The 273099-nt window shown below is 43.3% G+C and overlaps 4 protein-coding genes and 1 long non-coding RNA gene across 18 annotated transcripts; 2 read left to right on the forward strand and 3 right to left on the reverse strand.

Annotated features, from left to right (window-relative positions):
- Positions 1–32972: 32972 nt before the first annotated feature.
- On the forward strand, positions 32973–74896 carry STAT4 (signal transducer and activator of transcription 4). Of its 3 annotated transcripts, none has more exons than XM_054830318.1 (24): positions 32973–33053; positions 35601–35729; positions 37264–37408; positions 50075–50173; positions 50969–51061; positions 52965–53043; positions 54662–54747; positions 55668–55819; positions 57028–57186; positions 58063–58155; positions 59017–59076; positions 59871–59888; positions 59968–60061; positions 60880–60924; positions 63713–63796; positions 64576–64674; positions 65921–66056; positions 67192–67244; positions 68019–68113; positions 68544–68680; positions 69081–69272; positions 70463–70529; positions 71060–71168; positions 73279–74896. In XM_054830318.1, exons 2-24 carry the CDS (start codon positions 35602–35604, stop codon positions 73303–73305), a joined length of 2250 nt encoding a protein of 749 aa, XP_054686293.1. In that variant the 5' UTR covers positions 32973–33053; position 35601; the 3' UTR covers positions 73306–74896. The 3 variants fall into 3 exon arrangements, with proteins under 3 accessions (XP_054686293.1, XP_054686294.1, XP_054686295.1); XM_054830319.1 differs by having other exon boundaries at positions 71077–71168; XM_054830320.1 differs by having other exon boundaries at positions 71095–71168.
- Positions 74897–77426: 2530 nt separating this feature from the next.
- Positions 77427–104522, forward strand: STAT1 (signal transducer and activator of transcription 1). 3 transcript variants are annotated; one of them, XM_054829487.1, is made up of 24 exons: positions 77427–77533; positions 79501–79629; positions 80274–80418; positions 81641–81739; positions 83589–83684; positions 84405–84483; positions 85615–85706; positions 86287–86438; positions 86701–86859; positions 88206–88298; positions 88804–88863; positions 89724–89753; positions 89836–89929; positions 90786–90827; positions 91333–91416; positions 91964–92062; positions 92623–92758; positions 95240–95295; positions 96378–96472; positions 98737–98876; positions 100210–100395; positions 101022–101097; positions 101558–101660; positions 102249–104522. In XM_054829487.1, exons 2-24 carry the CDS (start codon positions 79502–79504, stop codon positions 102270–102272), a joined length of 2268 nt encoding a protein of 755 aa, XP_054685462.1. In that variant the 5' UTR covers positions 77427–77533; position 79501; the 3' UTR covers positions 102273–104522. The 3 variants fall into 3 exon arrangements, with proteins under 3 accessions (XP_054685462.1, XP_054685463.1, XP_054685461.1); XM_054829488.1 differs by having other exon boundaries at positions 102927–104522; XM_054829486.1 differs by lacking the exon at positions 102249–104522 and having other exon boundaries at positions 101558–102236.
- A 489-nt stretch (positions 104523–105011) lies between these two features.
- Positions 105012–169154, reverse strand: GLS (glutaminase). Of its 3 annotated transcripts, none has more exons than XM_054829489.1 (18): positions 168750–169154; positions 161779–161875; positions 161196–161317; positions 155183–155312; positions 154391–154470; positions 152278–152441; positions 147635–147693; positions 140012–140044; positions 139679–139737; positions 138468–138534; positions 137861–137911; positions 135244–135420; positions 133979–134110; positions 132216–132308; positions 109930–109991; positions 108943–109019; positions 108716–108779; positions 105012–108355 (listed from the first exon to the last, which is right to left on the reverse strand). In XM_054829489.1, exons 1-18 carry the CDS (start codon positions 169091–169093, stop codon positions 108199–108201), a joined length of 1968 nt encoding a protein of 655 aa, XP_054685464.1. In that variant the 5' UTR covers positions 169094–169154; the 3' UTR covers positions 105012–108198. The 3 variants fall into 3 exon arrangements, with proteins under 3 accessions (XP_054685464.1, XP_054685466.1, XP_054685465.1); XM_054829491.1 differs by lacking the exon at positions 168750–169154 and adding an exon at positions 162647–163407; XM_054829490.1 differs by lacking the exons at positions 105012–108355; positions 108716–108779; positions 108943–109019; positions 109930–109991 and adding an exon at positions 128141–131363.
- Positions 169155–172717: 3563 nt separating this feature from the next.
- LOC129207863 (uncharacterized) lies at positions 172718–182282 on the reverse strand. The gene is made up of 5 exons (XR_008577569.1): positions 181853–182282; positions 181263–181329; positions 179832–180228; positions 178694–179141; positions 172718–178551 (listed from the first exon to the last, which is right to left on the reverse strand). It is a non-coding gene; the product is annotated as an uncharacterized LOC129207863 (long non-coding RNA).
- A 38862-nt stretch (positions 182283–221144) lies between these two features.
- On the reverse strand, positions 221145–248812 carry NAB1 (NGFI-A binding protein 1). Of its 8 annotated transcripts, none has more exons than XM_054830108.1 (9): positions 248534–248808; positions 243222–243390; positions 242153–242986; positions 236352–236485; positions 235298–235349; positions 228802–228912; positions 226345–226486; positions 224981–225130; positions 221145–223859 (listed from the first exon to the last, which is right to left on the reverse strand). In XM_054830108.1, exons 3-9 carry the CDS (start codon positions 242969–242971, stop codon positions 223768–223770), a joined length of 1500 nt encoding a protein of 499 aa, XP_054686083.1. In that variant the 5' UTR covers positions 242972–242986; positions 243222–243390; positions 248534–248808; the 3' UTR covers positions 221145–223767. The 8 variants fall into 8 exon arrangements, with proteins under 8 accessions (XP_054686083.1, XP_054686085.1, XP_054686087.1 ...); XM_054830110.1 differs by having other exon boundaries at positions 243218–243390; XM_054830112.1 differs by lacking the exon at positions 248534–248808 and adding an exon at positions 247743–248168.
- Between the last annotated feature and the right edge of the window lie 24287 nt (positions 248813–273099).

A 273099-nucleotide genomic window follows, 5' to 3' on the forward strand; every position in this document is an offset into this window, starting at 1 on the left:
CTACCCTAGTATTAATTTTTTATTCCTGTATAATTCACTTTTTTCCTTCAAAAACTAAACAAAAAGAGAAACTGACCTATTTTAGCGTGAAACCCAACGTTCCCGACAAGATTTCTGCAATAACGTTTTCAGCACCTCAAAACATACCCGCATTTTAAACGTAAGCACCCTGAAGTATTTACAGCAAGCTTTGACATATCTTATCTGCCCAATCCTGCCCCTGATAAGCACATAAGCCATCAACAATGTAGGGCGACTACCCCATTGTGTGAAAAGAGAAGGGAAAAAAAAAAAACAAAAAACCCCGAAGGGCTGTATTCTTACTGTGTCTCAGCCATTCCCTGGTCTGAAACTAGGTCTGAGGGAAAATAAGCAGACATTTCTCCCCACCCCCATAAAAACTCCCCAATGCACAGATGAGACAAGGGAGAATTTAGGTGTATATTTTACACTCACACACTTCCTGGCAAAATACCCCACGTAAAAAGTTTCACTATACATGCTTTTTCCTAAGAAACCAATTACCACATTTTCTTTTTCTTATTTTTTTCATGATTGCAATTAGGCTTTTTCCAAGCTGGGTTGGTTTTAAACAGCAATAAGCTTCAATTCAACTGCAAGCTAACCCTGCACTTCACAGATAACAGTGAAGAGGACCTGAACTGCAGACGCACAACCAAAACTCTCCAGTACATGGAGAGTTACAGCTTATATCACCAGATTCAATATGATCAGAACCATACAGCAAAGATGCAAAATGCATTTTAAAAGCCTTTCTTATTAAAACACTTCCATTATTTCAAAATCAATACTAGATTTTCAGCTACACATGCTATCCCTTGGTAGTCCTTCTGCATGTAGAAAGAGATTGTATTCGCACACAGGTTTTCCAATCTGTAACTATACAAATGCTAGAGACAGCTTTCGGATGAATTCCAGGCACTAGAGCCCTACAACCCTACTAATTAATAGACTCATCACTATTTTATTATCTGTGGATTTTCCAAGCAGATGCTTAGCTCCTAAGATTTGTTTTGCCCTTAAGTTTTTATATCTGTAGAAATAATGCCTGCTTTCATCCAAAGTGGTCAAAACTGTTTCAAGAAAATATTTTCCCACTGAAAAATTGAAGGCTTGGTCAAAACTTGGTTCTATGGAAACAGTGACAGTTCTGATGCAGGTATTCTCAGGAAGATAATTTAGGTTTGGGGTGGTCTGAAAGAGACACAGGCAAGAACCATTCCTGAGCCGTACCATGACCCTGTCCTTTCACCCGGTTCTCCATTCAGGTGAGTACTTTGTTCATGACTCAGCTTGTTGTTCTGGGACATAGTTATTGCATTCTTTCCCAATTAAGGAAGGAAAAAAAAAAAAGGTCATTTCCTTTTACTCCAAATCTAAATGAAAACTAAATTCAAGTTTTTGTAAGGAAAGCAGTTACTGTCCAGCCAATGCTATTTATCAACAATGTACCCAGAACAGTAAGTAGCATCACAAGACAGTGACTGCAAACATTTCACAGACAAAGTATCTATTTCAACTTTACACATTAAAATTATCAGGAGTCATTGCATTGGCAGGAAAATACAAAATTTTCTACCTCAGATGTTAAAATTCTCCATTTCATCCAAAGAGAAGCATCAACACAGGGAAAAAGCAGTGTAGCTTTCCTTCCATGGTCCTACTGCTGTGCTTCAAAAGGGTTAACGGTGGCTACTTCTCAGATGCACTCTCCATGCCCATTTGATGCTTAGATTCCTGTAAATAAGATTTTTTTCATGTGTAACAGCTGGTGATATTTGGTAGCATTCATAACACAGATAATATTAAGTATCCTCGTGAGGCTCCCTTGTCCTCCAGAAATGAACCAAAAATATCCAGATATTCCCCTAGCCTTCCAGCACTCCATCCCCCCCCTTGATTCAGATCTGTGCAAAAGATGACATCTCATTACCTATGCTTATTCTGGGGCAATTTTCTATTCTCACTCTTTTTAAAATGTGAGTTAGCATCCTATCACTATATCTTAAACTCTTTGCTTTGTCCTGGCTTAATAAGAAACATTGGTCCTGAAATTCCCTAAGGCAATTTAGTGCAATACAAAGGGTATCTTTTTACTATTTTATTACTATTTATCTATTTTTTTTTTCTTTTTACTACATCTACTGGACTACCATAATTACCACTGACACAATCTGCAGTAAATGAAAAAAAAAATAAATCTAAAATAAACTAAAACATATGCTTGGTCACACATGATCAGGCAGATACCAAGAATTCTTTTCTTCAAGAAATGGCTCATTTCTTAAAGCCAAATGGTATATCCTGGACCTTATAAGACATGAGGGATAATCAGTATTCAACACACATTCAGGTCTCTCTTGAATGTTAGATATAACCTGGAGGATATTTAAGGGGGATTTCCAACTACAGAACCATTAAATATGCTTTCTTTAGCACGCACACGTCATTCTGCAAGGGGATAGGCAGAGGCTTCATTTGGCACCAGCCTACAGCAATTTCAGAGAGAAAACGGGAATGTGGCTGCATCCCTGTTTTGCAGCTCCCAAATCACGGACTCACCAAAAGCTGTGGCAGACATCCGTGTACATCAGAGAGGTTTAGCAGCTGCGTATTTACAGATGACCAGTTTGGGGGTTTTTTTTCCTCTTTTCTTTATTTGGACCTTTCCACAGGGTGGATTATAGTTTCTTGATTACAGCCTTAAGGGCTACAGCGTCACAAGCCAAGCAAGTCAGATACAAAACCAACTGTAAAACTAGCTGTTGCTAAGATTGCAAGGGCAAAACTTTGGAGATTCAGGGACCTATTTTGACTGACAAACCATGAATCTAACACACAACAGTCCTTAAATTTCCCTATGACAATCACTGGCAATTAGAAGAGTGCTAGTTAATGGCTAGAAGTATTTCCTAGCCAACCTTGCCGAGAAAAGAAGGCAAAGAATAGCTGAACCAGCCACTTCAGAGAACGAAACCAGAACTAGTGAGAGCCATAATTTGTACTGCCTGTCAGGATTTGCAGCAAGGCAGAATAGTAATATAGTCTCAGTTGCGTTCATGGCTCTAAGATGAGGTTAGTTCACCAGAAACACAAAAACATCTGACATCATTAGATAAAATTGGATAGGAGGTAGAAGTGCTCTCAAATGCATTTAGTTGGTTGAACCACGCATTTAAATACCATAATTAACAAATCAGTACTTAAGACAGATATTATTACTTATAACTTAAAATTAGCTTTCAATAGTTAAAAAAAAGGAAGGAGAAAACAAAACCAATCCAATTTTTTTTTTTTTTAAAGAAAAAGCAATTCCTTGACAGAGCTGAAAACACAATTTAGGTGTCCATGTTTCTAATCTCATGCTTAGCTGCAAGACCAACCTCAGCCATTTTTTCTATATTCAGTGAGAAAATTCTGTGCACTCATAAAATGTTGCAGCTATACCTCTGATCTAAAGCAGTAGGAGCAAGAGCATACCAGAAGTTGTGGGAATATACCCTACAGTAGTTATAATTCTTTTCACTTCAAGCCCAGTACTCATAAGACAATGACAGGAAATCTTGCTCTAAGACTGAGCACAGGGATTTAACAATAATAGTCTCTGGCTTCTTTGTCATGGAAAATGGCCACAGGTTTGAGCTCTGTCTGCACACAAGTGAATGATTCAACAAGCAAGCTGCCAGTGGTCCAGAGAATTCCAGTTTTGTGACTGGAAAACCAGAAAGCAAAATCTGTACGTGAACACAGCTCATCCTTCACCCACCTGTGGCAAATTAAATTGCATGCGAGTTCGAACGAACAAGCAGCAGCTCTGGACAGTCACATGCTGGAATGCTCCTTGGGTGCTTTGCAAAGCATCGGTTAATTCAGTACCGAGACAGAACATCTGCCTTCTCCAACTGTGGATCTTCTGGCTAATTCAGGCTTGAAATCAGTTTCATACATGAGGAAAGCTACCAAAGTCCCCAAAACTAACTTAAACATTTGATGGTAATGGTCTTGTGATAGCCCAGTATGGAGGTGGCTCAGTCCCCACCTTGTCCCGCCACACACCCAGAAAAGCCCCTCCCCCATCAATGCTAACACTGGCAAGATCTTTACATTAGCACGGCCAAGTTACAATGGGGACATGATAGAAGTTTCGTTTCCACAGTTCTTTCCTTTGAAAACACATTTAAAAAATGACTGGGTATAAATCTAGGGGCAGCTGATTCAATTCAACAGAATTTCCGCAGAAATGGGTTTGGGTGTCCTCCTCAGCAGCTAGCAAGGAGGAAGGATGGAAAAACTCCCGGAGAATCCAACACTGGCAGGCTCTGCAGCTCTGTGAGCCCGTTGTACAAGGGCACATCCCCATCTGATCCGGTGGTCTCCGCAGCTGGACCCAATCGCCGCCAGGCAGAATGAACCTCTATGCAATTCCTCTGCTCTGAAGGGCTGAGCACCTCTCTGTTAGGTACTTGGGTGACTATTTCCTCATTTCTCTTCGTAAGTACCTGGGATGCAGCGCACAGAAAAATGGACTCCCCGGGGAAGCAGGCACTACACTGTCCAATGGACTCACTAGCCACTGGATCAGGACACTGAGTCACGAAACCAGGAGTCCCCAAACAGGTTTTCTTCTCTTCCTATTTTTTAAACAAACCAGATACAACTTTCCCTGCTAACCTACCTTAATAACTCTTCCCAGTATGGATTCCTCAGTCAAACTACCCAAACATCTCTGCTGTTCTGTTCAAGAGTAAGTACATCCATTAAAATTAAGAAAAAACGCAGAAAAAAAGAAAATAAAAAACATAAGAAACCTATGAGAACCTTCTGAACTGTCACCTTGTAATTCTGCAAATGTGGAACGTATTTCAAGAGTTTAAAGAAGAGTTTGCTCAGAGGTAACACTTGCAATTTCAGACTTCCGAAATAATATTCACACACACACACACAAAGGATTGTACTGTTGATGTTACAGAACAGGAGAAGGCCCCACTTTTCCTAATATAACAAATTAATCTTTCCTCCCTCTGAAAAAGAAACCTTTTGGAGACACAGCTGCATGCATCCCTTCACAAACACCGCCTCCAGCAAATCATAAAAAGCATATTTAAGGGAGGGAAAGGCCCAGTGTCCTGTGAGATTCAAAATTTCATGTCAGATCAGTCTTCACATTAAGTGGCAAGGGAAAAATCTTCAGTTTGAAAACTAGGGAGCACCAGGGAGAAGAGTCTTGTAGTGCACCGGAAGACAAACATCACCAGTTAAGTATTCATGCTGTGATCTTCATGCGTACAGGGATATACAGCCCGAAAATCTTTGCAGCAGGGTAATTACAGATATTTTTTTATTTTATATAGAACTCTCTGATTTTGTAATATATGTGTTTTTATGGATTCCCAAGCACAATATGGGATGCGTTAAAGATACAGTTGCACTTATACGGAGATTTCTAACCACATGTAACATCTGTTTGTGGGGATCCTCCTTCCCACAGGCATATGAACCTAGCGACAACATGTTCTTGTGCTTTGTATGGTCCTCTGTTATCCAGGACTCTGCTTGGAAGGAAGACTTGTACTTGGATTAAGGATATTGGACTATGACTATTCTTGCAAACAAAATTACCCAATACAAAAGAGTTGGAATTGTGGATATATGCAACCTTATTTTCAGAATAAAACCAAGTATATAATAATAATATATCCCACATGTCACATGTTGAGGCTTAACAAGTTGCTGCAGACTGGCAATGACCATTCCTGTGTGGTAATATGAAAAGATGTGGAATTTCTACAATGTATTTATCAAGACTTCTAATGAGGAGTTATGCTGTTTAAAACTGGTCTGCAATTTACACTAGAATTTGAAAAATTACAGCCCACTTCTGACAAAAGTGACTGACCGAAGATGGTGTTAGAAAAGGAGTTGCACCATTTAAGCCAACAGAAGTTTAAAAGAGGATGACCTCAGTCTTTAACAGGAGACTGTGAAATCTTAACAAAGACCTTGTAAAAGGTCTCATCACAAATACTGATACTGAACAGTGTACACATAGTTACATATGAAGAAGTTATTTTGCGTATATTTCCTTTAATTATGTATGATTCTCTCACCTTTGTGACTTCCTTAAAGAAGAGTTTAAACAGGAAATGCCTATGCAAGTTTTAGGTTGTGGGCTCAAAACCTTTTAGGCTCCAAGCAAAAGTGCAGACAGATGGACAATTCAGCCAAACTCTTTGCTGGCTATCCACCAGTCTATGAATGGTAGCAACAATGAAAGCAGTATAAATAATAAAAAGAAGTGCAGCATGGAAAAATCAGTGGCTAAAAAACTCAGAAATAAGATATTTCTGGAAGTTGCATCTTAACAATTTTGTAAGCCTGAGAGATCTCCACTTCCCCTACTAGCTAAAGAAAAAGATCAAATTATCTAGGGCACATAAGGACATTTTTTTCTTCCAACTTAATTGCAAGAAAAGCCTGTGGAAGGTAACCCAACTGGGGTGGATGTGACTGTACATGCCAGACAGACGTTGCCAGAACTGGAGTTCTTCTTATGTTCCCCAAATGTTAACTACTCACTGGGGATTATGTATGTCTTATATGCAGGGAAATAGCAATTTCTTTGTTCTCCAGCTTTATTTCAGCATAGTGAACTCTTTAGGAGTGCAAATTTTTGCCAACAAGAAGCAAATTAATAACATATGTATAAGATGTGTTTCTGCTTCCATCGTAGGTGAATGCAGCACTTGTAAGAGATGCTATTTGCAACCTTCTTGAAGCAAGGATCTGGAATCCAGCCCCAGCTACACCAGCATGAACCAACTGCAATTCTACTGGAAGGAGCAAGGCAATGGTGATGTAAGCGATGCCTCAGCCAAACTTTTAACTCTGTCCAAATAGAAACAGCAAACACATCAATGTAACTTCCCTCTACGCTGCCCTATTAACTCCTCATCAGTGCAGTTACTCAAGCTATTCCACTACCTGTTTGAACCCAAGAATATACTTTATTAAATGTCACCAGATTAATCACTAGCCTGTCAAAATGTAACTTACACGAGCACTTCCAGCATTCACTGACTGTATGATTTAGCTCTGTGATTAGTATTCCACGTAATATATTCCCATTTTTACACAAACAAAATGTACACATTATAATCCAATTCTGTATATTTATGGTGTTTGCTCCTATGCGTGTGTTGTCCTATAATATGTATTACATGCCATTTGTTTTCACAGATCTCATCAATACACACAGTCTGTCTTTTCTTCAAAACATACGCTTTGTTATTTCATATTCATTCATTAAGAAACACTCTTATTGTGCGAGTAATAAACCATCCTTATCTCCAATACTGTTTTAACCAAAAAGGCCCTGCTACTTTTTGAAGGACTGCAGGCAGTGAAGTACATAAACCATGTTCATGTTTAAGTCTTATTCCTAAATGCGTGCTTATTTGAAGCAGGAGAGCTGGGCTGAACCAGGCTTTGAACATCTAAAATACTTTCTGTAAAATCCATAACAATTGCTTAACAAAGATCACTATTTTTGTTCCTCAGTCAGATGCAGAGGCTTGAGGCTGACCATCCCACAAACTCTGGGTATTGTGCCCACTTCCAACATTGGGTAAAAAAAGGTAAAGAGAGAAAGACATAAATTAAAACCCTGTGCCAAGCAATTTTGGGGGTATTACCCAGCAGACCACAACAAGTCTGAAGGTCACATTTCACATGCATAGAGAGATTTCTAACTGACAGTTACTAAACAAGCAGACTGGCTACTTGCTTTAGACAGCCCTGAACAAATATTAATTGAACCCATCTGTAGGACACATTATCTCTGAAGTAACTAAAGATGTTCAGTTGACTTTGGACTGAATTGCCCAACGTGCCCAACATGAATTGCGTTCATGAAAGAAAGTGATTTACTGTTTTAATATAACATGCAACTAGAAAGGGTTCACACATGACCCTATGGTTTCTATGAATATTCTCTTTAGGAAAGCACAACAGAGAGAAAATAGGTAGAAAGCTGCCATTTCATCTAACTTGTCTGTGAGCTCTGAAGCACCTGCTTAAGGGACGAATTACTCTTTTGCCTTAAAAAATTAATGAAAGAGGGGGTTCTGAGAGAAAGAGATAAAGAAGGAACCTTTCCTGCATCACATCACCCATCCCAGGAGCCAGTGAGAGTTAGATGCAGTGTACTTGGTAGATCACAAGAATTGTTCCTGCCATACATCTTATAAATACTGGGAAACAGACAAAGGAAAAGGGTGCCTGCCCCTCTTCTCCATCTCATTTGCTTCTTACGCCTATACAAAAAGAATGAGAAGGGTCCAGATTGATCAAAGTTACTTGCTGTACTGCCTCTTATATCTAGCAGTTACCTCAGCATGGACAACGCCAGAAAAAATTTCACTGTAGGATGCATGATGAGGGTTACCGCACCCTACTTTACAAGGCACCATTCTGTGTAATACTAATGCGTATGTGCAATACATACTAAGTGTGCTGTCAAAGTCAACGATGTGTTGGCAAGGCCACAGAACTGAGCAGGCTGTTGAAACACAGGACAACAAGCGATGTAAAAAGGCAATGGAGAAGCAGATACTGAGGATACATATGCTGTTGAAGCCCTTGAAAAGAACACTAATGGTGAGGGAGTTTCTGTGATCCGATGAAAGGACAGATAAAAGGCATTTGCCATTGCGCAAGAATTAGCGCTGGTAACTTTATCAAGACAGCATACCAGAAAAGATAGAAAAGTCTCCAAAAGGCTGGATTCTTTATTGCAAACAAAGCTGGTAGACTTCAAGTAAAACTACGTAGGCTATAATGAATGTTTTTGACTGTAGGGAGAAAAATTAATGGCTCGAGTCCAGAAACTGTCTCGGCCTACATACAGAACTAGGTCTGTAGGAGATCCTTATTCAGCACGTTTCCTACAAAAGACATACATTTACATTTTCTGGTTTAAAGAATAGATAACTTTCTCCATGTGAGAAATTCCAGCAGACACGGGCTCAGAGGAATGAACAAGAACTGCAGAGACCACTGCACATTTCATACAAACACTCACCAACTGTTGCCACTTTGAGATTTCAAAGCTCGTGAAGAAAACGCACTGGTTTTGTGGGGCGCTTTTCAGAGCAGAAACTAGGGTATCGACTCTGATCAGTCTGCAATTGCTCACCTCCTGACAGTGCAGTTTGAGAGCCATGAGGCCTTAATCAAGCTCAGACATAAGGAAGGATTTCTTTTAAAGGCTATCAAGGTTAATGAACAACTCGGTCTTGTTTGAACATCCAGAGTGTGATACGGGCAAGTATCTGAGTTTATCATGTCTCCAATCTTTTGAACAGCCAGATTTTATTTGCTAAGCATTGGTCAGGCCAAAAGGAATGAGTTTATACTGAGCGGCAGTGGCTGGACTTGAAGTCTAGACTTTAGATAACAGAACATTCAGAATTTGATGCAATTTTGCCTCAGCCACCTATGCCGAGTTTTGGGCTGTAAACCCAGAGACTAAAGGAAACTGTGCTGCAACCTTACTGGAAAACAGGCACATTCTCACTCTAAAAGGTTTTTACTTTGTGCTTCTGTATCTAAAAGCTAAAAAGAGATGCTGAATCTTTGCGTTAAAGCTAACAATACAAATACAACCTGATGCACTCACAGTAGCTATGGTTTTGCTATTCCTTGCGCATATTAGGAGCAAAAGATTCCAAATTAAAAGCCATACTGAAAGCCAGAAACTAAATATCACATCAGTTTTAAAAACAAACCCTTCAGAAAACTAGTCTCTTCACCTCATTTATGAGGTGAATTTATATAGGTTCATTTTATCCTTTGATTAGTTTTTTATTGTTTTTTGATTATGCCAGTAGTCTGCAATATAGCTGTAAAAAACATACAGGTGTTTAATTTAAAATAAAAAGGCTTTTGTGCGATTTCTTTAATCATGAAACTGTTTCTACTAATACTAGATTTTTATAAAGCCTTTTGAAATTATACTTTTCATATATAGTGGTTCAGATCATACACTAAAATATCTCCTGTGAAATTAGAATAGCCCTGCATAATTATTAATCTACAAAACCAAGTCTTTTCAAATGCTTACTCACTGATCTGTTCTACGTACTGTTGCACAACAGCTTCTCATGAATTTATTAATCACGGACATATCTCTGTTGAAACATTCAATATGTTACGCTGGGGTTTCCCACTCCTTCCCTCAGGCTAGACTCCTTTCTTATTGCTCTGGCTTACTCAGCATCTGTATTATTGACTTTTTCAGTAATACTGCAGTTTTATCTTTGAAAAAAAAAAAAAGTTGCAACAGAAAGATGTACATAGAAAGGGGTATGAAATACTAATTAATATGTTCAGCCGCCTGCAGAAACAAAGCCCTATCCTCTGCAAGCAAGCTTCAACTAATTAAGGGGCAAGTGCACTTTTACTTGCTAGTGATAGTCATTTAGTTCTCTACATCCTTTCCAACTAGAGAGGAAGAAGGGTTGCATCTATTTCTGCAGCTTCTTATCTTTCTTCCTTTTTCAGCCTTCACTGCAACCAAACTTTTAGGAAATTTAGTGAAATTCATATTCAGCAAATAAACTGTTTTCTGAAAATCATGCTCTAAGACTGGAGTTCCGCAGGTATCAGGTGGTGAAGGACTTCACCTTTTAGCTTGATCCTGCAGCTGCATTAAGACTTCCTCAGGAAAGTCTGGTTTTATTCCAAAGCTCTTATCTGCCACCACTCCAAATACAACGCATCATGAAGCTCAGATTCAAAGCTATTTACATAAAGATGTGATGGCAATGTCATCGTCAACATAATCGTCCTTTGTCCACATTACATAGATATTTCAAAACAGACACCTGTTTCAGGGAATTTTGTTTGGAATAATTTTATCTCTGAACTTAAGAAAAAGCACATAGCAAGACAAACTTCTTGAAGTCAAAGCACCGGGTAGGATTGTGCCACTGCTTCACACAAGGTTAAATTCACCACCACACTGATATCCAACACAAGAACACCCAATTATCACTTAAACAGCAATTTTTTTTCCTTTAGGGGACACAGCTTGCCTGTCCTCATTAGCAGAAGACTATGACACAGCTGAGGAAGCCACTCCCCTCAACTTATATTTCCCTAAAGGATCCACAGTAATGTAAACTGAATAAGAGAAAGGAAAAGAGAAACAGTCTGCCCCTAGATGCCAGCTGACCTTTTAAACTTAGGAGAATACCTACCAGCTACAGCAGATGGAATCCATGGATGGGAGCCCCCGGACTGCCTCTGAACCACCTCTGATACGGCCAACAGCGTAGTCATGGCAGAACAGAGCGTCACAAGGACTGCTTGCATGAGCTGAAGTTGTGCTTTAGTCTTCGCTGCAGGCATTCCCTTAGAGCTAGTGTTTTAAGGAATAATCACTCAATTTAATATTAAACAATTTTTCATTTTAATTAGGGAGACCATGCATATCTATAGTTAGTCTTGTGTTTAAAAAAAAAAAAAAAGCTAATCACTCATCTTAGACTTCACATTTTTTCAGTTGGCACTTAAAGAGTAAACAAAGAACCGAAATCCTGCTCATCTGCTTGTGTCTTTCCATTATATGTGTTAAGAAATCTTGAGCAGCACCTCCTTCCCCCCACAACCCCCCTGTTAACCAGTTAGCTATAGCTGATTTCAAACATAACAGTAATCTATGGTAACTCATTTTATTTGCACCAGGGATGTGTAAAATACTATTTTATTCTCTTTCTTCAGTGTACTCTTCCTAAAAAAGAAGAAAGCATTACATATTCCAGCTCCACAGGATGCCAGACATAGACATCTCCTGAGCAAACAGAGTAAGTTACTCAGTATAACAACTATAAAGACAAGAATAAGATTACAAGAAAACATCCTCTACAGCTGTAAACACTAGCTCCAAAGCTTAATATTCACCACTCTAACATTTTCATGCTGGGCCTACTCTGATCCCTTCTCTTCTCATTGCTAAAGCAAGCAGAATTTTTTTCCATTATTGTGGAACTCCTATGTACCATTTTTGCAGGAAGGGACATGTGTTGATAAATATGTCTGAAAGCCAATCAAAACTAACACTGGATCATGCATCTCTTGTTTTAAGGTTTGACACACATCCCCCTCAGGAAAAAAAAAAAAAAATCCAACACAAAAAAACCAGAAGCAAATAGCCTGGGGAGTTTCTGCTTTGGCAGAACTAGAGTAAGGCAGTAGCCAAACATATTGCTACTGGCATCCAGTCTTGGAAATTTTAAGCCAGCAAAATCATAGCTTGCTTCAGTATAATTAAAACAGATGCTCAAAGGGGGACTGTAAGGCTAAGTGAAGAAATTATACAAAATGTATTTTAATAATAAAAATGTCTTGAGCAATCAGGAAACAGGGGAAATGGCATTTCTATGCTTTGAAACTAAATCAGGAAAATTGAAAAAAAAAAAACCCAACAACATAGCAGTAATTAGATGAGAATTCTCTCCCATGCCCTAAAAGAATCAATTTGGACTAGTAGTATATATTAAATCTTGTATTCTATAGAAGCCATGCATCTTTTGCAAACATGCAAAGATTTTACAAAGAATTGTAAGTCATCAACCAAGGTCTGCCTAAATGCACGTATTGACATTTTCTCTAGAACGTTGTTGGACATTTTGATGTCATTGCTCAGACAGGCAAACTTATATCTACATGGAAAGTGTTCATAGCGTTATCCACTATATGTGCTTCACTGTAGCTGCTTTATCTTGACTGTGGTGGGGAAAAAAGCTGTTAACCAATTTAATGATTGGTTAAGGAACGCTCATGTCTAAAACCGTTAGGGTCATCTCAGCTATTCTTGTCAAGCTCCATATGGTCTCTATAGGAAGCAATTATCACTTTACAAGAAAACGTGAGTTTCTGTCCAGCTTGTTCAGTTTCTATTGGAGTTTGGACGTGTCTGTTCATTCTGCTATTTTGAAGTCACTCTCCTCATTTTTAATGACTTTATAAACAGAGCTATGAACAGGGCTATTGTCTCTTGGATAGAGTGCTACGTCTGATTTCCAACTGTATTAAATACTCATGACTCCCTCCAGCAGTATAGAGGACCTTGAAGGAATAGTATGAAACTCAGCCTAAGGCCCTTTGACAATGCCAGAATAAGTAAAGGGTTCTCATTAGAAAGGGAGAAGTTAGGCTCCCTAGCATTTAAAGAAATAAAAAGTGAGCTACAAGCCACATGCACCAATTCCATTTTCTTCATGGATGGCAATGATCCATATGGTGACATTTCATCTATGAGTTCTGTATTTCTTAGCAATATTAAGTAATAGCTTTCTAGTCTTGTGTTCCAAATCGGTGCATACTGTTGTCCTCAAAATGCTATAGTGAACTTGTGGCAGGGAAGTTACAAGAATCCCAGACTTTCAAGACTTAGATATTGGTAATCTGGTGGCAGAATGAGGGTAATTCAGACCACAACGTTTTTACAATCAGCCTATGTACGTCCATGCGGATAAGATAGGGGTACAGCATACAAGATACAGTATAAAAGAAACCCCATTTACCCAGCCTACAACATGGGTCCTGCACTCCTCAAGATCAATGGTAAAAGAAGCTACCTACAACCTCTCCTTAGAGAAATCTGAGGGGGAATCATAAATCAGGTCACTATGCTAAGGTTGTTAAAAGAATGAATAGAAGTATTAACTTATTTCAGATCCAGGATATTCTAAATTGCTTTACTGAAACACTTCCAGTGGCTGCAGACTGAGCTCTGCTCCGCTAGTCACAGAACCCAGAGGCATCAAAAACTGGTCATGGGCAAGATGGTCCTCTGCTGTACACTTCCAGGCATTTTTTGCATCATTGTTGCAGTGTATTGAGCAGCCTGATTTCTAGGCATTACCCAGAGTAATTTTTCCACATTCTAGGAGATTTCCTATGTGTCACAGGCAAATCTAACTTGTCTTCTTGCCTTAACTTTGAATAAACAGATTATTATTTTACTGTGACTCCTTTTGTTGAATGTATTTATAGGAAAATATCACTTATTTTAACACTAATTGGGAATGAATGTGAATCTAGTAAGTATCTTACATGCATTGTAAAATGACATTCTAGAGTGGCTTCAGTTTTTCAGAAAAAGGATAGAACAAATTAGGCAAAGAATTGGTCTTGTGATCAAACTTAAGATATCAGTTCTCTATTTGTCAAAATTATTTTGATTATCATTACCATGCATCTTCTACAGTATAACAATACAATGCGGAAAATAAACCCACCATTCATTCACCAGGTAATTTTTCACATGCATAGAAAAACTATACTTGATAATATAGAGCAGCACTACTCAGTCTGAAAATCTGGTAGTCAGGCTATCTCTAGTGATCTCATGGTTCTGCTATGATTCATGAATATAGAAATCCATTAAAATTCTTTCATTAATCCCTGATGCTTTTACTGTATGCAAAAGGCATGCAGCTTAAATACCGAATTATACAATAGGCTTTAACCTTCTGCTATGACTCCCTCCTGAGTCTCATTGGCTTAGGGAGGGAAACGAATGATGAATTTGAACTACGTCAATGAAAAATTTAGAGACAAGTTAGGGCAAAATGTTTTGCAAGACACGACTATCATGACTATCACATTTGAGTGCATAAATGATATTCTGAAGGCCATGGTTCACCTTTTTATATGAATGGGAAAACATTCTGCTTTACCTTGCTGAAAATAAGTTGTGCAACTGCCGTACAAACTGGCGCAGACAGGAGCTGAGGAACAAGAATAAAATGTAGTATGTCAGGGGAGGGCAGCAGTTTCTTTTTTAAAAAACAAGCAATTTATCTGTATTTCCCCCCAACAGTCATTGATGCTCATTTCTGTGCAGTTACATGATTGCTTTTGTTGTTGTTGCTCTGAAGCAAATCATCTTGTAAAAATTAGGTTCCATTCCTTGTGTTTTCATTAAGCTAGCAGCTAACAAAAAGAGAAGAGAAAAGAAAGAAAAAATTAAAATCACACAAGCAGAGAACAGCAGCAGCATTCCCACTGAAAAGCGGCGATGGCTGTCCTGCACAGCTGCTTCCAGAGCCGTTGAAACTGGTTCCACTCACAGGAATCAAGAGAAATAATAAAATGCAGCCTTTTAAAAATGAAACACTTCTGCGAGTTTAAGGATACGGTTTTGCACCTCCTACACCCCGCTGGCTGCTCCTTTCAAAGGCTACACGTACAGGTAAGCCATGTAGCCGGCCCCAGCTGGTGGCCAGTGGCCACCATTTTCAGGCTGTTTGAAACGTCCAGTTGCTTCCAGCTCTCTGCCGCCTCAAAATTGTTCACTCTTACCTGACAAAGCTAGGGTTAACCAGTCTGGTGAGACACCCCGTCCTTTCTGCAACTCTGCCTCATCATCGTCACCAAACCCTGCCACAGCGAGACGACTCGCGCAGCTACTGTTTCCACAAACCCTGGCAGAGAGGGCTCGGGCGAGGCTTTCACCTCAGCAGAGAGACTCGAGGCTGGCATCGGCGCCGGGTCCCTGCCACTGGCCCCTCAGCCCGTTCCTGTCTCAAGCTGTTAGCTGAGGTAACTCTGCTTTGCCTCCACTGTCATCCTTAAGTACAATAACTGGATTTGGTTAGCTATGGGGTTTTACAGGGACATACCTCCCTGCAGGTAACTAACTACTCCACTAGAATGTACTCCTTGCTGCTCTGGCAAACGCACTGCCTCAGAGGCCCAACCCCGCCATCTTGATCAAGTAATTTCACCTGTGTTACTGATGCCTAGAAAACAAACAACATGCCCATCTTTTAAAGTTTACGACAGGAACTTTAATCAGATCAAGGGAAAAAAAAAAAGACGTCACACAGCGTTTGCACCGCAGGAGGTGTGCTTGCAAGCTTCTTTCAAACCCAAATTAGCACCTGCCATCTTGTTCTCACCAACAACACCCAAAGTTTTTCCAAGCTCTACTGAACCTCTAAAGCAGCACAAACACGACAGCAAGTCCTGTAGCATTCAGCGACCAACATTTTCCAGAACAAAGACAACGTACATCTATAAATTTAAAAACCAAGCAAGAAAAATAATTTTTCAGGTCTCCTTTTGTAATATAGAATCAAAATGGTTACATTCTTCTTCCTTATTTTTTTAGGATAAGTTTTCAATTTACTATGTTGGAAATATATCAAGGGGGATTCATTCTTCTCATTCAGATTTGAAAGAGTAACTCTTCAACTACTAAATTGTGTCCACAGCCAATGACTTGCTGTGCAGTCTATTTTTAAAAGTACATGAAAGATTAGTGTAACCAGAATACCTGGAATAAGAACATTTAGCAAAACTCTGCCATGTAGAAATCTGAAATTAGTGTTTGAGATGAAAACTGTGGAGATCTGTGATATCAATCGACAGTTAATCCCAGGCTTACTCTCAGGGGGGGCTCAGGTCACTTTTTAACGGCCTTTAACAGCTGCGCGCACACACAGCCCTTCCCTCCTCAAACCACCACACAACCCACAAGCGTTGTTTCCATCTATGGGGATCATCCAAATCCTTACTAAAAAGATTTGATGCCTGCTTTACATTCAAAATTACATATTAATTTACAAATGGAAGTATATCGCAAGTTTGTCTTTAACAAAAAAAAAAAAAAACAGTGGGGTGGGAGGGGGCTGTTTCAAGCTGGGATTGATGCATTTTTCTAGAGCCACCAGTAGGCCCCTTTGAGGTCCTGCTAGAATCCCGGTGCCCATATTCCATGGGATTTGTACTCAGCAGAGTACTCAGCAGGATAGAGGGAGGAACCAGTAACCTCTCCAAAGCATCACTCTGCTTACCGCTTAGTGCTACTCTTTGCAGACTGAGGCATCGTTCCTCCAGGAACCGTAGACACGTTAGTGAAACAAGGGCCCTTCATGCAGGTCACCATCTCCTCTGAGGGTCTCCTAAACTTCTCACCCTGCCTGCACAATTCAGTGATTTCTGTGAGAAGACTCAGCGTGCACTTTTCAGCATCTGCTTCCTCAAGAAATTCTGCATGACTATACCCACTGGAGCACACCTCTCCATTTAAAGGAATGGTGCCTCATTTTGCAAGAACCCACATTTTCAGCATCTGTCCCTAGCCAGAAAGTCTAGTAGAGGCTGCCCTCAGTGACGTCTTTCAGAATATCCTTCTGAAAATTACACCGTGTGTAAGGCTTTACTGTTTTATCTTGACCTACTAGCTCGAGGCTACAAGGACCTGACATAATATTCTAATACCAGACACAAGTTACCTCTTTTAAAAAACTCCTTTAACTTAAATAAAGTACTATCTCAGAACTCACTCCATAGACCTGAAGCTGAGACATGAAGGCACATGAAATAAAATAAGTACTAATAATGTGCCCCCTTGAGAATAACCTTTCTTTCAGTGGTAATTTCTGCATTGTGTAAGCTGAGGCAGGAGAGAATTCACAAACACCAGCAGCCAGCTGAGATGGCACGTGGTGATTGATCAGTTTTGAAACAAGTATTACAACACTAGCAGGCATCAGCGAAGCATCAGCACAGCAAGAGTTAAGAGCATGTGCTGTACTACACTGGTGGGAATAGTTTGGGAAGCAGAAATAGCAGGAGTAGGATCTCTTACAATGACTTCAGTTTTTATTAACATATTTTTACAGGATATCCCAGTTAAGCCAGACAGCTTGTTTACAATAGGGCCCTGTCCAAGGACAGCTTAAAACTATTATACAGTACGTACAGAAGGACAATACAGTCCCAGTACAAGCTACCAGCAGGCAGTAAATCATGTCAAAGCCTCATGTTACACCTGATTAACTGCTTGGCTCCAGTACTACAACCTATTCCAAGAATGCTTGCTTCAGTTTAGTTAAGAGTTGTCAGAGAATTTATGTCATCTGATGGCAAGTTACATAAAATAGTGCCCCAGTGTATCATTTAAGAAACATTACTTGGCACGAGCTGCAAGAGTGTGCGCTTTACACCTGCGGTATCCTCTAGTGCTATGTATTCCTTAAAAAGGGACTCCATTTAAATGTCTCATTTACTAGGAGAAATCACATCAGCTCTGTCTCAATAGGATTACAACTCTTTCTGAATTATGCTTCATCAAACACATCCAAAATTTATCACTCATGAGTCAGTCCATCCTCAACATGGCCACTGCAATTAAACTAAATTTTCCAGAAAATTTTTCTTGATTCTGCAAAATGGCTTAAAAATAGATATCCTCGTAAAATTGAAGATCTTACATTTCTCACTAAGTATATGAGCCTGCGAGTGGACCAAACAGTGAAATCTTTACATCACCTGAACACAAGGGAAACCTTGTCTCTGTGAAGCTCAAAATCAACCCAGGCCACTAAAGAGGCAAATTTCAAAAGCATCCTAATGTCCATAGATTGTATGCTGTCAAACACACAAGACACTATGAAAACCAAGCAATAATCCTTATGAAGTCTGTGTTTATCCAACTGTTAATCAGCAAACCGTACATTATTAACTGAGATGTCATGCATCTTGATCAAGAGGTAGAGTCCTGTAAGTCAGCGAAGGTATTTAACTGTAAAATCCATTAGCTCTGACTCTATGTGCAGCTTTTTCCAGAGCTGTGCAGGAACTTAGCAGAAAGCTGGAGGTCAATTTTAGCAGAAACACCTTCTACACACACACACGAACAAATCCAACATTTCTATAGGGTTCTTGACACTTGGCCAGCAGGAGGTTTGTTTATATTCTTTTATAAAATGAACTGATCACCACCTTTTTTTAAAGTACAGTCTCATAATTATTATCTCTTTCCTTAGGCAAGGCAAGTGATACTTCAAGCTTTACCCTTGATTTCATAAACTGGTGAGCTGGTTTGTACTTCAAGTCCCTGCAGGAAACGTAAAGTCAGTAAAGATGACAATTTCTTGCATTTAGCATATTGCAGCACACGTGGTGGGCTGAGCACCTGAATTCTTCCTCTTGCTTCTGCAGTGAGGCAATTTCTTATTTTATTATTAATCTTATTATTTTATTTCTTATTTCTTATTTTAACAATTATATTGCAGAACATAGTAAAACATTTTCTTCTCAAATTAAACAAGGAGCTTAATTAAAATAAGAACAAGTCTTCTAGAAATAACAGCAGAGCACACATCTCTGGACCGCAAACCTATTTATCTACTTTTTCTGCTCAGTCATAACAGCATTTCCACAGCTATTACAAGAAGAGTTATTAACAAATGGAAAGCCTGATATTCAATCACTTTTCCCTGGTAGATGACAAAAAGTCCTTCTGGTTTTAGTATGGAGTAAGACCCAAACTAAATACTAAGGCAAAACGGATATGCGAAATCTTTCAGAAATACAGATATGGAAATGCAGATCAATCATCCAGAGGCTGTACTGACATTTAAGGCAGAAGAGAGCACCTGAATGGTACAATCATGGTGGGCTTTAGGCACAAGCACCTGTGGAACTGAGAGGCAAGAAAGAAACCAGACACGTTCCCTAGCAAGGTGTGACATGAGACATGAGCACCAAGCACTGGGGCACAGCAATTTGAAATGGAAACACGTACAACAGCATCCAGGGGGCACAGGGGCTTTGGGGTAAGCAGTTAGTGCTGGGAGAAATGTTTGGGGGTGGGTTAGCTGAGGCCAGCTTTTCAGAGGACTTCTCTCTCTGTATCCTGAGCAGCACAGGACTTGTCCTTACAGATGGCACAGCTTCAAGGACAGTAACTGGCAGGACCATCTCTAACGCTGACACTTCTGCGAATGCAAAGTTCTCAGCCACTTAGCTGGAGGAAGAAGGGTGGGTGGGAGGGAAGCAGCTCAGCCGTCACCGAGCTCAGTAGCTGTAAGAGTTGGCAAGACTGAACACAAATACTCACAGGGCTTAGCAAATTGCTCTCCAAGCCTTTGGGTGAGATATAACCAAAGAGCTGCGCTGCTGTGACACGAGCCACTGGCCACAGCGTACCAGGTCAGACGCAATGTACAAGGTCTTCTTTGTGGCTAGAAGTCATGCTGACTGCTCGACAGACAGAGTGGGCAATGCTGCAGGGGGACAGCTAGGGCCAGGAGGGTGCTCAGCAGTTGCCACTGCCATTTAGTTGCCGTTTGCAGAGCTCAGCATCTTGAGCAGCCTTGATCCTTGCAGATTTGAGCTGAACATTTTAATCAGCTCTGGCCTGGAAAATACAAAATTAGTAAATTTGCTTTTACCTAGCTTGTTATTCTCCAGGTGGTTTTATTTAATGGCAAGAAAAATCAGAGGTTCTGTCTCAACTAAGGTTTCAATGAGTTCAGCTCTTCAAATTTCAAGGTGCAACTGCAAATGTGACTAAAGCTAGCAGTGTTCATTGCCTTGCTCAACTACCTGCAAACGCGTTAAGTGCAAGCAGTGGTATCTGCCTATACAGACTTGGTGACTAAGTGCAGATATTACTTATACGAGATTTTCTTTTCCCGGTCTTGCAAGTCTTCATCCAGAGCATCAAATACCAGAGCCATGACGTGTTAACATCACCTTTCCTGTTGAGCTGTGCTCTACCATTCCGCACTAGGTTTCCAATAAGTTGTGTGCCTCTGGTAATTCAGCCTGCTAGAGGCTAGTAAGGCAAAATTGAACGGAAGCTGCTGTATTCCTCTCAAATGGAACCATGTAATTTTTAAATTGACTTTCAAAAATACAACATATATACCCAGGGGAAGTAAACTAACAATGTGGATTGCTGCCTGAAATCATTATACAGATAGCTCAGGGCATTTAGCGTTGCGAAGAAAGAAAAGAAACAAGAAAAAGAGATTAGCAGGCTTTACAGAAATAATGTGGTTTAGTAAATCTGGCACATCCCCTTCTGCAACAGAAAGTTTGACATCAGCTAGATTTATAAACACAGTACTGTACATATTGGTTTCCCCAGTTTGGAAGTCCCTACTTATAAGTTCAATATTATACAGGAAACATGCCTAGAGTAGAGGGCTAGCTACTACTCTCATTTAGACATAACTGCAGATTTGTGACATTATCATTATTTCACTGCACAGTTTTGTAGGAAGTGATTTTACTGCAACTACCTTCTCATAAAAAGGCATGTACATTCAAGTGCAGTACTGAAAGACAAAGTTTTGCTTTGCCAGCGTATCAGGCTAGATCAATTATTGCTGAGGAACAATACAAAGATAAGTAATGGACTTCAGGATGTCTCAAAGCCAGAGAGTTAGGAAATGAACTGTCTAAATACATAGCAAGCCTCAAAATCCTGACAAGCTTTCTCTTAATAACTTCAACAGAATCTAAGGGAAACTCAGGCACCATTTGTAGGGGAGAGTAGTTTGATGAAGATCTGAAAAATAAGCTTTTGGGTTTTTTAATATTTCCTTTAAATTAAACATTCATATGACAGTAGTTACACTTAATACAGTGGCAAGTTTTAGCTTGTGCACTGGAATGGTATTTTACTATATGCAAATAACCAGCAGGATGAGATATCAAAGACATTATTCCTGACTGTATTATTCTTCCACTGAAACTACACCTACGGTATTTCAGCGTTTCAACAATTTGCACTTGCATCATCTTTTCCCTTATTAAAAAAAAAAAACACAACTTGACCAGTGTTTCTACAAGCAATTCTTGCTTAATTAAAATGCTATATCCAAACACATTTATGCTACACCCTGTTTTGTCATGAAAGTGTTTAATTCCAGGTGATGAGTGTATGTGGGTGTCTGCTCATGATTCTGAACTGCTGTTTTAAACATATGTTCCAAAGATACTTTCCATATAGTCAAGGTCAACGGGGAGGAAGCAGGAAAAACTGAATTGTTAAAATTTTAAAGAAGGATTAAGAAGGTTATGGAGAAGAAAAGAGCTTGTTGCACTGCTAATCTTAGCGGGATTCAAATCCATATTTTTTATATGTTTTATTTTTTTAAGGCTTGAAATCTTTGAATCCATAAGAGACAGCATCACAGAGTAGAAACTACAGTGTGAACACCTAAACAATAATAAATAATCTGGAAAGTTTTCCCCTAGTTAATAAGATGCCTGTAAACATTTCTAGTACTAAACCTGCCAAATTACACCTAATAGTCACTGTGATCTCACCAGTATTTCCTTGGTTTGTTACACATCACATCCCTACACATGAATTTCAACAGAAACACTGGCTGTTTGGGATCCATGTGTCATGAGACTCTCATACCTAGTTGCACAGACCCTCCAAAAAAGAGTAACAACAAAATGAAGAAGGAAAGAACAGAAGCTGACAGATAATAACTATAAGGTGATCTTTAAAGTGACCCATACTGCACTTGAATATCCTTATTTGTGTATACGATGATGATTTTAAGAACACCATCTACTTGAAAAAAGTTAGATAAGGCAGTTCTAATTATACCATAAGCCCCATCCACAAAAATAATGGCTGTGCCATCACAATAGCATTCTCGTGCAAAACCAAGAACTTTACAAGCAGGACAACACACTTGTCAGATGGATATAGCTATTTGCATTTTACAGATGGGCAAACAATAGCACCGAAAGCCAAACGCTATCCTAAGGGGCTTTGCCTCAAAGCTTGAGTCAGAGAGGCAGCTGAGCAACGTGACTACTGCTTCGTATGCTGATCATTACTCCGCCGTCACCTTTTATTCCCCCTTCTACGTTTCTAGTGCTCATTCAACCGCACACCTGTTTACCCTTAAATAATAAGCACTTTGGGTGCGAGATGCATACAACAGTTAGCAAAACAGAGTCAGGGCCTCTAAGCACCATCACTACACACACAGAGTGGTGACAGTCCTAAGCCTGGCTATATGCTGGATGGGAAGGAATGATTGCAAGAGGGAATTTTTATTGTAATAAAGCTCATTACATACTAATCTGATGCTTCTATTTTGCATAAATGATGCACAACCTCACCGCTCTGCAGCATTTGTGTGGTCAACATCATGATTTTTTTCTTCCAGGTCAAACAAGCATATCTATTAGAGATTAAGATGTAAACACTAAAAAAGAAGGTACATGAAGGAATCATAATTAGAAAAATCTCTCCGAAGACAATACCAAAATAGTAAAGCAGATACTAGAACAAATGAAACATTTTATTACAGTGAAGAAAGGCTTACTGGGATGTGGTAGTTACCACGACATACACAAACCTGAACGTTGATGGACGACCAAATGGGGTCCTACAGTTTGAACTTTGCTCCTGGACTGCTTGAAGTGCCTTTTCCAACCAGCACTCTCTTTAGCCTGTTTTCCATATTCAGAAAGAATATTTACAACTCATAGAAGAAAATACTGATCTCATGTTTTAATGGATAACATGTCCTTGGATAGTCTGAATTTTAGTGAGAGACATGACTTGCTTTCCAATATACTGGAATTAAACACACCTCATAACACCGGTTACTTTAGCTTAGTTTCAAAAGGTTCTCTGCGTCCCACCCAGCTGGCAGACTATGAAGTCAAGTTAGTGTGTAGGCCAGAAAAGGTAGCTATGGGAACAAGATCTGGTTTGGAAACAAGCTGTATCAATAGCTTGTTATATATCGAGGGTAGATTTAGATTAGATATTAGGAAAAAAATCTTCACGATGAGGGTGGTGAGGCACTGGCACAGGTTGCCCAGAGAAGCTGTGGAGGCCCCATCCCTGGAAGTGTTCAAGGCCAGGTTGGATGGGGCTTTGAGCAACCTGGGCTAGTGGAGGGTGTCCCTGCCCATGGCAGGGGGGTTGGAACTAGATGGGCTGTAAGGTCTCTTCCAACCCAAACCATTCTACGATTCTATATCCTACCAGTATTACCTTTCTGTAACGTAAGGTAGAGCCTAATTTTATGTACTGTCTTTCTCGACAGGATCTTTTTGAATAGCAACACAGTCCTTTTAATTTTGGTAATTTCATCAGGATATCTCTTTATAGCCTTCTTGCTAATTACTTGCTACCTAGTACAATATTAGCTCTTGGTAAAGAGAGGCACATGGAAAGCACAATTTTTACCTTGGTGAACCCAGGCAATATAACCACATTGCTTTAAAACAAATGCATTCATGCAACTCAAATGTGGCTGCCTATGAGTCACCACACAATTTCCACATCAGCACACAACCTCCTGTCATTTGAGAACCTCATTAAACTTATCAAGACTTGTATCTCTTCAGACTGATGAAACAGGAAAAGTTTTGAGACAGCAGTAGGCTTTGCTGTCCCCTAGCTATAATCTGCTGAATTTGGGAATTCCCTTCATAGTTGTTTCCCCTCTTAATGCTAATGGACATGGCACAAAGACCATAGATTCCTGCATTCGTGCAGAATTAGGATCCTCTAAGAAAAAAATATGCAGTTTACAAAGGAACATAAGGATAATTGTTCTCAGCAGAACTATAAAGCAATAAATCTTCAAATGAGCAAAAAAAGTCTGATTTAAAAAAAACCAAACAACTACTTTAATTACTGTGTGGTTTGCTCAGTTTTCTTTTGAAGATGCCTAACATATGGTATGATTTACATAACACTGGTACTGAGTTGAAGACAGAAGATTCAAATCTAGCTGCAGAAGTATGCAAAATTTAACACCATGCATCAAGATAGTTCTTCTCATCAGCTGAGTATGTCCATTTGAGTTTGTATATATAGTTAATTCCTATTGCTAAATATTCTTTTAATACTAACAAATGTATTTTTATATTTTCGTACGCATGGCTTGTAGTCATAGCTGATGACATAGGAGCTGCCTGGGGTGGAGATCACTTGCTTCCTCAGACAGGGCAGTCCTCTCCTTCCAGATGTGCACTTACACTCCTGGCTCCAACACTCTCAAGAAAAAGAAGTTTTTGTACAAGGGAATAGCACTTTACAAGATGCAGTCTTCAAACTACACAGCATACAGACTCCGGCTGTACCTCCTTCCCTCAAGTGCTTGTGAAGGTCCCTTCCGAGGTGTCCCCTGGGCTCAGCCCCCACGGCAGGGCCAGCCATCAAGCCATTGCACAGCCACCTCTCCCAGCAAAGCGGGGGCATGACAAGCAGGTTGGGCGAAACCCCTCAGCTGTCCATTTTCTTCCTAGGGCTTCAAGGAAAGAAGTTACAAACCGAGTCATATACTACAAAATACAACACCTTTCAATAATATCACACATTTTAGCATTGCTCAGTGCCCTGCACCTCCCAGTGCTGTGACTGCTCTGTGCGTTCAAATACAGCGCTATGTTATTTCCTTCCCAGTAAAAGCACTTTAGAAAACAACAACATATGGCTTGTAAAACAAAGTTAAAAGAAAATACCACAAGAGATATTAGCATCAGTTTAACTGAGAATCTCTCACTCAGTTCTCATGAGTTCAGAGAACTCAGCGGTTTCTTTTTTGACAAAAGATAATGTTAGTGGTGGAGGTTATCTGCACCACCGTAGCTATTGGAGCAGCACTTCACAGCCTCTGGGTCACAAGTAGGTCATAAACCTTCATGCGGCAGTTTGCAAAACAACAATACACAAAGATTTTTTTGAAAGATATGTGTACATTCCTAGGTATGGAAAGAACTAAACAAAATCAGCACTGGAAAAATTATAATCATTCAAAAGGTTTGCCTCATTTTTCTGGTTGTAAATGATAACTACTGTGGCAGCACTCCACAATGTCTTTGTGATTCATTTTTTCCCCCAAAGGAGTTAGGCAATGCTCGGGTTTTTTTTCCAATGAGTTTAGGAGGCTATATGAATTAAAAAAGCTAGAAAAACACTGGTCTAGATGGCCTCACCATCAGAGTTCCTTGCCTGAAAATCTAAAAGTCACAGATTCTCACCAGACAGATGCTAAAGATCCTAAAGTGGAGGAGAGAGGAGGAAAACTGAGATCGCAGATTTCCACTCATGTTCGTTTTAGGATCTATGATACAAACTGTACAAAGAGGAACTCTTTATTCTGTGTTCAAAGTATTAACAAACATGAGAAATAAATATCATTAAATATTAGAAATGCTAAATGAGTCAAAGAACATCAGAAAAAAGTTATTGATGGCTTATATTTTAGAAGAGTACCTTCACAGTACCTCCCATTTTTGTGTTTCAGCAACATTTACATTACTAGACACTTAGAAGAGAAAAAGCCCTTGTTTAATTCCTGTTCAGCAGTGTGAGTCTAACACAAGACTGCACACAAAGACTGACAAGGACAGATGCAGAAATACCCAAGTAGTTCTTTACTGTGACCCGTCCACCCAACTTGGCCACATGCACAGAACAGCAACAACGCAGCAGTTTGCTGTCTAACACAAGGCAGTGTATCGAAGCAAAACTTGGCCTCATTTTTCATTAAAGGTAGGATCCTAGATGCACTTAAAATGAAATCTGGGTGGCATTTAGGAGTCGAGCTGAGGAATGCAACCCTCAGAATCGGTGCCCAGTCTTTTACACACCTAGAATTTGTGGGTGTCCGAGCGATGCCATTGAAGTTGTGCCGCCCAGACCCAGGTTTGTTCAACAGCTTGCTGCCCACTTCAGCCCTAACCCAGTTCTGATTCAGAACTCTCCGATTTGGCAAGAGCCTCAGCACGCTCAAACCCAGAGCACAGGCTCAAACAACGCATAACATGCCGGTTTCAGAGAGGCATTCCTGCTGCAAACATTGCCCCCCCCCCTTCAATACCATGCCCTGTTTTGCAAATAAATCAGTAAGTCAGTGCTTAAGATATTCACCAGGACTCAAAGACAATGAGTCCATAACAGGCATGGGGTTGCTATCCTTGTGATATCAGATAATACAGTCAACTGTACAACTGCTTCAGATTTGTTGATATCTTATTGCCTAGCCAAGGAAAAAGCTGACATTATTTCTGAAGATGTGTGCTTTGTTATACAAATAATATAAAAAGACAAGGAGTTTCAGAGAGTAACATAAATCAAGAGGTTCTTTTGGTACCATCAGAGTTAAAACCTGTAAATTTAAGATAGAATATTTCAAGTATTATCAAGCAGAGACAATCAGACTTTGGTTTAATTGCTCCCTTTGTGAAAAGAGTTTATTAAATTAATTAACCAAGTTATCTTCTCAGAGCACGATCCATTACTAATTCTAAAATTATTGATCTTTTCATTTGGAAGTCATTGTTTAGCATCAAACCGTTTTTTGCATTTAGCATATACTAGCAAGCTTAATAAAACTCAAGGACTCCTCTAAGGACCTAAGAGACTCCAAAATGAAAATATTCCTAAGTGTGCTCAGAAATTACCATTATGCATAGTCATCTTGATCCCAGGTAAGGAAGGCAGTAAGAACTTAAGTAACTATCGACCGCACAAATCCCAAGTGAGCTTACTATGAAAAAATTCTCTTTTCTCTTGTGCAGCTGACATCAACTTTCATACTAATCAAGTTGCACCACCCAGAGTCTCCATTTTGCCCTCCAAGCTGTACTTTGCAGGAATGTATATACAAACCCACAGCATTCTCCAAATCACACTGACTTTGTATTCCTTTCTCACACCTTACTTTGGAAACCACTAATCAAACAGTCCTCAACTTCTGTGTAAACAAAAAGTGATCGTTACTGATTGACAGGGAAGCTGTTGTATAAAATAAGAAAAAAGCTTCCTGAGCACCCGCAAACTACGCTGAATGGAAAAGCCTGTTAAAATAGCACTACTAGCATTCCTAACAATCTACGTAACTACAAACAAAAAAAGGAAACCCGACTCTAAAGTAATTCAGGAAAAGCAAAACTTCAGTTTGCAAAATATCATTTAGGAAGAGGAAGGGTTAAAACAATCATATATGTCAAGCAATGAAAATTGCTGAAAAAATAGGTCCTGGAGGAAGGATACAAGGCAAAGCAGATTCACAATGATATTCCACATGTGCAATTTTTCATTATCAAAAGGAAGTTTCATTTACACAAGGTAATTAATACAAGGCCCTCAGAGTTCCTTTCCTTCTCCTTGCTCTTCTAAACTTTCTTTGCCCTCACTTCTTTCCATGCTTCCTCCATTTCTCCACACATGCCCTTTCCATAAACAATGGCAGATTGGCATCCTGGTGGAATTGAGGCTTTTCAGATAATTTCTTCCTACCTTAATTTTGTCAGTGTATAAGTTTGCATGGTGACTGTAGGACTCCAATTGGCATTGGCCTTAATTTCTACAAGAGAGCGATGCACAGGCTCCTTTCTCCTTAGAGGAACACCTCCTTCCCAGAAAAAACTCCCCAGAATATCCAAATCTTTCCTCTTGAGAGCCAATACCTCCAGAGTTTTCCTAGGATAGACATTAAACCACACAGCACAAAATTGTAAATATAACATTAAGAGGTAAAATGATAAATAAGGCATGCACCAAAGCAACATACCTGTTTGTTCAAAGATAACAATAAAAGAGGAGAACTCCTGATGTCCCAGCGTGACAGAAGAACTTCTCACTTTGATCTTGCTGTGAACCGGTGCAGAAGATCCTCTCCCCAGCAGTAGGGATGGGCACGGACCTTCCGTTAGTGCCGAAGAGGTCTGGGCACCGGCACAAGCCGCAGCAAAAAGCCTCAGGAGGGAAGCCCTCTCCCTGCAGGGTGTTCCTTCTGACCCGCTCCCGCATTGCTGAGTGGTCGCTCTACCTGCACCTGCCAAAAAAGCAAAGCTGGAACTGTGGTATCGAAAGGCCACACTGCCACAAAAGCAGAGACCCGAGCCCAACTTGGTGGGAGACAACTTCATTTTCTGTAATTCCTGATTTCTCATTATCCTCTACACAGCAAGTTCATTACTTTTTTTTTTTTTTTTAGCCAATATCACCTTGAATTTGGGTAAAATATGTATCTTTACTTCATATGGATTTATACACCTGTACATATGGTTCATTCATTACTAGAAGGGGGAAAACAGTAAGTTTTTCAGCAGTTGAGAACAACCAAACAGCCAAACCCCCCCATCTTTTCTAAGCACAACAGTCATTTTTTTAGCTATGCACAAACACAGGGTTAAGAGTTCTTTCCAGTGTTCATAAACAGCTTGTTACAATGCGTAACTTGAGGACAACATTGCTGTTCCTGTCTTTTTCTCCAAATAGAGGACAGTAAGGGATGTGACCTGCACGCACAACTGCTGATTTATGCTGTGCTGACTAGGAGGAACTACACTGCCAGCAAGACTATTTCTCATGATTACAGTGTTTACTAGTCTCACTGAGACCAGAAGTCCATGTTCTGAATGTGAGAAGAAAAGCTATGAACAGTGCAGATACAAGATGTAACACATGTATAGCATGTACAAGTTAAACGTCTCCTTTATGTAAAAGATAGATGACGCATACTCTAATTAAAGGTTAGTTGAGGAGTATAATGACTGGAGGCCAAACATAAGAGATGATAATCTTGATTACAGGTTGGTCAGACAGATCAAAGTAATAAATTGGCCTAGAAACAACTTTGTGAACTTTTGATGAGAAGATTACCGTGTCCTGAATTCCTTCTCCATCACTTGAGACTTTTTCTTCCCTTTAAATAGCCCACAAAATTTAGACACTTGCTTCTTATTCTCCTGCTTTAAGCAGTGCTGAAACACTGGTGAATTGGAATTAAATGTTACACAGCAAAGATTAGCCTTGACCTGCCAAACTCGACAGTGGCTTGAACCTTTCCTGGCCTATGCATACTCTCCAGGGCTGCAACCTGCACCCTCCCCATAGTGCTGTGACTCAGTGCAGCTGAAGAAACTCCTTCCCCTCCACACGCTGGCCTAGGCTCTGTACTTCCTTGCCCCCTGCCTTCGCAAGCATCATTTCAGCCTGCCCTACCTTGCCAGTGTGCCTCGCTGGATTCCTCCACTGAGTATGAGCCACAACTCCTTGCCCCTGAGCTTCTCCTTTCAGCCCACACAGCTGCCTCCTTCACACCGTCCTCATGTGTTAGCTCAGCAGTAATCACTGCGTCCCTCAAGCCATCTCCTCCGGGATCCTGTCCATGTAGCTCTCCTCCAGAGCTTCCTTGAACTGACCTAGACCATCTCTTCCTTCTCATCTCAGTCCTGCTCCACAGTAATTTCCCTCACATTTAACGTCCAACTGGCCCTGGGACCACAAGCCTCTTTATTCCCTTCCTCCACCAAATAAAGCGTGCTTCCCTTCCACCATCTCCAACAAGCTTCTGTAAAGCCCCAGGGGTCTCCCTGCCTCATTGTACTGCCACAAGCGACTCCACTCATTTTCCCTCACTGTGAGGATCACCCCCCTGCTCTCCTCCCTCCACAGCCATGTCTCGTGCCCAGCATCCTGCGCCCCCACAGCTGCTCCCCATACCAGCAATTGATCTGCCTTTGCTGCTGGACATGCCAGAGACTGGGGGAGGAAGGAGGGAAATAGGAAACATCTTCCCAGAAACTGATCTCTGAACATCAGATGAAGAATGACCTCCAATTACCCTAGGTTTTGGGAATGACACCTAACTGAATTTTTTTCTCCTGGCCTCTTGAAGCAAGCATGAACAGACATTTGCATCAGATAATAGGAAGCACAGTATCGTCTTAATAGCAACCACTCCACCATAGAGCTTCTTTTCTAGGTTGAACAGACAAACAGAAAGCAAAAAAGGGGATCAGAAACCTGCTACTGTCTTATTTTATTGGGATGATAAGAACTACCTGTCCTCTTATCATTATGGATAGCAGTTATGTAAGGATGCTCAGAGAATCAGTACTTAATCTAAAAAGAAAAATAAATAGTTACCAATATTTATTTAAAGGCTGAAGCAAAAAGTACAGTGCAATAGTTCCCCCTACTGACAGCACGAAATCAAATTACTAATTCAATGTCCCAATGTAGTACCTACACAAGCTTATCCATACACAGCAAAGCATGTGAAAATCAGCTGCCTTAGAAGATGATGAAGATTCGCCAAATGGTAGAGAACAACGTTTGACAACACTCCAGTTGATCCCTATGATTAATTATCACATACACAAAATGACAGTACGCAGTCCTATGGAAAGGTTTTAAAATATGTGTGAGTGTATGTGTTCTGAATGAAATGCCAGGATATGCATCAGCAAAACCAGAAACGTAAGCAAAATGGAGCTGTATAGCTTCCTATGCTTGCTGAAATCTAGAGGACAGATGGCAGGTCTGAGCAGAGACTTGCCAAACTCTGGCTATATTTGAGGACTGACCTCTTCGCACAAAGAGCAAGTCTGACATTCAGTCTGGTCCCCAGCTCCCAACAAAAGGCAGTAAAAATATTGTCATTCTGCTCTAGTGTCAGCTCTTTCGAGCCAGTGGCAGCTGAGTTAAATCAGAACCAAGAACAGCCACTTACAGAAGTCAAAATTGCAATTTGGGACTAGATGTGCGTCTGGTTATGAACAGCAACAGAAGCATTCCTCTGGCCTTATACGCCTAGCTTTCATTTCTGGGTTGTAAATCTAACATGGTTTTGCACTCTGACCATTTAGCCAAAAAAAAAAAAAAAAAAAAAAAAAAAGAGGCTGAAGAAAATCCTCTAGTACATAATATGCTCATCTCACTTGAAAAAGGTAATGAACAAATATGCAATGATACAACATAAAAGAATAACAGAAATAGTCTACTGAAATATGCACCGGACCACACAATTCTATAAATCAGGATTTTGCAGACTTCTGCTATGATCCTGGCTCTCTGTATACAAATGCACCTGAAAAATTGCTACATGCTATTAAAGATAACACCAAATCTCATTTCAAGCACATGTATGTGAATATGATGTCTACCTAGCTGAAACTCTGACACGAGTCAGCTGCTGACACCTGTATACAATCTTCTAGAAGTTGCCTGTGTAGCAAAGCTTCTCATCTCACTTTCAATTCTCCCTCTGCTCTACCTGGAAAATACAATTACACATCAATAGAGACACACGTCTTCCTCTAACTGCATCTCCAGCACCTGGCTTTTTCACGTGAACAAGGTTGAACGTTCCTCCCAGCGCACAGAGAGCATAATACCACTCGGCCGGCTCGCTGGCAGGTTCTGTAAGCATGCCGCTTACTCCAGGTTTGCACAGCCTGATGCGGAAAAGCCATGCTCGTGACTGGGGTTTCTGGTAAGACAAAATATGACAAAAAGAACGATAGTCACTTGAAAGGATCCTCTTTAGGCCAGATTGCAGCTGATTTCCATCACACCAGAGCCACGATCCTAACCCTCAAGCTCAGTGCCGAGGTAAGATGGATTTGAAATGGGCATGATTTAGCATTTTCCACTCACGTTGGTTTTAGCAGCATTCCACTTGCTATTGTAGAAATCATCCTTCCAATAACATATTACTTTAGGGTAGAAATACTTAGAGAATATCTGTGTTGCCACAACCTTTGCTGTAAGAATATTATTTAGAGATACGATGTTGGATCGTTAACTTCTTAGGACAGGGACTAAATGCTTTATCTAGGAGAGAAGCTCCTGCATCCCAGGTACTACCTGAATGAGGAATGCCGCAGGAAGCCACAGCGCATGCTCTTTCCATGCTCTACCACCAAACTCCTGGAAGGGCTACCCTTTGCCTTCTAACGGGGGCTCATTACAGCAGGAGCGGGGTGGTGGGTATGTGCACAGGGAAGCTGCTGGCTCCATGCCCCTCAGCCCAGCAGCAGCCTGGCTCCCCAGGGGCGATGGTCCCCAGCACGGCGGGCCCCACAGTACAAATTAGAAAGGGTTTAGTGCTTTTTAAGCCTCCTGAAGGCTAACAGCCTCCTTCCTCCTCGACGCTTCTAGATAATTGCCGTGACTCCGGTGTCTCTGACGCCCGCCCCGCACGTCTCACAGCCCCTGAGACGCGGCTGTACCGAGTCCCCGGCGGGCCCGACGTTTCTTTGTGGGCTTGCGAGCGCTCGGTAGATCGCGGAGCCCTCCGCCGAACCCGGCTGACGCACAGGAAGGCCGCTGCCGGCGGGGCCGGGGGCGGGCGCGCCATAAAGCGGGCGGCGGGGGCCGGGCGGGCAGGAGGGAGCCGCCGCCGGCAGCAGGGCTCGGCCGGGACCCGCTGGCGCAGGCAAGTGGGGAGCCCCGGGGGAGCGGGGGGGCGCGGGGGGCCGGGGCCGGGGCCGTACCCGTACCCGTACCCCCGCCGGCGGGATGGAGCGCGGGCGCCCGGCTCTTGTCGCGGCCAGGCGTTGGGAAAGGCGAAGCGGTCCTCGGGCGGAGGGACGAGAGGAAATTCACGTAACGTTTAGCATAGCGGGTACCCTTAGGGAGAGACTCGCAGGCAAAACCAGCAGCATTTAAGCGAGCGCTTGGCCACGGAAAAAGCGGGACGTGAAGCAGCAGCGCTCTCGCAACTAACCACATCTTACTGCTGGCTCCGACATGGCACCCCTTTCTGCTGGCCGCCTTCAGGGGCCATCCAGAGCAGACCACAACTCTCTGAGCTCTTTAACTTGTGGTGCAACCCCTTACGCGCAAAGGGAAGACGGATGCCAGGCTGTATTGTACCGAGGGTGTTACAAAAATCCCGTTACAGACCGTACCCATGTGCCGTGCAAGGGCTTATGCACGTGAGCATCCCTGCACGCTGCGCAGAGGGCCCGAGGGGCTACGGCCGGGGCAAAAGCTTGCCTTGTTGTCATCTAAGGAAAAAAGAAAGACAAGTTTTCTTACTAATCTCTTTAGGAGATCATAATCACCAGAATTCACTGGAAAATGCAATAAAAACTCCCACTGAAAGTGAACAGGCTTGCAAATATTTTTTTTTTTCCCTATGGACATTATTAATGCATCACGATTTGGCTCCTTGTATGTATCTCAAAATAAGGTCTGTGATTCTTTGGAACTATCAGCATAGCAACACAGTGAAACACTCCTATGTGTTACTCCTTCTCAGCAATTTAAAGAAACAAAGTAAATGTTTAAGGCAATATATTTTTTTTCCTCTCTGAACGGGAGTAATAAAGAGAAGGGAAATGTCGCTGGGCGCATTTCCACTGACGTTATACAGCATCCTTCATACCACACGCAGAATTATCCCATCCAGCCTTTGTTAAGGAGAAACTAAAACTGTCACTTTTACTTTTGCATAAATAAGTACTCAGGACTCTGTTACATCTTGAGATAATTCATCTCCTTTTTTTTTCCCTCTGACTTAAGAAAATGCAAAATGAAAGACCACAGCATTAAAACTATGATGTATTCTCTACTTCAAACTGTTGACATTCTGAAACTATGATTCAGAATAGGAGATAGAAAAGCTGTTTGTAAAAAGGTCAACTTCCTATAAAAATGTCACTTTTGATGAAATCTCATCTTTTTTTCAGGAAAAATTTCTATCAAAAATGTTCTAACAGTTGTAATATGTTGACCTACTGCAGTGCCATCTGCAGTCCATGGCTGGATTTTCTGGAGCTTGTTAACACCAACAAACAAACCTAAGGAAAGGGATGATGGCCTCTGGTACGGGATCAGGGTGTGGGCAGAGCCCGCTCGAGGACGGAAATCCCAGGGCACAGGCCCTAGGACATCCCTCTTCTCTGCTCATCCACCATGGTCTGTTCTCAACCCTACCACTGACTTTTTACACCCACATGCCACATCGAGAATTATAGCCTGGCATAGCCTGCCCTAAGGCAATGTTTTATCTTTAGTCTTTCCTGCACTGAAAAAAGTCACAATGAAAATGGTGTTTTCACTAGTGGGATTAATGAAGATGTTATGCATCCCTAGAGTGCAGGTATCAGAAAGGTAATGTTCTCCTAAACGGAGAGAGTGTCACTCAGGCTGAGATGCCTATGTGGAGAGCCTGCTCACCCAAAGCAATCTCTTTAGGCCATGGAGAGGAGCAGGTGTTAATTCAGCCCACCTAAAATCTGGAATAACCAACCTTCTAACTCCAGTAACTCAATAAACAGCCAAAACTTACTTGGGATAGTTAATTCAGTAAGAATTTCAGAGCCTGTCATTAGGTGATGCTACTCTTGCTTGTCTTACAGTTTTCATGTGACTTTATGCTTCCCAATCTTTTTTTCTTTCTGTAACATCAAATCTCAGGATTCTATGGCAATTAAAAATGGAAAAGTTGCACTAGATAAACAACGCAGGTTGTAAAACAAACAGAAGATATGTGGCTCTAGGAATAGCACAATAACATACAACCATTATGGCTTTAGGAAAAGTTTGAGTGGTATGAATTCACTAAGAGGAGAACAAACTTGTTGCTTTCTACTACTTTTTCATAAGCACAGTTTCACCTGGATTTGAAGAATACAATCCTAAGCTACTCCTCTTGATGAGAGATGCTGTGTAAATCTCCCTGTTTTATAAGCATCATACAATACCCCAAAATATTTGCATTAAGGAAGGAAATTGGCAGAGGGGCCCATTCAAGTGTATAAGCTAAACTTCTTTTAATGGTCATACTCATGTTTTTCCCCTCTTCCCTTTAACTGACTAACTTTAGTCAAGTACCATCTGTTTTGAGAAGCAGAATAAACAGCAACATTAAAGTACATAATAAGAACTGCAATGAAAATAAGTGATTTATGCACTCTGGATTATTAATTCACATTCACCTTTCAATGGCAAACACGTTTGTTCTTTTCTTTTGCAGTATGTCCCAATGGAGTCAAGTTCAACAACTGGAAATAAAGTTTTTGGAGCAGGTAGACCAGTTCTATGATGATAACTTCCCCATGGAAATCCGGCACCTACTAGCACAATGGATAGAAAGCCAAGATTGGTAGGATTAAATTTATTCCCTCTCATATGATTTCAGTCATGAACAATTCTTTCATTATCTGGCAGATTTTAGGGTGCTCATTTGTGAACTGTGCAGGCAGCTGCACTCCAAGAACAGTATTCCACTAGTTATGCATTTAGCCCGTTGAACTGTCAAAGTTTAAATTTAAGGAATGGCTGGAGGTGAGGTTTCATTTGAACTTATTCCTAAACAAAATCCAATAAAAATGGTCTAGCAAATTAATGGTATTACAGGTTTTTCATAGGGAAAAAAAAATGCAAGTTAGTTTTCAATGGAAATGTTATACATTTATCTCTTGCAACATAGAATTATTCACTTGTCCAAAATAGCACTTAAAGCTGGATATATAATTTTGGGGAACAAGCCAGCTATTTGCAGGAACTGTTCTCTAGAAGGTGAATTTATGCACAAATTTGGATCAAATTCACTGGATAATTATCTTAAGAAAACTCAGAACTAAATGCCAGAAAAAAAAGTTTGTATTAGTCATACCGGAAAGAGACATGTCAATTTTTCAAGCTAAATCCACAAGACTACTGGAGCACTATTGAAAAAAAAAAAAAAATCTCCTAAGGTATATAATCTTTCCTTACAGTTTAGAGCTCAGTATTTATGGGGCTGTAGGAAGATGGGAAACATTAAAATCTACTTTTTGTCAGATTTAGCAGGCATATCTCAAACAGGCATTTGCCATTTGAGGGGCAAGGAGAGAGAATATCCCAAGGGCAAGGATGCCATGCAGTCCCCAGTCTATCTTCCTTGCTAATGTTATTGCCCTTCACGTACCAAGCTGTTCCATAAACAGCAGAACCAGTTCAGCCTGTTCTTGAGTGTGTTTGTGTCCTTTGTCCCCTACGTACCCTTCACCAGCAGCTTCAGAGTCTTCCTGTATCTCCAAATAGTTTGGCCGGGCGAAGGCTCATCTGGTGCCTGGTGTGAAGATACATATCTGCTGACTGGCCATCTGGCTGTTGCCTCCCGCAGCAAGTTATTACTGCCATTTTCCTCAGTGGAGGCACTAATTTGGATTCCTCTCTTCTACCAACCTGCCAGTTTTCTGTGAAATTTGTAAGAACATACTATCTTTTGGACTTTGAGCCCACTGTCAACTTTGTCTGAAACTGGGCAGCAAATCCAGAAATTATATCTGTGTGACTGAGTGAGAGGGACAGTATGCATAAGCCTTGTTCCCTCTGGGAAGTGGGCTAAAAATATTTAAATATTCACTGGACCAGAGACTACAAAACCCTGGTTGTTTCCCCTCTGGCTGACTCCATAGCCTGTGCTAAGAACATCCTCGCCCTGTCTTTATAGCTGCGTATCTGCGTGAATATAAATAAAAGGATCATAAAATCAATTATTCACAAACCTCTAACTATATGCAAGTCACCATACATTTAAAGCCTTTTTTTGCTGCCTAAATTTCTGAATGGATTATATTTTTCTGTACAGAGAGATTGACACTTCTTACAACATTTTTAACATGCGTGGTTCTCATTCATTGATTCTTTAGGGAGGCTGCATCCAACAATGAAGCAATGGCAACCATCCTTCTACAGAATCTGCTAATACAAGTGGATGAACAGCTGGACCGGGTTTCACAGGAGAAGAATCTTCTCTTGATACACAACCTGAAAAGAATCAGGAAGCTGCTGCAGGTAGGTCATTCCTTCAGATGACAAATTACACATTCTTACTGGTTTCTAAAGGTAATGCCCAACCTCTGCTGAACACAGTTTGTTCCCGTGCACAGCTCAGAGCTGTCCTGGTCGCTATAGGCTCCAAGCAGCTATGGGAAGACCAAGCCTTCAACAAAGATAATTCAAAATAATAATTCCACTGTCTTACTTCGTGGAACAATAATTCACATTTTAATGTACCTGCTCAGATACAAGTGCTGTGACCTCTTAGCTCTGTGTGTATCTGTGTCTCGGCTCTTCAAAAGAAGACTGTATAGTGCTTATGGATGTTCATGTTTATTACAAGCGTAATTACCACCTTTCAGACACATACAGATATTTAACTATGATTAGTTGTGGTTATCTGAGGAATAAAAATGCATATTTTGGGCTTAATGCAGCACCCTGAAAAAGGAACCCCAGTAAATCATTAGCACGTTTGCTATTCTATGCTTAGCTGGGATTATTTGTTATGAATGGCTTAAAGGATTTTCCGTTAGGCGTCTGCAAAATGATATTTATTTTGACTGGCTGAACGTTTCTCTAATAATTGTTTATCTAAGGCAAAGATTCTCAGAGTTCCACTTCATTAGTCACCTACTTCCTGACATCTATCTCTCTTCTGCATAAAACAGATAGGCATCTGATTTTAATGAAAGTTTGGGGGTTTTTCTCTTCTTTGATGGTGTTTTCCATAAGTACTTAAATGACAATTACATTGCTTGCAAAACATTTTCTTTATTTGATATACACACACACACACACACACACAGAGGTCTGGAAAATCTTAGCATGACCTTGCCAATTATTTTGTGGCTGTGTGTCTTTCTATTCTTTATCCCTAATGGTGGCCTCTTAAAAACGTGACAGTATTTCCATTGCTACCACTTTTTCCTCCGGTGTTATGCAAGCAGTCTCATGTAACTGGAAACTAAAGTTGCTTTTTATTTCTTTTCTAGTTTGTGTAGCAGCACTATCCATAATTTCAGTACTGCTCAAACAGCAAATTTACTTAACTGCTTTTGGAGTTAACTACAGAAAGGTTAATCCTGTTATGCCTGTCATGGTCTTGGCACACTTTACCACAGTAGGGCTGAGACAGAGCTGTAGCACCTTACTAAAGGTATTGTCCCACAGTGGCATACACATGGAAGGAGCATTCCAGGGTAGTGAAAAAAGCAGTTGCATTGCTGTATTCCTGGCTTAAAAGATTGTGCATTTATGATTGTAGCATCACGAAGCGCACATGCAGGAGGACTGGTATCTGTTTACTTACAGGCTCTACAAAATTAAAGTCTCTTGCTGTTCCTTCTCTTCACACCATTTATTTTATTCTAATTTTTTTACCAAAACTTGAAGTAGCAGCTCTGCATGCTCTGTGAAATTTAGCGTACCGAGACAAGTGATCAGGCCTTGGGCACACACATGAATTTATGTAATAGCCAGTGTGAAAATGGCCAGAATGAAAACCATTTCCTCTAAGTCCTGGCATGTTTGCAAATTATATTATGATGTGCTTCCTGAAGAGCACAAAGCAAAGGAGGCTTGCTCCAGGAAAAGCAGGAGGAGGAGAGTTTTAAGTGATTTCTGATCAAGTGGTTTCTCAGGTGGCAAGGATCTGAGTCATGATTCCAGAAGAAGCCAAAACTCTCAGGTGTCCCCATTACAACTGTCCAGTGAGGTTACGGTCACCATATACTAGTTACAGCAGCAGCAGAGCCAGCACCAGAGCTGGTCTTTTCCAACAGCGAAGGTCCGTGTGGGGTAGCCTAACTCGTCGTGCTGGAATTATACCACTTATTAAAAAGGATCTCAGTCTTGAGATTTGCAATAAAATGTTTCCAGCTGAGCAAAAAAAAAAATACAACAGCTCTCTCCATTGCTAATAATGTTGGCCTTTCTCCATTATATAAAGGCAGGAGATAACCTGTATTTTGATAAAAAGGTACTCGTTCCATTTCAAAATACACATGCAAACCACCAGATACTGAACAGCACTTTCACTGTTAGAGCTTTTCGTGATTCCTTATGACCTTTAGCACTATCACCCACAGTCTATTCTGATTTCAAAAATAATTTTGATAGGCTGGAGCAGGACAGACTCTTGCAATGGGTGGTAGTGGTGGTATTATTATTATTTTGGATAAGGCAAATAACTTAAACTAGGTCTTAAGAAATCTGTGTCACAAGTATTTTGGATTTTTGTGTGAAATATTATGTTACAACTTCTAATTTTTAGAACATAGGTGACAAATGCATTTTCAGCCAAAGTACGGACTGCATGTCCTACAGAGCTGCACAGGCAGTCTCCTGAGCTTCAGCTGCTAACATTATTTCTTTATTGGTTAGGTAAGTACATCAGGAAAAAAAATGGTATAGTAGTTGTAATCAGCTGACATCCTATCCTTGTTATTAACTGTCAAGTATTGTTAATGGACTATGAACTGTACATGACACATACTGTACGTGGACAGTATCTGCTGTAATGTCCTTCAATTTGAGTATGCAAATTATGTAATTATGGGTCTAATTTTTTTTAATGCATCACTGATTGTATTTTCTTGCTGAATATATAAGAAGTTTGGAACTGGGCATTTGGCTCCCCACCCACAAGCTGGATGCACTTGCAGGTACCTAACTCTTGCAGTGTGAGCTAGTTTGTGACAGTTTCATGAGACAACACCAGAAAAAGGTGACTGATGTACACAGGACAGTGCCAAGGTCCCTTTCATCCCAATGTGCCACCTAGAGAAAGGGAAACTGGAAGGGTACGCCATAGAACTAGCGCGATTTTTCACTGACTTTGATGGAGGAAAGATTGGGTTCCTAAATAGGAGAGGAAGCTGCATTTGTAAACATCTTTTCATTTCTGGTGACTCTGCGAACAATGTTGGTTTGACTTTCTCTGAAGGTTAGTTACCATGAGCCCACCTTTATCTCTGCTTTGCTCTCTAGCGCAAGCACTTCTTTGAAATTTCACAGTTCACTCCTCTTCCTTCCCCTCTACACCACACACACAGACGTACAGACACACGGACAGCGTGCACAAACACACACAAAGCTGCTCAACTTCAATACAGGACCTGAGTGCAAAGTTTGTTCATCATGTTGAGCCAAATTGTGTTACAGAATTAAGGAATACTTGTCAAACCAGGTAATGCTGGAAGCTAGCATTTTTCACTAAGTATGCAGACTAGTACGTTGAGCTATAGTATAGGTTCCTAAATACTATGATGATAGTAATAATAAAATAATTAGAGGACACACAAAAGCCATTCAAGAGCAACTTGCAGTTCTTGACAAAAGGCAAAATGAGGGACTAATGTTTAATTAGAAATACAACTAGATCATTAATGAAGAGCAGCCTTAGAAGAGGAAGCAATGCACACTTCACAAATGGCTTGTGCAGCTGTTCGCTAGACAGCAAAGGACTCGTTAGGATCAAGATTCCTGGTGCTGTTACTGAATCTAGAGAGAATTATGCCTACAAGTTACCAGCACCACAGCCAAGCGCACCCCATCTGAAAAATCTCCCTAGGATTCATTTTTGCTAAAAAGTGGAGAAAATGTTCTATTCTGAGCTTCACCTGAAACATCTTAGTTGCTCCATGAAAATAACGATGGAAGTAGTGGAAGAAGTGAGAACTTGCCTGCTTCGTACTTGCAGTGCAAAGCTTTGGGCAATCTTAGGTGTCGTGAAGGGCAAAGAGTAGAAGGCTGAGCAGGAGGATGGCTCTGCCTGGCATCCTTGCTGTTAGGCCACAGGCACCATCCCTATTCTCTCACCGTAACAGAAATAACTATGGAATGTGGCATTTCTGCTTAGACTGTTGACATTTCCAAAATTATCTTGAGGCAAAAAGAAACATTGACCAGGAAACATGCAATTTGACAAACTTATAAGCACTTGAAAAAGTGCTGAGAAGCTTAGCTAAGCAGCTGAGGTTACTGCTAGCTCTCAGTAATTTGCTTCTTTATCTATTTCTTGCTTTCATTGAAACATTGCTTCCTGATATTAATCTGGTATAAATGCATATATTATATTAAAATCAGGCTCAGTGGTTTAGGTTAAAATCCTTCATATTTACTTCTTGCATTATTATTACTTGTCTAGTCAGTAAATTGGATTCATTTTTACAGCAGAGCAGCCTTTTGTTGCTGTGGTCTTCGGTGGGAGACAGCACAGCACAGTCATTCGCTAAGGTTAAATTCTCTGTCCATCTTCTGACAGAACTCCTGTTCCCCCCAGCAGCTGCTCTGGAAAGGGATGAGGAGAGAAAATGTTTGGAGGCAGCGAGGGGAAAGAGGGGGCTGGAAACTACGTCTGTGGTTCTTTCTCCTGCTTAAAACCTAGATGGAGAAAAGCAAAGCAGGTTAGTCACAAGGAGATGGTTTGTGCTGCTGCCATGACAACAAGATGTAAAGGGCAGATGTTAAGCTCAGAAGAGCTGCCTATCACTTCTAGGAACTAAACTGCAGATGCAACAGTCTACACAACCTTAGCCCATGAACAATTACCTCTTAGTTTTCAGAAGGAATGTTTTTAAATGACAGCATACCTGCCCCTGATGTAAGCTCCAGTGCAATACAGGAGTAGATTTAGCACACAAAGACTACTGGTGAAATACAGAGACACTCACGTGAGGCAGGCACTGTCCATGTGCCTGACTCGGGTGCCAAAATCTTTGGTTAGGGGAGAGCAGCTGGGCGGCAGTACACCGGGGAGCCTCGGCATAGCCTGGGAATCAGCGATGGCACTGTACCCCAGCGTCCCACCGCTCCATTTCGGAATGGTGCTGGCAGACAATTGCCTGTGGATCTCCGAGTACTCCAGGGATGTTATTCCCTGCTCCAGCTCCAAGCTGGGAAGTCGGAGCACTCAGCAGGTACCCGGATGCAGCCTGGCCCATGCGTGGGCTCAGGTGAGCTCCCAGGAAGCGAAGAGCCGCTGGCTGTGCTGCGCGCTGTGGTGGGTGCACGACGACTACATCAGGAAAAGGCAGAAATTCCCAGAATCATCCTACTCGTCACTGAAGCTCTCATTTAAGCTCTAGTCTCAGAATAACTTTTGAAAGCTATCCCTTCTCATTAATGGCAACATGCATCTGTGTCACATCACTGTTTACGGTATTCAGGGGAAAATCTGATTACATAAATCTTCCTTTGTAAAAGTGAAATAACAGAGTTCAGGAATAGGAAGAAGGGCTGCTCTGCTCATTTACCATTGAAGCCTGAGTTAATGAGTATACTGTGTGCTCTGGGGAACGATTTGCTGTAAACGATGTATATTCATGATACTGATTTAATACTCGCAGCAGATTCTCAGGTATTGGTGAACTTTACCCACTCACCAGCCCTGCTAGAGCCCAAGATGAGGGGAGGGCAGGCAGGGGGGATTCTGCGTGAACGAGCAGGTCTGTGCACACACCATCGACACCTTGGGGTGTGCCTGCAGAGGCAGAGGTCAGGCAAGATCACCAGATTTGCCAATTCACACCAAGCAATTATACCCAAACGAGCTTTTTGGAAGCACTATGGTTATACTATGAAGTTGGGAAATAATACTTTAGTTATATTTCTTCCTCTTACACAGCCCTACTTTTTTATGGAAAGATCTGGAATAGCATCTGAAAGTATCTTCTGTCAGCCTAATCAACATCAATTAACATTATGGCATGTCTTTCCATATAAAATTCACCTTGTTTCCACGTAGTACAAATAGCACCTTACTTTACATGATGCTGCTTTCAACAGTAACACAGAAGTGTGTTCCTGATTCTGTTTCAGGTTCTCAGTTATACTGCACAGCCTGTTTCCATCTGTAATGGGAACTGAACATCTTTGTGCTTCTCCAGATAGAACTAAAGTGAACATATGAAGTTTTTTATTTTAGGTCAGGTGACTGTTTACGCAAGTCACTGGTACCAGAAAGGTACGTGCATGAGGGATCCTAAGATTATTTATTTCAGTGCATCAAAGAAAATGGGCAAAATAGCATTAGATCTGAAATAGGACATTCCAGTTGGTACTTAACAAACAATTCTAATAAACACTGTGCTGAGAAACAGTTGCGAAGAATGGAAACATAGCCATTGATGTTTAAGTTGCAGTTTCCTGTTAAAGCTTACAACAGGGTGAGAATGGAACAAAATAGAGAAAGTTTCTAATACACCACAGAAGATCCATTTCAAAATGTTATTTACACGTATTTAGTCCTCACGTAACCTGCCACGTCAACAAAGCAACAAATTATAGTAGAAAATGTGCTTTAAACCAACGTGCCCTGCTGTCTAATACAATTCAGATCGGTTTTTCATATTAGCATCTTGCCCCCAGTGAGTTTTCCAGTTCAACCATTAAAGCTGTTTACAGAAAAGTTGGCTTACAAATGGGGAACCCCACACAGAAGTCTGTATGCTAAAGCAGCTAGCTGTCTGCTGTTAGCGATCGCTGGCTGGTGACTGCACATCAGCTAAGAAAGATTTTTAAAAATGCTGGACACCAGACCAAAAAAAGGTTACTTCTAATAAGTAAAATATTTTGAGTTCCTAGTTATTATTTGAAGAATGCAACTAACAATTTAGAAACATTTCAGTTTTGTTTTGTAGAAGGAATAAGAGTTAGCTTACAAACAGAAGTAACAAAAACCAAGGAAACAAATGAAGCAACCTCGTGTGGGCTTTGTTCATTCTGGAGTACTAAGGGCCCAGTTGCAGTCAAACATCTGCCTGAGAGATTAGTTTATAATATTCAGGTCTTTGTGTCCAGAAGATGGAGGGAAAAAAATAAAGAAAAAAAAAAAAGTCCTCTCTCTTCCACTGTTCTACCTTTTTTTTTTTTCATAGGGAACACTGTACTTTTATTTGTTCTGAAATAAATCTCATTTAAATAAGAAGCATCACTACATTATTCATCTCCCGTAGCATCACAGCTCTACTGCCTGATGATGAGACCTACAGCCGTATATTTTCTGTAGCTATATCTCACCCTACCTGCCTAGAAATCTCTGTTTCTATAGACCACCCCTTGACCAGTTTTAGTGTCTATTGGGAGGGACTCAGCAGTGGAATTTGGGGGCAAACTGCAGAATGGAAAATAAGATCTGTCTTTACAGCATATTCGCTGTGCTTTGATAGCTTTGCCTATTGCAATTTGGTTGCACATGCCCTTAGAAAAAAAAAAAGTTAAAAAAATCTATGATATTTTGGAAGTTATGCATTATACAATATGAGAAAAGCAGAATTACAACATTGCACAATTATGTATTAAGGACTACCCACACAGCATAGGCGTTGTCCAAAACAGTGAGTTTGCCTTTAAGTTTTCTCATGTATTTTGAGAGGGGGAAGGGGAAATCTAAAAATAAAAGTCTAACAAGAGCAGTCTAAATAGATAGTGTCACAGGTACTTCCTCTTAAAGTCCTAGATAAAACAGAGCCTTCTTTCTATTAGAGAAAGATATTTTGGTAAGAATGCTGCCTGTTTATACACAGGCTTTCAAAAACCTCCCAAGCACTTTACCTATATGAGGGTACCACCAGGTCTGACTCTTTCTTTGTATTCTAGTACTGTCCTCATTAGACTTTCTGCCTGGATGCATAAACAAAGGTAGAAAACAAATCAGGGCAAAATGTTGTTTGTCATATTTGAAGGTGAAAATGGGAAATAAGTGTGGATGGTTATGCCTTCCCACCCACGTGTTTCTTTGAGATACATAACTATACCAAAGTTTGTTATGTTTTAAAAATAAACATATACAAAAGGTTTTTTAATTGCATGAAAGATGCCAAATATCAGACTTAGTAAAATAAGTATATCACAAGTGAGCAACAGGGAAGGAAGTGTATCTTTGCTTGACTTTGTAATCCTGTTTCCTATCTCTCTGCGTCCCACCTCCCTTCCATTAGCCTCTCTAAATACTCATTCACCTTCAACAAGTACATCAACAGTCATACTAGTTAATGGTTCCATGCCTCCAGTAAAGCTCTTGTGTACAATTAAAAGGCTCAAGCAGGGTTTTTCTAGCAGAATGAAGAAAAAAAAAATACAGCTGATTTTTTTGATAGTTAAAAACAAAAAAAGGGGAAGAAAAAAAAAGAGAAAAGCAGGGGAAAAATCAACCAAATTCTGAAACATGTTTTTCAGAATTCGAAAGCACTAAAACCTATTCAAGTCCTTTTTAGGTCACCTTGCAAACCAGGAGATAACCAGGTGAACCCCTGCCTGGCTTTCTAAGGGTTGCACAGCACATCCTTCTACGTGACAAGTAGAGACCACCAGTCATTAATACCCGATCCTCTACGCTAATCGCTGAAAACAGACTCGGGATACTCAAGCAGCGCATGTACAGTATTCGTTTGTAGAAGCGCACTACAGAGAGACCTCTGACGCATGAAAAGAAAGCTGGCCAGTGTGACTGTGGCTGGGAGTGATCCACTTTGTGATGGAGCTGCCCACAGGAAAACAAGCTAAATTTTGGAAAATTAAAAAAATGGGAAGAAGAGTGAGAGAATTAATCTCTGTTGTAGATTTCTTCATTAGTCTCAGGAAAAGCAGTAAGTTTCAGATACTAAAATTGACAGTCGTTTGTTCTTTTTAAAAGCACATTTTTAAAGAGTCATAATACGCATTTTAACGTTTCTCCATGATCTTACAACTTACAGAATCAAATCTTGCATTTCCCCAGCCACTGTTTCATGCATCTTAACATATCCCAAACAGTTCCAGCTGTTTTAAAATTTGGCTAAAGGGTCTAAACTCTGCACACCAAAATGTCTAAATTGTTTTTGCAGAAATGCCTCTTTGTGTTTGTTCATGATCTAGTAAGATACTATGACAATAGATGTCTCTGAAGTCAAGAGAGTGCATGCTGGGCATGCAGCAAGGTTTTCTCCTGAGGAAATTTCATCAGCATTCAGAGAAAATTTTCACCTGTTCAGAATGAAAGTTTAATTTCCCCTGTTTGCTTAAATTTAGCATCATGCTGGTAGTTATTGTGAAGAATCCAGTCCAAACAAGATCATTTGTTGTAAATCATGATGTGGAAGACCTCATAAAAATGGAAGAGTGGAGAAAGAAAATTTCTAACAACAGAATTACAGTAAAGTTAGCAGATAAGACTAACTTTTCCATTTGAAATTTCAGATGGAAAGTGAATCCTCAATTTCTCTTTGTTGGTATTTATCAAAAGACAATTATAAGTTTTCTCTACAAATATCGAAACTTGATAATACAATTTTGCATAACTACGGAATCCACACCCTTCCTCCTTTCCTGGCTGCCAATACTCATGTCACACTAAGTTAGGATTCCCCATGTCAAGCCTTTTTTTGGTTAAATTTCCTTTATTTTCCAACTTTTACTACTCTTTCAATGATAGGAAATCATTTTCAGTTAGTCATTCAGAGGCCAAAGTCATCGTGCACAAATTCTGCCCTCAACCAAAGACAAAATGGAAGTGCAGAGCAGCAAGAGTTGGCAGTAGACAGATAATAAGGGAACACCAAGCGGTGCGTTCTGAAGTGTAATTACCTCTGAGATGTATGAAACATGGAGAGAAAAAATTCAGTGTTACTGCTTTGACGGAGTCAAACACATTGGTTATTGTGACTTTTCGTAATTGTTATTTAATAAGTTACAATTGTTGAGATATTTGATGCTACAACTTATTGACTATTTATCAATTTATTACTGTTGAGTTGCCATCAATCTGCTAGATTACTCCAAAAGAGCCTGTCGATACAGCATATATTGTACAAATACAGCCGTTCTGGGAGAGAGAGCTCAAGGCCGAGACAAGGGGATGCCCTCTCAGGCTGGGGCACGCAGCTCAGCTCCGTGCCAGCTGTCCAGCACATCTGTCTGTCGGAAAGGCAAGACCCGACCCTGGCCTTCGATCGCAAGTGTTCGTACTGCAGATCCACCGCTACTCCAGCTCTTATCTGAGGGGCTGCAGCTCGGGGAGGGCAGGCGGCAGTTCTCCATCGACCTGCTGGGTGTCTGCTCGCACTGAAGCAAGTGGGGTTGAACAGGCACCAGCATGGGAATTGCTATGGGCACAGCTTACTACCACAGCTTTACCAGTTAGAGAAGAAAGAACTAAAAAAAAAAAAAGGAAAAAAGAGGAGAAAAAAAAAGAGGAGAAAAAAAAGAGGAGAAAAAAAAGAGGAGAAAAAAAAGAGGAGAAAAAAGAGGAGAAAAAAAGACAAAAGTGACGTTCCACTTCATCTGTTGATTCAGATGGTTTTCTCTTAATGAAACAAAGAAAAAGAGAGAGAGAAAGAGGTTTTTAAAACTTCTTTGCATATGAATAGTATCTAGAAATGCTAGGAAAGTCCCTAATACCTGGCATTTTTTGTGGGGGATTTTAAAACATCCCACTCTCAGAACATTATTTTTTTTTTACGTGCCTCTTCTACATAAATACATTTTCCAGCTCCAAGAGAGGATTTTTCTTTCTTCTTGACTTTGTTAAATAGCTTTTGACTCCTTTTTGTCACAGGGCAAAGTCTAAAGGCAACCATCAACCCTTAGAGTCCTCGAATTCTGTTGGGCAGCGGTAAGCTGGGACTAAAAACTCCTCAAGCTTTGTAGCTTCAGATAGCCTGCAGATACCAACGTGTGGTATGGTCCTCATATACCGGCCATCTATGCGGAAAGTGGGACCCTGTTTTACTAGCAAAAAAATAACACCAACAAGCAGAAATTAACAGACGTTAACTGAGGAATTAATGTGCACATCAGTGGATTTACACCAGTCACAGATTTCTCACCACAGTTTCATCCCAAGCCTTATTAAGAACTGGACTTTGTTTCCCTCTAATCAAGGTGCAGATAGATGGGACGGGCTTAGCGATACAACCCACTGCAGCTGAAACAAGGCAGGCCTGTTCGCCCCTCTCCTGACTTCACGGGCGCTAGCCCTTAACAGCAAACTCATCCTTTGCTGAGCAGTTTCGGTCCACCAAAGAGCAGAAAGCCTGTTCAGCAAAAAAGCGCGAGTGGTTTCCATCCCTGTTAGCAACTTGGATTGGCTCACTAACGAGCGAGACAGGCACCGGGCTGGCACGGGACAGGGCTGGCACTGCACAGCCAGGAGCAGGACCCCTCTTTGCAGCAATTGACTTACTCTGGCTGTTGCTGTTGGATCCTACCATTACCTTACTTCGTCATGAAGCTCCGCTCTTCATCTTTTGCAGGAAGATCGTAGCCATTTCCCACATTCCCTTCCCAAAGTTACATCCCGACGCTATACAGAGACAGCTTGGGAATACACTGGATAAAGGGGACTACGGATATATTCCTGGACCTGAGGTTCAGTTGTGCTCAAGGAAGCGCGCAGTGAGAACACGATTACTACCTTTACAGCCAAGGGCATCAGAAGCTGGCAGGGAGAAGCGAGTAAGGGCAGATCTTTGGCACTGGAAATCAGCGGTGTACCCCGAATGTTAAATCCCCCCCTCACTGCCCAGCAAGGAGCAGGCAGGCAGGGAGTGCTTAGTGCTTCACCTGAGACCTAGTGTGCCCTGCAGTAGTATTACTCACCGCTTCTTTTTTCTATCAGATGTGTTCACACCCTTGTTTCTAATACAGTAATTGTTATGAGATATCAAAGGAAAATACAGCATCAATTTAGGAATGTATAAACTTACTGTGCCACATTCAGAGAAAGCAAGAATAAATGAAGATCTGAGTGGCAGCAAAATATGATGAGAATAAAAGATAAAAATAATAAAAAAAAATAATAATAAAAGCTAATCAGAAAGAGGTGAAAAGAAAAAAAAAATCCAGAAGTGGAAACCATACAGGAAAAGAAATAAACTGGCTTAATTCTAATGAATGGCTGAAGACTGTATGAGCACTGAATAAAGGGCATCTGAATGAACGATACATGGTTATTCAATAAAAGGCATGAAGGGTATTGAGAAACACAGAACAAAAACATCACCATGAAAGATGCTGCTTGAGAGTCCTCAATCATTCCAATTTGATAAATACAGCACAAACCAATATTTGTTCAAATTGTGCCCACTCCTCCGTCACGCATCAGCAATTCTGCACCTTATTTATGGTGATGTAAAAATAGAGACTTTTTGGGTTCTTTGGCTTGGGACAAGAGCTGCTTGTTCCTTCATCTTAGGCACATTATTTGTTGAAGGAGAAAAATTGTTCATAGACATTAAAATGTTAGTCTTCTGCATTTTGCTGAGGAGGCTTTTCTGCTTGCATCATTACCGTATTGATACACTTACAATTTTTTGTTGGCAGAAGTGCTACATGATAACAGCAACATCCTATTGAAAATGGAAGACCTGATAAAATCGTGCACAGAGTAGGCTGACAGGAAAGCCCTTTCGAAACAGCTGTGTTAGCAGTGGAGCAATTTGATCTTCAAATGATGTACATCTCGGAGTTGTATCTTTATAATCTCTGTAGAACGTTGTTAAGAATATTTTATGACAATGGTAGCAACTGACCCTGCACCGCAAGGCTGAACCAGCACGAGCAAAGGTCAAGAGCAGTAGGGGGGTCTCTTCCACCCGCACCAAGCTCTAGCTCATAGACACTGAAACACATTGTTTGTGATTTCCAGAGGGACACCCTGGATTCCGAATTTTTAAAAGTTGTATTTATTTGTGCTTGCAGGGCAAATATCACGGTAATCCCATGCATATAGCAGTAATCATCTCAAACTGTTTAAGAGAAGAAAGAAGAATATTGGCTGCAGCTAGCATGCCTGTACAGGTAATGAATTACATTTCGTTAATCTGCCCCATGTTAATATGCTCACATGCTTTTAGGACCAAATCCTGTCCTCTCATTCCACTAGAGTGATTTGTGTGTACTAGGGGTTGCCAAATGTTGCCCTTTAAACTCATGTTTGTGCTTCATTAGTGACTCCACTGCTGCAAACATTGCTATAGGTGACTTCTACATCACAGCTAATCTTCAAAGACTTTAATCTGTGGGAAAGGCTTTAAAGAGATTATTCTTTGCAAAAAAACAGATGTGTATATTTTAAATTATGGAATGCATTCATTCATATTAATTATGCAATGCAAAAGACATTCCGTCAGATATGTTGCAAAGGCACTGATAGTTTTTACGTTGTTTGAAGAAAGACACTTTAAAATTACATATAAAGCCTGATTTGGGGAAATTGTTACATGGTTAAAACCCAGATAGAATTTTTAAGTCAAATGTGTTCTTTTTAATCACCTGTGGATATAATACATATTCTTATATGAGTATTGTGACACAGGTCTTTTTCAGAAATCTAACAATCTACATTTCGGTTTCTTTAATTTACTAGATGTTTAACATTTGCAGTGTACCCACACCCTTTCACCTTTTGGATTTGAAAGTTAAAGCAGCCTGGTTTTTGCATCTGTGGAACTAAACAGATTTGTCTGTTTACCCCAGTCTCCAGCTGGTTGCAGACCAGCTTCTGAATTCCCTCGCTATGCTACAACTTGCAGTACAGTTACTATCACTTGTTATTGTTACTCATCCACCCGTTATCTCTTCAACGTGTTCCAGGGGCCACTGGAAAAGTCTCTGCAGAACTCTGTGGTTTCAGAACGGCAACGAAACGTAGAACACAAAGTGTCAGCCATCAAGAACAGTGCTCAGGTATTTTTTTGTCCTGTTTGCTGTTTACGCAGCCATGATTGTCAGACAGACATACCTGAACTATCTTTAAGCTGGGTAGCATGAATACTTTTGCTAACAAGCTGCGCCGACCATTTTCCATTATTCTGAGGACCTCAGCCCAGACTACCTACCTAGGACATACCTGGATCCTCAGGTTTTCACAGCTGCTCTGGGTTCACCGTGAGAGCTCCCTAGTTTAAAGCTGTCAGACTCATCCCTATGCGAGTTGCAGGCAGACCTCCGAGTGCAGTTAAGAACATACCTACTGTCTCTGAAAGAGATGTGAGGTTCAGTAAATGTATTTCTGCAACTTCACCTCTTTTAGCTGGGTCAGCAGCACTTAGCCTTTGTGACCTCTGAGTCATGTACCAAGATTTTTGCAAAGCTGAAGGCTGCGTGCCATAATTACATGTTTTGGAAACGTGAGGGGAGAAGAACATTGGGAACTGATGATAACAATTCTCTGTACCATTGCAGGGCAGAGCCAAACCTGTAGCTGTGTCCCATAGAGACCCTAAAGCTTGGTCAGAGAATACCTGCCCATTCAGTTCAAGGCAGGATAAGGATTCAGATTGCCCACGGCCTTTTTTTTTTTTTATCCCAGCCCCACTTTCAGCTTTGCAGCAGTCTCAATGTGGAAGTTATAATCAAAATACCTGTCCATATGCCCCTCAAGAGCAATGCTTTTGGTATACTGGAAAGAGGCCCCAGTAGCATTCCCTCATCAGTGTCTCCCTACATGGGAAAGAAGGGTGAGAGAGATGAAACCCGTAAAAGGATAAAGCTTGCTTTAGAAGAATGCCATATGAGATCTCCGTGTATAAAGTTATAAGAGTAGCAGAGCGAAAGCAGACAAAGCTGCAACCCAGCAGCCTACCGCGCTGCTTCTCCTGCCGGCATGGGGAAGCGCAGCCGTTCCTGAAAGACCAGTGAAAATGAGAATGATTTCTAGACATGAGGGTTTTTAGTAGGCAATTAAGTTGAACACAGAAATCAGCCAGCTCCTTGTGTATGTAATTTCATACCTTACACATATAATTTAAAAGTTTAGTCTCCAAAATAAAGAGGAAACCAGAATGGCTAATTCTGTGTGTCCTCATTTAGGAAACGAGTTTTTGTATTTTCACAGACGCTCAACGTGCATATCTCAGGGAACTAAAAAGGATTGTTTATGAGTTGCTAGTAGAATCAAGGCTTCCTGTAAACAGCACAGAAACAGACCTTAGAAGTAAACCAGATGATTTTCTGCAGTTTTATTTTCCTTCTTTTGATGTGTCTTTTTTTGAATTGTCATTGTTTGGTTACTAGAAGACACCACCTAAACTTTTTGCAGTACGTATGAAAACAAACCCTTGCAGAAAGCCAAAGCAGCAACAACTTTTCATTTCTTTACCCAAATTCTTAAGTAATTCCCTAAATAAAGTCTCTGAGCTCTGCTCCTGGCTCTAGCTCCACCTTTCTTGGCTTTGCACACCCCAGTCCAATTTCCACTGAAATCAATGCAAAATTAAAGCAGGGCAAATAGATAAAGTTCCAAGAAGAGAGTTACGTTATTGGCGTAATCATTCCTACTTTCACTACATCGCTGAACTACTAAAGAAGAAGTGGTTAAGCCATATCAACTACTGTTTGACTGTGGGAGAGAGGCTAAGAGTCGGCTTTCTGAACAAGTACAATAAATCTGTAGTTATAAATGTGCATTCATTCAATCATCTTTTTTAAAGTTTACAAGATAGTAAACCAGTGTTCCCAGAACTGCTTAGGGATTTTCAAATGGTAGGAAAGGAAAATACTATATTATGGATTTGTCCATTACAAAACAAATTCCTTTTTATGTCACTATGAACACCCAAATAATTTTACTTTCTTTTCCCCGGGAAAGATGACTGACCAAGATGTCAAGTATTTGGAAGACTTGCAAGAGGAATTTGACTTCAGGTATAAAACAATACAAAGCTTAGGTAAGAGTTTTTATAAATATTTTCAGATTCTCTAGGAAATGGCTGATTCTGCAGCTAGACCTCAGTATCAGGTTGTTTTGTGAGTTACCCAGATAATACATGTAAACCTAAAAATGGATTTTCAGTTTATATAACAGTTATAGTCTTGGAACATAATGACTCTTTTGGGGTTAAGAGGGTAAACAGGATCTTGTTGAGCAAGTATGGTTATTTTCTATAGATAAGCTGCATAAATGGCATGAAGAGCAGTAATTGTCTTAAAGAACCTATTTTTCAATCTCCTCACCTTTGACATGGCCCTTCCCTGGCAGGATGTGGAAGAGCCTCTTATTTCCCAGAACAGAGTTGTGCAAAACTGATTTTTTAGCCTCTAACTTGGCTTTCTGTTCTTTTTTGACCACAGTGGTGATAACCAGCTGGTAAGCACTCTGAATGCATGTTTGACCAGCCTACGATGGTTGAAATCTGCACACGGCAGCAGTCCTTGCATGATCTCTTTCAGAAAAGAAACTGAGGTCCACTCGTGTCTGCTCAGATATCTTCACATTATTTGCCTTTGAACATGCAAAGATATTGGGCCTGAAATGTCCAAGTTCTTAAACATGGCAATCCCATACATTTAAGGCTGGGTATGGCCAGGCAATTGGAAGAGATCAAGTTGCCATGGTTTAATGAGTCATTAGTCATCAGGCCAATCGTAATTATTGACCACACAAATGATTAAAGCCTGCCTCACTTGTGACATAAAACATGCTTACATAAATGACTTTCAGGGCTTAAAATTTCACTGCGTCAACAACCACTCCACACCAGCAGAGCCCGCTTGCGGTACCTTACCATGTGCCTGAGCAATTGCTGTGGCTGAGCTGACAATCAGTCACTTGTGTGCCTCTATTGAAACATCTACCCTAACGCAACGGGAAGATGTCAGTCCAGAGCTTAGCAGAGACACGGTTGGCACCAATTTCTTTCTTGAAGGTAGCATGAAAGATGCAAGAAGAACAAAAGGTGGGGGAAGGTGAGGGCGGGGAGGGGGAAGAGCTGCATACGAAAGAGCGTGGGGCAAGCTTGGGGAAGCCTGAAACTAATGCATGATCCAGAGAAGGAAAAAAGTTACGGAGAGAGGGAAATACCCAGTGATCAGTACTCCCAGCTGCTGAAATCCCCACGGCAATGAACGCTTTATCTCTGTTTCAAATGCCTAACCTCCATTCTCTCAGCCAGACGTGTAATTCACATCAAGTCCAAAGAGCTTTAGTCAGTCTGCTGACATCACAAGCCTGTTTCAGCAGTGCACAGATCAATCGTTGATCCAAGCCAGATGTACATAATACACATGAGTATGCACATAAGAAATGTACAGATTTCTAGGTATCGTCCGTATGTTTGCTACCTTTTCCTGTTTCACATACACATCTAAAGAGTGGAGTCATAAAACCTTATCTTAAATTTCTACTAAAGTTAGTCCATTCCAGCGAAACACGCTATTACATAATCTACTGATGTCTGCAGTTTATTTTTTCACTAGTTCACGCTGCAGTCTGGTCACGTTTTTTTCCCCTCCTCCCCTTATAAACACACACATGCATTTATACTGATTTTTTTCATCCCCCTACAGAGCAGAGCGACAAAAACAGCGTCCTCATTAAACAGGAAATGTTGGCATTGCAGGCAATGCTCAATACTTTAGACTACAAGAGAAAGGTTAGTGACATATTTTGTCATCTGTGGTTCATTTGCTTTCTCCCCTTATTCCCACATTGAATACTCAAATGCGTATGTGTGCCTTTTTAAAATTTGCCTCAGAAGAACAGACAAATAACAGGAGTTATGTTACAAATCCACAAATGGTTTTGGGTGATTTTGACTAGCAGTTAAGAAATTGGCAATTAAATAACAGCTCAATCAAAGATACCATTCTGCACACCTTAGAAGGGAGGTGAGGGCATCACTTCTCAGGATCTCTTATGTACTGTGTTAAATGGATAAAAGGTATATATTGCCAACTAAGCTAAAGTAAGCAAAAAAATATTCAAACTAAATGTGATCTAATAGTTGAAAAAACACCCCAAAACCAAACTAACAAAACCCCAAACCAACCACCCACCAATGGTACCTTGCTCTGTTCAGTGACAGAGACTTGCAAATATGACAAATATTCCCCTGACCAGTTCTTTGCTGGCACAGAAAACAACACGTGTACGTAATTTGTTTAAGTCCATGTGCTTTTTACGGATAAAAGCAAGCACGCAAAACCACCAGCACACCGGGTATGATACAAAACAAAAGGAGGACTTTTTGGCCTTAATGGTACTTGTAAACGTCAACTTATGGAGGTGTTATTCCCACAAAGAACGCAACAATCCTCCTTCCGCCCCCCCCCCCCCCCCCCCCGCAAAAAAAGCAGTTTTACTGGGGAAGAGCCCGTAGAGATTCAGGATTAATTTCAAATGCAACGGGTGACGAATCCAGTCACCTCTGAGTTAAAAAGACTAAAGTTGTAGGGGCTAAACATGATGACTTTCAGAGTAATTGAAAGAAACGTAATCAGCACTTTTATGATAATTGCTGAATTTTGTGGCTGTTCCCTGTGGTCAGTTTGTGACAGCTTTCCTATTTTACAGGAAGTACTCAGTAAAATAGGGCGTGTGATTCATGAAATCGATATGCTTATGAGCAACATGCTGACTGAAGAGCTGCTAGACTGGAAGAGACGGCAGCAGATTGCCTGCATCGGGGGTCCTCTCCACGGTGGGCTTGACCAGCTCCAGAACTGGTAAACTTGCCTTGCGCTTGCGTTTCCACTGAAAACCACAGGAAGTCTGTGGCACATGAAATGATCTTGCCTTTAGATCAGTTACCTTGCAAAACCAGCGAATTCATTAGCAGCCGGGCAGGTAAACAACAAAAACACAATTTGTTTTGGTGGACAACATTCGCTATTCAGAATTAATAACATTATAGTGAACTGCTGAGCCTGAGCCGTGGCAGTCGGTCATTTTTTGGTTTGACGGTTGTTCCAGATATATGATACGTAACCTCTCGGGAGTTTTGCTTGAGTAAGAACCGTGCTGACTGAGTTTGTCACTGAGGGCAGTGGGAGTTTTGTCTAGGCAGGAGCTGGGTAGACACTTTATGCTTTGACTCACTACGTACATCACTCCTCCAGACTTCAAACACCACAGGAATTGAATGGCAGTAGTCCCTGTGGTGGTAACTCTAAAGGGGATTGCAAATTTAAAAAAAAAAAAAAAAAAAAATTAAAAATAGCATTATATTTAAAAAGGTAATGCAGCCAGAGAATGTCAATGTCCTGGTCATTTCTCTCCCATCAAACTTCTCTGCTGGAGAAGGTGAAGTAAAAAATAAGAAGAAAAAGGAAAACAACAACGAAGCTTTTTAGGTTTGAAGAAAAAGGGGGGTTTGCCTTTTTTGTGTGGTTTTTTTCCACTGAAGTATTTTTTTTTCCAATGAAGATGTTAAAAATAGCTAGAATATGTGCTTTTATACACATATACCCTATTAAACTGTTAGCAAGTGTGTTTGGATTTGATTTTCCTTATTGTTTTTTCATTTCTGAGAAATGCACTTCCTCAGTCTTTGTAACTTTTTCATTTATATAAATATTATCCTTTTGAGGAGTACATTTTGCAAGACCACTAAGCTGTAGGAAAGAAAGAAAATTGGCACAAGTGCCCTGCACGTAAAACATGAGAACTGTGTATGTATTTCTTCTAAATTATTGCAGACAGCATTGCATTGCTGTTGACGAAAATGTTTATCTTTGAAAATAAAAGTAGGAAATTCTGCCTGATGTATTTATATACTCCTGTAAACAAAAGATGAATGGACATGAGTTTGGATAAAGCTAGAAACACCAATCGTACCGATTCCGATTTCCCTAAGCAAGAAATTCAGTAGCCGTTACGTTCTAAGCAGCCATTTACCTGAACGATTGCAAACCGCTCTTTTGTCTTGCTGTAGTTTTACGCTGTTGGCAGAGAGTCTTTTTCAAGTTAGAAGGCAACTAGAAAAACTGGACGAACTGTTGACCAGACTGACTTACGATGGGGACCCTATCCCAGTGCAAAGACCTCAGCTGCTGGAGAAAGTCAACTTCCTGCTCTACAACCTTTTCCGGAAGTGCGTAAGCCATTGTCAACGTACATAACTTTACCTGAACCGATAAAGTTATTGGCAACAATGAGACCATATTGTTAAGAAGAAAAAAAAAAATTAAAAAAGGTTGAGTCTCTGAGGATCTCAAAGATGGAGTTTCCAATATAAAAAAGTATGTACAGCTGTCACCAAAATCCCTAGAAGCTGAGGGTGCCACGGAGCTGCTCCTGCGTAGCAGTTAAGGGTTTGTGGTCAAGTTCTGACTCGAGGCGAACACACAAAATCCACTTATTTCAGTAGGAATCATGTACATACTTCTGTGAAAGATTGGAGGGGTTGGGTTTGTTTACTTTTTTAAGTAAAGTGGCAGGTGCTAATTTGTTCCCTGTCTTTCCTCTTCCCCACCAAGACATTCTATTAATATGTAAAATATTATCATCATTCCTCTTGCCCTTTGTACTGGCTATATGAGAGATATACCAAAAGTGACTATCTGAAGGCAAAACATGGTCAATTGCTTTTTTTAGAAAAAATGAACAAAGATAAAATGATTGTTTAATATCACTGGAGCCCGGCTCAGTGTATTTTCATACTCTGTTTTATGGTTCTGATAAAAGTCTTGGTGTTCTGGACCTTTATCAGCCTGGTATTTTAGGACTGTGGAATTTGTTTTGGTTTGATTTTTAATGTATCCCAAATATCTGTTTCTTATGGGAACAGTTCAACTGTAAATTAGACCGCTGGATCATTTTGAGAGCTGAGGGTTGGAATACATACCTCCCACTTCAGCATCTGTAGAGAAATAAATCTCTAAGAGCTAACAGCACTTTTTGCCCCTAATACGGCTGTTTGTTTATGCATATTGCTAACGATCTATTCGTTTCATTTCTTTTCACACAGTTCGTTCGTGGTTGAAAGGCAGCCCTGCATGCCAACACATCCCCAGAGGCCAATGGTTCTCAAAACATTAATACAGTTCACTGTTAAATTAAGGTAAGGAAAGGAAATCTGATATAAAGTCCTTCATTTGTGTACTGCATTTTATCCTAGGAGACTGTTTCAGAGTCTAGAAAGCAAAGCAGACCAACTCGTGTTAGAGATCCTTTTGACTCCAAGGAGAGTTTCCTGGAATGACGAGATAAAGGCCACAGAATCTGTCACTCATAATAAGTGGCAATAAAGAGTAAATCAGTGTGAGGAAGAAAGGCAGATTGTGGCCAAAAGTCAGCACCTTCAAGATTCTGTATGCATTGAATTCTTATTTTAATGACTTTGCGAACTGAGTGAATAACGATCCACAACGTACAAGCCAACATCACAATCCTCAGAGCCACTTTTGCACGTAGGAATGAGAAACTTCTGCATTTTGGGGGGCTCTAGAGAATCAATGACAAGCTGTCGCGCTCTCACTAGCTCCTTGCCTGACCTTGTGAAAAGAGCAAAGCTGGGAGAGGAACTCACGTCTCATTTCTACCTTGCAGCAAAAAGAGCGCATGGGGGGTCAGGGGGCGGAAAGGGCACGTGAAGCAAAGTACACGTACATCTACGTGCAATCACAGATGATACTGATCCATCTCTCAGTTATGACCCCTTTGTTGTCTTGCTAGCCATTCCCTCAGACACATACTAACTTTTCCACATAGTTGCGGGGAGGGTAGGACACCAGCCACCGGAACAGCTCAGCCCCTCTTTCTGAGTATATAACCCTGTAAATCATGATATAATCCTAGATGCCTAATCTGTTTTCAGATTGTAATCAGTTCAGATACTTTGGTGTGGAGCTACTGGTCTCTAATGTTTTCTGGTGAGAAATCTATTCTGTTAATATTCACTTTTACATTTTCTGTTTTCAAGGTTGCTAATTAAATTGCCAGAGCTAAACTACCAGATCAGAGTGAAAGCAACTATTGACAAGTAAGAAACTTTAAATTAAGATATTCTGTCTCTCCCTACAGAGACAACGCAGGTTTTCAATTGTTACCCTATCTGATTTAGAAGTTGCTTTAAAAAGGAAAAAACCCACCACCACAAAAAACCCCAGTTAAAACATCAGGGCAATGCTTTTTTTTTTTTTTTTTTTTAAATGTGGAAGACTTTGTCTTTTTTTTTTAAAAAAAAGGCTGCTATTTCTAATTGATATTTTCAGATTGGAGGCAAGAAGTCCATTTAAGATTTATTTCAAGACTTAGATAAAATTCATCAGTCTGAAATAGTAGCATCACACAAAACCTCTAAATCACAGTGTATTGCATTTATGGGATAGTTAGCTCTGAAACAGCATTTACCTCTACTGGCGTTAATAGGCCCAGTACCTTCAACGCAGCTGCTCCAAGCAGTTCATGAAGCTTGTGCTTGAAAAGCTGGTGCTGCAATTGCTGTGGAGCTCAAAGAGTTTTATCCCACCTGAGATGAAGACTGCTACATAAACTCCTTCTTTCTAAGGGGTTCGGTACTTCGATACCCACATATCATTCCAATGGCAAAAAAAAACCCCAGATAAAATACACTACTTGCACCTGGCCAGATACAAAAGTCTAACTGGACAGTACAAATTTCAGTTCTTTATTGTAAAAATTGCAGTTGTATTGGTAATACGAATTAACTTGAACAAGGTAAAAATCTATCATCTCAAGATAAGTTTCTCAGTGCAAGTGTGGCTTACACTTTTACTGATTCACAACCTGTTTCCTCCCCCTCTTCTGTTTTAGGAATGTTTCAACTGTAAGGTAAGAAAATAAAAGATCAGATTTCTTAATTTATCCAATACAATATCATTTGAGTACGTAAGTGTAATGTCCTCCATAGTAATCGTAGATTCGTTCTGTGTGGAACACACGTGAAAGCAATGAACATGGATGAATCCGCAAATGGAAGCCTGTCGGTAGAATTTCGACATTTGGTAAGTTTAACTGCTTTTTTCCTGTCGTGCACCTCTGGTAAAGAAATAAAATGTTCTTTAAAAACTATGCAGGGAGAACTGTATTACTGTCAAGTCTACACTCATTTTCTTTTTAGTTATGCAGAAAGTTTATTCCTAGAATCTCTTTATCCCATCCATATTTTATCTATTCCATAAAATAAGACTATGTATTTTCACAGCAATGACAAAGCAAATCTTAATAATGCCAGAAAAGGAAAAGACTAATCATGCTGAATTACACAGCTTCTTTTTGTTAAAAACAAAAGAACCAAAAAACCAACCCCAAACCACACCACCATTGTCTAGGGGAAATATATTGAATTGAAAAATTGAATCCTTAAGATCTGGTTGAAATGAATGCCTGCCATAACTGTCTTTTGAGAGACTCTAGTACTGCTTCTGTGACTTCTCTAATATCCCAGTGAATCGTGCTTTCTGACTAGACTCCCTCACCTAGCGTATATATTTTTTTTGGCTTAACCACAGATGCAGCGCATCAGAGTAGTTTGCAAAACCAGATGGAGATTAAAAGTTTTTAGTGCTTTTCTGTATTATATGCTTTGCAAGCACCCTAATTAACACTTTGTTACATTAACTTGGTTGCTTTAAAAATATCAAAAGACTATTCTCTGATTAGACTTTTCAAGGCATAGCGTGAGAGCCTTCATTACAGTGCATTTGTGTATTGTAAACAAAACCTTAGCATACTAAGAACATCGTGGTTACAAATGACGGTCTCTCTATGTACTTCTCTCTGTAGTTTCTTTGCCACATAAATACTGTTTTGCCTTATACAGCAACCCAAAGAAATGAAATCAAGTGCTGGAAGCAAAGGAAATGAGGTTTGTGCATTTATTTTACATGTTATTTTTGATTACTCTTACAAGTATTTCGGATTAGTTTTTATTTAAATCAAAGAGCAACCATATCCTGTTAGATTTTGAAATATATTTTCCTTATATTAAGTATAGGGCCAATTATTACATAATAGTATAATGAGAACTTTTCAGAAGTACTCAGAAATTTTAATTACATGCCTCAAATTTGTGTATAAAAAAGTTACATTAGACGGTAGGAAGTAGTAATCTGACTGAAAGTACGCCTTCCTCTTTAAGGCTGCCTTTTTGGTCATTTACATTTTGAAAAAAATGAGCTTTTTGAGGTTTGTTTGGGTTTGTTTTTTTTTTTCTGAAACAATTTTTCCTATAGGAACGGTTCTTTAAATAAATATTCTGTTGGCCAAGTTTACAGCTGAAGTAATGGTATAATTATATTTGCATCAAAGAAGTTTGCTCGCCTCAGCCGGGACCAGCGTGCTTGGTTTAGCACTACCCATCGACTCCGGTCGTAGGTTCCCCTCTCGTGGTGACACGGCACTGTGCCGTGGCAGCCCGAACAAACCAGCGGGCACTTGGCAGTACCCACGTTTCAGAGGTGCACGTACCCCTGGCACATCAGGCGAACGCCTATTGCAAGTGCTTGCTTCCTAGCAGAGGAGCTTAAAATCCGTACATTCTCGCTTTGCGGAGAACAGAAATCAGTAGCATCAGCCTTGGCGCTAATCCGCACGGAGAACTCCGTGCCCCTGCATCCACCTCCATCACGGAGCGCTCCCTCCGTTCCTGTGTTACCCTCCAGCACTCCTCACATCCAGACCACCGCCTTGTCTTTCTTTCCCTGCCCGGCTCCCCACCATCTGCACAGCTCTACCCTACGTCCTTCTTCTCAGCTCTGGCTTCCTACAAACCGTAACTCTTGTGTACAACAGAAGTGCTGAGAGTAAAGTTGTATTGGCAAGTTTCAAAAGAAATTAAAAAAAAAAAAAATCACTCATATCACAGTCCAAATAGGTGCAGTTATACAAGCACAAACATTATTACAAGTAGTCTTCTGTACAAAGCAAAGGCGTGTTCTGCACGGAGGATTTTAACCAAAAACCTAAAGCAGAAGGTACTTCTGCACGCTTCACACAGCGTTTCTGAACGGAATAACTTGCAACCTGATTAGCAAGACTGAAACTCAAGGCTCGCCTCCCAATTACTTTGCTACTTACAAAGTCATTTGCATAAGACAAGCAAATGCAAAAACGTAGGTGTAAAGTTGTTGGTGCTCTACTTTTGGCAGCATTTTACTCCCACTTTCACACACTGTGCCTTTATAACCATATAAAATGTAGGGCTGTGGAGAATTAGGACGGCTGAGCTGTGAGATGGTTCACTGCTGATTTCCTCAAACAGCACTTCCCCTTGGTCAAATCACAGTCTGAAATCATTATTAGCATGATCAAGTTTTTTGATTAGCAGTGACTATAATAATTTTAAAATTTGGTTTGTTTACAGGATGTTTAGTAAGCCAAGAGTGTAGTTGTTAAGTATGACTCACCTCGTAAAAAAAAAAAAAGTGGAAGCTCTCTATATTTGAGATTTGTTCTCTCATGCAGATATGCCTTTTGTCTAGATGATTTTTCCATAATAAAAAAAATGAAGTTTTTGCAAAATCATAACGGGGGGAGAGGAAGGGGTGTTTCAACCCTTTTCAACTTTGTGTGAGCGATACAGGTTGACCTGAATTGATTCTACCTGTATTAAAACATTTGAGCTCATTTGATGGTTGAGTATTTCGTGTAAAAGCCTTCAGCGTTAAGCTGGATTTTCCCTTTGCAAGGCAGATTTATTATTCAGATGCCTGAGGATCTCCTGTGGTCTCAACCTCTCATTTATACAACATATTTTGTTGCAGTGTCCTGTATGAGGCACTTCCCCAAGGAAAAGTTTCATTTTACATTGGCTGAAAGCAGAGTATTTCAGTAAACGGAAACATTTTGATTTGGGAGTTTTATTTTGGTTTTGTTTTTTTTTTTTTTAAATCTGACAAAACAAATATGTGATGGAAGAAAAAAAAAAAGGCAGGAAAAGGACAAATAGATTTTTATACTTTGACTTCTGGGGATGGAAATGCATTTCAAAAGATCTGTTTCCCAAGGGGCAGAGATTTGGATCTTTACAGAGCTATGCTGGTTTGTAATCAAAACAAAACGCTTGTACTGCAAACTTTAATCAACTACGACAAGCAAATTTTCTTTTTTTTTTTTTCCATCCAAGAAAAACTTGGGATTTTTAATACCAGATTTACTTTGGATTAATGATTTAGGTCTCCACTCCTTCAACTAGTACTATCTAAGTATATTTACAACAAAACCATTGTAAGATGGGAGCCTATTTGTCATTAAAGCTGTGACTTTTTGGTTTGTTTCCAGGTTGTTTCTCCTTGAAGTTTCAGTAAAGAAACTTTAGGAAGAGTTGGACACAATCTTTATCAGGCACAAAAAATAATCTGTCATGAACTTCTTGTGTGCAACACTTTAAAAGCAAAAGTTAAAAGTTTAAAAGTGTTGCTTTAACAATCTCAGGGGTTTTTTAGATTCATCAGGAAAAACTACCAGTTCTGGACTAATTTAATGTCAGCATTTAACAAACCAATCATTTCCTTCACATCCTCCTTTTCCTGCTCTACTTACATCTTTGATACCTGTTTTCTTTCCAAGTTGTGTAATCTCAGCGGTCGGATGGCTAACACAGTGCTAAACGCCAACTGTGCACTCACCGTTTTACAATCTACTCGCTCCCTCAGGGCCCGCACATGGTGACCGAGGAACTGCACTCCATCAGCTTTGAAACACAGGTCTGCCTGTACGGACTGACTATCAATTTGGAAGTGAGTATTCTAGCCAGATTTTCTGGGGCAAGAATAAAAAGTGTTTTCCAGCAGCTTACATGAGAACAATCATGTGGGGCCAGACCATGGGTCCGTCTGTCTTAGATTGTGTCTGCAGCAGTAACCGTAAGCAGACACGAGATTTCCAGAACTTCCAGACAGAAAGAAGTATACACGGGTTTACAGCAACATTTTTAGCCCTTCTCTTCAGAAGCTCAAATACCAGCTCTCGCAGTAATTTCGTTATGCCACGCAAAGGTAATAGATCTTACTAAGCAAAGACTGTGGGATCCACTGAAGTCAGTGACAAAATCCAGTCACAAAATCCATATTCACTGGCAGGCACATCCCTCTGTTAAGCATTATAAATTAATGCATTAGAGAAAGTCTATGATACCAACTGCAAGTCATAGGCTAAGGACACCCCTTGTGTGCCTAAAATGGACCTTTAGAACCTCTTCTAGCGATAAGGACTGCCACAAATCACTCTTCTGGCTGCAGGCTGCCATGCCCACGCAGTTGTCACACAGCTACAGCTAGGCTTTCTGTCCAGGTCCAGCTGAGTCCTGAACGCCCTCTGAAACCCCACTTCTGTCTTGAAAGGCAAGCTAGGCATCAGTTACCAACAGCTGGTCCTGCTCTGCAGGCTCAACAACAGGATCTTGAGGGAGGGAGGAGCAAGAAAGGAAGAAAGAAGGGGCTAGAAGAAAACAAAGCCTAACACAGCACTAACACTTTCCTTAGCAGCGTTTACATCCTGTGTTCGTTCTTTCCACCAGACCAGCTCTTTGCCTGTGGTGATGATTTCCAATGTTAGCCAACTACCCAACGCATGGGCTTCCATTATTTGGTACAATTTATCTACCAACGATCCTCAGGTAGGTCTTCAGTATGCAAGTACTGACTTTCTGCATTTTCACATTTCTATTATTTGGTTACCAAGTATATTCATTATCAAAAGGCTGTGTTTCCCTCTTAAACTGGCCTTATTTTTCTCACGTACACTGTTATCAACACCACACTTTAATGTTGTTCACTTTATCTTTTGTTCTCTGCCCAGATAAAAAAAACCAAACACACGTTGAGCCTTCCTTTTTGTAAGCTAAAGTAGTAGTTCTTAAACTAAGGAAATGTAAAACCCTTCTCCACAGCTTTTCTAGTTTGAATTTCTCGTTTTTCGATGTGGTTGACCAAAACCGTACATGGTACAAAATAATTCTACTAGTACAACTCAGAAGTGTCTAAGTAGATGTATAGGTGGGACTGTAATGTTCTTAAGTGCTGCTTTCCCTCATGCCTTTTATAGGAGCTAGTGCTTCTTATGGAGATTATAAGTGTCAGGTAGCACCGTCTAGTGGCTCTAACCATGAGCAAAAGCAGAATCGTTCTTTCTCAGGCTCCTGCTGGCTCAGCACGTATTTTAGATTCAGTCACTGTTACAATATTTGCAGATTGAAGAACAGTGCTGTCAACAACTCTCAGGCTTTCAGTCGGGGATTAGTGGCAGTCACACAGATGTTCGGAGCAGAGAAAGAGTAAGACAGTTTACCACAGGGTGCGCCGAAGAGTGATGGCAGGCCAGCTGACCAGCAGCCTGGACTTCACTATCACTCTGTGATACTCCGAAGAGTCTTCTGCACAGCCTTCAGTGTGTTCGTTACACGTACAGTCCAGAAACCAAATGAAAAACTAAGATGAGCCAAACGATTCGACACCATATTGCTATACGAGTATGTAGCAGTTTGGGATTTCCATGCACCAAACACTACAGTGAGAGTATCTGCATTTATTGGATGGGCTTTCAGCATATTTTCACTGTCTTAACATACTATGAGAAGCATAGCAAGGTATTTTATCATCCAAGATGCACACTCAGTCTCTCACTCTCTCTAGGAGTGCCCTCTGCTTCCCTCCCCTTCCAACTCTGCCCAGGGACCCGAGTAGACCTTGCTGGGTGGCTGCAGGTGGGAGGGCCAGCACTTATTTACCCCAACCTATCCTCCACACACACGCCTCATTTTTAACACTTCTGGATTCTGCTCGAGTACTTGCAGCCTTCTTTTACAGCCTGTAGCGTATTTCATGGTTGCTAACTGTCTAAACAAAGCACTAATTCTTTTGCAGAATTTGTCTTTCTTCAACAATCCCCCTGCAGCCACTTTAAGTCAGCTCTTAGAAGTACTGAGCTGGCAATTTTCATCGTATGTTGGTCGTGGACTCAATTCTGAGCAGCTCAACATGCTGGCAGAGAAACTTATGGGTAAGATTGTAGAAATACACAGATTTTCTTTGCTTTTGGGCTCTTACATTTGGTAGTCACAGGTAATGATATTAAGCACAACCTCCGCTTCCAGAGCTGACTTCAAAAATGCCACAATAACACTTGTTTTTCTTTAAAGAAAAGCACGTGTCAGCTTATTCTTACCACAAAGTGATTAAACTTCTGAACTTCCAGGCTGCTAAACCAAAGAAAGAGGGCATCAGAGTCACACTGAACTGTGATGTTATTTTGTTTCCTTAGCAAGTAATTATCTCATGCATCTGAAATCAAAAGGAAGTCTTTTTGCTTGCTTATGGGGTTTGAGTTTTGTTTCATTTTAAGTACCCGTCATTGTGGGTCTGTTTAGTTCCGGGACCCATCCTTCACTGCCGACAGCATAGCAAAGAGGCCCTGTAACTTCAGCGAGATGAACGACAGAACGCTCTGATCTGACTGTTCCCCAGAAGGCAGAGAGGCCTGAGGGAAAGCTGGCAGAAGAAAAGAAAACCTTATCTGTTTCTGGAGAAGAAACAATTATAAAATATGCTGCGAGCTGTGAGAAACTCCAAGCTGCGGGTGTAACAATACCTCTGCTGTTGCGTAAGAACAAAAGCATTTGTCAAAGACTGGGGGGAATCTTTACTTTTATTGCTTTCAAAGCTGGGAAGCGACGACTGGTTTCTCTGGATAACAGTCACTTTTTCTGATAGTTTCTTGGAGATTTCTTGCTTAGTGGAGGTAGTGGAGTTGAGAGGTGCCATTGTAAATCAGCAAGAATCATAAAAAAGAAAAAAAAAAGTCTTAAAATATGGAAGCTCAAGATAAAGTGAAGACCAAGAGTAGTAACACTCAGGCTAAAAACTGAAACTAAGGAGACGGTGTCGCAGAAGCAAAGTCCCAGACTACTTTAGGCAGATATTCCCAAAACTACCATTATCGGTGGCTTCAGAAGGATACAGAAAAACTGATCTGCAGCCCCTTAGCACGTCCCTCTCAATCCCTCTCCAAGTCTCGATGTACTGTACTCCCCCCTCCCCAACTATACAGAGATCAAGCTACATTATTTCAAAACTTCAGAAAAATAGACTCACAGTTTGTTGGTTGTTTTTGTTTTGTTTTGTTTTTTTTCTTTCAGGACAACAAGTCAGTTACAATGATTACCAACTATCCTGGGCAAAGTTCTGCAAGGTACGGTTCCGAAAGTAAAACTAGACTCTTCTGTTTCCTAACGCTCGCATGCATGCCTAACTCCGTCTCTCTGATGCTACTGATAGATTCCCACTTGCCATATGTGGGGGGACAATCACATTCATTGTAAAAATTTAAATAGGAAAATAATATTTCCAGAACTTTAATGCTTGGGCTAAGAGATCTACTTAATTACATTGCTACAGAGATCAGAAACTGTCATGATAGCGTGCCCTATATATTTCCGTAAATGCTCAATAGATTATGCTATCAAAGCGTACGATACATTTTTCATAAAGCATACAGTAATTTTTTTCATATGCTCAGTTGTGGCCTAAATTATTTCAAGTCGGTTGATACATTCAGTAAGCTTGATGAGGAGTGGAAAATATATTGAGAAAGAAGGGTAAACCCATTTTATTCATATCAGCTGCATTATTTAAACACGTATAGAACTTTGGAAGGAAGTTCAACTTTCTCATCATCATTTCTCTCAAAATGTAATTTCATAACCAGGAAGAAACAACAAATGTGATTTTTTTCTTTTCTTGAAAAATGAGGTGCTTACAATGCATATCTTAAAAATCAATTGGTTTTATGTCAGGCTGAGAGACGTTTCTCAAAACAGCAGTTCAAATTTGTCATTCTTGAACAAACTAGATGATTCTAAAGAAACCGAGATAGCCATGTCATGTGGATGGTGGGTAACAACACTCTCACAATTCTCTTCTTGTGTGTCTTGTTTTTGTTTGTATTTTGTTTTTTAACCATTAGGAACATTTGCCTGGAAAGTCTTTTACCTTTTGGGTTTGGCTTGAAGCCATCCTGGACTTAATTAAAAAACACATTCTTCCTCTTTGGATTGATGGGTGAGCAACAAGAAAACAGCTGTATATTGACCTCTCTCTGCTTTGTCTTTTTTCTTTACTAATCTCAGAAGAGTATTTGCAAAGAGTTTAATACTTCTGTTTCCCTCTTCCCATTTATAACTTTTGGAAATTTTTGCCCAAAGGGAGCACCATTGCACCTCTTAAACAGAGCTAAGCCTGCATTTCTATCAGTTCTGTCAGTGTACAGTCAAGTACTGCAATAAATTTCATCATGCTTCCTGGTACATTCAGCTCAATGCCATGCTCCACGCGTAAATCACATGAAGCTTTTGTCATAGCTTCAAGACCTTATAATGCTTTTGTAACCACACTTTGAACACCTGTATAAAGTTTGCCCAGATGCATTGCGCAGATTGAAGTCTGTATTTTTTTTCCAAAAGTAAACCCATGATTTCCTGTTGCACTTCAGGTACGTAATGGGATTTGTAAGCAAAGAGAAGGAACGAATTTTGCTCAAAGACAAGACACCGGGAACATTTTTATTAAGGTTTAGTGAAAGCAATCTGGGTGGAATTACCTTTACTTGGGTGGATCAGTTAGAAAATGGTAAGTATAATTTAAAAAAAAAAATAACATAAACTTCAACTCTGCAATACACTCGTAATACAGGAGCCACAGTTTCTTTGGTTTGAAAGTAAAATTCACGTGTATCATGTCTCAGTATGGTTTTGGGCAAGATACAAGTATCATATTTACTGAAAACCCCCAAACTCTGAAAGCCTACCTTCTCGGTTCTTTATATTAATTATGTAAGTTCATTAGGAGGCATACGTGCTTACTGCAGGCTTTAAATTTATTTCCAAATGCATAGAAAGCCTATCTTGAAAGATACTAACAGGTAAAACCCACGCCAGTGCAAACTGTGAAAGAAAGGCAAAAATACGTTCCAACTGCAGGTGCTGATCTACCAGTTATCAGCAGTTACGGTGCCTTTGTATTTTTACAGGAGATGTAACTTTTCATTCGGTGGAACCCTATAACAAAGGCCGCTTATCTGCACTGCCTTTTGCCGACATACTGCGCGATTACAAAGTTATTATGGCAGACAACGTTCCTGAAAACCCTCTGAAGTACCTGTATCCAGACATTCCCAAAGATAAGGCCTTTGGCAAACACTACAGCTGTCAGCCAAATGAAGGTTGGGCTCCATTTCTGTATTTACCATTTCTGCAGAGCGGCAGCAAAGTCAAGAGACAATTTGAGGATGGGGGCGGGGGGGTGAGGAAGGGAACAGATTAAGATGCCTCCTCTAGTCGGCATCTTCAAGAGAACTGTTTTAACAAGTGCCTGTCATTTAGACAGCTTCGTTTTGTAAATATATCCCTGGTCTTAGAGGTTACATTAGAGGCGATGACAACAATATTTAAAAGAAACTAAGAAATGCATCTTAGGGTGGAAAGAGTTGAAAAAATAGGATTTTGTTTTTTTTCCTGACCGATGCATTACAAAATTAAGTGCTCAGGTGTTCAAAGGAGACAAAATTAAAAGTCATCCTGCTTATCGGCTTCATAGTTGTGTTACACCATAGCACACTGTCTCTTTAATTTCAAGGAAATTCTGTTTTTTCCAAACAGCTTGGAAGACCTGCTTTATTCCAGCCGTATAACCTTTGGCAACTGCACTGGAAAATACAAAAAGCTAGACAAGAATGGCTCCAAATACGTTCAGGCCCATGCTCTTTCTTGTCCAAGTTACAAGTCAGGCCACTTTTACATCAAACTTGCTCCCTCTCAAGAAAGCCCTCAAAGCCTTGATTTTTTTTAAGACATAATACACATTCTTGTGGACTTTCAGTATAAAAGGTTACAATTCGAGTTCAAATTCCTACACTACTCAAAAATATTTGGAGGCTACAAATGTTTCTCCTCTTCGTTTTAATTTGGTGGACTTTGCCTAATGCTCCAGTCCTCCAAAACTGTACGTATATGCTTACTTTCATGCAAAAGACATTGCTGGAGCTGTATCTGTAGAGGCTGAGCTCCACGCAAGCATTTGCAGAACTGAACTCTCGAGGCTGAGTACCACCAAGCTTGTAGAGTTACAGTATATTTGCTTTTGAAGCCCTAATGAGATCTCTTTCATCAGTTGCTGTATATTCTGAGGCGGCGATTCATGTCAAGGTAGCACAGTCAATTATGTGACTAAGACCAGAAACTCAAAGACTAATCTCAGGAATTCCCCTCGTTTCTATGGCTGCCTATTTAAGCATAATCAGGGACATTTCTTTTGCCATATATTATGGTGTGCAGCACTTCAAGCAGATAACCAATTTCAAAGAAATACTAAAATTACTAGGCAATATTTAATTTCTCTAATATTTACTTTTAGTCTCAAAGCCCTCAGATGGAGGAGGCAAAGGTTATGTTCCTTCTGTATTTATCCCAGTCTCCAAAATGTAAGTACCCTTACAGACGTATTACACTTCAAATGCTACTTTTATTAAATTTACATACTGTTTCAAAGTTTTCCCTGCATCCCTTCCCCCATTCAAATACTTTGGGATAGCAACACATCACGTGTTTTTATTCGGCCAAGGACTGCTAAAGACAAGAAAGGGAAGTAAAGAACTTCACTTCTACAGTGCTTTTCCCATCCACGTGGCAAAGCGTTTATAACGATTGAACGCAGACTTTATGGTAGTCTGATCTACTTATCTTTCACTGTCTCCTTTTCCTCTCCAGCAGCTGCTATTACAGAGTCAGGCTCATCCTCTCTTCACTTGGTCCTATCTCCTACATTTTTAAATGTATTCCAGGTTGCTGGTGCATTCTTACGGGGCCACCAGCAAGCCTGAGCATGGGCTTAACTAACTTACTAAATATTCACCGTACTCCACTGCTGTGCATCAAGTTGGAGGGAATTAGGTTGCTTTTAAGACTATTTTTGTGTACTTTGTTTTTTGTTTGTTTTTGTGTTTTTTTTAAGCTTAAATGATTCTACAGATCCACATTCTCCATCAGATCTTCTTCCAATGTCTCCAAGCGTTTATGCTGTGCTGAGAGAACACCTGAGTCCCACAGTGATTGAAACTGCCGTATGTTGTAAACTTTTCCGTACATAAGTTAATACTAAGCAAATAGGACATGTACAACAGATGCTGGTTATAAAAAAAGCTGCTTATACAATTATGAAGAAATTAGAGCGCTCTCATCACTTGCTGTATTACATTCTGAAATGATGGTGCAGACATTTCCTATTCTAAATGGAACAGGATGTCGCAAGCATACTTGGAAGTACTGTGTTATGCAAAATTGTCTGACACGCTGGCTGTGAACATCATAATTGAAAGGCCTCAGAGTTCTTGCACAAACAAAGCCTTTACACTGACAAATACATAACAATTACACTAATTCTGCAGATAGTACAGAGGACTTGACTTGCTCAGGGAAGCTGCACAGGGAACATAAAAATTTCCGATTCGGCAAACTTGCACAACTTTTCAGTGCTGCAAGTTTCTAACATGGAGTATCAAAGTGAGAAATTAAAAGTCAACTAAAACATTTTTAGCAAATAAAACTAATATTCAGTAAGTACATAGAAATATTGGGAAAATACTATACCTATGTCCTATTAAAAATATTTTCTTTCTTCTTTTACTTCCTGACTAGAAATTGTATTCTGAATCATTGTGGCTTAGAGTACTTGCAGCACTGATGTATACCCCCTGGGGATTTGTCCAGGAGACTTCTATCAGGAAACACAGCAGTGGTTTGGCTTCAACAGCTTTAAAAGAAAACACTAGCTCCTAGTTTTCCATATGTTCGATGATTTATGATCTTAAAATGGTTATATATTTAAAAGCCTGTCAACTCCCTTTCAAATGCCTCTCTGCAAACACGCCTCACCCACAAACAGAGCAAAACTAAACCAGAATCCTGACTGTTGATGATTGGAAACTCAAATTTTATATACAAACAGAGGAGTTCTTTAATATAAACCAAGCTGAAGATCTGTTCAAGAGCAAATATCTTTTCTTGCTTCTTCACCTTTTTCTCTGATAGCACTCATGAAAATTTAGTTTTTCAGTGAAAATTGAAATACTAGCCTGAAGGAAAATTCTGTGTTAAAACCTACGGTACCCAGAGACATGTCTCCACTCATTTGTTGGTTGGTTTATACATATGAAAAGAGTTCTGACCTTCTAAACTGCATTTGTGAACTACATATGCACTTGCATTTCCCAAAGTTTTGGCAGTGAAAAGAATAGTTGGCTTCACTTTTGTTTATCATCAGGCTCCAAACATTTTTGGTTTCTTTTTGCATTCACCGTAATTCTCAAACCAGCTCTATCCAGAGTTTCCAAACCAGCTGTGACCATCAACATCTTCTGGGGCCGCAACCACACAAAAAGAATGTGTTCCGTGATGAACTGGGAGAGTCAAATACAATCATGCTGCAGTTCTTAAGGGTGCTAGAGAAGTGGCTCAGTGCTGCTAGATGGCAGGTGGATTTCTGGAGGCTCTGGCTAGAAATGTTTTCAAGTTCTGCTAGAAATTAGGGGAGAAAATAGTTTGGGAGAATTTTTACAGAATTCCTTCCTTTTTCCATTCTATTTACCTTGCTAAATTGGGAATGAGGAAAATATGGAGTATTTTTCATTATCATTCCAAATTCACACAACATAATCTACCCTGGGGAAGAGCTGGCTAAGCACAGTAAGCAGACAATCTGCGTTATTAAAGCAACGCTTTTCCTCCATGAGATGCCAATAAAAAGCACCACGGGAGATGCAGAGAACAAGAGTGAAATCTGCAGCGGGGCAAAGTATCTTATAACTCAGTCTCAGCAAGATACACTTTCTGCAGTCTTGCTGAATTTCCTTCTATTTCCCCCCTCTCCAGATTCCCCTACCCATCAGGAAAACAAAGACTCCAGCAAGAACCCTGCTATACATATCCATAGGCTGCCAGAACCACAAAAGTTCATAGAAAAATATGTATCATTTTTATTGCAACTGTTTCCCACACAGTGTTTTCTATATTTTGTAAAGAACTAGGAACAGGATCCTCAGATCCTTACCAGTTTGTACTACATTGTCAAATGACACTGCAGTTACCTTGAGCCAGGGAAGGTTTCATCTGCAGTCATTTCTGAATGAACAGCAGTAACTGCATGAGACTAATCTTTTCCTTCTTCTCTTCTAGCTGAGTTCTCCTTACTCAACTGACTGAAGTTCACATACTGGAAAAATTAGTAATCATGTCAACACCGGCTGGGTTAAAGATGCAGTAATTTTTTTCATCATCTTTGTAAATCAGCATTTCCTGGAAACCATTATGATGTTATTCTTGGGCCTCTTTCTGTTATCAATACCATGTAAACCAGGAATCTTCTCCCTAGGGATTCCAGATAGCCTCCTGCAAGTCAGAATTACTGTCCTCACTGATAAAAGGCCAAATCCTTTCTGGCTAGGAGGTCCTGTCAGTTCAGTGGGGTCTGGCAGGGATAAATTTTACTTGCAGAATTAACGTCCATAGAATTGTTGTAAATACAAGAGTATAACAAAATGCGTTGCTTCTGAGAACAGCATAAAACGATAACTAAAGACATTAATATGTTTGGAGAAATTAGGATTTATTATGTTAAAAAGTTTCTGTTTAATCATCATACGATTAGTTCAGCTTCTATTTTAAAGCAAAGATTCTCATCCCTCTGAGTTCAAATGTCACATAGATGTCCAGGGTTTGCTTGTTTTCCAAAGATGAACTACCTTCAGCATAGATTTTTATCTGCCAGCACAGCAGAAGTTGTGGAAGGCAGGCAGGCAGGGAAAAGAAGGGAGTTCCAGAAAGGAAACACACAAAACTTACGGTGTCAAAAAGGTTACCTCCATTTTGCCACTGGAAAAGAGGGTTAGTAAAACCTACCCCTCTCACAAAATATTTGCAGAAGCAAATCTATTTGTGGACGAAGCGCACAGATACTACAGCACATACTATCAGAAAGTCTACAAAGAAAAAATCCTGATCTGACAGAGTTTGGATGCTATCTGGTAAACACAGACTGGGAAGCAGACTTTTTAAAAATAGTTACTGAAGAGCTGCAGCATTTGCTGACCACTGGGCAATTTCTGCTACATGACAGAATATTACATGCCTGTCAGTGACTCATTTAATAAGCATAATAACTAGTTTTTATATAAGTGGTAAAATTGCTATTTTTATTTTTTTTCGGGCACTGTTTAGTGCTAGGTTTGGGTTGTTTGGTTTTGTTGTTGTTTTTTCCCCCAAATATTAACCCTTAAAAACTCTGTTAATAGAATAATAAACAGTCAATTCCAAGGCCACTGCATTTCATGCATGCAGGCTCATTCAAGATTTAATTGTTGTCTACAGAATATATGGTTAAAACATGCATACGACGACTTGAGCATTTGCACCTCATACTCTTCTGAAGTAAGTACAAGTTAGACATCTGGGGTGAAAACATAACCTCCTTGAATCAGTAAGACCTGGATTTTACTTGCATTTCTCCTTTCTTACTCACTCCTTTCACCCATACTGTTGATGTTAGTTGAAAGTAAGTGAATGGAAAGAGTAATGAGATACTTCTGTGATACATGGGAATAGATCTGAAACGAATGAACATGTCTCTGTTCATTAATCTGAGTGATTCAAAGCAAGCTGCAGATAAGTCATTTTCTCTCAGAAAGCATCATGTATAAAATAATTGTCCAGAACAACAAGAGCAATTATGTATATAGTTTGGTAACATCTGTTATTTATATGATCAGTATGAATAAAAACTGATTTTGGCTTAAAGCTGGGTACCTGGCCTTTTGTGGAACTTTTTCAAGATACGACAAAAATAATCTTGCCATCTTTTTGTTGAGCTCAAGTCTGAACTACAAGCAGTAAATGCAACTTCACCTCACATCAGCTATTGCATGCCTTTTCATTCTAACCTGTTCTCACAATCTTAATGCAACCAAAATGGGAGTACCCTGTACCTTTGACCATCTAAACCTCACGAGAAGTATGGTAAAAAAGGCTCAGACATGGTACGTGAATGAATCAATCTTCTCTCTCCTTCCCCCTTGCTCCCCCTGCAATGCAACTCTTCAAGACTCTAAAGTCTTGACCCGAACACAAAATATTTCATGTTACCAAATACCATTGTGGATCAGGCTTTGGCATTAGTTTCTACTATTGTTTTAAAACAGATTTTGCAAGGGGGTGGGGTGCGTGTTTAACATTTAATTGAAAGGCATATGACTTCACATCAGTTTGCTGCTTTAAAGAAACATTGGAGTCATTTTCTGTAAGATAAACGTATACAGCCCAAGCCTCCTCCTACTAAAAAAGTGAGAATTTTGTCCTTGTACCACCATAAGAGCAGGGTTCTCTAGTAAAATGATGGGGGGGGGGGGGGGAACAAACTGAAAGGAATGCCTCAGATACTGCCAGAAGAAATGAAACATCTGCTTTTAAGTACTTTTACTAACCGTGCTTGTGCTTTCGCTGTGTTTTGCGGCAGCAACGTAAGAAATAACAGAGGGAAAAAAAACATGTTATTGTTCTGTGCTTTGTATCTTGCTGCATCACCGTAATGATTTTAATCAAACAAATGTAAAAACACTGTTATCTTCTACTGTAGCTTTTATTTACAGCCACATTTATATCCGCTACTTGGTAGCATTTCATACCATGAAGTTTACCAAACAGATCTTCTATATATCTATTTCTTCCCTGGACTGAGAATTATCTCCTCCATCTGAGGGGAGAGGGGGATACAAAGGATACTGCGAAGGATCCAAGTATCCTGGAGACCTGCCCCAAAGCCTGGACTTTAATTCTTCCGGTCTTTGTTGGCACTTGATATATGAGACAAGAACAAACAAGACTGCACGTGTCCAGGTAGCAGTAACAGCGTCCTAGCAAATAAGACTGTTGAAAGAAAGAGGATATGAAAGGAAAGGAACCCTCTTTGTCAAAAGATACTCAGTACGAAGAAAATTATCAAGTGACTAAACGCCAGGAACAATGAGAACACCAGCAGCCTGCAGTTTATAAGCGTTCTTAAAGTTTCTGTAACTTTGATGGAAACCTTGGTTACAGCTCATAAACCAACAATTGCAGCTGCATGCGCACAACCCTTTAACGCACTCGCGTGCCCTTCCTGCACCCGTGCAACGCAGACGGCTGGGACAACGGTGGCCTTCACAGACCTCCATGCCCCCGCTCTTGCCAGCCCATCGCTCCGCCACCAGAGCATTTCACCAACAGGAGATTATTATTTTTTTTTTTTTTTTGTCCGTACAACGATGAAAAGCAGGTCGCTTTCCATTGCTTACACCTCAGAACCGCTTTAAACCCCGACAAATCGTGACCGTGAGGGAAACCAGGGGCTGCTGCCTAGGCAGGGAGAGCCGGGCCGGGTACCGGCCACCGCCCGGGGCCCGAACCGGCCCCTCTCGCCGCTGAGACCGACCGCTCCGCTGACAGAGAGGTGGCGCCGCAGCGGCCGTGGCCAGGCGTGCGGGCAGCCCGGGAGGGGGGGGGGGGGCGCAGCTTTCGCTTTCGCCTTCCCCTCAGCCGGCCCTTTCTGGTTCCCCGCCGCTTTTCCCCGAAGTCACGTGCTGCGGCTCTTCTCGGCTGGCAGCCCCCCCCTCCGCCGCGCCTGCGCACACCGCCCGGCCGGGGCCCGGCGCCCGCGGGCACTGCTGGGCCGCTCGCTGCAAAGGGGGGGGCTGCAGGGCGGTGCCGTGACCCCACCTCAGGGCATGAGGCAGCGGGCTGCGTGCCCAGCGTAGCTGAGCGTCTCGCTTCCTCAGACTAGCCCCGCGCTGGCGAGCTTGCCGGCCCTGGCTACTGTCCGCTGGGCTTTACACTTTTCTGTCACCTGTCACGCCTCACACATCCTACTTAAACACCTTTCAGCTCCTCCTGGATAGCCGCACGTTCTCTCACGCGGTTCCAGACTTGTAACGCTGCTCGGGAAAGCCAAAAGCCGACAGAAACGGCGACTTGTCCCTGGGGACGGTGCTCACCCTATTTCTGCTTCGCCTGCTATTGCCAGCATCGCCGCGCTGCTGGGCGGCCATTTCTTAACAGGTGGAACCCCTCTCTACGTTACACGCGTGGTGCTTCTGCCCGCAAACCCCGCGCAGTTATTAGGGGCCGGCCGGCCGGCCAGGGACCCGGCGCGGCCCCTCGGGGCAGCCGGCGGCGGAGGGAGGAGGGGGAAGCACCGCGCCGGGAACACCCCGATCCCCTACGCGGAAGGCAAAGGGCTGTGGGCGGGGCAGCCCGGCGCTGCCGCGCGTCCATTGGCCGAGGCGGCGGGGGACTAGGCTCTGATTGGCCCTGCGGCCGGCCCCCTCCCCCGGCAGCTTTGCGGGTATTTCTGGGCGCAAGCGAGGGTCGCGGTGTGGAGTCGGAGTGCGGTCTCGTCCCACGAGTAAGTGTGGGCGGCGGGTAACGGTCGCTAACGGCCGCGGGCAGGGCTGCCCGCCCGGCCTTGGGGGGAAGCAGCACACGGGGGAGGGCTGCCCGTCCCGCGGGCCCGTCGAGCCGCCGTGGCTGGGAAGGTGTGGGAGGTCGGTCCTGGGCAGCAGGACGGCTGTTCCCGCCCTTTGCTCCCGAACTGGCACCGCGTGGGTGGGCGGCGATCACCCGGGAAGTCGGGAACGGCACGAAGGGTGGAATCGCTAAGAGGCGGCGGGGTTAAGCGTAGGTCGGCGCCCGGCTGCGGCAGGAACCCTCCGGTAGGGCCGTTAGCGGGGCACGCAGGCCCCCACAGCTGCAGACAGACCACCCCGTGAGGGGCTGCCAGCGAGGCCTCTCTTCTCCGGGGACACGTACGGGCTGCGACCGTGCTGCCCTTGCCCCCGGGAAGGCAGAACAGCCAAATGGGTTTCCATCCTGTGCTACCTCACTGGCCAGTTTGTCAGTGGCAGGCTGAGCCCTGGATCCCGGTATCGGTCTCTACTGTCTTCTCCACAAAAGCTGCTGCCTTCCCCCCTTTTCCGTGTTTCCCTGCTCGCATCCCCAAGGATCATGTTTGGTGCATTATCAGTATTGCTCTGTAACCACCTTTTCAGGTAGTCCTGTGTCACTGCTAAGTCCTTTCCCAGTCTAGTTGCTTTAGGACACAGGAAGATTGGAGTACATCTTCCTTTAAGTGCTGGGGGGGGGGGGGGAGAAGCCAAACCAGACTAATTTCATGCATTGAGACAAATTCTTCCAGCTTTCCTCACCAAGGCAAACAGTCAAACACGATATTGGTGTCACTACAGCATACTGAAATGCCACGTTACCTGTAATCTCAATCTCACACACATCAAAGTCCCCAGAGCCTTCGCTTTAAACATAATAGCATTTTTAACTCTAGCGTAGGGAGCTGGCATACAAACACTACTGGATTTGGCAGGAAGCCATCTATAAGATAGTCAGTCCTTCACCCCAACACTGCCCTATGCCTTGGATAGGTCCTATCAACCCTTTCAAAAAAGCTGCAGATGCAAGTGGACCTGCATCTCACCACCCATGTTCTCAGCCTTGGGTATATCTTTACATGCCATTTCCACTACAAGATGCTAAACTGCAGCCCAGTGAGGAGACAGTAACAGGTCTGCAGCCAGAGATCATATATCAGAACATACAGCCACTCTGTCATACAAGTGCTGTACATCATGGCTTCTCTCTGTTAGATTAGTTCATTTCAAGTAGCCTGTGTCTGCTGCAGACATTACTTAGTTTAGCCTGATAGTTTAATCATGGGAGCTAAAGCATATAGTAGAAAAAACCCGCTCTCCAATACTTGTCCATTTAAAGTGACTTGAGATCTGGTTGATTGGCAGAACAGGTAAGTGAGGACACAAATAGCACCTGAAAATGGGCCCCTAAAGGTTCCTTTTTGATTTTCCACTCTCACTTTTTCCAGCTGTCAGTGATGGGGAATACGTCTACACCAATAAAAGGTGAAACTCCGCATATAGGATCGAGATCCTACAGAGTCACAGGTCCTCATTCCTATACCCCTACTGAGCAAGGGAGCAGTGACACTACCAGTACCCTAAATGCTGGGAAAAGGGGTTCAAAGGGGGGGGAAAAAAAGGGCAAGTTTTCATAGGGAAGGGTTATCTAGCTTTAGAGTTATTTTTCATTAAATAGTGCACTGTCTTAATTTGCAATTTTACATTTTTTAAGTTAAAACAAGCACAGAAGAAGTTATATTCAGTTTTACTGATTAGCTTTGTAAAACTGCTGCAGCTGAAAATAAAATGTTTGTTTGCTGGAAACCCTTTTCCTTCCAACTCCTCCAATTTTGCCATTGTTCATGAAAACTTTAAATGAGTTACTCTTCACTAGTTCAGTCCAAATACTGCTTAAGCATTTACATTGATTTCCCCCCCCCCTTCTCAGGATGGCTCAGTGGTATCAGCTACAGCAACTTGATTCCAAGTTTTTAGAGCAAGTTCACCAGCTATACGATGACAGCTTTCCAATGGAAATCAGGCAGTACCTCGCACAGTGGCTGGAAAACCAGGATTGGTAAGCATAGAAATTGGCCTTCAGGTCATGCAATAAGCAACGTTCTCGTACATGCTGTTACAGGCGGTAGGATAACACTGGGGAAGAGAGCTGCTAGGTGAGACTTTGCTGGTAGGATGCTTCAGTAGCTGTGTGGGTGCTATAGCCTGGGTTCTTGCCCCTCTTCAGGGCTTTCTAGAGGGGCCTGACACCTGGAGTAACAAGTGTACCATCTCATATTTCCCTCAGTTGGTATGTAACAGAAGCTGCTGTTTCAAGACCAATCAGTTATTACCTTTGTAGCTCAGTCTCTCACTGCTTGCAGACTTTGAACTTTTGCTAAGATTTCTATGGAGTATCTTCCTTTGGAAGAGTGGTACAGCGTGCATACATGCATCAGGTTCACTTTTAGCTTCTTGATGTGCATGGAGTGAGTAGATGAAGTTGTACAGAATGTAGCAAGAATAGTACAGAGAAAAGCAACATTTCTGTATCAAGGAAAGTCAAAGTTGAGAGAACGAAACTGGCTTACATTTGAAGATAATGCTTACTGCTTGCATATACTCAGCTGGAGTTGGAGATTAAAAATAAAGTATTCCTGTATGCATTTTTTTAATGCTGTATTGAAAGTGTATTTAACACAAGCATGCCTTAAATTATTCTAGGGAACATGCAGCCAACAACGTATCTTTTGCTACGGTGCTATTCCACGACCTGCTGTCACAGCTCGATGATCAATTTAGTAGATTCTTGATAGAAAACAACTTTTTGCTGCAACACAACATAAGGAAAAGCAAACGTAATCTTCAGGTATGACTGGGGTATACACCTATACATTTGCTTGAATTGCTTCAGTAGAGTAATTGGATGCCTCTAAGCAAACTACCCTGCCACGAGAGATTTTCACAGAGAATGTGCAAGAACCCTAGTTTAAAGCCAGAATTCTAATGTTGCTCCATTTTTGTTTTAATTTGCTACTGTTAGAAAGTTACAGTTTCATTAGTAGTACAGTTACGGTTTCTGAGAACTCTAGAAACAAGTTATAGTTTGTAAAGTATTTACTATATATATTTGGAGCACTTACTCAAATGTAGTTTTGCTTACCCCACCCCTTCCCCTGCCAGTTTCCTCAGTGTCCTAACAAGCTTCTGGTGCAGAAGAAACACAGGGGAAGAAATCCTTCCCATGTAACCGCAGAATTACAGTTAATAGCAGAGGGCCTGTCATTAGGTAGCACTTCTGTGCTTTGTATTGTACTGACAAAAGGTCCAAAGCAATTGGTAGTGAGTGGCAGTGCAGAACATATCCTTAGTGGACCTAATTATTTCCTTTAGTCAGTCTTCCCTGTAGGGCTGCATGCCAGAGGATCTTCCATAGACTTGCCTTCTCCACAGCCTATTTCCCACACACCTAGCTTCTCCTCATCACAAGGCAGTGATTAGGGGAACATTTTCTGAGGAGGGGAGAACCAGGCTGTACTTATCACACAGTAACTATAGATCAGCAATGAAGACCAGTCAAGGCTGGTACAGCTCAGCCATCCCCAGGGCAGTACTTAATCCAGAGTGTGTTTCAATGTCACATGCATGTGAAACAATAAGGTTGAATTTATATCCAGCCTTGACTGTGTGTTCGTAAGTGGCAGCTAACATTTCCTTTACATCACCAAGCAAAAGCTGTACCTGTCAAAACAGGACAGCCACCCTTCAAAACGAGCAGCTATACTTCAAAGGTGTGGGAGAGTGGCTCTCAAGAGAAGGTGAGAACATATCTCACTTCTCCCAGTAATGTCTCCGACCCTTTCCTGTTTTGTGCAGAGTCCCATCTCTTCATACACTAATGAATTAAAATAGAAACTCATTCCTGGAGATGGTTGCAGCTGTCACGTTCCCTGTGATCTTGGAGCATACTGTGCCCAACGTGTGCCCCAAGGCTCACACACAGTCACCCACTAACCTTTTTGCCAATCAGTTTACTGAAAGACAAGAGATTACGAGTATGAACCTTAACAATGGACTGTCTCTAATGCCAGGATAACTTCCAAGAAGATCCAATACATATGGCAATGATCATCTACAACTGTCTGAAAGAAGAGAGGAAAATTCTGAACAGTGCCCAGTTGTCAAATCAGGTAACAGTCTTGGAATGTCTACTGTTCTTTCCTGTTATATGGGACAGAGGGAGTGGAAGAAGACTGAAAGAGGAAACAGGCTGTCCTCTCTCTGCTCGACAACATGTTTTTTAAAGACAGAAAAGTGAACACTAATATGTACCAGCTGGATGGCGTGGCTTGTTTGTGCTATATGAGGCATTTGGAGGGGAAATGGCAAGGAAGTAATTTTTATTCCTATGCTTTTTTTAATGCTTCTGTAGTATAGCCTGATGTGCTCATCAGATTTTACTGCAGTTTAATAATTAGTGCTTGCCTTATTTCACCAACAAGATTTTAGCTTTTTTCTTATGTATTTTACTCCTGAATTTGCTCCTTACTGAGCAGCTGAGCCTTGGTGCTTCTCTGGACTGTGTCTCTGGGAAAGTGATACATCATTCTTCCAGTTATCTCCGAGTATTTCTTTCTATTTTGGTTTAAGTAAAGCCCATTTCTTTCCTCTGACCCATAGATAAAGCCATATTCTTCTCTTTCCTCATCTGTTCTCTGATTTTTCATGTTTTTGTTTTTTCCTTCTCAAGGAGAACTGTTTCACAATAAAATAAATTCTGTGGTTGGGAAAAGGAGTGGAAACCGTATAGCTAGATGTAACCCATTTATGTGGTAATAAAGCGATGACCGACTGAGCATATTAAGTTCTGATACTGAAATACTTCCCTTTAGAACAAGTTTTTGCATGTGTGTTGTAGAGAGCGGGAAGAGCACTCGGGCACAGCTTTCAACGAGGAGTCTTAACGCAACTGCGTCCAAAACCAGCTCCTTGAAAACAGTGACTGACAAAGCCCTTCCCCAATACCTTGTAGCTGCAGCACAGCTGTGCAGTTTCTATTCTGGCACATGACAGAGCACACACAACTGCCTTTCCAGGACACAATATGTTTGGGTCATCAAAAAGGGAAACAAGTCCTCCGGTACTTACCGTTGGTGCTAGGTACACCGCTGTGCCCTACCTCTGTGTTCTGGTTAACGCTCTCATTTCCCAAAGCTGAGAAGGTAAAACCAGAGCAAGCACGATTATGAGCATCATAAGGAGAATCCCAAGTGTTAGAGTATGCTCAGATTGCCTTAATGGTCATGACTTAAATCTATGACGGGGGACCTTTGCCAGTTTGCCAAAATAAATACTTTTGATCGCCTTAGCTTAAGCTGACATGTTAGAGAGGCACTGTATACCTGACTGTCCCACATTAGAGGATGTTTCTAACACCAACAGAACTGCTAATGTGCAGAATGAAAAATCCTGTCTTTCAGATTACTGCAACTCTCCCTGAGTTATGTGATGCAATAAGCTTCCTGAACGATATTGGGGTCAGCCGTCAAAGAAACCATAGAGAGATGTAAAAAGTGCTTGAATGCCCTGTAGGAAAAAAATTACATACCAGGTTACCCCATTTGCCTGTACGCAGACCTATCTTGCTCTTAGCCTGTTTCTCCCTTTATCCTGTATGGATGAATCTAACATTTAACATAGATGTCAGGCAGTGTTCAGGGTTGCTGATTTCTTGAAATACATGAAGGTAAGTAAACAAAAGAATAGATTTGTGCAAAGAGAAAACAAAATAAGTTTATAGGTTTATGTTGCTATGATAAAAAACGCAGCATCGTCACACAGACATTTTTAATCCTCCCTTGTTTCTTGCAAATTCACTTGAACTTAATTTTATATTATAAAACCTTAGTATGATTTTTTCAGAACAAGCCATGCTTCAAACTGTTTGCTAACAAAAGCCACTAACTTACATCAATGAAAAAGTATTTGCTGTCATGGGTCATTCTGGTTTGACTTCTGTTGTTCTGCTTGCCCCCTCAGATGGAAGTGGGCAGCATACAGAACACTGTGATTGGGATGCTGGACAAACAGAAAGAGCTTGATGCGAAAGTTAAGGCTGTAAAAAATAGCGTTATAGTAAGTATAATGTAACTATTTAAAGTGGTGTTTGTTGGCTTATACATGTTGAAAAGCTTTCAGTACATAAGACTTTCTAAAGTGACAAGTAAAAATAAGGTAATAGTTTGGTTTTCAACTCGGTCACCAGTGACTTAAAATAGAAAGTAATTATCTGTCAATGGCACCGTAATACAGATTGGTGTTTGACTGGTTTAGCAAGATCAAATTTCTTGTGCTTGAGTTTTAATAACAAAAACTTTTACCCATCTGAAATACTAGTAACTGAGGAAAAGCTTAAGAAATCATATAGTGACCATTTTGTTGTAAACTAGAACATAGATTTTCAGTTACCATATAGATGTTTATTGTCTTAAATACTGTCATGACAGAAAGCTTTTCTCCAAGCAATACTTAAGAATTTGAAAGTTTGTTTAAAGTGCTGTGTGCTGTTCCAAGTTTTTCCACTGTAGCCTAGGTTCTCCTGACTTCTGTGAACTTATATGGCTAGACAATGACACCTTTTCCATATTTTATAGTTAACGGATTTTAGTTAGCTGAGAAGAAGGGAGGGTGATTAAGTTTAGGGATAGTTCCTGTTAGGGAGTTCCAGGAAAAGGCATTGCTGTAATACTGGACTTCATCTCTGTAAACAGCTGGTGCCAGACAGTTCCTCATCACAAGTCTTGCATTACCTGAAAGTATTGAATAATTGTGGCTGCTTTCATTTGTGCATTATAGGACGTGGAGCAAGACATCAAGACATTGGAAGATATGCAAGATGAATATGACTTTAAATGTAAAACCTTGCAGAACAGAGGTAATTTATCACGGACATACCCTATTGCATGTAGTTCATAAGAATAAACTTTGCTGTCTTATGTCAGGAAACTAAACATAACAATATGTAGCCAATACTTACTGATGATATCCCTCCTTTGTTAATTCTGCTTTATGCTGAAACCTAACTTCCTAAAAATGCATTCTTTGCATGTGCCTGTTCTTACAGGAAGAAAGCGAGCCTCTTTGTTAGCACCGGGTTCCTTCGTCCTTTACATCCCTTTGCTACTAGCAATAGCAAACCCTATAGACTCACTGACCATTCAACCATACATCCAAATAGTTCGTTTTATGCTTCTCTTTGCCATCTTGTATTTTACAAACGCCTTCCCTGCGTCAAGTTTTGTAGGCCCTTGTGTACCGAGGGAAGCACATGCAGCTGTAGCCCCCACTGGTTTCATTCTGTAGATCTGTCTATTTTTGACTTTGTTCTAGAAAAGGCTTCAGATTCCAATGCAAATTGGCAGTTGCCTGTCCCTCAGAAGAGGGACATGTTCAGAAGAGACTACGGGGAGCACTGAGCCATGATCTTGCTCTTTGTACTTGGGGGCAGGTAGCGCTTGCGTGAGGCAGACAGGAACCTCTAACTTAAGGTCAGTAGGCAGCGGCGGGAGTAGCTAGGACCGCTAAGTAGGATCTGTCAGCATGGGCTACGCTCAGGAAGCTGTGAACATCCTCCCTTAAGATAACCTGGCAACAGAAGTTATTTGTTAAGTAAATAAGTGATTCAAGTCTGAAGTCAGCATGAGAACAAATTGCTCTGTGTGTATCTTTACACAATATAATCTTTATTTTAAATCATGTTCTTGCTAAAAAAGCAAGCTGACTCACCTCTCAATTACTTCACTGGGATAGCGGCTTTTCCTTGCATTAGTGCTTTAAGTGTAGACTCTGTCCTTTCAGAAGGAGGAGAGGAAGAATCACAAGAAAAGTCTAAGAGGCAGTAAATATTTCCTCCCTTAAGCTTGAGAGATATATCTCACTTAACATTAGCCAGGCAGGTCCCCCCTTCCCCACAATGTTTCCTCCACCCATACTTCCCTGTTCTCACAAGGGCACAACCTGTTGCACTTCTCCAGCCTCACCTTCACAATTTGGACTTATTTTACAGAGCACGAGTCCAATGGTTTGTCACAGGAGGAATATAAGAAAGAACAGATGAATCTCAAGAAGATGTTTTTGTCACTTGACCTCAAGAGAAAGGTAGCATTCTAGTTTTCTTGCAGAAGGTGACAGCACTTCATTTTGAACACATGTTCGTTTTCATATATAAATTATATAAAACATCAGCTGAACTAAGACTTCATTCTTTCCATTCTGACTGAAAATCTAGCATCTCTAAGCAATTCTCTTTTAGCAACCTTTATCAAACTCTGTCAGGTAAAGCTAGAACAGTGAAAGGGAGAAGTGTCAAAATAGTCATGTTCTTGAGGAAAAACTGGTTGAAAAAGTTACAGCTTTAGAGTTAATGTGCGCACTCTCATTGCGGTGCTCAAATCTATGACAAGCACTGGGCAATCCCACATACGCACTTGGGGCATGTGATGCGAGACCCTGAGACACAGTCTTTAGAATTCAGCAATACTGAATATGTGTTGTCTCTCCACTTATTCTAGCAAATACTCCAGCTAGACAGAAGCAGGTGTTTTAGGAAACATCCACTGTTGACAAACTATTACTTTGAGGTCCTTGCAAAGTTTTGCAAGACAGATAGCATTAGCTAAAACAGTACTTTGTTTTCCTATATTAAGTGTTTTTAATAAACAGAGTAATTTCTCTATAGGAAGTGGTGAACAAGATAGTACAGCTGCTGAACACCACAGAGCACACACAGAGTGCTCTTATTAATGAGGAGCTGGTGGAGTGGAAACACAGGCAACAGACTGCATGTATTGGCGGCCCACCCAACGCCTGCCTTGACCAGCTACAGAACTGGTAAGTCTCCAGGCAAGGACTGTGTTGGCCAGGAACTTGAAGCGTGTTATGAAGGAGCACCAGATCTGCAAAATATACTGATTTATATTACGCACTTTCATTCTGTCACAGCATAACTACATTTCATTGATTACCACATTTCCAATTAGCAAGAAGTGTTCTCTGTACACTGCCTAGCCCTTCGGGACAGTCACTTGGCTAGTGCCTCAGCATTATTACAATCCAAAAACGTGCTAAAAGTAATAAGATTCTGTAATTGTAGGTTCACCATTGTTGCTGAAAGTCTACAGCAAGTTCGTCAGCAGCTCAAAAAACTTGAGGAACTGGAGCAGAAGTTTACCTATGACCCTGATCCCATCACAAAAAACAAACAAGTTCTGCAGGACCGGACATACAGTCTTTTCAAACAGCTCATCCAGAGGTAACAAAGAAGGGTCATCTTTGTGTTTGTGTGAATAAATGGATGGAGAGCACCTTTCCTTCTGTTCCCTCAGTATTTCCTGCACACTAACTTGGCATTTTCTGAGGTTTTCTTAAGTTTATCACAAAGATTAAACTAAATGGCCATTTTTGAGATTCACCCTATTTAGGCTTTCCACTGGTTTAGGCCCATGGAAAGGGTTTGTGATTAGTCACCATTTAAGTTTGCAAGAGCTATGCTAGAATATGCATTGGTTATGGAATCAAACTCCTAGTCTGTTAATCCATTTCTTGCTTCAAGCTTCAGCCCTGCAAAGGTCTAGTAAATGGAGACAAGAAACCATCTACACCAAGCCATGCCCAAGATGATTACATGCTAGATTCTTCAACCCTTTGCCTTGGGATGCATCTTCTTTGTCTCCAGCATAGGGAGGCCAGCCATATCACTGTACCATCTCTGTGATGCAAGTTACTGTAACTGTAGTTGCCCCACATAAGATCAGAGTCCCATTCTGTAAACGTACAATAGACAAGAATTCCTGCTTGCAGATAAGAGCAGGGCCTTAGATAAAGTAGGTAACACCCTGTTAAGGGAGGCTAGAACCTAGGTTTCCAGAGTCCCATTCAGGTGCTTTGACCACTAATCAGAAAACACAGGCACTGCTTTTCAGTGAAGGAAATGAGGAAGAGGTGTAGAAGTCTAGCTGCTGTTCAGATATCTTGCCCATGAGTATAGTGGAAAGAAAAAAAGTCTCCATGCTGCCTAGGACTTGGTAACAGTAGAAATACTTCAAAATTTATGTCTACGCAGCACCATGCTACACAAAAGGTGCCCAAGACAGCAACAGTTTGGGGTGTATCAGAACAGGTTAGCCTCAGGAGATTGCTTTGTGGGGTTAGCAAGCCCTCCTCAAATCCCCAGCTCGTTTATCTAGCTCTTGGGCATGTGTTGTTACATAGCACTGTAACTGTAAGTATTTAGGAAGCATTAGGAAGTGGCAAACAAAGCCACACTCCTCACTTAGATTATGCTGGTTGCCATCACAGTGTTTACATGCTGTTTGATTTCAGGGAAGTTTGAGGTAGCACTCTTCCCACTCAAGCCATCAACGTATTCAGGAAAAGCCAATCCTTCAGAAATCACTTTATACTTGCAGTATCTCTAATGCTGTTGCTACAAGTAAAAAACCCCCACACAGGCCTCTGTGTGGCTAGAAACTGAATGAATAAAGCATATAGTACTACCAGTAAATCACCATTCTTTTAAAGTTTACTTCTTATGTAATTTCTTATTCCTTAAGGACAACATTGATAAATCAAAGTGCCTTTAATCTGTTCTTTCCATAGCTCCTTTGTGGTAGAGAGGCAGCCCTGCATGCCAACACATCCTCAGAGGCCATTAGTTCTGAAGACAGGCGTACAGTTTACTGTAAAGCTGAGGTATGTTTTCCCTTTCTCCATCTTGTTTTGTGGTAAGCCTTTCATGGCACTGGCTTCCTGCAGCTGAAAGCATTGCAAATCTTACACGGTAGCCTAAGCTTTAAGGTCAGGAGGAGAAAAGCGCCACATGGCAGGGGGATGTCTTCTAGCAAAGTTTAACTTGCATTTAGCTCTTACCCTTTACCAGGAGCAGGGGGGTATTGAGTGTATAAGAAACACAACAGAATAGCAGAACGCACGCACACCACTTCGTCATGCAGAAGACAAACTCGTTTGCCCATCTAGTTTCCTCTCTAAATCAGGACCTGGGATCAGTGTCTACAGACCTTGCTAATTTATCCTGTCGCTGCAAATACGATATCTTGTATGGAGCAAGCTTGGAGCCTGTACATAGCCCTGAGCTGTGCAGCTTAGGTATACCTGTGATAAGCAGCATGATAGAAGAGAACCTGTCTTTTGCAATTGCAGTCAAAAAAACCCAACACAAACCACTTTCTCTTTCCAGATTGCTGGTGAAATTGCAGGAATTGAACTACAACTTGAAAGTCAAAGTTTTATTTGATAAGTATGTTGCATTTTTCTCATCCCTGTGTATGTTAATGGTAAGCAGTCCCCGTGTTCAGAAATCCAGAAGGCAGTCATATTTTAAGTGTTGAGTTGGCCAGGAGCAGAGTGGTTCTCCATGGTAGCAGGTACATCATCCCTTCCTCTTACCCATGCCCTTGCTCTAAATCTCTCTCTCTGCTATTAGAGACTTGTCACAAAGCATTGAAGGTCTCTACACTTGCTTTAAGGTAGGGAAAGAAAGGGAACGGGCTCTCCGAGGTAACAACAGTGGCTGTAAGGTCATGAAAGGGGGCTGTGCTTTTAAGAAAGCAGGAGGGTTTTTGTCCTCGCATTCAAGTCTTAAAGCAGCATTCTGTTCACTTGAAACAGCTCTGGGGTCCAGAAGCTTGCATGAAATGGGGGAAAAGAAATTCTTATGTGGATGTGTGAGCTGAGGGTTTGAGGAGTGCACCAGGTATAACGCAACTCAGTAAAATCATAAGTGTTTGGAAAACCACTTCAAGCGATGCAGCAATTTATTCAAAAAGTTGCATGCTTTGAAAGCCACTTTAGAATGACAGTACTATGTAATTTTTTCTCAGAGCCAGACTTAAGGCCTGTGTGGTAAAAGAAAGGACTTGTTTTGATTATAAAAGCCCTCATAGCAAAATTTAAATCTCAGTAAAAGGTGGCCCCATGTAGCACAATATTTATTTTGACTGCTTGAACCAACTGCCTCCTCCTTTACACAAAAGATTTCACAGAAGCATTTTACCAGTTCTCAGTCAGCTACTAAAACAAACACCCCCATTTTCCGTGTCTGCGGCAGAATCTTTAAAAGATTTGTGTCATTTTTGTCTTTTTTTTTTTTTTAAACAGAGATGTAAGTGAGAAGAACTCAGTCAAAGGGTACGTATCATTACAGTTTGGTATATTAATATTGGGTTCTTTCAGTGAATACAAGACCATTCTTTTCTCTCTTTTTATGAAGGTTCAGGAAATTTAATATTTTGGGAACAAACACAAAAGTAATGAACATGGAAGAATCTACTAATGGAAGTCTAGCAGCAGAATTCAGGCACTTGGTAGGGGATTTTTTTTCTTCTATCAACACATCCATTCAATTGTGTGGGTAGAGGGTGTGGTAGGAAGGATACAAATTGCTTGTTATTGTAGTCATCATTTATTTTTGTACAAGAGGAACTGTGAACCTCATTTTTCTTTGTTCTTCCCTTTTTGAAATTTGTCCCATTTCAATTGAAATGCTATTGCTTGTCACTGAAATAGGGCCAGAGGCACAAACGAGTATTTGCTGCCATACAGCTTATGTTACAATGAGTTCTTTGGAGGAAAAAAAGGAAGCCTAGAAATGGTATTTTGGGCCTTTCAGAGGAAGGCCCATAGATGGGAGAGCTTGGAGTAGTTTAAAGAGCTTTGAAACTGGAAGAGGAAAATTGTCTAGGAGGGGGCAGCTACAAAAAACTCAGTGTCTTGAGCAGACTATACAACACTATCTGCAGATTGCGAGATAAATCAGATTGGTTCCATCATTACAACAGGAAAAGTCCTGAAGCGGTGAACATGGAAGTCTCCCTTCGCTGTCCATAACAGACACTGTCTGGAGTTTATTGTCCAAGTCAGAGGGGTACTTTGATCCTTCCCGATTTCACACTGCTTCTGTTCTTATGAGGCCTCGTACATAAAGGCATTACATCAAAAGGATGCAATATCTATTTTCACAGATGAATGGTTTATAAGAGAGTAGTAGTTACCTATAGTTTAATCCTTTGGCTTCCACAGCTTAGAACCAAATAGGATCAGACACTAGGGCAGCCAGTTTGCATACAGTTGAGCGACTAAAGCATGCAAGTGTTTGCATCCCTTACCACTTTCATTTGTGGCTGAGGTAAATGAGTGACATGGGTTTTTGTTTGTTTGCAGCAACTGAAAGAACAGAAGAACGCGGGAAGCAGAACAAATGAGGTAAGCAACACTAACCTTGTTCATAAAGCTTTGTGTAATACCAAAAAGGCATTCAGGCATTTAAGACAATGCTCTGCTCAGTGCCATGAAAAAAAGATGGGGTAACAGATCAATAAAGGAGGAGTTCAGTGTTTCTGGGAAACGATCCATTTAAGAGGCATCTACAGATGAGAGCTACAGCCAGAATGGCACCCCTCTGGACTCTCCCTCACTGGCACCTAGCTTTAACAGGACTTTCTGGCAAGGACAGATTTTTATATGGCTCTGGGGTAGAAGCCAAGAAAAAAAAAAAAGGGTATTTTCTAGGCACCTTTAGGAAGTTAGCATTGTCACTTGACTTTGACCTATAAACCATTTCTGATGTCTAGAGTAAGTAACCTTGGGTAGAAAAGGTTTTTCCCTATAACAAATCCCTTACCTTCCCTGCAAGCAAGTTTTCAGACCCTGAAAGGTTTTTGGGCTTGGTTTTTTTTTGTGTGTGTTCTTTTTTTTTTTTCCTTTAAAGGGTCCTCTCATTGTAACAGAAGAGCTTCACTCTCTGAGTTTTGAGACACAGCTGTGCCAGCCTGGCTTAGTAATAGACCTTGAGGTATGTCTTAGATGAAAGAGAGATGGACTTAAATTTCAGTATGTCACTCATGTAATAATCTCAACTTTTTTAATAGAGTACTTGGATATAAAACACTTTCAGTTATTTCAAAATACACAAATGACACTTTACAACACCTCTTTATACACATATAAAGTGAGAATGCATTCAAATCTCTGGGTGAATAAGAGTAGATGTGCTTTGCAGAGTATCCAGTAACCAACAACCAGCCCTGGATTTTAAGCTCTCTGGGTATCAGTTTCCATTTATTTCAGAAGCAATATGCTAAGAACTCTGTTACTATCAGTGCTATCATAACTGGCCCTATATGGAGGTCTTTATCAGAGAAAAAAAAAAAAGCACAACCCAAGTCTTTCTAGTACTTCATCATACTGACACTTTCTCCCCTATGTACAAGTGTCAAGTGAAAGAGTTAAGACCATGCAAGCAGGGAATTGCAATGGAAATGTGTTTGTGGGTAATCTAGGGGAGGGCTGCAGCAGGGGTACAGGGCAGTCAGACACACTTCCTTTTGTATCCCTTTCAGACCACGTCCCTTCCCATTGTTGTGATCTCAAATGTGAGCCAGCTTCCAAGTGGATGGGCTTCTATCTTGTGGTTCAACATGCTGTCTACTGATCCCAAGGTATTTAAAAACACCAAAAAAAAAAATCAAACCCCCCTTCCCCCCCCACCCTTCTACCTCTTTACATAGATAGAGGAGCTTCCACAGCTCCCAAAATTCCATCAGAAATACTATGTGTAATTTTCGAGCATTGCCTGTATACAAGTGGCTGCTGCATTTTTCCCATGCAGATGACTCAGTGGAGAGAGACAGTGACCTACTTACCTATCCTAAACAGGGCAATGTTTGAAACTCACATAAGGATATTATACATTGTATTCAGTATATACAGTACACAGTGAGAAGCCAAATGAACTTTTAAGAATTCAAATGTAGTGCACTTGGCTGATCTAGGAATTCTACCCGCTGGAAGGAGACACATCCAAAGGAAAGACCCAGAGATTGCTCTTCCTGGTAAAGAGTGCCTGTCAGGGTAGCAGCCTGCTATTCTAGAGGCATCTCAAGCTGACATCCATTCTTAAATCAGCATTTTGTTTTGGCAATATGCTTTTGTAAATTCAAGTGGTATTCCAAAATTAATGCTTATTAACTGTAGATTCTATTTTTCCCTTCCATTCTAGAACTTGTCCTTCTTTCTGAATCCACCTTTTGCAAAGTGGTCTAAACTTTCCGAAGTTCTGAGTTGGCAGTTTTCTTCTGTAACAAAGAGAGGACTTAATGCAGATCAGCTGAGCATGCTGGGAGAGAAGCTACTTGGTATGGTCTGCTTCCATCACTTCAAACCCTTTGGTTCTGCTGAACAAGCAGGTGGCCTGTTTGAATTGAAGCCAATTCTTTTCCACAATCTATTTTAAGTTTTTATTTCCTCACACACCTTTTCCCTTCATATGGTGTCACTCTATAGCAGTGGAGCATTTTCCAGTTTTCAGTATGGTAGAGTTTGCAAATGACAGTCAAGCTGTGAAAAGGTCTGCAGTTCTAACTGAGAAGTTCTATGCATTAGGGCAGCACAGATTGGGGCTACTTCTGCTTTTTGAAGAGCTACTGAAGCTACGCACATGTTTAGTCAATCTTTGAGGTGGCTGTTTCTTGGGGTTTTGGGGTTTGTTGTTAAATCCATCTCCATTGATTTTAACTTCATCATGCCCCAAGTACAGGGGGATTTGCTCTGTCTGCATAAACACAGTTGCAATATCAAAGTGCAAACACTATGAAACTATTAAGGGATATCAAATGGAAAGTCTTTAGTAACAGCCTAATTGGCCATGAATTTTGTTTTCCAAACTCCTCATCAGTTTGCCTGATAGGCAGGGCACTTGACATGGCTACTGAGTTTACATGGTAGACTATAGTTAAAATACTGTATATTCCACTAACCTTAAGTTTCAGGCAGCATTTATATTTAAAGGGATTTGACATTAGTGGGTCTGGGTGGTAAGTACAGCATTCTAGCCTCATATTCCCTTCGTCTAGTTTCCCCAAGACACAAGATCTGACAAAAAGCTTACTGATTTAATAGGTTACTTTTCAGAATTCTACAAGGAGAGTAATTTTTATTAGTCTAATTAACCATCTGGAAGACAAAGTGACCACTGACATATTTCTATGGTCAACTTGCAGTTCAGAACTTCAGAGATTCTTTGTCAGGCTCTGAGTAACAGTAGAGATGCTATTTAACTCCTCTCTCTCCAGCTAGAAGTATTTCACTACTAAAAAAAAATCTAGGTAGCTGAACACTATATTTAAAGGGACTTGGGGGTCTTGGTTGACAGCAAGTTGAACACGAATCAGCAGTGTGCCCAGGCTGCCAGGAAGGCCAACCGTATCCTGGGGTGCATCAAGCACAGCATTGCTAGCTGCTCTAGGGAAGGGATTGTCCCACTCTACACCACGCTGGTGCGGCCTCACCTCAAGTACTGTGTGCAGTTTTGGGTGCCACAGTACAAAAAGGACATAAAACTGTTGGAGAGTGTCCAAAGGAGGGCAAGATGGTGAAGGGTCTAGAGGGGAAGATGTATGAGGAGAGGCTGAAGTCCCGTGGTTGGTTCAGCCTAGAGAAGAGGAGACCTCATCGTGGCCTACAGCTCCCTCACAAGGGGGAGCGAAGGGGCAGGCGCTGATCTCCTCCCTCTGGTGACCAGTGGTAGAACCCAAGGGAACAGCATGAAGCTGCAACAGGGGAGGTTTAGGTTGGATATCAGGAAAAGGTTCTTCACCGAGAGGGTGGTTGGGCACTGGAACAGGCTCCCCAGGGAAGTGGTCACAGCACCAAGCTTGACTGAGTTCAAGAAGCATCTGGACAATGTTCTCAGTCATATGCTCTGATTTGGCTGGTCTGTGTGGAGCCAGGAGTTGGACTCGATGATCCTCTGGGTCCCTTCCAACTCAGGATGTTCTATGATATATTCAGGATCCCTTAGTGCAAGGGGACACAAAATTTATCAGGGTGCCAGGATACCCTGATGTGATGTGAAAGTTGACAGAATCTTGGTCTCAAGTATCAGAAGCAAGCTCCCTAACCTAAACTATTTTTAGAGATATGGGAGGGAAAAGCAGCAGATTCCTGACTTTATTGAAATCCATAGCGTGATCTGTAATGGAAAGAATTTGGCTCTGAATACAGTCAGGGTCTGCAAAGCTGTAGCTGCTGTAGCCACAGCATAGGATTTTTGTTGCTGTGGTTATGAAACACTGTTGACATAAAAACAAGGCAGGGGGGAAATGATTGCAACAGGAATGAGATGAGTCTTTGGTAGGGGCAGATCTAGGAGTGAAGAGTTTCTGGGGCAAAAGCCTACAAGTCACCAGGACTGAGACAGGGAAGCGCTTCACCTCCAATGTTGTAGGCTCTGCTGAGCTCCTACAGAAAAGCTTACGGGCTGCAGTTTTCTTATTTTGTTGGAGAAGATATGTGCAAGATTTCAGTCTCCTTCCTGGAAGTACTTTGAAACTGGCAAGCATTAGGCAAGGCACAGCACAGAAAGTGTGAGAACTAATTCATTCCCATTACACAAGATCTGTTTAAATACATTTGGTCATTCTCATGCAGTGAGCTTCTCCAGAGGGGAACTCTACAAGCCCTCCCTGCACTAGCTATCAAACTACTGTAGCCTTACATTTCTTTGAGTCCAACAGCTCAGAGCTGTAAATAAGCACTCAGAACTCAGGGCTATAAATACTTTTCTTTCAACCTAAGTAACTTATGGAATATGACTGAAGTAAATTTATTCTGTTCAGGGTCAGCATGTGGAGGATCTCATGATGGCCTTATTCCTTGGACAAGATTCTGCAAGGTATGAATGCAGTTTAAAAATTGAGATGGAACAGAGAGCTTTGTCTTGGGGTGGTTTTTTTTTTTTGAAGGCCAGGTTGGGGCAGTTTTGGTTTGTCTGGGTTTTTTTACTCCCCTACTGTGCTTTCAATAGTATATTCTGGAGCTTACATAGTTGTGGGAGGTTTTGATGGTGAGGTTAAAGTAGCAGCAAAAGGAGGAAAAGGGCTTGTAATAGCAGAGTAGATTATTTTGAGCTATGTAAACTATATAGAAAAATGCATTATTAATGGAATTGCTATTAATAGTTCTCCATTTTAACCATTACAGGAAGTGTTAAAAACCCCCAGCAAGATGAGCAATTCTTCTCTGTCACAGTGAGGGACATTTCCCAGACCAGGGGCAACTGGGTTAGAGCGAGGATTAGCACAGGGCAGCCAAGAGGTGGCAGAAAGTCACAGCATGAGATTTCATAACCCTGGCTGCAGCAAGACAGGAGAACTCTTCACACTTTCTTTGGCTTTAGACCCTAAACTGGGATAGGTAAGCAGGAGACGACAGCAGACAGGAACGGACTCCGGGGGAAGAGCAAAGCTGTGGTGACCCTACAAGCACTCAAGTTCATTAATACCAGTCTCATGAGGAATTGAAATCAGAGTCTGAACAGAAAGCATCTCTAAACTATTCTGCTAGCCAGCATGGTTGAGGGCCCCATGGGATGGTTTGGGTGTTGCAGAGCTCCAATAAGGACAGTGCCCAGGCAGAAGCCAGAGCCTGGTCTCTGTTCTTAGACCGATAGTATCATTGCAGGAGAGGTGATGGATCTGTAGGCTCAGGCAGGCGTTTCTCTCACACTGCCTCTTGCCTTAAGGTTCAGTACATGCTTCATTCCTAATAGGTTTCCGTCCTTCTGGAGAAGCAGAAAAGGGAAAAAAAAAAAAAAGAGAGTCTTAAGAGAATATGGGGATGCTGGGAAAGAAGAAAGAAGGGAGAAAAATACAAGAACAAGTAGATGCTGGCAGGATTGAGAGCTTACTTCCTCTGCTTAATAAAACTCCTGTTTCATTATCCCTGTTCTCCCCCTTCCCACACTCTGAATTTCAGGAAAATATAAATGACAAAAATTTCCCCTTTTGGCTGTGGATTGAGGGAATTCTGGAGCTTATTAAGAAACACCTCCTGTGTCTCTGGAATGATGGGTAAGACCTGAGCGAGCTTAACATAGACATGGTCATTGCCTCAGACCTTTCATTTAGGCTAGCAGTTGCATCCTCAGGTGATGATATTGTTTGTGCAGATAATTTGGATCCAATAAAGTGGAATTTGCAACCAGAGAATCTGAGGCAAATATTCTAGTAGTGAAGAAGCCTCTGATGAGGCAACCGCTTTTAAGCAAAAGTGTCTGATGACCAAGCTGTCCCATTTAAGTCACAGAACAGGGCTTTGAATGTTAGAAGTTTTTTTGCCTCTGCTCCTGCTATAAGTAGGTTCTTTCCAAACCCTAGAACAGAGCCTCTCTTGTATTTGACAGGGAAGACTAAAGTACAACAAAGTGTAAGTCATAAAGTGACCATCCATCTTAAAAATCCAAACAGAAAAACCTGCCCAAAAGCAAACTTTGTCAGCCTCCTCTAGGTGGCAGCAGCCAGACTCTGAACATCTGTCTGCAAACGAGTCCAGAAAACACTCTTTACTGATTTTAATAGAGTATTATTAAGTAGTAAGACTTTGCCAGATGGCAAAGCAGTTCCATTTGCCCTTTAATACTGGTTTAGTAAACTTTCAGTTTTGGTGTTGCCAATTTCAAAAGCAATTGCTGCCAGAAACAGGTTCAGCCAAGGTCACAATCCTGCCTCCTAGGTTTAGCTGCATTATGAAACCCTGTCAATAGCACACTCACAGCAGAGCATCCGAGTAGATCCCGCAGACTTGTGGGATACAACAGCAGGATTGCTCCATCTTGCCAAATTCAGTAGCAGGCTTCAAATTATTACCCCCCGGCTCCAGATGAGTTCTGTCAAAGCCCTTAACAGTACAAGCCTTGTTTCGCTGCCTAAACCCCACATATTTCATAGCTAAGTGGAGTCAAGCGCAGTGGGAGCTTTTGCCACCGTTACTGAAGCAGAGTTGCAATTCTGTCCCATTTGGTGTTCCGCCTCAGCATGGCTGTGCGCCTACGGGATTGTTTTTGCATGTGGCTTTGATAGCATGCAGCCTTGAATAGCATTACTCATTGCTCTCAGTTATGAGAGCAAGCCCCTGTTTAGGGTTTAACAGAAAGAAGAGGTGCAAGTTAAATCCTGAAGGTAATCAAAACCAGAGATTTAGTACTATTAGTTATTCCTTTCTCAGCTGGCTTTGTTGGATAGTCACAGATCTTTGTTTTCTAGAAAGGCAAAGAGGGAAACTAAAGAGAAAACTCTTGTAAACTACAGAGATACTTGAGTGGGAAAGAGACAAAGCTATAGTATTCATTAAGCTAGAGACTCCCGTCGTACACAAAAGGATAAGTATTACAGCCTCAGGAACACTTGCCTTTCTTCCATCTTTAGTCTTCCCATCCCTTAAGTATATCATTATACACAGTACATTTACTACCAAACAGATTTGTTACCTAAAACATGCCATGTTAAAAAACAAAACAACCCCATAAAATAGGGCAGCTTACAGCACCTGAAATTTCTAAGCAAAATCATTATTTAGTGGTTTTTGTACAAAAAGCACTTCCCCTAACTTAATGCACAGAAGGACAGTAGTACTTTTTGAATAATACTCAATAAGCAGCAGTGCAGAGACATTCTAACCTTTAAAAAACAAAAAGCCAACAGTTGGGGTTTGACTAGAGTTATGCCCCAGTGCTGCTTGTACAACTCCCTCCCCAGTCCCAGTTCAGACCATTTCTTAGTTACCACCTTGCCTATGCAATAACATTTGCTGAGCATAATGTATTTGGGCGGGCTGAAGTCACACGAGCTTAACAGCTCATCCACATGCACGAGGAATAAAACAAAGCCCACACCTGTATGGATGCAATCTGGTAGCTAGCAGACTTTTTTTTTTTTTTAACATCAGCCAAAGAGGAAAGAGAACTGTTCCTTAATGTACTTTTGAAGTTAAAAGTGCTAGCTGGAATCTGACCATATTGCACACATAACTTTGCTTCTGTTTGCACAGCCCAGTTTTGACAGCAAAAGACAATCTCTTTTATTCTGAGCTCAGACAAGTGATTGTATAAGCCACCAGGCAAAAGGAAGAGTGCTGAGGGAAGCTGTGGCAGCTCATGGCTTCCACAGTGCAGCCCCAGCCTGTCAGCCCTACTGCTAACTTCCCAGCTGTTCACAGGACAAAGCCTTCTGTGGGGCTCTTACAAGTACTTTAGCTTTTTAGTTTTCCTAAGCTAGCCCCGCACAGCTTAGATTTTATATTGAGGAGTAAAGTCAGCTTTTTCTTTTCAACATTACAGCTGCATCATGGGTTTCATTAGTAAGGAGAAAGAACGTGCTTTGTTGAAGGACCAGAGTCCAGGAACATTTTTACTAAGATTCAGTGAAAGCAGCAGAGAAGGAGCAATCACATTTACTTGGGTAGAAGGATCTCAAAATGGTAAGTCAGTAACAGAGAACATCTTTGTCCTCAAAAATACAAGCTTACCTCAGAACAAGAAGTCCTTATGCTCCTTCACACTGAGAACCAACACAATAAACCACCTGAGCAGTCCCCACCCTTACAAGCAGCAGGCCACAAGCCATAGCAGACATATGCCTTACTTGGTGTAGTTTATAAGCCACACAGTGGCTTGTTCAAGGTTTCTGCTGGGATAACACTTCCCAAGTGCTGCCTCTAGCCTGGAAGGTTGTTGAGGATGAACCAACCAGCAGGCTGTCTCCCCTGCCTCCTTAGGATCTCTTTTAGAAGACACATTTAGTACATGCACACCTGCATCTCCCTCCAAACCCCATCAGAGCCTTCTTTCCCAGGAAAGGTTCACTACAGCCACATTCAGCCCTCCGTACTGCTGTTCTCTCCTACCACTTCACCTTGTATGCAACACTCCTTTCTCAAACACCTTGCTTTAACTCACAGTCCAACGCATTCCTTCCTTCCCACATTCTCCCCAAATAAGCCAATACGCACTTACTTCATTTTCCTAGCAGTTCTCCTTCCTCCTATTTCCAGAAGGGAAACTGATGAAGAACTCACTTCTCTAGTTAGCTAGACTGCTTCTCCTACTTTTAAGGAAGCCCAGGGACTTAAAAGCTGCAAAAAGCTGTACTTCCCTCCCACTATATCCAATCCAGGTTCTTCCCTTATCACACTACTTAAATCATCCCCACCTGCCAGGATGCTGCAGCTGCTGACACTTCACTTGGATGAGCCCAAGACCTGCAACAGCTGGAAGAGAAACTGCTGAATGTGCTTGAACGACTTCTTCCCCTTTGCTGCCGTCCTAGCTGAGACATCCAAAAATTGAGCAAAGAAGGGTCGGAGCGTTTGGAGCATTTAGGGCAGCTTTATCTGTCTCTCTTTATGATTCATAAGAGCTCCAAGTGGTGTGTTGGGATCAAACTTCCTAATAGGCAATAGAGTCTGAATGACGTCATTCAGAAGAAGGTTGAAAAGGTAACACAGCTTTAAGTAGTTAATGAAATACTGCAGTTCATGTCCATGGAGAGGTCACCCCAGTCATTCTGACTACAAACTACACCAAAAGCCATCACTAGATGCTATCCTCCCATATGCCTTCCTCACCCACAAAACAATTGTCCTTTCCCTCTGATAGTCATTAAATATTTACCTGCAGCACAATAAGTTTCATCCAGGTAAGCCTTCTGTTTGTGTGGCCTCTGAATTTGTGGAAGTGGCCACAGTTTTTCTGGACAGTTTTAGAAAAAACTTGGAAACCACCTTGAAGAGTTGCTGTTTCTCTCATCTGCAGAGCCCCAGTTCCATTCAGTAGAGCCATACACCAAGAAGGAGCTCTCTGCTGTTACTTTCCCTGATATCATTCGCAACTACAAAGTGATGGCAGCTGAAAACATCCCTGAAAATCCCCTGAGATTTCTGTACCCAGATATACCCAAAGACAATGCCTTTGGCAAATACTACTCCAGGCCGAAGGAGGGTGAGTGCTCTAAATGGCCCATACAGTCTGTGATGTTTGTTCTTGAGATACTTGGGCACTGGATAATTTCTGTGGCGTGGAAAGAAAGGGGGGCAGTTGGAGTGAACGCCTTGGCAGCCTAACCCATACTTGAGTGCTGCTCAGCTGAAAAGTGAGAACAAGCACCTAAGCTTTAGCGGGTTCGGAGAAAGCTCTGTTTTTAAAGAGGCACAACATGACAGCCAGTCAGATCAAAAACTGAAAACATAATTGTTGCTGGCCTTCTAATTCAGCTTTCACACAAGCCTGTGAGATATTTCAGAGATGTGGGTCCCACTAACAGCTGGAACCGTGACTTATATTTGACTCTTACACAGGACTGATCCTGGCTGTGTGGCCTGGCAGCATGTCTTGGTACAGCTACATCAAGCTTTAGGGGAGGTTTTGGTCCCCATTTTCAATAAAGCAGAAAGGAAAATATGACTAAAAAAATGGAATAAATTAACCATAGTGCTGTAAAATGCATGGGAGAGAGACTTGCACGTTATCTGGGTCACAGGCTTTATTTTTGGTACAAAAAAGATGGCAATGTGAAGATGGCAATGCTAAAAAAAAAAAATCAAACTTTTTTTTTTCCCTCCTTGAAGCACCAGAGCCCATGGACTTGGATGGTCCCAAGGGAAATGGCTACATCAAGACTGAGTTAATCTCTGTATCTGAAGTGTAAGTTTCCACAGAAATGCTGGATTTCTATAAACTGAGCATAACTTTTTAGCTGTAGTTCATGTCTCTTCACAATACTTAAGTTGTAGATGCCCTTGTCAAATCTTTCTTCTTTCTCTTTGAGGATCTGATCACACCACGTACATGCAGTGCTGTGTTTAAACACTGTTTTCAGGCAAAAACCTTAGAAATTTGCAGGTGGTTGTACTGGCAAATAATTTCTTGAAAAGGAAGTTCTTAGAGACTTGTTGGACTTTGATTAGAGTGTAGATCACTGGGTAATCCCAGTTTTCACTTAAAGCCGTGCTGGCTTTGCAAAGCATGGTGTATTGCTCACAGGCCAGGTCCACTTCCCCAGGGACCTCATCAGTGGCCCTTCTGGACTCGGAGCCAGACATGTAGCCCAGCCGTGCCTCTTTTCTTTAGTGAAGGGTTGTCCCTGCTCTTCTCCTTCTATTAGCCATCCTTCCAGGCTCCAGTCTCCAGAAAATCTGCTCCCCATGTCTCCTGAAGAGTTCGATGAGGTGTCTCGGATGGTGAGCCCAGCAGAGATCGATACTGTGGTATGTACCACAAGCCAGCCTTGTGTGGGAGGGTTGAGCCAGAACTTGCTTTTTCCTTTTTTTTCCCCTTCAGACATCCATCAGCCACCTAACACAAGCTAACACTTCAGACTGTGTCTCTTCAAATGTACAGGAAAAGCTGGGAATCCGGCGTTAGGCTCGGATTGCTATCAGTTGTTCTTTCCACTTGGTAGTGGGGATAGGGGTGAGGAGCAGGAGAGCAAAGCTCCCAGTGTGCATCTTGCAGCGGGAGGGAAGACGAGGAGGGAGTAGCGCTGTAGTCCTTCCTGTGTGGGGTCTGGCTGGGGAGGGAAGCTAGAGCAGGTATGCGGCTTGGAAGTGTTGCCCTGCCGACACTTGCGAGGTTCTGCCTGTTGCCCTTTCAGGGTGTACTTCAGAAAAAAAATCCAAATTAAAGCATGGCGCCTTTTTTTGGCTTTTTTTTTTTTTTCCTTTTCTCATTGTTAGTTTGATCCTAAGATGTGAATCCAGTGGTACTTGGGGAGGACCTCGTTGTGCTCTGGTTAGTAAAGACTAGAGTATGAGGGCTTTGCTTGGCTTAATTGACATGTACTTTTCTTGTTGCAGATGTGCTCAGCATATTCAACTTAAAGATTGAGCTTTCAACTGCATCATTAACACAGCTGATTAGCTTATGCATCCTGCTCTGCAGTCAATGACTTGGTGACATGCTTCACTTCAATTCTTTGGGAGGCCCTAGATATTTCACTGCACATCAGTTTCTCAACCTGAAGGTCCAGTAGCAATTTTTAACTAGTGGGAATATAAACGGCATTCCGAGTAGCCTCTTACACACACTTTTTTTGTTTAGAAGTTCTTTTTTAAAGAAGTTCCAGTTAGCGAGATACTGTGCCAGAGTGGAGGAAGAGAGGAGGATAGGAATGAGAGGTCCTCAGCAAGAACGATGGGAGAAACATGCATTTTGTTGTTTAAGGGAATTAATTAAATTTAGCATTTAAAACAGTTGGCTGTACATAGAAGGCTTCAAAGGAAAGCTAGTTCTTTTGCAGAGGTTCTGTTCTGAAAGCTTGCACCTTCTGCATAACTACTCCTGAAGAACTTTCACAACTTTAAATTTCCCTCTGCACCACAGAAAGGAGGAGAGAAACACTCTGCCACACTGAATCCACGTGCCACTGAAGTTTATCCTGGTTTTCTGTTTTCTAAGGGCATGGCATACTGAAGAAAAAATGTTATCCGCATTTCATTTTTGTGTGTTTCTTAAGACAAAGTCTTCTTGTGTAGGATGTTTAGCACAAGCTTTCTCACAAAGAGCACTTGGGACACCACCCAAAGCTGCACTGGCACATGCTGAGCTTGCAATTCAATGCGTGCAATCAAGACTAAAGCCTCTACAGACTGCAAGCATGCTGTCTGGCAGCACTGTCAGACAAAATGAGAACCTACTCTTAGAAAAATAAGAGTACAAAAGGAGTTGGAGTACGTTTTTACTCACTGTGCTTAATCTGCCGAGGTGAGGGTCTGGTCACTCCTATCTTTTACAATAATATATGCCCTATTTAGGTTATAACAGGTGGAATGGAACTTAATTTTCTCATGCACTATGAACAAGGGTATTTATTTCACTGTTGATTTGAATAGCTAGAAGACCCTCCAGGCTTTGATAATGAAGTGGTTTTGCAATTAGGGATAAGGCACAGGAAAGCAAAGTTAAATTTATACTGAGTAATGGCTGCAGCATATGCAATCTTTAGTACTTAAAGGATGAAGTTGCACTTCCACCCGAGGAGGAACAGGTTTGTTTCTCAGCGTGTTGGAAGATAATGGTGGAAGTTAAGAGGCAAGGTTGGCTTACGCCGCCCGTCTCAGTATTATCCAAGGCTGCCAACTGGCAGCAGCCGAGCAGAGGGACAGCACAATGCCGACACCAGGTCCCACATGTTCAGGTACAAAGGGGTTGGACAAGTTGGCCTCAAGGTCCCTCCAACCTCAGCCCACCTGTGACCAGCTGCTTCTGCAGCATCTCAAGCCCCAGTACCCATTCCCAGTGCCCAGGAGGGCAGCGGCGGCCAGTGTGACTCACAGCCGTTGCAGGGCCACTTCTCTGCCCTTCAGAAATGCTACGATCAGCTGCTGCTTAGAAAATGAACGACTGGTTCAATTTGGTGTGTCGTGCCCAGGAAGACTGATGTGCCCCCAGCAAAAGCCAGAGAGAAAGAAAACTTAAAGGACCTAGAGCACGTAACGTACCTACTTACATGGAAAGCATTGCTACAGTGACTTATTTTTGGTACCCTCGGTTACTGAGGTTAACAGTGCTACAGAACATCACCACTGGTGACTTACTGCTTTCATCTTATAACTGGCTAAATGTATATCTATATTGTAATACAAAAATCAAATACTTGTTTCTTGAGCTACACCTTGTACTCATGTCCCATACTCAGCAGTTTGGTTTGATTACTTTTATATTCCAATTTTATCGACCAGGGTGAAATTTGCTTGTGAGATTTAAAGCAGTGGCCTTATTCATAGCTTTGTCTTTACATAGCAAGTATTTCTAAAAGCGATGGGGTTTTTTTATTCTTTTGCCATTTTAAATAAATGGAACTATCAGTTGACACTTTAGTCCTTTATCTTGTGTTTTGGCTACTTCTATTATAAAGATGATGCATCTGCCAATACTTTACTGTATATCTCATTTTAAACTGGTTTGTGTGACTAAACAGTTATACAGCTCTGAAGTCTAAGGCAACAGAGATGTTTTTAATTCGCTGTATTGTTGCAGGTCAGTTCTTAGAGGTGGTAGTTAGAATATTTATTATTATTGCTTGTATCACATCACTGACTTTTTTTCTTAATAAACTTCAGTAAACTCAACTTGAATGTCTAATTTGAGTTGATCAGTAGGATAACCGATCTATAGCTAAGCTTTGTGATCTATCAAGCTGGGCCACCACTGCATCGTTTAGGGCTATTAAGTTACACAAGTTATCTCACATTTGTCAGGCTTTTATATTAAATACACAGCCAGGAGAACAATAAAAAGAAAGGAACTGTTGGCGAGATGAAGGACAGCAGAAATGAAGGCAAGAAAAAGCTAGAGCTGTTAAAGACATGTGGCCAGTCCACTTCAGAATCCCAGCATTAACCAAGAGCAATCAGTGAAAGGGGACAGCTCTAGAAGTGTAGGTTTAGAAAAAAAAAAAGAAAAAAGCAAAGCTAGACCAGATAAACTCATTCTGATTTCCTGTGAGCTTTGCACAATGGAAATGACCGCAGTAGGTTTTCCTGGACCGCCTTCCCTGTGCCTGAAGGCTTATTTCAACGGCAGTCACACAGATAACCAATAAAACACACCACCACCACCACCTTGGTATTTCCATTTATTATGCTGTAAAAAGCAACACTATCTGGATTTTATTTCTTAAAATAAATAACTTTCCTTTTCAGAACCAGTACAGCTCAAGTTTAGATTCATTCATGGGAAACTGCTAGAAATACATTCATCACTGTCTGTTCCCCACAATACAGAATCTAAAAGTCACGATCAGCCCAGTCAGTTACAAGGACCAGAAGTACACTGCCAGTAAGTATAGTCACTGATAGGCCAGCTCTGAAGCAAAAAAGTCTGGTACGATACATTTTGTTCACAAAGATAGGCTAATTAATGCTAAGACTATCACAATATTTCTGAGTACAAAGCATTAAGTTAGCTTAACGATTTTAGGTTGTGATACAGAAGAAACATATATGACAAAAACAAAGGAGTGGGGGAATCCTCTTTGGAGCATAAGGAAGTCAGCATTTGATAAGATAACCAAAAGCTATTTACGGTAAAACCTACATGTCAGTGTCATGAATGAGAAACAGCCAAACCAATGTACTGCATATATTTATATTTATAAATAACGCCATGTCTAAATAGCTGCATCGCTGAATTTGACATTACAAAATAATGCATCTTCTCACAATGAGAAAATACTAAAACTAACCAGCAAAAATGCACTGAAGCTAAGACCGGCTAAAAGCACTCAGTATGATTCAGGGAAGCGTTAAGTTTAGGGACAGCCATGATCTTCAACATTAACTCAGTCAAAATCCTTCTTTTGGTTTGGGGTTTTTTTTGGTTGATGTTGTTTGGTTTTGTTTTGGTTTTTTTTTTTTTTAATACGATGTCTATTATATAATATACCTATCTTTTAAAAATGCCAGTTTGAGCAATGCAAATTTCAGTTAAATAAAGCTAAATCAGGTATTTTTCTGAGAAGCTAAAGGAAAAGATATGGAAGAAGTCAGATTAGCACTGAGATACAGAATACTAAACTAGAATCCATCTGAAAATATGTCTCTACGCTAAAGAAGTTGACAGATCTGTTGCCAGAGAAAACATGTTGGGATTTAGTTGAGGGTGCAGCAAAGAGGCCTTGTGCTACTCAGGGACCCATGCGGCTCAACAAAGAGCCAGAGGCCGTTTCGTTTAGTTCTTGATTACAACAAAGGTAGCTGTGACACAGGACGCAAAAAGAACGGGTTAAAAGCCTTCAGAAAAATAGCTGATCTTCAGAAAAAAAAGGCGAGAAAAAAAAAGCAGCTGAAGAACAGTAAGATTCTCAAGAAAAAGTGTTTGATAACCATGCCAGCCAGCTTCGACATGCTATTTCAGGGCTTTCGACTTTCAGACTCTTCCAGGATTTCATCATCATGAAGACAGTCACTGCTCGTGATGAGTATCAAGCACTTTTCCATGCGATTTGTCCTCCCTGCAGGGAGGCAGTATGGCATCGTGACGAGAGACTGTACAGGAACTTGGGAGGATTTATTCTCAGCTATACCGACCTGCTGGGTCACTCTGGAGAAGTTCCTTCTCTCTATGCCTTAGAGTACCCATTTGCAAAAGGAGGGTAACGTGGTTCAGATCGTCTTTATAAAGTGCTTGGGCCGTTCTAGAAAGAATTTGGGCATTATTTCAGGAGGAGTTTGGTGCCTAAACACAGAAAATGTGAACTTTGAGATCTACTAATGACTTACACACTATGTGCTAGGATAAAAATAGCCATATACACAATTCTCAAGCACAATCTCCTTTTCCATGTGCTAAACGACTCTTGCCTAAAATCCTTGTGCTAAAATTCTTGCCTGTGTCCCAACAACTGCGGTGTTTTGTGAATATCGAACGCCTAACTTGAAGTGACCGCTCACCGCCGAGGTTTTACGCCACAGAATTGGCAGAAGCAATTGCACGTGGGACAGGGAACTGCAAACAACAAAGATCTGCCCCCACGGCGGGGCACGTGCCGAGGTGGCTTCAGCGGCGAGGCAGTAAATGCCACCGTCCACCACAAAAGGCATCACCTACTTGTGCTCCTGTTGCTGAACCCCTGCTCTGTACCAGCGGAATCCCACCGATGCGATATCCTGCTCCCCGGGTGGTGGCAGTGCAAGAAGAGAACATACCCCAAAATTTGGCTTAGCTCCTGCTCTGCTCACGCATCGATTGGCTCTATGCTCCTTAAAGCTGTTTCGCTCCATCCGTGTTCCTCATTGCGAGCCTAAATGAAGTCAGATTTACACGTAATATTTGGTTTAGTACTTTGCCTTGCGCATACTTCCATCCCCCCCGCCGGTTCCTGGTGCAGCCGCCAAGACCACCGCAGGTCAGCCCGAACGGGGGGTGCCGCTTGCCAAGGCTTGCCGTGGTGCAACGCGCCTGCAAGGAACGCGACTGCGTCGAGTGGAGGCACCCGCTCGCCCCGGGCGCAGGGGAAGCGCTTCAGCAGCTGAACAGGCAGAGAGGGGGGCGAGGCGAGACAAAGGGAACCGCAAGAAACGCTTCCAAAACAAAAACAAAAACCCCACTAAACGCTGTTCGATGTTACAGGTCGCGTTCCTCTATGCCATTTGGTCAAACAAACCTTAAAACAGATTCCCTGACAAGACTATCTCTAAGAACAAGCCTAGACCATTGACAACCATCACCTATATACTCTTTTGATATTTATATTATGTAAACAAGGTTGTGTGGAATTTTTTTTTTTTTTTTTAATTTTTCCCCAAAGATAAGTGCAGATCCTTACTTAACACACCCAGCCTAAATCTACATCAGCATCCTCAGCTTCTGAAAAACCTCGCTGACGCTCACGCCTGACAGTACTCTGGCTCATCTCGGCCATACTGGAAACGGAGGGCTACAGAAACAAAAATTCAGCAGAAAAATTCCTGACCACAGACTAGAGTTCACATAGAACACAAAAATAAATTAAGTAGTGCACAGTAAAGCCAACAACAGCTAAATATTTTTATACATCAATTATATGCAGCATGAGGTAATATTGCTCACATTATGGAGGGAGATTCTTAGTTGGTTTTGTTTCTTTTGAGAGAGATTGGATTTGTCCTGTGCGTATAGAAATTCCTGTAACATAACACTGAAGTAACAGCGACTTCTGTAAAATATATACCACTATCAGATAGAAACACACACGCTCTTCATTACTTATGTATACCACAATTAAATAGGTAAGTGATTTGATTCTTAGGATCTAGCTGAAGATGATTATAGTAAGCCATCCAGATTTTTATGAACCGTTCGGTTCTCCTTTCCGTTGTTGGAATCCTCTGATGGCGTGTATTGGACCTGATATTCTTGAAGAATTTTAAATACATCGTGGTGTCCAAAATGTAAAGCTTCATCCATAGGAGTGTTATTCCACCTACGAGAAGGAACGAGGTATTTCTAAGATCAGCACGTAAGCACGGAGCCAAAACCACCAAAAATCTAGTTCATTACGTACTGTGCTAATAATGCGGCACACAGACCACACGAAGGTCAGTAACTGTGAAAATACTCCGTAAGCTGAGCGTGACCTTTTAAATAATGGGTTTAATGCTTCACCAGTTTTTATTCCTGATTGCTCTGCAGAACCTACAGAGCACCAGCAGGATCCTGTTCCTTGTGCTTCAGCGTACTGGCTCAGCACGCTCCACGCTGACAGCCAGCCTCTCCTCACGGGGGCTGCCGGAGAGACGCCAACAGAGCATCTCTCCTCCAAACCCGCAATAAACCCACTCACCTGTCTTTGGGGAAAGGATTCACTTTGCATGCTTCCAGGAGAAATTTAACAACGTCCACGTGTCCTGAAAGAAAAGCAGGATTGTGAGTGTACATATGTTTTTACATATATGTCTACACATACAAAATTTTAAAAAGCAGGTATGCACGTCTGGAGAGTGAAGATGCTGTAAAGAGACCTGACCACACTCCAGTACCAAAGAGGAAATCGCAATGAGGAGACATTACCTTCCGCAGCTGCCACGTGCAGGGCTGTTCGTGAGTCATAGTCCCTTTGTTCCATATCCATTCCTGACAGAGCAAACCTAAAAAAGCCCCAAATCCCCCCACGATTACAGAGAAGTCTTACATAATTAAAACAAGTTACGGACTAGCGTGGAGCAATACCCCTATGCTAAAGTGATGAAACACCTGCCGAAGAGGAGATAAACGGTAGCGAGAGCACGTCGTACCTGCAGTTGTAACAAAAGGGGCCCTTGCTGCTTTGGCTCGCGAAATAACACAGGGGCTTAATTTTCTTTCTGATCTCTAGTTGTTATAAAGAAAAATGCAATAAAAATGTCTTTGCAGGGTTTGTAACGGTCCACGTATCTGAATTAAAATCTAACAGGGACAAGCTCAGTCATATAAGGCAAAGTGCATTTATGCCAGCTGAGGAAACCCAGGCAGGACTCCCAAGTCTGAAAATCCTGAGCAGCGTTACGGCACCAGGAGAGATCGTTCATCACGCTACGGTGCTCCAGGACAAGCAGAGCTAAACTATACATGTTCTTCCAGCCACTAACTATATTCAGGTATATTCTAGCCACACCAATACATTTATTTCGTCTGTTACTATTGTGACTTTAAACATTGCCAGATCCTACTCCAGATTTATGGAGCAAAGCTAGATCTCCTAACCCCTCCAACAGCAGCATGCATTTTCCAGCCTGATTTTCTGCGGCAGTTTCAGGACTGAATTATAAAGCAGGCTAGAGTACAGCTGGGATTTTCTGCCATACGACGACTGGGTAAGGATCCAAAAAAAGGGAAAACGATGGGATTTCAGGATGGTCAGGTTTGGGGGTTTTTTGCTTGGTTTGTGGGTGAACATACTCAATCTGCAGTGCAGGCTGGATGTCCCCAGCACGGACAGAGTGCGTATTTGTAAGTCAACAGCAACAGCAGGGACCAAACAAACAGCTTTCCTATGCCCAACCCCGCACCCATTTTTACCTCCGGAGTGCAGACACATCCCCCGTGTAGGCAGCGAAGAGCAGATTTATCACAGACTTCACCTACAGAGAGAGATGAAGGCCAGTTTATTTGTTTTCTTTTTGAGGAGAGAAGCTACATGGAAGACCCAGAAGAGCCCAGTGCGGCCAGTCGGTCCAGTGCTTGTGAACCTGTTCATTTTATCCCCCTCCCTGGCCACGTTTTGCAGTACAGTGCACAACACGGGAAGAATTCATTCCAGCTTGCTTTGCTACCAGTACTTGCGCGCCCGTCTTTCCAAGGCTGAAGTCATAACAACAGTAAAAGAATCATAAAATGTGTATTTCTGTTCTACTGTGCTAAAAAGATGAGCTTTACTGTATGGACAAACCGTATTTCTCTCCGATTGCCCAATGATACCGAGTAGTGAATTACAAAGACAGCATCACTTGGACCAACTCGCAAACCATAAACACCTCGTAAAACCAACTCATTCTGGAAAAGTCAGATGATTTTTTGTTGGGTGTGGCTTTTTTTTTTTTTTTTTTTTTTTTTTTTTTTTTACAGAGGAGACTCCTAATTCTGAGAGAAATCTATGTTAGCAGAAAAGAAGAAATGGTACTGGTTTTGCTTTGTATCACAGATTTTCCTTGCATACATCTAATAGAGTGGCTTTCTTCAAATAAACAGTTTTAAGCAGTTCTATCACATAATGAGCCACTACAAGAAAAGCAAGGTTTCAGGGCAGAAGACAAAAGTAGGATCTTTTTAGATCAAATAAGACAGGTAACGTCTCGGGCAAGTAGCGCTCTTCTCAGCTGTATTAATGAGTAAGAAACCACACTGTTAAGCTACCAACTTCGTCCCACGCACGTTTTTTAACACATCCTGGCTATAACAACTCCAAAAGTCTGAACAAGAGCCCAAACTGACAGGATAGATGGTTTTAAGCACCCCAGCTCGGCTTCCTTCCTAAACTGATACGGCCACTTCTAGGCACCACTTCACAGCACTTCCCAGCAAACTTTCGAAATGCTGTCTCGCTTTTTAAGTTGAGCCTCCCAAGTTCTGTCGCTGCTACCAGCGAAGTAACAGAGATAAAGGAAAAAACCTGGTGCTGCACTGACCTTCCACGCCAAGGAGAAGCAAACAAAACACCACGAGATCAGGGCCCACGAGCAAGTCTCCCACAGATTTCTGCAAAGACACTGGCGTGTTTTCACAGAGCCACCAACACCTGCGCCTCTTACAAACCGCAGCAGTGGGACTGCTCGCTACGTTTGACACCCCAGCTACGCACCGACGCAGAGAAGGGACCGAAGCAAAAGGAGACAGAGCCGGGATGCAAACAGCCGTGCTCCTTGCTCCGGTGTCCGCAGCCGCTTGCGGCTCCTTTTCAGCGTGCGCCCTGAGGCTGAGCCGCCCCGGAGCCTCGCGCAGGGGGTGAGAGCTGCCGTGCCGGACCCGCGGGCTCCATCCCTCCTCGGGGGGCTCAGGATCCCCAGGGCTGCTGCTAAACCTCGCTGGCTCCAAAGGCCGGGCCCCCGGGCGCTCGCAGCGCTGACCCCAAAGCGCCTGGGGCAACCTGAAGTAATTCTGGTCCTCCCATGAAGGTTTGGGGGTTTTGTTTAAAGCTTCGGGGGGGGGGAGGGGAATAATCAACCAAAACCCAAACAACCAAAAAAGCCCAACCACCAGCGACCAAGAATGCTACAGCACGTCGGCGTGGGCCGTGCTCCAGAGGCAGAGCAGCCATCCCTGGCTGAGCCCACCCCCCCCGACAGCCTTTTTTCTGCCCCGCGCCCTGCGGCTGGGCTCCCCTTCTCTCCAGCCCCCGGTCGGTACAGCAGTCACGGGAGCCCGGGACCCCGCAGGGGTGCTGAGTCTCATTGTTTCGGCACAGACGTGCAGCTGTCAGGGCGCGGAGACTTGCATCGCCAAGACCGGTTCAGGGCAGCAGACACCCGAGAGCACTCTCATTAGGCTTTCAATAGGAAACCTTGCAGTCGCGCCAAACCCTTAAAACCTCCTAAAAGAACGTACACCTTTTATAGACACTGGGCTGCAGGCTCCACTTAAACGCAGGCGTGAAAGAGGAATTGAGTTTGATAATGTCTAGATTTCCTCACGCTGACTGAGGCGGTTTCCTTGCTGAGAGAGAGGCTGAGCAAGCTCAGACGTCGCAGGCGCCGAATACCCTCCCCTTTTCAGGGACGAGGATGAGCAAAGGACATTCTGTCTTGAATAAAAACCCGTTCAGAGGTAACCGATCATTTTGGCTGGGCTTCTGTACGTTTCTGGGAAATGCAAATGTGTATTAAAATAATAAAATAAAAATAACACGCATTCCTTCCTTACAAAAAAAGTAACTTTCCAAGTGCAGCTGGGGCCAAGAATCCCTCTGGATTCAGCTGAACATTTTGCTAAGAAGCCATTTTCGTTTTCTATAACAACGTGACAAAATGTAATTTGGAGATTCTGGAAGCTTTCTAATGCAATAATCTTAGGCCACGTCTCTCAGCAGTCTGGGAAAGGTTAAAGCCGCTCCTTTCTGAAGAAAAGTAATGTAAAATCTAAGGTCGCATTACTATAAAACTGAACTTCTTGACAAATCAAAATAAAAAGAAATACAAGTCCAGACAAAAAGAAAAAAAAAAGTCTCTGCTGGTTTAGTTCAGAAGAAGGAAATCTGAGAGGAAATACGACTGCTCTCTGTACAACAGTAAAGGTAACGGGATACAAAAAGCAGGAGACAAAGAAATTTAGCAGGACAATTATTAGCAGAATAATTATCCAAAACTGATCAGGAATGAACTCAAGCTGAAAAAAAGCAGACGGAGTGTAGCAATCATAGCTGAAACAACCCCCCGCAGGGCTACCTGCCCCCATTGCAAGTGAGACTTTAGTGATTTTGTGGAAGAATTCGGTTGGATTTGCTAGCAATAAAACACACCTCGACTCTGTAACCCCAACCCTGCTCCATCAGCTGCACAGTCCAGGCCAAACAATTAACAAATTTTATAAGGTATGAAACTAAATTAATCAAGAGATAGCCATACACAACAAAGATGGGCATAAAAAGTGAATTCAAGAATAAAATTTAAAAATCTGAAAATACAAGATACATTTTGAATTCAAAGTAAGAATATACAGTTTCCATGAGCATCTTCTGGAACATCCCTTAGTTTTCAAGTGAATATTAATCTAAGTAGCGTATCTATTAAACCATCATGTAAGAGGTTATCATTTACATTGAGGAAAAGTTGTTATGTGGAAATAACCTGCTGCCAGAAGCTTTGTGTCTGCACAAAATCTCACTTAGGCTGCCATAAAGTTGAGCACAACCAAGTCTTCAAAAAAGCAAGTGAAAATTCCCCACCCCCAAACTCTCAACCTGCTGGCCTGAAATCACAGGTCTGCTGCAGAAACCAAGAGCCCAAGAAACGCTGAAGTGGGAGCAACAAACGTGACTGTGGGGTTTCTAACTGCAGGGGAGGGAAAAACCCTAGCGAAGACACCAGGTGAGCTGTACCCATTCCAATTAAGCAGGGCACAAGGGACAAGGCAACTAATTTAGGTGTTCAGAGACTCCGTCGAGGTGTTTCTCTGAGTGGTTCATTATCTTCTACACGCCACGTTCAGTGCTGGTGTTTCTGTTAACTGTGCTGATGAATACACAATTTTGCCCCCATCTTCAGAAACAGGAACAGAAAGTTTACCTTCAACCCGACAGCCATGAATTACTTTTTTTCTACCGCACGGCATTCCTTAACTATGAAAATTTAATAAAAGGAGAAGGGATGGAGTCCCTTCAGTCTCTCTGAGCTGGATCAAACATCACCATGCAGCTACGCAGCAGCATCACACCCAGAGCAAAAACCGTTCCGCCTTTTGTCAAACGGGAGCTAAAACGCGCGTGCACCGCGCCAGAGGAACCCAGCAGCTCGGCTGTCCCCCTGCCAGCAACGCAGCACGACTCGCTCGGCTGCGGCAGAACCCCTTTGGGCACCGCTCTCCCCCAGTGCCGGATATAATCCTCGTTCTCCAGGCGGTGAAGCCAGCAAGGGAAGGCTCCTCGGGACTGTTTGTGTCACTCCACGCTACAGAGCAGAAGGCCCGGACCGCACGCCTCCTGTTTTCACCTTCAGGTTAGCAGGCATTCGAGGTCTCAGGCTCAGCTGGATGAAGCTATGACAGACTCAGCCTAACACTGGCAACGGTCCTGCTTCACGTCGGAGGTGGCCAAATGACCAGGACCTCCAGAGGTCCTTTCCACCCAACCGTTCTGCTGCTGAGTCTGTGGGCGAGAGCGTGAGCAGCGCGAGAAAGGACAAATCAAGACTGTTGCTGCTGAAGGACTACACCGAGGTCAAGTTAAGGGAAGGAAGGAAACTCTCGGAGTTCGGAGCAGCAGGAAGTCACACCGCTGTGGCAGACGTTTCAGATAAACACGGGGGGCCAAAAGGAGAAGGAAAAACCACCAACCCCAACCCCCAAAAGCACAAACCGAGCGAGATACTGCACTGAAAGTGGAAAGGAAAGCTGAGCGTTAAAGCGGCTCAGTCCAAAGCTTCCACAGAGCAGCTACGTTAAATATCTCCTAAGCCTGACCGTGGGAGAAGTTTCAGAGCGGTCTCCTTTGAGCAGCAGGATTCAGATGCGACGCCGACCGCGCAGCAAAGCACCGGGGCCGCCTCGGCGCTTCAGGGAGCGCGGCCCAGCACAGCACGGCAATACATCACCGTTCTCTGCAACACGCGTCGTCCGAGTACTTTGGTAAGACGGGACGGGTTTGGTTTTTCGACTTCTCAGTGTACCAACCTGACAAACCTAACAGAAAAATAAGTTTAACTTCAGCGTTAATATGCTGAAGATGCTTATCGCAAGTGAAATTTCAACACATCGAGTTGATCTGAAAGGCTTGGCTGCTACGTGGGAACAGCCTTGGTGGAGCATTCGCAACAAAACACTCCTTCCTAGTGGAGTTAAGACGACTTATTTAAATAGTCCTAGTCTCACGACCATGATCTCCTGATCTAGCTGATCATGAGCAAATCCCTATACACAACTGAGGTGAGAATCGCTTCTCTCTCAGGCTGGTTTAGAGGGGTTTTACCGCAGGAGAACAGCACGTGTATCGCTGCCTAGCTCTAATGCTATCAACAGCAGATCTCTCCAAACCCTTCCGAGAGCAAGCTGCTATCCTTATCAGCACTGAGACGGGGAAACTGAGGCCCAGAGATGGAAACGAGCTGCTACGGTCTCGTGGCGAGCACAGAGCGGCCCGGCGCCTTCTGCCCACTGCCTCACACGCTTCGGCGTTGTTATAGACCCAAACCTCCAGCAGGAACCAAAGCCGCGCAGCCGGCCGCGCCAGCCCCATGCTCCGAACCTGCCCGCACATCCCGCCCCCATCGTTACGGGGCTATCCGTCCCGCACTGCTATCGCTGCAACGACGCCGGCACGGCATGGCGAGCCTCTGCTCCGCGCCCCGCTTGGGTCGGGGGAGAAAAAACCAAACAGCTGTGCACGCAAAGAAAATAAAATCCTTTAGAAAAAAAATTAATTTCGCTCAGAGCTGGATTAATTCCATGAGAAGCTCTTAGCTAAAAAGGTCACTGAATCTGGGTTTTAATTTCCTACTGTGTCCTGCTTCCTGAGAGCGCTTCCCCCTCCCAATTTCTTTGAAAACATTACAGAATTTACAGTGTAAAAAGAATATTACTTCCAACTTTACTGTTTCTCCAGGTGGCTGAGGAACAGAGTCAAGGCCAATAGTTTACAATGGTGCTGCTAAAGGCAATACAGACAAGGATAAACAAACAAACCCCCCTAATCTTTCCAATGCTCTTTACATGATATTTAAGGACAACGCCACAGGTTATCCTTCAAAAAGATGTTCAAAATATTGGGGGGAAAAAAGGCTGTTTAAATGCGTATTGTCTCTCAAGAACTCTGCCACATCTGAACTTCACTACGCACCAGACCCAGTGTGCTAACAGGAGACTTTCAAATACAACATGGGAGAAATAAAAAACCAGTAGAGCTAGCTGAGAAAAACCAGCCACGACACTCTCTCACGTCTCATTTTTCGTTCTTAAAACGGGACGCAATGTTTCCTTTTGGGAACCTTGCCCTCCTGGCCAACTGGCTTGACAAACCAAGTTTTAAACATTGCCCTGCACGGCAGAGAGGCGTGGAGATAAACGGGGATATCAGCTGCAGCTCTCGCAGCTCAGCACTTCTCCAAGGACAAGCAAGCGTCGTCCCGACCGACGCCTGACGCAGCGGGATGTCGGAGCGGGTCCCAGCTGGGCAGGACCCTTGGTGCCCGACACCCCCCCACCCAGTCGGCTGACAAACGCTCCCAGCTGTAGGAGAGCTGCGCTGGACCGGGGCTGAAGCTCTGCAGCTCTGCACCAGCGCTGAATACAGCAGAGAAATTAAAGCGACTCGTCTGGAAGCGTCTCCGAGGCGCAGTTCTCCGTGCCACTAACGCTGCAGCACAGTTAATCTGCGTTTGCGATACCTTGGCTATCTTCCTTTGGCACCTGCACCGAGAACTCAGATGACGCAGCACAATATCCCCATGTACACGAAAAGCCTGACAGATGTTATTTCAAAACCGCGGATCCTGGCAACGCATTGTAACGACCAGGAGAACAGCGAGAGCGCAAAGCGCTCGGTAACTTCTCCGGGCAGTCTGTCCTCGCCCGCTGCCGGCCAGCCCTGCTTTGGGGGACGCTGGCACGGGGTCCCGCACGCCTCTCCACCCCGCGCCCGAAGCCGCTGCAGCCGCTGCCGTACGTGCTGAGCCTCCGCGCCCATCGTTAGCCCCACGCGGCATCGCTAATCTGGCTCAGCGCTGGATTAACTCTGAAATGCAAAAAATAGATTTTTAAGCCAAGGTGAGCGTTTGTCTAGTGAACGAGGATTAACGTTTCGTACTGGGAAGAGACCGACTACTATAAAGCCTTCCTATTCTCCTGCCCTTCGCAAACGCCCGCGTCCCGACAAGTAAGGCAGGAGCAAAGCGTCTACGTCTGCCAGGAGGGGCTGCACAACGTAGTGAAAGCTCCCAACTCAACAGAAATTTGCCTTCACAGTAACACTGTTCTGCTACTTCTCCTAAAGTTGATCCCCCAACAAGGGCTATCTGAGTATGCAGCAAAAAGCCATCGTTCCTCCTGCTCGCCGGAAAAATTGCAGGTTTTTAGATGCTTATTTTATCAATGGAAGAAAATTCCTGAAATCTAAGATGCCAATATAGATTCTGAAACAGCAGTGATGACCTATAAAAATAAATAAAAGTAAATCGAGAGCACAAATTAAACAATTTAGTTTTTACACAGTGAACTTGTAATTCAACTATGCTGAAACATAGCCTATAGATAACTTTCTCCCTCCATGTAAGGTTTCAAAATAAAATTGCAAAAGAAAACAAAACCCAAACCTGCTCAAAATTAATTTTGAAGCTGCAACTTTGAAATTAAATCTAGAATGCAAGTAGTCCCTGAAAGAACAAAAATAAACCAGGGATTAATCTCAGAGAGGAACGTATGTTCAGACACTAGACAGGACCACTTACTTTGCAAATTTATTGTAAATACAAAAATGGTCGATTTTTAATAAACTGGAATCTGCTGTCCAGGGTCTGCTGACAAGGCCAGTGTTGGAAAAAAAAATAAAAAATCAGTCACTGTTGAAGTCTAAAAGAGACAACCACAATTTTCCTTTAAAATACCATTCCTCAATGCGAAGATAAGCTGTATTTTGTAGGGAAAGAAATCTCAATCGAAAGTCAGTATCTTTGCAACTGAGCTTCTGCTTTGTTTCCCCTGAAATAAAGCGAAAGTTATTAGCTACGGGTAAGTAAAACATTTACTTTTAAAAGTAAAAACCTCAAACTGTAAACAAATATCCAACCGAAACAATAGGGGTTTGTCAACAGCGCTGAAGTATTACTCTGCCTTCCCACTGAAGTTTCTTACAGCTTTTAAAGCCGTTTTCAGCCCGGCAGGAGCTGTGTGGCATCCAGCGCCCCTGAAGGACTCAGTCTGGTGCTGGAGAAGCGCACGCGTGAGACCCCCAGGCAGAGATGTCCGAGCACGCCTATCGGACCTCCCTCGCCCCGCGGGGATGCGAAGGGCCACGCCGAGCCCCGCGCCCCGCTCCCGCGCGGGCAGCCTGCCGGGACGCAACGCCCAAACTAAGCACTGTGGTTTATTCGTGCCCCTTTTTAGACCAGCTCAGGTGGGCGGCCGGAGCCCCCCTCCAAGCGAAGGCTGGCTCTGAAGCGGTCTCAGAGCTTGCCCGCCGAGGATCTACCCCCCCAGCATTTCTAGGGACGGACAGTCCACAAAGGCACTAAGCAACCTCGGGATTAAGCCACAAAATTAGCTTATTCTACAGAAAGCTAAGAGTTACAGAAGAAAACATAATTTCTCAAAGTAACTTAGTGAAGCGTGTAAAAAATAAGTCTTTTGGCTCAAGTAAGAGCGACCAACACCAACACCTACCTCTACAGCAACCTAACGGCAATCGGCTCCAAGAGAGCCTCTTGCCCCAACTTCGGGCGAACGTAAGACTCACAATGAGTTTAGAAAGTTAGAATTCCTTGGGAAAGTCTTTGTTCCCATTATACTATAAATAATTAGAGGATACGTGAAGAAATTAATGCATACGCTTACGCACATTAGTGTCACACAGAGATCTTTGTAAATACAGACAAGGCCAGCTGTTCCATAAAACTTTCATTTCTTCTTCAGGACTTTCCCCCCCACCTCCTTAGCCTATTTTCTGCACTACTGATCCTTTTTCCTCCTGTAACTTGAAGAAAGTGCAAAACCAATTCTAGAACCTGCAAATACTTACTAACACAGGAAACAAGATTTTACCAAGTTTTTCTCCAGTCCATTTTCCAAAGCACCGACTATCATCTCTTTCCCTCTAGATGGTGCAAGCTCCCCTTGCCAGGGTGACGGCCAGCTCCTTCAGTTTTACGAGCCGCGGGTGCAGCATTTATTTTTGGAGTCAGAGCTGCAACAGTAAGTTTCAAAGCTGCCACCGCAGAGTTTATTTTTGGAGTCTCCCTGGTGGAATTAACTTGAAATGCCGCTTGCACAGCAATTATTCGCGTAGCTTGTGCTGTCGGTCGAAAACTAACAGCCTCACAAAACACGTATTTATTCCTCAGTAACTGCCTTAGAGTTTTCAGCGGCCATGTTCCAACACGATTTGGGTATATACTGACAGCTTCTGCTCCCGTGAGTTATGTCTAGACCGCAGCCACCCAAGAGGCTGCGTTTCCACGTACACGTATCCGAAGCAGCTTTAAACCAGCTCTACTGCTATAGCTGCAAAAACCTCAGGGAAGTTTTTTACCCGGGTTCACAGAGGAGCTTCTCAGTCTCCCCGTGACTGTATCAGACAGCAGTACAGTACCGAGAGCCTTCAGTCTGGAATCACTTAGATAGATGAGTTAGTGGCATTTATAACCACAACAAGGCCCTGCTCCAGCGCCCTGTAACCTACGCACAGACCCTCACCGCACCTGGACAGTTGAGCTGATTACACAGAAACACAAGGAACAAGATATTTGAGGTGACGTTACCGCTTACTCATGAATTTGTACTTTATTAAAAACAATACGAATGTGCCGGACAATTTTGTACGTTAGAAGGGTTTTAGATCAAACCCCACCTGAGGAAGGCAGCAGTCAGCAGCCGTGCCGCGGGCAGTGACGCACGGCTGGGTTAGCAGCCCGGCGGTACGCGCAGGGCAGGGAACGGCAAGGGCAGCCCCCAGGGCCAGCACTGCGGCTGCTGCCTCGCTCCTCAGCATCAGGCTGCCCTCCGGACCCAGATGGAACGAAGGCACGAAAAGTTATGAGACAGGTGTGACTGCTAACAAACACACCAACTCAGCAGAAAAAATTATGCAATCCTGAGACTTTTTTCTTTCTTCTTTTTTTTTTTAATTGTTTATCAAGCTGGTCAAAATCCTAGTATGCTTTTAAGCATCCTCTTTTTGCAATTCAACATTTAAAATTGTTTCAAATCCAAATCTGCTCTGTTAGGATAAAGCTGGGCATTTCTTCTTCTGACTACGTACATTTTTAAATTGGCAGGCGCGCATTTGACAGAGCAATCCCATAGTGCTACAAGTGTCCCTCTAAAAGCCTGAAAACAGAGCAAAGAGCCTTGACTAGGTTCAGCGCAGACTCAGAAACGCTAATGTGCAAACAAGCTTGGACTGGTCGCTCGACCTCAGTACCTGCCACAGAACCTGTGCGCGTAGCTGAACGCAAGAAACATTTAATTAAACAAAACACATACATTAAAGATTTCTCTTGACACCAGGAAACAAAAAGTGATCCTAAACACCTGCCTTCACCCTGAGAACAGCTGTCCATCTCCTTTACTGGCTAATGTACAGGCTGAAGTCACAAACGGAAAGGGGGGGCCTTCCTGGAGGTGAAGGCTGAGCAGAGACGGTTTCTCTCTCTCTCTCCTCATCTGCTAGGTTCAAATGGATTCCTACTATTCACATTTCCTTCAGATTCAAACATTTTAGAGCTTGGTCAAAAACTCTAAAGCACTAGAGTATGCCTACCTGAAATTGTAAATTAGGGTATCAACACTGCATTTTACAGTAAACTGATTTTCTTTGCCCATCTCTGCCCAAAGGAGGTTTTTTCCATCAAAATACTTTAAAATAATCTAGGTATTTAAAAGCATCTCAAAATGATACTTGCTATAAGCTAGCACAATACCATAACTGTTTGTCCATCTTTTCTGCTCTGTTACCATGCTATATTGCATAAAATTTGAAAAGCCTAACAAGGACACAGAAAGCAGTCGTTGGGAACAGAACGACCTTTTCTTCTGATTGTATTTGCAGCTACGAAAAACAGACTAAACCAGAATTCACCTCTTCCAATCCCAACCTCTTGCTCATAAGATGCTCATCGAGCGGACACACCGTTCTGAAGAGTCTGTCTCACTGGTATTCCTCAGAACAACGTCTCTCTGCCTGTGAAAAGGCTAATTCATCTTAAAAACTAACAGGCAGGAAGTGCAAGCTCTTCAAGGAGTTTAAAAAAAAAATCCTTTAATACATACGGAAAAAAAGCAAGAGTCACGGATAGGACTGAGCTCAGTTCTACAACTAATTCAGCCACTGCATGCTCAGAGATTATTGAATTTCTTTTTTCTAATTTTTAAATGATGAGATTTAGCATCTTGCAAATGAAATTTTAAATACTATATATTTCCAATATACTTTGTGAATCCATAAGTAATAGTCTAGTTCATACTATGTTTGGTTTTGCTCAGGTGCCGGAAAGACAGTAACAAGGGAACCAGTTAAACTGTTCTTGAAGATGGCAAGCTATGAAAGCAGAGACTGTATTTCATGACAACAAACACCGTGAATTTGCAATGACTTATTATTTACAGTTCTGGCTATTGATTAATTGTAAAGTATTAGTAAACTGATTCTGTTTAAACTACAGATAAGGCTATTTAATTAAAATGAATTAAGTGTTAAATCACTAAACAAAATATTTACTAGATTAAGTGAAACACCTACTTACCTTCAGTAACTGAGATCCTTTCAGAAAGACCATGCCCATTCCACTCCTGAGATGCACAAAACCCACGGGGTGAGCCCAGGCTGTCTTGGCCAGCCACATTTCTCCACTCCCACCACTGCCTCCTCAGTGGAGACAGAAGAATCAATCCTCCACCACTACTGACTCCAGAACTTGAGCTCCAGAGGTGGAGAGTGGGTCACACAAACTGCAGTTTAGTTGAATCCCTGCCTCTCCCCCCAAACCAGGGCATTCAAACTCATTTTTATCTAGACAAGAGTACGTAGTATCGTAAGAACATCCAGGGTGCATGGATGGGGCAGTTTCTCCTTTCCTGTACCATCACTGGGGCAGGGGCTGCTCAGCAAGACAGTGGGACAAGTTGTGGGAGGAGCAGTGCATCATCGGTTGCGTCTTTCCCCTTCTAGCAGATAAAGCCAGCACTAAAGACGGGCAGGTTCAAGGGGCAGGCAGAAAAAAGAACACACAAGTCAGAGCTCAAGATTCAGAGCCATCGACTCCATCAGTATTAGATTACAAGATCCCAGGAACAGAAACCTCTCTACTTGGAAGACAAAAAGGCCTCAAGATTCCCTTATACACAACTATGGTACCCCAATATTAAGAACAGGTACTAGGATGGACACAGCCAATATTGTTCTCTCATAAATACCCCTGAACAACACAGAGATGATCCTAAAATTTTCAGCACTGGGCGCCTTTAGTAACTAATGCTGAAGCTTCACCAGAGCTTAGATGATGACGATGTAGTGACTAGAGAGCTTCCCTTCCCGTGCACACGTGTGCTTGGACAAATCAACGGGTCTGGTAGAGAAGTAGCTGATCCCAAGTGCCACTCGCTAACAATTACTTACATATAAAGTCTTGTGCTTTGCTTCATACCCATCACCTTTGTTTTGGGGATGATTATGTTGATTTCAAAAGGTAAGAATACTGGGAAGAGGAGAGAAACCTGAGTACCAAACTGCCTTGACCGGACTACAGTGAGCATGGGGATGCTTGGTTCCACCTGCTGTTTCTCATTCCTTCTAGTATCAATGAATTAACAGACTTTTTACTTTTGGAGACAACAGAATTAAGCATATCACTGACAAAACTCAAAAAATGTGAAGTAAGAAAATTAATCATCTTTAACTAGATTTAAGACCTAAAGTTGGTTGATTCCACATACTGACAGGGTCTTTAAAAAAACAACGCCTTTCATGGACATTCATAAATTCATAAATCATGACAGCAAGCAGAAATTTTGGAAAGTCTAATAAGGAAAACCGAATTGGAATAACTATAATGAATGAGACAATTCCAGAGTACTGCGACTTAACAAGAGGGAGTAACAGAAAAATCTGACTTGACTCCTGTCCTGGTAAGAGATGTTACTGCTGTGTTGTTTGCCCTCAGAGGAATGACAAAGGAGTAGTAGGTAGACAAATTACCCCAACACAAAGTTTACTAGACCAAGTGAAACACTTAAGGCATAAGGATGCATAAAGACTTCTACCCTTCAAGTCAGAAGATGAAGACCAGGCAAATTTTCAGTTTTAGATGGTATGTGTTTGCCATCAGTATTTTGAATGGAAATACTGGAATCTTGCTGCCATGTCCAAATCAAAGTTACGTGGAGAAAAATGAATGACCTTCTCAAAGGTTTTAACTTCCTCTGCTGCCATTAAAGTATTTCAGCATTTCTTAGCAGCAATGAAATAATGTTTTGCCAGTAAATGATGGCTGTAAATTCCAAAATAGTAAAATAGCAATTCTTGCAGAAAACTATTGCAGGAATCTTAGCATCGGCATCACCTCATAATACAGATTTTGGTATTCCTGCTCAGTTCTTTCATAGACTAAACCCTGCAAACACTTCTGCAACAAAAAGCATGCAGAACATATACAGAAATCTTAACAAGAGGAATGAACACTGACCAGCTGACCCCGAATGCAGGAAAAAAACAAGAGCCTTTGAAGTAGTGGATACAGGCATTACTAACACTGCAAGATTTGGGACCAAAGGACTGGGATCAGTGATAGTCACACGGATAAAGCAGAATGCTGATGGGTGCTTTAGTGACACTAGCTGTATTAAGCAGACAGGACAAAAGAACGTCTGCCTTTTCAAGGACCTGTTGACTACCGCCTATATCCACACAACTGAGTAACTCCCGCTTTCCCAGTACAGCAATGCTCCCACTTTCCAGGTTGTAGGTACTTTGCAATGTATAGATGACAGTTTACTCTTAACTACACGACTCAGAGCAGGAATTATTCCCAAAATAAAGGAGGATGTTCTCCAAAGATATTTACTGAAACTTTACAAGCAAGAGACCCCCTATAACCTTTTCTGTCGAAAGCAGAATAGAGGAAATCGTACCAGAAATTTGCACTCTACTCTGTTGGGAGGATTATTTCTAAACTATTAGGAACAAGTTTCTAGAAACCTTCTTCTAATTTTTAGACTGTATATTTGTACCTGCTTTTCTTGCATCAGAAATATTAGCTTACACAGATCTTCTGCCTCCATGGTTTTAGCTCCAAACCCTGAGAACAGTCATATTATTCCCCAAACGCCTTTGATACATGGGGCACAATGTACTCAGCTGTTTTAGCCTCTTCTCCATTTCCTCAATCACAATTCTTAATCCTGTTCTGCAACGGTATGGGAGTGGGTTTGGGGTTTTGGGTTTTTTGGGTTTGTCTGGTTTTTGGTTTTTTTTTTAAAAAAAAGTTTGATCAGAACAGCTTATTCTCAGATCGCAATTACATTTTAATTAGTTGTCTTGAAACAATTACAGGTTGGAGAAGTTTAAGACAAGTCCTTTCAAAGAAGTGTGAAATGCACTTACCATACAGAAAGCCAAAGCTACACATATAACCAAAACCAGGTCTACCAGCCAAAAAAAAAATTGATATTGAATGAGTAATTCCTGAACAAACAATAAAGTTGCCTGCCTCAAGGAAAAAGCTGGGCTGGTGAATGACATCAACAGGAAGCAAGCAACATTATCTCTTCCTATCACTCCACTTGTGTTCTCAGTTGTTTTGATAATAAGTGCTCTGATCACAAGCGGTCCTAATAGTAACATGCTGTCCCCGGCAAATAACACACTACTACATTTGCATTTAGCAGCTTTAATAGAAAAATTAAGGGAATACCAAGTTTTAAAATCCTTAAATCACTTTCATTTCAATGATATAATTAAAAAAAAATTAGGATCCAGTAGGAAAACATAGCAGGAGGTGAAAATGTTAGTTACTGCTGATCAAAAGGCATTTTTACCTGCACCACTTCTAGGACTCCCTAAAGACCAACAGATTTCCACATGATGGTAAGCTCATCATGTACAGTGAAAAGACAGGAGTCACCATCAGAGGCTGCAGAAAGGGAAAACTTCCACTGAAGGTTAGGAAAGAATTCTTCACGATGGAAGTGATAAAGCTACTGTGACAGGTTACCCAGTGAGGTTACAGCTACCACATCCCTGGAGGTTTTCAGCACTTGATTGGCAAAATCCCTGAGCAACATGTTCTAACTGATGTTAGATCCTGCTTTGAGCAGGAGGTTGGACTAGACGATCTCCAGAGATCCCTTCCAAGCTCTAAGACCTTATGGTTTCATTCTTAGGTTGCTTACAGTCACTAGAATCTCCTGCACTTCATACAAATGGCTTATGATGATCACACCCAGCTAAGAAAAAATCACCTGATTTAAGAAAAGATGCAGTATGAAGATAAGTTTCCAGTTTACATTGTGCACAAGAATTCTGTAATAACACATGGGTGCTTCAAATTCTGTATACCAGCTGTTTGGCAACTCAGGTGAAAAGCCTACTTAACAATAGTACTTAGCTATTAAAGAACCTTCCAAAGAAACTAACAGGTATTTTTTGACTGTATTATCAAAACAATTACTTCGAGTTTTTAGAATATTCAACAATGTAAAAATAAGAATCAAATTTGAGCAACTTCACTGAAAAATCATGATGCCAAACAGATTAACAGAAGTGCAAATACAAGGGGGAAAAAAAAGAGAGTCAGACTTTATTCCAAGTCTGACCAAATAATAATGAAATTAATGTATAGTGATCTTTAACAGAAGCACTACCAACTGCCCATAATAGTGCTACTTAACGGGAGAAGATCTGCTGTAACTGATCAGATAAAGGCACCAGAGGAAGTCTGGAAAGTAGATATGTGGAAGCCAGCTTTTGCCTTCTGCAAGCATAACTGGTATCAGGAAAGCATGCGGACAACGCTGCAGCAGGCACCAGCTCAGTGCCAGCTTGGTCAAAATCAGAGCAGAGCAGCAGCTGAAACAGGAAGCGTCACCTTAGAACAGATACGCTCCCCCGCGTGCCCACTGCATACATGAAATACATGAAAGTACGGCTGGCTGGAACATTTTGGAGTTTAGAAAAGCGTTCTGAAATTCTTTCCTTTTCCCCTTGTCCTTCTTTCAACCCCGTTTCCCCATCAGCTTTAGTGCTGAGGTGCCAAAGTCTCTATTATTCTCCCAATGTGCAAACACGTCCGTCTTTCTCTTTTTAAAAAATCTTCATGGTCCAGCTAACTCTAACACCCTTACTATAGGTCATGCATCCACGTCAGCTTCATTACCTACATTAAATTCTGTTTAAACTACTTAAACCAGAGGGGGGGGGAACCAACAAAAAAACCCAACCAAAAACTTGCCACCACCACCACACACAGCCTAAACTCTCTTGTAGGGTTGCTTTAGTTAAACTGCAGTTTGAGATGCAACCATTACAGAAGGCCTGCTATGCACAAAAGAAGTGCATGTGCATTTTCAGATGCACCTGAACTATGTGCAGAGCTGTGCTGCTCTCAAGTCTTGCAAAAACTTCTAAATGCTAAAAGTTCAAGTGATATCAAAAGTCTGCAGAAAGCATTATTAGACATCGATAATAAAATCAACTTCTACCTGCATGAAAACCCAAAGGAAACAGGGTGTTTCTATTTTGCACACTATATTCTCTAGAAAGAACAAATGGCAAGTCAGAAACCACATTTGATTCCAAGTAGGTAGCTTAATAGACTGCAACAAACCATTCAACATACCAGGACATAAATCCCTGAAGGAAAATGGGAGCATGCATGACCCATCCTTTAAAAGCGTGTCATTACGCAGACTACTTAGTCATGCATTTTCTAAACAGGACAAGAAGTGTGGAACAGACAAGATACTAGCATCATAAAAAAAAAATAGAGTTTAGTTTTAGTTAGATTTCTACCTGATTTAAAGCCTCTTGCCATCCCTGCAACTACTAGGGACATTTGTGACATTCAAATTCCTCAGAGACTCTGCATTTAAGATAAATTATTAGGCGTATTTAGTCATCCTAATAAGAACTCCGCTGAAAAAAGTCTATTCTTCTTTCACTGGAATAACTGCTCTGGATTCCCACCAGAAAGCTACAGAAATATTTAAACAAAATTAAAAAATAAAATAGTAAAACCTTACGAACAATGTTTAGCATACTAAAACATTATACAGAAATTATGAAGCTCATAATTAACTACTTTGCTCACAGCTAACTACTGTGCATCAATGACATGTATGTATCAAGACCAAGAGGAATAAGCAGCATGAAAAAACAACATACTCTCTATCCCCCCTCCCACCCACCCTTCTTCTGACTCCATTGCCTTTTTATTCACCTGCCCACCCACTGGTCTTTTGACACAAATGCACAAATGCACAATGAAAACCAGGATCTAAGAGCCAAAGTAATTCTACAGTAAATCACCCGTGGTTCTCTCTCTGTATCTACAACCCTTCTGCCTTTCCTCCTCTTTATGACTTCTAGAGAATCAATTTTTTGATATGCCGTATGTATGATGAACACAGAGCTAATTTTAAAAACGTAGTACAAGTAACTGCAGTTTATAAACCTATCTACAGAAAAACTAAATTAATAATTATGGCCATCCTCAGTATGGACATGTCTGTAGTGACAAAATCTTGCCTCAGAATCATCACATTATAAATACATTTACTATTTAGTATCTCAAATTTTCACAGGGCAAAAAAAGCAAGCCTGTGGAAAAAAAAGGGCAAGTGTTTTGCCAGAAACCCAGATTCAACAAATCGTTGCTCAGACCCCACTGTTGCTACTACAAGGATGTGGTTTTTGGACCACCTTCCTTGCTGTGCGTGATTTATTACAAGCTGTATTTTTCACTTCATACTGCTCAGGACTACTACTACCCTGGCACTGGTGCCATTAACCACCTATTTTCCAAGTGCCTGAATGAATATCTTCAAAACCACACAAACACGCAGTGACGATAAAAACCTACTGCACCATGACATTTTTATTAGAGAAGCCATGGTGAGAAAGTTTTGCTACTTTGATCTTTGCTTTCAACTTTCCAAGATAACAGTTCCAAGAGAAAAAAAAAATAATAATTGATTATTGTACAAAATGTTAAAGAAATCTTAGGAAGGTTTTCAATGACTGATTTAACTAAATCTGCTTATTCCACCTAGTTTTCCAGAACTTTTATCTTTTTTAGAACAGAGCACTCACTATCTCACTTCAGTCTCAAAAATGTGTTTGAACAAATCCGTTCTCCATTGAGAGAAAAAAAATACAATAAAAATCAGCTTAAAATAAATTTATTAAACAATACAAAATTAAGCATGCCGGAAACCGAGATACATAAATAACATACAATGCAAATGAAAAATGGAAAATGAGACAGGTAACTTAACAACTGAGCCAAAAAGTACAACACAAATGCTAAAATAAAATTTTAAAAAGCATTTACATTTCTAATGAAATGTTAATGATGCTGACAAAGAAAAACAAACAAACAGCTAAAATGCTTGAATATCAAGAATTGCTATTACTGTAGCACAGGTGAACACTAAAACCGTTGCGGACTTCGAACGTTCAATGCCTAGCCTCTATCGCCGCGTTCTTGCGGACCCGCTCGCCACGCACAGCGCCGGCACGGCTAAGTGGTGGTGGCAGACCTAACTATGGTCCCAGCTGCTGTGCACCCTGTCACGGACAAGAGCCATCTGCAGACGTGGCGGGCCACGACGAGAAACCGTGAGTAAATCATTGGTCCAAAGGAGTCTCCTCCTAACTAGAGGCTGGCTTAAATTCTGAGACAGGCTGCAAAAGCATATATTACAGAACTGTAATATATATATATCTAAAGTAAAGATTGTGTAAGCTGTACCCTAAATATTCTTATTATGCATATTAAAGATCTCATAGTTTCCTTAATTTCCTATTGCCCATGCAGGACTTGCCTCTACCATAACTTTTGTATGTAACTGACAAACATAAATACGGTAAAGATTTTTATTTTCAAGTTGAAACCCAGATGGAACAATTTTCCATCTTCAACCATGTTTTTAGAATTAGCTTGAAATAGCACTAAAAATCAGAAAATAAAGTGTGTAGATTTAATATGCAAATCCTGCATCATACATTTTCCTTTTCTAATTAAATCAGTAATTTAACTAGCAACATGTCATCACTGTAAATACTTTTCATTAGCAGCACAGACACATTACGTTCCCTCTTGCAACTGAGGGTATTTCAGGTAAAGACATGTTTTGCAGGATCTGAATACTTGTTATGTCTTGGCAACTACTAGTTTACTGTAAAATCCTCCAACAGGTGAGACATTTTCACATTCATGACTTTGCCTTTACTTATTTTATTTTCAAGATAAGCACTGACAAACCTAACCTTATCGATAGCGATAAGATTATAAAACAGCTATTATTCAGCAATTCATGGCTGACATTCAGTACTGACATCTGCACCACAGATTTACCTCTTCATCCCAGTAGGACTTCAAATTCACTGAAAATTGATGTTCTGTATTGTTTTGTTTAAACGTTTTAATCCTAGGCTTCAAAGACAGGAAGCCCATCTTTTTACAATACGCTGCTAGATGAAGATTATTCAGGGTTTAGTCAGAGCTTATTTCAAATGTTTGTGCAAAACTAACAATACCTAAACAGAGTAATCAGAACAGCTTGCTTTCTCAGAGAGCATCGGCTTTGCTTTATGCATCTCCCTTAATTCACAAACATCCAGATGGGACAAAAAGGGGCAGGAAAAACCTAACTCTCCCCTTATGCAAAACTCGTCTGAGTCCAGTTTGGAGTTTTAGATAAACTAAAAGGAGAGGGATTGGGGGAGGGAGAAGTGGTGGAGGTGTTACTAAGGAATTATCTGTCATTGTCTCTTAAAACACTCAACCAGCTAATACCATTTATCATTGTTTGGACAAGTTTTCAACAGCTTTATAAACAGGATTCTGCATTATGTGGACCAGGGGTGGGATATATCTGCAAGCTTTTAAAGGGGAAAACTTTATAAAAATAGAGAATAATTTTCTAAGATTTTTAGCATCATTAAGAATCTAATAGCTACAAGTATCAAGAATTTAGCAAGTCTGTGCCCTCTGTCCAGCATCGCCTAGGAGCCTATTTGAAGTTTACACACACCATTTCAAGAGACACTCTGCTCAAGATACTCAAAATTATCAAGTTAGCAGATGCACAGATGCAGTTGCCAGTAGAAGAATGCAAGTCCTGTTTCTTAGCAAGCTGACAGAGGTGCAAACTCACTATCATTTTAAAAAGTAGCAGTTAATGATCTCTTTTTACAAATTCGCTCATGTGTAAGTAAACGAAACCTCTGATCTTACACATGAACATGCACACACACTAGCGGCTGAAAAATAAGTTAATTGTAAACACTTTTACTAACACCTACCTATCTGCTTCGCTCCCAATATACTTCCTGCTCACGACTCGGTTACCACTCCAAACCCAAGATTGCTTACATTCCTCTCTAGGGTGGAGCACAGCAGTATTAGTAAGGCAGGCTTCTGAGTCATAACTACCGGCTGGCAGTGCAAGCAGCTAGCAAGACACTCAAAATAGTTTGGTAAGAAATCTTTCTGTTGCATTAGTTAACTTGCAGACAAGGCGGGGGTTTTTCCCCCCCCCTTCTCCCAGTCCTCCCCAGCCATTTTTTCCTCTTTTTATGTAAATGTTAGCATTAATAATTATTAAAGGTGTCATCAAAAAATATATATATAATCTTCACTAGCATGGCATATCCAAAGGATCCATTTCTATTCAAAGCGATTTGAAAGCTCATTTAAAAAAAAAAAGAGGATACAATAATAACATGACTCAGAACCTATCTCCACTTAATAGATAATTATTTAGAGATTCATGAATTTGCTGTATTTTGCTGACACTATTGTACTTTATATTCTCATTAAAATTCTTCTATCTTTACATGCTGACCCTGATAAGAGGACACATCGTAAGTTCTTGCTTAGCTCTGAAAGTTAGTTTACTTAAAATTCTCAGATATAAACAAAAATAAACAGATATACACAAAAGTGGTATATCTTTGAAAACATTCAGATTTACTTTTTTTTTTTAAAAAAAAGTAAATATGTTTTAAGTACCTACAAAAGTTAGTTAACAGTTTTGGTTTTGTTGTTTGCATGTGCTTCCCCGCCCGACCCCTCTCCCCTTGAACTTTGACAGTCTTTTTTGGTATAGCATACAGAATTTATACAAAATGTATATATAAAATGAAACACCAGGCAAACAATATTCAAATCAAAGTTAAATCTAGAGATGCTTGAGAGTTTTAAATGAAGAATTTAATGAAACTAGAACCCATTCGTTTAGTTTTGCTCTCCCCGACCTTCCATTCTATACACTACGGTTCTGGAGATGTCCTCGTTTGATTCAGGTGACACTTTTTTCCATACTGTTTCTTTTAAAGCAAGTTCTTGCTGGAGATTCTCATAGTCCATTGGTCCAAAGGAATGCTAGTTGTTCAAGCAACATACATTATTTATTAGTGTGTTTGAAGGAAAAAAATCCATACTTGCAGTCAATGCTATCAGACTCAAGTTTTTCACCTCTTCACATAAACTGTTATTTTCACTTTTCCAGTTATTAAAAAAAACCCAAATTCCAAACTGGGTATTTTTTAAGATGTATACATGCAAATAGAAGCACTCTAAAAATCATTCTACTGTATCTTCTCCTATTGAAATCTTCATGCCTTAGTTAAAACATTAACGGTAATAAAAGCAAAGAGGTTTTCCTTATCTCAAGGACCCTCACGCTTCTATCTTTTGCACATGTAGCTGGAGCGGATTCAGTTCATCCAGTTCATTCCCAGAGATCGCTTACACCACTTCCTTAGTAACAGGCACTTGTCTACAGCATGTAACACCTGAATTCACTGCCTGTGCAACTCTCAGCAAGACGTGGTCTCAGAGATATCACTGTGGAAAAGTGCTAAACACACATCTCATGCATTGCAGCACAGAACAGAAAGGCTAAGCCTTTGACCAGCTGGTCAAATCTTTATTAAAGGCAACCAGAACAGTAAAACTCTTTGCAACTTTTATCAGATACCATATACTTACTCTAGCACGGGAGATGAACTGCATGAAACAGAGTTACAAATCTAATATGAAATTCTACTACACAAACCCCTGTGATAGTGTGGCCCACCCAGGTAAGTGTCCACTACTAACATTAACTAACTAGTTTATCTGAAAGCTTTGATGCAATACATGTCATTGAGCAGTTTTGCAATTAGAGAAGAACTTTCCATATTTCTTCTCATGTCCACAAGCAATACTCACTGAACACACATATTAACTTACCCGCTGATCACCACCTTCTCTGCGAGGATCAAGCTTTTTTGCAAAGTGTCTCAAATTATCGTAGTTATGGAAATTGCACAAAGAAACCAGATCCTGCAAATATTAGAAAACCATACATTATTATTTGCATATGACAGTCAAATGCATATATTAATACTACCACTTGTGGTTTACATCATATCCTAGTAACTTAAACGAGTCATAAGAGAAGCTTATTTAATAAATTACTACTAATCTCTGTAAGGCCTTTTGAACACAACAAAATGATATGATTAAGTTCTAACACCACCTTTAAACTCCTTTTTAAAGTAAGACAAACCAGGTAGCAATTTACAAAATATATATTTTAATATGTTTCTCCTCCAGCTGTATTAAATACTTCAGGAACAGGAAGAATAGTCTGGGCTAGTCTAGTATATAAAACTTTTAAATTCAATCAAAAGGATAAAACAAGGAAACGTATGATGTGATTGTAAGTCCATTTGAATTACAACATGAAATTTTGTAATTACAAAACTTTGCTATGCTGTTGTATTTTTACAAGTGAATGTTACATCAGGTTACTTGTATGCCACGATGATCGGTCAGTTCTTAGGTCTCATTATAACACAGAATAAATGCAGTAAATCCTTCACCTACCTACTGTTCTATGATTTTGTATTTAAATTATCAAGTACAAGACTATTTCATATGAAATATTTTAAAGCATTTAAACTAGAATTAGTTAACTCCTAGTACTCTTAATTTGCAACTGTACAGATGTTAGATAAATAGAAGTATGAAAAGTTTTAACTGCTGCTCATCCACATGATCTAAACCCTTGCATACTGTAAATTCCATGCTGTTGTCAATAACCCTAGGAACTAGTACCACTGCTGCAGCTTAACTGTTATCACTACTTTAAAACAACAACCACCAAACAGAAAACCAACAAGAAAAAGCCTCGTTATGCCTTCAACTTCCAATGCATTACCAATAATCCTGCATTTCCTACAGGGCTCTAGATAGCCCACCGTTCTCTTTTTTGAGCCTTTTTTCCCCTCCCATTTATAATTACTTAATCAGTATTACAAGGTGGTTTTGGGGAGAAAAGAAAAAACTGGTTTTTTACATTCTCCTCACCCACAAAACATCTTTATTACTTGTTACAAAGTACCCTGCGAAAATCTCTCCTGCTTCTAATTCTGCTATCAACAGACTGTCCACAGCCCTTTCTATAGCAAGAGACAGAACCAGGAAGAGCTTGCCCAACAACAGGGTCTGATGTATGAAGATATTTTTTATGTCAGATTATTCACAAAAGTCTGTTTAAAAATCTAGCAGAACAGCAGTATTTCATGAGAATCTTTTTCTTTCATGGCAATGAAATGAGTTGCATTTCCAAAGTTTTGAAAATTGTTTACTTTATGACTGGAGAGGAAAAGAAGTCTATAAATAAAGCTCTATAGCTTCTAATGCAGCATACAGAAGACCAGCTCTTTCATTACTTCATGAAGTGTTCCTTTTCAAATCTTTTCCACAATAAGTTTCTCCAGTGATTTTGGCATTGTATTTTCTAAATGCTTACTGAATTAGCGTTATTTGTTACTAAAACGGAAACATCTCTTCTTGGCCTTGGATCAGATGAATCTTGCTATGTATAGTAGAGTAATGAATCACTGTTTAATTCAGTTAAATCTCAGCTATGCTAACTGAAGCTCAGCAAACATCAGCTGCAAAAGAAAGAAAAAAACCCCCACCACACTAAAGGCAATGCTGCTTACATGACAAAAGTGAATTCCTTTCACACTGTTGCCCATCTTGTCCAAAGGAGGTGACCAGCACATCAAGCCCATGACATTAGGAACAACCAGAAGAATCCCACCAGCAACTCCAGACTTTGCAGGAAGACCAACCTATAGAATAATTAGACAATTAGCCCTCTGCAAACATTCTTCATTATTGCAACACAATGCATTAGCATTTTTGTGAATATTAATATGCAGCATTTATAAGATAGAGGTCTGGAAAGTAATTTAAGCTGGGAAAGCATTACTACTTGCCTCTTTTTATATAGACAATAACCTGAAGCACAGCTCGTGGCAATCTGAGGTACACGATCATAAAGTTATTTGCTCTCAGTAACAAAGAGTGTCAGTAATACAGTGAAAAAGGTAATTCAAATTATTATAAAAAGCAATTATGACTAAGCAGTAGCATACAAGTGTATCTGTCATGAACAGTTTGCAACAAGGTAGTACAAAGCCATATACATTAAAACTTTGATTGGAAAGGGTAAAAAAACCACTAAGAAAACAGAAGAGTCTGTCCATAAAGCCATCCAATAACCTACTTATCTACAATCTGGATAAAGGTATTGCTTTTTTCCTATAGGAACTAACATGTCACATATCCCCATAGCTCAGTAAGCTAATAACTTTTCAGTCACACAAAGCATCATAATCAATTTTACTTGTATGCAATGAGGAAAAACTAAAGACACTCAAACCAAAATGCTGAACACACAAATAAGGTGCAGTACATCTCTAAATACTTACATGTAAGAAACGTACTGCTGGAAAATGGAAGCATAGTATATACGCTGTGTGTGACAGCCGCTTTTAGAACACACGAGAACAATTTATGAAACAGCCTGAGTTGGTGAAGAAAAAGCAACTGTCTGCAAAGGCTTTCTGCTACCCTTTTCTCCCACACAGCAGGATTTCTTGAGTTATGCTGTTTCCAGTTACATCTGCATCAACCACTTGTTTCTCTCATGAAGAGCCTCTCTTAAAGGACAGTATTTAACATGAAAAGGACTCCCAAATGTGAAGTGGCAGAGAATAGTAAGTACTATAACGTATGGTGTACTAGACATGCCATGAATTCTAGGTGGGATTTTCCCATATGGTTTGTTCAAATTCTAAACGATTAATGTAACACCCCCTTCCTCACCCCAGAAGCCAGCCGGCCAGCCCTGGAACATGGAAAACAATCGCACAGACCAACCTTCCTGGTCAGCTATGATTAATATCTGAAAACTACTTACATGGAAGGCAAACTGCCCTGAGAAGTCGTACATGCCACAGGAATGCATTAAGCTCAAGGTGTTCCGGACTGCTTCAGGACTCAGTACTCTTTCACCAGTGATTGGGCAAAAGCCGCCGTTAGCCAGAGTTGCTGCCATCACACTTGCCGACTCACATGTCACTTCTATCGAGCAAAGCTTATGAAAAAGAAATTGAGATTATAAGAACTGATACTTCTAGCACAGCAAGGCCAACTATAGCAGGATCAACGATATGTCTCTATAGAAATAACATTTCATAAAATAACCTGTAGCGTAACGTTTATTACAGGTGACGCTAGTAGCATCAACTAATACGGTCTGAATCTTCCAACTATAAAGATCCCAGCAACAGTGTTTGTAAGCCCTCTTAATACTTTGGGATAGTATTTTACATGGGTTAGTGTCTCCGCCTGATTCCTCCCCCCACCCCCCCTTACGTTCCATTGAGAGGAAGAGGTCTGGAAAACAATCTTGGTATTCTGCATCTGCTTAAACAGAAAAGCCACAGAATGACTGGGGTTTTTTTCCAATTTGAGTTTGTTTTGTGTGGCTTTTTTTTAAGCCTTAGAAGACCACACACATTTATTAAAAGTACATTTTAAAGCTGCAAACTCTAGCACATGCAAGTCTTAATGCCAGCACTTCCTGCTGATGCAGCCGCATTTCACCTTTCTCTCATATATGCTTTTTGATATATTAATGATACGACCACACCATAGTTTCTCCCAGGATCCCTGCTTCAGTACAGACTATACATACTTTGGTGACACATCAGGAAATGTGATATGATGCCATCACCTGATGTTGCCTCATTTCTGCAGAAACCAAAAGATAAGCTGGTTTCAACCTGAAACTGAAATGCTACTCTGAAAAGTAAACAAACTAGTGCTTGTATTCTTGCTTTTGCCAAACAGTCATTACACGATACTTCATGAAGTTACCTAAGCCAAGTTTGCATGAGTAGTTACTACCTGGAATTCTTATTTTCCGGGTGCCAAACTCAATACATCCTAGTCCAATCAACTGGAGTTGCAAATCAAGAGATTGTCAGAGACGCATCTAAAATGGCAACTGTGTTTTAAACATATGAAGTATTACATAATATCACCTACTTTGAAAAAAAGTGTTTCTAGGTTCTCACTTTAAGCACCTGCGTTTTGTACCTCGGTTCTCTAAAATGAGAATAATCCATCCTGACTTTACAGAGACAATAGGAAAATAAGTTTATTCCTGTTCAGAAAGTTCCAATTACACAAAGGAGGAGCATTACAGAAAACACAAAGAAAAGAAATAACTAGCCTTTTAAGTAGAATCTGAGCAGAGTGGTGGAAAGTAAGTGTTGTACAGTGAGGAGAAGAAAAGAAAAACAGAATTGCCACTCGTGTATGAGCTGCCCTTTTTCCGAGTGTGGAGTGAAAAGGGCATTTTGCAAGGGGAAGAAAGAATGACACGCAGTTATGAAATTAGAGATAACAATGCATGAAAATGAGGCCAAATTAAAATACATCCGAAAAGTTAGGTTTGGCATTTCTTAACTTAGGAATAGCTTTGCACTCAGAAACATATCAGGACTTGAGGCAGTGGGATAGGAAGCATTTAAAAAGCATGTTTAAACAGTAAATTCAAATAAATTATCAGTTTTGTTCTGTAACAGAAGTTCAGAGAAGACTATTAGTTTGTACCTAGTTTCCAACTCAAGAAGAGGTCAACTAAGGCTAATCACATATACCTTACTTCATCAACAGTCAACTCCATTTAAGATTAGAGCAGGTGCATCCCAATACAAAAACCTCAGATAAAATTTGCATTTAAAAAAATACTGTTTATAATTTGCATGAGTGAGAGCATGTCTCATGAATCAAAAGCAGATTCATTCTGAGAACTAAACTCTGGATTTTTTTTTTTAAACTATCCCAGACAGACTGAATCAGTAACACAATTTGAACTGCCTCTTGAGAACTACATGCAGCAGAGCTGAGAGTTGTGAATGTTTTAACATTGGGAAACCCTTACTGAGGAAATACCTCACACTTGCCAAGTTCTCATTTTGTGACAGTTGCAAATAACTTGCTGAAAGTAAAAAAGAAAAAAACAAACAAAAAAAAGGGGGAGGAGAGATTATACATGACTAGATTCTTTGTGTTACTCATAAGCATTGAACTAAACAAAAGGGAGGAGATATTATTTCATTTATAACACTACCCTTGAGCTTCCAACACAGCATGCATATACTACTGTAGTTACACATAGAGTTTAAAGTATTTCACAGTACAATATAGAGCAGCAACCCAAAGAAGCAGAAATATTTTGTCAAACTCATTGAAGTAATACAAAACATTTTAAGCTTCTAACTACTAGTGCTTTAAAGACTATTGCTAGTTTGAATTAGCAATAAAGACACCTAAGTATATCACCTAAACAAAAGCAAATCTGGATACATCAAATGTACATTGTTCACTTCCAAACAGAGTTTAACAGAAGCTGACGAGTTTAACTCTAAGCCATTAAAGCCTTCATATCTATGAACAAATCAGCTTCTACTGCTTATAATAGTAATTTTAAGTCTATAATGAGTCTCAATTTCAAAGTCAGTTACCTGAAAATAGAAGTCTAGTATAGCAACCATATCCGTGCCTTCAGGAAAGCACTGAGGAAGAAAAATAAAGAGAGTCTTTAGGTAAAATTATGATTTTTTTTAAGTACTGCTTTTAGAGAGACATAAATTAAGCTATATTCCTGTCAGCATATTAACGTTAGGCTGATTTAAAATCAAATATGTACTTATACATAACAAGTAGAAAACTTAAATCACGTCAGATTTAAAAATAACACAGTGCAGTGAGGTCAATAAATGAGGTATTAAAATATTTTTCAGTAGAGCTTTCAACATCTTTAAATCAGCAAACTTCAAAATGCATCTAGGAGTTTTATAAAGTCATCCGTACAGCACAGATTATGCATTTTACAACAGATAAAACGAATTATCATGGCTATGATACAAAAAAAATATTACAGGTGTTCTATTAGAATAACATAAGTATCGCGCTTTCTAAATGACAGCATTTTGAGTAACAGGATGAAAACATATACAGTATTAGAATAATTTATGCCATACTGTACATTACATAAATTAAAAATCTCCACAGACTATGAAAAAACCCCACCACACAGTCTTCAAAATACAATTAACAAAAGAGATCAACCTTTTTTTCTTTCAAGTAATAGCCGATCGCAAAGTTTCTATCTCCACTCTCTCTTTCGGACTGGAACCTTAAAAAAAAAAAAAAAATAAAACCGAGACAAGACAACATGTCAAACAAACAAAAAAACAACTGCTGAACTTCAGAGACGCATAACGCAATTCAGTAAAACTGCATGTAAAGGATACGTTACTTCTGAATACAAACATTCTACGAATGGGACAGAAGTTGCCATAGAAGCTCACCCCAGTACAGCCAGTTGGATGGAGCGAGTTAGCTCTGACATCCAAATACACACGGTACTGGCTACCTACGCATACATAAGCTGACTTGGAGATAAGGCAAAGAAGCGCAAGACCCTGCTCTTAGAAGGGTTTCCAAGAAGGCCACAGGGGCACGAAACACCCCACAGGGAGCTGTAGTGAAAGGGTCATTCACTGACAACACTGACCAAACCAGAGAAGAATCCACGGATCAAGCTGCGGGTCAAACAGCAAGCAGCCCGATGGCTGCACTGTTTATCGTGATGATTAAGTTCAGGATGAAACCTAAAGGAGGAATCTGTATGGGTACATGGGTAGGTAATTCTCGCCTGTCGGTTCCTTCCACTTTTACATTAACAAAGCTCAGAAAAACACTAGTTATCTCATTCTGCTTCTCTGCACGTGCATGCCAATGAGCAACCTGGAAGCAACTCTGCTATATGGCATCCTTAGGATTTTCCCAGTGCTGCCTCAAAAAGCTCTCAGGACTTTTGGAATGCTATACATTGAGTTAAGGGGGGGAATTGTTTTAGAAGAGAATTTAAACAGGCAAAGTCAAAAAGCATGAAGAGTCCCAAGTGTATAAAGTACGCTATCTAAACATTTGATGATATGCAGCCATCGACATGCAGAGTTTAATTTTTAATATGAATGCCAGGAAGATAAAAGTTGCACTTACAGCTCTCACTGTCATAGCACCAACAGAGCACTAAGACAGAATAATGACATTTCAAAGAGGTAACCGACACTTTTATGTGAGATTTAGCCACACTCATGTCAGACATGCACAACTTCAGTTCCTATAAATTTTAAGCCAAAGACAGCCTCAAATATTAGGAATGAAATGATGGGTTTAATGCAAATAACTGAACTTTGCCATAAACTCAGTATGTCAACTATCAGTTGAGGCATTTTCCACCTCACTTCATTAAGTAAATAAAAAATACTTACGTAGCATTACTGAATCCAACATACTCATTACCAGCCATTTTATTCATGAATTGCATCACCTGTTGGAGACAGAGAGGAGGGGGAGAAAAGCATGCTAACATTTTCGGACATCAAAAAGTTGTAACTGATGAACTTTCAATCCAGCCTTACTCTAAACCTTGTAACATAACTTTACAAATGCAATCCAAATCACTAAGTGTTTAAACAACCAAGTACAGATAAAAATACAAAACATTTGAAGTTAGTAAAATTTCACTTGCAATTCCCTTGCCATCTTGAGACTTTTCGCACTGAATTTAAGTTTAGAAAAGGAATGTTATAACATTAACTTACGTAGTCAAATTTTTCTGCATTATTTGCTCCTTGCTGCAAGAAAAGAAAAAATAATTTACAAAAATTGTTAACGTAAGAAAGAAGTTAGTTCACTTAACAGTATTAGGATTTTTAATGCTTATAACTAAGGTATGAGGCTAATTAAGAACAAGGTACTACAATCATTTCATATATTAACGAAAAAATTAAAGTGTTAGATAAGTAAATCTTTCATTATCATTTAAATTAAATAATCCTATTAGACTTATCAAACACCTGTATGTTGGAAATGAATTTAAACTGAAAAAGGTATGCTTTATTTTAAGTGCTCTCTATTCAACTTTACGTGCTTGGCATAAGTAAACGTAGTAGATAAGTAAAAAATACTAAAGTAACTACAATCAGGATAATTATAATGAAAACACTAACTTTTTATAGATTAGTAACCCAAAGGTATTCTTATATTACCAACAGAGCTGAGCATAAGAAAGTTCAGGCTACTGAAATTAAAATATTTCCATGGCTAACGCCCATGCTAAGAATTTAGAATGAAGACTTAAAATAAAGTGTTACCCCTTACTATGAAAAGCACTGTATTTAATAAAAAAAAATCTGATTTGATTAATATCTGATCAATGTCCTACCTATTAAAAATTAAATACTTAGAAAAATGGAATTTAACATTGTAGAGTACATAATTCTGCTAACAATGCAAGGAGAAATCTAAATCCAACTTAACGAGGATGCTAGTGAAACTTAAATCTTAGGGTTGGTTGGTTTGGTTTCTTGGGGAGGACGAGGGGTGTTATTTTGGGGCTTCTTCCCTCCCTCCCCCCATTTAAGAACATTCTCAAATTTAGTAGCTGCCAGTTAAAGATGCATTAATTCTTTATAGGTCTCTGACAGGTGACCTTTCACAAATTCCTATAGCAAGATGTTGAAAGAGGGGTGGGAGGTAAAAAATAGCACATGGTCTACTGGGAGGAGTTTTTAATTTTTTTGAAGTAGCCAAGTAGTATTTTTTGAAGGAAGTTTAAAAAAAAACAATGGCATCACATACACAAGTGGAAACAATGTATTTGGAGAAGATATTTTTATAAATAATTTTAGTATTAAAGATACTCCATTTAAATAACAGAATTCAGTTTAACATATCTCAAACAATTCAAGACACTACTTGCACTGTGTTTAGTATGGGAATGGGGAAGGAAGTGGAAAAAACTGAAGCTTTATATCAACCAGTATTTTACTTAATGAAATGCGTAAAGCCAGTCTCATTTCCCACTCTGTATGTGGATTAGGGTGTTGCAGATAATCTCTGAAGCCCATGCATCAGCTCGTCTACAAGAGGATGTGCAGTCATACACGTACGATCACTAGCTGAAAGGAACACCACACTCTTTTGTCAAAATTATGCGCCAGTGGTTATCTTATGCTTAAAGGCTAATGACCTTACTATTAGAGGCAATAATCTCTAGCTAATTTGCAATAAGATAAAAAAAAATCATGACACATTTCATCAAAATGTTCCTGTATAATATACCAGAACACAAGTCTTAAAAATTTAACTCCAAATCTGTTCAATGAAAAATAATTAAAAGAAGAAATTACCAACTTCATTGAACTGTTGCAGTTGTCAAAATATTCCATAGATCCTAATGCTGTAAAATATGTAACAACATTTAAACCACAAAAACCTTTTCAACCTTTCAAATGCACAATGAACATCTTTTTCTGGGAAAGTGGGTCAGCATTAGTTATGGGATGCTGCATTGATAATTGTATGGTTAGACACGTATAATAAATTGAAACAAGTTCTTTTGTTAAAAAAAAAGAAAGAGGAAGGAAGGGATCATGCTTTCTGCAAAAATATAAATACATAATACACTTTTTTTTGCCCAGTTGAAAAAAAAATCCCTAGCCCTTCAACGAAAACCTGGCTTTACTAGCAGCGTATAAAATTGGTGGGCAAAAGACTCAATGTAAATTTTCCACATCAACTTGTTGTAAAAAAAAGGTTTCTTTTCAAAATTTACATCTAATCTCATATTTTGGGAAGAAAATCTTCTGTATACTAACTCATATGATGCATTTTTAGTCCTTGATGTTCCACACACTTGTATAGGTACTCGGTATCACACACAAAAGCATTGTTACTGAAATTAGACTGCTTGTATACCTAAAATATTTGCCTAAGTAATAACATGACCAAGACTTCAGTGGGGATTTAACATAACAGGTAACTAAAACAGAAAACTTTGCTTCCATACACACGATGACTAAAAAAACCAACATATTAGTTTCCCTCTTTCAGCAGCTGACAGAGGTATGCTGCTGCTCCTAAAAAGCTGAAGAGACACAGAGGCAACACACATTCTATGATTAAAATTCAATTGCAAATATAAAATCCTAACATTCAGAATACTGAGCAACTTTTCCATAATAATTTAAAAAAAATATGAGAGACAAGAAAGCTTCTGTTCTTGCACCAGTGCTTCTTATTTTTAGCTCGGTTTAGCCTATGAGGTTGGGGGCACTGTGACAGTATTTCTTAAAAAGTATTTTTATTTAAGTTCAGATGCAATTCGTCTGTCTAGAACATCAAAGGAAACGTTCCATGCACTAACTCCACAAACACTTAGTACATTTACTGGAACATATGTTCATATACACACTTACTGTATACATGCTTGTGTGTATATATACATATGAAAAAGCACTTCTAAATGAATACAAAATGAAATTGAAGCAGTTTGATAGGTAGAAAATTCAAACTTGCAGAAGACAGCTCAATACAATTTTGTAAACACTTAAAATCACAACGGACACTATGGCTGTCAATCATAAGTTTGAATTTTTTGACTGTGTCAGGTTTTAGTGATCTTCCCTTTTTTAAAAAAAAAAACAAAACAAACAAACCACCAAGGTACTTTTATTTGTATTTCTACTAGGAGAATATAAGCAGTTGCATAGGTTGCATGCCTATATATATATCCATAGGAAAGAGACCCATGGATACTTACCAGAGCTTGCAACAACAAAATTCGGCAATATTTATTAGAAAAGTAGTTAATAGTAGCCACTTCTCATTGATCAACATTCAATGTTTATATGCTTATACCAGTAAGCTCATACCATGTGTCTCTTGTTAAAATAATTTTTCAACTTAGAATCTAAGCCAAGCTAATAAAAACATCTGGATCATGAGAAGTTTATAATCTTCTAATAGAAGACTATTTAAAAATTAATTTCTAGAATTTTTTAAGCCAATTTATAACCTAACCCTATACTGTGATGAAAACATCCAGTGGAAAAAAAATGTTAAACTATGTCAGAGTGCAAGAAAATTTTTTTTTTTTTTTACATTTGTGCATTTTACATCAACTTAACTATTAATGTCTTTATTTTAGCTTTATGTACTTACACATGTTTTTAATTTTATTTGTTAATCTGGGCCTGTTCTGTGAGAAGTGGTGTCTTGACTGCTTAGCGTGCCATTTTCAGCTCTGAAATACTTGAGAGCACACTGTCACAGACAGTATTTGACCCACTAAGACCAACAGTATTATTATTTCAAATACATGTAAGAATTATTTTTGTGTCCTTCAGGTATTAAATACTTGCAAATGTGACCACTGAAAACACGTCATTTCAAGTATCACTACTACATAGTTTATGTCAAATAACATCAAATACATTCAAGTTATAATAAAAAGCAAGTGCAGAATAACATGAACGTACATTCTATTGAAAATTAGTTACTACAAGAAAATTAATAACCCAGGAAGAGAGGAAATATCACCAAAATAAAGACAAGTATCTGGCAGAGAAGATCACAGCACCAACACATGTTTTAAAGTGGTATGCATGAACATTTATACATCAGTCTATCGGGAAGGATAACTGGAGCGGATGGCATAGAGCAATTAAGCTAAATCTGCACTATTTATTGCAACTATATTGTCAAATAAACCCAATCAATCATGCATTTTCCCCACCCATCAAGTATTAGGCCGTAACTGTAGAGGTTTCCTAATAACTGTATCCTGACAGCAAACAGACCCTTGGCACACCTGGACTCATTTATTTTATGACTTATCAGCATACTTAGAAAGCTCTGAAGTATATCGGATGCACCTCTGTTTTGTACAAAAAAAGCAAAGCTTTCATCGAATTAAGTTTTTTCAGTGTCAGCAAGATCAGCATATTCATTTTCTCGTACACCACATTTTTTGCAAGGACTATGAATATTGCTATGTCCCCGAACATGTCTAAATGCTTCCCACATTACTCCGTTACCATAGAACGCCTCCCTTCACCAAGCGTTCAAGTCTGTCGCCACTGTCTGTGTAAGATTCTGCACGCGGCTGGCAGCACTTACAGGTTTTATATTAGCCCAAACCTTTGCTGTTACACTAGGAAAGCTTTTATCTACAGATGGAATCTTGAAGCATACAATAAAAATGACTTAAGATTAACCCCTTGTTCTCTGATGGTTCCTTCCACAGTCATCTGCTTTCAACATAGCTCAGTCTGGACCCTTCCTCTTCATCTCGCTTGCACCCCTAACACACTGCCCTCGCAGCCAGCGAACACAGGTGGAAGTGGGCAATCGCTGACACAACCACTGATATGCCTGGAGTTGACACGCTTTGGGAATTGCGTTTAAGGTTTAAGAAAAAAAAAAAAACCAACAGATCAAAGCATTAAAATCTATTTATACTACAGGCAATGAAGACTTTTCCCAGTCAGTGTGATGTACAGAAAGCTGTGTGGTTACAGAGCACTGAATCTGTGCTAAATCCGTACAGGAGCTGAATCTTCTTCTTTTGAGCACCTATGTTTCCTTGGAGACATGTAAGAATTTACCATCTTATCTAATATCGCTTTTCCACAAACTCCTGTAATTGCCACTACAATTTTCTTTTGATAACAATTATTTGAAAATTGTTATAACTATGTAATTTATGTAAGTAGTAATAAAGGCAAATGGCTGTACAATTACAAACAAAAGGTCCTTAGGGTTTTTCAACAATTTTATTTCATTAAAACTGGCCCCCAGGATGTCCTTTTGCTAAAGCATTTTTATTGTAGATACACACTTTAAATTGCTGGAACAGTGTGTGGAGTGTAATGCAAGTACAGTTAGAACAGAGCCATGAGATAAGGGACCAAAATGTGAATATGTTGTAGTTCCAAGCACATGACAGTAGGAGGATCATTTAAGCTGGTAAAAGCATGACATAGTCATGCCTAAGTAAGCCCAGCAAATGTGCAACTTAACATGCACACGCACTTTATTATTTATTATCATGAATAGCACAGACTAAACATAACATTACAGTTTAGGTCAATGCTCTGTTCCAAGGTACATATACCAAATTCTTAAGGTAGTCAGGAACGCCTTTTCCCCCTACAATGTTAACACATTACATATTCTGACAAAAAGATTACTCCAAGCGTCATCTCTTATCCACAGGTAATCATAAGTTATGTCAGATTCTAAGGGCGGTTGTGTGCAAAGTCATAACAGCTAAACAGCTGCTACATTCAGTACAATGTATGTAAGTTTTGAAAGACTTCTTGTATCAATTTCTCAGAAAGAGAGAAAATAATGAATATCCAAGGAGGTAAAAGCATTCTTAACACTGAAATACAGCAACAATCTCTCCATAGCTATCGACATGCTATCATTAGATAAATCTGTCATACATGGTAAATTCGACCATGTTTACTAATCCCTTCATTTTCTTGGACTCTAGGAGCCATACACAGTCTTCAAGATACTCAAGGAACACCTTAAATAAACAGAATGAATGCAGAGGAACTGAGAGCAAAACATGGGTTAATGAAGCCACCTTTATCCAGAAAAAAAGTCTTAGATTAGATCAAATTTAAATGTGAATTACTCATATCACTGAATAATTAGTAGGAATACTGGTAAGTTGCAGATTGTAAAGAAGTTATTTCACAAAAGATACAACTATAAGTAACTTCGTACCTATGGCCATCTATGTAATTTTCTTCAGAATATATTTAGTTTGGTTAGTTATTCAAATGATAAATGGCACCTTAGTGGAAGCAGTACATAACATAATCTACGTTTTAATCACACTGAAAACAAATAATGGAGTGCGATAAGTATGATATGTGTCCATTAGACGTGCAGTTACCACATGCAAAAACATCAGTGCAATGCAATACTCTTCATAAGAACATTACAGCAAAAAAATAAAAAACCACCCAGCAAAAAAAATCCACCCAACCTTCTAACAAATATCACAGTTGCATGCAGTAAACAAATACATGTTATCTATTTAGAAGTACACCATTTATCAAGAACTATGTGCCTCCTGCAAGAGGCACATGCTTGTGTTTTGCCTTAAGGCCAGTAGGGCATGTTGTAGTAGGACTAACATTTTGACAGTTCAGACAAATGTGTTAAGTCAGATTTTAAAATTCACTATTATCCAAGTGAATTTCAATGCTCAGTCAACCTTTAAAAAATATTAAATGTGAATAAATTTACCTGTCATACTTAAGGCCATTTTCTTTCACCTACAGCTATTAAAGATAAATGTCTTTAAGCAGGAGTTCTTACACCTTTTTTAAATACAAAATAACAGAAAATCATGATCTAAGTAATTTTAAAGTCAACAATTTGGAAATAGGAGGTAGGGAACACTATAGCTAACGGACTTTGAAACATAACGAAGACAAAGGCTGTACATAAGAATTTTTAGATCCCTGAAGTAACTTAAAAACTCCAGGGGACTGACATGCTCCCCACAATTCTAAGCAGGTACCCTTAAAATAAATGTGTTGGTATTTTTACTAGTGGCTACCAGAAAAAGGCAGAAAATACAAGTGAAGTATCTGGCAAACATTAGCATTATGTGGAATTTAAGCAATTTACAACTTCAAGAGATATATAGAGCTATTCTAAGGAAAAGTAAAATACAGCTTTCCGAAATTCGCAAGATCATGGACTAAAGATGTTAAGTCATATTATTCAGCTACGGTTTACTCAGCAAAATACAGGTAACTGTTTCCAAATACACTTATTTAAGAAAGCACATTTAACACTCCAACAGAAACTACGTAACATAGAAGTTAAACATAATTTAGTTGTACAGTATGTTAATAGCGGACAAGTTCAGTATTAAGACTGACGTGCACATATAGCTGCATTGCTCCTGTACAAATTAGAGTATCTTCATTTCTTCTGCACAGCAAGAAATACTCTTGTAACTTTATGCTATATAAGAACATTAGACATTCAGAAACATATTTCTGAGTGCTAAAAAGTATATTCCTGAGGACACTCTCTTAGCATTTAACAAGTATGAGGCAATTCTCTCAGGAGAATATCAAGTGTTGTGCAGTTAAAGAAGGAAACAGAAAGTAAAAACACTAAGGAAAAAGTCTTTCAGCTGCATTATCACTTTTTAAAAATTGCTATTCTAATATTGCATTTGTTTGGAAGTGTTACTATTTCCAAAACATCAGATCTTGTCTATCTGCTAATGAGTAAACTGCCATCAGGTATTGCACATATAAAATGAAAACAGTTCATAATCTACAATATTCTTTTTCTACATTCTATTAAAATACTTCAAGAGAAACTAAAACTTAACTTTTTACCTTGATTAAAGATGTGATCACAATTGCTCCAGCATTCACCATAGGGTTATGAGGCCTGTCTGTGAAATAAAGTTTTCAATTAGAAACGTATTCCAATAAAACCAGTCAAGTGTTTAAGTGGAAAATGATAAATATTAATATATGACTTAAAGCTATGATTATGGAATATAATCCTAAATTAAAAATACTGTAATCTAACATTATACACATTTTTTTGTAACTCTGATCAAAGCATTTTACAGCTTAAAACAACTCAGCTTAATGCCACTTAAAAGTCCAGTAAATTAATCAGTTTGGTATCACTTCTCTTCATGAAAATTTTCAATCCCCTCCACTGTTCCAAGATTTGATCAATGCAACATTTGCAAGTGGAAAAATCCTTAAGGGACTTTCCAAATTTTCTCCAAATTAGCAAGTCTCAGGGATTTTAAAAGTGTTCTTTAAAATAAGGAAGTTTAAGAACTGGAATTCCCTTTTATTGCTGTACATAAATAAAAAATCCTGATTCTTGTTAAGAATCAGAGATTTCTATTGGCAGCTGCTGAAATACAAATAACAATTTACTCATCCTCACTAGAATTTAACTTACTTTATAATTGACTTGCATATACCTGCTACACTTAAGTTTTTCTTTTTATCACTGATCTCCATATTAAGAGTATTTTTGCATTCCCAGTCATTTTTGACTGCTCATGTGAAGGAGTCACTTTTTTTTCTTCTTTTTCCAAAAATGTTTTCCTTATCAGCTGTCTACTTTTCCCAAATACAAGTTTTCATTCATCAACGTCTATTTTCTACAGTTACTATTTATTTATTTTTTAACTAACATTTTTGCTATGCCTTCTAACTACAATGTTGATTTTTGAGGGTTCTAATGTCTGAAAGCCTCAATCAATTCTCAATACATAAATACTGTAACAGGTTTGAATTCTTTTTATTTGCTGTTACTTTGTTTATTTCCAAATTGGAAAAAACATTCAGTTTAAAAAAAACCACCACATAAACAGTTTGCTATTTTTACATATAATACACACAGAGGCACACTAAATAGAACTTGAGATGATTGCTTTTTGGAGATTAGTCTGATATTCACAGTACATACACACACACACACTTTTTCCCATGAAAATTACACTGGTCATAGTCAATGGCACTTAGCCATCTATGACTACGATCGATTTATCCCGCAGTGGATGCCATCAGCAAGGGGATTCCACATTGCACAAAAACAAGAAGCAAAGATTGATACTGTAATTGCAACAGTTTTCCAAAAAGGTGAACTCTTCTATTAATCTTTTGAAAGAGGTATAAAACTCGGCAAAGCCAACTGACATACATCACTAAAAACAAAACCACACACATATACTCTCTCTATATATAATCAAATAATAACGGCAATGATCTGCTCAGACTGAAAAAAGTCTTTTACGCAGCTTCTCTGCAAGTCTCTCATATTGCTGTATCATCTCATTGTACTGTGGACTAAATTCATGTTTTTATCCTTAACGAAAAGCGCAAGTCATAATGACCCTTTAATTTTGACTGGGGTGCCCTGACTAAGTCTAGCACTGATTCAATGATTTGTCTCTTGCATAAACAACCCACCTAACAGCTTCTGAATAGTAAATATATTCTCCAATACAGGGCTCTGTTTCTCCTGTAGGAAGGAGATACTTGTCTAGAACAGCCTTTTACATAGAGGACTGCAATATATTTAAAAGGTGTATCTAAATTCAAAATAAATAATTGACTTAATTACCTAAATATCTCTCCACTGGAGATCACTATTGAATGGGGAGAAATATGTATTTTTTTAACACCTCAAAACTGCTTGACAATTAGCATGACTGCTCTAGCAACCTGCCATGCAATTATGCCATATGCAAACTAGACCTTTTCCCTAATGAGCTCAAATTACAGTGCTTCTCCTCTGCCAGTTCTTCTGACCCTTCTTGTCCATCGTTGGCCCTAGGCCTGTCTTGTACAACTGGCTCGCAGTCTTTGAGCACAGCAAGCAGAGGTTGCCACACATACGCAATACAGACATTTGAATACACAGAACAGCTCATCATGGCAAATTCTTTCTGAAATGACATCAAAATGTGTTTGTCCAATACAAAAACTTAAAGAATTCCATCTTTGGTTAACAAAATCCTTCAGCAGAATAAACAACTGCCTGGCAATCACTCATTCAATTACAATGAAACATTCATTACTTGACTAAGTTCTACAAACAATTATATTACTGGACTAATTCTACAAATAATTATCAAGAGAAGGTCCCATGTATGAATAAAAGATACTAACTGTAAATATATACAGGTATTGTCAGACACGTCACATTATGAACTCAACAGGTATGAAAAAAAACGCAAACTGCTCAATGATCATAAAAACTATTCCTGATGATGCCTATTTCAGGTACATTTTAGTATGTAAAATTCCTGATCTACTTAAATCAACTAGAATAATCTATAATAATCTGTTTTTAATTAACATGGGAATAGCTTTAGTCTTTGAGGCATCTGAATAGTTTGATGGGTCATATGTTCCCTTTGAAAAAAAAAGTTTTAAAATTGAATATTCACAAGACTGCAGAGATTTCCAAACTTCCATTGCACAGCACAGATCTTACTCAAAACATACATGATTCTTAGTAACACTAAGTTGGCATTTTTAGCTATGATTTAAAATTGTCTTGTAATATTCTCCATTCTTTCCAGCTTGAATCTCAACACTAGTGAACAAAGAAATGAAACAATACCCTGGTTTAGGCTTCATTAATGTAGTAACTATAAAAAAATACCTTCGGATGCATGTCTAACCAGTTTTTAAATACCTGCATATCACTTCATAAAATCCTGATTAGAAACATGAAATTCAACTATACCAGAATAATTAGAAAACAAATAGATTAAATATGTATATATTATATAGATATTTCCAAATCTGATCTTCAAAGTTCAGACTGCCAAACACTTTGCGTATCCAAGCCCCATACATCAATTTAAAACTATAAGTGTAATTCCTTCTTCCTTCCTCCTCCACTCACAGAAACTCAACTTCCCTTTCTCTCCCTGTAACTGAAATGTTCCTATTTATTAGACTTCTACCTTCTGTTTTAGTCTTTTGTTTAAGGACTGTATAGATAAAAGGCTGTTCAAGTTAGTTCTAACGCATCTTTCTCGTGTCAATTTTATCAGCCATACAAGCACATCCTTAAAATTTAAAATTCCTATCATGTGAATTAGTCCTCTCTATTAATTTCATGCACACTGGTCAAACTTTCAATAATCCCAATTCCTTTAGTGCATAACAGTCTTATAAAAACTCTTGAAGTCTAACAGCTATATAATAAAAGACCACAGCCTAACTATTCATCTTTTCTCACAGTTCTATTTTAAAAGTAGCAATAAAAAGATTTTAAAAGTAGCAATAAAAAGATTCTTTTATTTAAAAAATAAAAAAACAGAACATCTATATTGATCCAAAGGAAAAAACTGGCCATTTTCAGCACCATCAAAACTTTTTATATGAAAGCTTTTGTAGGATAGGAAAGGCAGTCTTCACACGTATGACACTGTATTTGGAATAACTGGGAAAGCAAAAACGAGACAGTAGAGCTTGACAAAATGCTGAATTCCCTCTTGGCGATATGTTGGTATTTCATTACCACTTACATCATAAAAAAGAAGAAATAAATTGTCAAGATTATTTTATTTGTCATTTTTGAGAGATGATTTTAAGGTGTGTACTAAATATAATTATGTGTCATTTATATATTAATAATATAGATATTTAAGTCAGAATTCAATACAGTCCTTGACAAAAATACCATCCAAGCCTTATGCTGTTAATTAAATATTAATTGCAATACCATGGCAACAGAAACATTGTCTGTTCTCTTACTGAGAAAGATCTGCTAGAAGAAACATTTGTGTTTCAGAGATAACATCAGTATTTCCTCTACGGCTCCATGAGTCATCCTTCTCAGATTTTTGCCATAATGTTTTTAAAAATAACATTTTCATGCTTGAGAATTAATATAATATGAAAAAGAAATAATCTAGATTAGTACTGTACAAGAAATTCTTGCTAAAGCACTCCTGCCACAGGAAAAAAAAAAATAAAAAATATTGTTTTGAATCAGTAGCCAAATTCAGTTTAGAACAGTCTGTGGAAGACGCATTCAATTTTGCCTTCTGGAAGCTAGCCAGTGCTGGTCTTTGGCACCAGAGTGCTGAGAAGTGATATACATTTATTAAAACCAATTTAATGTCTTTGATTCTTTCACCATCATTTTACAGAAGGCATGATTAAGGAACATTCGCTTACCAACTCAGCTAAATAAATACACATTTCAAATATCTGCGTTATCGAAATTCTTTGTTTTTTCCTACAGCTGGATACTAGCAAATAGAACAGAAATAATAAAGCATCTTCTACTAGCATTCTAAATCAGGCAAAAGTGAGTGACAAAGGATAAGCCTACCTTGTTGACAGCAAAATATTTTGGGACACTGTCTAATAATAAGATTTAAGAGGATACAGTAAAATGAAAAGACCGGAAAAACTGTGTAGCTTGTTTTATAATTTTCTAAAACTGAATATTTGCATTATTAAGTATTATATGTATCTCTTACCATCTTCATTCAGGAACAGTTTGTTGAATCTTAATCCACTAGGCTCTTTACCAACATATCTGTGCACATACTCTGTGCCAAGATCATTAACAGCAATAGCATATTTCAAAGGCTTTACACAGGACTGAAGACAAAATGGAACTTTGGTATCGCCAACAGAATGCCTGGGAAAAACAGAGGAAGATGAAAAACAGATGAAGAGGTTTGAAATGTCCTGTTTGCCAGCTGTGGCAAGTAAGAGTGCTAAATGCTCCATTTATTCTTCAACGTACTACGACTATTAACAAAAACATGCAAAAACCCCAAAGCATGTTATTAATATTAAGCCTCATTTTAAAGAGCAGAAGAAAAAGATTTAAAGGTTTTAACAACTGCCTCCATAAGCTAAGCATAACCAAGTCCCTTGCTGGTGATTACTGCAGATGTAACAAAATAAAAGCAAGTTCAGAAATGGGTTTGCACCAGACCAAAAAAAAAATCACCTCAGAGCTCTAGTACCACACTTACCCTACTCAATTGCAAACCACGTACAGGGTACACCTGACCTGAATATAGCCACTATTCACATTTATGTCTATATAAACAAAGATGAGATCCAATTTAGTTTGGAATTCAAGGGCAATAATTAAATAGCTGTATTTACACTCCCTTTGATAATGGCGTAGGTATTTTATTACAGTAATAGTCAGACTGCATCAAAGAATGACTCATACAAGCAGCATATGCCCCATTTAGAGCAAAAGGCTCCAAGCAACCACTTGTCTGATGGCAAGATCAGAAGCGTATTTGCTTCTTTTCTTTGCAGAAAATGTGAGAAGGTTCTCGCAAAACCATTTTGGCATTATAAAATATAACACTACACAACACTAAACATTACAAAAATTAGCATTATAAAAAACTTTCATTAGTACATAATATCAAAAACCAATGCAAAATGCTAATTTAAAACACTCAAAGGAAAACATTTTTACTTTTAAAGCCGTTGTATTATGAATAGATCATAATTCAGACAGTCAAGGAGCTGAAAGATACTTCAACTCACTTGTACAGCTCTTCCCCATGAGATTATAGAGTATATGGCTAATAAGAAACAAACATACAGATCATCATAGATGACATTCAAATGAACCACAATCCATAGCCACCATAAGCAAGTCTGATGCTCTCTCAGGAACGCCCTGTTCATCCAGGACACACCAAACACCTAAAAATGATGGTACTCAGAATCTGCAGTATGACCACAGCGAACTGCAGGAGAGCAGAGACAGGCAAGCTGATGAGTATCTGACATTGCCTCATCTCAGAGGCAGACACAGAATATTTAATCTTACTTTTCAGCTAGATGGTGAGAGACACTCTTTACATTTGGGCTCATAACTCTCTCTGCTACACTGAGTCACTAGTCAAGAAAAAAATAGAATAATTCTAGCTATATCTAAGACCCATATACACCCTTACAGGAAAAAGTTTAATAAACCTGAAAGGCAAAATCATGTTAAGTTCTGTCAAGTTTCCATGTCTTCATTTTCTTTTTAAAGAATATAGATCTGAAAATTTTCAGTGATGTATAGTGATGTATAATGCTACAGTAAGAACATTAAAATGCAGAAAAGGAACCAACTTTTAAGTATATCATGACCTACAGAATAAGTAATACAGCTCAAGGCATGGGTACTATTAGACAAAGCTGTTCAACTTCCGAAGATTAATACTACTTAAGCACTGTCTCTACCTTGTCCTTTGGTAATCACTCAAACCACCCACAACTTCGTTATTGCATTTGGATCATAAGCACAATACAATCCAGCCTTAAATGTAGTATTAACAAATACTATTTAAATAATATTTTATAAAAATAGCAAATTAATTCATCTTAACGGTTCATTCTTTGATGGTTGGACTTGATGATCTTAGAGATCTTTTCCAACCTTAATGATTCTATGGTTAACCAAAGAAGTTGAAAAAATGCTAAGACAGACGACCAAGTGGGTTTTACTTCTTAAACAAGTCCAATAAAGCTTTTTCTTTATTAAATCATGAAATAACATGAAGTGCTGTATATGTCAGATAGTTTCAATAACTGAAACACTAAAAGCTACAAGTTAGAATATACCTCTGTCCATCCACTGTGCAAAGTGATACACCCCACAAATCAGGGCTGAACTTGGCCAGTTGTGGAATATAGTCAGCAACCTATCACAATGCGAAATAAAAACAGACACATTACAATATCCAAAATATTTAACTATATGTTAACATATGTTAATTAAAATATATGCCAATGGAAAGGATACACAAGGTACAACCAAATTATTCCACTAATAATAATCTAGTATATCTAAAACTTCCTTACAATTTATTATATTCACTAGATCATTATCAAATAAAATATTTTTTTCAATGAAAGTATAAACTTCAGCATATTCTAAGAGGAATCTCTGCCCTGTAATACGGTATGTTCAGCATTTTCAAATCACACAAGAAAATTTATCTTGCAACAAAGTTGGGAGTTTTTCAATTAATTCATTGAAAATAAGCACTACAATAAAGTACTAACAAAGGTATGGTGTTGACAATTCCTTCTGTCACACAACCCAGCCAGTTCTGTAAAGTAGCATAACTCTTTTATAGACTAAGTTTACTCTGACAAATCATACGGCAGTTTAATAGTTTATGTGAAATTAAAGAAATAACACAATTTTCTCTAACCTGAAAACTGTAAGAGTGTTAGAGGTAAGGAGCTGTATTTCTAACACAGACATAACTGAACTTCCAAAACTATTTTATCAAGTTACTAGTTCAACAATTTGCTAAAGATATTAAGAAAAAAATCTATTTAAAGAATGTAGTTGGTTAGTATCAAGAAATCTACAGAAGTTTGAAGTTGAATTTACAAACACGTTACCTTTCCTCCAGATTGTTTTTTAGCACTTTCATACAGCTCATCAATATGTGAAGTAAACGACATAAAATCTGGAATGACAAACTTCCTCCTGAAAGCTTGAGTAAGCAACACAATATTACTTTGTACACACCTGCAAAGAGTTAAAAAAGTTTATTAGTATTTTGACAAAGTACTATCAAAAAGCCTACTTAAGTAGCAGTTACATGCTGTTTAAGTAAGGACCAGCAGTCCCTTGAAGTTATATGCCTACAAGAACAGGTCTTTATTAGAAAAAACTTTTAATTTTCCACTCCATAAGTTACAAATAGTTATTTAAAATTATTTAAAATTGTTTCATTGCATTCACTTTTATGCCTTTTTACTTAAAGCCTTTATTTGAAGTTTCAACGGTAAGGTTGTACTGCAGGGTACTATCAATTTGCCTTTGAGTACCACCTAAGCCGGCAAAAGGGACCTAAGCCACCCATTTCTTAGGATCAAGACATGTGACAGCCACCTAATCCAGCCCTTGTCCAAAGAAGTGCTAATTTCAGAGTTAGAAAGGGTTGGTTTCTCTCACTTCCAGCTGGCTTCACCAAGAAGTGAACAAGAACACTGCCAACAGACCAAGCTGGAATGAGTTTCCACTCTAGTAAGAACAAAACCCTGTGGAAGTACTCAATAACGTCTTCTCAAGTAAACGAAAGTTGACAGCGAGCAGTTCTGCAAGTCTCTTGCTTCAAACTATCTGCAGTTAAGGAATCTTCGCTGCCTTTTAACCCACAACATGTTATTGCCCACACCCTCTGAACATCAGCCCATCTGGTACATTTGAAAAACTGATGAGGAAAAAAGGAAAGGGCTTATCTAGGAGAAACAGAAGAAGGGAAGGATCAAAATACAAGCTGAGACATGCTGCTTGAACTGGTGTGTCTGTGGGTGGGGGGGTGAGCAGGAGCAGGGGTGACCAGTGAACAGACAAAATTATATTCCCTTTGAATCCCCCCCCCCTTTTTTTTTTAAAGCTTCGGTTTGAACTCCTTTGTACTTAGGAGACACTATCCAAAATTCAATGACAGCCCTTTCAAATGCTGGTGGGCACTACTCTCCAAGAGTGAACGAGATACAGCAGAAGAGAAGTTTCCATTGTACACACTGGCATCTTAATATTTGCTTTGTCTGTAATAAGTTGCTTTGCTAGTCTATGTTAAAATAGCAATTGAGTTGGTTTTGTTGCAATAATTGGTCATGCTTATCCACTCCTTTTTTACATATCCTGCAAAAATCCTGCTTGTTTTTGTTCCGAACAGCCTCCACTTAGTTACCTACTCCAGGTGCAATAACCTGGACAAAATGTTATTAATTATTTCAAAATAATGCCAGCTACGTGTGCAGAAGGAATAACACCACACATATGCACTAGGTTTAACTTTCAGATGCACTTCTACATTGTCTGTATTACCTGGACAGCATTAAGCACTCTTGGAAGAAAAAAAGATAAAACGTTCGAAGTTCACCCAAAGCTATTAGAACAACTCAAGAATACAAAGTGAGGAAAACAAGCAGGATGCAGTATGCAGTGCAATACAGTCCTCTGATACCATATTATGTTTCTGAAACAGGAAGGGCATTTACACACTTACCAATTCACACCAAGTCTAGGATGCTCACTTCAATAATGCAATCATTTTAAGCCAGAGATTGAAACTCATTGCAGAAATAGCTATGCTGGTTAAGGATGTTACCTATTTCTGCAAGAAGTTATTGTTCCCAGACTTCTGCCAAGGTCAGCGTCCAGGTATTTATCCTGATACTCCTTAACCCAGGCAAGTCATATGAATACGCAGACCCTAAATATGGGAGTTCAGTTAATCTAGATGGGTATTCGGAACAATTACTGCATGGAACAATTACTATAACATGACAGGGGTCTTGGTAAGCCTCAATTAATGGGGCAGCAATATTTTCAGTCAACGGAAGACACTAGCCTTGGCAGCCTCTAATATTCTGGAACTGACATCTCCCCACCGGAGTTTCTAACTGGTTTATGTTCCAGGTAACCCTTCAGAGATGAATGATCTGAGGCTCAGAAGAAGCAGAACAGTAGGAAAAGGTCACAGGGAGGAATTTAAGTAAATTAATATATTGATAAATAAAAATCTTTCTGCAGTCAAATTTTATGAACAATGTAGCTCTTATCCCCCACATACTTTAGCAACGTTCAAGACAGGTACAGTAAAAACTTCCAACCTCAAATTCTTCCATTTCTCCAAACTTTATAATTGCACATTGAAAAATTCTGTTTTGCCAAATCCCAGTCTAAGCATTTCTTCCTCCATTTGAAAACATGTCTTTTCAAACTATAAAACTTGCAGACACATTTGGGTTAGGAAGATTAGAATGCAAGTCTTATCATCTGTAACAATTTTCAGTGACTTGTGTAACCTGAAAGTAACAGTTTAGGGTTTTTTTGGATTTTTTTTTTTGAAACTGTATCTTTGGTCTCTAGTGTGAGGTTAGTATCACTTTGTTTCCTTTCTCATATAACTTGTTACATTTATCCATTCTTTTTCAAGTCCTGGCTCTAATTGCTGATTATAGCTTCCCTACATAAAGTAGACATCTGCTAGAAACAGTCTGAACTGAACCAATTCTGAAGAACTGTTAGGCTACCTGTACTGCTGAATGGGCACCCTTCTTCCCTGTTTAAAAAGCTATAGTATAAGCGTTATGGAAAGGAATGTGAAACTCCATTTCCAACTAACAAGATTACGTCTGTAGCACAGGTCAGTATACTTAGACATTTTAGAAAAAAAAAGTGACACTATTTTGACAAATGAGATATTAATGTTATAACATAGCAGAAGTCCTCTCTGTCTTCTGTGAAAAGCTTTCTAATTGCTGAAACAAATAGGATGAAAACATTTATTAATGCCTGGGTTAAGCATATCTAAAATGAAAGTTTTCCTTGGGAACTGCGGCCTAGATTGACAGAGCAGCACAGCCACTCGGAAGCAAACAGATACCCCGTTTGAGATCCAGCAGCGGATCGCCAGGTTTATGCTTAGAACATAACATGCCCAGATCGCTGCTTCCCACCTGCAGGTGAGAGGACATTTGGCTAGCAAGACCTCAGCTCTGGGTCAGCAAAGCGGCACAGACAGCACCTGGTGACAAAGGCTAAGTCTACAAAGCCAAGTAAATTATTCTGAAAAAGAACTGAGTTTAACCCTCAGAGTTATAACTGTTACTTAGTAGCTACCATCTCATTCAAGTTTACACCATTTTCACAGTAACTCAATACTGATTGCCTCATGCCTTTCCTTCCCCTACCACCGACAAAAACATTGTTAGTTAAAAAACAGGGCTTTTTGCAAGTTTTCTGTTTTTGTGTTAGCAATGAGGTGTGAGTTAGAGGAAAAGCCAAAAGGGGTAGGAGGATTTCTTAGAAAGATTGTTACATATTTTTCTACAAATTAGCCACAATATCATAGAAATTATCTTAAAAATATGTCAAAATGTGCACGCTTCATGAGGAAGACTTGAGAGTGTACAATCTTCCGTATTTGTTAAGTTGCCTACGTTTCACCTAACCTTAGTTAGCTAGTAGTAGTACTACTACTTTATTAAGTAAGTACCATAGCTAGGGTACAAAAAAAAAAAAAAAAAGGAAAAAAATCACATAGCAAGCTAACTGGCACGCTGCACTGCTTTCAGTAAGCAGGCTCTTCTCAGTGAGGTATCATCCATGCTACGCAGCCCATGTGTTTTGTTACAGAGATGCAACATGAACGGCTAATCCAAGAAATTTGTCAAGCACTCTCTCTGAAATGTGCACCAGTGAAGCCTTCAATTCAAGAAACTCAGGAGATGAGAAAGATTAAAACCCCAAGCTGTTCTGCCTGTAAAATAAAAATATGGAAAAAATCTCCATGTAAGTGGACAGCACTGTAGAGCCAAAAATCTTCAAAAGAAAGCAATTTTAGTCAAATTACAGTCTGATGTTTAGAACTACTAAAAAGGTGTTGAAACTTCCGTTACGAAGATGGACAGTACAGATGCACGAGCTGAAATAATTTACAGCTAATTTCTGCTGGACTTGATGGGTTTAGTCAAGCTTATGTATCATTTCTCCACATCACTTATCCTTGATGCTTTATTTGATCGAGCAGCTTTGGATTAAAATTCAACAGAATTACACCACTGATTTTTACATTTAAGAAACTGAGACTTCAAAGTCCTGTGGTAAGAACAGCTGAGTAGATACACTATATTTCACACCTTAAACACCTGGAGAAGAACAAAAAATACAGGAACCTTGTACAAGTCTCTACACAGCAAATGCAGTGTGCCTAGGAGGAACAAATAACTGAAGTTTGGGGTTTTTTCATTTATAAAAAAGTTAACACCTGCTGCTGGGAAGGAAAATCTGCTATGTGAAGAGATTCACCACTCCACCCTCTGGACAGTCTTTATGTTCAAAACCCTTCCTACACGAGAAGCAACCATGTAAGCTTTCCGCAGGTTATCATATTAACGACCGCTCCCCTAACACAGAGGATCAAATCCTGGGGATATGATGTAGAACACAGGCTAATCTTCAGCCCTCTAATTAGCAATCACTTGTCCTTTTTTTAATATAGAGCCCTTGCCTGAAACATAATTCATAGTTTAGTATCACAAACAAGTCTTCTAGTATAAATGTAATGCATAACAGCAAAAGCATTTCCTTTCCAATCCAACCATACACCCGGGAAGGTTTCTGACTCTAACAATTCAGCGTTTTTACTGTGCTGACAAATTTCCAGTGAAGACCTGACCTTGAACTTAAATACAGGAATAAAGTTAGTCCACGTTGTATCTTTAGGAAGTATCCCACGTTTGATTAAGGAGCTGACTGGTTTGTTATTTTGTCACACACAGATATTCATTTTTTCTCAATGTACTTCCAAAAAAAGTTTCCATATTTAAAAATACATAAAATATATACTTTATGTATATATAACATATATAATTTTGTTTATATTTATATAAACTATGTGAATAAATAATATAGTATAAGCATATATTGTATACTATATATTTCATATACTTACATGTATATAATATATACATGCAATTATATATGTAAACACATTTTTATACGCAGATATATTTTAAACTGTAACTGAGAGGAAATAGCACTAAACAGCATTAGCTCACAAATTCAAAAAATGCTACAGAACAACAAAAATGTACCAATTTTGACAAAAGCATACTCTTCATGAAAGAAGCAAGTTTTAGACATTATGTTATTTACTCTGTAAATGGGATAAAAATATAGACTCTAAAAATAGTCTACAAATTTCATTTCAAGATTTAAGAGCCTCTAAACTTCCAATCTTTTGGCACACAAAAACTATAAGTAGGGGAGCAAAGGAGCGTGCTTGGAATGAACTGAAGACAACCTGAACAACGCTTATGTTGTTCAGCTAACTGACCGCAGACCTTTCTTAAAAAAAAAGTATCACTAAAGTATGGCATATAAATCTCTTCCAAAACAGACCACAGCAGTCTACAGTCCTAACTGCTCTCATCTCCACACATCTTGAAATTTAACTTTGCTTTATTTTTCGTATACTCATTCCTAGAATTAACTACTCTGAACATCTCATTACACAGAAGTAGCATCCTGAACTTCAGATTAGAAACTGATGATGCAGCGAGACAGAAGTTTTAGGTACTCATACTAAATACTTCATGCTGCATCAATTAGTTTATTTGGCATCTGACCAAGAGCTGCAGTATGGGGTCAGATACACATGCAAACAACACTGATACGTTAAACTTTTGTGGAGATCACCCAATCAGTCTGCTGCATAAAGCCAGAGAACAAGCTCACATGAAAATAGCATCAGTAGGAGCACGTGTTTGACTCCCTTTCTAATTTACACATTCATTTATACACCTTATGTCTCTCCTAGGACAGCAGTCAGTAACACACAGCCAACATTCACTCAGCATTATACAGTTATGTTAGTGACAGAAAGTTTACTTTTTAAAAAGGTCTTTGTCCAGCATAACACCATCTGAAGTTGTTTGAAGGGTCAGTCTTAACATATCCATGCACTCTTTCAATCGGGGATCAGATGTACGTAATCCGGTAGATTTGAGTGCCTATTACAATAAAACAATAATTACTAAAATGAAAAAATATGCTATTACAATCAAGTTCTCTATTGCTCAGTTATTTATCAAGATGAGACATCTGCCACTGCGTTATCAACAGAGACATTTTGACACCTTATTAATCCTTCTGCCATTTTGGCTGCATCTGATATCAAAGGATTAATGTCATTTGAAATCCAGTGGTCCAACTACATTTTATACAAGTACAAATACTACCCAGCCCTGTCATAGACACATATGCTTTCAAGCATACTCTTTTGCACAGCAAAGAAGTGAATAACAATACTAGTATGCTCATTCTCTTTCTTAACTATATAAATAAGTTACACATCTTGCTGCAGCTAACCACGTATAAGAGAAATTATTTGCTTTGTATTATTGCACACAGAATGTTAAAAAAAGCTTGTAGTAGTTAGCTTTCATACAACGCTTTGGAACAGTAAACTTACAGTTATGAATTTATGAACCGGTATTTTTTCTTGTCCTTCTGCAATAGTATAGAAAAGTAGATCTTCTAAGCTAGGAAGGAGACCTTGCTTCATTTTACTGAAAAGAAAAAGAAAACACAAAAACCCGTATGCAGAGATTAGTTTAGCATGTTTTATGTATAGACATTTTTTCATTATTCACAAGGAAAGACATTTTCACTACCAATATAACTGCTCTCATTAATTTCAAATAACGCTTTTATCAGTGAGCACAAAGCTTAATTGAGCTTTAAGTAGGAAAAAATAGCAATATTAAAAGTAGCATAAGTATACTTTACAATAGCAAACACTTTTGACTGCAACATAGTCATGTTTTTACTGACATACATTCATTGCTAAGATTGTATTTAGGAATTTTTTGGAGCAGATTCACCACATTTCCCTCTTCTTGATGTTACCACATAGGATAAAGTATTTATAAGACTCAAAGACTTATATGCCTCATAATAAAGCTGTAAGAGCAGATTGACCCAATGGTTCTACAGGCGAAAGTAAGAGATGATGAACGTGTATTATTTCCTCCAAAACAGTGCTGTTTTTAGGAACTCCTAAAAGCCCTTGTCCTTCTAGAAGCTTACGTAAGCCACATCGGTTACAGTGAAAGCAAGCAAAGCCACCTGCAGCATGGTACAGTAACGTGAACCAGCGCAGGCACCAGCAGCAGTAACTCTCACTGGGCATACTTAGCAGAGTAAGTTAACATTCAGAGCAGCTACATCTTTAATGGTCACTGTGTTTATCAATGTAAACACACTGGTTCTCCAATTATTCTGTGTGTTAACTATGTTACTCAGAAATACGCTTTAAGTGAAAGGGGAAGGAAACCTACCAGATTAAGCATCAAGAGTCTTTCCAAGACAGAAGGCTGTAATACCGACAGCTTTCCCTCAAAGCCTCTGCAAGTTCTCTAAAGGTTTAACCTCAGAGTTTCGCTCTTCCTCGATATTCCAAAGCACCCTGCAGCAGGCAGGACCGCAAGTCTGGACTCGGTTCTTTATGCTTCCCCTATAAGTACGGCATCGTAGCATACAGCTGGAACGTACGCTTCCGAACTGCTAGGGGCAGAGACAGTAAAGGGCTTTGGATCAACTCTTTTAGCCTCCCTGAAGTGCCTGGGTTTGTTTCTGGCCAATGTTCTGATGTTTGACAAGCAAAAATAAATAAAAACAAAACAGTTCTCTAGTAAATGTAGACACAAACTAACTAAAATGCAGAGTGTACAGTCTTGCATTATTTTAGCCATCAATTCTAAAGCTCAATCTTATAATCTAACAATATTGGCAATAATTTGTTAATATACGGGGCAATACATAAAAGTTATTGTCTGAAACTAGAATGTTCAGCGGCAATTTATCTATTTTTACACATGTATGCATGTGTGTACAAAAAGCAGGTCTAAATTCTAGTCATGAAAGTTTTGACAAGGTTAGTAACTCTTCCAATATCAGTACTCGGGGTTATAACTATGAAAATCAAATACTACAACTAAGCAGAGAACCTAGGTAGGCCAATGCAAACAGACTGACGTTAATGCTCCCTCCTCTCCCGATACTAGCTTACTCTAGCTCAAAAATAGGTCAGATTTATGATTATTTTTAATAAAAATCTGATTATATCCAAATACTCTCTTAAATTTAAGGCAACCTTTAGACTGCACTCACCTCCCTCCTTTCCTCATAACTAGCAGTGAAAACCAGTAGTAAAAATCTCACTTCTCATTTTCCAATTTATTTAAAACACTGTACTTACATACTAAGAACAGAAGACAGTTTTGTAAGCCAACAGAACTTTCCTTGTCTTCCAGTCTGGATTTTTTTTTTTTTTTTTAAATGATGCTGGCTGACTAATGCACAGACAGGCTGGCAATTCAACCGAGACAAACGCTTGCAACTACCTCAAGCAAATTACTGAACACCCTTTTTCCTAAAGAAAATTTAAGTCTTCCACGCAGCACGTTGTGCTTTCAATCTTTTGAGAACAGTATGTCCAGTCAAGCCAACAGAACCCAAACTACTAACATACCAATTAAAGCTTCATCCTGTATCTGCATGCTACCTCTTTGTTTTTCAAAGCTACGCCGAGTTATGTAGTCTACACTCCTACGTTTTCCCCATTTACACAGAGCATTTAACTAAGCTCCCCAAAGCACGGAGATTTCATGCTTTAAGGAATGTCTCTGCTATAAGACTCATGACTGGATTGCTGAAGGTCTGACAGAGGAAACTCCCATATTTCACTCTGACAAAACAAGCTGGCAAACACACTGAGAAATTTTAACTGATAACCTATTTCATTACAAGTTTCTGAGCTATTACTCAGAATTTTACAGCTGTTCCAAATGTGGAATTTCTATCTGGAAGGGTGCAGGGGAAAAAACCTTCAGACATTTGACCAAGATTTTTATCTGTCTCTCCAAAATTTTCATCTCTTAGAGATGTGCACCCTTCACAACATAAATTCTCTCTTGACACAGTTTCCCTATCTTTCACATCTGCTGCTGTTCAATATTGGGTCAGTCAGCCTAATTTAAACATGGATCTGCACTTGACTGCCAAAGCAAAGAGGATGGCATTCAATATATTTACAGAAAATTGCTCTTTATCAAAAGATGGACTATTTGACAAAGCTTATCAGCTAAATAGAGGTGGAAAGGCTTGCTCTGCAGTTTATCAGGTCAGTGATGTCAGTAACTAGTGTTTGCTTAATGTAAAAGCTATGTTTTGGCACTGTGAGCACACTTAGCAAGACAGTGCTGCTCAGCACATGTTTTAAAGAGCTGTTTTTCAAGTCAGGGAACTTGCAATTTCCATAGTCAAATTAAAGTGGAAATTCCAGTTTATTCCATTTCATGAATAATGACATTTGATACTTATTTCCCTTCTTTAAAAAAAAAAAAAAAAAAGAAAAAATATTGAGGCCCAGACTACTACACAACTGGACTTCTTCAGTGGTATTCTAATCTGTGGACTAGAATACCTGTGGATGCTTCACACTGTTCTTTATACTTAAAGAAAAACAGAATGCAGGAATTCCAAGCACAAGGACTTTGCGGTCCATATCGTTCCTTCCTTCAGCTCTTCCTTTTGCATCAGTACGATGTTTATACCAGATTCCATGGAGGATTTAATTTTAGCTAAAGCTGAATTGTGATTTCTACTCTATAAAAGAGATTCAGTTTCAAATCCAGTGAAACATTCCTTCTTCGTGCTTCGAGATGTGACTGGCAAAATGCAGAACAGGTTTTATAGAACAAGTGATATAAAGATATGATACTGCTAATACTAGTACCAGGCTCATTATTAATCATAAGACACCAGTCACAAAAATATTAGGTCACAACTGAAAACTGCAAGGGCTGCAACCGGCAGTCAGTAGCCACTCCATCTAAAACACGCATCCTGAAGAAGCTGGCACAATACTACAGATAACTGATCTCCAACTAAAAGTTATAAACATCTGTCAAGTCACTAAAAAACTTGCATAGACACTGATCCCATTAACAGTGGTGGGGAACCGTTTACCTGAGCACTTACAAAGATTCAGACAAAACTATGTATTTATAAACTTAGAGCAAAGATGAACATGTTTTAGTAGATGTCAAAGTGTTTATGGTAAGAATAAGAACTGTTGCTTCAAAACCTTATAGCCTCTAAGGAAGTTATGAAAGATCTAATGAAAGCGCACTTCTAACAGTTTCTTATATCTGCGACTATTATATTCGCACTCTGACAGGAGCAGCAGCGAGATGAACCGCTGCCTGGTTACTATACAGTTATTCCTCTGCAATTTGGCCTGGATGTGAAAGCAAAACAAATCTTAAAAAGTATCGCCAGAATTCATCCCTGTCTTTAAAACGGAGGGCTACAACTCCCATGTCATTTTAAGAAAAGATAACAACACACACCCATTAACCATTTCGCTACATTCCATATACTAGTACCCATCCCTATTGCAATTTAGCTATACTTTAAAAATCAGATGCTCACATCTTCCTCCCCCCTCACCTTAATCAAGGCCTTTGTAATTTAGAAATAGCTCATACTGAGATAAACTATGTTGATCCTACTACTGCCCAGCATAAGATGCAAGAAGAATGATGCACACTTATACCGAAAGTAGAAGTAACCACTATAAAATATTATACAAGTTTAGAATTTAGAACTGCACTAGGTTATTGTGTTTAAATGATTTAGGCATGAACACAGATATAATTTATTTTGATCCACAGCCTTCATTAATCAAAATTATCGATCTATGACCACTCTCAGTTTAAGCTCAAATATTTTTCCTTTCCAAAACACAGTAAGTTTCAGGTGGATACACAGAGTGAAGGCTGGATAGCAGGGATAAGGAGGTGGTGGAAGATGTTTAGGGAAAAATGCACCGGAGGATCTGGTTATGCAATGGGATACTAGTTATTTCATCAGCCACAGACCTCATAAGTTATTCCCTCTATGAGGAATTAAACAGTTCTAAATTTCTGTGCAGTCTTTGCATGAAAGATTTTAGGTTTTCATTTCCAACTCCTACTCTTCTGTACACAGAGACTGTTAGGCAGGCAAACAAGCATGAAAATCTTGGTGCTGTCTTTTGACACGGTAGGTTATTCTAGTATCCTAGAACCATGACCTTACAGCCAAATAGAAAAAATAATCCCCCAAAAGAAACAAAAAAAGAAAGTGTAAAAAAGACTATTGTATTCCCAGTTGGATCCACAAACCATCTGCCAAACATGGCTCCAATGTTACATACCGCTGGATGGCAAAGCGCTGGCATCGGCAGAACACGCAGACTGTACTGACTTAGCCCAGTTGTCAGTTTAGGCCAGAATGCTGTCTTTTGAAGAACTTAATTTTTCTTCTGAATCCTGCATTCTGACTTAATCTAGCAATGATTTCCACATGTAATGTACCATTTACAAATGCTTAAGGAAGATTTTTTATAATTCCGCATTCAGAAAAATAAGAATGAAAGTATCCAGCAGCCTAGCTAATATGCCACCAGGAATTCCTGCACAGCCTGAACTGAAACTGTTTCCAGCTTTTTCCTTGTTCCTAACTATATGCTGTCTGTTTTACATAATTGTTCCTTGTCCATTTTGCAGTAAGGCTCAAAGAACAAGCATCTGACTTTCAAATACATCCTTTTGTCAAAAGCCAAAAATGATTAAAAGTGTATAACTGGTTTGTGACTACATAGCCTTACCAGATGTATTAGAAATTACAGGATTTCCCCAACTGATGCTAGCTGTAGGAAGCTGTTATAAAAGCTCAGTTTAGGAACATGTTACCTCTTTAATAAATCACCTTTTCGACATCCTCAAAACCCCTCACAGTTGGCATACTCTTTTTTCCTTAAGTTTTTAATGGCACGGTCTGTATTTTTCATTGAAAATGGAAGTACAACCTTTATAAACCACACCTACTTGAGCCACAGCTGAATAATTTTTTTGTTCCAAAACAGTATGTATAGAGATAATTTAAAAATGAGACTTCATGTATGTTGAACAATACACATATGATTGTGTATCATATAGTATATGGTTATATAACCTGACATGCGTGCATCTTTAAAGGCATTTGACAGCAGAAATGATAAATGATGACTTTAAAGAAGGTTATATCCCACCGAAACAAAAGGCTTGAACCACGCTCAGCAGCTAAGACATTTGGTGGGAGAAAGGGGAGAAGAACAAGAAGATAGCTTCTTTCCCTGCCTGCCACGTTGAAGGAGTACAAGTTCACACTAAAAACCCATTAAAAAACAGAACTCAAAAGCAGAACAAGCAAAGGGCAAAATATCAGATGATGGGCGGAAACGAACAAAACTTTTTCAAGGCCTTCATAGCGCTGAGGATTAACAGAGCAGAGTGCTAAAGAGAACCATCAATCCATTTACCTCATCATTATACTCCTTGCCTGGTACCTGCTGCTGGTTATTAACCAGGAACGCAAGCTGGAGCTGATACACCTGTCCCTGACCAATTCTTTTAGGAATGCTTCAGGTTCTAAGTGAAAGAATATTAACTTCATAAACATGTACAGCCTTATCATTCTGCTACCTGCACAGACCTTTGTCACTGAGGGAACAAATCACCACCTCTTGGCACAGGGACACATTCTGCAGCACTTACGAACATTGGTACGCATAAGTAACGCGTGGTAACATCTATCCCTAACTGCACTAGACGGAGACGTGGAAGAAAGCGCTGCAAAACTTCCAAGGCAGAACTACACACCGCCTACGTTGCCTTTAATAACTAATGTAAGATGACACAGCTTTCGCTTCTCTTGGAAAATATTTTACGCCAAGTAGCGGCGCTAGAAAAAACACACTAATGTACGGCCTCCTCTGAGCCAAAACGCAAGACCCCGCACACGGCCTAACGCGGAAGGGACCCCAAGCCAAGTGGAAGCTCAAGGCGTGGACAGGACCGCCAGCAGCGCCGAGGGCAGCCCGGCGGAGCACACATCCTCCCCACGCCACGCGTCTGCGCTTCCTTCCTCGTTTCGATCCCGCCTTTCATGACCCGCGGGACCCCACCGGGCAGCGCAGCCCCGCGCCACGGCGCTGGGGGGGCCCCCCCGAGCACCCACCCGGAGGTCCGCGGCAGCCGGGCCCGCCCCGCACCGCCCGGCACATGCAGCGCACAGGCGCAGCGCGCCCCGCCCCGCGCCCCGGGAGCGGCCGTTACAGACCCAAGCCCGCCGCCGCCGCCGGGAGCCCCCGGGAGAGGCGATGCCTGCGCGAAGCAGCGGCGGCCCGGCCCTCGCACCTGCCGGGGAAGCGGCCCGGCGGCCCCCCGCGCCTCGCCCGGGGCGGCCCGGCCCCCTTCCGCAGGCACCACGCGTGCGAGGGGGAAGGCGGCGCTCACATGGCGCCTCCGCATCCCCCGCCGCCCGGCCCGGCCCCGCCGCCCCCCTCGCACTCACTTCTCCCCCCCGCCGCCGCCTCCGGTCAGCTCCTTGCCGCCGCCGTGGTTATTGTTGTGGCCGCTGTCGGCGGGGGGCTCGCCGGGGGGCGACGGCGGCGGCGCCTGCGCCCCCTTCCCCGGCTCCTCTAAGGCTCCCTCCGAACGAGTGCACAAGCCCCGCGCCGAAGGCGGCGGCAGCCCCGGGCCGCGGCGGGAGGCGGGCGGACTCGCGCCGAAAGCGGCCAGGGGCGGCGGGAGGCGCCTAGAACCGGCGCCGGGACCCGGGCCGCCGCCCCCGGCCGCCCCCGGCGGGCCGAGCTGCAGCAACTCCCGCAGCAGCGCCGAGCGCCACAGCCGCATCATGCTGCGCCACTTCCCTCCGCCGAGTGCCCCAGCCGGCGGCCCGCGGCGCCGCTCGCACCCCGCCGCGCCCACCGCCACTCACCCGATTGGGAGCGACTACGTAACTGTCAGGCACGCGGCGTTCTCATTGGCCGGCAGGGACGCCACTCCGGCCGGGCCACGCCCCTCCGGCGCGGGGCGAGACGCCCGCGGGCCGCTGGGGTCTCGGCGCGCGAGGCCGACGGCGCAGCGGAGTGTGGGGGGGCGGCCGGGTAGCGCGCGGGAGCCCGCGGGCGCGTGGCGGGGGCGAACAAGGACGCGGGGGGCCGGTACCGGCCGCGGCCGGCGGGGCGCGAGCGGAGCAGAACAGAACAGCGCCCCCCCGCGGGCGGCTCCGTCGCAGGGCCGGGCGGCGGCGCGCTGAGGGGAGCGGCGGGGCGGCGGCGCGTAGCGGGCCGGGGCCGCCGTCCGCAGCGAGGTCAGCCCGCCCTTCCCGCCGCCTCCATTTTCTGTGGGCCCCGGCTCCTGATGGGGGGAAAGTTTGAGTAACCGCCGCCCCCGCGCCGGCAGCGCGGCCCAGCGGCGGCGGGGAAGGGGCGCGGGGCGAGGCTGACACCTGCGGGGCGGCGGGCGGCGCCGGGCGAGCCCGGGGGTCCCCGCGGGCCTCGGGGCGGCGTGAAACGCTCCCGGCGGCGCTTCCCTCCCTGTGCGACGTGTGAAGGGGTTAGAAACGGGCCGGGCTTCGGCGGTGTCAGGTTTAGGTTGCCATGGATACAGGCGATTTTTTTTGGAAAAAAAAAAATATATATATTTTTAACTATCAAGTGCACCGCGTCAGCCGGGACAGAGGAGCGGGCGGCGGGTGCAAGCCGGTCACCGATGCGGGGTGGGCAGGACGCCTTGGCCGCCCCCGCAGGGAAGGGCTCGGGAGACAAAAGCGCGTTGGAAGCGGCCTCGGCCGGAGCAGCAGTGCCCCAGCTCCTTGGGCCAAACGCGCCTGCTCCCGCACGCTGCTCCCGCTCCCGCACGCTGCTGCTTCTGCTCACACGTTTCCATGCACTTGCAGTGAAAATGTCATGGCGTAGCTCACTGCCAGAACTTGCTGTGCAGGCCAAAGTGTACCACTTTTAAAAAAAAAAAAAAAAGAAAAACCCAAAGAAGACAAGAGGTAAACCACCTGGACGCCTAGATGAATTGGGTGCGGCTGTTCTTCATGTTCACATCATCAAACCTTTAATCAGCGTGAAAATTTTGCTACTGCTCATCTACAGGTCTGAGTTTGGGAAGCACTGACCCATGTAATGCAATGCCAAAGGCCAAAGTGGGAAGAGTAGCAGAAAATAACTGCAGGGCTTAGCACAAGGTATAAATGTCACTCCTTGCACATACTTACGCGTCTGTCACAGCATCCCGACGCGCTGCTTGCCAGTATACAGCATCTTGGAAGTCATGGATTTTGCAGTTACTTGGTGAAACTCTTTGCTCACGTAACCAAGTGCTAAATTTGTCCTAGATGAGTACAAATCTATATTAGTAAATTGTATCCATTATGGGTAACAGCAGAAGAGGAGATCTCTGTCATCCTACTTCATCAGTAACGCCAACATGGAAACGAGTATTTAAATTGCCACTAGCTTTCTCACTGTAGGAACCATAATCTTCTGAGCAAAAAATGTAAATACTTCTGGAGTTCTGAGCCTATTACTGCTAAATTTCCTTGTGAACCAATTTCCCCGTGCGCTGAGGTTTATTTCTTTTGGTATGCCTATTATGTTTGGGGGAGGTGCGGGTGGATGAGTTGTAGTTCTGCGTTAAAATGATCTTGCTGCACACTTTATTGGAAATGTTTTACTCCAAAGATACTGATCGTTTATTTTCCACCACCCCCCAGACTGAAAGTTTCAGCTGTCCAGGCATAGTAAATTGCTCTTTAAGAACCACATAAAACACAGAGGGGGTTTTGTTACCTGTTTTCCACGCACAGAGTTTGAACTAATCGCTACAGACAGACATGGAGAATAGCCTTTGCTTATACTTACACCACAGCGCAAATGCCCACAGGAGTTCCTTCTGCTAATAAATTGTCACGACAGCCATGAGAGGTTATGGAAGCAGATTCAAAGATAACTGATAATCTATGCCTATAAAACGAGCCTCAGTGCACCGGTGGTTTTCCTTCCCACTGAACAAGGAAACTTGAAATATCAGTGTGGGATGTGTAATCCTGGGCTACAGTTACTTCACATAAAAAATGCAAAGTACCTACAGTTCTCACATACTTATTACATTACTTATTATATATCCTGGAACTGATTCTGCATTTCCATTTGCTAAGACTTTTTGGCAAGCCAATAACTGCCTCCTTTATCCTGCCACCCAATATTTCTCATTTTTAAAATTTCGTTATGTAAAGCACCGTAAAGATAGAAGTCTCTCAAGCACCTTTTCCATTCTCTGTACTGCTGTAAGACCGGAGACAGCAAGCGCGCTTCCCAAACGTATGTGCGTTTGGTCACTAATTGATTACGTGGTTCTGCAGACACTTACAAGATTCCCCGCTGATTTTTAGTGCCAAGGTGATATTTTTGGTGCGACAGCTGCACTCTTTCACAAGCCAGCTGTTTAGCAACTGACCTAGTTCAAAAACTTGTCTGATTCATCTCTTATACCGTAGAGGGGGAAGAAGAGGAAGAATGTGAAATGTAATGATCTGGATATTGCCTTTTAGTGCTCTGGTTTCTGTTCGGAACGTTGCAAATAAGGTTGTGGGAAGGAAAAGAAAAAAGTACTACATTAACAAAAATATTTGCCTCTCGTGACGGTACCCCGTGTTACACATTCTTGACCCTACATGAACTCCTTCATTTTACTCATTTCCTTTTTTTTTTTTTTTAAACTTCATACGCTATTGCCTTATTCCTTTATTTAACCTTTTAGTATCAGCCGCACATCGAGTAACTCCCAACATGAGTGTTCTTCAATAAAGCTTTTCTAAAAACTCACTTCAAGAAATTAATCCTCAACTTCTGTCCCTGGAAGCTCCCTTGTGTTTGCTTTAGCTCTTGAGGGCAGAAAAGGCGAGTTGCTCTGTGTGTGTGGAACTACAAATACACAGCTCAGGAACAATGCAAAATGATAAATATAGTTTCAGATTCACAAAGTTCAAGGGTGCTAGTGACTCATTCCCTATTCTGAGAACTTTTGCTGCATATTTCAGGCCATTGCTCCTTGCTCCTGCTGTGACTAAGCCTGAGAAGTTTCACCCAGTGATTCTCTCCCCTCCTCCCAAAGGCTCAGGTATACTGGAGGGTCATAATTTAAAGATGGATTTATCTTTTTTGCTTTTAAAATAAGCCATAAGAAATGTAGTAAAGATAGCATCAGAAATACAGCCGTTGGCTTGTGAAAAGTATTATAGATTAAACCTGTTAAACTGGCTCTGATTTTTGTTTTGATCCAGCTGTTAGACTGGGCTTTCCCATACCGCAGTGAAACCCCCCTTAGACTTCCCTCCTGAACAGAGCGATATTACTCGTCTCTCTGGAAAGAGCAGACAGGCCATCTGCTCTGCCATTCTGTGTTTCACACAGTATCCCAAGAGAAGCAGAAAATTACAAAAATGGTTTCCAACATAGTGCAAAGACATTTGAAATTAAACTCCCCTATAGCTTTTATTTTGAGTTGGTTACACAACTGGCAGTAACCATAGGCCAATTATTTTTAATTTCCACAATTAACGGAAATTATGAGAATTTAAGATAACACGGTTCTTCTGTAAAGAAAAAAGTAGATCTAAATAGGCATTATTTTTTAAGTATTTCCCTTAAGCTGTATTGTAGCAAAATATTCCTACTTACATCCCTCAAAGTAATCCATATTTCAGAGGTTTTTCTTTCTAAAAAGGGGCATAGCAGCGTTAATCTTCTAGGAGAAAGGGCTCTGAAAAGCAGGTGGAAAGGGGTCTTCCCAGTTCAAGCACATACACTGGTAACAGCTCTCAGGAAGGTTAAATCCTCCCATCAGATCGGCAGGGCAGATCTCAGATAAGCAGCAGAAATTAAGGATTATCTTGACTACGACATGAACTGTTTACTTTGCTATTTTAAATGGTTATGTTGGCTCCATTTCATTTGTTGCTGGGTAATGCTTTCCAAAAGAGAACTGAGGACCAGACACTGCAATTTCGACTCTGTTCGAATATTCCTACCAATTCTAGCAGCAGTTCCTAAAAATAAATTTTTCTGTTGTGAGTCTAACTTGCTGCCCATTTGGGTAATGTTTTGATATCGATTCAAATTAAAGGTGCTCCGTCACCATAAACATTCTCTGTTAAATTAAACAGAGGATAGGGAACAGCTTCCTCTGAGCACAGAAGCATAAGCAGTAAATAAAGTTACTATTTACAAATATGAAGGTTTACATGTTTAGGCGTAATAGCTCAGAAATCCAATGAGGAGGAAAATATTCAGAGGAATAATTTACCTGGAAGGTAACAGTAGAGGGAGTGACCCCAAGTGATAAGCAATAGCAAAAACTCAATACCGTCTTCCCCGTGGAGGGCATCAGTGAGACCATAGCTCATTTCTCATCACTCTCATTCCAGGCAAATACGGGCAGCGAGGAAATTAATTCAAAGGAAAGCAACAAAAATATTTGGAGGATTTGCATGGAGAGAGACTACAAAGGCCTGGAACATTCCTAGCATGATTAAGAGACAATATATGATGGTTTTTAGTGTACATGACAGAGTAAGAAAATAATAGAAGTAGATTCATTGAGAATGATCTGCAAAGACTGGCACAAAGTCAAGGGGTGAAATCAAAGAAATGCATAAAAGCCATAGAATTGCCATTTGATTTTGAATAAACAGAAGAGATGATGATTAATATACAAACCCAAATCTTTGCAAAATAGTGATATTTTAAATGCTTCTGGTTTGACTCATTTCCCAACCTGACTATTGGGGAAGATTGTCTGCCACTAAAATCACTGCACAGGAATAGATTCTCAGGAGACAAAGTTTATTCCCCACTCCTGGCACTGATGGGGTGTCTTGGTCACTTCCTTACCCCATGGCTTGGGGTTCAGTATTGACTTCCTTTGTTAACTGCCTTGAAATTAAATTATTAAGAGAGTATTCAAGGGGAAAAAAAGGAACTAGATTTAATACACAAATGAACAATGCAATTGCTGGGTCTTTTCTGTCTATAACTTCCAAAGGGAAACCACGTGACTATATGCATTCTATATGCCCAAAGAATAAAGTGACTCCAGCTCTAACGGTAACATTTGACCTACAGGTAACCTCGATCCTTCTGCATTCACATCTTGCATCCCTGTTACCAAACAGGGGCCAAAACTTCTTTCACAGCTACATGGACAAATTGCATTACAACTTCAGAATTATGGTCTGAATTGTTCAGTCCGTTAGTCACAATTTTTTCCTATTACTCAATTTGTTAACACATTTCCTTTCATCTTCACCAGTGAGACAGCAGCATTGTTCCTCGTGCACATTATCAGTTATAGCGCTTTTCAGGTGCAAAATTCTTTATGCATCAGAAATTCACCTTCAGAAGCCAACATCTTATCTATCAGAGAAGCATCCCCTGTTGCGTCCAGCACACTGCATATTATTCGGTCTATAATATACCTAAATTGTAGCTTTACAAACCCCGTGCATTCCACCCACTATCAGATTTAACGCTTAATTCTGATGACACCTCCCAAACTGCAGTCCGGGTCTTAGATACCACAGCTGGCCAGGGAGCAGGAGCAGACTTGGATCTTCTGTTCGTGTTCCTGATCCTCAAATATTAGCCTTGGTAACCTTGTGCTGGCAAATAGAAACAAGCGACAACATCATCCGGCTGCTCCATCGTATCCCGGATGCCTGCGGCGAGCGTGCACGAGAGCGCCTGGGAGCTCCAGGGAGTCTGTGAACTCACATCCAGCTACTTTGGAGAATGGACATGTAGAGTTGCTGCCTGCGTTTAAGCGAAGGTCAGAGCACTAGGGCTGAGCACAAGCCGGCTCGTCACGTACAGAGCTACGCGGTGCTGGGCGATCGCTGGCTGACCGTTGAGATCTGCACGTGCCACCCCAGCCCCAAAGCGATGGAGATGGCAGCGTGCTGCAGCCACGCTCGTCCCGAGCTGGTTGCTTTCACCTCTGAATTCCAGCACCTTACAAAAAGGCACTGGGAGAGATGCAGTCTTTCAGGCAAAGACACACAAGTGAATCCCATGTAATGGACCCATGTAGGAAAAACCCTCTCACACACCTGGTTTTGCCCTTTCACAAATCGAGGTTGAAATTACTTGTGGCCATGTAGAAGCTTAAGCTTGCAAGGACACGTGGGTTTAGGAGCAGGGCTACCCATCCTGAAGGAAAACCAAACAAAACAAGGTAAAATCAAGCAAGCAAAACAAGCAGTCATACTGTAATAGAAACTGTCTCATCTTGAGTGGTAATCCAAATGGTTAAAAAGTCTCCGTCCTTCCGAAGGCTCCTCTGGAGTACACAGAACCACTCTGATCGAGTGCAGGGAATAATGCTAGCATCGACAAAATCCCATGACCTCTGAAATGGTGAACTAATCAGCAAACCCACACGTTTCTTGCTGCCCGGATATTTTTGGCACCTTCTCATGTCTGTTGCTGCACTGAAGGAAGAGGAATGGACCCATCAGGTGATTTAGGGCTCAGCCCTCTTTTGCAGCCATCACGAGCTGCAAGTCTCCTTGCAAGCTGCAACTGTTTAAAGTCTCCTGTTGACTCAGTCCCATAAAGACTAATGGGAAAACATCCAATGTCTTTTTTAATTCTTGAAGCATGTAACCTTGGAAGAAGGTTCCACCCATCTAATTCTCTCTTTAGAAACACCTAACTTTCTTAAGGAGGTGAAAGGAAGGAGGCAAGGGAGCATAACGAAGCAGATACTCTTGGTAGCAGTGGGCAAGCCCACGTGTTGCTGGTGACTGCGGACGCGCTACCAGCGGCGCTTCCAGTAGCACACAATGTCCCATCACACTCCAAGGGTATTTAATATTTAGTCAAGGACTTTCGAACAATTCCACAACAGCAGGTCAATGGGGACTGAAAATTTGCAAAACTGTATTCAAAGATTAAAAAACCAGAGCAATCAAGGTTGTAAATTAGCCTGGATTAAGCACGTGTGTTTGCTAATAACTAGTTTAGTGCTTAAATGTGTGTATGTTCATCCTAATTTCCAAGACACAAACATTCAAAATTCTTGTAAGGTATTTTTGGTGCATTTGAAGCACAAGATTTGTGATTCTTTAGAGTTAACTGCTGTCACAGAACACCTTCACATCATCTTTAACTTCTCTGTAATGCTCCATCTTTTCAGACAGGGCTTGAAACAACTCTCACTGAAGTCAGGAATTGATGGAAAAATGCACAAGAAAAGAAACTCTAATTTTTAAATAATATTTTTAGCCCTCAGCATAGTTTCCACAGCAGTATTAGACCCAATTTTATGGGCTTGTGCCTCGACTGACAGCATTGTGCTGTTGAAGTTTGGAAAGTTTCTAACATTACATGATCTCTGGTGGCAAAGTCACTCGTTCCTACGCACACACTGTGGCTTGTCACCCCCTCACAGTTGTTCCGAGACAGCTATTGAATTGGCTCACGCTGTAAACCACGAGTGAAACAACCTGGGTTAAAATTTGAGAAGTGATAATTCTCCTCTTTGAGGAGGAGGAGTTTCACATAATAAATCGGTGAAACATGTCTTGAGGAGCTTTGAATTAGAGCTGCCGTAGGATGGCTCAAAGGAAGGAGCAGTAGCCCAGAAATTTTGATAATTTTGTTTCTCTCCGTACACTTGGCCTCGTACCACAGGAAAGGGATATTGTCGCACAACAGACTTCACAGTCTTCCTGTCACAGGTAATTTTTAAACGATGACCAAGTGCTTGGATATTTTGAATATTTATCTAAAGTTTCATTTGGTAGCTCAATCCACAAGCAGAGCTTCAGGCAATTAGATATCCTTATAATCAAGCGCGAAGCCAAACCAGTTGTCTGTCCAGATAATACGGTTGTATTGATTTTAGGAGAAAATATAAGCAGTTCTGGAATTACTAGAACATCCCTTGTTCTGTCACATACTTGCACACAAAATAACCTTGTAATACCCTACAGTAATCACCCAAGACATCATGGGCCTAATTTGAGAACAAATCTAATAGACCCCACCAGTAGTCCATTTAATAGGATTTTTTTTTTTTTTTTTTTTTTTTTTGCCCCCAGGCCCTTTGCTACGTATGCTGCATCAGACTAAACTCTCATTAGATGCTTGAGGATGGGCTCTGCTAAAACAACGTCTGAGCAACGAGACCAGAACCAGGCTGTGTTAGCAAAGATACTTTGGGCTAAAAGGACTTTAAGAGAACAAAGGAAAAAGTGAACTGTGTCGAGTATTTTGGAGCAGAAGGCATGCAGAACAGACACATGTAGTTATTTATGTACCCATGGTTAGGAAAACGTCACCCAGCCACCCTTCTATTTCCTCCCCAGCTTTGACTTACCGCATCATATCTGCGGCAGAATTACAAACTCCCAAGATAGGGCACGTGTCTTCCTAGGAGTCATATTTAATCAAGAAGTTAATTTGGTTTATTTCTTGGACTTTCGTTATGGGAATTCTGATGCAGTTCTTTTATTCACCTTCAGTTTATCTCACCTTGTACATTTCTGCAAGTTTTTCCTCTGGTTACCTAAGTTGTATCTCTTTGTCTTTTGATTGATATACTTTAATAGAGAAAGTGTGATCTAAAAAAATAGTTTAAATAGTGACTCATTTTGTTCTGCTTTACCTATTAGTTACATTGTTTGATATGTCAACATATTTTATTAATATTAAAGGTGAAATTCAGAGTTGAAAAAGCACAAGCAGCAGAACGTATTGCCTCTTTACACAGCAGTGCGATTGAAGGGAAAGGTAATAACTGCTCAGCGTGGCTTACTTAATCTACCCTGGTGTAAAGCCAAATAAATTCTACCCTTTGAAATAAAAAGTAATTCTTAAACTACCAGTAGTTGTTAATGATTACTAGAACTGGAAATAATCAATCAAAATCCACATGCTAGTGAGTAATAATCTTCTACAAACATCCTGAATATAGAGATTATACCCTCATATTTTAACAGCTAACAGGGAAAAGGTTAATTTACATCTCAATACTAATTTGCATAACGAGAACCATTAACTTATGAAGTTAATGAACCGATACATCTACCAGCTCAGTCCAATGACCCTGTACGTCAGGAAAAGCTGAGGGATGTGCGTAGTGGAATGGTGCTGATCGTTTCCCGAGGACTTGGCCCAGTTCTGGATGCCTGGTGCAGCCCAGACAAACGGCATTCAGCTCTGCTTAGGATTACCATCGGCTTAAGTAGTAGTTTGGAAGAATAAAGCCACGAGGAACGGTGCTCTTCCCACGTAGTAGTTCTGAAAAAAAAAGACTGCTAGCGTGGTTTTTTGCATCCCTGAATGGACTGCACACAACTGGCTCCAACGCTGTCTTGTAAACTTTACGGGGAGGAGAAAAGGAACGAGCATCTTTAATAGCATTACAGCTGTGCTTTCTCACCTGCTTATTCCCGTCCCACGTGCACTTCTAATGTTTAGGCAACATGTATTGGCATGTTGAGACCTACATCTTCAAAATCGGAAGAGCATCGCAAGTCGAGGTGAAGGGTAGAAGCAGTACGGTCACTGGATGGCTGTACCCAGCTGGACAGTCGCGAGCCTGTTGAGTACTGCTGGAACTCGGCGTGGGGAACTTTGTGCTCCAAGAAGAGCAGCAGCAGCAGCGCGGACTGGCTTCAGGTTGCCCGTAGCAGGACAAAGCTAGTTTCTCTGTACCCTCTGCTGGTCTTCTGAGTTCAAGGGCATGGGTAACAGGCAGCTGTGCTGCGAAAGTTACAGGTGTAACCTTTGAATGCACATTTCAGAGTTCACGTATAAAGTCAGCCTGCTCGTTCCAGCTGGAACTCGAACTGCTTAACCTTCAACTCCGAGAGGCTTTCAGAGCGGAGCTGCAAATGGATGGAGCAGGTTATTTCCAAACGGTCTGGCAGCCTGTTACACATTATCTCAAAGCAGAGCGTGCAGAGGCATGGCAGGACGCTCCGTCTCGAGCGGAAAGGGATGTCCTAGGAAACACTCAGTCCACTGGGTCACGGCTCATGTACATGCAAAGGTTTGGGCAAATTTGTTACAAGGCCGTGCGATGGCATTTGTATAAATGCCTTCCCCAAAGGTGTCAAGAAGCTGTAGGAGATGCTAGACTCCTGCTGAAGACAGCAAGAGAGCTACGGGGTTAAAATTCTTTAGAATTGGGCTGCACAAGAATGAAATTGTTCTTAACCACTTCTCTCTTCCTCCCCGGAGAGACACATACTTTTTACCATATAGTAGTGACAAGAGGAGGAAAGCAATGAGGAATGATGTTACTGGTAATCATGAGGTACATAGGGTTTTTAACAAAAGTTAATTAGTTTTGATTTTATGCAAAAACCCCTATGATCTATGTTCCATAAGTGATTCTATAAAGATGAATTATGCCATATTCTACTTAAAAACATCCAGAACTCTTTAAGTGCAAGCTTACACAGAAGAACGACCATTTAATGAGGTATTTTACTGAGTGAATAATAATCCATTTACTCTCATTGCTGTGATTCTTTTCAGTTTTTACTCAAATTAGTGCAGCAGATTGAACGTACCTTTGCATGGGAAAGGTTTCTTCCCATAGCATTTTACACATCCTCAGTAGAGCTGGCTACAACACAGGTACATTTTCGCTGCACCGCCAATCTGTTCAGCTTTTGTGCGACATGAGGCAGCGCATGGGAGCGCTGCTCCCGGCACAGACGCAGCCGTCGGTGCTCTGTGTGCTGCCCCACGCATTGGGGAAGATGGGCTTTCGGGGCTGGGGTCGTGAGCAGGTCGGAGCAGAAACTGTTTAGCAAATAGCCAAACATAGAGGCAAGCTTATAATTTTTATTATTGTCACAACTGTTCTGAGAACCAAAAATAAATCAGCCTTTTCTGCCATGATGAAGTTCATCTTTCACGAAACCTGGAGGAGCAGATGTTACTGTGTTCCCAGGCAAGTAAAATCTGGAAGGAAATGAAGACCATTATCCAGGAAATGGAAATGATTGGAAGCAGCTGCAAGCTGGAGCCCGCTGCCTCTCCCTGGCAAGCTCTGCAGCTGTGGCTCGTCCCTGCAAAGCAGGGCTTCGCTGTCCCTTGAATTCATTTTACACTTTCAGGGACACCCCTGTGAAGGCTGCCTGCTAGCATACTTGAAGATTAGTTTAGGGAAAGCACAGATGCTGTCCTAATCCCGTGTGGAAGCCATGACAGAGTGCAAACCCCGTATTACACAACAGGGTCCCTTCTCTGACTCAGTGGAAAGGATTTCCTGGATGCCCACAGCGGTGTTTGGTCGGACACGGAGAGGATACGCAAGCGAACGGGAGCACAGCTCAGTCAGTTACACCATGGACGTGACCTATCGCAACGCTTGAAATAAGAGTTACTGGCGCGTTTCCACACTTCTGGGCAGCCTTCCTGCATGCAAGACCGACGCGCTCATTGCGAACCCACGCAGCTATTTGGCTCTAAAACCTCAGGATTAAAACAGATTCATGTGAGGCTTCCCCCTCCGCTTTCTCAGGTGTGCAGAGCCAGAGTTCATAGACCTGCACCTGGCTCCTCACCACGAAAATATCCTTCCTAGCTGCTGCCAGAAAAGAACGCCACGATTGTTCTCACCTCGCAGCCATCTTTTGCGGCCTGGCCGATGGCCGTCAGCACTTCCAAGGAGCTGAAGATAAATGAAGCGGGGGCTTTCAGCAATCCCATAGTGCCGCAACTGCACAAAGCAAGCTTTCCCTGCCCCAGTAAAGGTGCACGATAAAAGAGGCTGCAATACTATAGCCATAGCAACACAAACGCCATGTCTTGTGTCTGGACAGCATTTGCAAGTACATGGATGGTGTTATTAGCCCCTTGCATTTTGGGGTACGCTAAATCATCCCAAGAGCTCTGACACAGGGCAAGTGGAAGAGATCCTTTTTTGTTGATCTGGAGGTGAACCGTCCCCCCCCGTGTTTCTTTCACTGCTCGAGCCCTGCTGAGAGGCATACCAGCAGTCGAGTGCTTCAGCAGCTACTGCAGGACATGCAGGCGACATCAGCCGCGGCATTGAAGAGACTGCATGACAAGAACAAAGAAAGCACGAGTTATCTCAAGCAAGCTAGTCCATGCTCTCCAACTGGCCCCGAGCCCCAGCTCAGAAGGTTACATCGCTGACATATCATCCTGTGAGTCATCCCCTGATAGTACGCGTGTCCGGCGTAACTCACGTGGTTTGGCAGCATCGATAGAGGTTCCTTTGCCTTTCTTGCTGCCCAGAATCAATGTTGCCCTACAGGACATACAAGACGGCAAAGCCACCAGAAGACACATGTACGGCAACTGTACCATCTTCCTAGTCATCATCACCTCCTAGAGTGACAGCACCCGACAAGTTTCATACCACAAACGTTACTTTTAAAGCTGTCTAGATGTATCAACACAGCCAAAACGCACTTGCCTGCATCAAAGGTAAAGGTTTACAGCCTGGGTCAACTAACTGACCTACACTCTCTGAAGTCCCTGCTTAAACAGCAGAATGTGTGCAGGTCTTCGCCAGGCTTAAACAACAGACATATTCACAAAACGCTGAATTAGATACCTGGTCTACACAGCACTGTGGAGTCAGGCCCATCAGGTAACACAGATTTCATTCACGGTCTGCACCGTTACACCCTCGAATCAACTCCCTAACCAGACAGTCAAAGCACTGGAGATATGATTGGCACCCCGGCAGCATGAGGATATCGCTGAGCGTCACTCCGTCAGACGGATGTTCGGTCAGAGCCACCATTCTCCTGCAAAAGGCACCATTTCTGCTCAGGCTGGCAGGTACAGGAGCTAAAGCCACAGCCTGCCGCAGCTGGCGGGAGTCAGCGGGGAGAGCAGGCACTGAAGACACGCAGAAAAGCGACAGGGCACGTTAATCGGAGAGAAAGGCAGGCAGAAAGCTCAGGTGCAGTAGATCTTCTGGCAGGAGATGGAGCAGAGGGCTTCGTAAGCAAGGGAAGAAGAAAACAGCAAAAAAGAAACCATGCAAGTACATGTGAAAATTATGGTCCTCAGGCTAAAGTCAGGCCTGAGCCCCCTGAATTTTGGCTAAACTTAAACACGAAAAACCTGCATACACCAGAGGGAAGACATGTGGTTTCAGGAGCAAGGACATGGAAGCAACAGAGGAAAGAAGCAGAAGCAAGGTGAGACAGGAGTCCCCCCGGCTTGCCAGGTGTGCCTCCGTCCCTTCCAAACAGGCACTGCCAGTTAACCTGGGGGAACAAACACCACGTGTGAAGGCAAACTGCCTCGCTGGAGCGTGCAACAGCACCTGGCAGGTAATCTGTCAACGTAGTGACAATGACAGGATTATGTTACAGGCAGCTGTAATGACAATACAGCGACACAGATCATGCACAGGACATCTTTCCAGATGCAAAAAGGAATGGCCATGGTAGTTGAGCATACAGACAGATATTTAAGATGGATAATCAAAACCAATTTTTCTCATGAAGAGCAGAGCAAGCAATAGACTTGCTTTTTTTCTGTCAGGGTAAGGTGTTGGTTTTCCACAGCATTAGGTTCTGATGACTACCAGCTCAAGAACAGCTGGGATTTTTCTGCTGCAGTGAAAGAGAACATATCCTACGTTTCAACTTTTAGCTGAAAACCATCATCCCATAACACTGGATAAACTGCTGCAAAATGCCAGGGCTGTTTCGTGCCCTTGCGGAGGTTACGCCTGCCTGTGACAGCTGTGCTAAGCCAAGAGAGACGCTAAGCCACGAGGCTACTGGACGTAGCGCTCAGTATGTGCCGCACCGACTCTTCGAGGCTCCTGTCGCAGGGCGCTGCTACCAGCAGGACCCCAGCAGCTGCTCGTCACCATCCTCGCCGTCAGGTGGGTGCTGCAGCCAGCACAACACAGCCCACCCAGCCACGACACTCGAGAGGACAGCGCAAGCGACCACCACCGTCACCCTGCAGATGCTGCTGTTTGAAAGAGCACGAGTTGAGTGGAAAATCAGCCCAGATGAGCCCATGAGTCAAAGGCAAGTCGTACTGTACAGCTGGAACAACACATCTGTATGACTACGTCAGCTCCAGGAAGGTGCATTACACATTTAGGGATAGATGCCAGGTGGGGAAGAGTGGTTAGGAAAAGCACACGCAAAATCACAGGTTAGAAAAAAGATGCCCAAGAATATTTTTCTAGACACTGCAATACTTTCGAGAGGCAAAGCTGAGGGTTTTTAACCAAGGCTCATACAAAAGAGCTTATACCCCGTTTCCCAAACTACGTGCTAAAGTTACTCATTAGCAGTTCATGTTCACAGGGACATTTGTTCGGGGCAGGAATGTATGTTTGTTTTTATTTTCTCAGAAGCACGTAGCTTACATCTGAGGAAGATCAATTATTAACTCCAGCCTGAGATGGAAGCGTACAGCTTTAACTTTCCTGAGGGACGGGTACCTTCTCATGTTTGTAGATCTGACAGGTTGTGCTGTGGCTCGCTCACACGCGGGAGGTTAAACCCCGGCATGCAGTGAAGCAGTCCCTCTGGGAGAAAGGACACTGCACTAAGTACCAATGGGGATAAAATAGGGATTGATTTAATTTAAATTCAAATTTTTACAGTGTTAATACAAACATTGTTGTGCAAAAGGATTTATCATTCCTAATTATTCCTAGGGCTTAGGTTTTGCTAAAACCTGTTAAGATTTTTTGGCAAGGTGTAATATTCCTGTGCTCAGTGGGCGATATTTCAGACCTCTACAGAGCCACTTACACACATACATACCTAACGTGAGGAAACGTCTCTGCGTTTCTGAAGCCTGCTCTTGAAGTGTAACTTTAAGCTCATCTATCAGACTTAACTGAGCTCTTGGATATCAGGTGGTTCTGCACAAATAAAGTTTTTCCATGCACAACAGCATACATATATGTATTTACTGTTTTATACTGTCATTAGTTTAGCAAGGGGAGCCATACCTTTCATTTAATAACGACAGCTTTTTACCATTACCACCTAAAAATTATCCCAGCTTTACGGCTATGTGACACAGCAACATGGCCCGTGCCTAGTAACAGCAGCTGTTGCACCCGCATGCTCTTGCAAGCACATTTCACACGTTATGCGACCACTTGCCCTCAAGGTGTATTCTGCAGCTGAACCTGCTCCCCCAAAAGTCATAACCAGGTTTGCAGAATCTCCGACGATCTGCACTTAAAACCCTCCTCAGAGGTGCCTCTCCCCCTCAGGGAGCATCCTTTTTAACTCCAAACCAGGGGGCTGATCGGGTTTTTGAAGTGTTCAGGGTCACTTCTGAATTCCCAAAGCACTGGGAGGTCTCTGCCCTGTGCTGTGGTCTTCAAAGTTGGGCTCAACACCAGGTAAGATCAGGTGAAGTTCTTCTGTTGGGTGACAGGCTGTGCATGGCAAGCTGGCGGTGGTTTCTCAGTTTTGGCCCTTCTTTTCTAAAGCGAGCAAGGGAACTTCCCCACATCTGCTTGTTTGCAAATTCAGTTTCCATCTGACAGTACGGTTTGCTACCCTGCAATCGCAGCGCTGGGGGAAACACGAGCAGAGCCGGGGGCTGGCGTATTGCCACGATGCTCTGCTTGGGGAGACTGCCTTCCCCACAAAGCCGACCTTATACTCTCCCACCAAGGCTGCATTTCATCCTGCCCCGTCCCGGCGAGCCCCCTGCAACTGCTGCCTCGCAGCCGAGACGCCGAAACCCAGGGGAGTCACGCGGCTGCGTGGCAGACGTTAGCAGATCTATTTAAATTGATTATACTTCAAACCAAACTGGTGCTGTCAATGCCTATTTACATTAAGGCTTCAGGAACATTTCATAACCATTTACCCTTTTAATTAAAAAATGCATTACCTTTGTGGCTGAGCCAGCAGTCTTTGCAAAGCATCTCTGCTGTCTCTCTAGCACCACGTTAACTCGGGAAGGGACCCGTGGCACAAGAGGAGGACCTACCATCCCAGTTTCCCCTCTCGAAACCTGTGGGCTGCTCGGACACGTCTGCAGGTGGATGAAGCCCTTACGGACCGCAGCACAAATGATCTGCCCCAGGAGTCCCAGAGAGGACTGGGACGGGGTGACAACCAGGAACATTTCCTAAACCAGGGGAAGGAGCTTTCTCCATCCAGCTGAAAGCGCCTGGTAGTCCAGAAGGTGTTTATAGCTTCCAGCTGAGGAGAAGCCAGCTGAAGTACCCGTCTGCAATAGAGACTCTCTGCACGAGCTGTTACAGAGGCGGCTCCTGTCCAGGCAAACGCGTAGCTGTTTCTTTGGCGTGGCTGCACGCGCTGCTCGTCAGAAGGAAGCCGGTGGCCTCCTTCACGCTGAAGTTTTGAGAAGTTATTTAGAGGAGCATTGTTTTTCTGGCCATCCCCGCAACCTCCTTTCTGACACATCACATGGATTTCTGTGCCGAGGAGAGGCTCGCCGGAGAAGCGCGCTTTCTGGCAGTTCCCTAATAAGGCAAAGCTCCGGGCTCAGCCGGGCTTCGCTATTCCCTGAGTCTTTAGTCTTCATTGCAAAAAATAGACCTGTGCTCTGGTAGCCGTTGCGCCAGTATCAAACTGGAAAGAAGAAAAACAGGATTCCTCTCTTTTCCTTTACTAAATGCCAGCTGCCTTCACCATTTAAAAAACCCCAAACACCCCACCCCCAAAAACATACAGCGCAGAGGAATTGCACCGCGTGTACAATTAGCTTTGCACACCAACGACAGCTCACAAACTCTTCAGCACTTGTCTGTCTCGCATGGCCGTACAGCGCTCAACTCCACAGAGCTCTGACCCCCGGGCAGTACAGAAAACAGGGAAAGCCCCCCCAAACAATGCCCTGCCATGACTTGAGTTACCAGGGGACCAGGCTGGGCCCTTACTCATCCTCGCTCACAAAGGCCAGCTAACTCCCTTTTAACTCCCTTTCCAGCCTTTAGCTGAAGCCAACTATTGTCTCCAACGCAGGGACTGCAAAGGGACTTGAAGATGACGAGCACTTCCGTTACTGCAGTAGCAATACTGGGAAGTGAAAGGAAGGGACAGAAGAATATTCAGACAGTGGGCGCATATATATTTATACAACACTCAAGTTGAAAGCCAAGATTAAACCCAACCATGTTGGTGCTTGACCTGATAAGGCTCAAGCTCAGCCCGGATCTCTGGATGCCTCAGTTTTCAAAGGAGCTGCAGAAAGGTAAGTTCATACTTAGTTCTTCACGATTGTGATGCCCTGGGCAAAGTTATTCTGTGTCAACCACCCTAACCCATAAAGCCTTAACAATTAACACCTCACTGATTGATTAAACATTTGCCTAAAAAACCGTGCTTTTCTTAAAGAAAAGCTATTGCCCAGATCCAATTTAGGGCACAGATTCAGTGAACTATTGAAGCAAGGTGACAGAGAAGATGACAATCTGCAGCAGACGGGGCAGCTGAGGAGAACAAGCCAGCGGCCAAGAGTATCTTTAGCCCTCATCCTTCTCCACCTAAGTAACAGCAATTACTTTGGGGTAGCAAACTAACAGAATTTATCATTTATTTACAAATGATTAGCAATATCCCTATTGATTTTTCTACAGGCCTGCAACTGGTCTGCTTAAATGTTGACAACTGGAGCTTCAAATGCAAGTCACCCTGCTCGGCAAGGCAGTTGAAAGGAGTCATTGTGCACTCCTTAGCTTGGAGATGACTCACTTCCAAAGCTGAAATGCCATTAGTTATGTGGTGGTTTCTCAAACCTCAAGAGCATTCAGTTGGAATAATATCATGGGGGCGGGGAGGGGGGGAAGTCACCTTAGCTGAAGGCACAAGCTGAAGTTCATCACCTCACAGCTGCTGCCCGCTTTATTTGTTACCTGCCTGGTGGAACATCACCTCACTAAGCGCCATTTCCTTTTTGAAGGGACACTGATGAGCACTTTGCAAAAAAAAAAAAAAAAAAAAAAAAAAAAAAAAAGAATTGCATAACAGCCTCTCCCTCCAGAGCCCCGGGCTCTTTTTTTCCTCCTCAGCAAAACAGCAGTGCAGCGAGGGGGCCGTGCCGCGCGCGCTGGGGTGGCGGAGCAGGGCTGCCAAACGGGCCCTAGGCGTGTGCAGAGTCAGAGAGGGATTTACCGCTCCACCCAAAATTAATCTCCGCACAATCAAAGGTATTTGCGCATCAGTGTGCGCTTCGCTGTAGATAACCAGGGCTACCGTGTTACAGGAGGCTTGTCTATCAGGCAGGGCGCGTAATATCTCCCATTGCTTTCACGGGTTGTCTTATAAATACCATTGCAGTGATCGGAACAAAGGCCAGGAGATCATAAAAGCTACTGGAGGAAAACAAAAATATGTTTAATTGGTTGCTCTGTAGCACGAGGAGAAGAGTTGTGGTGTACAGACTCCACAGTGCAAGTGTCCTTTTTTTTTTTTGTTTACTTCCTTGAGTAGCACCACCGTACATACCACAGTGACGGCTTAATCCAAAATAACATTTTTTTGTGCACGTGAGAGAAGGAGGAGGAGAACCGAGACAGGAACATGCTGTAAAAACAATGCAAACTAGATATGCAGAAACGAGTAATATTTTTGTTTCTTCTACAAAGTCTTTAAGCAAAACAAAATAAAACCCATTCTAACTAAATACAACTTGTTCTGAGCCAGTGTCCCTATTTCCTCCTGCGCCTGCCATATCCGAATTACTTCTCCATTTAGCAGCACAAGGAACAGCCCTTCCCTACTGTAACAGCAAAATCAGCTCAGGCTTTTCACCACATTTTACAAAGTTTGAGAACTGGCAACATTATCAGGCGTGGCCACTGGCAGGGATCTTTCATCACGAAAGACAAACAAACAAAAAAATCCTTCAGCCAGTAAAAAAAAAAAAAAAAAAAATCATCAGCCCCAGCGTTTTCCTCATGCCATTGACGTTAATTATGCAAGCAGTAACAGTACTGCTCAAACACCCCCACTATATTAGGCGCTTCCTTGCTGCCCATCCCCTAACCAGCTGTTTACTTTGTAAGTGCTGCAGGGCAAAGATCTGTCTTCCGAGGCTTTGAAGCACTTAGCACAGTACTGGTCCCATATAAAAGTATTGTAAAATATACACAAGCATATATCTGCATGGGTTGTTATTATTATTAAGGATGTTGCTATATTTGCTGGTTATTACACCGTTCAGTGGCTATCTCACTCTGATTTATTATAAGCTCATTATAGGTTCATATGCCAAGGCAATCTAGTAAATGCAAGCATTTAATAATTTCCCCAACAAATATAATCTGCAAGAAGATAGAAAGTGCGTCATTTTACAGGACAGATCTAGGAGAGCAATTAGAGCTGATGAGAAAAGCTGTCCAGAAGCACAACCTACAGGTGTAAGCTGATACTGCACTGCAGGGCTCAAACCCAGCTTGGGGAAAACCAGTTTGTTCATGAAGGGAAAGCCCTCCTTGCAGGATAAAAATGGGTTACGGATGCAAAAAGGATACCGGCTTCATGGTTCCCGGGGCGTAGCACCCAAATGCACCCTCGCAAGAGCTGAGGCCTCCCACCCGTTCTGGGGAAGGAGCTGAAAGAGGATTTCCAAACCAGTCATGACCACGAGCACAGGGTACTGGGGAAAAAGGGCGAACGAGGGTTGAATCATCACATTAATGATGATTTTTCCCTGAATTTCTTTTCCAGTGAGAGTGAACTAGGGACCATAATTTGTAATATCACCTCCCTCTCCACCAAGTCAGGAGGACTTGGAGTCCACACGAGCATTGTTTGCACTGGATATGGAGAGGACAAATGGCCAAAGGAAAGCACGGCTTACCTGCAGGTGAGACTCCTGGTCTTCAGGGAGCTTTCCGAGCAGCTCTGCAGGCAGCCTGCTCACCCTGCCAGCTACCCCTTCCATCTCCGTCCCCTTTCCCACAGGCAGTGGTCCAAACTCCATACTCCTGCATCCCTGGCACATCGCTTTGATTACCAGGCAACACCAAGAGCACCCCAATGAATTCCTCCAGTCCTACCAGCGTACCCAGTACCAGCAAGCTCTAGCATAACCCCAGAAAGCCGCTACAGCCCAGGAAGCCAGGGGCTGTGGGGCACCCGCTTATCACAGGCAGGGCTATGCTGGTGCCAGGTTGCCGTGGTTATCCAAATCATGGGTGGGGAGAGGCCCCGGCAGGTGCTAATGCTCAGACAGCTGTGCTCCCAGCTGTGCTCCCTGGGGGTCACACACCAGCAACGAGGGGTCCTTTCAATTCCCCCTCTCCCCACGCAGCTATCTCTCCATCGGTCTTATGACTCCCAAATAGATGAAAATTGCAGCATGTGGCTCAAAAAACGCAGGCGTTCAGCCACTCCAAACTAATGAACAAGGGTGGCTCCGGTCTGACATCCCTAAACCAGCCTGATTTTCAGCTACATAGCAATTTTTCAAAATTGGCTCCACTTGAGAGGTTTCAAATGGGATGGCCGATGATCACCTACGACTCTTCAAAATATCGGCCTTGATATTTGCCCTATGAAGGCCCGATACAATTTGAAGACACTTACTGCTCCCAGGTAATTCAGTCATGCTGTTAACAGCGGCAGGTCTGCGTGCGGAAATCAACTGGAATAACTATTTCCGAGTCACTGCAGGCGTTTTGTTCAGGGATAAAGGGACCATTATTTCCTTGAGTCTTTTTTTTTTCTTTATTCTTTTTTTGGGGGGTGGAAAGTCATATGGAGGCAATCATCACACAGGCATCTGGGAGAGATTCCAGAGCAGAATCAAAGAACAGGTTTTTTTTTTTTCTCTATTGCTATTCCAGTAATTTTCTTCATGTGGAAAAATCCCGATAAAGGTCAAGCTCACAGCGTTGCTTACCTCTCTTAGGGCATGGAGAGGTGTCACATACAACCTACTTTAGATCTTAGCCATTTTAGCTACAGACACAAGAAAGATGTTCTGGTAGGCACACAGAGCTTGGTAGATGCGCTGCAGGAATCCTCCCGGTCAGGCAACCTCCCTGACTTCTGCAGATCCCTCCGGAGGAGCTCATGCATCACTGCTCACGTTTTCAGAAATGAAAACCAAGACACAGGTAGCATGGAGAAAAAGTTAATGTAGATTATAAAAAGACAGGAAAACTGCCTTTTTGTAAAGAGTGTGTGTGTGTATATAAATATTTCCTTTGCACTCTCCCTACATGCCAGCAGGGTGTGCCTGTGGACCAGCTTTCTTACACATACACGGCTCATTTTTTGCCTTAAATGATGCAAACTCTCTTCTTTATGCATCATAGCTTTCTTCACTGAAAAAAAAATTTAAAAAAGAGGCTATGCACCCAACGAAACTAACAAAAAAGGATCATCCTTGCTGCCACTACCCCACCTTTCTGTAGTTTCTCACTAAGAGTGCAACTAAACTTCAGCAATATGTAAAATGAGCAGTAAGAAACGGAAATCACCTCTGGTTTTCTAATACCCATAAAATACTCTCAAACTCCTCTTTACACTGCCTGCTCTTAGGCGGATCAGCTTGGCAGCCTTCCCACCAGGATCTCTAAAACTGGATTTCCTGGGAAGGCAAAGGAGGGCACGGCAGCTCCTCGTTCTGCCCCAATCACTCCAGGCGCTGCTCAGCACCACTACATTTGGGGAGCTCTCCCTCCGGCTCACGGGGGTGAGAAGGGACCGTGCCCCTGGGAAGTGCCCCGTCAGCAGCGCAGCCAAACTCACCTCTGAGAACTGGATGCAAACGCCGAATTGCACCACGCTGGAAGCTAACTCTATGCAGAATAGTACTTCTACAGCATCGGGCAATTTAGTTTATCGCCGAGTGAGACACGCAAGGAATTGAGCTGTGCAAAAAGGCACGAGAAATAGCATTTTAAGCCATTTAAAAGCACTTTGTGCTGTGAAAAGGAATGCCTGAATTTTCCCTGCCGCTGCACGTCGCAGTATTGCGCACATCACTCTGTGAATTCACCTCCGCTGACCCAAAAGAGCTACAGCTGGCATTTGATCTATTTTTGACACTAATGCAAAAAAGCTGTCCTGGATCACTAGCGAGTACCATCTGCTCTTTGCAACTGAAATGCCATCAATTCACACACCAGGGCCAGGAGTTTCAAAAATAGCTAGTCTCAAGTGAGATGCCTCGATCCATATTTAGGCACCTGCCTGACTTTCAGGGCGAGCTGAGCGTGCTGCAGCTCCCACTAACCTGAACCTGAATTCAGTGCTCCCTGCCCATTGCAGCCTTGGCGGTGTCCTCTGGGTTTCTCCAGCCTGGGGACTAGCCAAAAAGGACTGGTTTGTACTAAATGCTGATTTAGCAGTCTCCCACATGAGTGAAATTCTCCAAAGCATCCAGACAACCAAAGTCTGAAGTGACCAGATTGCTACTGACTTTCCATTTCTTAAGCCAGAATTACCTTTTAGCTCAGTTATTTTTAAAAAAAAAAAAAAAAAGTTAAAATGGTAATTTTCACCTTAAGGACACAATAAAAGACAAACTCCAGTTTTAGTGTTCACAAGACAGAAAACAGTTTGCAGAAGCGATGGGAGTGCTATGCTAAATTTGCAGCCAGAGTCCATTACTCACCACTTACATAAAGGACTTTCAGGAATGTCCTTGTTCCTACCACCCTGATACACCTTATTCATTTTCTTCTGAAAAGGAGCAGAGAAACGCAGTCTCATGTCTACTGTGTAGGTCCAGGAAGACATTTCTGTACCAGTGGAGATCCAGCATTTAATACAATGGAACGTAAAACCCCTGAAAGCTATAAGAGATGTTTTCGCTGTATTAGTGACTATCATTTTGATGTGAAACCCGCTTTAATGAATACCTGACAACTAAACCTTTTAAAGGAATGATTTCACTTGACATGAATGCATTCAACTACTGTTTGTTGAACGATATTCTTCTTAAACAGCCAGCCAAAGAATATAGCGACACTGCAAATCAAGGGATGGCAACCTTTGCAGCACTCAGGACCATGTTGGAACCCTGTCAGCGCACTCAGGGCAATACTGGATTGAAGAATAAATTTCGGGGGATTTGCACCAGCAGAGAGAAGCCTTCGGCAAGCTGGTATTTGCTACGTAGCCAGAGAGCAGTCCTCACCACAAACATTATCAAGTGCTGTACACAGAATATTTTTTTCCAGCCAGCATATTTATTTATTTTTCATCAAGCGCAGACCGACATAAAGCCAGCCTCCGTGGGCCAGGTGCTCACCGCGGTCAGGTCAGGTCAGGTCTGGCAGCCTGTAATTCCTGCTCAGCTCCAGCCTCGCCTCTCCAGCTGGAGCACAAAACCAGCGTGTAAATATGCCTCGCAGCTCCTCCGCCCTTCCGCGCTCTGCAAAATGCCATTCAAGCACACTTTGACCGAGTGGGTCCCTCCTGCACCAGAGCAGGCCACCAGATTTTTGCCAGGACCCACGGAGGTTAGCAAGATGCAGAACGCTCCTACTCTCCATCACCACGGCCTTCCTCCCGCAAATGCGGCAGGCAGTTGAGGTAACAGAGGGCAGCTGATAACATCTTTACAGCACAACAGTAAAGCATAAATGAAAATTTGATGATGTTCCAGAGCTCTGTTTCAATATGAAAATACAGTCACCTTTCTTTATGGTAATGGCATTAAGCTACGTTACATGGTTCACATTCAGAGCAGTTTCTGTTGCCACTGAAATAATTTGAAGTTTAATTAGTTTAGGGGTGGGGTTTTCTGTTTGGGGGTTTTTTTTTTGGGGGGGGGTGGTGGTTTGGGTTTTTTTTTGAAAGCTCATCTTCTGCAGAATCAGAGAAATCTAACATCTCAAGAGATACGTCCTGTACACATAAGTGCCTTGGACAAGGACTTTCCGACCTGTCAGAATGAGTCAGAGTACTGAGAATACCACTCGGAGCACCGAGAAACCCCGTACAGGCAAGCAGTAAAAGATGCATGCTTTCTGGAAAAATAAAAAGCCACAAAGCAGATCTTGTTCCTAAAGGGCAGCCATGCCCTTTCCGTACCAGCAGGTGTCATATGGAAATAAGATGTCTCCTCAGCTGACACAGCATCCCTGCCTGGGGCAACAAGCCTGTCCCCAGTCCACTGTGTCTGGGGTACCTGGTCCTGGTACCATTACCTTACAGATGCTGTGTCCAATTTTTCCAGGAAATACCGCTATTTTGTGCCACTTCAGCCTGCATTGCTGTTTGCACAGGGTCCCAGCCGGGTCCTCCAGGCTGCCCTGCTGCCCAGCCCGGCGTGAACACACCGATGGGGGTTTAGCAGGACATGTGGGAGCGAGGGTTTGAGTGGTGTTTCTCTCTGGAAACACTGAGATTCCCAAAGCGTCCCTTTCCAGGATGTGAGTTGTGAATGGTGAGAAAAAAAAAAAATACAGGCAAATAATGATTTCTCATCTCACAGCAATTTTTAAGCTTCAAGTAAACACTATCTAGGTCATTTTTAAAAACACTTCAACAGCTGCTCTCAGTCAATGGGATCCTATGGAACCCAAATCTCTTCTGAATCAGCCCACCAGAAACACTGTGGGCCTCCGCATGGTGGCACGGCAGCTACGCTAATCCCAATGCTTCCGGGGCATCAACTCCTGGAAGGAAACCTTCATGGGCGTGCATCAGCAGCTCACCCAAACCTCTACCACCACTTGTACCACAGACTCCCCTGTTCCCAAGGACTTTGCACAGGGACGGGGCACCTTGGTGATGGCCACGCCGTGGGACCTCAGCTCTGCAGGGAAAACCTTCTGTGGGACAGCAGCACCAGGATGAAGGGAACTTGGCCCTGGGTAAGTGCCTTCAGCTCTGCTGGACCACTGGTAAGAGGGAGTGACAACCATTGCTTTGCCTGAAAGGAAAGGCATGAGCTTTGGTTCATTAACACCCAGAAAGCAGGCATTGCCTGCGGGAACTCTCCACATAAGCAGCCGCTGGATCACCGTCTCATCTGCTGAGCGACTAGGAGTGAAGCAAATCAAGACAGTTATAACTGTTAAATATAAACATTGATTAGTATGGTTCATAAAGTCAGGACTCTTCTTGAATGATGCCATGTTATCTTGCTTTGGAGATAGGTTTGGCTTCTAATTTTGCTGCCAGAAAATTGGGCATCCTTTCCAGAATCCGTGCAGCCTTTTATTTTGTTCCTCTCCTGGAACAAATACAAAGGGGAGGATGGATGCTTCATAGAAATCAATTTTCAACAGCCCTGTGAAAGTGTGGGAGTACGAATGTCTGACATCCCCCATCTTCAGGCCCATCTACTGCTTGCAGTCTCCATCAGCCTAGGCTAACCTGAAATACCTTAAAATAGAAATGATTCACTTGTAAAAACTGGTGGCTAGCGTTTCTTCCATCAACCTACTTTAAGCAAGAGAAGAGATTTTCAATACAATAAAAAAAGACCAAGAAAAGCATGAGTTTTACTGAAATGAAATGCACTGGCAAAGCTTTTAAAACTTAAGAATAAGATGAAAGGGTGACCAACACACTCGCTGTGGCTGGGGGGAATGAAGACATGATAAAAAGGAGATTTAAATTTCTAGCCAATGCTGTACTGGTTGGTCATAGGATTTGTTTTCCTTTCACTATCTCTGCTAGACTTGGCAAACACTTCACCTGGACTTTCCAAGCATTTTTGTTGCTGGTTTATAGCACCTCTTCCTTGCAGGTGAAGCGTCCTGCAGGAGTAGCGGTGCCGGCTTGGGCATGCCCCAGCACTTGCTCCACCTGAGGTTTAGGTTGCCAGCCCTCCCGTGGCCAGCACCTCCTCTGCTCTGCGTGGGGCCAGCCTGGCAGGAGCCGGTCCTTCGCTCTGTGCTTCCACTGCAGGAGAGCTTTCGGTCCCTCCCTCCCCTCCTCCACTTGGCAGGCAGGTCACCAGTGCAGACCTCAGAAAGCAAAACACAAGAGGTTTGTGCTTCGCTGGTTTTGAGCAAGCAAACAGCCCAGCTTGAGCAGCGCAAGCAGCACAAAAGCACGTGCCCCAGCACTGCTCTGCAGCACTGGGACTGAAATGACCCACGCTCATTTTTGCCGGAAAAGAAGCAAGCTCAGAACTGAAGTCATCATCTTGGGATGGAGATGCTGTCAGGGATGAATCCCCGCTCCAGACACTGTGGGATTTTCCGTGCACACAGGCACAGGGGAGAGGAGCAGACGGAAAAACGCACATGAAAAAGCATTGCCGCATCATTCACATCATCTCACCATCCATCTACTTCCCCACCAGCTGTTTCCAGCTCTTCTCCCTTTCCAGCCCTCATTCACCCTGTGACCAGCAGCTCCAGGAGGCTCATGGCCCGGAATGTGTCCTTGTGCAAGTCCACTGCAGCGGCCACAGGCACAAGCAAAAACCCGACTGTTCCCATCTTCCTCTCCAGAGGATAACTGAGTTTGAGACCCCAAAATCCACCAATGTTCAAGTAGGGGAAAAATGAGAAACTTATTTTAATAAACAATTTCAACTCTGTAAATGCAATGCGTGGCCAAACCAGATCTTGCAAGGTGTGCAGAGTTGCTCCTCAACTGGTACGAAGGATGTCGGTAAAGGATATTTGCTCAGCGATAACAGCCCTGGGGAGTGAAAGCCAAGCCTTGTGACAGGGCAGAGATAAAACTGATTGGAATTGAAAAAAAGGGAAGGGGGAAAAAGAAAAATCAGAATAAAATTGTCATCTTTTTCAACCGCATATTAACGGGCATTGAATGGAGGCTAACGTCACACTGAAAAGCAAACCAAGTTTTGCCTTGAAGCTGTCACTTACGCTGTACTCTGACGTATTTTTGCAGTGACTGTGTATTTCCCTGCGCTTTTTCCATCAAGCGCAGCACAATTAGTGACGGGACCAGTGCTTACCCCTTCATGGGCCGTGGAGGACCCCTCTCCACTTGCTCAAGTGTCCGAAGCCGGAGCAGCGGGGCAGGCGGTGGGGCTGGCGGACCCTGGTAAGGTGTTGCACCAGATGAGCTCTGCTTCGCTCATCCTTATGAATCACAGCTGGAAAGGCACCAGGAGGAGCACAGTTGTGTTTTACTCCTTAAATTTCTCTTCTCTTGAAGAAAGACCAGACTACAAGCACACAGATCATGATTTTCTTCACACAAGTCTGTCTTGATCAAAGCGCAAACTGCCTGAAACGTGGCCCTGGCTGCTACATATAAAATGGCTTACCCCCTTCCCCCTTACAGGAGGGGAACTGTTATCATTAAAAAGCTTTTAATTTTTGTATACTTAGATTAAAAACACCCTTGTTATTCTCATGGTCTTAGCCATATGCGTCAGAGCTTCTCTTGTCTTGGCCAAGGTAATCCCCGTGCCACCGGCTTGCTCCCACGGTCGCTTGGGTCCCAGCGCAGCAAAGCCCCTGTGCATTAAACCCTCACATTTACAGACCATTAGCTGCACTGACCTCTGCGTTTGCTGCAAGCCTGGGGCAGCCGCAGCCGAATTGCTTGGCTGCATCAGAGCTCTGCTGGGGCAGGGATGGCATCCGGTGGGAAAGAATTAGCCCTCAGCACCCGCAGTGTATCACCTATCCTGTTTCTTCTTCCCTTCTTCATTTCAATGCTCCTTTCAACTACAAACGTTTAAATTGGAATTATTTTTTTCGCTAACCCAAAGCCCCCTTTGCCTGTGTGGCACAGGGAGTGAGAGTTGAGCAGAGATTTTCCACCGCCAGGTTCTTCTGCAGGTACTTGGCAGGGTGGCACCACGGAAGCCCCAGCAGGAGAACCCTTGGATCTAGGAAAAGCGATGAGAGGGCTGGTTTGGTGTCAATGACTTCCAAAATGTTAGAAGTTGAATGCTTCAACAATTATGCAATTATGACATTTAGCAGAAGCAGCATAAAAATAACACTTGTTTACGTTTTCTGAAACAGAAGAAAAAGATAAATCAGTGTATTTTTAAATGGAAGATCATTTCTGTGAGTTCACAGAGGAAAAGCACTTTCTTCTTGCCCTTCCCAGTTGCTGACTGCAGCTGGCCCACAGCAGGAGCGGCCCCATCCCCTGCTCCCCGGGGAGACGTCCCCCTGCCCGCGTTCTGCACCGGGAGCTGTGCCCCCACACCGCACCCCGATACAGGGAACCAGCGGGGTAAGGCAATATTCCCCACTGCCCTGTTTTTGCAGGTTAAAACCAGACACAAAGCTCATTGTCATTAAGCGTTGCTGCCACAGAGAGCCCATCAGGCACCTACCCCGTGTCCCGCCACCTTCTTCAGGAAAACAAGGGTCAAGGGAGGTGCTGGTCCTGCTGGGCTGTGGGATCCCAGTACTAAGGGTGCCCTGAATTTTTAGAGGTTGCAGGGATCACAGCACCATCTCCTGCAGCATCTGGACGGATCCACAAGCTGGTCGACATCTTGACCAAACCGCACACAGTATAAGGTGAAAAACCAGCATGGCGAGAGGCTGCCATTCGTGGCATCCCAGGTGGCCAAGGGGAACGGCGAGAAAAATGGTTTGGGATTTTTAACTGCTTCGAGAGCCTTGTAAAAAAAAAAAGACAGACAGACAGACGCAGGGAGCAGAGAAGCAGCAAAGAGTGGCATGCAAAGGCGCGGCGGCAGGAGGATGAGTCAGTGCGAGCAGGCTGGGGCGAGGGCTGCGCCTAGGACCGGGGGCGCGGGTGGGCACGGCCCAGCGCCAGCACAGCCCCACGGGTCAGGCGGGATGCCTGCCAGCACGCCCCGGTGAGCTCTCGCTCGGGGTCCTTGCAAAACATACCCGCTCCAATTGCCATGGGGGAAAAAAAGTATAATAATAATAAAATCTGATTTTACACAGAATTAGAAAGCAGAAAACTTCTCCCATGAGATGCAAAACCCTCCTGCCCCGGTGCACGGCCACCACAGCCCAACCCGAGGGCGAAGCTTCGGGGGAGCAGCCCTGGCTCCAGGGAGAGCCCCCAGGCAGGAGAGGGCTCAAATCGCCCAGCCCTCAGCCCCTTAAAACAGCTTTCCAGATTGAGCGATCATTGTAATTAAAACGGAGTCAAGTGTCATGGCAGAGCAGCAGCTAAATTACAGGTCTGAGAGGTGGGGAAAGGCATGCATCTAACTGCCTGACAATCAAAGATGGTAAATGAAACTCTGAGCTCCAATACACTGTAATTGCACCCCAGTCCAAGAATAGACAGGAATAGAAATTTGCCTCCAAAAAAAAAAAATCATGTTGCAATTTAATTTCTCTCCCTTCCTAATCCATAGTTTGAAATATAAGTATTTTAAACTACAATGGGTGATACAGAGATTGTTGAAAACGGAAAGGAAAAATAAAAAGCTATGTAGTAAGAAAACCTGGGCTATCTCTGGTAACTTATACTCCATGAAATTGCTTGCAGGCAATGTCCCAGGAATTGCAGCAAGTAAGGTGAGCACCAGCGCAACCAGAGTTTCAGCTCACCTCCATATAGTTCCTCACCTCCATACAGGACATCCGTCACCCAGCCCGAAAGTCTCCCAACCCGTCACCGGGTGTCTGTCCTTCCCGCTGGCAGGGATAACCAGCTGTAAAGCTATCAGACTGGGCAATCGTTTCAGTGCGACCTTGTTTAGCTACAAAAAGCAAATTGTTGCCCCCAGGACTTCTCTAGAAACGGGGTGAGATTCAGGCGCTGGAGCTGGTGGTGGCCGTGTCGGCGGTGGCCACGCACAGCCCTGACGACACGCGGCAGCGGACAGTGTTGGTCACACGTGCTGGGAAATGCTGCAACTGCGTGGGCAGCGTATGCTACAGTGGACACATTTAGAAGCACTTATACTGACACTTTTAAAAATACATTAATTTTACACATCTACTACTTCAAGAGGGATTTTTTTTTTCTTAATTATTCAAAATAACACCCTTTCTCCCTGTTAAAATGTGCTCTGTGTAGCAATCAAGAGTGAAGAGCAATCCTTCGGTCCCTCGTCTGTGCAGAACATCTCAAAAAGATATCAATAAATTATAAAACCTTCCTTCCACAGCCATCTGCTTGGAGAAGGCAATCCCCACTATACATGTCTCCTTGCAGGGCCGGCTAGGGGTTGCGGGCCAAGAATAGGTATTTACCAAGCAGTATCTTAAAAAGGATCCACAGAAGTTCTTTATTAACATACCACTAATAAACATGCACGTTTTCCACCAGAAGTGCAGAGGTTTTCTGGAGCACACAGGTAATCCCGAACTGGCAGATCTGTGCAGTCTGGAAATGGGCAGGAACCCACTCGTAGGACCCGGGCGGACATCTGTCTCCTCTGGGAGCTGTGGTTCGGCACACGAGATCCTCGTGGCTCGTGAGGTGCCCAAGCACTTTGCCCTTGTTGGCAGCAAATCTAATTGCAATTCATCATTAAATGCGGCAGGAAAATACATAGGGAAATATGTCCCTCTCATCTCATTTTTACAGAATGGCAAAGCTGGCCTTGCGGGATGACTTTTTAAATTTTTTCCCCAAAACCCCCACATTTAAAGTTACTGACTTGAGTAAATTGATACTATCACTTAAGTCAGTGGCACTGTTACATGGAAATGAAGCTTAAACATCAAATCACAGATGTCAGTCTGTGTTGGGTTTGCGTGGCAGGGTTTTGGTAGCGGGGGGGCTACAGGGGTGGCTTCTGTGAGAAGCTGCTAGAAGCTCCCCCTGTGTCTGATAGAGCCAATGCCAGCCAGCTCTAAGACGGGCCCGCCGCTGGCCAAGGCCAAGCCAATCAGCACCTCTGTGATAACATATTTAAGAAGAAGAAAAACACTTAGAGGGAGAGAGCTTTTGCAGCCGGAGAGAGGAGTGAGAAGATGTAAGAAACTCTGCAGACACCAAGGTCAGTGCAGATGGAGGGGGAGGAGGAGCTCCAGGCGCCGGAGCAGAGGTCCCCCTGCAGCCCGTGGTGAAGACCATGGTGAAGCAGGCTGTCCCCCTGCAGCCCATGGAGGAAGGATGAGGGGGTGTAGCGATTCCACCTGCAGCCCGTGGAGGACCCCACGCCGGAGCAGGTGGAGACACCTGAAGGAGGCTGTGGCCCATGGAAAGCCCACGCTGGAGCAAGTTCCAGGCCGGACCGGTGGACCCGTGAAGAGGGGAGCCCACGCCAGGGCAGGTTTGCTGGCAGGACTTGTGACCCCGTGGGGGACCCCATGCTGGAGCAGTCTGCTCCTGAAGGTCTGCACCCCGTGAGAGGGACTCCATGCTGGAGCAGGGGAACGATGAGAGGAGTCCTCCCCCTGAGGATGAAGAAGCGGCAGAAACACCATGAGATGAACTGACCGTAACCCCCATTCCCCGTCCCCCTGTGCCGCTGAGGGGGGGAAGGTTGAAGCCGGGAGTGAAGTTGAGCCCGGGAAGATGGGAGGGGTGGGAGGAGGTGTTTTAAGAGTTGATTTTATTTTCTCATTCCTCTACTCTGTTTTGCCTAGTAATAAATTAGATGAATTCCCTCTCTAAGTTTGGTCTGTTTTGCTCGTGCCGATAATTAGTGAGTGATCTCTCCCTGTCCTTATCTCGACCTACAAGCATTTCGTTATGCCTTTTCTCCCCTGTTTAGTGAATGAGGGGAGTGAGAGAGCGGCTCTGGTGGGCACCTGGCCCCCAGCCAGGGTCAACCCACCACACAGTCCAAAGCAGGTACCTGGTATCGCCAATCTCTCACCCAGGTCTTGCGCAGAAATTTAGCTGGTTATGCAGGTTTGTGGCCACAAGATTTGCATTTTCGTCATCACTTATTGAACGAGGCCTTTATTGATTTATCGATTTTAATCAGATTTCTCTCATGTCACGCAGACTTATCAAATCTGATTGGCAGAGCATGAAATAGCAATAGCTAAAAATAGCAGCGAGGAAGAGAGTCTCACTCGGCTCCCCCCCCCGCCCCCCCGGAAAGCTCCCGTATGGGGCTGCTGAGGGGTGGGGTCCCACAGGATGGAGCGGGCAAGCCACTATAATTCAGGTGCTATTGCCATCACAGAGGCACCCAGCGCAATAGCAAAGAAGCCAAATCCAGGTCCCTTGGATGGATGGATCCCCAAGGGATTTGCATTCAGAGAGGTAGTACAGCCCCAGAGCAGGCTCTCCGGACTGGAGAGCCAGGGTCACATCACGAGTGGGATCCAGTGCCAGTCTTTAGAAGCGGTAGCAATGGGCACCATAAAAAAAGTCCCCACCATCTTCAGCTTTTCTGTGAGCTCTGGGCAGGATCCTAGTCCCACAGAAGCATGTGGGCATTTTGCAGCTATTCCCAGTAAATGTAGATCTGTTCTCCTCTCCTTGTTTCCTTACCAGCATCCCTTCCTGCCCTCGGCTCTCCTTCCCTGGCAGGAGAGTGCCGGGGTGGGTGCCCACGGCCCCGGGCAGGGCTTCACCACCCGTCCCGTGCCCTCCTTGGAGCGTGCATGGCAGCTGGAAACCAGCCCGCTTCCAGCAAGCGGCGGCCTGAGTTACCTCCCACATCGGCAGGGATAACCGGCTCCTGGAGCCGAGCATCCGACAGGAAACACCCGCCGGCCCCCGAGCTGCCGGGAAGGAGCTATTTGGGAGCACCGCATTTGCAACCTGCACCTTTAAATTCATTTTACTATTACAGTCATTTCACTAACTACTTAATTGCAGCCATCTATCTGCGTCTGTCTCGGTCCGACACCCACAGATGCAGCCGCCCACGCAGCCACCCACGCCGGCCCACGCTCTGACTCATGCTCCGAGCCGTTGTCAAAAAAACCCCGCTCCCTGCCGAACGCAAACGCTCTCTTCAAACGTGTGCTGCTACTTTGATCTATTTCCATAGATTCCTGTGAGTCATCTGAACCGTCTCTGATCTAAACCCAGTAGACTAGAGCCTACATGTATGTTGTTTTGCATGAATTTGACTTGCACGGAGAGCTGACCCTGCTGTAATGCACAGGCATGCGAGAGCAGAAAATTGCTGGGAACTTCTTCCAGGAGTGAATTGCTTACTTATCCAAAAAGAAGAGCAATTGTTTCCTATTAAAAAGTCTTATTGTGCTCTAAAAAAAAAAATTAGTCTATATATATATATCTAGTGGGGATAGCATTATTGTGAGATATAAGGTCACAGTGATGCTCAGAAACCCTTTCCATCACATCCCCTTGCAGTGCTTTACCACGCAGCCTTCTCCCACCCCTACCAGCTCGACACCCTCTCCCTTGCTTTGTGGATGGTGACACAGCGGTGCCAAACCTTCACGTGCCCATTTCAGCAGGAGTGGGAACCAGCCTGCCACTAGCAGCACCACTTAATTAAGGCAGCAGGGACGATCGGTCCCGGGCACCTTGGGGGCTGTGTGATTTGGCCGCTGTTGCAGAGGAAGGCAGTGATGGCACCCAGGCCACCATCGAGATGCCACGACGCTCGTCAGAGGTTTCACACCTGCTATATGGGAGATCTGTGGTCCCTCATTATCCCAAATCCTGAGAGTTATATCCTCCCAAGTGGGTATGTTTGCCCGTCGATCCATCCACACGCAGCACTATTCACTTGGGTGAATCCACAGAAGCCATAGGGGAACATGCCTAAGTCTTCCATCTCTTCAAGCCATGGAGATGCCTGGGGGGATGCTGACGTGGGTCAAGTGTGGATACTCGGGAGATGCTCCTTCCCACCCGGATGCTGTTTGCCAGGCCACGCCAACCTGTGCCCGAGCTACCCCCTCCGCTCCCAGCAGGCGGGACCGCCGGCCATGCCTGCACTTGACCTTGCAGATATACCCTCTGCCCTCATCTGCCTGCAGATATTGCTGCTGAATTCGCTGCTGTTATTCTCATTGCCACAGCCTCTCTGCGCGCGGCAGGCAGGATCCCTTCCTGAAGGCTTCGCAGGCATGTAGCAGATGGTGCCTGTCACTAAAAGCAAATAAATGCTTTGGTGCCCTGATTTATCTGCACAAATACCACCTGAATTATCGAGGACAGGAGGCCCAGATAGAAATGCCTTTCTTAGAGGATTTGCACTCGGTGGTAACAAGCAACCGAGCACACAGAGTTCATGCTTTTATAGAGTGTATGCCATATCACTGTCGATAGCTTATTTAGATTTGCACAGATGCATTTGAAAAATAATTTAAAAAAAAAAGAGAGAAGCCAGATGGGTTTCATGAAGTTGTCACAAGGATCATTCCAAGACATGCCTAAAATGCTAAATATTAAGAAAAAAAAAAATAAAGCCTACACCTGAGCTTCCTGAAGTTGGTGGCAAAGCTCCCATCATCTCCCTGCAGGAAGAGGGCTGCAGGCATGCAATTAGAGATGGGAAACCCAGGGCCAAATTGCTTCCTTTTGCTCCCTGGGTACAAATACAGATTTACTCCCTTCTGCACAGCAGATTAGTAACTGAAATCCAAATCTTGCTGCTAGATTCAAAGCTTCCCAGTGGCTGAGGCTTGGGCTCACCCTTTTATTTTCCCCATCCATCCATCCATCCATCCATCCTTTAATGGGTCTCAACATTGCCATCATGCCTGGCACCAGCGGGGTGGGGGTACCCATGCACATCCATCTCCCCCTGCAAAGCACAGCCCTGTTGTAAAGGAGCTCAGGGAGCCAGCGGTTTGTTTAAACAGAGTCAGCGGGGCCAGGCGTTCACTGCATCCTCTCAGTTCTCCCCGGCAGCCGGCGAGAGAGGCAGCACCGTATCTCCCAGCCACGCATCACAGCGAGCGCTGCATGGTGCGTCACGGGGAATGCTCTGCCCGGGGTGGAGTGGGATGATTATTATTTTAAATATCTCAGACTAGTGAGGCACGAATTTCAATCAGATAATTTGTCGTAGGAATAACATCCGCATCAGGAAAATGACCATCCTTTACCACAAAATACAGCTGCGCCCCAGTCCTGGACACCCCAAAAAGTGCCCAAAGTAGGCTGAGTGGCCCAGGGAGCACAGCCGGGCTCAGCAACGGGGTAACGCCCCACTGGGTGCTTTTTCCAGGTAACCTATAATTACGTAGCACTTCGGTACTGAACAACCCCTTCTGCCTTTTTTCCCTGCTTGTTTTTGTTCACTTTCTTTCATTTTGTTTTTGTTTGTTTTCAGGAGAACTGGGGGAGGAGGAAGAGAAAGGGGTAGAAAAAACATTGTGTGATTTGATTTCAATTGCATTGCACTTTCCCCATGCTTTCTTATGCTCAATGGGAGCGACGTGTGCAAGTCAGAGAAAACAGCACATTTCACCAGCCTGAAAAATATTGCCTTGGGCCTAAACCAAATTTTCACCAGCTTCATTGGAAGTTGAATCAAGTCTTTTGACTAGCCAGAGCTGCAATCTGTGATACCAGGGGTTTTTAAGAAAAAGATATTATACGGCAACTTAAGTCTCAACAGTCTCAAATATTTTTAGTGTGTTGATGGCCATCAGCTCTGCTGAGCGGCGTGCTCAGAAAGCAGCACGCAGCCCTTGCAGCACTTCTGAGCAGGAAGCAGTAAAGCAATCAAGGCTTAAGGGGGAGACTTTTTGTCTTCCAGGTCTATAAATGATATGCAATATATTAGTAGAATCGAAAAGAATCATAAAAACACATGGATACGGCCCATTTTCCCCTCTTACTCCTTACTCATCAGCTCTAAATGATACACCCCGGAGGAGCTACAGTTAAAACATGGTTGTTTATTCAATTATTTCCATACGCGCCTTATTTATTTAAGATCAAGACAAATACTACTCGCATGCCTGCTCTCCCAGCATTAATCATCTCTTGTATCCTGGGCTGCTGGGGACGCGGGAGGTGGAAGGAACGTGACAGCCGCGCACGTGGGCGGGCGGGCACGGAGGTGGGTGTTTGCCTGTTGGAGCAGAGGTTTGCAGCAAGCCAGCGTGAACGTTAAAATTCAGAGACTTCCCAGGGTCTTGCACAACACTCCCTGTTTATTTATATTTTTTTTTTAAATATCTTTTCTTTGCAAATTTTATTTGCAATCAAGATGCAAATTGTTGGGGTTTTGGGCTGAACGTCTCTCGGGATAGGACGGGGTACTTGTTTCTCTTTGGAGGCTCGCACATCTGTGGTCTTTGAACACCTATTTTCAGGCTCGCCTCTGCACCGCGGCTGTAGCGTCTTGGCACTCAACTGCTCTCACCACGAGCCCTCCCTCTCCATTCAGAGCTGCCGAAAGTGCCTTGGCCGCGACTGAACGGGGGAACATTTGTTCCCACTCGCTACGGCACAGGGAGAAAGCTCTATGTCGAGAAACGACATCGGTACAGTGTGCAGAAATCCGATTGATGTAGCCTTTAACGACACATAAGCGCAGGCATGGCTGGCACCATTCACGGCAGGAACTAAATCAATTTGGAGGAGTGAAAATACTTCCCAAATTCCTTGTTGGGAAGCACCGCACCATAAGAGTCGCAGCATCGCTCTGCAGAGGGGAGGCAGCCCGCAGACACCCGACGCAGGGATGGGGGTTACAGGTTTCCCTCCGCCGCCAGCCCTCTGTGTTCCCCCGGCCACTGACTCCTAAACCAGCCCGAACCCTTTCCTGAACATTTCTTTAGCTTAGGAATGGCTAATTTCACTTTCAATGTGGTCCTAGTCTATTTAACATCGATTAATCCCGTTTCTAAACAAATGAAAGCAGCCAAAAAGCCTTTTGCACTAGTAAACCTGATTACAGTAAGCCTGATTAAACACTCCTAAGTTAAACACCTCCATTAATCTGTGCGTAGCCACACCTGAGAGCCACTCCTTTAGACTAAAGCCCCGTGGCAGCACACACCTTACAGGGTATTAGTCCACCTCTTTAACATCCAAATGCTGCTTCTTATTTAGCTTAGAATCACGGAATTATTTAGGTTGGGAAAGACCCTCATGGTCATCAAGTCCAACTGAAACCTAACGCTGCCGAGTCCACCACTAAACCACGTCCCCAAGTGGCACCTATCTTCTTACTTCCCATCTGGCTACAACAGCGAGGAAACCCATAACACCTCCTATAGATGTGATACCTGACCCAGCTGTGCCCATGAGGGATTCGGTGGGGTTTTACCTTGGGCAGCGGAACGACTCCCCTCGCTGGGTGCCTCTGCCACCAGCAGAGCCTGGATTGGTGTTACAGGACTGCTGATGTCCTGCTGACGTGAAGATCAGCCTCGCACAGGACAAACTGACAACAGGCAAAGCTCACACAAGCAGCAAAGCAAAAGCCAGTCTCACCCACCTTTACCTTCTGCTAACGACTGCCAGCAGCAGCAAGGCAGGCTTTCATCTCACCAAAGCCTTAGGCAGCATGATAGCATCCATCCTCTTGCATCCTCCCTTCTCCATCCTTTCAAAGGAAAGCCCTCAACACAGCAAAGAAGAAAACAGGTCAAACCATAGCAACTGCTTAAATATGCTTTTTGCCTTCTTTTTGGAAGAGAAATTTTAGCAAGAACCCTGAGGTGGGAGCCCAAGAAGGGACAAGCTGCATGCCACCCCGCCTGGAGAAAATGTAATCAGCAAAGCCCCTGGAGAACAAGGGTCAGCTGCTGCCCCCCTCCCAGCTGTGCCACCACCACCGCTTTGATTTCAGCTGGCGAGCTAAATGTAAAAAAAACAAACAACAAACCAGGTAAAAAAAGAACATATTTGGTTCCATTCACCAAGCAAAAAAAGATTGGTGTGGGTATGACAACTGGGAATCCAGGCTTGATCCACAGAGCAAAATGGGCCTTGTGCCTTGTCTTTCTTCTTTGAAATACATGTAAAGAATAGTTTTAAAGGACGGTTCTTCTGTTTTGTATTTAACAATGGAAAGAAAAAACAAACTCGGTGGTTTTTGCCCTCAACCACAAAGACTGCAAATTTATTTTGGGAGAAAGCAAAATGGCATCTCCGAGCCTAACACATTCAAGGCTCCAAGCGCTCCAAAAATAAACCCAAGCATCACAAGGCAGGCGGCACTGTAAGTAGGCTCTGTGTGGGGATCGCCTGCCCCTGTCAGAGCAGATTTCGTGAGGCTTTATAGCAAAGTCTTCTGGTGAGGACTCTGCTGCCTAATCTGCAAAGCGTACCTGATATTGTAGGAAGAAATCTTGGATGTACTCAGTATTCACACTGTCAGACCGGGGCGTCGCAGGGCATCGGGAGCCCTTTCCAAAGAGCTTATGAAAAAGGGATTGAGGGGAAAAAAAGGGAATAAAATACAGGACGACACTTCTATAGATGTAATGGCTAACAAATGCCTTACTTGTTACCTGTAGAAACATGCCTGTTGAAAAATACTGGATTGGTTGTCTCCCAGTGTTGGAGGCTCTACTGGCACAAGGTAAACACCATCCCTACGGTGGAAAATCGGTGGGGTTTTGTTCCAGCAACGGAAATGCATCATTTCGGGAATTAATACTCAAAGTCAATATAATGCTATATTAGGTTATACAATACACATGGGGTTTCCAGAGTAAATCAGGGTTTATACGATGCAAGCAAAGGGGGGAAATTCTCTAACCACCACTGAGGAGTCAGCTCATTGGAAAAGCCCCGTTTCACAAAGTTAATTTGTCATTATCATGTCAGTCTTGGCAGAAGCTCTTTGATGTGGGTCTTGCACTCCTGGAAGTTACCATCACTTTGCAGGGACGGGGTGTCTACCGGCCCCAGGTGTGATCGGAGCATCCTGCTCCCTCCTTCTCCTCACAGCCCGGCGGTCAGCACAGCATCCCTGCCCCTGCCAAAAGTCCAGAGGTGAGGATCCCCACTGCAGCCCAGTGCGAGGCCAAACCGCAGAGCCCCCGGACCCTCACGATTTACTCCCTTTGCACTACTGAAGGAGAGCGGGGTGGTTTTGGGGTGCAGAGGTTGGCTCCGGTGGAGCAGCTGGCTCATGAGCCAGGCAGTCTCTATTGCAGGGTCTCCTCGGCATTCTCTGTGTTGAAGTGTAGGAATGACGATGCTGCTGTTATGGGGAGATGTTAATAGTGATATCTAGACAAGCAGTGTAATTTCAGATGCTATGTTAAGGCCGTATCCCACAAATATCTGTGCTCCTGAGTAGGGTGGTGAATAAATATGCATATGTCTCTGTGGGAGCACTCCCCTGACTCACTTTTTACCCTAAACACTGGTGAAATAAAAGGTACTGTCACCTCCACCGCAGCTCAATACTTAGGCTTTGTGGAAAAACAAAACCAAATCTTTACATTCAGCGGAATGGCTTGGGGGAGGGGGGGGAGGTGTTACCAGTATCCCCTGGCCCCTCTGCGGCCAGACCCAGGGCTGTCGCTTTTCCTGCTCCGCTTTTCACCCAAGCTTTTCTGTTTAAGAACAGCGTACACTCATTAATTACTACTCTGAGCAGCGTGATGGGTTGGGATGTGTTTAGGCTTTGGGGAGGGGGGGGGGGAGAGGGGGGAGAAACAGCGGTTTGGTGCGACGCAGCTTTCACCATTTCTGCATCTCTCCCCCCTCGCTCCGGCAGAAAACAACAGCAGCGACAAGCGGGGGCGCAGCATCGCCCGCTGCCTGCTCCCACTCGCGTCAGGAAGAAAACAGCCTGCTCTCGGTTCCTCCTCGCTTGTGTCAGCTTCCAGCGGCACGACAGGCTTCCAGCGAGGCAGGGAAGTCGTGTCAGCTGAGCAGGTAGACCTCTGCCTGTGTGAGGAGCTCACAGATTGAACAACCTATTGATTCATTTCCCAGGACGGGCGTTATTGGAGTGCTTGAAGGGGTCGCAAATTTTCCTCGCTACGGGATGAAGTTCACCTATAGGGAGTAACTAAGCCATGAGCAGAGACCGCGTGTCAGTCTCATTTATTTGCTATTTATTTCCCCGGATTTCTACAATACTAAGGCGGCGCCCATCCAAAAAGGTTCTGGGCTTGGTGCCATTATTTAAAACATGTACATCCAAAGTTATCCCCCCCCCCGGCAGCCTCACCCCCAGCAACACCCAGCTGTGATCTTCAAGGGGAAAAAAAAAGAAAAGGAAAAAAAACCAGAGAGAAAAGCCAGACACAACCCCGGTGCCTGCAGTCCCCCTTGGCCATCACAGCCTTCTCTGGGAGAAGCAGGACCTCCCTGGAACACCCAGCTCCTCCTCTTGTGTCCTTCCGCAGCTGGCTGCTGAGCCGGGACATGGGGCTTGCAAACCCCGGCTTCGGCTATCGGCACCGCCGCGGCCTTACCCTGCGCCTGGGCTTAGCTGAAGCCTCCTCACGTCCCCGCGAGTCACAGGGATGTGGGTGGCAACGCCAAGAATGAGGACTTCTAAACCCTGGTTTCTGAGCAGTTAAACCAGGACGAGAGACCGTCTGCAAGCCGAGGGAGAGCATTTTCTCGAGCCAGGAAAGGGAACGGTGCCTCTTAATATAGCAAGGGGAGTAATATAAAAAGAGTTTTCCCTATCTCCCACCTCCCATCCCTCCTACAGACTGACTTATTTTAGTGCCTGGCTACACCCCGGCACACAGAAAACCATTAGGGCTGCCAAACGCCTGTTTTGGGAGACAATTTACATACGCAAAATAATTAAGGTTTTATTCACTGCTCCTCACCCGAGCACCTGAGGCTAAGGCTGGCCAGAAACCCTGCTGACAGCTCCTGAAGTTTCAGCTAACTTCACTGGCTGGCTGGGAGCAGACTCTGACTTTTGGCTCCTTCCCCAAATCCTGGGAAGCTTCTCTGGTCCTGGCTATGCCTCCGAGCGTGCCGGTGGCTAGGCCGCAGGAGCGGGATGCTGCGACCCCATGTCAGGTCCCTGCCTGCCCTGGGAGCCTGCGAGGGGACAGGGCGGGGGACGTTCAATGCGTGGTGGCTACACGGCACCACGGCCGTCGGCAGCCTGGAGTCCGAGCTTGGAGAGCGAGAGCCCAGCGCTGGTGGGCTAAGGAAACCTCCCCTCCTAGACCAGCTCTCTCCAGCACAGAGACATGTTCCTCAAACCCATAAATTAAGACCACAAAGGAAGTTTGCACGCGGTTTTGGAAAACACCTGAACAAGTAAGTCTCTCTTGGGAAGAAATCCTGCAGGTCCCCCACTCTTTAATGGCCACGGGCACCCCCCTCCTAGCCCAGCAGAGCAAAGCTCTCACACGGTCCCCTAACCCGGGGCACGTCTGCAAGAGCAGCACTGCATCCCAGCCAGCTGCGCACCAAGAACTCCAAGCTAATGAGAGCCATTTCTTAATTTTTGGTCAAACTAAGTATTTTCCGTCACAAAGGCACTTGCAACAGACTTCAGTTGTTGATGGAACATGAGAATTGATGAAAACTGTCACTTTATAAATGAAGGATTCTCCATTTAAAAAAAAAATTCTTATTTTATGGAGTTTCCTTCTAATAATATTATTTTTACCTATTAAATTACATGTCAGAAGTAGTTATTGTATCATGTCATATTATGACAAGAATAATAGTTGAAATATTCTCTTTTTATTTTCCATTACAATCACAAAGAGCAGCTGTTATCTGGTACTATTTGAGACATCTTTTCTTTGTTCTAGATCAAAGTGGCTCCTGTTTGTGCCCTAGCAAAGCTGTCGAACCGTTTCGTTACAACACAAACAGGAGCCACTTTGATCTAGAAACAAAGGGAAGGTAGTTTAATCAGTATCAAGCCCAAACCACTCTTAATTAAAAAATAAAAAATAAAAAATAGTTGAAGCTCTTACGTCATGTTACGGTGTGTCAGTAATTGTAAGACACGTAATGCGCTGCCTTCACAGATATGACATGAAAAGTTGGAATGGCAAAACATCCCTGTGCACTAACCAAATTTTGAGATACCCAAACAATTTTTCCTCAAAATTAAAAAAAAAAAAATCAAAAATTCCAATTTATGGAAAACTGAAAATATTTGGGTTTGTTCTAATTCAGCAGCTACAGATGATTTTCCTTTGTGACATTTCATCAGAATCCTGAAATCTGATGAGCTTTATACCTCTATCACTAGTTTTACAAAACATCATCTTCAAATTACTTCTGCTAAAGCCTAACTGGTTTAGCAACGTGTTATCACACAAATTTGCCGAATTCTTTCTGAACTAGCAGATCTGTATCAAAAAAAATGCAGATTTAGTGAATCCGGAACATTTTGAAGGCACATCTCAGTTTCATCAAGACGGTCTGAAGACAAATAACCTCAGACTTTTCCTTACATTTATGATGCGCTTATAGATTAAAATATCAACATAAAATATTGTGCTAAAAATATCAAAATTATTTTGGTACGAATTGCGTAAAATAAAGTTTCAGGAAGGTCAAAAGACACTTCAGAATCTTTAATTTCACAGAAGATCGCGAGTTTAGGGATGAAGTAATATTCCCCTGTTTTTCTCATCAGCTTTCACGGCCATCTCTTCTTCTGCACGGGGAAAGGAGAAGCCCCGTCATCTCCACGGTGCAGAACCACTTCCGCGCTGGAGGCGGCAGCGGGAGAGGCAGGAAGGACCACAGGTTTGTGTTGTGTTCTCCTCTGGAGAACAGAGCTCCTCGAGAAACCCCGTCTGCTGCCCCTGTCCTGCAGAGCATCGCTGCTTTCCCTGTGGTTTGCTGCCCCTCAGCCGTGATTGCTGCTTTTATTGACGCGAACGTAAAGCCGTGTGTTTTAAAGGACTGTTTCAGCACTTCAGGAGATGCAAAGCACAACAGCTGGATATTAATGCAACTTGGCATCACAATAATTTTGGGGCTTTTTTTTTAATTAACGCTCTACCATATTACAACAAGGAAACAGTTTCTCTTCTTTTATTACTACCCTAACCCTGAGCCAAGTATTAAATAAGATTTAATTTAATTAGCTCTTATATTCTCCTCTCTTGCAGGATTATTCAGTAACACAAGATTCTTACCCAGCTCCCTTTCTCGCAGGCAGATAAAAATCCTGCTGATGGTGGTGGGAACACATCAGACACCTAATTTACATGCAAGACTTGTTATTGGGTTATGAAAAGTAGAGAGATTTTTCAACCAGTCCTGCGGTTCACCTTTTGCTCTGCTGCGCGTTCACAAGCTGCTCAGCTCTACGTGCTCTTCCGCAGTACGTGGGGACGCCGCCGGTGTCAGACCCCGTGCCCGGCACCACGGGGCTCGTCCCACCTTTGGGTCGCTCCTGAAAAATTAAGGCTTCGAGCTGTAGGTTCAAGGTTTATATGCTGGCATTGCCTCATCCTGCTGGCATCACTCCTCTCCCTCATCCCAAGCTTTTCTTTGCATGAGCCAGTTTTCCTTACCCTTGTGTTTTGGAGGAAGGATCAGTGGTCCTAGGAAACACCTCTGGTCTCGTCTTTAAGCACATCCCTACTTGGATGCGGACATCTGGCTTTTTCAGCCCCGCTGGGCTTTTGCATTCAGAAGACATCCTCCCAGCTCGCTCATGAGATTGCCAAGCCACCAAAAGCCTTGCTGAAGGCAAGGACTACAGCATCTATTGCATCCCCACACTTGACCATTGACAAAACGGAATTAACCGGGTGGCTGCTGCGCCCCAGCAGAGCTACAGTCAGTCTGTCGAGGGGAGGCTTCCACCAGGGCTGGAAGCCGTGGGGTCACCGCTGTGTGCGCCCGAGGCAGAAACCGACCGAGCGGGACCTCGAGGGATGGGACTGGCGGGACGGAGCTCCCCGAGGGATGCAGCCGTGCGAACACGGGTGGGAGCAGGAGCGAGCCCGAGTCTTGTCCCAAGTGGGAACAGCTGTGAAACGCCGGCTGTGCCTCCAACACAGCCTCAAACGGTGCTCGCTCCGGGCAGCAAGCAGTAACAGCTGCTGCAAAGGATGCTGCTGGAGGGTTTGACACCACCGATGTTTTGGCACTGCTAACCATGGCTCGTCACCTTCGTCGGTGACCAGGAGCAGCAACACGCGCTGGGCAGCCCACACTGGACCCGGCTTGATATTTTTGCTTTGGATTGGGCATCTCATCCTTTTGAGGCAGCAATAACTAACCCAAATGTTGCAATTAGTCACTTAAAATCAACAGACACTGACAGCCGCAGCTGGATGGAGCACAGAAAGCGACGCCTTTGCACGAAGCCCTTAAGAAGGAGCTGCACAGGGTCACGTCACAAAATCATCTTTGGGGACTAAGAAAGTGCGCCCTAAGCTTATTAGCTAGGCAGCGTCTGCTCCACGAAGCACACGCTTCTAGCTAAAAATGGAGAGTGTCACCCCAAACCAGCAAATTACAGCAAACCCCAGAGCCTCAGGACAAATGCACCCAACGGGACGAGCAGTGCCCAGCTCTGAAGGTTTTGTTCAGTCCAGAGCAGAAAACCCATAAGCTGAGTCAGGCTGCTCTGCTGTGAATCACATCCACAGATATCACGATATTCCTGCCTGCAGGCTTGCCTGAGCGGGGGCTAAACCCTGCCTGCTGCCTGCACTGCCCTCGGCATCCAAATCGCCCCATGCCTCCGAGCGCACCACCTGCGGCAAAACCGAGAGCGATGCTCCAAAAGTAGAGCAAGGAGAAGTTTTGGCCACAAGCGGTATCTGGAGGAGACGTTGAGCAGCAGCAGCTCTATGAGGGGAAGGCAGAGATTGATGGGGAGAGCAAGGCGGGGGGGAGAAGCCTGGGCAGGAGTGGGCGTCTGGTCCAGGTACTGGCGACAGCATGTCGGGAGGCTTTTGAGTCTGCGAAAAGCGCTCTGCGAAAGAAAAAAAAACATTCGAGCAGCAAGGTGAAAGGTCTGGAAAAAGCGGCGAGTGAGAGGGAAGGAGGAGGAGGAAACGTGGGCACAGAAGTAGGTGGTGCCACATAGCAAGTTTCTGATGTAGCCGGGAAAGGCATCCAGAGCTCCCGATTCCCAGTCCCACGCCTTCACTGGGAGACCATCTGTCCTCTCCCGGGGGGAAGGAGCCCCCAGGTCAGGCGAGAGCGCTTTCCTCATCCCGCGAAAAATAGCAGGCGGCGCCGAGCCTCGGCACGGCACTGCTTCTCGGGGTTTCTGCTCCAGCAGCTCCGCTCCAAGCTAGGGCTGTGCCTGCCCGTACCCGCTCTACGGGAGAGCGGCACCCCTCCTCTGCGACCTGCCATACTTACCTGCCTCCTCAAATGGTGGCTCAGCAGATGCTTTAAAAACATTAGATGATAGCTCTGATTTTTTCCTCCAGTGCACAGCCATAGCTAAACCAATTCCTCCCCCTGGAACATGTTAAAGAGGGCTTTGGGTTGGGCTTTTGTCTAATGAAAGGTTGTCTTTCAGGAAGACAGACGTTCTCCCACATTCTGTTGAATGCAGACTGTAGAGCAGAACAACCAACCAACCAACCACAACAGTTTGGTGGTGGGTCTCTTTTTTCTTCCCTCCTGCCCTTATCCCTCCAGCCTTAATCTGAAGGAAAATTTTAACAATTCTGAATAGCAATTCTTTTTCACAGTATCACTTGTGGTTGTAAGAGCAGGCACAACGTTCACCCCTCTCCGTTAAGTCCTGACACTCAGGCACCACTGGAAGAGGACTCACAAGCAGCGTTGGGAATGCCTTTGGGCTTGTCTGTGCTGCTCAGCTGCGGTGAGGGCATGTCCCCAACGCACTGACTTCATCCCCTGGAGCTGCCAACACCCCGCGGGTCCGCTGCCCTTGCCCTGCCTGCACTCGCCGCAGCAGGTACCGGTGCCCTGAGCCGTGGGAATGACCTGCAGCAGCTCTGGAGCGGGGAGGACATGGTGCGGATAGGTCCTTCGGAAGGGTGTCAACCTACCGGCATGATCAAGGGAAAGCATGCTGGTGGCCCAGTTGTCTCCTGTCATGGAGACCATACAGCCCAGCACAGTCCAGGAGACTTCTCATCTTGATCATTAAAAAGCAACGAGATGTAGGGGATGCCTACATAGATGTTGGAGGACTGGATGCTCACACTGTCAGGTGCGCCCAGCCTCTCTTCTTCAGGCTCCCCCTACGTATGTGAGGTTAAGCGTCCAAAATCAGGAGACCACGAAATCGTTCAACAGTTCTGAAACTCAAGGTGTAGCTCGTCCACAAAGGCAGCGGCATCTCTGGTAGATGGTTTAGCAGCACCTTGTGGGGTTGGGAGCAGGGTGAGCAGTGGCTGGTGAAGCACCCGACCTCTTCCTCGGCGCGGCTGCAGAGCTGCCCAGAAGCCCTTGCCAGCAGCGCGTACTTCAAAGGGCTTTGCAAACATCACAGCCCATGATGGAAGAGCAAAACGCTGCACGCTACTTTAACAAATGGAGGCATAGCAGGGGGGTGGGTGGCTGTGCCCGGCCTCGCTGCCAGCCAGGGACAGACCAGAAGGAAGCTGGGTGACCTCAGACCCGCATCCCCCCGCGTCCCCCACCAGCAGCACACCCCTCCTGGGGGCACGGGGGTGCCAGCAGCTCCGCATGCAGCCGCAGTGAGGAGCAAACCAAATCAGCCTCTCTCTATCCCATGGGAATGCAAACTTTTGACATTGTTTGAGAGGCCCCATAAAGGTAAGCTGTACATTTACATGTCTCTGCTTTCTCCCTGTGAAACGCAGGTGCCAATTTTGCTGTGTTACCAGTAATAAACTTTTAATGCCGCGTATTCAGGATCCCTCGTTTGCCCTGTAGAAAGTTTCTCTTCATGCATCAGAGTCGGAGAACAAAGCACGGGCTGTTTAGCCGCAGGATTTAACCACCTGTTGTAATACTTCGTTGATCTAATCTTTTGTTTTAATTAAAAGCCTTTCAGTTTGGTTTGCAGGTTTTTTTTTCCTCCCTGCCCCAAACGCATGCTTGCCACCTGCTTCACCAGCTCCATCTCGGCTGTGGAGTTCACATCAAACCTCTTTGATTTCCCCCAAATGCGTAGAAATGGCTAGAAAAAAACCCAAAGCCACCCCAGCAAGTGTCCACCTGGAGACCCAGCACCGCCCAGCCAGTGCTCAGTACAGCGCAGGGTGAAATTAAACGGCTCCAGGTGAGCGAGGAGCCAACAAGGCGATTCCCACGGTGTCCACTGCTCTTCAAGCCTGCTGATCTCTATCTGAGGGAAGAACTAAACAGCTTTCATCAGGAAATGAGATGGGACCCTGCTCCGCAGGCACCCAGGGGATTGTTTCGGACAGCAAGAGAAAGTGGTTTGCACAAGGATGAGATTTAAACTTGGTTTCAAGCACTGACATGAATTCTTCTCTATCTCGTAATTAAAACATCTACAGTTACATCAGAGATCTGCAATGGATGCATACTTTAAAATGGCCACTTTGAATATCACTCCAACTTCTTTTCCTCTGCAAATTTAAATAAAACCCAGACTCCACCAGCCAGCAGAAGTACATTTTAGCCTTTTGAGTAGGTCCTTCCAGAAGAGGAAAATCAACAACCAGAAAAACAAGTTTTCAGGAGACACAAAGAAAGAGAAAACCCCAGCCACAGAGATGCCACCTCCACTGAAGCCACGCACCCGTACCACCTTCCCCACGACAGTCCCTCGGCAAGAAGATACAATCCTCTCTTCCCTCCATTTGCGATTCGTTGTTCCTATCAAGCTTCAAGCTTTTCTTATCTTTCTGAGAAGTGCAGTGATAACCCTGTAAAACCAGCCACATGCTTAACACACCAAAATCCCTCGCAAACTCTGTGTTCACACCGTTTCTGGCAGTTCACCTTTCAGTGCTAGTGATACAGCAGGGAATCCTACGCAGCCCCAACCAGCCCTACGGAGTTATCTGCTGCTAACGTGGCCACCGCCACACATGAGAAAGAAAAGCCAAAATAATATCTAAGATGACAGCAGCACGGCTTTGGGCATACCAAGCGGCTGCGGTTTTCCATACCTTCCTCCCTGCTTTGGCAAGAGGTTTATATTAAAAGCCAAGACACCTTTGGTGCCGTCACCATTCGCAGCACCCGACGCTCTCCTCCACTTCCCCAAAGGCGTGCTCCTGCCAAGAGCCAGCGGGTCCGGCCGCCGAGGCAGCCGGGGCGCAGCAGAGATGTCTGCTCCGTGCCGTACCACGCTGTGCCACGCCGTGCCGCCGAGACCTGTCAGGATGTGTCACAACACACGGTGCGTCGTGCCTCACTGCTTCGTCGAGCAACAAGCAAAAAGAAAGAAAAGGAAAAAAAAAAAAAAAGAAAAAAGATTCGGATCTAATATGTGAGTGGGCCGGTATGTGCAAGAGAGATGAATACGAAGTAAAACATGCTGGATGCTACAGTAATAACCGGGCGCACGCGGGAGAGGCTGGAAGCCAGCCAGGGAGGGGAGATACTAGAGGGATGCTGCTGAGCTCAGTCTATGCGTGGCGGCGAAGCAGAAGCTCCTGAATGAGCATGAGCCAGATCCCGCGGCTGCCGCACGGCCGTGAGGTTGACACCGCTCTGCCAAAACCAGCGGGAGCCGTCAGCCACATCACCCCCAGGCTCCGGGCTCAGCCGGGAACTCACCAGCCACCCGGGGAGTTTCATTTTGTGTACGGGAAAACGGCTGGATTTTATCCCTTAATAAGGCGGTTCTGATACACACGCTGGGTCGAGTAAACCACGCGGCCAAGCACAGAGACGAGTGACTTCAACAGGCCGTTGAGAAACATAAGAACGCAAACCCCAGTATTTCTGTATTTAGGGGATCACCTTTTGATGTCATGGCGATGTTGCACCTAAGGGTCCCTCAGGCAGCAATTTGGTGTCCGTGCAAACCCCCCGTTGGGGACAAGCGGAGTGGGGCTGAGGTCGCAGGCGGGCACCCGCCCCCAAGCAGCATCCCAGTGCCCACACTCCGTGCCCTGCCCGTCGGAGGCGGGAGGAAGGGCTGTCTTCCCGAGAGCGCGTGGGCGTGTGACACGGCCCCTTTTCAGCAGTCAAACACACATTTACCGAGCGCAAACTTTTAATGGCATACGGATGAGTCATTATGGGGTTTCAAAATGCGTAAATATGATCACATCCTAATTCGGTGTGTCACTGATGAGCTACCCTGAATCTGTGGGGTTACGCGACTTCGCAGAAACCTCGGAAATTCCTGCCCAGCCTTGCGATGAAAAAATTCATTTGCATTCATGTCGCTGCGTGCAAAGAGTTAATTATTATTTTTTCTTATTTTGGCACTGGATTGCAATGGAGACTTCTGTGCAGTTTTACAACCCAGTAGTGCTATATTTTGCACCACCAATTTACAACCGAGTAATAAGTAAACACAAGATTTTTTGGCTACATAGGATTTTCCAAGGTGATTAAATAATCTTCTAAATAGCTCTGAGAACGAAGCTGTGTAAAATCCCCAAGGTAATAGGAAATTAACTGCATACACACACGTTCTAAAGATATAAGAGCAATTCAAATTTACCGAGAGGAATATAAAATATTTAAGAGAGCAAACAAAATCGACTAAGAACCATTGCAACGTAAATTAAATCTACCCAAACCAGCAGCGACGGCCTCCGCCGCAGCGGCTCCTGTGAGGGACTCCGCACGGGCACCAGGCCCTGCACGGCCCCTGCTCCACCAGAGACAGTCACAGACGGTGCACGTCTCGGGCAAACATGCCTTAAAGATCTCCGTATATTTTGTTAAATGGGCAAAAGCATTCATCAACCCTTTCAGCACCTCAAATCGTAGCCCCCCCGCCCCCCGGAGCAGTATTCTTTGCACAAGGCAGGCTTTGTGGACTTACCCAAAGAAGAGGGAGTCAGGAGCACCACAGATTGGGCCGGGGGAGGCGGGTTTGGGGTGAGCAGTTATCCAGGCCACCATCTGACGACCCAAGGACTTGGCAGTAACCCATGTCAGGGCTTCCCGAGCTTTTCCACAGCGGGAGCCACCTCCACCCCCTTCCTCAGCCCTGGGGCTGCGGCCTGCCGGAGCTGCCAGCTCACACAGGGATGGGCAGGCAGCCTTGACCCATCTCCTCAGGCGGGAACTGCAGCCCAAAACCACATGAGAGGGGCACTTGTCCTTCACAAAGGCTGCAGGTGCAAGGGCCGGGGCCAGGCGAGCAGCCCTGCCTGGGGACCTTCCCCAGCCAGGGCAGACCTTCATCCCGGCACAGCTGGGGAGCACAGAGCCGCCAGAGGAAGGGCTCTGGAAAGCCATCCCTCCCAAGCAGCTCGAGGAAATTCATATTTCATGTTCTGCTCCTTCTCTGCCCACGGAGTTCTTTCTCGTGGTGGTGCGTAGGTGTATGTGAGGGATTTATCCTTTCCCCACTGAATCACTGCAGCACATCTTTTCAACCCTTCTGTACAGCAGAAAAGAGCCTCACGGCATTTCTCCTCATTTTCCTTAAGGAGACAGCCTGTGAGCTCCACAGCGCGACCCGGCTGCATCCCCAGCAGCTCGAGGCTGGGAAGCAGCACGACCCCTCCTAGCCCCAGCGGAGGCATGCCTGGGGGGGCAGACACCCTCCTCTCCTGCCAGCTGGCACCCCAAAACCTCCCAGCCCGCCTGCAGCCAGCACAAAGGTGCTGGGAATGCTGCTGATTTTTCAGCTGGAAAAATCTCTCCACGCCCAAGGGAAGGAGCAGAGTGGGGTGTCCTGAGCACGGTGTGCTCTCCTCACCACCCCAGGAGCCCAGATCCAAGCCAAAGTGTTACCAAATCCCAATCACTGCAGGAACGAGCGTTCCTGCTTTAACCAGGGGCCACTGGAAGACTTCTTATCACCACATCTGAACGTGTGAACCCGTATTTCAAAAAGAAAATGCGGAGGAAATGAGTTCTGCAGCCATTGTCATGGGCAAAGCCATCGCCATGAGCAAAGACATGGCCACGCTTTCCCTGCGGACCCTCATATCAATTGCTTATTTAGGAAAAAGACACAGGGGCTTTAGGCTGGTAGACAGCAATAAAAACTTAAACCACGATGAGTTTTTTTGGCTGCATGAGAAACAGGTACCTCCTAAAATTTAAAATTAACACTAATGACCCTTCTGTAACAGTTCTTTAATCCAACAGCGCTCTCCAACCAAGGACCTGACAGTGTTCAGCTTCACAGCACCTTGACGTGACACGGGTGGGCCTGACGCACCTGTGGGCCCCTGAAGGACCACGCTGGTCCAACGTCACTGTGTTTTTATGGAACTTCAGTCACTACTCTGCCCAGATCAAGTTAAAAAAAAATATCTAAAGGTTTTCCAGTTATACTTCTGTACAGTCTGGAAGGTCAATAAGTAACTTGTGGCATGTTCTGACCCATCCTTGCACTTTCAAGTCAACAGTGCCTAGCTCCTTCCTTCCTCCTTTCCTCTTCCAGAACAGGGTGAGATCACACTGGAAGTGCAGACAAAAAGCAGCAAACATTAAGCCATCGGTTCCGGTTTCCCACATTCAATCTCCTCTGGGCTGGGAAGGCAGGGGGATTGCACCCTACTCTGACCCCATCGGGCTGACTGGGTTCACCCTCTGAGTCACACCTGAATTCTGTGCCATCTCAGCAACCTGGGGGGGTTTGAAGGTTTTTGGTGGGGCTTTCCCCCCTTTCACACTGTTATTTTTGCTCTGTGGTCTGTTTCTCTTCCCTTTTTATACCTCATCTCCCAGTTTCTGTCCTCCAACTATACATCAGCACTTGACTATGGAGACATGGACCACCATTTAGAAAGCAAGTTGAAACAACAAGCTTGAACCACCAAGACAACTGCTGTGGGCAGCCGCAGGGCTGGGCACTGGTGCTTTGTCCCCCGAGTTCCCAGAGACCACTTATGACTGCCTAGTATCATCATGCTTTGTTTGCGCTCCTGCGGAAACGTAAGCACGCGCGACAGCAAGAGCGCAGGAGGCGGAGAGGCGTTGAACACCACTGCCATGCTGCAGCCCCTTTCTGCCTTGAGTCCCTGCCTTGGCCATGGCCCACCGAAGACTGCGCACGTAACAAGGCCACCCCTGAAGGAGGATTCGGCCACAAGAGCAGGAAAAGGCTTCCTCCGGTGAGAGCTGCAGTCCAACTGCAACTACTCCCTCCTCCCCTATCCCCAGAAAACTAACATCTCCTTTTAGAAAACACAATTAAAAAAAAAAAAAAATAAAAACCCTGGGGAAACTAAAGAGTTCTCACGGTGAATTTTATTTTGTAAGCAACAATATAAACATGTGAATAAGAACAGGCATCATTTGCAGGGCTGGCCTTTGATCCAGAGTACCCTGAATTTAGCAACCCTTCCAGAGCAGATGAGGGCGAACCTTCACCCGTGGCTCCAGAGGCTAGCCAAGGTGCAGTCCACCAAGACCTTTGTCATGGAAAGGCCAATGCTCGAGTATTTGCTATTACCAAATGTATGTGCAATCTCAGAATGTACCTCCCACCCCCCCCAGGTTAAAAAAAAAAAATCATACAGCTGCAAACCAGTAAAAAAAATTGCTTCCAGCTTATTGAGACTGAAATGGCCTGTTGGACTATAAACTGAAATATCATTCTAGAGATAACCAACTGGTCGTGACACAGAGTACTGTATTTACAACTCAAAAATATAACTGTTATATAGTTTTAATTTATAGCAAATTTAATACATTAGTGTTTACAAAAAAAATTCTGGACTCAACTGAAACAGTGTGCTGCTTAGCAAGTTCTTTTTCCTTCCTCTCACTTTTAATTAAGAGACCAGCAAGCTTAAGAGCTTTTTCCGTGATCCACGCACCACTTTTGATCACGACAGATGTTGAAAAAACGTTTCCTGCACCTCTAAAGTCTTGTTGCTTGGTACCTTCTATCACTCAAGCTGCACATTTCAAACCTTAAGCTGTCCTTTAACAAGTTCCATACACGGCTCATGAAAGCTACTCAGATACTAACCAGGGCACTGGCTAACGTTACAAACCAAAGAAATATCTTATCCGTATTACTAGCTCACACAACAGGAAAGAGGAAATATAACTACACATTCAATCTCTTATTTCTAACAGCAAAGCTGCGAACTCCATTGCTTAAAGTAAGATACTTCAGTAAGTGAAACAGTACCATACAGTTCAAGAAACATTTTTTTAAAAAACAAACATTTTAATAGTATAAAAAGTTGTTTACTGGTGTTTCTACTATAAAGCTTTGTTCCACAAATCAAAAGTGATAAAATATTAGATATGTTTACAGTGATAAGAGACTGCAGTGTAGACATTTCAGCTCACATTTTGCTGATCGCTTCAGTACAACACAGACTGTGACTGAACTGTGAATACACGTCTATGACACAGAGCAAACTGCAGACATGAAGTGCACACCTGAATATGGAAGTTTACCCACTGGCATGGCAACTTACTTTCTTCAGCCCTCCTCTTCCCCTCCAGAACACGTTGTAGGCAAAAACTGTATTCAGAAGCTAAGGCATATAACTATTTTGACTGCAGGAAAGCAACTCTTACTGAGGGAGTTGCATGGAGCTGGGGGGGGGAGAAAAAAAAAAAAAACAAAAACACACAAACACACCAGGGTAAATTCCAAAGTTACATGCCGACTATTTCTCCTTAGATAAAATGACATCTGCAAAAGTGAAAATGTACAAAAAATAAAAACTGTCAAATAAATAAAGAATACGGATGTTAATTAAACACATACATAAAGAAACAGATTGGCATACTGTATGCAGTATACGGTATATTCATAGAATCATGTGGGCTGGACAGCACTTAATAAGGAGTCACATGCTAAAGACATAACTCCTTGTCTCTCTCCTCCAAAAGATCTTATGGTTTCTGGATATCAAGTGCAACCTTTTACACTGATGCATAAATCTTGCATCATATTTCATCTTTGCCACATCTAGGATGCTTTTTTTTAAAAAAAAAAAAAAATCCAAACAGAAGTCCAAAAAGTTATAATGGTCTGAATCACAATTTTTGCAGCCCTGTCCATGCTACTTGGTCTCTTGGGTTTCCTACCAAATGAGATTTTGGTAATTTTACAGTATATCAAACTGTAGTTTTCCCCCAACAAAATGGGAGCCAATCATATGGACTCTTCCATACTCTAACTGGCATTTTCTACACTCCTGAACTGTAGGTAGGTATTATGCTGTAAGTGTGTTACACAAAGGCTGCTGAAACCATTGAAAGTGATGTAACGATAGTTAAGTGTCAAGTACGTCCGCTATAATACAGAATCAGGGTCTAGGTCTATCAAATGCTATATCCACATAACATTTTAAACCATGAAATATTTTATGCATTTTCCGTTTTTTTTTCTACAAATATTGTTGCAAACTTGCTGTTAATTGTGTCACAAGGTTCGCATTCCTAATTCTCCAAGGATTTTTAATTCAACTGTTTAACAACCATATCTACGCTAGGTACACTTAAAGTAGACATTGAAATTTCAAGTAAAATGAACTGTAGCCACATCTACTGGACTCAATACACGTCCCGACATCTAGATTTACTTTGATAAGTTATACAAATACATAATACATTCTTAAATAATGAAGACCCACAATATTAACTTGTGAATCTTCCCACGTTATAAAACCACTTTTACAGGAATGTTTATCCACCTGTATTACTGTTTTAGTCTGCAGTGTCTCTTGCTTTCCTGTTTCCACAGATTACTGTACCAGTTCTTAGGCTTTGGCTATTGAAATCTCTTATTTGAATGAGGCAACGCTGGTTATTAAGGCTGGTTTTTTTTTTTTTCTCTCGTGAAGTTTCATTCTTTACTATGACACCGTTTTCCAGAGCAGAATGACTATCTTGTGTCTTCAGGTTCTGTTTTTATGACCTTCCTTTCTATGTTGTTAAAAGCCGAATGAGGAAAATCCTTTAAAATACCAAGGCCTTCTGCATTAAGAAAAGAAAAAGAAAACAAGATGTTAAAAAGACTGCTTGGAAACAAATAGATTCTGTTCTTAATTCAAGAGAAAGGTCCGTGAACCATATGGATACTAACAGTTGAAGCAATAAATTCTGCCTCCTCCTACCGGGCTTTAACCCAGCTGGGTTAGAATCACCTCAGCTACATCACAGTGATGACAGAGTAATCGCCACAGATTTACTTCCATTCTCTCCGGGAGCAGGGCTTAGTGGAGATGCACTCTTCACTTGCATTTTGAAAGGGAACTGGTAAAAATCCCCAACTAGAAATTTCACTGAATTATCTCTGGGATTGGGACAAACTGTAAAAAAGGTGAGCTAAGATTGTGATATACCGAAGAGGAAGATGCAAGAATCCGTCCAGTCTTCAAAACAACTACTTTTGCATCCTGTCTTACAAATAACCCACTGCATCTTCCAAAGTCAGATGGGATTTTATTATCATTCCTAAAGTTGTGAGAGTCTCAAGAATTCTTGGCTTTATCTCAGTGCACCGAGTATTAAACCCATATCACCCATATAGATCTCTCAAAGGGTTCTTGCTGTCTTCTATCAAACTCAGAATGAGTTTCTCCCAATGCCAGAAGTACATGACAAGATTACCAGCGAGCAGAAGTCAGTGAATGGGTAACCCCGTTCAAAAGACACACTGCATTATTTGGTTCAGAGTACGGGAACAGTGTTAGGTCTTTATAATCCAGAACAAAAAGCCTTTTTATAAAAAAGTGATTCCTTTATATAGAATGAAGCCATGTTCTAATCAAACTGCCTTACAATGACAGCAACGTAAGTATTTAACAGCAGCAGTTTGGGTCAATACTGCTCTCTGAGGACAGACACATGCTACAACCTGCTTATCTGAACCTAGTTACTGCATCTTCTAAGCTTTTCCCAAATATCATTCAATCTAATTCTAGATCAGCAAGTACTATTCCACTCCAAGTTTTGTCCAAAGCCTTGATTAAAAGGTTACACGCAAAGCATGCCAGGCTGAGTTATGAGCTTCTTCACTCAGAGACATCATGTATTAGTAAGTGCATCACAGGCTTTTAAGACATGCTGGGTAATTTACAAGGGACAGCACTAACCCGAGGACTGGGACTTTGCCTCACCACTGGGGTAAAGCCGGATCAAATCACCACACAGAGGTTTTCCAACATGCTGCTCTCCATCAAGTGAAATGTGCTGCAACTGTCCTCTTGGCAGATTTGACATTCGGAGATTCAGCGGTCTTTCACCTGGAATTTGTTCACAGTGAAACACTGAGGCATTAAAAGCAAAGCAATATTAAGAAACAGGTAGAGACTTAAAGACATACTATAATTCTATCAGCGAAAGTATATCCTAAACTCCAGCGGCTCAGGGAAGATTTCTAGCAAAACAAGGCTTATGTAAATACACTATTCCACAGGCACTGATAGGAAGGCACACTCAGCCATACAAAAAAACCCCAAAACAACAACTCTTTCTGCTCAAAAAAATCCTTTGAGATCTTAAAAATTCCCGTTCCCACTGCACGATCCCTTTGAGAGCCTAAAAATTCTCACTCCCACTGCACAGTGGATAAAGGGTATAAAGAAAACTTGCACTTTTAAGAACAGCTGGATCCACACGCATTATTCTTACTGTATACTTGTGTACCACGTTGCTTGACCAATATACACAAATGAAAACCTATGTTTTAATGCTTACTTATATCGATTCCCTTACTTTCTCCCTCTACTGCTTCTCTTCCCCCCCCCCTTAAACAAACGTTCTTAAAAAAACAAATACAAGAACTTCTGGTCGTATTTCTTGTGTTTATAACATTTTGTCTCATTTCACAACAGTAAAAAAAAGAAATCCAAACAGCAAGTGCTAAAACAAAACAAACACTCCTAAAATTAATTCAAGCTAAGGAATAGTCAGTTGGTAAATCAAAGAGATAACCACAAAACTGTAAGCTTTTTGAAGAATAACAAGCTACTAAGACGACCATTAGAAGCTGCTTAGAACTCAGTAATTTACATAGCCAGCTCCTCTGGTTCTGTTCCTAGACTACACAAACAGGTAAACAAAAGGGGTACCAACTACATTATCTGCTCTACTTTCACTTTCCACCAAGCAAGAACACAAATGAAATGCAAGATTCTGCTCTGTTTTCAATACTTAGGATAAAGCCAGAACCAAGTTCTGCCCTCGATAATAGTAGCGCGCCCTACCTTCTGCCCTCCCCACGTTATCCATAGGGAAAGCAGTTTGCCCGTATACATTAGAGTAACAGAGCAGAATCTGACTGTACATCTGATTGCATTATTTAGACTGTAAGCACCTCAGGGCAGAGATCTTGTCTTGTCCATTCAGCGCTCAATGCTCTGTTGGTGCTATACCAGATAAATAACACCACTGACAAAGGTTGCATAATATCAAGTGCATTTGCTGGCAGCAATGCCATGCCTGGAAGCTACCGTACCTTGTCCATCAGCATTATCTAATGACATGCCGTTGGGGCTGTGCTCCTCTGAGTTTTGCCTGTAACACCCTGTGGAAAGACGTCTCTCTAATGCAGCCTGGTTGCAAAGAAACTCCATCTGTTTTGCCATCACCTTTTCCGACTACAAATAAAGCAAAAAAAAATTTCTCTCTATATACATACATATAGCGAGTCAAAACACAGGGAAAAAAACAATATCAGATGATAAGACTAACAGCCTAGACATAGGTTTTTGTTGACTCATATGTACAGATGTGTGCTTTACAGTTTCTTCAAAACTACCAAGCAAACAAAATATTTTTGCACCCATAAAGATTTTCATACTGTATATCTGAGTCACTTAAGAATACTTAAAATGCAAGCTGCTGTAGTTCATCCACCCAGCAATGCAACATTAAATTCTGTTCTTTGAAAACACACAAAAATCACTTTCTGCACTATAGGACTGTAGGTTAAAGTGTAGGTTACGTGAAGAGAATATCAAGAAAAGCAAAAAATGTCTTAATTATCCAGTTAGCTCTGTTCAAATATATGCCTTCACAAAGTATTCCAAGAGCAATGGCAACATCTGCTAAAAACTTATGCCAAGATTTCACCAGACATCTTGGAATCTTTATTTTAGGAAACAGCACTACACAAGCTTAAAAATCTGCCATTCCGAAAGTGTAGGATGACAGTATGTTTGTGGGGGATAAAGGTGTGAAATGTCTGTCTAGAAGAAGAACAAGACCTATACACCTCTAGAGAGTGAAATTAAACAATGCAGTGCAATGTGGGAGGAAATGGCGTCTCAATGTTTGTCATTGACTTTAATGCCAAGAGAATTCTAACTTTGAATATAATCTTGTTCTTGAAAATGTAAATAAGCATCTTGCAAAAATAAAAAGAAAATCACAAGTCAAGAAAGTTGATTTAGAAGAGCCACGATGAACATAAGAACAGAAAGCGTACAAACTTAACATCTACAATTGATAGGAAAACATTCACTTCTCTTGCAGGTAATGCCATAATTGTTTCAACTAATACAGAGGCCTATTAATTGCAGAGCACTTAACTTTTATTGGGAGATGGCAAAAGCCCTGACTTCCTACAAAAGTCTGCTTACTCAGTACAGTTCAACAATTCACAAACCCAATGACAGCATAACAGACCAGCAAAATCTGAGCTTCTCCAGCACAGCGATGACCCTGACAGCAGGGTAATGGCACGACCGGTATTTCCTTACTCTGGCTTAGAGCTCATCAGGTTCTGCAGAAGAACACTGACACCTCAAGCTTGGCCTTGGGAGGTAGGTAAAAAGAAACTACTTTCAAGCATGCTTTAACTTTGCTATTCTGTCACTGCTGTTACAACTTTTGAACTGTAAAATAATTTTTAAAAAGAATAAACCACTTCTCACTCATGCCATCTTTGTTGTTTAATTGGGATAAACTCAGAATTTTAAACTGCAACGATGCTTCTCATCACCACAGAAAATACACTGAAGCTTAAAATAAACGTCTAGTCCATTGTTATGTAGTAGTGACCAACGAAAACTTTAAAGCGTATACAAGATGAAAATAAGCTTGCAAAAATCAAGTTCACTTAATCATTAGGTGACATCAGAACACGTAGCATAATTGCTTTTTGATGTACCACAATGAAGGGATTTCTATGACTGTACACTACTTTGCAATAGAAGAAGGTAAAAGACAGGGTAACACATCTAGTCTCAGTAAACAGGAGTGTAACTCCTAAATGTAATCTTACGTGAAAATTCGGTGATTACATTTGCCCAAATCAGCTATACAAAATAAATTTGTTGCAACTTAGCATGAAATCCCTCCTTGGCAACAACTGGCAGTAGGAGATGCATATTTTGCCTCAAGGCTGGAATACACTACAGTAAAGACAAAGAAAGAATCGGAAACCTGTCTTCATTTATAAAAAAGCTTTCGGGATACTTGAAAACCCGGCACTTCTACCAGGCTAGATGTTATTTAGAAAGGCAATTTATCCTCTCAGACCCAGAGGTTCGCTATTTCCTAAATATATTGGCCTTTCTTCTTACAAGAAATGTGAGAACTGAAGACTTCAAGATCGCCTACTCTATTCCTCTAGACTCAGTAACTTGAACTTTCTATTTATAGCTAATAATGCAAGTAACACAGCACATACTGTACCAATAGTACCCTACTTGCTCCCAACAGGCAATCACATATTTTCAAGCCTACTACACTAGATAGACCTTACCTCCTTGGAACTAACAAGGGTAAAGCTGTAGCACTGTGTCAGAACAGTGTCACAAGGTAAACCCAAATTAAGAGTGATGCAATCACAGCTAAGCAAGGTAGCCTTTGAAAACTGACAGTAATTACTTTAGTCATCAAAACAATACATCAAAATCAATGTACAGAGACACGGCCTGTATTATTCAGTGTAGTGTAGCTGGTTTACCTGGGAATTAAGAGCTGTTGAGTCTTCACTCTTTCCTTTAGCCAAAGCAAGAGGCATTTTGTCTTGCTGATAGAGTGTCTGGACTGTGTCCTGGAAATCAGGATAACCATCCTATAGAGCATACGAAGAAACCAAACACCAAGAGGAACATATTACTGATTTTTCTTCATCCTCTCTGTATATTCAAAAGTAAAAACAAACAAACAACACATTCCTGAACTTCTGTGAAAATTCTAGACTGCAATTTACACGTTCGTGCTACCCACTTCACTTAAGTTTGTGCCTAAAACACACACAGCCCCTCTACAACTGCTATGTATCTAAAGTGGCATACACAGACAATCATATCTCATCTCTCACAGTTTCAGGTGAATCCAGACTACTGTTGTCACTGACATTAAACTAGTTTACGTTCAGCTTTGCCAGGCAAATTTAGGCCCATGGTTTCTGTCACTCATTACATACAGCAGCTTTGGAGATTCTTAAGAAATCGAGTTTAGATGTAGTCAAGAAACTGAGCAGCTGGATATACTAACCTTGAGAAAGTAAGCAAAGCCTCCTGAAATTCAACATATTTCACACAGAACCTATACTAGTATCACAAAATGAAATATCACCATTTTCAAAGTAGGGTAGCAGAGACTTCATATACTATGGGAAATCATGGTTCAATAATTCTTTCAGTCTCAAATGCTTATGACATGCAAATCTCTTTTGCAGCTTGCATATGTACCAATAAAGCAAATAAAGTTCCTGTGAAAGCCTGCCAGACTCCATTAAAATAAATTAATCATCGAAGCAAAGGTTCGAGATGAGAAATTTATCCTGCTCGGCATTATAAGAGGGAAAGCTCATGTAAAATAGAGGAACATCCAGAAATGTTTACAAAATCACAGTATAGGTGACTCTTAAATATGTGAGAGGAAGCTAGAGATCTTCAGACAGACCCAAACCTGAAAACAATGACATCTGTCACCGAGGATCCGCAGACCCAGGTATCAAAAGTACACCAAATTAGGTCTATTTTCCTTGTGGATTCTAGAGGCACATCCACGTAAATAATAACATTTTTGACAATGGCTGGACAAATGGCTTACAGCCCAAGAACAAGAAAAGCGATCTTTCAGGAAAAACCACAGGGGAAGGACTGCAAGGTCCATGCTGTTGGCAGGTTGCCCGCTGGCCTGCAGAGCGGTGGCCAGACCCACGCCAGGTGGCCAGGCCCTCGGTGCAACGTTATGCCAAGAAAGCTATTCCCTATGCGCAGGGAAAAAAAGAAAAACCACTATCTGTCTGAACACTGCATATTGCTTTTATCCACCCAACATACTCCCTCAGGGAAAAAATAAACATGATAGGTATGCAAAATTTCATAACCAGGTAAATCGCCACAAAACCTCATCCTCTAGAAATAAAGGCTTTGCAGTACATTTCCATGCACTGACCATTTTATAGTCAGACCTGAATTTGTTTGGGAGAGGAGAACGATTATGTGTAGGAAGATGAAAAACTGAATACACAAAAGCCTATCACTCAGGATCCTATTTTTGCAACAAAACAGGTAACACAGCTCTTAATAACGTATCTGTGATCACTTGCCAACACAAAACCAACGGCTGTTTCCTAAAAGCGGGGCGGGCTGCCCATCACCGTGACTGTCACCCGTCAGTCACGCAGACAACTCTCGGATGATGATGCAGATCTGGATCACCTTCCCGGAGCCCTTCCCCACCGCTGGCTGTTCTGCTCTCCTCCCCGCTGCCCCGTGGGTAAGGGCTGAGGAGGAGCAGGCTGGGCCAGGCACGACCTGCTCTGCACGGGGTTTGCCTGCAGGTTCCTTTTCCCTCCGCGGTCAGGAGGGCCCGGGCAAGCAGTGCAGCGTTTCTGTTTTGCCATGCTGCTGCTCAGTTGTTTTTCAAGCAGCTTCGTGCAGCAGATGTTCTCAGTCCCACATGTGCTTTTTCGCTCCCTCTAATGACATTTTTCCTATGCAAACAGTAGCTTCTACTGCTTTTGCTGTTTTTGTGAAAAACACAAATCCCACACTTCGACTGGTTTTCTTTTCAACCTTCTCAGCAATGGTGGAGGTGGGCCTTTTCTCTCCTCTCCTCTCCCTCCACCCATACGCACCAAGGGAAGACAAGATGCTTCCTCGCAGCCTCTGCTCAGGTCTTCCTGCCTGTGCCCCCCGACTCCCACTGAGCTTTGTGAAATTAGCTTTCGCAATCTCTCCCCACCCCTCTCGTTCAGCTGAACGGAGACAGTGACACACAGAACAATTCCTTTATACCACAGACAGCAAGAATATTTTTAAACCTCTCTTTCTTTGCTCTCTTGGCTGTTTGCGCTGACTCTAAAGGGGAACCTCGTCAACCCCAATGCAAAGCAGCAGCGATGAGTAGCCTCTCCCTCCGTGACTTCTGCGTGATAGACCTGTGACTTGTTTTGCTTTCTAAGCTGGTGCCACAACAGCTCATTGCTTTGAGCGGCGCTGGTACTGAGTCATGGAAGATGACAAAATAAGGGGTGCCCCCGCCCCGCAACACCTATGTGGGAATAATCCTTGCTCTGCAGGAGGCTGCGCCGTTTCCATCCTGATTCGCCTGGCCTGCTCTTTGTCCAGAGCCGATTTAGGAACTACAACCCCTTTTTTATCATCTGCTTCCAAATCCCAACTCGCTCCATTCCCTTTTTCACTCCCTCCACACCTTTAGTCTGTCATTTGCCTGGAATTTTTTCCCTTCTCCTCTCTACACTTCACTCCCACAGCTCGCCCACCCACTCTACGAATAAGAGGGGGAGAGCTCACAGGGGAAGAGAAAGGCTTTTACAGGTAATTTGATGTAATTCACGGCATATTGTTTCTTTGTAATGCTCGTGTGAGGTTCATATTCACGAAGAGGATAAATTGACAATGGTGGCTGTACCCCGGCAGCGCGCAGCTTGCAGCTTGCACACACAGCTCTGCTCAAGGGTGACCTTCAGAGTCTCTCTGGAGGTTTTTTTTAAGTGTTGTTATATTTCAGGAAATTAACTTACCTTTTTTTTTTTTTTTAAGTAATCTTTTACACTATGCAAACAGGGTATGAAGCCTTTACAAATTCAAGCACTAGTATTTTAGACCACGCTTTGCAGAGATAATAATGACTAATGGGTAAAGGAATGGTGAATCAAAACAGAATGGTGCCTTAAAACAGAAAGGCAAAATGACCTTTACTAAAAAAAAGAAAAAGAGCTAGTTACAACAACAACAACCAAAAAAGGCACCCATGTTCAGATCCTCTGCACAATATTAGCATGATAGTGAGCTAACAGAGCCACAATGAAGCATTACAACTTTAAAAACAGAATAAGGAATTCTTAATCAGAACAGAAGGAAAAATCTGCAGCATTTGCTACCATTTTCCTTTTTACTTTCACCTTTCTAAAAACAAACACCCCTCCTAAATCCCCAAACATCCTACTAAAAAGGACCTTTTTTCTTTTTTTTTTTTCAAATGCAAGCCCCAAGAACCCAAAAAAACTACATGTAAAGTGGTCTACTGTGTAATACTGCCTCTTTTTTTTATTTCTTTGAAGAAAAGTCCATGATTTACAGTGTACCTCAGAACTATAATGCACTGATGTAATGGTTTACTCCTTAGAAGACTCCTGATTTTGTAAGGAAAAAGATATCTATGCTGATAACATCACTGGTCATTTCATAATTAATAATGCTATGCTATCAAATGAAAGATTATTTCCTTTAAATTAACTTTCAGTTTCTTACTTTGGGAAAAAAATATTTCTGAAATAGTTATTTGTACAGTTAGGACATGAAATTTTCACAAGCATTTTAAAATATGACTGGTAGCTTTAGATAAAAAGAAAACCAAGCAAACATCCTTTCTCAGAATTACTGAGCTAAAAAGTGTCTAGAGAAAGCAGGCCTTCCAGACTCTTAAGACTTCACCACGCAGAAAATAAGAGCACACACATCCCCTAAGGCTCCAAATTTCCTGCTCTTCAAAAAAACCCAAAGTTTCAGCCTGTGTTTTTTAGGATTTTAATTTTACTTTTTCTTTCAATGCCGATCCTGTGGGGAAAAAAGCACCTCCCTTGCAGCATGTCATTTTTGATACTTGCTCATCATAAATTACTACTGAATGAAGGAAAAACTTCCTAATGCTGAAATCTAATAGTCAGTGAAATATTATTTCAAGCAGAGGAACACCAGCTCTTATAAATTAAGACTAGACTGGACAAAAGAGGGGACACTCAAGTAATCATCCTGCAAAACGCTGGTCAAGGCAGATAATGATGAAGGTAGACAAAAATCATTTAATGCAGCTTTTCCCTGCTCTTTTTTGTGGGTCAAAGAACATGCATAGGTCAAAGCAAATCCTAACACATGTAAATGACATTACTGACTTACCAAAGCTACCAGTAAATCCTCAATGCACATGTATATTTTGTATTACATGAACTCAAACTACAACTGTACACAGACTGATGGAACAATAAATAAAAAATATTAACTTCTCTATATGTATTCATAATTGCCTTTTCAAAACTAACTGCTCTCACCAGGATTTGCCTCCCAGGAAAAGCCCTTGTACAGGTGACAAAGCACCGCACTACTGAAAAAATGAAAGCCTTACATTCGGTGCATCACTTATCACAGACCGAGTTACGTATGAGAAACATGTTCCACAAGATGTTGAAACTTTCCTCTACAGTTAAACAATATATCACATATCTGTGTCACATAGAAATCTAGCTCAGGCCTAGCTTACATTCTAACGCACATTTAACCTACGCTTTTTGAAGTAGACAGTACAATAAACCCCCCCCCCAAACACTAAGGATGAATTAGATACTGTTTCACTGTTACACGGGTAATTTGTTTGAAAAAATACATTAAAAAAGAAGATCTGCTGTTCTTATGAGGTATATAGGTATACATACTTATAATCTAAAAAAAAAAAAATTGAAAAATGTTAAGTGACTTTTTGAAAGGCCTCAAATTTACTTTCCAGCAGTAGTAACCGGGGGGGGGGGGGGGGGGGGGAGGTAAACTACATATATGTTGCTCCTGCACTCCTAACAAGAAACTCACAGCATCTCCCTAAGCAACATCTTGTGCAGGTGTATACATCAGCCATGTATACATGTGCTTTTTACACAAAAACAATTATAAAAACTGTAAATTAATATCTACAGGCACAACCATTTGCATTGACACAGCTGTTGAGGGATATTAGTTGTTTAACAGAAATAAGTAGGTTTTAATTAGAATAAATTACTTAGGGATATAATAGAGTGTGATTTGTGCTGTTTGCTCAGCTTTACTTAGCATGAGCGGCAAGATTTGCTGAAGCCTTTAGGCTGCGATAGAGGTATTTTTCTCAGTAATTTTCCTAGTAGTTTTCCTAACAGCTAGTACAGTGCTGTGTTTAGTCTTTTAGTACGGGAAAGTATTTTCATATCACACTAATGTCTTGGTAGTGTTTTTCCAAGTCTGGGACTTGTCAGTTCTCCATGTTCCACCAGCAAAGGCAGGTGCACAAGGAGTGCAAACCAGAAGATAAGGAGGCTACAACCTTCGGGGAAAACTGCGGAAACTGGAAGTCGACAAGATAAGAGCCTGCCTGCCTGGACACAGAAGAATCATCCAATTAGATGTTAGAAGACCCCAGACCAAAAATCACCACTGGACTAAAGGACGCGTGGACAGCGTGTGAGTGGTGGGCGTATGGGACCCATGGGTGTAATTGCCCCGGGATTTCTTTGATCTGGGTCCCTCCCTTTGGAAGCACCCAGTCTGAGCTGATCCCACTGCTGCACCTTTCAATTAAATCAATTATTTTATAAAATCCAATGCCTGAGACTCTGCTGCAGGAAACCTAGGGTCGAGCCTGAAGAAGGAGGAAATGCACCTAAAAGCGTGCGTGTGTGTGACACCATCAATGGTGTGTGAATGCTCGGGCAGCAGCTACTCCTTTAACACAGCTTTTAGTTAGCTTTTGACTTTTCAGTAGGAACAGTTTTATAATTTATAGCGTAGTCAGAGACGGCTAGTATTCCGCCATCAATCCTTACCCAGAGCTCTGCATCCTGGACATGATCAAAAGCTGACTCAAGCAAATTAAGAAAACCCCACCTCACACTGACTTAAAAGCAGGAGGCCCTACGGGAAGACATTTCCTATAGCGCTTGAGCTTATTCCACCACAGGAAGTCAGTCAGTCCCATTCCTCCCCCTCCTACTCATTCAGAGTGCAAAACACAGAGTAACTTTACCATAAAGCAAATCCTACTCTTTACCCCTGCTCCTACAGGTTTCTCCATCAAGCATTTACATTTGCAGAGATGGTGATGTTCTCCCCCTCTCTCTCTCACACCCATCAACTGTCTGTCAAATGTTTTCCTGACAAATTTCCTTAAGACAGATCCCTTCAAAACAAAAGTGAATTTTTGCATGCATAGGTCAAAATGCAGGAGTCACAATACCGTACCTCTATCTTGATCCTCTTTGGTGACAGCTCATCCCGTTCTCCACATTTAGATCTGGAAGAGAAGACACATACACCATCAGTAAACAGCGCATTAACCCTCACCATCAGAAATAATCATGAAAAACAGAGTCAAGAAAAAAAAAAAATCAGGCAAGAACAAGTGAGATGCACAGAAAAAGCCTCCAATTCACTTGGACTTGGCAGTAAGTGTCACTCAAGTGCCTTGTGCCGATTTCAAAAGTGTCAACAGACTCACGTGCTCTTCTTCCAAACAGAAAGGAAAGCTACCTGAGCACAGGGAATTACAGAAATGCCTTTGGCATTGCTCCCCCAGAATGGCTGTATGTTTATATTAACCACTATGGAAGAAAGGGGAGCAAAGGAAAACCATAAAAAGCTCCAAGTAGTGTAGGAAAATGTACTTTGAGAGGATATTGCATTGTACATGAGGGAGCTAACGTTTAAAAACAATATATAGAAAGTATCAAGACTTTCAATCATATTTATTAATTCTAAAGTTTTAATCCTATTTAAAAGCGGATAAGCCTTTGTTCCTTTTTCATCAGGGCAGTTCATTTAACAGAACAGTAACAACTGAAATTAGGACTCAGCTTCAGTTCTTTTAGAGCAAGTTTGTAAGCTACTCCCTATGACCTTATCTCTTCCGTGCCCTGGAAGCTACCAAGCCAAATCTGTATATGGAAAAAAATAACTGATACATTAAGCAGCTTTGGCTACTCTGCCTATTGCCATTAACCTTGAAATACACAAATGCCTCAAATACTCGAAATGCCAGCCTCTCAGATGCCTCTCAGTACACACTGTCATCCCAAAATCTGGAAAACTAGAGAGCAAGTAAAAAGGTAATTCAAGACAGCTACATCTTAGCAGTTTAAAAGCTTTATGACTTAAATAGCATTTTCCCACCCTCCTCAGAAGAGCACTTTGCCAGCTAAAGAGCAGGAAGAAAGTGTCTCTAGTGCTTCAAAAGAAATGCTATCAGACTGATTAGTTCCCTGGAAGTAAAGGTCCTTTGAGTTAATTAAAACCTTACTTGGTGTTCCTGTAAGTATACTTGTACGTAACTTCTCGAGAGATTTGCCGAGCTAGTGCGAAGAGTTCATCTCTCCTGGTCAACAATGCGTTATCTTTTACACACAGCTGAGCGGCTGCTTCATTAACTGTTAGCTGGAAATTAAACACAAAAACAGGGATTCATGATTTAGCATACTTTCACCCATTGTGCTTGTAAAAGTACCTGTTCTTCTGACATAATAAAAAATTTCAATGGCAAGTAAAATTACCTATAATCGTATACTAAACCCTGGAGGGTTTCTTCAATTTATTTGTACCCTTACCAAGCCAGGTAAGCCTCTGGGAAGAGAAAAGATATAAATGTAGTTGGTGCATTTAATGTCCTTTAAAGTAAAACATTATTGTAAGGCACTCTGAATGTGCACTGCTTGTGCCTCATCCCAGCATTAATTAAATCTCAGTATAAAACAGTAGCTCAGAACGTTCACAGTGTTTGGTTCCCAAAGCCTGGTTTACAGGGAATACTATTTTTATAAACGCAATATGCCCAGGACTTGGGAGAAAAAAAAAAAAAAAAGAAAAGAAAAAAAAAAAAAGCCCTGACAGTGTGGGTACAGATGGCTTTCCCTGGTGAATACAGCATAAATTCTGTAGAAGGTGATGGTTTAAGAAATGATTAAACTTTTTTTAGCTGTGTTTCTCACCCTCATGTTTGTGAAGACTATCTTCAGACATGAATCAAATGTAACTTGTTTCAAGGATGTTTTCCTGAGCCTGCCGGGACACATTCCTAGTGCCTCTGCTGCTGGCAATAGTTTCATAGAGAGAGGGGAAAAAAAAAAGCCTTAAGTTAAGGCTCAAAACAGTTTCGCAATGCTCTTCAGAAGCCTATAGGAAGTGGTGATACTGTCGTGACTTACACCAGCTTAGCAATAGTGCTGTCCAAAAAGCCTACAATCAACAGCACAGACAGCAAAGTTATTAATGCAAGGAGAGACACCGAACCCAAGATGTTGGAGATTCCCTGCTCCTTCCACAGTAAGCAGGGGCTGAAGAGACTTTTTTCACTTCTTCCTCAGCTGAAGAACAGCCAGTACTTGTAATGAGGCACAACAGCAAGAGGCCAACACAATACTACAGGTGCTTTTTTTCCAAAGCGCCCACAACTCTTCCACTCTTTATTTCTGGAAATTAAGCTGCTTTGAACAGGCTTGGCTTCTCACAAACGAGCACAGCCTAAGCTTTGCTGCTAATGTCAACAATATGTTCTGCATGTCTCAGGCTAGTGAATATTACAAAGCAGCTCGGTTTTCCACAGCACAGTCAGCATATTCATGCTGTGCCATCCCCGTGCCCTGACCTGGCAGCTCAACGAAGGGCCGCAGTTCAGCCACGATGTGGCTGAGGACGGGCAGGACCGCACACGTGCGACATCAGACACCAAAACCGCTGCTCATACAAGAAGCGCTTTTCATGGAAGCTAACGGAAGGTGAAGCTGCGGACAGACCAGCAGGTCTGCAGTTAAATGGCGTCTCTTGGGAGCAGGCTAAGAAACTTGCTCCTTTACTCTGCTGTCTACCACACTGCGGAACATTACTTGTGAATTATATCACAGAGGCCAGTAACTCGCCCGAAATGCCGCACGCTCCATCCCCAAAGGATAGAAGCTGTCATAAGACATGAACACACAACCATGCTGTCCTTTGTCGCAGTACTTGATGTCATCCACATTAGAAAAAAAAAAAAATTTTGCCTAATGTGACACTTGTTCTCCAGGGAGGTTGAAAAAACACTTATCAGAAGAGCCGAGATTCTCTCACCAGCCTGTGCCCATGCAGTATTTCTAGTAAAACCTCACACCGAACTGCTGTTCCCAGTATTTCATAAGCATTTTTTCCTGTGTTTAACATAAAAGGCTTTGATCCGAGTAGGACATTTCCTGCGATACCTGAATGCTAATCAGAGCGTAAACATGTCTTTAACAGGCAAACTAGGTATGTTGCCTGATCCTTTTGTCTCTGTACAGACACACACACACACACAAAAAAAAAAAATCTCAGAGATGTACAAGGGTGGGAAGTTTAGGTATAATCTGTGAAACATCTCTAGGTTATTAGGTGCCTACAATACAACATACTAAAATAACAAACTATTACCCCTTAGTCAGGAACAGTTGCTCTACAATGTCTATCTTTTCAGAAAAAACATGGGGCGGGGGGGGGGGGGGGAAGGATACAAAAATAAATGATTAATACAACATTGATGAAAAGAATTACCATTCAAAGCAGGCATTAATTTCTGGAACAGTGATAGCTATTACTTTGCAGAGGATGAATAACATGGCTAATGCTTACAAAATGATTTGAGATGTTTTTTATCCCTCAATAAAGTGTTGAAAGGTTGCAAAGAGCTGAAGACTGAAAATGCTTTGGGTAGTTGTAGGCAAATGCTGTTTATCCTAATATATGAGAAAAGCCAAATGTTTGTTTGTTTGTTTTGCTTGGTTTCTTTTTTCAAGTCACATCCAGACTTACTGAAGTGCATCATGGCTTCCTGCCTTTTCAGGAGGCATAATACTGCAGATAGAAAGCATTGCATGCCTAAAAATAAAGATTTTGTTTGCTGAAAGCCTTAATGATCGACATACCCATACAGGCTCCACGGAGAGGGATGGGTATATTCCCATCTGATGGGGTTCATAGATTCCCCCACTAAAAACCACGTAATTAAATACCAAGCCCTACTGTTTTGGTGAGTCAGCAAAAGAAAAGGAAGACAAGCTCGACAAAAATTTTTACTTGCATTTCTTATTCCTGTTTCTCACACTAGTAAACAGGGTTGGGTGTTTGGGGGTTTTTTTTCTTGTTTTTATAGGTACCTAGAAAAGCACTGAAATACTAACATGCAAATTACAAATCTGACTCAAGCACGCATGGGTCACTGAGTTCGAGGGCATGCCTTGTATTCATCCCTCCTCCAGTCCAACTTTATGTTTAAAGTGCTCTCCCCGCTTGAAAAGCTGTGCAATACCAAGACAATGGGATGGATTAAGGACAGTACGTTTATTAGTTCTGGGACATCTTTGAAAGATTCTGCATCAGATTTTATGCTGAGTGCCTCACACAGATAATCCTACCGATAGCACACACACTTCCACAGCAGCGCAGTGTCTGCAGCTCCCACTGGCCTCTAAGGGTTGCTCAAGCCCTGAGACACTCCAGTGTTCGTACTGAAACAGAGAATATTCTCACTAATTCACCACTAATAATTCCATCAAGTTTGAGTTTAATTTGCATGCAACTCCACTCTGCTTGAGGAGTCAGAGATACCCTGATCTTTACATTAAGAAGCTAACCACCACTTAAGCTTTTTAAATTCATAGTGAAGTTTATTCAGCTGTTCATTGCCAGCTGCAAGGAGAAACCTTGAACTGCAAGGCAGAATGACAGCCTTGGAATGTATTAACACGTGCAGAAACAGTCTCTGGACAAGCAGAAACTTACCTCCCTGGTTGTTCAAGGTCCTTCCTTCCGAGCAGCAAATTGTTTAAGCCATCAAAACCAAAAATCCACTAAAGTTGAGTTTACAAAAGGCAAACTCTGGTTTAGTAGATTTTAAAACAAAAAAAAATGGTCTCATTGGTACTATTTGTATATTTTCTGCTTTAAAATGGAAATTGAGAGAAAACTGTTCAAGACAAAACTTTGTGAAATCCGGCCTCTTTAAGCAAACAGTAAACCAATTATGAGCAAATTCTTCTTGCTTGCATGTGTGCAGTTCCCATCAAGTTCAGCGAGGCCCCACATGCGTAAGTGAGGCATAAGTCAACCACATACTCCTTTGATCTTGTGCCCTTAGTCATAATAGCGATAGAAATATTTCCTAAAGCCAAACCATGCTCTCATTCCATTTTTAAACATGGTTTTACAATGATGTAGTAAAGATCTGTAGTGCAGTACTAAAAAAAATTAACAAGGCAGAGCAGTCATCCTTTCTTCCAGTTCTTTGCTACCCTGCTCCTTCAAACTACCACCCCACTATCCACTCCTCTGGCTTCGCAGAGTCGCTCCTGAGCCTGACGCAAAAACTGCCCCCGGCGCCCACCTCCCATTACGCTGCTGGATGCCAGGAAATTATCCTACAAGAAGTCTACCCAGATTTCAGAGTATTTTCTGCAGCTGCTATCCCAGAGAGAGACTGCGAAAGCGCACAGGCTGCGCCCATTGCACACCTTGACTGCCTCCATCCTCGGGGGGGGGGAACCCCCTTTCTCCAAATCCTGACTCTGCAGCAACGTACACAGGGCGTCTATCTACACAACTGATTCTTTCAAATCCTGCCTCCAACTCATAAGCAACTTGTTCTGTTACGGGAGAGACTTCCACAAGGTCAGGGAGGTAAGACGAGATCTGTTCTTGCACAGTGGAGGAATTCATAGATTATAGGTGGTCGACATAAAGCCACAAAGCACGTAAGTGAAAGCTGTACAACTAAAACCGTGTGGTAGAAATGCGGCTGACTACTGACAAGTTCCCTTGGAAGCGTTTCCCCAGCCTGTAGTAAAAGCCCTAGTCAAGTCACTGCTGGTGATGTGCAGTTGCCTTCTAAATGTAAATACATAAACAAAAATGTAAAGAAATACGCCTTGTTTCCTTCTGCCCTTCTACTCAGAAGCCTAAAGAGAACCTAGCCTTACACTATGGATCACACACCTACAAAACTTCTTCTTGAAGCAAAAAAAGGCTAAAGCCAGTACAGTTTTTTTGGCACTCCTGTAACACAAACATTGCCTTTCCTTTTGGGAGCTAAGCCTTACATGCCAAATTTTAAATCCAACTGAAGTTTTGCAATCACTGTTAACTGTGAAAATGCTGATGCGGCATTCCTATCAACAGCGTTTTGGCACTGTTTTGAATTAATGTTTGTTCTCCTCTTGTACTGTACTTTGGCACTAGGGAACTATTCCCCACACAGACACACCTATTGCATTACAACACATGCAGCGTGAGCCTCAAGAATGCCAGAAGAGAAGTGAAGGAGGCCCGCATGGGCTTTTAAGGACAAGAGGGAACAGATGCTATGCAGGTATTAAAGGACAAACCTTCAAATTACAGCCACCCATCAATATTGGAGATGGTCCTTTCCCTTCCTCCTCACATAGTCTGCACTTCACTTGATGAGCTTAGGACAACTGTGCCCAAAAAAACCCCACAGGTTGTATAATTAAGCTTCATCCCAATTCAAACACAAAAAAAATCCCACCCCACTGGGCTTAGGGACCTCATCAGCAGAATCCTTTTAACCTCAAGGGCACAAGCTACAGAGCAGGGTCTCGAGGTGAGGGAAGACAGCAGAGCATCGTAACCAAGCCAGGTGATCCTGTTACCAGACACAAGTGATTTTAGTTACTAATCTTCCAAATAACCAGTCTACTCAAAGCCTCAAGGGAATATGAATACAGGACTGCTTTGAAAACGTGCCGACTGCCTAGAATCCCAAGGGCCATGCTCAGTGCAATACTGGTTTGCTATTTCAGTGCCAAACTGTTTAAACCCCCTGTCTGACAGGCCGCACCAATGACCGAGCAGTCTGATGACACCAAGCTGAAGTCATCAGTGCACCCACCCACCCACCCAAGGCAGCGTACTTCTGCACCCAAGACTTCTATCGCAGGGCAAGACTGCCTAGGGCTCCTGTAGGACACACAACTCCCGTCACCCAGTGAGAAGTGCCCGTACAGAAAGCGTACCCTGTGAACAGCATCTCCTAAAAAGTGTAGGAATAGGGGAGGAAGCCCACTGTCGCTCAAGGGATTTTACCTCGTGGAGGGTGAGATGCTTGCCATCCTTTCTTTTCGAGTCAAATCTGCCATATATTGCACTGTACTTCCTGATCTCCTCCTCTTTGTGAGGGTCCTCGTCGCTCATTTCAAAGATGTGACCAATCATCTTTGCCAGTTTCTTATTTGTTTTCAGTAACTCCTTGACTTCATTGGAGTCACTTTTGGGCAGGGAGGGAACCATACGTTCGACGCATTCAGCAACTGACAGAGCAGCGGCAGCATCCAGGGTCTCACTGTTTTCCTTTGGTGAAGCTGGAGAGCCAAGGTCAGCTGGGGAAAGACTGTGCTCGCTCTCTGTGGTGTGGTGTCCTTGCCAGAGTCTCGGTTCACTGCCGCTCTGCAGCGATAAGTTCCCCACCACATCGGATTTGCTTGTTCCCACGCTCTGCACGCACGTCGTGGCAGCGCATTTTGGGATCTTCAGGTGAGGCTCTCTGGTGCTGCTGTTCCTTTCGTAACTGCTGCAGGAGATTCCCAGCCACGCAGGAGATCCTTCCGGCAGCTTATATATTGGAATGCTGCTGACCGGTAAGGAGGTGAGAGGCTGGTTAAAAAGACCAGGGTTTGTGACCCAGTCCCTCAAAGCCTTCTGCAGCCTTCGGACATGAAGCGGCTTGCTAGCCATGCCTACCAGAGCCATTATCTCCAAAAACTCCTCTTCGCCCGCTTCACAAAGCTGCTGGACATCATCGCCACCCTGCTGAATGAAGGCATCGAAGTAGAATAAGAGATTTGCTTTTTGTAGTATTCGATACAGCTGCAATTCCCCAAGGGTTCTGGGTAGAGCTGACGCCATCACGGATGACAGAACCTGCGAACAGTAAAAACAGAGAGAAGGTGAGCACCAGAACGCCGATGCCCAGATGCAGTCCCCCCACTGCCCATCCTTCCATAAGACTGTCAACTCGGAGGACAGGATTTCCTTCTCTCAATATAAGAGCACGTATGGAAATGAAAAAAGGGGCGATAGCTCTATTTTTTCACTAGTTAGCTTAATGGAAACATTTGTGAAAAAACAAATCAGCAGATAGTTGCAATGCACCTACAAAAAAGATGATTCAAACATGAAGCCAGCTTGTTTTCAGCATTCCCACTTCATGTTTGTTCCCAAGAATGTCATTCAATATTGCTCACTGCTTCTACTTGACTCTCTTTTATATCTTCAGATCAAAATGATCGCAAAACACTCCGAAGAATTACTGACTACTTGATACCCTGAAGAAAAAAAAAAAAAAAAAGCTCATCAGTATAGATTCTTCTTAATTCTCAAATCATTTCCCCCCATAGCAGTGTGGAGGGCTCTAAGAGGAAAGCAAGAAGAAAGGAGCACATCACAGAACCTGAGGATTAACGAAGCTGGATCAGTAAAAGGGTGTTTCAGAACCAAGTATTTCTAGTTTTTGCCATTCCACATAAAAGAAGATTTAATGCCTCTGCTGATCCTAATTATGGCAACATCTGCAGACAAAGCAAAAACAACCAATGGATTCCAACACGTCTAGTGTTAAAACGTTATTTTTAATTCACCTGCTCGTTCCATTTGCTAATGGGCCTGCATGTCATTGATACTTATGAAATACCATTCAGCAATACAGCAACTGCGCTCTAAGGGCTCCCAACAGACAAACTGCAGCAGTATTCGACCCTCACGGCTGCAAAAAAACCATTTGCACAAGTTTCAACTTCATAAAACCCGTTATCCACAGTTATCCTGCAAATAATAAACTCTTCAGAGAATTCTAAGATCTCTCACACACCCCTCTTCACTCTACGATGGCTCTCACAACTACAAGCGGATAATTTCCGGTATTACTGTATTAAGCTAAACCACCAATCAATAAGGTCTAAAGCATTTAATTTATAGTTGGTTGGGAAAGTAACAGGAGTAAAACATGGAGCTGGTCTGCTAACATTACTCTGGCTCTACTATCACATTGCACTTTAAAACACACACAGTAGTAACCTAAAAATCAGCACTTAAGGAACAATTTGCACACACTGCAGGGAAACTGTTTTAATAGTGTGCAACCTCCCTCCCCCCAAAACTCCGATGCAAGAATATATTGTATGCTTAGGGGCATTGGGAGACTGGTAATCAAAAGTAAAACTAAGGCAGAAATTATTTTTACAATATGCACTTTTGCATATTGTTTTTTTTACAATAGGCAGGTTTTCTTGAGCAACTCAAAATAAATGTACAGATGTAACAAACGGAACTCAACTTCTACTCAGGAGGCATCTGAAAGATCAGGCTTTTGCTACAGAACTTTGATTAAACTCTACTAGAGAAAAATAAAATTAAGGAGGCCAACAGAAACTTCACAGAAATGTACGTGGCAGCAACAGGATACCTACAAACAATCTCTTCAGGAAGAAGAGCCCTGGAAAAAAAAATAAAAATAATAATACGATAACGAAAACCAAAACCACCAGCTGCATGTATCATTCTTTGCACGCTGGTATTTGTGGAACAGAATGGACAGCAATAGCCGCTCAGACCTGAGCGGCCTCCTCAAGGAGCTGCTGGTGAGCTCAAGGGCTAACAGACCCCACGCTTTGGAACTCAGGGTGAAAGTGGAAACACTTAAGAGCTACGTATTTTAGAAATACAGTTTAGCTTTCAAAAACAATAGTCAATTGCAGAAAAAACAACCGAGTACTGTCTATACTCAAAGATGTGAGCAGCAACAAGGAAAATGAGGATAATCACTTAAGATAATCCTTTAAATGGTACATAATTCAGTATTTTAAAAAATTGTCATTACTTCACAGAAGTTCTTAGAAAAATCCTCCCATTCCATACAAACTTTGACAAGACAAACAAAACTAACATCTTATGGTTTAGTGGCATTTCAGTACACTGCTCCTACCCTCCCATTTCAAATTATGTTGACCTTCTACCATCAATACTATAAATTAACTTATATAACTGTTACAAGAATACCCGTTTGCTCTGAAAGTCATCCATCTTAGCACAAAATCTACATAAATCCACATAAACGGACTTTGTGCAGAGAGTTAAATTGAATCTTGCGAGGACAGTGGCTGTGAAATTACACACAGCCCAGGAGCTCCAGGCAAGGCACGGAGCTCATTTTTCCAGCCCACAGGCTGGAAGAGCAGCAACAGTCCATGAGCTGCCTTTACCCAGAGGCTTCTAATCAACAAATCTCCCCATGACAGATAAAACTGGATTAATATGTACTATGGAGGCGTCAGTAGTGAGTCCACAGTTCAGGCTGCATTGCGATTTGCATTTAAAGCAAGACTGAAATCCCTTTGTTTTGTGCTTTAAAGACCAATTCTGTTTTCCAAATTTAGTACAGTAACTCCTGAGAGGGCCGTGCAAATTTTCCATTTAAGATCGCTACCAATTTCTGCACAGAAGACATTTTCACACACTCCTCCTTTTGACCTCTTTTCTCCTCTCATTAAACTGAGTTCCTCCTCAACGACATCCCAAGTATTTCTAAACTTTTACCAGGGAAAAGTTCCCTCCCCTTTGCAAGACAACCTCACCATGCTCCAGCTAACACTGCTTTTCCAGACATTACCGGTCCGCTCCACTGGTTCAGCTCAGCTCACAGCCTACAAAGCCAAGAAAGCAGGTAAGCTAGTCGACCCAGAGGAGAACATGAGGCTTAGGAAGAGGACAAGCAGCAAATAAGGTTTGCTGGGAAAGCAGCGCAGCAGTGCCCGAATCAGAAGAGACCATTAACCCAAAGGACACACAGCTTCGGTGTTGCTGCCTGGCTCTGCTCACCTACCCGGCCACGGCAAAGCCTCAGCACACCCACTCGAGTCTCAGCACCACACATCTTTCAGGTGACCTTTAAACTGCATCGAAGAGACCTAAAGTACTGCTTTCCCCCACCGTTGTTCTCGTTTCTTAGTGCAGGAGGGACCATGCTTTTGGGACAAAGGGTGAGCATGAGAAGGGGTTACACAACGAGAAGACACAGGGCGAGCTCGCAGCCAGGAGACTGGCGTATGCTCCTCACCGGGGAGCGCACCTCGGGTAAGACCCCGGGGCACCACCTGTGTTCCCCCTCTTCCGCAGCCTGCTCAATAAGTCTTAGGCTTTCTAATCTGCATTCCCAAACAAACCCGGCTCAGGGTAACAGCCTGGTAACATCCTCAGGCAAACCCTAAGAAGCTAAACAGAACGATCTGCTGCCTTAGGAGCGAGCAAGCAGATCTTCTAAGGTATGGCCAACTGCAAACCCTTCTACAGCAAAAGGCGGGAAGGGGAAGCTGGCATGGGAAGGTCTGCAGGAATAAATGAATGCAGCGATGGCAGTTGAGCTGCTACTTCTCCCCCTTCTTTGTTCATCGTCCATACCAGTAAGGAGTGTGGGAACACACAGGAAAGAGTGGCTGTCTTCCACACTTTTCACATATAGAACAAACAAAGAAGGTAGGAAATTCCCCGTAACAGAAAAAGCTGTTTAAAATATATGCAAGGTTGCATACTGTTATAGCCACAGAAGAACCAGGAAATCACAAGTTAGATTTTTGCAACCCGCAACCATGCATTCTCATTTTCCACATTACCTCATTCACATCCACAGCCTATCTATCACCCCAGGCACCATGCCCTCCTCTCCAAAGGCTAGATGTCACCTTAACTCTGACCACAAACATAACTCCTAGGAAAAAGGAAAACAAAAACCACAGAGACACCACACAGCATCACTAAATATTTGTAAACAATCAGTGCAGGAATCACAACCTATTCCTGCAACCGGCTCCCGCTATCAAGACAACTGGCAGTGGCAGCCCAGCACAACATCTTTAACCACGGGAAAACACCCGTTTCTTCCCGTCCCGCCTGGTCCGAGTTCAAAGCTGCACATTTCCCGGAGGTGGCAGGAAGATACGCGGCAGCAGCAAGCAGGTGGTCGATGTGGGTGAAGTACTGGGAGAAGGAAAACTCGGGAGTTGTGGGATGTCGGCACAGGGCAAGGACTCTGCTAGCAGTTTTCCTGCTTTTTAAGGTTGTGCTAGAAGTAAAGAGCAATTGAGCAACCCTAACCGATTTTTAGAGATTTTCATTTCAGGTGAATTATATTTGAGCTGTCACCAATTAAATTAGGAATACGCACAAGGAGAAAGTGCGAAACATCACATTCCTGTATTTTAGGCAAAAGTGATTATTTCATAATATATCTTGATCACTTTGGGCGTTTTGAAAAGTCTCTGAAGACAAACCGGATTTGGATGTGAGAGCTGGCTGCTTTGCATATTCATTACATTTCTGCAGCGCTTCCAAAGGACTTTTAGCAGGAGAAGAAAATTACATGTAGCTGCAGAAGCGAGACTTAGCAAATTAAATAGTCTTGTCTAGCTCTGAGATGTGCCAAAACACAACCTATTAAGTGACTTTCACATTCAAATACAGATGCGTACCTCACCGCTACTAATAAGAAACTTGAAACGTGCAAAAAAATACCGCGTAAGGATAAATAAATAGGAAAAAAAAAAAAAAAAAGCCCGAATACTTCACGGTTCCCCCCCCGCTCGGTGCCGGCGTCCCACCCGAGTCCGGCCCGGGGAGCGTTACCTACCGCCCCGGCATGCCAGCCGGGACCCGGCCGCCGGCCCCGGGCAGGCCTCGGCAAGGAGCCGACGCACAGGAGAGCGACAGGCGGGCAGGGGGCCCCGCGGTCCCGACACCAAGTTCGCAGCCGCCGAGCGCGCTGACAGGAACAGCCCCGGGCCGGGGCCCGGCACCCCTCGACAGGCAGCGGCCGCCCGCTGGAAGCCTCCCCGGGGGCCGACTTCTCCGTGAAGGCTGCACCGAGGGGCGCGGGTGCCCGGGCGGCGGACAGGCGGGGCGGTCTCCCCCTCAGTCCGGTCCGGTCCGGTGCGGCCCGGCCGGCGGCGCCCGGAGCCACCGGGCCCGGACAACCCGTCACGTCCCACCAACGGCCGCGGGCGGAGGGAGGGGGTGAACTGAACCACTGCGCGGGGGACGGCGGGGGGAGAGGCCGCGGAGGGGCACGGCATCGCACTGCCTGGGGAGGGAGGGAGGCAGGCCGGTACCACAGCGCCGCCCCCCCCCCCCCCGGTACCCCCGCGCAGAGCCGGCAGCCCGCTGCCGGGGCGCCGCCCCCACCCGTCCCGTCTCATCCGTCCCGCCCCGCCGCCCCCGCCCCGCGGCCCCCCCCGCGGCAGCAGACACGGCAGGGACGTTTCTGTACTTTCCGCCCACTCCCCGTCCCCCCCCCGCGCCGGATTGCTCCGGGAATCACCCACGCACGACCCGCCCGCTCCTTCCGGCCGTCCTCCGCTGGGCCGGGACCGGGCTGCCCCAGCTCCCCGGCCCCGCACCCCCCCCCGGCCGTCCCGCACGTACTCTGCAGTAGGCTGCCGCCGCCGGCTGCCCGGGGCTTCCCTCGATGCCGTCCCGGCGCCGCAGACTCAGCCCCGCCGAAGTTCCTGCCAGCGCCCCCCCCGCCTGCGCGCCGCCGGCCCAGGCTCCTCCTTTCCCATCGACGGGGCGGGTGGGCGAGCCGGTCCCCGCCACCGCCTCGCTGCCGCCGGGGGGGCCGCGCGGCCGCCCCGCGCAGCTCGCCTCGTCGCGGCCGCGCCTGCCGTGCGCGGAGGCCGAGCGGGCGGGCGGCGGGAGGGAGCGGCCTGCGGCACCCCCGCCCCCCCCCCGGGCCCCGGCCCCGCCGCCGGCCCCCGCCCCGCACACACACCGCCCCCCCCCCCCCGCCCCGCCCGGTCACATGGGGAGATCCCGCGCGCGCTCCGCCGCCCGCCCACGCGCGGCCGCCGCGTGACGCAGCGCCTGGCGGGGGCCGCCGCCGCGCGGGGGCGAGACCGACACCGGCAGCGCGCCCCGCCGCGGCCGAGCAGCACCGGGCCGGCTCCGCGCTGGGGTCCGGCCTCGGCCCCCGCTGCCCCCTCGCCAGGACGAAGCGCGTGGCCCCGCTGGAAAAGGCGGTTTCAAACTTTCCGCTCGCACGGGCGGGAGCTGCCGCCACCCCCCACCCCCCCACACCCCCGGGGCTGCTGCTGCTGCTGCTGCTGCTGCTGCTCCGGGGGTCGCGGAGGTGCGTGCCGGGCGGCGCCGAGCCCAGCCGTGCTGCCGCCGGTGCTGCCGCCGGGCCGGTGAGACGAGAGGGCAGAGCCCCCGCCGGGTCCGGGCACAAGCCCGGGGCGGGGGCGGCGGGCGGGGGCAGAACGGGCGAGCGAGCTGTGCGGTGAGCGCCGCGCCCGGCCCGAGCGGTTCCGGCAGAACGCACCGGTACAGTCACGGCCCGGTAAGAGGCTGGGGCAACGCCACGGGTACAAGCGGCGGGATCTCGCTGTCGGGGCCCGCCCCGGGCTGCCCTCCCCGCGGGGCGCAGGGGTGCCCAGCCACACCGCTGCCCCGGGCCGCGCTCCGCAGGAGCCACCCGTCACCCAGGCTGCAGGACACCCTACGTCACACCCCCGGGGCAAACGCCTTCCTCGTCCTCCTCCCCGCGCGCCCCAAACGTGAGGTGACGGTACCCCAGCCGGTACCCCAGCCGGTACCCCAGCCGGCAGGCTGTGAGGCGCGTTCGGGTAGCACGGCGAGCGGCAGATCTCAAAACACCGAGCAGAAATGAAGTCGATCTTCCTTTTTTCCCCGCCTGAACCCACACTTCAGAAAGCTGCCCTTGGTTCTTCTGGAGCGCAGCAGTGACGCCGGGTGATGGCGACAGCTCGGGGTACTTCGGGCGGCGATGTCGAGGGTCTCCACCTACAGCTTTATGAGCCGACCTCCATGAGCCGTGCGATTACGCGGTGGTAGATTTCTCTTCTTTGTGAAAACCCGACATCCCAAATGTAATGTGACCATGGGAAATTGGGTTCTTGCTCCTTACGGGAGTCTTGGCGAGGGTCAGACCTTGGTCCCTTTTTTTAAGATACTGGGATTTCATTAGAATTTCTTATTTTGGGTTTTTAGATCTGCGCACGGAGGTACAAAAATCCGTACAAAATACCAAACGTCAAATCAAGTGAGGACAAATGATACCGCGTATTTAACTGAGGGGGAGTCGATTAAAACGCGCGTTAAAACGTGGCGTAAATCATCTTTAGCGCGGATGACAGAAAAAGGATGGCACGGGGGGGGAAAAAATAGAGCGTGAGGAAAACCAGCCTCCATAAAACAGACTGGTCCTGTAGGCGACGTCCAGTTCTCCTCACAGCCAGGAGCGCCCATCTCGCAGGGTTTCCTTTCGGTTTGCGTTGCCCTCCGGTCAACACCTTGGCTGTCGGAAGGCTTCCTTACAACTCGCGGCTGTGCGCCTGGGCAGGGACCGGCCGGCCGGGAACCCGAGTCACGGACCGACTCTTCGGTAACCTCCCCCAGACGAAATCGAATCTCTCTTCCCGTTTTTCAAATGGAAGGCTACTGGCTAATCACGAACCTGTGGCACGTCGCTGTCGCAGAAACTACACGCGTACCTCTGAAAGTTAATACGTGACCTAGGAACAAAGTTTTAAAAAGTTTCCTAAAGATGCAGGACAGCGTTCTGCAGGTAGGGTAACGCAAGCGTCTTTATTTCATACCGGGTTTATTTTGCAGCGCCTAAACTCTAAGGCCTTGCCTTCCCGCATGGGGTATTTTCCTGTTTTCCGATTAGTCGTGACCATCGAGCTCGTCGCTTTGCACGGCCTCCCGTGGGGAAGGGCGCTGGGAGGCGGCGAGGCGGGTGCCGGGGGGCTCGCCCGGCCACACAAGGCCCCTCTGTCCGTCCCCTCGCCTCTCCCCCGCCCACGGACGCATGGCACGGACGGGTGGGCGGCTGGCGGGAGCGAAGGCTCCGTCTGCATCGCGTACCCTGGCCGAGAAACAGGCGCGCTGCTCTTGAGGCTGCTGACAAAGCGACGCCGCAACTCAGCAACTGCGCGATCCTAAAATCATCCCGCGGGCGAAACTGCCGCTGCGCGTACGGAAGGGACGGTGCCTGGGTCAAAAATACCTGTTGCCTGCAGAAACGGGCAGCGCCTGCGCTGGGAGCCCCTCTGCAAAGCACAGGCACGGCCGGCCCAGCTTTTGCCTGGAACCGGACTGACTGCAGTTGTCTCCTCGACGTTGGGGTGTGATCCAGTACCCCGACGGAGCAGATCCAGTATCCCGTCGGAGCAGAGGAGGAGGTAGAGGCAGCTTTTCTCCCTGCCATGCTGTGGTTCCCATGAGAAAACTCAATTGCACATTGCCCAGCAAAACCACAAAAATGTTCGCAGCGCTGCCTTCTCTCCTCCCACTCAAAATGTTTTTGCATACGCCTTTAGGCACTACAATCATGGTAATTAAAGCTGTAAAATATTATTAGTATCACACTTCTATAGACTTTTTGTCCTAAATGCTTTATATACCGTGTCTCCAGTCCAACAGAAATGCAGCCACTCCTATGGGGAAAAGGAGCGGGGATGGCGTACATCAAGGCGGGAAGTCAAGTTTCCACCAGGGATGGTCGATGCAAATCCCATCTCCTGCAAGAAGTTCCCAGGACCCCTCTGAAGCCCACCCAGTGTGATCCCGTGCTGGCACTCGAGCGTGCCCGTCCTGGAGAGACCAACATCACTTCTTCGGGGGCGTCCAAATGGGTTTGCAGAGGTGCTTGCAGCACTTAGCTGTGCTGAGGACGAGGTGTAACTCAGCCCTGTCCGGGGCTGACGTAGGAGAGGGCTGAGTAGACTGCGGCCCCCTCGGTGGTGCGTGCCCAGACCAGGAACGGTGGCCTATCTGCCCCAGTCTGGCATCTCGCGCTGGGGAAGAGGAATAGGACAAACGTGCTCTGCTGTCTCCCTTCGCCAGAAGATCTGAGAACGCCGGGCAAAAAGCCAGAGGCAGCTGATGAGACAAACTGAGACTTCCCCAGCGAAAAGCAAGGAAGTGTTTTTACAGTATTTTTTAGCGCTGCCCTATCATTAAAATTCAAATACTTTCCTGCCCAGGTACTGCTTCCGCTTCCGTCCTACAGAGGATGGTCCTTCTCCCAAATGTCCTGACATCTGCAGGTAAAAGTCTCCAGAAGACGCTTGCCCTGCACAAACGGGAAGGGTGGGATGGAGAGAGTTCTGGTAATTTTATAGCTGTTTTCATGCTTTTATATTTTGGTTTTGAAATGGTTGTAGCGTACTGGGAGTGGGTAGGTGAAAGCAAGAAATTGTAACGCTAAGAAAGGACATAAATCAGGTGGATTCGATGATGGAGGTAGCAGAACTTGCTCAGAAGACAACCTCTATTTCAGACCTCCTGTCTTTCCTAAAATGCTTGCAAGCTAGGGAATCAATGCCAAATTTTAAGACCCTTACCTAGCGTGAGGACTATCTAGTCTGATCATCTTTGTGACACGGGCCCTATAGAGCGCTGAAAAGCTTGTGATGAACATTCGCGGTAATGCACAAAGAGCACACACACCTTTGCACCCAAATAAACCCAACCTTCTATAAAAATGTATAAATATAACACAAATAAATACAAAAATATATAAAAAAATATATATGTAGATACATATATTTATAGTATATTTTATTTATATAAATATGTATCGTATATGGGTAATTATAAATAAACTTCTGGGTAAATATAAATAAACCACCCAACCTTCTACACATGCTTTTTCTACCACTGCGCTAAGGTATCTGAGTGGGCATCATTTACAGACAGAAGAAAGGACAAAAAAGCCTCTGCTTAAAATGCTGGCCACTTCCGCGAAGCGATTTGGTTCCTCAGGACCACCAGAGAATGAGAATCGGGCTCATCCGTGGCACGCGCAGATCTCCAGGCAGACGCGATCTGCTGCTCCTCAAGGACTCCCCGTAGCCACTGCTGCTCAAGCAGTCCTGCCCCAGCGGGCTCTGCAAGGGAGGTAACGTGCTCTGCCAGAGAAAATTTGCAAGGCTGAGCAGCGTGGGGCGTGGGGGGGTAAAGCACAGGGTCAGAAAGGGGGGAGCGATAGATGCGCTGTCACCTCCACGGAGCTGGGAGCAGGGATTATCTCTGCAGAAGCGGCTCCTTCCTTCCCAGCTCAGCGCACAGACCTCGCCGGTACAGTCTGACTCCTTGATGTTCTGATTAAACAAAAAAAGATTGGAATCACACATGGCATGGGGACACTTTCATAATATACAGAAGAAATGTGCAGATGATCAGTTCTCTATTTCCTCAGACTCCCCAGATTGCAAGATTGACGAGGAATCTGAGTAGGATACGAGTGCCACAGAATCAAAGGGAAAGAAAAAAAAAAAAAATCAGCAGCGAGCAATTATATTCAAGGAGACAAGACGGCAAGTCAGAGCCAGAGGCAGCTCCAAGGCTGCCAACACAGCAGCTGGTGCAGCTCCCCGAGGAGCTCCATGCAGAACGTCTCCGTGGTCGGTCCCCAGCCTCTCCGACTGCCACCGGAGGAGGAGGACGAGGAGGACGAGGACGATGAGTAGGAGGACGATGAGGAGGAGGAGCGGAGCGCAGGGGTGTAGGTGCCCCCTCGCCCCAGCCTGCCTCCTTCTAGCAGGTCACAGCTGCCAGCTGGGGCACAATACATGCAGGAGCGCTGCTGAAAATGCATGTTGAAACATATTTCTTAGGGAGGCTATTAATGCCTGAGAAAAAAAAACTACTCAAATTGTTTGCTGTTAATGGAGGTGACAAAAATGCATGGCATAAGCACGAATTTTATTAGCTGTCACGGAGGAGGCTGCAGGGTCTAGTGGCCGGACCACGTAGCTGGGGCCAGAGGGCTGCACTCCCATTCTGGCTCTCATCTGCCGACATCGGACAAGTTATTTCACCTTCCGGCACCTCAGTTTCCCCATCTGGAAATTCGGATAATGATTTGACTGCTTCCTCAGTGAAGCAATTCTAGATCTGCTGAAGAAGAGTGCTGGGTCAGAGGCAGGGATTATTAATTAGCATCATAAATATTCATACCGTTGTGCAACGGCCAGGACGTGCTGAACAGATGCCAGCACTCGTTAGAGACCATGCCCCGGGAAGTTCACAGTCTCCAAAACACTATACCTATAGATTCATCCAACGCAGCGCAGGACGAATATGGAGCGGGATGCATTTTTGGCAGCTACAAGACCCGACTGAATGCATGGTTGGGAAAAGAGTTTTGAAGAAGAGTGCGTGCGAGGTGCACGTAAATCAGAAAGAAATCAGAAAGTGGCGTCAAATGAAAAGGATGGTACACCCCACCCCACCCCCCCCCCACCCCCCCGCCAAAAGCTGTGCAGGATGGGGTGGGGCGGAGCTTCCAGAAAAAAAAAAGATGTTTAAACTTGACAAGAGGGTGAAAACCAGGAGAACAGGGTCAGGGCTGAGTAGCAGAGGAAATTATCTCATCAGCACTGCAAGTGATATCTTTCTATTGATTTTCAAATGAATAGTTTTTATGGCCAGGAGCAACTGTTTAAAGTCATCGTAGTCTCACCTCTTGTAACCTGAAGATCAAAGAATTTCATCTAGTCATCTGAATTAGATTAATCCTATGTAAACAAAATTATAAGCAGTTCGAGGATACAGATTCATCACAAAGACCCGTGCGAGCACACGGTTCATAAAACCAGACTTTGCTGAAACTTCTCATTTCATCTTCATCAAACCAGGCACAGAACCTGGAAATGACTCCATTTTAGAGCCGTGCCCGCTTCAGTCCCTCGGGAAACACGGGTCCTGCTGCTGTCCTCCCTTGAGGCACAGCCCCGAGCAACGCACGCTTCTACAGCCAAAGGCGGGGAAGGGATGAACGTCGGGCAGGTGACAGTCAAACTATCGGCCGCTTGCCTGGCCACCGCGCGCACCACCGCGCCGTTCCTTGCGAGGACAGCAAGGTGCCGGTGCTCAAAATATACCATTTCAACATTTTCGAGATAGCAGAGCTGAACTTTTTGCTTTGAGATGGCCTGTTTCTGATAAAAAGCACCCCAAACTTAAAACCAACAGCAACAAAAAAAAAAAGGGGAAAAAATTACTTTTGAGAGCTGAGGACAGAGAGCTCAGAGCATTAAATGGAATCATCCTCTTGCCTCAGGCTCACTGCTTTGGTCAAATAAAAATAATTTCCTTTCATTTTGTATCATACCTGCAGAAACAGGCACGGAAATAGTATTATGGTTTGGGATGCAGTTTTACCTCTGTGCCTTTCAGCCATAAAACTGGAAAAGGCCATTCTTTGCCCAGTCCTGCTGAAGATACAGGGGAGGGGTGGGAATACCCCCCGAGGCCCCGGGTATCGCCGAGACATTGCTCAGCACCCTCCTTCGGGGCAAAACTAGTTTATTATTTAATTCTCAGTCTGTAAAAATAGCCGGAGCCGTCAGCAGGAAGGGATGGAGGGAGCCGGCAGCTCCGGCGTGAGCGACAGCGCGCGCGGCACCGCACCTCCGGAGTGGGAGTTTGGCTTCGCAGCCAGCCGCTCAGATCTCATCAGTAGCCCGAGGGGGTTTTCAGCTTGTAACTTTAATCTTTTAATCTGGCTCCCTCCTCGCGCGCGTGGGCGAGGAGCACGCGGTGGTGGGTTAATCCTCCAACGCCTCTCCCCCAGCTCGCCGTGCGGCGGACCCACGTTCAGGACGCAAGGTGAAAACCAAGACCGTGAGGAGGCAATGGGCCAAAGGGACCAGGGAAAGGGCTTTCGGCAAGCGAGGAGACACGGCACCCCGAATTTCATGAAGATAAAGGGGAGTCAGGGCCAGTAACCCGGCAATAAAAATACATAACCACAAATGGCGGTGCGCGCTCGCAGTCGAGACCAGGACGGTCCTGCCTACGCAGGTGGCCGGCAGTGCCCTCCAAAAACACCCTCCCCCCCCCAAAAGCAACATCCCAAACTGCTCACGGGAGACCCCGTCGCGTGTTCGCTCTGCAGCTTGGCGCAAGCCTCTTGCGACGAGCGCTTAAAGCCAGAGGGCAAAATCTTGACCTCGCAGCGATGAAGGAGTTACTCATTCGCCACCTATTTTGCCATGGTTAACCAGACATCCAAATCCACGCTGAAATGCTTTAAAAAAGGAAGCGGGCTTTCGAACGCGCCGTGCACTTACATCTCCTGAGCTCCCAAGCCCCTAAACGTTAGGTGCATGAATTTCAGTACTCGATGCCTCGGTTTATCCACGTCTCAGTGACGGCTGAGTGTTATTCACATCACAGCATTTTGGGAAGTCAAGCGCTTGCAAAGAAGCCCGAAGCCTACAGGTGAAAGCCTGCGGGAGAGGGGAGCGATGATTATCCTCCAGGCCCTTTTTCCAAGTAAGGAGAAGGCTTCTGTGCCTTCCAGCTCCTCTCTTGGCAATGATCTGCGTGTAGGCAGTGGTCATAGTCAGGAAGTGCCTCCTCCAATTTACAGCTGGTGGTACCACCTGTGCCTCTCCGATTCCAGCCAAAACAACCACCTCCTCAAACCCACTTGTAAGGAAGGGCAGAGGATCCAGCAATGACAAGGCAGAGGGAAAAGCGAGACTCGGGTTTAAAAGTGCTGACATTTCCCTAGACATATACCGCTGTTTATCAGTATTTTCTTTCTTCTTGTAAAAACACTCATAGTGTCTGCTGAGAGAAGATGACCGTGCCGTACCTGGCTTAATGGTGCACACACCACAACAGCGAGCAACTGGTTAGTGATGGGACAGACACGGGACAACAAGACAAGGTTGAGACGTTCAAATTTTTTGGGCCAATGAGGGACTCAATGTACGTGCCTGTGAGGCAGCTGGAATGGAAGAAAGTGGAGTCGTTACTCATCACTTCAAGTCTGTCAAGGATTTTCTTTCTGGAAGGAAAACAACAAGTTAGTAACTGGTGGCGAGGCAGGGAACATTTCTGTATCACTGAGATATAGAATCACAGAATGGTTTGGGTTGGAAGGGACCTCAAAGCCCACCTAGTTCCAACCCCCCTGCCATGGGCAGGGACACCCTCCACTAGACCAGGGTGCCCAAAGCCCCATCCAACCTGGCCTTGAACACTTCCAGGGATGGGGCATCCACAGCTTCTCTGGGCAACCTGTGCCAGGGCCTCACCACCCTCACAGTGAAGAATTTCTTCCTAACATCTAATCTAAATCTGCCCTCCTTCAGCTTAAGGCCATTACCCCTTGTCCTGTCACTACATGGCCTTGTAAACTGCATATATGGGTGTATGTATATATACATACCTCATGGGTATTGTTCTTTTGTCCCTCACGCTGGTTTTTGATTGCCAGGTCCTCCCTGGCCTTTCACCTCATTGTGGCTGAAGCCACCTCCCTACTCGTGGAGCATCCCAAGAACCAGTTCTGGATTAGCAGTCACTGCTTTAATCCGCTCCAGACCTTGAACAGCGCTCTTTTACTTGGGGAACTAGAAACCTGACGTGATTTTAAATTAAACGAATTGGTAAGAATTACATCTCTGGTCAGCCAAAACTAGTACCAGAAAGAGAAGTCTTGCTGTTTCCATCGATGGAACCAACAGCAGGGCTTCCCTGACTTCCACGGATGAGATAGTCTGGACAAGAAGAACAGAAGCCACCAACTTATGAGCTGGCATTCATTCTGGGTGGCTTAATTTTCCCAGGTGTATGTCCCTTGTGTGGCATATACTGTCTTCCTGCTCTGGTCCTACTCACAAAACTTAGGCTGGCTCCTCTGGAGCATGCAGGGCCGAGAGGCACTGATTTTCAGGTTTACTAAATGCCTGCATTTCCAGTTAATCTGGAGCTGTGGGTGCCAAAACCTGAAGAGAGTCACCCACCCTCATTGCAAATATCATTTCAGCCTTCCTAATGCCACTGGAAAAGTAAAAACCTTTTGAGAAGGCTTAAGGGCGCTCTAAAAGGTATATACGGAAAAAAAACCCAGGATCAGAATGAAACCCAACAGTTTCTGATATCAGGTACAACACTTTTTTCATCAGCGCTTCCCCTTTTTCATTAGCTATTTCTTTTTACCCACTTTCAGTAGCCTCAGAAAGTTATTTTTTGAATGACCCGTTTGCTGCAGCTTTCCTGAAGGGCCCCAACCATCTACTCATCTTTGAGAACGTACCTTGCTGTTGCCCGGTCCTATAATTACTTGCATCTGAACCCAAAGCAGGCAGGTTGTTCTCATCTTCCATTTAGATTTTTTTTTTTTTTAAATGGATGATGAAAGGAGAAACATTTCAGCCATACAGCTCCATAAAGCTTTTCATCTGCAGCTTTCCCAGTCCAGTGCCATGGTGACAAGCCAGCGCAGGGAAAATCCACTGCACAAGAACCCAGACACACGCACTTTGCATTTCAGAGAGAGTGCTCTTCACGTGGCAAAACATCTGTCCAAAGGTATAAAGCAGGCATCTTGCTGTCTTTTAAGGTGGTCCTGCCACAATGCCTACGAAGTCGCTCTCCTTAGGAAAGGGGGATTTTATTTTTTCTGCTAAACTCTGTGTCAGTTCATCAAACGGATCCCCACCATCTGCACCTGCCGAATCCACACAGCACGCTCCCCCATCTCCTAAAACTGGGGCTGTCTTGCCACTGGGATCCAGCACACCGGGGTTCTGACCCATGCTGTGACCAGTCTCATGGCCACGTCCACCGCATCTAGAGTAAGCAGTCCCACCATCTTCTTCTTCTAGCTGCTTCCTCGAGGTAGAGCAGCAAAAATGGTCTTCTCCTGCTATAGGACCCTGGCGGTGGTGCCTCAGAGAGCACCAGTGACAACTGGATGAAAACTGGACCAAAGACTGGCCTTGTGATCTGTCAGAAAGCAACTGGTGGCCACCACAGACGTGAGAGACCCAGGCTTTAGCAACAAACAGACAAAAGCAAAGCCCACGGCTTGCTTTCCTCTGCGCAGGTTTGACATCCGTGAGAAAGGTCACATACAGGTATCGAACACAACTAAAATACACGCAGAACCTCTTCCATGGTGGTTTGCTAAGAAACAAAGCAGAAAAGACATGGTCACCTTTGAGTAATATGTGGGTAGCTGCAAGGTTCACTCCAATAATCGCTGTACAGGCCTTTTTGTTTGCAAAATTAGCTGCCAGCTTCTCAAAGACAGAACAATACATTATCTTCTTAAGGCGCTGATCCATCTTACGGTGATGAGTACTAGCAGGGCTGAGCGCTTCGTCTCTTACCTAACATCTCCCGTAATGACACCTTGTCTTGAGATGCTTTGATCTTGCTAAACTTTAATCATTTGGATTAAAATTTTCCATGCCAGGTATTTACCTTGAGTTGATTTTTTTTAAAAATCAATACATCTTTGTATCCGATTTCAGAAGTCTTACCTCAGCATCCTCACTGTACAAGACATTACAATCACCCACTAGACCCACTACCTGCAGGAGCAGGGGTAGGTAGGTCTGGTGCTGCTCCACAAGAAACAGAGAGCTAGAGATGTGACATGATCGGATGGTTTTGACAACAGATGAATTTTTTTGTGGGAATGAGCAACTTTGCTGATTCCATAAGCCTTTCCTATACTGAGACTTATTTTTAGCATTGGCAAGACCTAGCTCATTAAGTTAACATACACAAAAGGTATTTTACAATAAATTAGTATCCTCGGTTCATTACAACGTGTAGAATTTTGCAACCATCTGCAAGCAGGAGACATTTAGTTTCACGGGGAAGGATGTTTCCGGGGTGTTACTGACCTTTCCCATTGTGTTGGGTTTGCGTGGCAGGGTTTTGGTAGCGGGGGGGCTACAGGGGTGGCTTCTGTGAGAAGCTGCTAGAAGCTCCCCCTGTGTCTGATAGAGCCAATGCCAGCCGGCTCTAAGACGGACCCGCCGCTGGCCAAGGCCAAGCCAATCAGCACCTCTGTGATAACATATTTAAGAAGAAGAAAAACACCTAGAGAGAGAGAGAGAGCTTTTGCAGCCGGAGAGAGGAGTGAGAAGATGTAAGAAACTCTGCAGACACCAAGGTCAGTGCAGATGGAGGGGGAGGAGGTGCTCCAGGCGCCGGAGCAGAGATCCCCCTGCAGCCTGTGGTGAAGACCATGGTGAGGCAGGCTGTCCCCCTGCAGCCCATGGAGGAAGGATGAGGGGGTGTAGCGATTCCACCTGCAGCCCATGGAGGACCCCACGCCGGAGCAGGTGGAGGCACCTGAAGGAGGCTGTGGCCCATGGGAAGCCCATGCTGGAGCAAGTTCCAGGCCGGACCGGTGGACCCGTGAAGAGGGGAGCCCACGCCAGGGCAGGTTTGCTGGCAGGACTTGTGACCCTGTGGGAGAGAGCCCACGCTGGAGCAGTTTGCTCCTGAAGGTCTGCACCCCGTGAGAGGGACTCCATGCTGGAGCAGGGGAACAATGAGACGAGTCCTCCCCCTGAGGATGAAGAAGCGGCAGAAACACCGTGAGATGAACTGACCGTAACCCCCACTCCCCGTCCCCCTGTGCCACTGAGGGGGGGGAAGGTTGAAGCCGGGAGTGAAGTTGAGCCCGGGAAGATGGGAGGGGTGGGGGGAGGTGTTTTAAGAGTTGATTTTATTTTCTCATTCCTCTACTCTGTTTTGCCTAGTAATAAATTAGATGAATTCCCTCTCTAAGTTCGGTCTGTTTTGCTCGTGACGATAACTAGTGCGTGATCTCTCCCTGTCCTTATCTCGACCTACAAGCATTTCGTTATGCCTTTTCTCCCCTGTTTAGTGAATGAGGGGAGTGAGAGAGCGGCTCTGGTGGGCACCTGGCCTCCAGCCAGGGTCAACCCACCACACCCACGTACTGCTAAAGGCAATCTCAGATGGCAGATCCCGCGCAGCGACGGGGAATAAGGAAGAAGCTGAATGCCCAGAGGTTGCCGCTAACCATCTCCCCTCACGTTGCGCAGAGAAGTGGGATTTAGGCTCTAGATCAACCGCTGCAAGGTGCTAGAAGAGGACCTCGTGCTCAGCGAGCACTGCTTTCTCCCTGCCACACGCGTGACGGGGAGACCAGGGTTTGGGGGTCCCCGCTGTCCGCCGTATGGCTGGTGACAACGGTCCCGCTCCGAGGGGTGCCACCGAAAGCATTGTGCGCAGTTCTGACTGACGGTGGCTTGGGTTTCTTTTCTGTTTTTTCTCCAGCAGGAACTGGTTAGAGAGAGGATGAAGTGACTGCGGGAAAGGAAAAAAAAAAAAACCACGTGTGACGATGGGAACCTGGGGAAAGTAACAAGGGGAAAGTGTTAGGAATCGGTTTAATGGCAAGAACTTCTCAGGTTTGTTGAGAAGCAGAACCGTTCCTCTCTGTGCCACAAGCAAAGTCGCTGAACTATGCTATTTTCCCTCAGCTAAAACCCAGTTTAATCACATAGATTTCAGCCACGTAAGCAACGAAAAATAATTTTCCCCTCATTTCTTTCACAAGACACTTGCAGAAATAGCACGTTTTTCCTATTATTTGAGTTCATTTTTATTTCTGCCAAATGTAATCTCTGACCTCCAATACGTGACTGAAACAGAAAGTGAGGCTTTCCCTCTGATTAAATGCTCTTATGGTTTATGGTCACGTAAGACCCCCTGCCTAGAGCTTTCCTTCAATTCCTTCTCGGTCTTTAGAAATTCCCGGCCAACAAAGAACACAACGAATGGGAAGTCTGACCACAGCGTTTCAGGGAAAAGAGACTAAAAAGAGAAGGATTTCAACAATTACAGTGGAATAAGAAATAAACGCGGGGGGGGGGGGGAAGTTGAAAGGCCAGTCCGGCGCTTACCCACAGATCCCAGCAGCAGTTCCGGACAGGATTTATTCTGCTAATAAAAATATTTAGGGGATACAGGTATCCTAACACTAGAGAAGTACAGCATACGGACACGCCGTCACCTCTTACCCGCCTGCCCAGAGCGATCCGGGCACGGAGCAGGTTCTGCGGGATCACAAAGGGGCAATTTTGTCAGCCGAAGACTTGGGAGCAGATGAAAGCTTGGGTCCACCATCCCCCAACATACCTGCCGGAGAGGTTGAGCTGGTACAGGGTGGGGAAATTAACTGTGCTAGATAAAGGAGTGGTATTAAAATCTCCGCTTGCCTGGAGCAGTAAAGAAACGAAGGGAAGGAATAGCGACTCTCCAAGGGATACAGCTGCGTGCCACTCCTTTCCGAGGGTGAGCTGCCATACCTCGCTCTTACCTGTTGAATTCACGCCCAGGGAATTATAAACTAGAAGAAAAACCGGAGGGGGGGTGTGTGTGTGTGTGTGTGTTATTTATTTATTATTACCAACCCATCATGCAGCATTCTTTGCCTGTGATTTAATAGCTCTTTTACCATTTGTAACTTCTGTGATTTCAACCAGAGGGAAAAATGTGATAGGGTTTTTGCATGACTCATGGGTCTTGTGAAATACTTAAAAATGGCTCATCTTTCAGGCTTTTTAACCAGATTGAAGCAGAGTAAAAAGCTGAATTCTGTAAAACAGCTTGGACACTGAACTTCCGTAAAGTATTCTTTGCGCTTTTTAATGGTGATTTTCTTCTGAACGTACAAACCGTTCTGGAAAATTTGGCAAATATCTACCCGATTAAGCCCACAAAGGTGTTTCTACATTCTTGGGTACATTCTTACATACCTGCACAGAGCTTCAGGCTTTTTTTTTTTTTTTTTTTTTTAAATCAAGGCCAAATTTTCCAACAGCAAAGTAGATCTGCAGATCCGGGTTTACTAAGCCAATGAGAAATACTACGCGAAGCTTGCATACCCAGTTACTATGCCCTCAGCTGAGCCCCGCTCTCAGCTGCTGGGGCCAGGCTCTCAGCTGGCGCGAATCCGCACAGGGCCACCAGAAATCCGAGTGCCGCAGACGCCTCACCTTTATTTTTGAGTAAGCGATTGCCACGTGGATTTTCCCTTCTACCTGTGTCCTTTCTCCTGCTCCCTTACCTCATTAGCACTTACGACAGAGAGGCAGGTAATTGCCAGGACCTCCTCGACGAGAGGCAGCCTAAGCGCAGCCGCAAGCTCCTCGTGCCTTTCTATAGGCATTTCCGCAGCCCAGATATTCTATATGTGTCGCAACAGCGATGCTCTGCGCGTCACCGGCACCGAGCCTGCCTTCCGCTCGCTTCCCAAGAGGCCAGAGCCCACTGCGACCTCTCAAGTCGTGCGTCCTCTTCTTTGATCTTTCCATCCATCTCTCTGGTCACGGGAACACGAGTTTTGAGCCGGGGGCTCGGCAGCTTCCCCGCGGACAGAGGGGCGTTGCGAGGAGGGGGCGGACGCGAGAGGCAGCAAGAGAGAGCAGAGGCGCGTCCCTGGGGATCGTCCCTCACCGCAACTTTGGAGAAGCAAACCTGCGACCGGCAGACAGAGTAATCGGTTACGGGCTCCAAATGGCGGCATCTGAAAATCCCAACCTTTCCCACGGCGGGGAGCGTTGTTGTGCTGCTGTTCCGAGTCACTCCTCTACAAGGCTCACTAATAACAACAATTAGTAATAATAATAGTAATAATGGGTTACAGAACAAATTTTGGTTTCTGACTATCATTCAGCAGGGAACGAAACACATCACAACTCTTTCAGAAGTGCTGGGAAAACTTGTCATAGTTAAGAATGAAAGTATTAGGCAGATGTGACATTTAATATCTGAACTGCCATCAGGCAGGAAATTGCAGTGTGAAATTGCATTGTTACCCAAGTTAATAATAAATAAAAAAAAAAAAAAACCAAGGAAAATTTGACAATGAGCAGTAGGGGCCAGCTTCACCCCTGGAGCAGCACCGTTTGCCGGACCCTCCCACACCTGACGGCGGTTCCCGCGCCGCAGCATCCCCGCAGCCGGCACCGCGAGCGCGCTTCACGCGAGGCTCCTGCGCGACTGCGGCAAACACGCTGCCAGGCTAGGCCAAACTACAGGGGATAACAAACCAACCGCAAACTAAGAAACTTTCCAAACCAAATGGAAGTCCCCTCTTCCCCCCCCCTCCCCGTCCTTGACTCTGGTCTCTGAACCGTCTCGCTGCGTTTGCTTCAACCTTTCGGCGCTGAAAAGGCTGCGGCAGAGAAGCAGCGAGCTGTGGGTGGATGGACTTAGTTCTGGCAGAGCTGGATGGAGCAGGAAGGAAGTTAATGGGGAAAAAGTTTCACTTTTCAGTAGGCAAGCGTTTCTCTATGATGAGACAACAGGGTTTGACAGAATTTCTTGTGTTTTAAGCTTTGCACGCCTTTCTTGATAAAAGACTAAGCTCCCTTTCTCCTTCCGACGCGGTGCATCGTGCCTCAGATAAAATCCTTTTGAAGAACATGCGCATGCAGTATAATCTGACATTACTCCAGTGCTACAGGGAACATCTTGAACATAATTGCACCACATGGAAGTTGACTTGCTATGAGAAAAACACACAAAAAAGCTTTCACAACAAATCTGTAAACACATTTATGCTCCCAATAGCCATGATAAATCCAATTAAACAGCCAGGATTTGTGCTACAAACTGTCACTAAAGGAGTTAATGCAGTTTCTGTGGCAGGGAATATACCAGCTTTAAGCAAGAAATCACAGTTCCTACTGCCTGAGGTTCACAATTCTGTAGTCAAGCCTCACCCGAGAGGACCGGCAGCCGAACCAAGGCTCCTTAGGCGCAGCTCGCTCGTATCCCATCCACGGCGGTACTGCGTCGCCTCAGCCCGGTCCCGGCATCGCCTTTCCTCTGCCCCAGCCAGCTCCTTCAAGATGCTCTAAGGACTCTCCCAGCCGCACTGGTAACGGGACCGAGGACATCAGGATGAGGGTTGCCTGGCTTCGTCACAAGCATCGTTTCCTTTCAGGTACGACACTGCCACTTGCGGCAACAAAAAGCACCAAAAGTCACGGTCCTGCAGACGCACGTGCCGTGCCCCGCACGATACCGGTACGCCCAATTTCAGGGTGCGACACTCCAGAGAACCGGTTGTGAAAGCACGGTGTGGAATAACTGCCAAGGTGGTGTGCAACTTCCCCACGGCTGTTGAAAAAGCGTGGTTAGTGATAATAAGCGCACTTCTAAAGCCAGTTAAGCAGAAGGCCTGCTTCTAGCCTGATGTTCTGCTCCCGGTACACCGAAAGCATACAGATACCACAGAAGAGGAATTATTTCAGCCTGGAACCGAAGATTTTCTTTCCTGCAGACGCCGGTACAGAAGAAGGGAGGATTGCTGCCTTTGCGCTGGAAAGAGCGTGGTGTATTGCAGCACGAGGGAGCAAGAAACTCTGTCCAGACAACGTCTGCCTCTAAGGAGCGTCGAGCCACGCAGGGCGAGGTTTGCGCCGGCTACCTGTTAGCCGTGCTGAGAATGAATACTACTAAATAACGGCACGGTATCTATAATACCGCTGCTCTGCATCAAAATCACCAAAAGAATTATAATCTCATCAGTATTTCTCACGAGAGAGGAAAACTCTATTTGCGAGCGCTCCGGACGCGAGCGGCAGCGGCGGGTGCCGACGCTGGCTGAAAGCCGGTCCCAGCCGGAGCACGAGAGCGCGGCCCCCGAGTGGCAGGGGGCACCTCAGCACCGGGCTCCATTTCTGAGCTTCCTAACCGCACGTTCGCCATTTTGGTAAGGCTTCGAAGCTTAATTATCCTTCGAATAAAGGGAGCACGGCGAGCCCACGTGCGTGCTACCCTTCGGCTGGAAGGGGCCGAGGAACACTCTAGCCACTGCTCCTGGGCAGTCTCCCCGTTGCCGGTCCCCCAGCCGCTAGCTTCTGTGCGGACAATAGGTAACCCCGTCACAACCTCCCGATTTCCACTGCTCTTCGTCAAAGGTTTCAAGCCTCCGTTTCCGGCGGCCACAGCGATGGTGTCTCTCAAGGCTGCAGTGCTATGATTCACAGCAAAAGAAACACCCAGCTGGAATGCACAGCTAGGATGTAACAACAACAAGGGGAAGCATTTACAGAGCAATACGTGCCTGCATAACATTGGCCAGTGATTTTGAGCATTTCATGTTGTGGTCACTTCAAAATGCTTATAAGTGTCTAATTCTCAAAAGCAGCCGTACGCTGGCTTTCTCCAAAATTACCATTTTTCTAAAGGCATCCCACGGCCACGCAAGGTCGGTTCAGAGAACGTGGCTCGTCCCGGGCTGGAAGACGCTGTTGCCAAGGCGGGCAGGGCGGAGGGGAAGGGCAGGAGCAGACCTGTGCCACCGGCAGCGGTGACCCACCTGCCTGCAGACGTTTCTGAGCCTCTCCCAGGCTGATGCCAGCGGGCACGGCTGCTTCTCTCTCTCTTTGAACACAACCACGGGTGGTTTTATTCCTGTCCTTTCTGCATCTGGGTACCTGGAAAAGAATGAAGAAACGGACGAGCGTCAGCTCCATGATTTTAGCCTGCTGAGTTTCTCGGGGCATCCAAGCTGCCGAAACCACACCTGTCTGGCTCACACATCGTCCGAATGTTTGCAGAGCTGCTGGACACCTTGAGCAACAGCGATGAGGCTCAAGTGCTTTATGAGTGTTTCCAGGTGTGTCTAAGCTGTTTCTGACCTCCCCAGACTGCAGTCTGTTTGGCTTACGGAGCTCGCAGGATCCCCCGGTGCGTTTGGTACTTGCAGCCTCTCTGAAGCAGGGAACGGTGTTTGCCAGCTTACCGGTTCTGCGGTGCGTTGCTACGCCAAGGAAGCTTGCTCGGAGCTAGGAACTGCCAAAGGTCCGAATCAGCTGGCAAATGACACCTGCCTATGGACGCCCTCCTTCGGAAATACGGTTCTGGGAATTCAGACTTGAGGTTTAATGACACAGAAGAAAAGCTGATGCTTCCAGACTATGCTGCTTTTGAGATTAAAAGCTTTAAAAGTTGTTTTGGTTTGGGTTTTTTTCAGGAGTGAAAGAAAACGTCCAAGTCAGAAGCTCACTGTCCAGCTAACTTTAAACCTTGGACATAAAAATGGATGGACATGGAATATCCCTTTGCTTTAACATCAGTGTTACGCAACTGGAAAGGCTAGAAGAGTGCTGTGCAGTTAAAAAACCTGGCATCTCACGTAAACAGAATTTTGGTTTTCAACCTGGAGTCACTCTTCTGCCTCCATCTCTCGTGCATTTTCTGCAGTAAATGTATACGTAGTTCAGCAGACCTAATCCTGAGGTGGGACTGTCCAGGCACCAGTGCCTCAGAGGAGCATGGTACTGACGCCACCACCTTTAGCAGATTTATAACCTGACTGAACGTGGCTCCACACGTCGAGGAAACGGGGGTACGATACAAGGTTGGTCATGAGTAGACACTAGGAACCACAGGGACCAGCCCAACATCTACCCTAATGAGAACCTCAACATGAGCTGGCAATGTGCACTTGCAGCCCAGAAAGCCAGATGTCTCCTGGGTGAGGCGCTGGCACAGGTTGCCCAGAGAAGCTGTGGATGCCCCCTCCCTGGAAGTGTTCAAGGCCAGGTTGGATGGAGCTTTGGGCACCCTGGGCTAGTGGAGGGTGTCCCTGCCCGTGGCAGGGGGGTTGGAACCAGATGGGCTTTGAGGTCCCTTCTGACCCAAACCTTTCTATGATTCTATGTGCCTAACTTTCAGAAGGTGGTCTCAATCCACGGATCGCTGTGATAACCGGCACCGTACTGTGAAGCAGGCTGTCTCCCTGCGCAGCGTACGTGTCCCTCCCAGTCTCAACTAGCCAAGATGAAATTACAGCTCTCGCTAACGGCTCGCCCTGCTAACAGCGGGACAGGGCTCTCCCGGTGTTTCATGCCGCGGAGTCGTGCCCTACCGTCAGGCACAGCAGGGTTTTCGCACGGGCTGGGCGGCAGCCTCGGCACGAGAGGAACCCCACTGACTCCAGCAGAAGCAGAGCAGCAGGGCGCAGGCAGCGAGGTGCAATGCTGTAAAGCCCTAGGACAAGTCCCATCGCAAGGGCATTTGGCAAGTACCTTTGTTGTGTTTGGCTCCGGATCAGAAAACTAAACCCTGCTAGTACTTTGAAGAGAACGCCTCTCTCCTCGCCTCACCACCCCATTTCTTTAAGTTATTCTTTCTTATCCTGTCAGAATAGATGCCAGAGCTGGAAACACTCACTTTGCGAGGAGGATGGAGTGGGGAAAAGTACTACTCTGCTTGTTCTGTTCTTCGACTCTCTACGAGCTTCTCTGGCCACTGCCAGAGACAGGAGCCCGGGCTTGTTCAACCTCTCATCTGAGTCAGCACAGCAAGTCTTTACCTTTGCTTTCCGGCTGGCATGAAAGGGGAAAAAAAAAAAAACCCATTTGCACTCTGCTGCAGTCACCGTCACGAAAATCCTGTTGTTGTCAGCGCGAGTTAATGCGAATGCCGGGAAAGGCTGAAATCGCTGCAGCGGGGAATATTTGTAAAGACCTATTTGGGGCACATCCTGCATTCCTCAAGCGCCTGCAGGAGCGGCTGTGACTAGCAGGGGCAAAATGACTGTACATCCTGGCTCTCCCTACCTAGACATTCACACACGCACCGAGTATCGCCTGCTTATCGGTATTTCACAAAAGATAGCCCGTTAAGCAATTTACCTTGTTTTAGGGCAAGACACTGGAAAGCTGCCTATGGGTAACGTACAACGTAAATCCATTAATCAAGCAAAGCCACTGGCATATCTCTACCTAATCATTCGATAGCACTGATTTCTTAGTCTCTCCCATGTTTATATTCAGATAGGAAAAATGCAGCAGGCAAAATATTCTGAGTTGATGAGGAAAAAAAAAAAAAGTCATTAAGCAGCCTGTTCGGAGATGCACAGAAACTTCATCACGAAGGAGAATCGCGCCTGAAAGCGGGAAAAGCAGAAATGTAAAGACACCGGGCGTGCTGGGAGGGGAGGGGACGCATGCCAAGCTGGCCCGCTTTGCTGGTAACGGGAGCTGCACACCAGCGGATTTCACGTGGGTGCGGGGTGAAGGGGTACAGCGGTGCACGGGTAAGCTGCGGAAAGGAACAGTCAGCAACCCAGATGAGCGAGGAGAAATTTTAGGTAGTTTGGAAGTGCTCGGTTATAGGCGTGCTAACAGCCACCAGCCTGAGCGCGCACGTAGAAGAAAACAGGATGCAGCAAGACACCCAAAAACCTCGTGGGTCGAACGGCAGCAGAGAGCCACCGGCCGCCTCGGTGTCGTTCCCGAGAGCCGTAAGAGGGACCAGCTTCCCGGGCCTTCCCGCCGCCGGGGCGGCTCCGGCTGTCCTGGCTTTCCCTCCGTGTCCTTGGCTGAAGCCAGGGACAATCACTGAGAGGGCAGAACGGTGCCGCGGCACCAGGGCTCTCCTCGCAGGGCCCCCGAATTCCCCCGCCCTCCACGCCTTAGCTCAGGCAGGCTACCGCCTCTCTTTAAGGTTTCTGGGGAGCATTTTCTCACGTGAAGCCTCACGAGAAGGTTTCTACAAAACAACTGGCTATTGACACATCACTCTACTCGAGCTCAGAGTGTCAGCATAAAGGAGTAGGTTTTGAGGCAGTTTAACCCCGTTCCTGGCTTGCGGACAGGCCCGGTTCGGAAGAGGTGCCCTCCAAACACACACCTGGCTGATCAAAAGCCCTCGATCTTCCCCGACCGGTGTAACGGCACACCAGCAACCGCAGCGGCGTTCGTGCGAAAGTGTGATTACAAAGTAATTGGAAGACGTTATCGGAATCTCCTTAATACCAAGCAGCATCCCTTGATCTAAGAGAGCTTGACAGGCCCCTCTGACAATACAGAGATTAATCATGAAGGTAGTTGAGCACATCAGCGCTAAGATTTCATTTCAAGAATGACTGGAAAGAGAGTAATTCTTTTCACATTTGTTTAACACTGCCAGCAATTCATTTTTCCAAGAGTGCGTCGTCAAATCCCCGAACAATTACTGGAGGCTACCGTATAAACGCAGTAACAAGCAGCCACAGCTGATACGAAGGTACAGCTGGAAGCAGCAGACAGACACACACGCACTTACCCATGAACAAGCCATTGCCTCTTTTCCAAACCGTCCCACCTCCCGCGGCTTCTCGCGGCAGACACAGGGCTTGCCTTTATCCATGAGTTCTCTTGCCTCCCCAGGCTCTCAGCGTTTGTTTTCAAATCGAATACAGCGATTTGGAAGGATGTTTTAACGTTCGTGACAGCGGGTAAGTCCTCCGTTTCTCCACAGGAGGGATGCAGCAAGACGAGCGGTGCTGGAAGGTGACGAGGTGCCTGTCTGTAAGCGGCGAGGGCTGTTCAGCTGCCAGCGCGTCCTGGGTACGCGTCCGAGCCCATCAGTCGGGGTGCCAGCGTTAGGGCTTGGCTTTTGTGACGGGGTTACTTGCCAACTAAAGACCGGGCTCGGATCGCCAATCTATTTACCACAGACCATCCGTAATCAAAAGCAAGCAATGGATTTTGGTAACTACTAAGCCTCCAGCATCCCCATCCACCGGCCTCGTTTATCCTTCAGGTGTCTTTTCAGAGGGAGCGCCCTTCCCCGCCACGCTGGCGTAGACAGGGGCTCACACACCAGTACCACCATCTGCCCCTCCTACATCCAGCAACCGCCTCTCGTAGGACAGTATATTTTATTCTAGGATTTTATTAGTAAGCAAATAACCAACCGTAAATGTCCTTTTTGTTTTTGCTGTACTAGATGTCAATAAAGAGTACCGGCTCCTTTCAAACCGTTTGCTCCACCGTGGAGCCTCCTCACAATTTTGGGACCCTTCCCCGGGGATAAATCCACGTAAGGTATTAGTGCCTGCGCAGCACCGCAGGGCAATCTCACAGCTGCTCTTAGGCTTCCTCCATGCTCCTTTAGATCAGCAACAAGATTCCTTATGCTTAAAAATGGGAGTTAGGAGGCTGTTGAAAAATCAAGTCTATAACATATTAATCAGAGCAACTTTATCATACGAAATAAGAGCTCGTGGTCCAAAAAAATAAAATAAAATGTTGCCTCTCTACTGCAGATTCAAAGTGAAGGAGGAATCCAGTCAGTTTTGTATCACTGCTTCCTTGCTACATAAATAGCTGCAATTGGCATGCTATAAATAAACCGGCTAAATATTTAGGGCCCACTGCTACTTAACTTACTGCTGTGCTTACTTACTGCTTACTGTTGTGTAAATCGGGCATAACATGACGGAGCGCAATGAATTTGCACCGGAATACTTTGCTGAAGTCAGAGGGAGGGACTGTGGTTCCAGCAATCGGAGGCACGTCCCCCGCGAAGGCTTTACCGTCGGCTGGCTGAGCTTTCCTTCCTTCTGACCTACAGTTCCCTTTGACAGCAACGGGAAAACGAGCGTTGGGTTAAATGCCAAGAAAGCTGCGTAAATCGGAAGCCGTACAAGAAGGAAAAAGCTGGTTTACTCAGAGGGGTTTATCTAAAACCAGAGATTTTGCCCGTCTCAGACACGCCTGACCCCCCCACCGGTGATATAATGGGAAAATGTGTTATGGCACACGGATGTTCAAAACCCTGGCTAGCTAGAATAAACGTCTTGCACTTAGATTAAATAGGCAAAGGTTTAAGAAAAAAACAGAGCATAATGAAAAAATACAGTCCTTTTGCCTAATCAATAAAATATGACACAGGTAACCTTCCAAACATAATCTCCCTTGTTCATTTTTAAGCTTAGCCTGAGCAAGGATTGCAAAAGATGCCTTCTACCTACAGCAGTTGAGGAAAGAGAAATATTCCTACTAGAGCAGTATCTAGCTCAGTGTCTATACATGTCAAATAAAACAGTGATTACCATAAAACTACTGTAAAAATAAGTAGCTATACTTTTCTTTCATAGATCATTTTTCTCCCCCCAAAATAACTCTGTATTTTGCCTGTGAAATACTTCAGACTAATGCACTCCTGAAAAAACAGTTGGAGATGAACAAAACATTCTCAAATGGCTCTTCTGTCTAATTTTAACTCTAAGAGACCATTTTACATCAAATAAAAAGACAACATAATGTACCTGATAATAAATCGCATTATTTGTGAGGGCACTTACGGAACACGAATTATTTGTATTACTAGAATAAACATTCAACAGAATCTACCAAAACATGTGAAACTATTTAAAGGGAAATACAGTAGTTCTCCATCCTGAATAAACCAAGGAAAAAAAAAAACCCACCCAAACAGAAAGAACTGTGCTTAAGCACGTATAGATATTGTGCTATTCTGATTACATGGGAAAACAAAAGATACAAAGGCTACCTGTTTTGCTATTTTTTTTCCTTGCTTTTCCAGGAAACCAAATATTAAGTACCTGGCTTACAAACCTCCTCCAGCCATTGATCCCACTTCCTTTGACGTTCACCTCCTACAAATGACACAATCCAACGCCCACGTGCCAGCTCTAAGAAAGAAAGAACGCCGTGGCTTCAACAACCCCCCCATCCACTTGGGGCCGGCCAAAGAAAGATAAAGCAGCCTGTAACTCTGCAAACAAATTACACCCGTTGCTGACGTAAGGCAGGAGAAGGGAGAGCAAAGGGGAAAGAAAATCAAGTAAATCAGAGGAAGCATTCTTAGTCATCCAGAGCATGTGTTGAGATTTTAACGGCACACCTGGAAATTAAAAGCCTCTATCAGCTCGAGTGAGAAAGTAAAGGGCAGGCTGCAACCGGGTAATGAGCATCACCTTGTGGGGGGGGGGGAACGGGAACCTCCAGGGCCTTGTCCCCACCGTGGGCTTGCAGATGCTGCAGGGGAGGGGGGCTGCCTCCAACAGCAGCAGGGCCCAAGGCGGGCAAGGCTTTGAGGAGCGCAGAGGACCTCCCCATCCATGCCTGACACGGCTGTAGCCTATTTCTGTGGCTGCACGGGCCAAACGAGTCATCGGCAGCGAGCGGCTGCGGTCTCTGTGGAAGAAAAAGGATTCCGCAGCACAAAGAGGATTTGGCGTTGCATCTAACATCGCAGTCAGCTTTTAAGCAGGTAGACAAGGGCATTGCGGATGCTATTAAGGAGCGTTTCAGGGGCTGGAGCGTATTGGGTGGCGTAACCCAGAGCTCCAAAAGCCCGAGAGGAAAGGGCACGCTGGGGACATGGCTCTGCACTGCTCGCCTGCTGCCTTCCCG

The sequence above is a fragment of the Grus americana genome, chromosome 6 (assembly GCF_028858705.1).
Source record: "Grus americana isolate bGruAme1 chromosome 6, bGruAme1.mat, whole genome shotgun sequence".
NCBI classification, from domain to species: Eukaryota; Metazoa; Chordata; class Aves; order Gruiformes; family Gruidae; genus Grus; species Grus americana.

Bases quoted from the DNA above. Each gene is read 5' to 3' on its own strand.
- STAT4 (XM_054830318.1), top strand. From the start codon at position 35,602: ATGTCCCAATGGAGTCAAGTTCAACAACTGGAAATAAAGTTTTTGGAG. The intron at 53,044-54,661 runs GTAAGAGTTTTT...ATCCCCCTACAG, and splicing joins TAAAACAATACAAAGCTTAG to AGCAGAGCGACAAAAACAGC. The intron at 66,057-67,191 runs GTAAGATTGTAG...TTTTTCTTTCAG, and splicing joins GCTGGCAGAGAAACTTATGG to GACAACAAGTCAGTTACAAT.
- STAT1 (XM_054829486.1), top strand. From the start codon at position 79,502: ATGGCTCAGTGGTATCAGCTACAGCAACTTGATTCCAAGTTTTTAGAG. The intron at 91,417-91,963 runs GTATGTCTTAGA...TATCCCTTTCAG, and splicing joins GCTTAGTAATAGACCTTGAG to ACCACGTCCCTTCCCATTGT. The intron at 98,877-100,209 runs GTAAGTCAGTAA...TCTCATCTGCAG, and splicing joins GGTAGAAGGATCTCAAAATG to AGCCCCAGTTCCATTCAGTA.
- GLS (XM_054829489.1), bottom strand. From the start codon at position 169,093: ATGATGCGGCTGTGGCGCTCGGCGCTGCTGCGGGAGTTGCTGCAGCTC. The intron at 161,318-161,778 runs GTAAGTTTACTG...TTATTGTAATAG, and splicing joins CGGTTCATAAATTCATAACT to GCACTCAAATCTACCGGATT. The intron at 135,421-137,860 runs GTAACTGACTTT...CTTTTTCATAAG, and splicing joins TACTAGACTTCTATTTTCAG to CTTTGCTCGATAGAAGTGAC.
- NAB1 (XM_054830108.1), bottom strand. From the start codon at position 242,971: ATGGCGTCAGCTCTACCCAGAACCCTTGGGGAATTGCAGCTGTATCGA. The intron at 236,486-242,152 runs GTAAAATCCCTT...TTTAATTTCCAG, and splicing joins AGCATCTCACCCTCCACGAG to CTAACAGTTAATGAAGCAGC. The intron at 223,860-224,980 runs GTTAGTGCTGTC...TTCTTAATGCAG, and splicing joins GGCAAAGTCCCAGTCCTCGG to AAGGCCTTGGTATTTTAAAG.